General features: G+C 40.3%; 7 protein-coding genes, 2 non-coding genes and 3 pseudogenes across 28 annotated transcripts; 9 read left to right on the top strand and 3 right to left on the bottom strand.

Annotated features, from left to right (window-relative positions):
- The first annotated feature begins 32,231 nt into the window (after positions 1-32,231).
- SERPINB12 (serpin family B member 12) lies at positions 32,232-43,806 on the top strand. Of its 2 annotated transcripts, none has more exons than XM_012446402.2 (7): positions 32,232-32,399; positions 34,939-35,013; positions 36,375-36,515; positions 37,897-38,014; positions 40,772-40,914; positions 42,246-42,413; positions 43,402-43,806. In XM_012446402.2, exons 1-7 carry the CDS (start codon positions 32,232-32,234, stop codon positions 43,804-43,806), a joined length of 1,218 nt encoding a protein of 405 aa, XP_012301825.2. The 2 variants fall into 2 exon arrangements, with proteins under 2 accessions (XP_012301825.2, XP_012301824.2); XM_012446401.2 differs by having other exon boundaries at positions 34,939-35,073.
- Positions 43,807-61,125: 17,319 nt separating this feature from the next.
- On the top strand, positions 61,126-73,550 carry LOC105712043 (serpin B13). Of its 6 annotated transcripts, none has more exons than XM_012444979.2 (7): positions 61,126-61,290; positions 62,175-62,231; positions 68,486-68,614; positions 69,006-69,123; positions 70,587-70,729; positions 71,266-71,421; positions 73,146-73,550. In XM_012444979.2, the coding sequence occupies exons 1-7, from the start codon at positions 61,126-61,128 to the stop codon at positions 73,548-73,550; spliced, it is 1,173 nt and encodes a 390-aa protein (XP_012300402.2). The 6 variants fall into 6 exon arrangements, with proteins under 6 accessions (XP_012300402.2, XP_021529194.1, XP_012300401.2 ...); XM_021673519.2 differs by having other exon boundaries at positions 62,175-62,241; positions 68,466-68,519; positions 69,004-69,123; XM_012444978.2 differs by having other exon boundaries at positions 62,175-62,241; positions 68,466-68,614.
- An 18,448-nt stretch (positions 73,551-91,998) lies between these two features.
- On the top strand, positions 91,999-98,541 carry LOC135276020 (transcription initiation factor TFIID subunit 9-like; annotated as a pseudogene).
- Positions 98,542-106,191: 7,650 nt separating this feature from the next.
- Positions 106,192-278,183, bottom strand: LOC135276019 (neuroblastoma breakpoint family member 1-like). Its single transcript, XM_064378935.1, has 18 exons — positions 278,006-278,183; positions 276,488-276,587; positions 275,043-275,257; positions 273,907-273,988; positions 272,866-273,060; positions 265,021-265,038; positions 195,343-195,554; positions 193,825-193,924; positions 192,373-192,587; positions 191,237-191,318; positions 190,196-190,390; positions 182,351-182,368; positions 112,679-112,890; positions 111,161-111,260; positions 109,717-109,931; positions 108,581-108,662; positions 107,523-107,734; positions 106,192-106,562 (listed from the first exon to the last, which is right to left on the bottom strand). The coding sequence occupies exons 1-18, from the start codon at positions 278,181-278,183 to the stop codon at positions 106,192-106,194; spliced, it is 2,802 nt and encodes a 933-aa protein (XP_064235005.1).
- On the bottom strand, positions 125,257-131,796 carry LOC135276052 (serpin B3-like). 2 transcript variants are annotated; one of them, XM_064379056.1, is made up of 8 exons: positions 131,745-131,796; positions 130,955-131,142; positions 130,701-130,757; positions 129,306-129,434; positions 128,430-128,547; positions 126,883-127,025; positions 126,434-126,589; positions 125,257-125,658 (listed from the first exon to the last, which is right to left on the bottom strand). In XM_064379056.1, exons 2-8 carry the CDS (start codon positions 131,114-131,116, stop codon positions 125,257-125,259), a joined length of 1,167 nt encoding a protein of 388 aa, XP_064235126.1. In that variant the 5' UTR covers positions 131,117-131,142; positions 131,745-131,796. The 2 variants fall into 2 exon arrangements, with proteins under 2 accessions (XP_064235126.1, XP_064235125.1); XM_064379055.1 differs by lacking the exon at positions 131,745-131,796 and having other exon boundaries at positions 126,434-126,526; positions 130,955-131,116.
- LOC135276150 (small nucleolar RNA SNORA38) lies at positions 134,551-134,681 on the top strand. The gene has a single exon (XR_010343714.1). It is a non-coding gene; the product is annotated as a small nucleolar RNA SNORA38 (small nucleolar RNA).
- On the top strand, positions 143,474-155,865 carry LOC135276051 (serpin B13-like). Of its 7 annotated transcripts, none has more exons than XM_064379051.1 (7): positions 143,474-143,638; positions 144,523-144,579; positions 150,822-150,950; positions 151,331-151,448; positions 152,906-153,048; positions 153,581-153,736; positions 155,461-155,865. In XM_064379051.1, exons 1-7 carry the CDS (start codon positions 143,474-143,476, stop codon positions 155,863-155,865), a joined length of 1,173 nt encoding a protein of 390 aa, XP_064235121.1. The 7 variants fall into 7 exon arrangements, with proteins under 7 accessions (XP_064235121.1, XP_064235122.1, XP_064235118.1 ...); XM_064379052.1 differs by having other exon boundaries at positions 144,523-144,589; positions 150,802-150,855; positions 151,329-151,448; XM_064379048.1 differs by having other exon boundaries at positions 144,523-144,589; positions 150,802-150,950.
- LOC135276086 (transcription initiation factor TFIID subunit 9-like) lies at positions 178,871-180,652 on the top strand (annotated as a pseudogene).
- On the bottom strand, positions 207,474-214,454 carry LOC105712042 (serpin B3). Of its 2 annotated transcripts, none has more exons than XM_012444975.2 (8): positions 214,403-214,454; positions 213,610-213,800; positions 213,356-213,412; positions 211,960-212,088; positions 211,084-211,201; positions 209,537-209,679; positions 209,088-209,243; positions 207,474-208,312 (listed from the first exon to the last, which is right to left on the bottom strand). In XM_012444975.2, the coding sequence occupies exons 2-8, from the start codon at positions 213,772-213,774 to the stop codon at positions 207,911-207,913; spliced, it is 1,170 nt and encodes a 389-aa protein (XP_012300398.1). In that variant the 5' UTR covers positions 213,775-213,800; positions 214,403-214,454; the 3' UTR covers positions 207,474-207,910. The 2 variants fall into 2 exon arrangements, with proteins under 2 accessions (XP_012300398.1, XP_012300399.1); XM_012444976.2 differs by having other exon boundaries at positions 209,088-209,180; positions 214,403-214,450.
- On the top strand, positions 217,208-217,338 carry LOC135276152 (small nucleolar RNA SNORA38). Its single transcript, XR_010343716.1, has one exon. It is a non-coding gene; the product is annotated as a small nucleolar RNA SNORA38 (small nucleolar RNA).
- Positions 226,138-238,583, top strand: LOC135276050 (serpin B13-like). 6 transcript variants are annotated; one of them, XM_064379044.1, is made up of 7 exons: positions 226,138-226,302; positions 227,187-227,243; positions 233,522-233,650; positions 234,042-234,159; positions 235,620-235,762; positions 236,298-236,453; positions 238,179-238,583. In XM_064379044.1, the coding sequence occupies exons 1-7, from the start codon at positions 226,138-226,140 to the stop codon at positions 238,581-238,583; spliced, it is 1,173 nt and encodes a 390-aa protein (XP_064235114.1). The 6 variants fall into 6 exon arrangements, with proteins under 6 accessions (XP_064235114.1, XP_064235115.1, XP_064235111.1 ...); XM_064379045.1 differs by having other exon boundaries at positions 227,187-227,253; positions 233,502-233,555; positions 234,040-234,159; XM_064379041.1 differs by having other exon boundaries at positions 227,187-227,253; positions 233,502-233,650.
- On the top strand, positions 261,536-263,322 carry LOC135276085 (transcription initiation factor TFIID subunit 9-like; annotated as a pseudogene).
- Positions 278,184-288,358: the final 10,175 nt, after the last annotated feature.

Genomic DNA, 288,358 nt, shown 5'->3' with positions numbered 1-288,358 from the left:
CTAATTACTAAAAGGTAAAGAAAAAGACCTCCTTCAGTGTGATTGCTTCTGCAGATGGGAAGCTTTATTAATCTGGAAGTCAAACCTGATGAAAAGGTGCTTGAATTCAATCAAGCTCAGGAAGAGTCTGTGCCCAAGTTAGGAATGTACACCATATGACAGAAGAAGTAAACAATAAAGCCAGTATCTTGAACAGGGGAATGTATGGCTTTTAGAAAAAATAAAGGCGGCCGGGCACGGTGGCTCACGCCTGTAATCCCAGCACTTTGGGAGGCCGAGGTGGGTGCATCACGAGGTCAAGAGATCGAGACCATCCCGATCAACATGGTGAAACCCCGTCTCTACTAAAAATACAAAAAATTAGCTGGGCATGGTGGCGTGTGCCTGTAATCCCAGCTACTCAGGAGGCTGAGGCAGGAGAATTGCCTGAACCCAGAAGGCGGAGGTTGCGGTGAGCCGAGATCGCGCCATTGCACTCCAGCCTGGGTAATGGGTAACAAGAGCGAAACTCTGTCTCAAAAAAAAAAAAAAAAAGAAAGAAAAAGAAAAAAGAAAAAAGAAAAAATAAAGGCACATGAAATTGCCTGGATGCAGGCACAAGTTAGACAGATCAAGAAAAGCCAAGAGTACAGAATCAAGTTATATTGGGAAAACATTGTTCTTCTAAGCTTTCAGGACAAACATTTCAGCATCAGGTCACAACAGCAGATTAATAAATGGAAAAAAAGTTGCAGGAACTGATGAGAAGGTTGAAGGAGAGAATTACCATCTCAGCCAAGCAAAAACCTATACCTTCTCAAGGACAGAGCGAGCAGGAGGCAGTGATGCATGACTTGCAAATCACGAGCTGTGGGTACAGCAGAAGTTGAACTTCCAAAATATTGAATCCAAAAAGCTTCAAGAGGAAGATTCTACAATGAGAAATAAAATTGCCATTCTAAATGAAGAAGACAACATTCTCAACCTTAAATAGGGAAATTAAATGGATCTCAGGAAGAAACGTGGCAGAAAAAAAACTGTAAAACAAGAAGAAGTTGCAGTTGAGAAAATGGTTGAAAAAAAATTTCAGAATTAAAAACTTCTTTTTTTTTTTCCTGGAAAAGATTAATAAGTCAAGAAAATTTTGTTGTTTCAACATAGGGGACCAAAATAATCTAGTTTTGTATTAGTGTATTAATGTCCAATTTTTGGAAAAACCTCTAAATAATTCATTTTTAATTATAGCCAAATTGATTACACACAAAATCTATCTATCTATCTTTCTTTTTTTTTCTGGCAGACAAAGTAAGTTTTATGCTGGGTAGAGATATATTATAGCTCTGAGCTCGAGACTATCAATCCTGCAAGTAACAGTTCCATTTCTCTAAGTGTTTATTAGGCAGTCAAATCCAAATTTACATTAAAAGGGATGGCTCCTTAAGAGGCTGTCATTGAGAATGGTCTTCTGGTGGGGGTAGTGGAGGTTGAGAGAAAGATTACATGGACTATTTTTTTGTGGCAATAGTTTTTTTTACAGTGAGCTGCTTTTCTATACTAGGTGTTTTTTTTTTTTTTTTTTTCTAGGAGCTTCTATCTGTTGTAATTGAAGTTTAAGGGTTTTAGTGGTTTTCTTTGTATTTGTGTCCTCAAGAGTGTAGGCAAGTTGATTTGCTAAATTAATTAGACAAGGAATGGGTATAGTTTCCCATTCGGTGTGAACTCATTTAACAAACTGGGAAAGTTTTTAAGAAAGGCAATTCACAAACATAGAATTAAAAGTTACTAGAGTAGAATCAATATCAATAGATAATTGATATGGTTTGGCTGTGTCCCCACTCAAATCTCATCTTGAATTCCCATGTGTTGTGGGAGGAATCTGGTGAGAGGTAATTGAATCATGGGGACAGGTCTTTCCATGCTGTTCTTGTGATAGTGAATAAGTCTCATGAGATCTGTTGGTTTTATAGTGGGGAGTTTCCCTGCACAAGCTCTCTTTTTGCCTGCTGCCATCCATGTAAGATGTGACTTGCTCCTCTTTGCCCTCCATCATGATTGTGAAACTCCCCAGCCACATGAAACTGTGAGTCTATTAAACCTCTTTATTAGCACCATGAAAAAGAACTAATATGGTAATCAAGAATTAGCTAGGAAACTTCTAAGAAAAGTAAGTTTAGGGAGTTTAAATGATCTGTTTAATAGCCACAAATTATCCTTGGTGTAATTTGTCCATCGATTAAAAATGTACACAAGAATGGACCATAAATTTTGAATAGATATCTGACTGGAGTCACAGAAAGTTTGGCATGCTTCAAGATTTGAGAATCCCATTTCATTTCTTTTTTTTTTTTTTTCTTTTTTGAGACAGAGTTTGTCTCTGTCACCCAGGCTGGAGTGCAGTGGCACGATCTTGGCTCACTGCAGTCTCTGCCTCCTGGGTTCAAGCAATTCTCCTGCCTCAGCCTCCTGGGTACCTGGGACTACAGGCACATGACTCCACACCTGGATAATTTTTTTGTAATTTTAGTAGAGATGGAGTTTTCACCAAGTTGGCCAGGATGGTCTTGATCTCCTGACCTTGTAATCTACCTGTCTCAGCCTCCCAAAGTGCTGGGATTACAGGTGTGAGCCATGGTACCTGGCCCCATTTCATTTCTTAATCTTTGAGAGAAACAAAAATCCTATAAATCCTACCAGGCCACAGGCCATGTCAGGGACTTGGACTAATGTTTTAGATGGTGGCTACCACCTTAGTGTCTTTTAATTTAGCTATCTTGTGCCCACCATATGGAATGTTTATTTTTACTCTTGGAAGATGTTCAGAAATGATGTAAGGGGAAAAAGGTAAAATAGCCAGGTAATTTATAGACATGTGTAACCAAAGATGAAATCAAACAGTGCTCACGAGAGCAGACTAAACAAAAAAACTTTAACTTAGGTACATAAAAAGATCCCAAACTGAATTCACCAGAAAAAAATGAAGTCCTCACAAAAGGAATGTAAATTCTGTAGAAGCCAGAGTACCCTCCAAAAGGACGCTAATCTTTATATCAGAAAGGGCTGGCCAAAAAGACTTTATAGTCCCAAGAGGGATTCAGGGTCCTTTATTTAAGGCAGTCTTATACCAAAAGAGGAGATCACAAATAAAGTTAAAAGAACTCATCAAAAGGAAGAAGTCCAAGAACCAGAGAGGACATTCACCATTGTAGAAAAAGTGACTCCTGGAAACGGAGAGTGCAAAGGACTCTGCTGGGACCACACTCAGTTCCAGGGGCCATTGATTTATCCAAGGTGAGCTTACTCTATCCTGCTCTGGACACTGTTATGTCAAACTAAGTAACAAAGAGAAAACTTCTCTAAATAAAAAATAATATTTAATCAGGAGTAGCACTGCAATGGGAATACATGTGCCTTAGTAAATTATATGTGTATTCAAAGAGGTTCAGGCAAGGGGAAGCTTTTAAAGGCAAAACAAAGAGGATTATGTAAGTTGCTTTGACTCCATTATCTTTGGCTACAAGAATCAATAGCAAGGATGGCATCAGTCCAAGGTTGGGCAGGCAGTTGCTGGGCAGATGTCTCCAAAGAAGTATCTTTGAAGATTTTGATGGCCTTTATGCACAGTTGTGGTTTTTGTAGAGTGTTTGTGATAGTTCTTGCTATCAGGCATATGTATGTGAGAACCTCCCTTCTCAGGCTACATTTTATTAGGGTTTGATACAGGTGACTCCATTCCGATTCTGACAACTTTCACAGATGAAATCCAGTTGGAGGAAGTAGACTGAATTCTGTTTGGTTGTGATGTGCTGGGTTTGATGTGTTGACAGTTTTCTACTGGCGTAGATGTCAGCACTTTATTTAAAACCATGTATTGGAATACTCTTTCATACTGGAATATTCTTTCATGGTGGAGTGCTGTGTGTGTGTGTCTGTGTGTGTGTGTGTGCCTGTGTGTATAGTTTGGGGTGGGAGGAGATGTTCAAATCAGTGAAACAGAATTATGCTAATTAAAAAATAAACTAATTTATCATTTAAAAACTGATGCTTTATTTATCGTTTGGGGCACAAGATTAGGTTCCTTTTTCCCACTCTGTTCAAATTAAATGACTGTTATTAGTTACCTTACTTGTTACATAATGCTTTTATTTCCTTTTTCAGGAACTCCTCCCCATGACAATTAAAAAACCTACAGGATGCATACTTGCTCCCAGGAATCATTGCTATTACTAGAATACTATAGTATTGAGGAAAAAAAGCTAAGTCTGTGAAGGGGTTGGTCTCATTCTGTTGCTGCAGTCACTGTCCCTGTTCAAACGCAGGCACGAGGTGCATGACTTCATTTGTTGCTAAATTATCTGGGTGACCTGGGTGTGTAATACCCCAGCCAGGTTGCTCTTCAGGGGTAGGGCATCCCTGTGCACTGAAGCAAAGCTCTTTGGTGACCTTAGGCTGAAGTCAGTATTGCTGGCACAGGGATAGTGTTTCTAGGCTAGGGTTGGATATGTCTTTGCCCTGATTAGTATTCTCAGTTACAATAAGACCACACCACCATAGGCCTGGACTCTCTACAGTTACACTGCCATTTTGTTGCTGATGTTTGTTTGTTAATTTATACACACTTGCAGCCATTTTTCTAAGGAATGCCACAGGATGCCCAGGTCTAGACCCAACTTCCTCCCAAACTTCCCTATCTCAGCTTTTGAAGCAGAGGAAGAACTTCCTTCCAATGGAGTCAGGGCTTCCTTCCATTTCTTGTCCTAGAATGATACTTCTTTACGCAACTTGTTAGACATCAATCAAAACAATATTGATGAAAGTCAGGTAGCTGTCCCACTGCTGCCTTCAAGAGATGTCTTACTTTCAGAGTTGCCTCAGTGCCTGGTGTCAAGTTATATTAGATAACATAATCAGGCCATGATACTTATCAGGTACCCACAGATGGTGTAATACATGTGCTCACACACTCAGGCCACACTCAGGTTTTGTAGGTGATAAGTGCATAATTAAGTGAAGTATGTCACAGAAAGGCAATAATTACAACCGTATCCTTAAATGGGAGGGGAAAGTTAGAGGGGGGAGAATGAATTGGGAAAACCTAAGCAAGGTGGCAGACTTTGAACTGTTCAGAAACTCAGTTTTACACTTAATAAACATTTACCGATTAGCTACTACGTGCCAGCACTTACACATAATTACTTTTACTCTAAGAAATTCATTCTCAAGTGTAGGCAGCATGGCTCAAAAAAACCAATAATTCTTTAAAACCATAGAATTCCTCAAGGGACAACAGACCTAAATCTTTCATTACAACATTGTGGCCTAAAGAGCGTACCCTGTTTGCTCAAATGTGTAGAGTTTGCCAAACCCCGGATACTCAGGAGAGTTCAATGACCAATTGTTGATAATTATGAATCCATGCACAAAAATTGATGAAGAATGTTCCCTTAGGTCATTTAATTTTCTCTTTCTTTATAGATCCTGAGATCATTAAACTTGAGTTGCTGTGGCCTTTCTTAAACTGTAGTCAACATTTGGGTTACTAATTTGTGCCAGATTCACAGGGAGGGACAAGAAACTGTCAAAGATCTGGGCCGCGTCTGTGGTTCTCAAACATTCAGGGATGGACCACCGAGCAGTTTTTACTGTCAAACTCGAATAGCATCGTTCTTTGGAGGTAAATATAGGCAAATAGTTTTTGAGGCAGTGAAGATTTAAGAGTAGGAAAGATATGGGTTTGAAGTACCTATTTAGAGTTCAGAGACCTCGGCAAGTCACTTAACCTCTCTGAGTTTCCATTTCCTAATCTGTAAAATTTAGATAATAGTTTCTGTCTCCTACTGAGGGTTAAGTGAAATAAACTAATAAAATACCTAGTTTAGTGCCTGGCAATAGTAAACATTCAACAAATATTTGTTACTTCTTCTTTTTCCATTCTCCTAAATTAAATACCATCTTATACCTAGTCCTAATATAGATAACTTGCAACAAATGCCAAAGGTTTAAAGAAATTCTTTCAATGAAATAATTGTACTTATTAACATTTCATTTCTGTGACGTGGGGAAACGCTGTTATTCCAATGTGGTCGAAGGACATTTTAATCCACTTGGATTAAAATGTGGCACCCAGGGCATTGTGAGGTCACAGCTTGAGACCCTCTAGCCAGTGTGGTTTAGCAATGACTGTTGCTTCCCATAATAAGGTAACCATGAAATCGCATAATTCCCACTGATTTAAACGGTTATTTCCAAGATCATGGGAATAATATCATTGTAATTAATACAAACTCATCAGGTGGATTTCAAGGCCACTTAGACTCTAGCTCATGCTTTTGCCTCCTTGTACCTTATATTCTACTTGGGAAGACAGAAGACATCCTTTCGGTGGTAGACACCCTGCACAGATATAGGACACAATCATACATCTTAGTTCAAAAGACTCAGGGGTTGCTTATCTCCAGTCTTCTGCTTACGGTTGCTAAGGCCCCGATGTCCTCTTTCACATCGTTGAAAATACTCCCCATTGATATTTTAATGATTGTCTGTCAAGGCCAAGGACATCTAGAGAAGGCTACAGAGGTTATAGTAAGTTTTCACTTAGCACTAGTTTATCACACCAGCTAGTTGACATCTTCCACCTCCATGGGAATGACACAGAGGTCAGTTTCTGGTTGGGGCCTGAATGTTGGGGGTTTGGGGTACAGCAAGAGAATGCTGATTAAGGAAGTGGGCATTACGTGATGTAGCCCTGGGCTGTATGTCTATAGGAGCAGTGAGGATTTTGGAGGAGGAAATGGAACTTTTGGACAGATTTTACCTATTCTATGATTTTATCTTTTACTTGCTCTTACTCATCTTCAAGAGCAGGTTGTTTGAGATTAAAGAGATTGTCTCTATGGTAGATGCAAATGATTCTTGAAGTTCAGTAGGAGTTTGCTGAAGGGTTGCTAACCTCTAAGGGTGTGTCCACAAATCAGGTGGCACAAATTCTGGCTTCTGAGTGATGTTTGATGAAGATAATTGAAAAGTAAGGAAAACAACAACAGCTGCAGAAGCAAATCCCATCACCATTCTTGTTTTTAGACACCAGAATGTTTGTAGTGTGTCCCTACACCTTTCTGAGCCTGAAAAAGTTGGCCTAGCAGGTAATAGAAGCTTTTTATTTATGTACATCTTTGGTACCTAGTAAGTACTTAGTTCATGTTTCTTAATGAATGAATCAAACTTAAATTCTGATGGTTGGGAATATGTGAGAAGGTTAAATCCTGAGTATGACATTTAACCAGAGCTTTCAACCTTGACAGCTTGATATAATTACCAGTTAGTGCATTGTCCTCCTATGTAATTCTCATGTGAACAAATATGGCACCCAATTATACCTCATGCCAAGTCTGAAATTATAGAAGAGCAGAGCTGAGAGCAGTCTTGGAGTTTCATTTATCCAACCCCTTAATTTTGCAGATAATGAAACAGAGGCATGGTTTTAATTCTTTTGAAAACACGTTAATCCGGATTCCCTCCTGGCTGTAATGAATAGGTGCTGATCTCTTTCACTGCTGACCCGGAGCTGGGATTTTAGAGATGAGTTTGCATAACACTATCTATAATAAAATATTTGTAACTTTGGCATTTTCCCACCTTCCTTTACGTGCGCCCTCACACCTCTTGAATTTTCATAGCCAAAGGAATACACCTGCAAGCTTAGAATTACAGAAATCCACATGCACATGTGAGAAATACACGTATTTGTAGAAGGGGAGATTTTTTTCTCTCCCTCATATTTTCTTAGATGTAAACTTTCATGGCCTTTTGAAATTTTGGGGCTCAGGTATAGACATAGATAAAGAGAATTACTGACTAAATGAGAATAGATTGAATTCTTCAAAAATGGAGAATTTATCACCTCCAGAGAACAAAGCTGGTTTTTGAGGTAGTTTTGGGATGCACGGATGCTGCTCCATACAGAGTTTGAAATCACAATGACATTTCCTACTGCTTCCAGTCTTAACTTGTCCTAGACTCGAATCTGTCTTTGCTTTATGGTATGATTTTATTATTGTTATTTAATTTTTTTATACTTCAAATTCTGGGGTATATGTGCAGATCATGCAGGATTGTTACATAGGTATACTCGTGCCATGGTCGTTTGCTGCATCCATCCCCCCTCCATCTACATTAGGTATATCTTCTAATGTTATCCCTTCCCAATCCCCCACCCGCTGCTATCCCTCCCCTAGCCCCTCCACCCTCCAACAGGCCCCAGTGTGTGATATTCCCCTCCCTGTGTCCATGTGTTCTCATTGTTCAACACCCACTCATGAGTGAGAACATGTGGTGTTTGGTTTTCTGTTCTTGTGTAAGTTTGCTGAGAATGATGGTTTCCAGCTTCATCCATGTCCAAAAACTGATCCCTCCCTACTCACTCAACTCACAGGTCTTGTTGAAAATTTTCTTACCAATATTTTAAATTGAATGTGGCTTCACTGACAGTACTTGAATCTAAATAAAAAACACACTCATCAACAGCAGTTGTAAAATCAATAGCAATTGATACTCTGTTTTTTAAGGAGACAACTCACTAAAAAAAACAAAAACAAAAACAAAACCAACACCTAACAACGATCTGCGGCTGCCTGTGGAGAGTTACTGAAGTTAGAGGACCCTGAGTTTGTCAACTATGTTCTTGCTGCCTTATTGTATTATTTATCACACAAAGGGACCAGATTTTCTGAATCTGAATTACTTAGGACTCATAAATTATTTTATGAACTTTTCATGAACAGGCATGATATTGGCCAGCACAGAAAAGCTAGGCTCTGCTGATACAGATTTGTAGGCTTGAGTTCTGAGGTTATAATCTAGTGGAACATGGAAAGAACCTAATATTCACAAAAGGCTTTTTTTCTTTTTTCCCAGTAGAAAGAATAGATGTTTAGGAGAAACCGTAACAAGCAGAATCTCCGGTAATTTGTACTCATTTCTATTCTAATATAGTTTCTCTGTAGTCGTCAGTACTTGTCTTATGAGTTGCCTTTCCAGTAGTGGTGACACTTTGCAATAACACTTTTGTCTTTGTGGCTTCTGATATAATGATTGGGTGGCTGAGGAAGCTGTGCCTTTGATCGAACCTGTTTGGAAATTGAAACTGCAGAACATGCTCTGATTCACAACACATTATTATCAACAAACAAGTGTAGACCACAGTCACATGTGCATGTGGAACACCCTTAGATTTACCATGAGCAGAGTGAATGACTCAAATAAAGAGTATTTTTTCTTAAAATATTTTAGATGAGAGATGGAAAGCAAAATATAGACTAACTATGCTCAGTCAGAATATTGCTAATCGTTTATGGATTTTTTCAGAACAACTGCTAATAAATATAGAGAGAATACTGGTTAGAAAATAACTTTTATAACATTGTAGTAGTCATTGATTCAAGCAAAAATCATTAGTGGATGCTAAAATTTGAAAATGTTTGATGTGGACAAGCATAGTTACATAGTCTCAAAATACTTATTTATCCAATAATAAGGGGCAGTAATTACTTTACAATGGAGAAATCTGCAGGACATCACCCAACCAAATGACCAAAAGTAGAATGATCAAAAATGGCATGGGAAAAAGGAAAACTGATGCCCCGAGAGTGCTTAGGCATTCTGCTTGCCAAAATGCATAACTCGAATCTAATCATGAGGAAACTTAAAAATAATACTCCAACCTGAGAGACATTTTACAAAATAAAGGGCCCTTACCCATCAAAATGTTAATTTCATGAAAGTCAAAGAAAGGCAGAGGAACTTTCCCAGATTAGAAGACAAAAAAGATATGACAATAAATGCAATGTGCAATCCTGGATTGGATCGTGGACTGAGAAAAATGGACATAAAAGACATTTTTGGGATAACTGGTAACATTGGAATATGAACTATGGCTATGGATTATGCTAAATTTCCAGATTTCAGTACTATGATTATGTAAGAGGATGCCATTTTCCTTAGGAAATGAAGGACAAAATATTTAGAGGTAACAGGACATGATGTATGCAGCTTATTCATCAATAAGTCTGAATACATAGATATAGACATGCACACATATGTATATACACACATACACACATATATATGTATTCAGAGCTACTGATGAATAAGTTACACATATGTGTGTGTATATATGTATTCAGAACTGTTGATGAATATGTTGCTATAAATGTGTGTGTATATATACATATGTATTCAGAATGATTTTCTATGTACAATATTTATATGTATTCACAAGATATAAATATATATAAAGAAAATTATAAAACAAATGAGACAAAATATTAATAATTGGTAAATCTGGATAAGTGGTATATATAGTTCTTTTAAGAATTCTCAGAACTTTCTATACATTTCAAATTAATTACAAACAAAAATAAAAAAAGAAACAGTTCTTCAGAAAAGTCATAAAACAAAAGACAGACTTGATTTAATAAAAATTAAAATCCTAGGTTTTGAAAGAAATAACCAAATTTAAATGTCAAATGACAAAATGGAAGGGCATTCACAATAGGTACAGTTAATATTTATATCAACAAAAGAGGATGTATGAATCAATAAAAGAATATGAATTACTCAATTAAAAAAATTGGTAATAGATATAAAGACACCAAAAAAGAAATAACATACAAACATCAATGAACATGATTAGATGCTTAACTTATAACTAATCAAAAAATGCAAATTAAAACAAGGTGATTTTATTCTTTGCCACTTTTGGCAAGTTTATAGGAATTGATGTTAGAAGAAATTATCTTTCTTATACAGAGAAGACTTCCTTTTTCCTATTCTTATGAAAGAAGCACAATTGACTAACAGTTTCTCTCTTTCCACTGCGCATCCATTTCACCCAATGATGATTGGTCAGATTGGACAGAATCTGACATTGGTCTAAACTAATTATTATCTTTTGTTGAGAGCTTTTGTGTGCTAGGTACTACGTGGGGTATGTTATATACATAAATTATTCCATTCACTCATCACAATAATTTGTTTTACAGATAATAATAGTATTATTTTGCAAATATTTTAACTTTATCATATATATAAACTGACTAGATGGTAAGAAAAACAATACCAATCAAAGCAGGAATTTATAATTCATATAGTGCTAGGAACATTGGCTGGGTATTTAGGGAAAACAATTTATTTAAATCCCTACCTCACATCATAGACCAAAATAAATTCTTGGTAGACTAAAAATAAAAAATTAAAAATAAAACCTAGACTTAACTGAAGATGAATAACTACCTGCTTTCTGGAAGTGGAATAACTTTGTAAATATAAAATAACTAAGTTATGAAGAAAAGATTAAATTTATCACATGAAAACCTATGTTTATCAGAATCAACTAGTACATATCTACATAATGGACTGATTGCCAGCGATGGTTTGTTTGGAGACAGCTAGGGCCCTGTTAAAGAACTGGCTTGCAGAGATTGCAGGTTGGCACCGGGTACACTCTTTATCTCTCCTAATAAGCTACATGTTCCTCCAGGCAAGCTACTGTGTTCTGCTGACCTGTGCATTCCTAGTATTTTGTACTGCACCTAGTACACCTTGTGCATTGTATTTTCTGTTTTCATAAATTGAGTAAATGACAGAATGGTATTCAGGCGTGGCCAAAAGAGAATGATAGAAAAGCACAAAGGCATGCTCCTAGACTGACAACACACCAGGGGTAATGATAGAGCTGGAACAGTTTTATGCTTGAAAGGTAATTTCACTTAATTCTACACCCATATTTCTAAATTTGTTAGGAATGTGAATAAATTGTACAAATACTCTTTTGTGCCAATAAATTGTTATTGGAAGCTTGAGAGATGAAAACAAATCAGTAGAACTCTGATTTTCTAGGGAGGCAACTACAATCAAGCCCAAGTTTTAACACGATCTGAATAAAATCTTACAATATGGAATCCCTCTTGTGCATGGTTTGAGGCAAGTCATAAAGGTTGTCACATTTATTAATTTATACTTAATGACTAATCTTCAGAAACCATTTAATTACTATTATTTAAAAATAGCATTAAATCTTTGCACTTAGAGATGAGGTTTAGGGCCTGAGAGAGCACATTTGGATCGATTGAGAGTGGGTGGGACAGGTATGAGACTGGTGAGATGGAGACTATGGTGGAGACTTTTCTAATATATAGGAGAAATTCCACTGGATGCTAATTTTGGATCTGTTTTATTAATTTCTAGATGCATCTACCTTAGTATATAATAGATGCTCAATGATCATTTGTTGAATGATAACTGAGTATAAAAATAACATAGTATGGAAGAACTTCAGGCACCAGGACTTCTACTGGAAACCATGATCTGTTGAAGGCAACATGTCCAGCACTCTTCTTAGAAAACTACTTTTTAAAAATATAATTCACATGCAATAAAATTCACCCTTTTAAACTGTATAACTGAGTGATTTTAGATACATTTACAGAGTTGTACAGCCATAACCACAATAAATATTAGAATATTTTCATCATCCCTAAACAAAACTCTGTATATATTAGCAGTCTTCATTACCCTTCCCTCTAATCCTGGCAATCACAATAATCTCCTTTCTGTCTCTATGGATTTTCCTTCTGGATATTCATGTAAATGAGATTGTAAAATATGTGATCTTTTGTGACTTGCTTCTTTCACTTAGCATAATGTTTTCAAGGTTCATCTATGTTGTAACATGTATCAATACTTCATGTATATATATATATTTGAGACAGAGTCTTCCTGTGTTGCCCAAGCTGGAGTCCAGTGGTGTGATCTCCTCTCACTGCAACCTCTGCCTCCCGGGTTCAAGCAATTCTTCTGCCTCAGCCTCCCGAGTAGCTGGGACTACAGGTGCATACTACCATGCAGGGCTAATTTTTATATTTTTGGCAGAGATGGGGTTTCACCATATTGGCCAGGCTGGTCTCGAACTGGCCTCATGATCTTCCCACCTCAGCCTCACAAAGTGCTGGGATTACAGACATGAGCCACCATACCTGACCAATACTTTATATTTTTAAAGGCCAAATAATATTCCATTGTGTGGATATACTAAATTTTGTTTATCCATTTGACAGTTGATGGACATTTGAGTTGTTTTCTCTTTTTGGCTATTATGATTAATACTGCTATGAACATTTGTGTATAAGCTTTTATGTGGACAAAGGTTTTCATTTATCTTGGGTTTATACCTATGAGTGGAATTGCTGGATCATGTAGTAACTCAATGTTTAGCATTTTGAGGAACTGTCAGACTATTTTCCAAAGTGGCTGCATAATTTGTTTTCTAAAGTGTCTGCATCATTTTACATTCCCACTGACTATGTATGGTAGTTCCAATTTTTCCACATCTTTACCAAGATTTGTTATTGTCTGTTTTTAAATTATAACCATCCCAGTGGGTATAAAGTGGTATTTCACTATAGTTTTATTTTGCATTCCCCTAACAACTAATAATGTTGGCATTAAAAATGTTGGCCAGGCATGGTGGCTCATGCCTGTAGTCCCAGAACTTTGGGAGGCTGAGGTGGGAAAATCACTTGAGGTCAGCAGTTTGAGACCAGCCTGGCCAACATGGTGAAACCCCGTATCTACTAAAAATACAAAAATTAGTCGGGTGTGGTGGTACGCATCTGTAATCCCAGCAACTTGGGAGGTTGAGGCATGAGAATCACTTGAACTCAGATGCAGAGGTTGCAGTGAGTGAAGATCGTGCCACTGCACTCCAGCCTGGGAGGCAGAGTGAGACTGTGTCTCAAAAAAAAAAAAAAAAAAAAGAGGCCAGGCTCGGTGGCTCAAACCTGTAATCCCAGCACTTTGGGAGACCAAGGAGGGTGGATCACGAGGTCAGGAGATCGAGACCAGCCTGGCTAATACCATGAAACCCCATCTCTACTAAAAATACCAAGAATTGGCCAGTAGTGCCTGTAGTCCCAGCTACTCGGGAGGCTGAGGCAGGAGAATTACTTGAACCCGAGAGGCAGAGGTTGCAGTGAACTGAGATTGTGCCACTGCACTCCAGTCTGGGTGACAGAGTGAGACTCCATCTAAAATAAAAAAGTGCTTATTAATTATTTGCACATCTTCTTTGATAAAATATCATTTGACCATTTTCTTAGAAGTCTCTTATCAAAGATATGGTTTGCAAATATCTTCTTCATTGTGTGGGTTGTCTTTTCAGTTTCTTGATGGTGACTTTTACAGCAGCAAAGTTTTAAATTTTGATGAATTCCAGTTCATCTAGTTTTTCTTTTGATGATATATGTTTGGTAACATGTCTAAGAAATTATTGCCTATCCCAAGGTCACAAAGATTTACTTCCATATTTTCTTCCAATAATATTTTAGTTTTAGCTTTTATATTTAAGTCTTTGATAAATTTTGAGCTAATTTTTGTGAATGGTGTCAGACAGGGTCCAACTTTATTCTTTTTATGTGTAATAAAGACAGTAAGGCGCTGGCATCAAGATAGACATATAGATCAATGTAATAGATTTGAGAATGTAGAAATAAACCCTTAACATTTACAGTCAATTGATTTTTGACAAGGGTGCTAACACAATTTAATGGGGGAAATAATAGTTTTTCGAGAAATAGTGCTGGGACAGCTGACATTTTTTATTGGCCTTGAGGATAAAGTAGTAATCTGTTAGATGGATAAATTCTTTAAGGGGTAAATCTGAACATGATCACTGGGCACAACAATGACAATAATAATGTAATGAACAAATGAATAAAAGGAGAATCAATATTCTGGATTTAATTTTGACCAATCAGAAAAGATCCAATTGGCATGAGGGAAGCCCTAGGAATGTGAGAATAAAGGTTAGAGGCTAAAGATGAGAAATATAAGCACTATTAAAGCATGTGCCACCCATTCTAAATTACGTTTTTAAGAACTCAAAAAAATTGATCACCCTTTGTTTTAAGACATTAAAAGGAATTATGGCTCAAGAGGTGTAGAAATAAAGTTCTGACTCCACAATAACCAACAATAACCAGGAAATCTAATGAAAAAATAAAAAACCAGAACATTTAAAGAAACAGATGCAGCCACAGAAGAGCTTGATGGTCAGCTAAGATTTTAAGGCATCCTGTACAACAGACAAAGGAAACTTATATAACTGATCGTGAATGTTGCCCAAATTTATAAGAAAAATTCCAGAAAGCCTGAAGTCAGTGTGAAATAAAGCTGGAAGAGATCACGGAAGAATGAGGCTGCTGTGCATTCCCAGAAACAGTATAGAGAGATTACGAAGTCGTTTGTTTGCCTTTAGGAGGGAAAGTGGAGGATCACTGAGTCACCAAGAGTTTACCAAGAGCAAGTCAGGCCAAACAAATCTAAATTCCTTTTTGTGAACAGATTTATTGAATTACTGAGCGGAGCACAAAGTGCCTCTGGGTTGTGGCAAAGCAACTGGTCAAGGGTCTCATTATATCAGGAAGGACAAAATGGAGAAATTTAGACTTTCCTGAGCCCTTTGCCACCAGTTTGATTTGTGGTCTTCTTCTTTGTCACCCTAAATTCAACTGTTAGTTTCCTTTTATTGGCAGAGCCAAAATTTGAAGTTGATGTATTTTGAGTGCCTAGTTTTTAGATTGCCTTTTTCCTCTGGTTTGAAGAACCAGAAGTTTTTGTAAGTTTTGATGAATGAACTGAGGCTCAATAGATTTTTCTGATTAGGTCAATGTGACACAGTAAGTCTGTTGGAATTTTTACTGCAAATATCTTGATGCTAATCTGAAGTTTGAGTACAGTTGTTAGATTTACTACATATTGGCTGTGGGCGTCACACTATCTGAAATGGGGAAGGTAATTGGACTTTAGAGGAAAGAGTACACATTTAAATTTGAATATAAATTCATGGAAATGAATTCTCCTTGAAAAATTTCCCCTTTGTTTCTGGCCAACATTTAAACTATGGGCATCCCCCTGGGAGGGATGAAATCACCAACTTTTCTCTCTATGAGGTGAGAACGAAGGTTGCTCCCTGACCAGGGTTATTTCCTGTCTCCTAGCACTGTTTTCTCTTTATGACCATGACTCTTCTTGAGGCCTCTGCTAGCTATCATCGGCAACCATAGCCAAGCCCTTTCCAAAGGCTCAGTCAGAGTGGGTAGAGGGTGTGAAAAAAGAAAGCATGGTCTCTATATTCCTGTGCAACTTTTCAGTAATTCTAAAAGTGCTCTAAAGAAAATAAAGTCTATTCCCCCTCTCCATGTCCCCTGAAAAAATAGAAAAAAAAAATGCACAAAAATTTCCATACTTTTTCAGCAAAGCTGAATGAGCACCAGGAGGAGCTGCATGTCCCAATGGTTTTATCCCCATTTCTCCTGAAGTAGGAAGAGAAGGGCTCTAGATACACTAGATGGGGGCAGCAGAAGGGATGTGGGAGGATTTTTTCCTGGACCTGGGTCAAGGAACTAAGGTCTATTCTCTTAATCTATCAGTCTATTTTCTCTACTCATCAGGTGCACTGCCCCCTGCCACCACCCACTTTCATAAAAAAACCACCAGCAACATTTTCACATTCTATGTGGGTGTGCACACCAATGTCTGGTGTGGCAGGGTTTGTCTAAAATGAGTTATAATCCCCAAGCGCACTGGGAGGTGTGGTATGGGGTCATCGGCCTCCCAAAAAACCTCCTGGTAGAAGGGAGAACCAGCTGGGCATTATTTCCATGTATCTGTTTCTTTTAGCTTCCATTTTGTGCATGACTTTTACCAAATAAATTATGTTTTTGAGGGTAGTTTTCTTTCTAGGTTTTTCAATGGTGTGTCTTATAGAAGTCATTGCTGGGTGCCACTGGAGACAGTATATGGACATAGAGAATTGCAACTGGGTGATAGAATCACGGGGAAAATAACACAAGGTAGTTAAGAAAGGTAGGCTCCAACTTGTCTTTGGTGTTCCCCTAAGAATACCCAGAAAATTAGGCGGTTATGCCTGTCTCCACTCCCTGGTGAGAGACTAGCTTGAAAGATGCTTAAAACCTGGCTCAAAAGAATTGTAGAATGTCTAAATAGTCACTTGTCTGATTATGCAAAAGAGTGACTTATGTTAGAGGAGTTGTACAAAATGCTGATCTTCTTCTTTGCTCTCTCAGGGACCTTCCTGAAGAGAGTGGAGGTTGGGTACTAGGTTTTAGGAGAGGAAAATGGGCTGAAAAACAGAATAGTGCAAAGGCAGTACATTCCATGCACTGCTGATGGGATCTCCCTGAAGTACAATTCAACGTGACACATTCCAGCTTAAAAACGTTCATACATTTTCTCCAGTAATTCAAGTAATGTAGGAGTAATTCTATTACTTAACATATTCTATGCTAAGGAAATCATCTGAGATTCAGATAAACTGTTAAAATCCCACTGCTGGTGGGATGTCCCTGGAATATAATTCGACATGATGCATTCCAGCTTAAAAATGCTCATGAATTTTCTCCAGTAATTCAGCACTTAGATATTCTATGCTAAGGAAATCATCTGAGATTCAGATAAACTGTTAAAATCCCACTGCTGGTGGGATTTCTCTGGAGTACAATTCAACATGATGCATTCAAACTTAAAATGTCCATGACTTTTTATCAAGTAATTTAACACCTCAATATTCTATCTCAGGAAATCATCTGAGATTCAGACAAACAGGTTAAAACCAGATATTTTAAATAAAAATATGTATATAAATTAGAAATGTTTAATTAATAGGAGAATGGATGTCATTAACATAGTCACTAAATAATTCTTTTGATTCGAATTTTAAAATATGAAGAAATATTTAGGTTTAATTATTAAATGTTAAAAGGACCCAAAATTACAAATTGGTATGAGCTCAACTATGTTTAAAGAGTGTATAGAAAAAAGAAAGTTGTGGATTTTGATGGGCTTACAAATTATCTTTACTTTTCTTTATGTTTTCAGTATTTTAAATATTAAAACATTTTCTCAAATGACATGTATTATTTAAAATTCATTTGCACTTGACTACACCAAATTTTCTACCATCTCCCTAATTCAAAATTTTTGTTGCTTTGGCAATTATATTCTCAGTTATACGATTATTCTGTGGGTTAAATCTGGCTCATGGGAACCCAATATCATGTTTGCAAGTTACATGCCACTCTAAGTTCTCTCAGATTCTCTTATTACCTGGTTAATAGGTTGGGTGTTTACAACCTTACCACAGCACCATAAGATTTTCTCAGGTGCTGGGGTAGGGTCTTCATTTTTAATATAATTGCAGACAGTGTGTGCTCCCCAAGTTATGATCCTCACTCTGTCATGGTGCAGGATGGGGTTTTGTAGAACTTGAGTGTACTGTCCTGGAGTTACACTTTGTGATAGGAGCCTTCAGAGGAGGAGACTTTCTGTGGAAATCCAAGAGCAGGGCTTTGCTTTAAGATTGCAAATTGAGCAAAATGACCTCAAAATGTCTAAAGAAAAAAATCTCCAAGGATGTGTTATTTTTCTTAACCAAAGATGAACCACGTTTTGAAAAAGAGCTGATGTTGTTCTATGCTGATAGGTAATATCCAGTGAGTTTTGCAGGTAAATGAATTCTTCTGAAGTATTTGTACTTAGAGAAGGAGAGGAAGAGGGAGAGGGAGAGAAACCGAGAAACAGACAAGGAAATGCGATGGGGCGGAGGACAGAGGCGAATGGGGATGGAGGAAATGAGGAAGGCAGAGATGAAAAGAAGGAGCAGACACAGAAGGGAAGAGGAGAGATACACGTTTTGTTCACTTGTTAGGTACAGTCTAAGATGCCAGCAGAAAAAATGCTAACTGGTGAGGATGCTTAGGGAATTACCCTAGACAGCTGTGGAGTTGCAGTCATGATAGAGTAGCTAATAAGTTGATAATACCTGAAAAGTCTAGCTTCATACTTGACTGAGAACCTCACAGTTCTGTCACTACTCGGTTCATTTGGTGGTGTGCATTGGGATAAGCTATGAAAAATATTCTGCTTGGATTTTGTGTATTCTGTTACAAATTCTGAATTCATGGTGTTACACAGTGACTGGAGGGCTCTGTAAGTTGTTTAGGGAGAATAAGGGACAGAGATATGATGCTTCCTCTTTACTAAAGGCTCTAACCCCTAACCTGGTCCTTTCATACTGTTCCCCTTGAAAAGAGAGGCCCTCCTGGTGGAATGCTTTGTTCTAAAGGAGTGATAATGTAGAGATGATCACTTTAACTTAAAATTCGTTGAATTGATGGCCATAAATGAATGTCTTGTTTTCCCCTCACGTGTTAATTGTCCTGATTCACAACCAGTATTTAAAGTTACAGAATTGCTTGCTCAATGCCTCTCCTTTTGAGTTTTCACAGGTTGTAGGACTTGCCTGGTTCCTCCTCTGCTCGAATGATTTTGAATTGACTTCATCAGAGCATAGACCTTAGCTGGGGATGCTCCTCACTGGCTTCCAGGTATGTGCTGGGAGGTGGACAAGTTATTGTTGGTAGAGATGCCTCTTGGGGCTAGTTGTCCTGGTAGTAAAGCTATGTGTGTTGCAGGTCTTCATTCTTGGGATCAGAGAGTCAGAGAGGTGCTAGTTTTTCTGCTACTTTCTTTTTTTTTTTTTTTAAACTTTTACTTTAGGTTTGGGAGTACATGTGCAGCTTTGTTATATAGGTGAATTGCATGGGGTTTGGTGTACAGATTATTTTGTCACCCAGGTAATAAGCACAGTACCCAGTAGGTAGTTTTTGATTCTCATGCTTCTCCCATTCTTCACCCTCAAGTAGGCCCAGTGTCTGTTCTTCCTTCTTTCTGTCCATACGTACTCAATGTTTGGCTCCCACTTATAAGTGAGAACTTGTAGCATTTGTTTTTCTGTTCCTGTGTGAGCTCCCTTAAAATAATGGCCTCCAGCTCCATCCATGTTGATGCAAAGGACATGATCTTGTTCTTTTTAATGGCTGCATAGTATTCCATTTTGTGTATGTACCACATTTTCTTTATTTAGATCGTTCTGCTACTTTCTAGCATTATAATTATGAACAACTAAAGGTCTTCTCTGAGTCCTTGTTTTCTTATTCATCATATTGAGATAATAATGTCTCTCTGACTTATCAGGACTGTTACATATTAGGTCCTCAAAAAATGTTTATTGTATCTAAATGCAGGTCATATAGTTGGACTGTAAGCTCCTACTGCATGAGGCATCATGAGTGTGGGGACAATGGCAGTCCCCTTGACTAAAGCCTCTAACCCTAACCTGTAGCTTTCTCACTGATCCCCTCAAAAGGAGAGATCCTCATGGTTGAATGCTTTGTTCTAAAGGAATGATAATGTAGAGATAGTCACTCTAATTTAAAATTCATTGAGTTGATGTATACTCAGTAGTGGACACTTGATAAATATAGTAGGCACTTGATAAATAATTGTTCAACAGATGAATGTCTGGACTGTTATTTTAGTATAATACTGAAGGATGTTAGAGTTTTGCTTGAGTTGAAGATCTAATCAGAACATACATTTTATTTATTTATTTGTTTATTTAATTGAGACAGAGTCTTGCTCTGTTGCCCAGGCTGTAGTGCAGTGACATGATCTCCGTTCACTACACCCTCTGCCTCCTGGGTTCAAGCGATTCTCCTGCCTCAGCCTCCCGAGGCAGGGATTACAGCCTCCTGTAATCCACAACACCTGGTTAATTTTTGTATTTTTAGTAGAGACCAGGTTTTGCCATGTTGGCTAGACTAGTCTCAAACTTCTGACCTCAAGTGATCCGCTGGCCTTGGCCTCCCAATGTACTGGGATTACAGGTGAGAGCCACTGCACCTGGCCAAAATGTACATTTTAGATTTAAGAAACTGTGTTTCTTGTTAACATATTATAATATTTATTCTATGTAAATAGAGGTTATATATCTAAGGATATAAAAACTTCATAGGTTTTGAAAACCATTGTATCTCATCATTTAAAGGAGGGATCAGCAAACTTTTCAGTAAAGGGACAGATTGTAAATATTTGCAGCTTTGCAAGCCATGCAATTTATTCTCCACTACCACTATTCAACTCTGTCATTGTAGAGCAAAAGCAGCCATAGACAGTAATAAATGAATGGATATGCTTTGTTCCAATAAAACTTTATTTACGAAAATAGGCAGAAGGCTGAATTTGGCCTGCAGGCTGCAGTTTATAAGCCATGAGTTGAAGGATGAAGCCCTGATTTACAATTTTGGAAGAAATAGATATGTTATAAAGATCTGGTTAGGAAATTTAAAAAAGTTTTGTGCAGTACTAATTCTATGTAATTATATTAACAACATAAATAGTTGTAAACACATAAGAGCTTGGAAAATCATATTATTATTTTTATTTTTTTATGGGTGAGAAATTTGAAGTTTTCATGACGTAGTTGCCTGAGGTCTCAGGCTAGTAAGATTTAGCCCAGGGTCTGGTTCTTCTGATTGTAAGTTTACTGCCTTTTCTGTGTCTTCTTTGCTGTCTCATAGCTTTGCCTGTCTTTGGTCTCTGTATCTCTGTCATATTGGGGTGAACAGATGACATATTTTCAATCCTGAATGTTTCAGTTTTGAAGCTGAAAGAACTAAGGGCTTTTATGAGAGGGGTAATTGATATATTAACGGTGATTACAAGTTTTGAGTTTGTTGTGTTTTAGTCTTTATTATTGTTGCTACTTGTTGTTTTAATAGATTTTTTCCTCTTATATAAGACTCTTAAATTTGGAGGATAAAAGGTGAACATCAGGAAAACTGTCTGCTTTAGATAAATGATGCATTTTTCATTAGGTTGAAAGTGTCTATGCTGATATTTTTCCTATAAATATGTTTTTTTCAATATTGTGTTGTAAAATTAAATGTCAAAAAGCTTCTTTATAATATTTCAAAAATACTGCCTTTATCAATAGGGGAATATTAATCATATCATTTTGCATCATAAGCTGGCAAAAACTCTGATTGTTGAATCATTCTGGCATCCTTCAATTTTTAATTCCAGGCAGAAAAAGCCTAATTGCTGAAAGGTTTATTGATTGTCTCATAACTCCTACTGAGTTGTAACATATCTAGGAGGAATCATTTAATTCTATGCTTGATGAAGTAAGCATTATTTTTACAGCCTGTTGACATAGAAGTTTTTTTTTTAATGGCTTGCTTTGAATAGCACTGTCAGGCTAGTCGACCTCCAAAATTCTTTCAAACCCTAGTGTAATTCTCTGGCACTTGAAGTCACTGCTACTAGAGAGGCTCACTTTCTTCAGTCATTCAATGATTTATTATGTGTGTAAAGTACCAACTGCAGCTTGGCATTTAGTAAGTGCTCAAGAAATTCTCATCCCTTTGTTAGTGATTTATCAAGCTACCTTAATGTTTAGCTACATTTAGTGTCAGATTTCATCATCACTTATTGAGCAATCTCACCACACCAATTTTTTAGGCTTGTAGGGCACAGTCATCTGTGGTTAGATGTTTGTTGAATTATTTGAAAGGATAAACAGATGCAACCCTAGATTAAAGATATTCAAACAAGTTTATAATCTTCTCAGGTACCCAGAAGCCCAGTGAAATTTGAATATTAGCCCCAACAGTAACAGAGGTGACACCTACATCCAGGGAGCCAGGCAAGAACCCATCCTGTTCTGAAAGTGAATGGATAACCTTTTGGAAAGGCTATGATGGGCAACATGAAGTAGTGATCAATGACATAAGATATTAAATAATTCACATGTTAAAATTTTCCAACCTCTTGCAAATCATAACCAATGACTAGACTGGTTTTTAGAATTTTGTGGAAGAATTTAGGAAAAAAAAATAATTATTTTCAAATGATCATGGAATAAAGAAAACTAACAGCACATTTCTTTTCTATGCTTACTATTGAGAATCAAGAAAAACTCTGGATGCTTAGTCACTAATTTCCACTGGTCAATATCTTATAAAATGTTTTTTACTTGTTTTATTTACACTCTAGCTACATAAGTAGCTTATATTTTCCATAAAGGCAATCTCTCTATTTTAAAAAGTTTTCTTCTGAATTTCTCTGTGCCTAATATATTTGTAGGGTCATAGTTCAGATAATAGTGTCTGATAACAAGTTAGAAAAGGAAGACAAAGGGCTCAATAGCACAACCAGGTCAGAGAGGAGTCTTCATTTTGTCCTTAAGTCATGTTAGTTTCTGGAGTTTGACTCTTCCTAGCTCTCTCTTAGTTGTGCCAAACTTTTTGCCCTGCCCACTGACCCTCATGTTTATGGTCAGTAACATAACAGGATTGCAGAGTGCTAGAACCAAAAGTAACATCAGAACATGCTTTGGCTAAATTTAAAATGTTTTGTGTTTTCAGTTGTAAAATATGTTTGTCAATAATCAAATAATAATTCTCATCCCTATGACACACCTGCTGCAGGAAAACAAAGACTTTGATTTAGCTTAAAACACATTTTGCAAATCCTATCCTATTTCTAAAATATCTTAGAAAAATTTTAGAATAATATGAAAATTCAAATGTAAGAGATCATCCAAGACAATGTGTATATGAAGTAAAATACATTTCCGCTTCATGTTCTTCTAGTATAGAAATTTGAATTGAAACATGTGAGCCAAGTATTGTGTTGAGGGCTCTATAAATTAGAAAGAGCAAAGAAAATATAAACATATTAAGATAAATATTCAATTTAGCTGAAAGCATAGCATTTGTTTTAAAAAGTATATGCCACTTTTTTTTTCTTTTCTCTTCCCTGTAATCTATCAATGATGATTTTACTCTGGATTCCAAAATGGCATTGGAAAAGTGCCATAGAGGGAGGGGCAAAGTTGATATATTTCCATTCCTGGCAGGGTGTGGATGGAAGCTTACCTGACCAGCTGTTAGCAGCAACTCTGAAGGAAAGAAGGTAAATGCTTGAATTGCCTAATAATAATTTTTAGCAATGAACACTGCATTGGAAAACCATTTTAAAGAATAGAAACTCAAAAAAGATGTGATTAAAATAGAAGGATATACTTTTAAAAAAATTAAGTCAAATACTTAAAAAAAGAGAGTTTTATGATGTTTTGGAATTTCTGCAGATGTGGCAGTCCTCACTGGGAGATATTAACAAAACCTGTCACCTCTCTCAGCCCCAACCACCTGATCAGATGCCTGATGTGTATGATTGATTTTAAAAAAATGTAGATGTTTGAATAATTTTAAACTTTCTCATACTTGACACATTTATATTTTAATGAATTGTTTCTGAAATATAAAATGGTATAATATTTAGAATATCTATATTTTAAACAATGTGAATTTAGGTTTCTTTTTTTGCACCATAAGTTGGAAAACACTTTTGATGATATATTTCACAAATATTTCTTTGTTTTGAGATATTGGTTATTATTTAGTTTGCTATAACCTGGTTTGAATATGTATTTCGGTAGAATAGCATCTATTTGTGTAAAGTTGGAATTTCATTATTAAGGTGTTAGTAGCTTTGTAGGAATTATAGAAATTATAAAACATGAAATATTTTTGGAGTATAAATATTTTTCTTCTTACTATATATAGGAAAAACAGTTTTATTCAGAATATTTTGGGTTGTTAGAACATCTATCTTGTCTAAACCTTTACATTTTTACTATAAGGGAAAATTGTAATAAATGAACTTTTTCTTATGTAGTAAATGAACTTTTTCTTATATAGTAAAACATTAACAAAAAGCTGATTCTCTTATGCAGAATCTCTTTTAATTACAGCTGCCTGTAGAATATACAAAGTTAACGTGAAATGCTAAATAATTTTCTAACATTTCAAATATTAGGATTATCCACAATGAAAAATGGGTAGATGATAGCAAATCAATGCATAAATATTATGAAGTATTCTCATGTGCTGCCATTGTGTTCTCTACTGATGGAATACAAAGATAAATTAAAAACATTGAACCTACCTTCAAGACAATTATGTTTTGGAAGTAAAGACAGCAGTATAAAAAAATAATTACCTTACAATGTGATAGAGGAGGTAAGGGAAACAAATGCTGTGTGGGTATTGTATACAGTGGTGACTAATTAACTCTTTAGAGGGAGAGTTTGGAGGAAAGTGGAAGAAGGTTTTACGTGAGTAATAAAGCCAGAGAGAAAGAAAACAAACAAAACAGATCATGTGTTGAAGCCTCAAAAGCCATGAAAAATGGAAAAAAAACCTTTTAAAAAATTAAAAATTTTACACATTTCAGATAATTAATATTTAGAATTATTTCAAAGCTAACAATGTAAGTTAAAATCTTACAGGAAAGGTTTTCTTTCTTGTAAAAAATTTAAAGTAGATGAAGTTTAAAAATTAAGTTGGAAATACATTACTTTCAAGGTTTTGAAATGGTAAAAGAGAGCACCAGAAAATATTCACAATTTTAAATAAATAAGAGTAAAAACAATTCTATAATAACAATAATAGAAAATAAATACTTGGAAAATGTTATAGGCAAAATATGATAGTGTCTGTATTGATATAAGTGTGAATTTTTTTCTTTTTCTTCTAAGAACTGCTTATCATCTCTTTCCTGTATAGCTAGGGGTCAGTAGGAGGTGACACCAGGAACAGTAAATGGGAGATACTGTAAGTCACTCCCAATTAGGCTAACGTTGTTTGCAATCTTGAAATCTCAATCTATATTTATGATATGTTTGCACAGATTTCAAATTGAGAAGGATTTTTTGAGTAAATTTTCAGTCTAGAGAAGCAACCTCCATAGAGATTGTAGGAATCTTTGGAGAGCAAACTGGAGCTTGAGATGCACCTTCCAGAGAGGGAGTTCAGGGCTGTCCTGAGATGGACTCTCAGTGCTAGGAGGTCCTTTCTACAACCTTTGGTCTTGGTGAGAGACTCAGTCAAGACACGGACCTGCTGGTGGCATCTGCATCCCAAAGAACCACATGGTGCTCACTCAGGGCATGGCCTTTGTGAGCCCTAGTGTTACCTTCTCTGGAGGGTGACCTAGTATAGGAGGAAAGAGGGTGGCTTGAGATCCGACTGAATGAACTATTTACATACCACCTGTGTCACATAGTAGTTGGCTGTACAATGAAGATTATTTCTAACTTACAGGATTTTTTTAAAAATAGAGACAATATTTGTGAAATGCCAGGCATATCACAAGCTCAAATTAAACAGTAGCTCTTAGTACTATAATGTCATTGTGGGTAGAGTTAGCACTAATTACTTAAACTGAATGAATTTTTGGGGGACCTTACTATTTTAAGAGGTTATTTCAAGTCTGTTGGAAAATAATGATGACTGAAGCAAATTGCATACAAGTTTTTCAAGTTGTAGCTTACTAAGAGGCAGCCTGTGTCAGCAATTGCCTTTAGATTCAATCAAACAGTAACTTGTTTGTATGGTGGATATTTTCCAGAGTAAACACCAAGTATGGCCTGTGACTGCTTGGGGAGCATTCCCTAAATGCATCTGGAGCCAAAATTTTACTGTGAAAAATTTCTCTTCGATTTTTCCATATATAGTACTCTTAGCTGTTGCGTTAAACACAAACTTGCAATGACTTAAAATTAACTGCCATGTTTAGTAATACATCTACATTTTAAAATTAAACTATATACATATATACCTCTACACACATATTAATATGTAAGTGAGTGAGAAATAAGTGTAAGTTTAATATGTAAACAACACTCCAATCAAGAAGGGAACCAGTACCAACTTCCTAGAAGTCTCCTTACTGCCTAGTTTACATGGTGTCCTGGAGCCAGCTCATACCAGCTCATACAAGCTAATTCTGCCTAATGCTGTGCATGTTTTCCTAAATCTGGGTACAATGGCATTTTGTTGGCAGTTTGATCTTAGTGGGGTATTTACAGCACAGAATCAGCAAACATTGTGAATCATGGATTTTTGTTGATTTTTGTGTTTTGAGAGTCAGTTCACTAGTCTGCTGCTGTCTCTACCTGTGGCTAACCACAGTTCTCCTCACCCATTCTCAAGGGTAGCCACTCTCTTGAATTCTAAAACCACAGATTAGTTTCATCAGTTTTGGAACTTTATGTAAATGGAATTATACAGCATGAAAGTTTTCATGTATGATTTCTTTTTCTTTCTTTTTTATTTTCGAGATGGAATTTCACTCTCCTTGCCCAGGCTGGAGTGCAATGGTGTGATTTTGGCTCATTGCAACCTCTACCTCTCAGAGTCAAGTGATTCTCCTGCCTCAGCCTCCTGGGTAGCTGGGATTACAGGCATGCACCACCATGCCCAGATAATTTTGTATTTTTAGTAGAAACAGGGTTTCACCATGTTGGTCAGGCTGCATGTATGATTTCTTTTAGTCAACATTATGTTATGATGTGATGTAAGATCCATGCTATTTGTTTATTCTGCTGATGATGAACATTTGTGTTGTTCCTGAGTTTTGGCTATTATGAAAGTGTTACTATGAAAATATTAGTAAATATTAAAAAAATTTCTCAAGGTGATTTTGCTACATACCTTTGAGAAATCTCTCTTACAATTGTAAGTTTTAGTATTACAATGTTTAGATCTCCACCTTTTCTATTTCTTGCTAAGTTGATCCTGTTTTGAATACAATGGATTTGGAATTTGTGGTTTAGTCATTACTGTTTTCAACTTAGTATCCATGTAAAAGGTGTTACTAAAATGCCAGGGGTTTGGTCTATGTCCTGTTGCTCACTGCATGGAGAGGCAATCACTGAGACAACAGGCGTTGCCAGGGAAGAAGGCTTTAATCAGATGATGTCAGCCAAAGAGATGGGAGATAAATCTCAGATCAGTCTCCCTCAACTTACTAAAATTGGGGGTTTATATAGTGGGGAAGGAATGTAGCTATATATGGGAAAAAAAGAATTAGGGAGGGGAAAGAAAGCAATCAAGATGAGTGAGGGTTCTGCCATATCTTTGCACGCTATAATGTGAATTTCAGTTGCTTGATACTCTCTGAGAGGTCTGCAGATGGGTTTCCTGAGAAAGGAATTGAGATAAGACAAATGTAAGTTTTAAGACCAAGAGGATCAATTTCTTTTTCTTTTTCTTTTTTTTCTTGAGACGTAGTCTTGCTCTGTTACAAGGCTGGAGTGCAGTGGCATGATCTTAGCTCACTGCAACCTTTGCCTCTTGGGTTCAAGCAATTCTCCTGCCTCAGCCTGCCAAATAGCTGGGACTACAGGTGTACACCACCACACCCAGCTAATTTTTATATTTTTAGTACAGACAGGGTTTCACCGTGTTGGCCATGATGGTCTTGGTCTCTTGACCTTGTGACCTCATGATCTGCTCTCCTTGGCCTCCCAAAGTGCTGGGATTACAGGAGTGAGCCACGGTGCCCGGCCAGGAGATCAATTTCTATGTTTATTCATAAAGACCATAAACTCACTTCTATGGAACAATTAGGCTGGTTTCAAAGGGATTTTTGATAAGGACAAGACAACTAACCTTAAATTTCTTTTTCTTTTTAATTGCAACAACATAACATAACATAACATGACTTTTACCAATAGTCTAAGCTTATTTTTAATAAATAAAAACAATGTTAAAAAGCTTAACAGTATTTTTAAAATGCTGTATTTTTAAGTTGCCTATTTGAATCTGCGTTATTAGAATAATTACATCTTAATGAGTGCTTCCTACAAAATACCTTTCCCTTTCCTATTTCATTTTTGTAAATTAATATCTTCCTCTTCTATGCTTCTTAAACTCTACTCCTGAAGCTGCGAATCCATTATCTTCTCTGTTAGGTCATAGATTCTCAAAGGCAGAGACTGTGTCTTGTTCAGCCCATCCTTTTATATATAGTGACTAACCCAGTGGGAGAACTTCATAATTAGGTTGGCGTCAGATTTAGGCAATTTCTAATTAAAAAATGGATTCCCACCCTGCAAAAAAACCAAACAACCCCTCAGAAGGTGATTAGCAGATAACATTTTAATCAAGTCATTAAATGTTCATTATTTGCTATGTTTTAGACTTGTGTGTAAAGCCAGGAAAGATCTTCCTATTAAAAGTGCTTACATGTAGTCATACAACTTTAATAGCAACTGTCCAGCTGTTTGTTTGTTTGTTTGTTTTTGGCTGTTTTCTGTTACTGTTGTTCTCTCAACTCCCTTGGAAGATGAGGCAACATTAAAGCTGCACACAACTGTAATGAAAGCTTAGAACCAGGTAACACTCAGAAAAGGGAATTATTGCTGGGGGGAGAGCATCACAGTACTCGGGGAAAGTAGTTCACAAAGCTTATAGAAGCTTGATGAAGAAATGGGCAGAGAGAGTGTTGGAGTGTTCTGCAGCCCACAGAGTAAGTGTAGTGCCAGAATTAGAATGGAATATGAAAAACTGTGTGATCTAGGAGGAAGCAGCCCTGGGTATGAGATCTTAGCCCTGCTTTGCTTCTGGCCAGCTGCATAAGCTGCATGATTGTTGCAAGTCACTTCATCTCATCTGGCCTCAGTATTTTTATCTTGCAAAGTAGGGAGTTGACCTGCATGAGTAGTCATGTCCTTTCTAAAGCAGGCAAGACTCCGATCATTTAGTTCTGGGAGTGCTCATGCCAGAAAGAAACACCTTCTACTCTGATGCCAGAAGGCAGGAGAAGCCAAGGGGTTAGCTGGAACATTTGAAGAGCCAGGTTGGGATAATTCAGTCATTCTATCCAACCCCTTCTTTTTCTTCAATATAGTCAGGCTCTAGTCTTCTTTTAATAGTGATGACCAAATGGCCAGAATGCCCTTTACCTTCTCCTCCTTTGATGCTAAAGATTTTGATCAAACATCAACCTAAGTTATACAACCAAGATTTAAAAAAATACTAGACTACATTTCATACAAAAGTTTATCATTAATCAAAAACCTGTGAAATCCCCCCAACTCAGACCACCTTTAATTTATTGTTTTTCTTTTCTTTCTTGGTAGACTTGTTACTAGATGGGTAATGTGAGCCATGTGTAGAGAAAATATGTTGGACATGAAGATGTTTACCAACATATGTAAGGGTAGCTTTCTGAGATGTGAGGCATTATTGAATTTCCAGACACATCCAGGACATCCATTACTCAAAAAACACCAACCAATTAGGGCAGAATGCTCCTGAAAAAACTCTGATGTTCTATGATTACCCTCAAATTAGTTTGAAAATAGAAAGTATGTCTCAAACCCGGTTCACAGATGCAAGATGAGAATTGTGAGTCAGGTACAAACTTGGCAGAAAGAAAATGTAAGAATAAAATGGACTATAAACTGAATAAGGAAGGGACGTACCCACATAGAGTAGGCATGTGTTTGATCACCTATCATCAGTTGAGGGGCAACTTAGAAATAATAGATACAGTAGAAAGAGTACTTAGTTTTGGGCCAAATATATGTGCTATTTGATTCTGCAGTTTTCTTTTCTGAAAAAGAGGGAATGATCATATTTACCTTGCAGAGTTGTAGGATTAAAGGTAACATATGGAAGATACTTAGCACACATTAGACACATTTTTTAAAAAGTTACATAATGTTATCTTTTTGAATTAGGTTTTATAGGCTAAAAAAGCCTATATTAACTGGGAAAGTATTAAAACAAAGTACACCACTCCATTCACTGCAGCAATATTTCTTTATGCTTATGGTGTGCCATATCTGATGATAAAAACACAAATAAGAGGACTTACATTTCTATCTTGGAAATACACAATATCCATAGGCAAAGAGACAAAAGAAAAGGCATTTACTTTGAGAGGAACAGATCAGTGGTGAGATCTGCATATTCTCTTGATACTCTGGAGTAGATTGGGTGGGGAAGGCAAGATGCCTGTTCTTGGGGAAGGCACCGTCTCACTTGGTTCTATATTATCTGTGGTTCCATGCTGTCAAAGAGGACACCGAACCTGGTGATACAGTTTGATCTGTGTCCCCACTCAATTCTCCTCTCACATTGTAATCCCATAATCCCCATGTGTTGAGGGAGGGACCTAGTGGGAGGTGATTGAGTCATGGGGGCAGTGACCCCATGCTGTTCTCATGATAGTGAGTGAGTTCTCATGAGATCTGATAGTTTTGTGTTTGGCAGTTCCTCCTTTTCTTCCTCTCTCTCCTATTGTCTGGTGAAGAAAGTACTTCCTGCTTCATCTCCTTCTGCCACAATTGTAAGTTTCCTGAGATCTCCCTAGCCACGTGAAACTGTGAGTCAATTAAAACTCTTTTCTTTATAAATTGCCCAGTCTCTGGTATTTCTTTACGTAGTATGAAAATGGACTAGTACACTTGGTGACATCAAAACCACCAGCATCATTCAAATTTACTATCTCTTGAACAATATGAATGACTGACCAAAGTGCGTCAAGTTCTGTAGTTTGCATGTGGGATGAGTCAAATGGGGGTGAGAATGTTAACAAGGGACATGACCCATGGGAATTTGCTGGGCATAACCTCAGTCACAGAGCAACAAAGGGAGAGTACAGGCAAAAGATGTAAGCAGAACCAGTCACAATCTGTGGAGAAGAATGAGATGGGATAATGTTTGCTTGGCTGCTAACTTGAGCATAAAGAGTGTTAGCCTTTGGCTCCATTTTACCTGAATACAGGCAGTCCCACCACAAAGTGGGTAGGATTGTGCTTCCTAAAAACATGATTTAAGTCCTAATCACTCTACCTGTGAATATGACCTTGTTTGGAAATAGGGTCTTTGGAGATTAATCAAATTAGGCGGGGTTGTACTGGCTTAGGATGGGCCCTAAGTCAATGACTGCTGTCTTTAAAAGAAGAGGGAAACTTGGATAACACACGGAAGATGAAGACAAGAATGTGAAGATCGAGGCAGAGACTTGAGTGATTTGTCTACAAGTCAAGGAACATCAAAGTTTGCTGGCAACCACCAGAAGCTGAGAGAGGGGCATGAAACTGATTTTCCCTGAGAGTCTCGAAATGAACCAAATCTGTCAACATCTTGATTTTGGAACTCTGTCCCCCAGCATTGTGGGAAAATAAACTCCTGCCGTTTAAACCACTCAGTCTGTGGTAATTTCTTACGGCAGCCCCAGAAAACAAATTCACACTACTAAATGAAAATAGCTCTCTGTCTATCAATATTAATATCAACACCAATATTTATATACAGGGATGATAAAGACTTTAGATTTTCAGTTCTTAATAGCACACTGAATAATTACATGACTGTATTTCAGGTATGTAAAACAAGAATTATTTGTTCACTTATTTTCTTTCAATTACCATTTTCTTTCTTCTTTTTTTTTGGTTTTAGATTGTTGTAAGTTTTACAATGGACTCTCTTGTTGCAGCAAACACCAAATTTTGCTTTGATCTTTTCCAAGAGATAAGCAAAGATGATCGTCATAAAAACGTATTTTTCTCTCCCCTGAGCCTCTCAGCTGCCCTTGGTATGGTCCGCCTGGGGGCTAGAAATGACAGTGCACATCAGATTGATGAGGTACGTATCCACTAGGGTGCTACACAGGGTCCTAAACTCTGGGTCCACACTCAAGAGTCAGACACTAATCCCACTCAGGCAAGCCAAGGGGCTTGCTGCACCCTGGGCTTGGTCAGAACCCATCCCCGTCTCTGAGTCTTTATTTGTATTTCCCCCACCTTACTTCCTCTTCGATCCTACCATTCTTAAAGACTCAGCTGAAGTTCTACCTTCTTTAGGGTGCTTCCCAACCTCACGTCTGGCAGCTTTTCTCATTTATCTCTGTCTCTATCTCTGTATGTGTGCCTGTCAGTCTTTTACTCTATGATTACTAATACCATTATTGCTAGCAATTTTTAGTTTGTGTATATGTCTTCTCTCTCACTCATTTCATTAAATAAATATTTGTTAAGCACCATATATGTATCTGGTAGCTAGAGGGCTTGGTGTCCTCCTGGACTCTTTCTTTCACTTTACACCACCTTTGTCAGAAAATTCTGTTGGCTTTTCTTTTGAAATATATCCATAATCCAGGCACTTCTCCCCATCTCCCTGAGGTCTGAACCACCACCATCTTTTCTCACCTGGCTAGTGCAACAACCTCCTGATGGCCTTTCTGCTCTCACTGGCAGTCTGTTCTTAGCACAACAGCCCAAGAGACTTTTTTAAAACCTGAGTCAGATTCTGTTTTCCATCTGTTCAAAAACCTGGATTTCTCATTTCACTCATGATAGAAGTTCAAGTCCTTACAATGGCCCACAAGGATCTTGGGAGCAGAATCCCAGATAAGCCCTATGACTCCATCTCTCACTCTTATCCCTCCTCACTGTGCTGTCACACCGGCCTCATGGCTTCCTTGGGTAAGCCATGCCCATCCTATCTTGGGGCCTTTGCTCTGGGTCCCTTTGCCTGATGGCTTTTTCCCCTGGTAGCTGACCTTAGCTCAATTTCTTCTTCAAGACTTTGATCAGTGTTTATCTCCTCTATGGGGTCTACTTTGACCTCCCAATCTAATGCTGCATCCTGACCTCTAACCCATAAGGAATCCTTGATACTTTTTTTCATGTAGCGTCTCACTATCTAACATACAGCATACAGTAATTAATTGCTATGTGTCTTGATTTTTGCATGCCTCCTCCACCAAGGATATTTGGTGATAATTGCTTATCCCCAAACTTTAGGTTCTGGATACCATCAACAGCAATAACCTCATGTGATCTGTGATTGCTTTCTGAGTATGCCCTACAGGGCGGGTATCTTTGTCCTAGAACAGCACCTGGCTTACAGTAGCATCCAATAAACATTTCTAGAAAAAATAAATGAAGCTTATAGGACAAGTCCCCAAATAAACTACAAGTTCCCGAGATTGGCCTATGCTTCCTTGGATGTAGCACATGGCATAGGGATTATGTAAAAATCAGGCTGTTTTCCCTGAATATGGAGCAGTAGAATTTATGGATTAAGGCAGAATGTGTTTCTAGGGTCATTCTTCTTTATTCGTCTACTTAGATTTGGTGTATTATTTTCTTTTTCTCCCTCAAATTTTATTTATTTATTTTTTATTATACTTTAGGTTCTGGAGTACATGTGCAGTATGTTAGTTTCCTATTCCATTATCAAAACTTAGCTTTAGAGTATGGTTTGCATCTTGCAGGGCAGAATTCAGATGTTCTTTCTCAGGCACTTGAGGGCACCTGCCGACCAACTGGGTCTGAGCAGTGGGAGTTGTGACACTTGCCTCCTACCTTTCTACCAGGCTCTGAATAGCTTGTCTTTTGCTGTCCTCACTCCCTTGATTCATGTGAAACTCTACATCAGCACTATCTGACACAAATGTAATGAGAACCATGTAGTCATTTAAAAATTTTTAATAGCTGCATTACAAAAGTAAAAAGAAACAGGTGAGACTAATTTTAATAATAAATTTTACTTAACCTAGTATATGCAAAATATCATATCCACATATAATCAATATAACAATTTTAGTGAGCGCTTTCATTTTTTGTTTTTCATACTATCTTCAAGATCTGGTGTGTCTTTTGCACTTACAGTCAATTCAGATTGGTTATCGACGAAATGCTCCATAGCTGCATTTAGCTTGTGGATACCTCTATATTCTTTTTTTTTTTCCAAAGGGAAAAGTGATTTTATTTTCTTTTCATTTGAATTTGTCTAAGAAGTCATATGTACTTTTTTAAAAAAATTTATTATTTTTTTAATTGCATTTTAGGTTTTGGGGTACATGTAAAGAACATGCAAGATTGTTGCATAGGTACACACGTGGCAGTGTGATTTGCTGCCTTCCTCCCCTTCACCTGTATATTCTTTTAGTTTGGTTGTATTTATTCATAAATACTCTCCCAGGGTAGCAGCTGGTTCTTCATCTCCACTCTACCTCCCAACCCAAGGACAGAAGCACCCAGTTTCCTTTAAACTGTTGTTGATTGTTTTGCTTGACTATGTAATCATTGTTACTGTCTCATTATCAAAATGTTTCTGAAGTTATTCAGGCTTCCCACTGTTCGTATTGTCTGAAAGACCCCATCCCATTATCACACAGGTATTACACTTCAGTGAGTTTTCCCAAAATGAAAGCAAAGAACCTGACCCCTGTCTGAAAAGCAATAAACAAAAAGTGCTGGCTGACAGCTCTCTGGAGGGGCAGAAAAAAGCGACAGCACCTCTGGACCAGCAGGTGAGCTGCCACTGTAAACTCTTGCCCTTCTTATTTACAAACTGCTTATTGTGGCTGTAGGATATTTGGTGATAGTTGCTTATCCCCTTAACATTAGGTTCCGGATACGATCAACAGCAATAACCCCACGTGATCTGTGATTCCTTTCTGAGTATGCATCCCAGATGTCCTTGGCTATGCTATGTTCCTAAAGAGTAGGATTTGGTATCTTCTGCTTATGATAAAGAAATCTAGATCATTACCCTGTCACTCATCTGCTTCTACAGGCCACAGGGCCCCAACACAGAGCATGGTCGAAGATGAAAGGGGGGTAGGGTCATCTGTGGAATTCTTACTGTCTCCCGCCACCTCTGCTTGTTCCATTTTGTGCTGAAATCTGTACTGACAGACAAAAATTTTATTGGCTGCCTCATCCCAGTAGGAGGAAAGATATTCTCCAGGGTATATGTCCCCCTACCTTAGAAAATTTAAGAGGAGGGTGGAGAGATGATTTTTTTTTTTTTTTCCCCTGAGACGAAGTCTCACTCTGTCAACCAGGCTGGAGTGCAATGGCGTAATCTTGGCTCACTGCAACCTCTGCTTCCTGGGTTTAAGCAATTCTCCTGCTTCAGCCTCCAGTGTAGCTAAGATTACAGGCGTGAGCCACTGTGCCTGGCCTCTTTTATCTTTTTAAATATAAATAAAATCAGAGGACAGGCACAGTGGCTCATGCTTGTAATTCCAGCACTTTGGGAGTCCGAGGCAGGCAGATCATGAGGTTAAGAGATTGAGACCATCCTGGCCAACATGGTGAAACTCCGTCCCTACTAAAAATATAAAAATTAGCTGGGCGTGGTGGCACATGCCTGTGGTCCCAGCTACTCGGCAGACTGAGGCAGGAGAATCGCTTGAACCCGGGAGGCAGAGGTTGCAGTGAGCTGAGATTGTGCCACTGTACTCCAGCCTGGGCGATAGAGCAAGACTCCATCTCAAAAAAAAAAAAAAAAAAAAAAAAAGAAAGAAAGAAAGAAAAAATCAGGGTATGTCAGTCTGAAATATAGTGAGTGTTGCTGAGTTCCCCAGACATTTTTTTCCTGGATGATCTTGAGATAGATGCGGGAGCCATAATCTTCCACTGGGACCACTTCTTGCCCTCCATTCCTGTGTTCTTCCCAGCTCACTACCCCTGCATGGTAGCACAGACAACTGACATCTCACTGAGGAGCTCTATCTTGCTTCTGTACAAAACACCCATCCGTTAGTGGTGTTTAGCTCTTCCGATAGATGCAGTGAAGGTCACATTTTGTTTCTTCTTTCCTTAGGATGAGTCCTTAAACAATGAGAGCGGACGGCTCAGCTGCTACTTTGGGCAGCTTCTCTCCAAATTAGATAGGATCAAGCCTGATTACACCCTGAGTATTGCCAACAGGCTTTATGGAGAGCAGGAATTCCCAATCTGTCAGGTGAGTTGCACATAAATGGTGACTAAAGCTACCCTGTAGCATACTATTTAAAAATCAGGGAGTCGCTGGGTTACTCACCTGCCATCTAGAACACAAACCTCTTTGACAGGATGATGTGCTGTGGACTGGTGAGGTGTCCAGGACCTCCCTCTTTCAGTCCCACACTTTTGTTCTCTTCTTCCCAGTGTTCAACATGAGCAATTTATGAGGCCCGTTGTGGGTGGAATAGAGGGGGTGGAAGAGGGTTGTGTGAGTAATGGAGCCTTTGGAGCATGTGTGGGCTTGGTAATAGCATCCTCTCTTGACTGTCTTCCCAGCCAAGGTGCCTGGTTGCTGCACTTCTCTCTCCTTTATCTGTTGGGTTGCCCCCAAGACGTTTCTCTAGAATCTCCTTTTGTGCCAGGATCAGGCTACCCCCACAATGCAATTGTGTTCACTGTGCTCTTTTGAGAGTCGGGTAGCAGGAGAAGACTGCATTTTGGCATTTGGAGCTGAAAAGCACAGGACGTGTCTCTGTGGCTAAACAGCTTTGTACCTAGAGCAAGTTGTGTCTCCATCTGGGCTTCAGTTTCCTCTTGAATCACTAGAAGGAGCCATGTGCTAAACAATAACTGTGGGGGATATGACCAATGGCAAAGACGTACATGGCTGGTTAGTGTGGGACTAGCCAGGGGTCAGGCGGCTTCCTTTGGCCAAAATAAGTGTGTTTCCTTGCAGTAAAAATAAGACTGTTTATACTGGGTTTTTAAAGACTAGCTTTTTTATGAGATATAAATTCACATATTAAACAATTTACGTATTAAAAGTATATAAACCAATGAGTTTGCTATACTATGTTACTGACTTTTTAAAATTATGGTAAAATACATATAAAATTTACCATTTTAACCATGTTTATGTGTACATTTCAGTGGCATTAATTACATTCACAATGTTGCATAACCATCACCCTATATACTTCTGAAATCTTTTTTTTTTAATCACTCCAAACAGAAACTCTGCAACCATTAAGCAGGGGGCGAATTCTTATAAACAGAAGCATTTTCCAGCCAAGTCTCTCAACTTACCTGATATTTACCTTGTGATGGCTTCACAGATGGGTTGTTCAAATTAAAGGATATCCAGTAGGAAAGCCTTGTCCCACTGTAACTATAGACTGTTCACGAATAATGTTTGATATCCTCATTTGTCACTATGAAAACCGAAATGTCTCTGGCTAGTTTAAGACTGGGGATGGATAGACACTGTTAGGCCTGTCCCTGTGATGTGAAATGACCAGGCTCATCCTTCTTGGGAGGCTTCTCAGGAGAGCCTCACTCCTAACTACAAGCATCATTGCCTGATTTTATTGCACTGTTTCCCTTTTATTCCAATTGAACAGGAATACTTAGATAGTGTGATTCAGTTTTACCACACGACGATTGAAAGTGTTGATTTCCGAAAAAACGCTGAAAAATCCAGACAAGAGATTAACTTCTGGGTTGAAAGTCAATCCCAAGGTAAGAAAGCCCAAAAGCATGGGAGCTGGTGCTGGTTTCTGTTTAAAAGAAAATTGGTCTGCCTAACTTTGCAGATTGCTGGTCTGTTGCGGGCCAGAGGTTCACATATGTGGACTGTGCTCAAAGCACGGTTTGCAGAATGAGATACCATCTCACACCAGTCAGAATGACTATTATTAAAAAGTTAAAAAGCAACAGATTCTGGCAAGGCTGCAGAGAAAAGGGGAACACTTATACACTATTAGTGGGAATGTAAATTAGTCATTGTGGAAAGTGGTTTGGAAATTTCTCAAAGAAGTGAAAACTAAGCTGTCATTTGACCCAGCAATCCCATTACTTGGTATATATCCAAAAAAAATAGAACATTCTACCAAAAATACATATGCACTCATATGTTAGTCACTACGCTATTCACAATAGCAAAGACATGGAATTAACTTAAGTGCCCATCAATGGTGGATTGGGTAAAGAAAATGTGGTACATACAAACCATGGAATACTACACAACCATAAAAAGGAATGAAATCATGTCCTTTGAGGTAACATGGATGGAAACAGAGGCCTTAATCCTGTGAATTAACACAGGAACAGAAAAGCAAATATTGCATGTTCTCACTTATATGTGGGAGCTAAACATTGAGGACACATGAGCATAAATATGGGAAGGAACAATCGACCCTGCAGATACTACCGGGGGCAGGGAGGGAAAGAGAGGAATGGGCTGAAGAACTACCTATTGGGCACTATGCCTACTCCCTGTGTGCAATATACCCACATAACAAACCTGCACATGGACTCCCTGTATCTAAAATAACAGTTGAAATTTTAAAAAAACAGAACAAAAAAACACGGTCTGAAAAGCATCCAACAGTTAAACTGCTTAGATATTGCTGTTATTTAATGTTGCTGTTTTGGTCTCTGGTCTTACTGGCATTGGGTGGGAAAGAAGGGAGGAGACCAGCCTCACTGGTGCTAATCTTCTAGGTGTGGCTCAGAGAATGCTCCCTTCTGCCAGTGCCTGTGTGAATCTGAAAAACAGAATAAACTCTTTCCTCCAGGTGTAAAGTTAGCGACCTGAAGGATCGGGTCAGGCTGCTGGACACAGACTAGGCATTTTTTGATCACCATTGTGGAGATGGCAAAGATGTTCATGGGCAGCGAAAAGTTTGGAGTGCATGAGAGAGCGCGGGTAGTGCACTGCAGCTCCTGCCTTCAGAGTGAGACCGTGACCCCAGGCGTTTGCACAAGTTCTGAGTGACTGGAGACCGGGAAATGATAGCTGGCTTATTTTAGGCTCTCTTTGGTACCAATGGGACACTTTCTATTCCTCTCTTCCATTTGGTGACTTTCTCTCCCTGTCTGTTTTTCTCACACTGACTTCGGGATGGGATACCCCTGTGTGGCCTTTCCTTGGAAGAAGTTTCTAAATTCCAAAATGATTTCTTCTTTCTTCTTTCACATGCCACAAAAATGACCATCCCTTCACGGCTCTACTTAGCTGTCAAAAGGAAAGCAATTCATTAAAAAAGTTCATATTATGGCCTGGATATGTACTTTCCCCTTAGTGAGTTAACTCCTCCAGAGTATTTTTAAACATAGATGATGTCAACCTAATCTATTATTATGGGATTTAAGTAGAGCTCTTCTTGAAATGGAAGATCTTTTCTTCTTAAGACATCTGCAGGCATTGAAGTAACCGGCGATTTGGTAGTTTGAGTCAGAAAAGGGTATACCCTGAAGATGGGCTATTGCCTGCTAGCTTGGGGCTTTTCAAGTTGGCCTTAGGGCTGTGGAAGGAGCCCTAGAGCTGACCCCAAAGGTGGAAGGCCTGAGGACCCGCTCCCACCAGTCTTACTGCTTCTTGGCTGTGTGACGTCAACTCTTCCTGGATGCAATGTATTCTTCTGTGAAGAGGGTATAACGATTCCTCCTTCTCAAGATTAATGTGGGATGGAATGAGAAAGGGAATGTGAAAGCATCTATAAAATAGGTTTCATATCATGGCCTAGCACATTTATGTGTATTTTTGTTTATATGTAAGCATATATCCTATGCTATGTTGAGTGCTTGAGACAGGAAGTTTATGTTGTGGTTCTGTGTTCTCGAGGGAGCTTATCATATTGTCAGATGACTGAATATGTAATTTCAAAGATAAACCATAGTATAAGATGTCTAATGACAAGTTCCAAACACAAGCAATACAAGGAATCAAAAAAGATTCCTTCTGTTACAGTGCTGTGATTGGACTCCTACAGGGTGGAGTGAGAGGGTCTCTCCCCTGCCCCATCACCCCCTCTCTTATGTCCATCCAGGACTATGAATTAATCTTCTTAGGTTAGTTCTTGAATGAGATGCTCCCTAGTCTTGGGAGTCATAAGCTGCATTGAAAAATGCTACTGGCTGGGTGTGGTGGCTCATGCCTGTAATCCCAGCACTTTGGGAGGCCAAAGGGGGCGAATCTCCTGAGGTCAGAAGTTCAAGACCAGCCTGGCCAACATGGTGAAACACCATCTCTACTAAAAATTAAAAAAAAAATAGCCAGGTGTGCTGGTGAGTGCCTGTAATCCCAGCTACTTGTGAGGCTGAGGCAGGAGAATCATTGGAACCCAGAAGGTGGAGGTTGCAGTGAGCCAGGATCACACCATTGCACGCCAGCCTGGGAGACAAGAGTGAAACTCCGTCTTAAAAAAAAAATTATCTAAATGAATACTTTTGATACAATTCATTCTCAGGATATTCTCTGGGATCTTCTTTTAGGTAAAATCAAGGAAGTCTTCAGCAAGGACACTATTAATGCTGAGACTGTGCTGGTACTGGTGAATGCTGTTTACTTCAAGGCCAAATGGGAAAAATATTTTGACTGTGAAAACACAGTGGATGCACCCTTCTGTCTAAATGCGGTACTGTTTCAGGGCTCATGGTTTTCTAGCTATCCAACTCATAATTTCCACTAGGAATGATTTGCAATATGCATACGCAAAAAGTTACAGCTTACATTTACAATAAGAACATTTTTCATTGATAAGAACCCGTACCTGAATTTCATCGAGCATTTTTTGTGCCAAGTGCTTCCAGTACTGAATATTTTTCCATTTGTTATTTCATCTGTTCCCCCAAAGAGCATTATGAGATGGGTGTTATTATGATTTTCACTTAGGATTTGAGACATAAAATGGAAAGGCTAAGTTAGTTAGCCAGATTCATGCATTAGAATTCAACCTGTGAGCATTTGACCAGAAACCTGTGTTCTAAGCTAGTAGATTTAGAAGAGGAGGAAATGGCAAGGGTCGGGTCCCAGCCACCCACTTGTCAGCCAGCTAGCTTATCATTGGAGATGCATTTTTCTCTCAAGCACTGAATATCCCCATCTGCAGGTTGATGACCCCTCACCCCCTACCTTGACGTTATTGTGAGATTTAAGGTGCCTGGGGTTTGTGCCTTCCCTCTGAAGGAGCAAGTGTTGTTATTTAATATGGAGATGATTCTCCCTTAACCATGACTCCCCTTGGCGCTGTGTGGCAGTGTCATCCAGGCCAGACGGCATGGGGTGGTGTGAGACCAGCAGGCTGGGCTGGGGCAGGCTCTGCAGGGGGACGGTTGGCAGGCCGTGTTTCTGCTGACTTAGCAGTGGAGATGTTTTGATAGTAAGTCTACCAATCATCATCTTGGGAGCTGAAGAACTGATTAAAAACATGAAAAGGGCCAGGTATGGTGGCTCACACATGTAATCCCAGCATTTTGGGAGGCTGAGGAGGAAGGATCACTGGAGACCAGGAGTTTGAGACCAGCCTGGGCAACATAGGGAGAGCCTGTCTCTACAAAAAATAAAAAAATTAGCCAGGTGTGGTGGTCTGCGCTTGTAGTCCCAGCTAGTCAGGAAGCTGAGGTGGGAGGATTACCTGAGCCCAGGAAAGCGAGGCTGCAGTGAGCTGCAGTGGCACCCCTGCTTTCCAGCCTAGGTACAGAGCAAGACCCTGCCTCAAAAACAAGCAAACACCCCCGCCCACCCACTCCACAACAGCAACGAAAAAGACACGGAAAGACAAAGCGTTGGCAAAGTAAGGCCCACGGATGAATGGGCAGATTCTTGTAGGCTGGATCCCCGGGGTGGCTCAGGACTACTGGAGACCCTTCTCATCTTCAGAAACCCCTGTCCTCAGTGAGGCTGGGGCCGTATGAATTTGGGAGCTTCCCATAGCCCTCCTGTGACTTCCTACCTTGACTACTGCAGAATGAAAAGAAGAGTGTGAAGATGATGATGCAAAAAGGCCTCTACAGAATTGGCTTCATAGAGGAGCTGAAGGCACAGATCCTGGAAATGAGGTATACCAAGGGGAAGCTCAGCATGTTCGTCCTGCTGCCGTCTCACTCGGAAGATAACTTGAAGGGTCTGGAAGAGGTAATTCTTCATTTCTACATCTCTATAAATTATTCAACAATAGATCTTTAGAGAACAACAGTGTTCTACCCTATCCCAAGGAAGTACTGTACCTCAGCTGTCAGAGACATCAAATAATATATAAGAATCTGAATTAGATTAGGTATTTATTCCTCATTTGTTAAGAATTAAACAACAAATGCCAGAAATATTGGGATTGGAGTCTCTTCTTTAATCTCATAGCTCTCTGCAACTGTTTTAGCAAGCCAAGGAGGCTGGGTTCTACGTAACTTGAGAAGTTTTCAAGCTTTTACTTGTCTCTGAGTGTCCTGACTTCTGGCCTCTTACTCATACCATTTTTCTATAGCTCGGTTAAAGACCCGGTAGCTGAATCCTGTTTTTGGGAACATGTACCTTGACAGAAGTATAGAAAGTGACAGCAGAATAGATTGCTTGTGAGGTAGGAATTAATAAAGGCTGGAGAAGCTCAGCTGCATATTGTCCAAGGGGATAAAGAGATAAAGATAGAAAGAGACAGAAAGTGAGAGAGAAATACCAATATAGCAGGTATAGTAGTTACAACATCAATAACAACCATTATTCGGAATTGCCACGTGCTATCACTGTGTTAAGTACTTTATATACATGATTTTGTTAATGTTTGCAAGAACTTAATTGTATTATATCTATTTTATGGAAGAGGAAATTTAACTTCAGAAAATTATGACTTGGCCACAGCACCCAATTAACAGACTGAGCTTTGCTGGGCTTTGAACACCTGTCTGTCAAACACCAAAGCATGCTGGAACCTGAGTTGTCCCATATCTTTTTTTAAAGAAGAAACATATTTGCTTGAAGTTTCAAATGAAATCAGACTATTCTCTGGCTTAGAGAAAGGCATCGAAAGTTGTCACTGACCACTGAAATGGACTCAGGCACTTTGAAGTGATTGGGGGATTCTTTGTACTCTCATAATCTGATCTTAAATATTATTTCTTTCCTCTTGCAGATTGAAAGACAAATTACCTATGAAAAAATAGCGGCCTGGAGTAGCTCAGAAAACATGTCAGAAGAATCGGTGGTCCTGTCCTTCCCCCAGTTCACCCTGGAAGACAGCTATGATCTCAATTCCATTTTACAAGACATGGGCCTTACGGCTATCTTTGATGAAACGAGGGCTGATCTTACTGGAATCTCTCCAAGTCCCAATTTGTACTTGTCAAAAATTATCCACAAAACTTTTGTGGAGGTGGATGAAAATGGCACCCAGGCAGCTGCGGCCACTGGGGCTGCTGTCAAGGGAAGGTCCTTATCATCTTGGGTGGAGTTTAATGCCAATCACCCTTTTCTGTTTTTCATTAGACACAACAAAACCCAAACCATTCTCTTCTATGGCAGAGTCTGCTCTCCTTAAAAGGGGCATGCTGGTCTAATACTTTGGAGCTGGAGGAAAATATCAATACAGTCTTCCCCTGGCATAACATGGGCACTTAAATTTTTGGTAATATCTAAAACATCCCCTTCATCCTCCAGACATCAGCCTGTGCTTATCTTGATCTTTCTGTCACCCTATAGCTTATTTTCTTCTGAGTCTGTTAGTATTGAAGGGCTATTGTTCTCTACCCTAAACTTTCAAGCATATAAATTCACCCTCTGTGACCTGAAGGTCAGCACAATTCAGAACAGTACCTACCTCCTTTTGAAGGAATCCCAAAAGTTCAGGTCATTAGACCATTTCTAAGAGATGGCAAACTCAGAAGCCACTTTAACATGGCTGGCAAGAGAACATGTGTGACTGGAATGTGTTTGGAAACTTAGCTCTGTTTCTGGAGTAGTTATAATCGTGATCATCACTGGGCAAGATGCACTATTCTTCCTTTGACACCTACTGCATGGAAGATGTCCTGTGAGGTCTTTTCATCTAGGAGAAGGTAGGGCTTGGGTGTATTTAACTGATAGCTCAAAGATGTATGCATGCCCCAACCAGCACTCATTCTGCATAGAGCAGGGGAATGATATTCGTCTTGTGATTTTGACACTAACCCAGGAAAGTGGCTGGTGGATATAGAGGAGGTTCGTCTCAGTTTTTCTTTTCGAGTCCCCCAACATTATCATCAAACCCTTCCCTCTGTCTCTCCTCCCCTTTGCTCCAAGAATTCCCGTCTGTGGCTAGTTACTCTTACGCACCCGGCACTGTCAGCCGTGGAGAGGAGTGCTGCTGCCATTGTGGACTGCTGATCTCCCTGTTACCCTCTCTCTGCCTTCTGGCCACGTGGACTTTTGTGTCTTTCCGGAGGTCTCGTTCCAGGCCACACAGTGAGATCAGGCTTAAGCCTGGGCACGATGTCCGTAGAAACACTTGTTGGCTGGGCATGGTGGCTCACGCCTCTAATCCCAGCACTTCTTGGGAGGCCGAGTCAGATGGATCACTTAAGTCCAGGAATTCAAGACCAGCCTGGGCAACATATTGAGACCCTGACTCTACAAAAAATACAGAAATTAGCTGGGCATGGTGGCGTGCACCTCTAGTCCCAGCTACTTGGGAGGCTGAGGTGGGAAGATTGCTTGAGCCCAGGAGGCAGAGGCTGCAGTGAGTCGAGATGGTGCCATTGCACTCCAGCCTGGGCGACAGAGCAAGACCTTGCCTCAAAAAAAGCCAGAAAGTCAAAACAAAACCTGAAACCATTGTCAAGAAGGCCATTGGCCTCATCTCAAGCTCTAGTCTACTGAAGTCCTGACCCCTGAGTGTTCCTACTCATGGACTCAGGGCCTCTGTTCTCTGGCGTGGCCATCTGAATTCTTAATTTCTGCCTTAGCTGAGTGTTCTGCCATGACCACCAACATGTCTGACTCATGTCTCTTTGGAGTCAGTCTCTTTCCTACTGAGGTGGGCTTCAGGTCTTGCTTGTGGCTCAGTTTCCCTGGCCTGCCTCGTGTTTCCCTGGCTGTCCTCCTTCCAGCTGCCACCATGTCGTTCAGCGTGGCCGCAGCAGTTTTTGGGGGAGAAGGCAGGTGAACCACCCCTGCTCTCGTGCTAGCCTCCTCTCCCTTTTCTCACATGCCCCAGTGATTTCTTTGTGCTTTGAGAGGCAAGTTTCATGTTCTCCATACAACCTTCTCATTGTTGAAGCTCACTTACAACCTAAAACAATTTGTCGTTGGTAACGTGAGGCAGTTTGAGGCAGTGCCTTTTCCAGAATGCATGTCCCGTGGATCAGATTTATTTCAGATATCCAAAAACTTCGTGTCCCCTGTGGTTCATTTTGGGGTTAATGTTTTGGGGGCCGTTTCCATGTCTGACTTGGCATCACTGTCAGACACCGAGCTGGAAACCATGACCTGTATATAGGCCTGCAGTGACTGGCATTTGTTTTATTCTTGTTCTATTACTTGGTAAACACATTTTTTTTTTCGTTTATATTGAGGTTTCTCATATTTTGAAGCATGAGAGTCAGAATGTATCTATTTACAATAATGAGGAAAATTAAGAATCTTAAATCATTATGTAAATTAGTAAACATTCTTTGCTAACCTTTGATTTACTAAAAAGTTTCTTCTGAATGAATAAAGCATTTTTATTAGTTAAAATATATATGATGTGTTGACAACTGATTTTTTTAGGGATATAAATTTAACTTTAAAATTTTCATCCAAAAATATAAAAATACATAATCTACAAAACTAATAATTCATCTCAGTTACAGGAAAAATGCATCTTACCCCAGTAATAATTTATTACAGCTTTCCATCATAATTACATATGAAGGCATATAAAAAGGATGAAAACTCACAATGTTAAAATCGAAAAGTGATAGCCAGCTGATCATCAGAATAAAAAAGAAATTTCTGCTGACTACAAGTTTTTCTTTTTCTTTTTTTCTTTAAGATGGAATCTTTGTAAACAAAGTTGCTGGGAAGTTACACACACACACACACACACACACACACACACACACACACACACAGATGGATTCTTGCACTGTTGCCCAGGCTGGTGTGCAGTGGTGCAGTCTTGGCTCACTGCAACTTCTGCCTCCTGGGTTCAAGTTATTCTCAAGCCTCAGCCTTCTTAGTAGCAAGGATTACAGTCACCTGCCACCACGACCAGCTAATTTTTGTAGAGACAGGGTTTCATCATGTTGGCCAGGCTGGTCTCAAACTTCTGGCCTCAAGTGATCTGCCTGCCTTGGCGTCCCAAAGTGCTGGGTTTACAGGCGTCAGCCACCACGCCTGGCCCCTGCTGACTCCAAGTTAATGAGGCTGGGTGGTGAGGCATCATTGACAGGTCACCTGCATCCCATCGCCAGTGAGTCAGTCTGCTTGTTTCCTCCCATTGCTGCCTTCCTCTGAGTTCAGAAACACAAAGCTCTCTCCCAACCTGAATTCTGGATATCTATCTCTCTACTTTATACTTGCTGCTGTCCTTCACCCTCTGTCTTTCTTATTAGTTTGCTTTTTTCTGTAGCCATTTGAAGACTGAATGGCTCCCCAATTATGACTTGGAAGAAGGTGAGGACAGGCATTTGTTCCTTCCATCCTAGGCAGTTTAGTTATCCCAAATAAAATACTTTTGGTGAAGCCAAGGGCAGGAAGAGCCTTGGTGGCAGTGTTCTTGGATATTTCATCTACACTGTCTGTTCAAAGTGTACCACACCCAGCCTACACAGGGAGGAGAGGATTTACCTGAGTCCAGCAGAACCACACTAGATAGAAGCCTCTTAGACACTGGAAATTATGGTCCAGACAGGGAGTTCCTGACTCTTCATTTTTCTTGCACCAGCAAGATTGACCCAGCAATATGGTATCCAGGGGCAGAAAGAACATACAAGTCAATAGGCTGATATAATTGCTGGAAAACCAACCAGAGCATCATTTTAAATCAACAAGAGAATGAGCTCCTCCCTTCCTCAGTTTAAAGTTTCCTCCATACAGCAATGTTGAGGTAAAACAGATGAGGTAATGTAGATTCAAATACAATTGTTTCACTTATGCTGACTGTAAATATTCTGGTAAGAGAGCCATGGACATATAGTACTCAACAGGCTCCATGATACTTTCTAGTTCACAGAATCTATATGTTCAATTGCATTTCAATTTAAATCCTCCATATATATAACTTCATACGTTGTCTAGTGCATACTCCTCAAACTCTTCTGTGGTTTTTTCCTTGAGCTGGGACAAGCCAGAACATGTGTTGCTTCATTTCTAATTGGTGTTTACTGCTTTTGCATGCTGGTATTTTTAAAAATTACAATATCATTAACCTGAGGCGGAGGTCCAATTGGAGCAACAGGGTGAGGAAGCTTGTGCAGTTGTCTCGGTGTATTTCTTTGTCCACAGTTAAATGCCAACTTCAAATGTGTTCTTCATCCACACCATGCATCTTGCATTCTTAGTTTCCCAAATTCATTTTATTGTCCTTTTACTCAATTAAAAGAATCCAATTTTTTTACCCAATAAAAACAGAAAATATCCCCAAATGTGCATAAAGTATATTAAGCATATTAATATATTTATTAAGCATATTAACTAGTACTTAATATAGTCATAGTATTTATATTAAGTATAATATACACTTAACATTTACTTTATAAATGCTTATATTGTAATACAATAAATTTCCCCTTTAAATAATATTTTCTTTTATGTGCATCAACAAAGTTTTAGCTACAGATTGGTGAAAAAGATTTAAAAAGCAATCCAGGGCACAATTATAGGCTGAGAAACTCACACACCCTTTGTTGACACACATAGGTTCTGAATAGATCATTCCATGTTCAAGATTAAATAAATGGGAAAAAAGTGTAAGGTATGAAAAAAATAAATGCCATATAAGAAGAGACATGTATCTCTATGTTATAAATGAGAGAGAGAGAGAGAAGAGAGACTGGCTTCATAAAATGATTTACAGCAAGAATTGGAAGAAAATTTAAGAAAACGTTTGGGCATAATTAATAGGGTTTAAGAAGACACAAAATCTACAGAATTGAAGTGCAGTGCCATGAAGATAAACTCTAAGATGTGAAAAAGCTACATGAGACAAAAACAGACCACTAGGGGAACCAAAAAATGCAATAGATGCAATAGAAGAATTTAAATAGACTTTAAAGTCAATATAGAAACAAAACTGACACACTGGAAACTTTAGTTAGTGATGAATTTAGTTAGTTAGGGTGTTTTTGAGTATGTCTGTTAGAAATGGATGGGAAATAATAAGAGAGAAGTTGGCAGATATAAAGAGAGAATAGACAATAAACCCAACAATTACGGTATTTCTCAGGAAAAAAGAAGACTAATTGACATAAAGTCAACAATCCAAGACACGATAGAAGAAAACCACAGTCACAGGATCATACTGAATGATTCCTCCTCTCGCTGCAGAGCAAAAACAGAAATGCTAAAAAACTTTAAAAGATTGAGACAGTAATCCTATCAGCATCTGGGCAAAAAAAGAAGTAGTTACAGTGTAAAAAGGATAGAAAAATCAGATGGGCATCAAACTTTTGTTTTGTACAAAATTTCTGAAGATAGTGAAACTCAATGTGCAGGTCTGAGGGAAAATATATGACTAAAGAATTTCATATCTAGGCAGGTTGGTTTGTGTGCACATGGAGCGTAAAACCATTCTCAGATCTATTTTGCTGTACGTGAGTGCAGATATATTTCATCTTTAGCTCCTGGCACCATGCTGTAAACATCACAGGAATTAAAACTAAATTCATGTTGTTTTCAGTGGCATCTAATGCAGTCAAAGACTTAAAAAGCTAGTGTATTAGTCCATTTCATACTGCTAGTAAAGACATACCCAAAATACTAGGAGGCATAAGTGAAAGAAGAAATGGAAAAATCTACAAAATAGTAAATAACTTCAACACACCTTTTCTAGTTATCAATAATTTAAGTAGAAAAAATTTACACAGAGAAAAACAAACTTTCATTTCATTTATTAGAAAACGGGAAATAATTAAAAAGTGTAAATTAGCTTTTTTTCCTGGAAGTTTGAAATAAAGGTGAAAATAATAAAGATGAAGGCAGAAATTTACAAAGTGAAAGACAAAAGCTTAAAAAAAGAATTAGAGTTACAACAAAAAGAATCATGACATTAACCAACAATTTAGGAACAAGAAAGAGATGTACACTATTTTGTATTTATGAAGGTTTATCTTTAAGGTAAATTCCTAGGAATAGCATTGTTGAGCTGAAGTACAATTGCATATGCAATTTTTTTAGCTATTGCTAAATTCTGGTTATAAGGACTCTGGTTATAGCACTCCTATTAGCAGTAATATGTATCTGCCTATTTCTTCACAACCACACCCACAGAATGTCATAAAACTTTTGGGTGTCTGCCAAACTGATAGATTAAAAAATGCTATAGTAGTATATATTTGATTTAAATTTATCTTGTTTTGAGTGAATTTATGAACATGCAATTCCATGTTCAGTCATTTGTATATCTTTCCCTGTCTTACGTCTGTTCTTTTTTTTTTTTTTGACATTTATGTAGGTGCATTTCTTCTTGAGTTTTAAGAGATTTTTATGTGTTAGGAAGATTAACCCTTTGTATTAGAATTAGCATAAACCTTTTCTCATTTTGTCAGTTCTCTTTGACTTTGCTTATTAAATCTCCTTTAAAAACTTTTCATAAGATGAATATACCAATATTGCCTTTAAATTTTTAAAATCAGGCTTTCCCCACTTCCAGGTTTTAAGGTATTTACCCATTTTTTTTTTCTATTACCTGTATAGTTTCATTTTTAAAATGTAGATCTCCGATTCAATTGAAGATTACTTGGCATGAGATAAATATGAATACTATTTAAATATTTTTCCAAATGGCCACTCAGTTTGTCCAATACTACTTATATAATAAGATGTTTTAGTACTTATTAAAATGTCTATCTTGACTGTGTGCAGTGGCTCACGCCTGTAATCCCAGCACTTTTGGAAACTGAGGCAGGCAGATCACCTGAGGTCAGAAGTTAGAGACTAGCCTGGCCAACATGGTGAAACCCCATCTCTACTAAAAATACAAAAATTAGTTAAGCATAGTGGCAGGCGCCTGTACTCCTAGCTTCTCAGGAGGTTGAGAAAGGAGAATCACTTGAACACAGGAGGCAGAGGTTGCAGTGAGCTGAGATCATGCCATTGCACTCCAGCCTGGGTGACAATGGTAAAACTCTGTCTCAACAACAACAATAACAATAACAACAACAATGACATCTGTCTTTCCCTTTAAGATCTGAGTTACCACATTTATCGTTTACTCAATTTCCGTATGTGCTTAGGTCTGTTGATGGACTTACTATCCTCTTCCTTTGGTCTGTTTATTCATCTACCAACATCAGGGTTTTAATTCTGGAAACTTTGTTGTTTTTCCTTTGCAATGTTTTCCTATTTATTCTTGCTTGTTTATTTTTCCTTTTTTTTTTTTTTTGAGACGGAGTTTCGCTCTTGTTATCCAGGCTGGAGTGCAATGGCGCGATCTCGGCTCACCGCAACCTCCGCCTCCTGGGTTCAGGCAATTCTCCTGCCTCAGCCTCCTGAGTAGCTGGGATTACAGGCACGCGCCACCATGCCCAGCTAATTTTTTTGTATTAGTAGAGACGGGGTTTCACAATGTTGACCAGGATGGTCTCGATCTCTTGACCTCGTGATCCACCCGCCTCGGCCTCCCAAAGTGCTGGGATTACAGGCGTGAGCCACCGCGCCCGGCCGACTTGTTTATTTTTCCATATGAACTTTAGAATCATATTGTCTTGCTATTTTACTATTTTTCCTCTTTTTAATTTTTCCTTGTGATATTTAGGAAAGTTTGCATTTCTGTTCTAGACATTATTTTATGCTCTATTATGACCTAATGGCCTTATGGTACTCTTTTATTAACTTAGGCTTTTATCATTTTTAAGTAATATCTTTTGATGCCCATCTATTGCCTGAGTAATAATCAACAGATTTATATTCTACCTTCTAATTTCTTTCTAGCATTTCCTCTCACTTTTTTTTTTGTCATTGTTTTGTATTTTGGCAGCACATATAAAACATACATTTACATATTGCTTTCCCACCTTTATTCCCATGTTTGCTTTAATCTTAGAGCTATACTAAAATATATTTGTGTATCAGTATATCAGTCTTTTGCTAAAGTTTCTTCAATCTTTTTTTGGTTACTGGCTGAAGCTGATCCTCTGGTAGATTTCTCAGCAAGGGCTAACAAGCACAATATTCTCTAAGTTCTTGACTGTTTAACACGGTTTCTTTATGGTCTTTATTCATGAAAGAGTACTTTTGGGTATATAAAATTCTTGGTTTGGACTTTGAATCTCTTTCTTGTTCCACTGGTTTGTATGTTGTTCTCAGGAAGTCTGACGTTAACTTGCTTTCTTTACTTTAGATTGAGTTGATACTCTCTCTCTCATTCTCTTTCTCTCCTCTCTTTTTTTTCTCTTCTCTGCAGATGTTAAAGACTGGTTTTCTAGAATATGTCTTAGACTTTATCATTTCAATTTTTCTAGGTACATTGTAGGCCACTTCAACATACAGATTCAAGATTTATTTTATTTTTGAAATGTTTTCTTGAATTATAGCTTTACATATTATTTCGACTCCACTGTGTTATTTCTGTACTTCAGAGACTATGGTTACACATGTTTTAGATTTCTTTGCCTGTCTTTATTTTATTATTTTGTCCTTTTACTCTTCTTTGTTTTTATTCTCTAGGCTGTTTTTATTTCTCTTCTCTATGTTCTTTATTGTGCTTTCTCCTATAGGCAACTGGTTGTCTAGTCCCATTTCCAAGATGATTTTGTTATTTCTAGCATTTCTATTTAATGCGGACATATCTCATTGCAGTACTTTCTTTCTGTGGTTGTTTTATTATTCATATATATTCTGAGCTTTTAAAATTATGACTTGCAACATTCTTCATGTTCATAGTCTCTTTCCAAATGATATTTAGTTCACAAAGTAGTGTTACACTGCAGCTCTTTCCCCCCCCGGCTGATTTCTTGGGTAGTGTCTTCATCAGCTAAAAGTTTTAATTCTTACTGTTTTCTTCATATAGTAATTTTATTTGTTAGGTACTTTTTCTTGTCCATACTGAAATGTGTAGAAATTTTGAAAATGTGTAGAAAAGGACAGGCAACTTTATGAAGGTGAGTTGGGTGCCATACTCTGTTTTCTTGATGCAAGAGTGCCCTCTTCTGTTGATACAGTTGAGTGCACTTTAAAAAATCACTGCTATGCTTGTTGATCTGAGTTATGTGCAGAGAGACTTGAAACTCGGGTATCCTCCATTATGCTGAAGAATAGTTCCACTGGAGGAATAAATATTGGTAAAAAGAGGCCAAACCATTATTCAGAGATTTTATGATCATCTTTCTAGAAAATCAAAGCGAATAAGCTTATAATTTATCATAGAAGAATATTCTTCAAGATGATTTGCTAGATATCGAAATTTTTTTTTGTTATACACCAGTAATAACTATTCACAAATGCAATGCCTTATTCAATTCATAGCACTTAATTCTATTTGAGATTATTATTTTTTGTTTGTTTATTATTTGTATCACCCCAAAAGAGTGTGAATTTAATGAGAGAATGGACCTTATACATGTACATCTTATTCATTGCTTTACCTCAGTACCTAAAGCAAAAAGTGATCTCTCACGGTTCTTGAGAGATGCTCTTGAAAGAGTAGATGCTCAAGAAATATTTGTTGACTGACTGACCGAATGAATGGAAAACCCAAAGACTGTATTCACAAGAATATCAAACTGATAAAATATCTAGAAATAAATTGAACAAATTAATTTTTCTTGTGATTAATAACCCAAATATGGAAATATTAAAATGTATACATATAACTCAATGAATTATCACAAAGTGAGCAACTGTGGAACCACTGCATAAGTAAAAAAAATAGAATATTATTATTGCTCCAAAATCCCTCCTACATCCCTTTCTAATTATTACTTTCCTTATCTTCTTCGATATGTAACCAATATGCTAACTTGCAGCACTATACAGTTGACTCTCAAACAACATGGGTTTGAGATGCATGGATCCACTTGCACTCAGAATTCTCTCAATAAATATACTGGAAAATATTTTGGAGATTTGCGACAATTTGATAAAACTTGCAGGTTTCTCAAATCGCAGATTTTTAAAAATTGCTGTGTAGTCTAGAAATATCAAAAATATTAAGAAAAAGTTATGTATGTCACAAATGCATAAAGTATATGTAGGTATAGTCTATTTTATCATTTACTACCATAAAATATGTACAAATCTATTATGAAAAGTTAAAATATATTAAAAATTATGCACACAAACACTTACAGATGGTCATACATGGTGCTATTTGCAGTTAAGAGAAACATGAACACAAGTAAAGATGCAGTGAAGTCATAACTGCATAAATTAATTGTAGCGTGTAGTGAATTACTGTAATTATTTTGTAGCCAACTCCTGTTGCTATTACAGTGAGTTCAATCTGTATTCAGGTATCTACTTGAAACACACTGTGATGCTAATGATCTCTGCATGAGCAGTTCATCTGTCCAATAAATTGTGTATCACAATAAAAAGTGATCTCTCACAGTTCTTGAGTATTATTCATCATGTTTAGTGCAATACCATACAGCTTGAATAATGTCATGGGACCTATACAAAGTGCCACCAGTGATGCTGAAAGTGTGCTCAAAAAACAGAGAAAAGTCATGACATTACAAGAAAAAGTTGAATTGCTTGATATCTACTGTAGATTGAGGTCTGCAGTTGCATTTTCCCACTGTTTCTAGATAAATGAACCCAGCATCAGGACCACTGTAAAAAAAGAAGAGAAAATGCTTAAAGCTGTCTCTGCAGCTACAACAGCAGATACAAAAACCTTGCACTTTTTGAGAAACACATTCTCATTTTACATTGAAAATGCAGCTTTTATATGGGGGCAGAATTACTATAAGAAAGGCATACCTATAGGCTCTAATACAATTAGAGAAAAACTAAAGTCATTATATGACAACTTAAAGCAAGAGGAAGGTGCAGGATCTAAAGCTGGAGAATTTAATGCCAGTAAAGGATGGTTTGATTATTTTTAAAAAAGATTAGGCTTAAAAAATGTCAAGATAACATTTTTTTACGACCAAAAGGCAGAAGACAAACTCCCAGATGCCATTAGGAAAATAATTGAGGAGAAAGGATATCTACTTGGCAATATTTTTAAAGCAGACCAAAATGCCCTATTCTGAAGGGAAAAAAGGAAGCAAATGACATGTATCAGTAAGTAAGAGAAGAAGGCATTAGGATTTAAGGCAGGGAGGGATAAGCTAATGCTACTGTTTTGTACAAATACAGTTGGGTTTATAATCAAAATTGTCTTTATTGATAGCACTAACCCCCAACCCTTGAAGGGAAAAGATAAATACCAGCTGCCAGTCTTTGGATTGTACAAAAAGAAGTCCTGGAATATGAGAATCCTTTTTCTGGGTTGATTCATCAATGCTTTGTCCAGGAAGTGCTTTGCCAGAAAGGGACTAACTTTTAAAATTCTTTTGCTATTGAACAATGCCCCTGGTCACCTAGAACCCCATTAGTTCAACATTGAAGTCATCGAAGTTGTCTCCTTGCCCCAAAACACAGTATCTGTAATTCAGCCTCTAAATCAGGGGGCCATCAGGACTTTAAATGTCATGACACAAGGTACTCTATGGAAAGGATTACTAACGCTATTGAAGAGAACCCTAGTAGAGAGAACATGGAAATCTGGAAGGATTATACCACTGAAGATGCCATCATTGTTATAGAAAAAGCTGAGACAGCTATCAAGCCTGAAACAACAAATTCCTGCCGAAGAAAACTGCGTCCAGATGTCGTGCATGACTTCAAAGGATTTAGGACAGAACCAATCAAGGAAACTATGAAAAAGATTGTGGATATGAAAAAAAAAGGTAGGGGGCGAAGGATTTCAAAATATGGATCTTGGGGAAATTCAAGAGCAAATAGATTCCACACCACAGGGATTAACAGAAGACAATTTTATGGAGATGAGTGCTTCTGAACCAGCTCCAGATGATGAAAGAAGATGTAAAAGAAGCAGTGCCAGAAAACAAATCGACATTAGGCAATCTGGCAGAAGGCTTCTGATTACTCAAGGCTGCTTTTAAATTCTTTTTGACATGGACCCTTTGACAACACAGGCACTAAAACTAAAGCAAATTATGGAAGCAGGATTGGTACCATGTGGAAACATCTTCAGAGAAATGAAGAAGCAAAAAAAGAAAAAGTCAGAAATGATAATGTATTTCTGTAAAGTTGCACCCAGTGTCCATGCTTCTCCTGCCCCCATTCCAACTTCTTCACCTCTTCTGCCTCTGCCACTCTCGAAACATCCAGGCCAACCACTCCTCTTGCTTCTCTGCCTCAGCCTACTCAATGTGAAGCTGGCTCTGCAGCTACACCAGCAGATACGAAAACCTTTCTCTTTTTGAGAAACACGTTTTCACTTTACGCTGAAAATGTAGCTCTTATATGGGGACCGAATTACTATAGGAAAGGTATACCTATAGACTCTAATATGATCGGAGAAAAACCAAAGTCATTATATGACAACTTAAAGCAAGAGGAAGGTGCAGGATCTAAAGCTGGAGAATTTAACACCAAAAAGGAGATGGACTTTATAGATGATGCACTTCCACTTAATGAATAGTAAATACATTTTCTCTTTTTAATTTTCTTAATAATGTTATATTTTCTGTAGCTTACTTTATTGTAAGAATATGGCATGTAATACATATAACATACAAAATTTGAGTTAATCGACTCTATATGTTATTGGTAAGTTTTCTGGTCAACAGTAGGCTATCAGTAGTTAAGTTTTTGTGGAGTGGAAAATTATACGTTGGTAGTCTTTGTCTTTGGTTGTAAACGGGGTGGTTTTTTGCCCTCTTTATGCTTCCTTTGTTTTCTACAAGTTTTGTATATTATGAATATGTATTCTTGTAATCAAGGACAAACATTTACTAGCTTTATTAAAATATTATTGTCAAGGGTAAAAAAATACATACATATATATATATACACACACACACACAAGCTGAGCACCATGATACATGCATGTAGTCCCAGCTACTCAGGAGGCTGAGGTGAAAGGATTGCTGGAAACCAGGTGCCCAAATCCAGAATGTAACCTGGGCAACATAGTGAGACCCCCGTCTCTAAAAAGAAAATTATAAAAATAAAAAGTTATATCTGGAATGTCAACTGTGAGGGAGGTCGGCATCACCAACCCCTGTGTTGTTCAGGGATCAACCGGAGTTTAGCTTTGCCTGCTTTTGTACTTTATATAAAAAGAATCATATAGTATGCATTCTTTTACATTTGGCTTCTTTTGTTCAATATTGTTTGAGAAGTATATCTTTTTTTTTTTTTGCTTGTAGCTTTAGTTCATTCATTGTCATTGCTGTGTAGGATTTCACTGTGAACATACCATTATTTACGTGTTATGCTGTTAATGTACATTTGAGTTTCCAGTATTTGGCTATTATGAATGTTGTGGGCACATGTCTCTGGGTGCCCATGAGCAGACTGTTTATGTTGGGTAAATCTCTGGGCTGAAATTGTTAGGTCTTGGGATATATATATATATATATATCCAACTTTGATAGTGTTTTTTGATTAATAAAAGCTTTTAAATTTTGTGTTGTCCAGTTTTTAAATTTTTACTATTATTGTAAATGCTTTTGTGTGTTTCAGTTAGCCTTGTGATCCATTTAAAATGGAAATCTGTATATGGTATGACATAGTAGTTAAGATTTTTAGTAAAGCCAGAATTTCACTGTGTTGGTCAGGCTGGTCTTGAACTCCTGACCTCATGATCCACCCTCCTTGGCCTTACAAAGTGCTGGGATTACAGGTGTGAGCCACTGCACCCAGCCGGGGGCTGTTTTTTTATGCCCTTATGCCAGTAAGTCATGCCTGAGTTGTGCCATGGTGAGGGGATGGAGTGGTACCTAGCTTCCCGGGTAGGTAGCTCTCCTTTAGCCAAGAAAAGGGCATCTGTGAATTATAAGGCAAAGCAGCAACTGGGTAACAGGCATGCTGGCAGCTTAAAGAAATCTGGTGGGAACATCGGCAGCATTCACTACAAGATTATATGCTTGAAGAAGAAAACTATTACAAGTTAGTTTCAGTAACAGACACATGGAGGTTGGAACAAAAGTGAATTATGGAACAGGGTTGGGAACCTATCAATACTGTGCTTCAGGGCATAACGATATCTTCTCCTCACTTGTCAGCATAGAAATCACTTTTTAAATGGTTCATAATCATCAATGTATTTCCCCACCTCTGGGGCAGTTTTGATCCTAGAAAGAAGAGACAAAATAGAACAGGGAGGAGTCCTGTGATGAGAGGTTGTGAAGGCAACTCCTCACAGGAGTCCTGTGATAAGAGGTTGTGAAGGTTGAAAATTAGGTTTAGAGAGAATAAGGATGAGAATCTGTCACCAGGTGGAGGTACTTCAGTATTAAACAAGAGCAGTTCTTGGTGTGAGTGGGCTACTATAAGAGAGGGAAGGTGTGGCAGGACACGGTGACTCACGCTTGTAATCCCGGCACTTTGGGAGGCCGAGGCCAGCAGATCACGAGGTCAGGAGTTTGAGACTAGCCTGGCCAACACAGTGAGACCCTGTCTCTACTAAAAATAGAAAAATTATCTGGACGTGGTGGCAGATGCCTGTAAACCCAGCTACTCCAGAGGCTGAGAATTGCTTGAACCCAGGAGGCAGAGGTTGCAGTGAGCTGAGATTGTGCCACTGCACTCCAGCCTGGGTGACAGAGCAAGACACCAACTCAAAAAAAAAAAAAAAAAGAAGAGAGGGAAGGTGAAAGTTGGAGAAGTGAGAGGCACTGGCAACATGAATGGTGAAGGTGTACAGGGTGGCAGTAGCAGCTGGGATGGATAGGAAGACCATGTACAGAGTCCTGGAGGGGCCAGGGTTAGGGAAAGAGCAGCACAGTATGATGGTCTAAGTTTCCAAAGGGGAGCATTGAAGGCGACTGAAGGAAGAAAGACATGGAAGAAGTGGGAGTGCGAGGGAAAATAAGAATGGTGACTTGATGCTTTCCCAAGACATGAGTGGCTGTTCCCAGAAAAGACTGCAGGATGTAGTAGTGTTCAGGAAAAGCCAGGTCTCCCCATGAGTGCAGGTGGTAGAGAAAAAGATTTAGCAAAAAGTAGAAGCCCTGTGGAAAGGGCTGGGCAATTGGACAGGGAGTCTAGAGGCCACAGAGAAAGAAATGAGAAGATACAAACTGTTAGGGATATTAAAACATAAAGCATTATTGCTGGCTTAGAGATTTTATGCCACTAAAAAACGCCTAACATTTCCATTTCATCCAGGGTTAACTAAGTGTTAATTCTTTCTAAACGTCACTCAATTTGCAAGATTCTCCATGCCTATTAAAAAGCAAATCAATTAAATATGGTTTTGAGTTTGCTTAAAGAGTAGAAATAAAAATATTTTGAAAAAAGCAAATTGTGTATATGGAGACTGTAACACACGTGACCCATGCCCTTCGAGCCTGCGTATCTGGGGAGCTGTTCCTTTAGGCAGAAGGAAGAGTTAAGATGCCCTTCTAGGAGCTGCTGCCCAGCGACGACGGCAAATCTCCACGCCCTTTACTGAAGTTTAAAGCTGAGACTAATCCAAGCAGTTTCTTTTAATGAACTGGTAGGGCCGGTAGAAACGCTCCAGGGTTGACAGGAAAAACAGGAATCTGGGGGTGTCATTTCCTATTGAGTTTTTTTGGGTAGTGTTGTTCTCCTGACATCAGTGAGGGTGTCGGGTGTTTATGAATTATTGGCATTAGGCACAACCCCTGGTACATAATAGACTTGATAAATGTTTATTGAATGAATTAAAATGAGATATTTTTATAATGGATGGATGGAATAGAGAACAAGAATAGGGGTGTGTGTGCAATAGAGAACAAAAATAGGGGTGTGCATGCATGCACACGTTCGCTTGTGTGCGGCTGCCTAGCCAAACTTTCCTTGTTCCTTTTTCTTGTTCTTCTCTAGCAAGATAGTCTTCTTTCATTTTTCTTCTTTGCATTTGGCACCCCTAAATAATGCGACTGCAAAAATAACTCTAGAGAATGACTTGTCAGGACACAGCTCTGTCCATCTGTGGTAAGTAAAGCATGCATTTAATGTATGTGTTCATCAGGCTATACACCCTTGGTTCCCAGCGTTGGCTGTGCATTGTAATCACCTGGGGTGATAAAAATTCTGATGCCTGGTTTCCACCCAAGAGATGCTGACTCAGTTGGTCTGGGGCGGGGCTTGGGCATAGACTTTTTTAAAGTTTCTGAGGAGATTTTAAGGTGCACACAAGGTGGAAAACCACTGCTGAAGCAGATTTGGAGAACTGCAAATTAAGGATCTCAGCTACCTAATTGACATATGCTTCCTAGTTCCTTGCCCAGCCAACTCTGTCTCTCCAAATCCTGAGGTAAGTTCTTATTCTGGCTCCAATTTAAGACCTCTGTATTTTGAGAACAATGATGTTTGTTGATTTGAAAGAATTACTTTTATTGCGCACAGACTTTCTGGGAATAATTTTATTTAATTCAGTTCCTACAGGGCCATGACAATGTATCTTCTTTGACATAAATTAATTCCTTTTGTTTCTGAGTTAACCTGTAAAGGATCCCTGCAGGGAAATCTGACGTTGAAGTGGAAGCTTTGACATCAGATGTGGGATGCCTTAGCAGGGATGAGCCCTTGAGAGCAAAAGGCCACAAAGCATATGGGCTTTAAAAAACTTTACTCTGCATTAAACTTATTCTTGTTTTAGGATTCCTCCTAAAGCCTTTACTAACTAGTTATAAAGTAGCTGGTAATGAAGCAAACGTAAAACCTGTTCTACCTATTTATTTTTGGCAGATATTAATTCCCCTTTAAAAATTATTTTTGTGAAGTAACAAAAGTAATGCAAGCTCGTATACAGGCCTAAAACAATACAGAAAAGTATAAGAAAAGGAAACCCTTTTACCTCCACCTAATAATTTATGATGAGACACGTGGTTGGCACTTCAGGAAAATTCAGCCCAGAGTCAAGTTTTTAATGCAGTTAGGGAAAGGGGTTTGAGAGATTTAATCAATCCTGTCACTTTCTGAGCTGAATTTTGAATCAATTGAGAAACAGCATCAGATAGGGATTCAAGTCTTGGCTTTATTATTGCTAAGGTTGGATGGGCGAGCACTGCTTGAACTTGAGGCCCATGGGGATTCTTGCACCTCCCCCCAGCGACTTATCATGGGCCCCACATCTAAACAAACTGGTGTTGTCTGGACAAGGGCTGGGTCTCTCTGGGGAAGCTTCCATGAAGAGGAGGCTGTGGGGTGGCAGAAGTAGGCAGGTTCAGACAGAGAACAAGAGAATAAAGTCATTAAAACATTAACTCTGCTCTCTGGGGAAATAAGAACTGAGTACCCACGGATGATGGCAGATTCCAGTGGACTGATTGACGTCTCCTGGCACGAGAAGGCCAAGAGAGGATGTGAAAAGCAGGCAGCAGCGACCTTTCACCAAGAGGGTGGAAATCCCTATATTCCGGATCAATGCAAGAAGAGGAATAGAAGCAGGAAGGGTCCCCGTGACACAGAGCAATTTGAATGTTCAGTTTTGATTGTTGTTCTTGCTGTTCTAGATCTCGCTAAAATCGTCATGGATTCATTCGGTGCCATCAGCACTCGACTTGGGTTTGATCTTTTCAAAGAGCTGAAGAAAACAAATGATGGCAACATCTTCTTTTCCCCTGTGAGCGTCTCAACTGCCATTGGCATGCTTCTCCCTGGGACCCGAGGAGCCACCGCTTCCCAGTTGCAGAAGGTTAGTGTGGTTTGAGGGGGTCTTTCTTGTTTTCTATGCACAAGTTTGTTTGGGGGTTGGTCAGCCCTCTTGCATTGTCTTAAAAATACGCTCATCTTGACCTGTGGACCAGGAAACGAGAACTATCAAGACAGGGAGCAATTTCAGGTCTATCAGGAAAGCCCTCTTCCCTTTCCAAACACCATCTCTCCACCTGCTCTCAGATGCTTGAAATTCCTTTGAGTAGGGACTGGTTGAGTGACCTTGTCCAAAGCCATTGCACTCATAATAAAGACAGAGCATGAAAAGTACTTATGGAAGATGTAACATAATCCCCACTAGAGTAAAAATGACACATCCAAGATGAATACAGGAACAGATAAACCAATACAAGCTCCTTAGAAAAAAATCAGAGGTATTAGTAGAGACGGAGTTTCACCATGTTGGCCAGGTTGGTCTCGAACTCCTGACTCAGGTGATCCACCTGCCTCAGCCTCCCAAAGTGCTGGGATTACAGGTGTGAGCTTAGCTGGGCGTGGTGGTGGGTGCCTATAATCCAAGCTATTGGGGAGGCTGAGGCAGGAGAATTGCTTGAATCTGGGGCGCAGAAGTTTCAGTGAGCTGAGATCACGCCACTTCACTCCAGCCTGCGAGAAAGAGGAAAATTCCATCTCAAAAAGAAAGAAAGAAAGAAAGAAAATCAGAGGTAAACATAGACCTTTTCATGATTTTTCAAGAGGAGAATGTCACCTGTATACCTATATGAATTTCACAATCATTCACTCTCCCCTGACTGAAATATATTCACCTGTATATATTTCACAAGTGTCCACTCTCCTCTGACTGATTCGGTGTGAGGTTTTCTCTTCTCTGAGCACCACAGTAATATTTTCTGTCTCTCCTAGGTGTTTCACTCTGAAAAAGACATGAAGACCTCAAGAATAAAGGCTGAAGAAAAAGAGGTGGGGAGACGTGTTTTACAAACTTCAGTAGAGTTGCATTTTTGATGTGGGCTCTTTGGGGAAAAGGACTGAGAAAGGCATGAAAGAAGTAACATTTCTTTATTGTTAAGCAATAATAATCACTATAGACAAATTATGTTGTAAGGATTATACAATAATAATAACTCCTTAGTATTAAGAAGAGACCTTAGGTGTAATGAACAATGCCACTGTGATAGAACTGGTAAAGGCTAATAGACTGAAAAATTCCCATAGCAGAGTGGGTGGGTTTTGGAGTTAAACAGATTTACGTTCAAGTCCTGGCTCAAGTCACTTAAGAGAGATGCTACTTTGGGCAGGTTATTTATCTTCTTTCAGCCTCTGTAAAGTGTCCAGTAGGGGCATCTGGTAACTCAGCTAGTGGTGGTGGTGGGTAGCAGTAGGTGATATTATTGCTAAACTCCACTCATATTTTTAGCCCCCTGCTGATGTCATATGTAGAAAGTTAGTACAGGCCCAATGACCTCCTCAGGTCTTTTCTAGCTCCAGTGTTCCAGTATTCCCCACCCAAAGGAGAATCTAGTCAAACGTGGGAAAGGAATAAGCCCATTAGGTCTTCAGGGCTAGCATCAGGAGATGTTAGCACTGTCAGGTGGGTACAGCTGCTCTGACAGTAGTCATAGTGCAATTACAGACCCTCATAAAACCATAGCTCAGATCACCCAGCAATATGAGCTTCTCATTTCATAACCCCAAAGGCTAGATTGTCTGGGTGGCTCAGTTGCATCTATGGAGAGTTAGGTTTCCTTTCATGTTTTGTACAACCAAATTGGGTCATATAGGCACTGCAATGTGCCCTCAGTTGAGGAGTGTGGTTGTTTTCAGAGCACATTCTTTCTCAGCCATTATAGCCCATATAGAACCTTTGTGCAAATCAGAAAAAGCTCATTCTTTTGGATAGCTGCCCTACTCCTGAGTGAAGGGCTAGATGACTGGGGTGGGAACTGAATTTCAGCTTTGTGTAAGGCACAACTTACACATACATGCTGTCTAGCAGCTTTGCCTATTCCCCAGGCTTTTTCTGGGAGCCACAGAGATGTGAAGAAAATAGAATTACTGACTGAAAGGATATTAGGACTGGAATACTTCTTAGAAGTCATCTACTCCAATCTCCTCATTTAATAATTTGTTTAGAGACTGACTTGACATGTACCCATTTGATTATTATATAAATTCAGGGTATTCTGAATCTTGCTTTTAAATAATGCTGATAAAATCTCAAGACCTATGCACAAAAGGTATAAAGAAATATGCAATAAACACTGTTTAACCCTTCTTTTCAGTGTAAGAAATATACCATTACCAAATTAACCGATGCCTCTTAGGCTGATGTATAATACCTTTGTTGAGCACACCCCCAACTTCTCCTGAGAGAGGAAGTCCCACTATTGTGGATTAGGTGTTCATTATTTCCACGTATTTATTATTTCATTACATATCATATCTTTTTGTCATTATTCTTTGCAACTTGATAATTTTTGGCATAGCATTGTGTTTGTAAGATTCACCTATTTTAAGTGGATACTTTTAGCCCTAGTTGATTCATTTTTATAGCTATTTCCTCATTTATTCTGTTAATGGGGCAGACCTGGCTTCCTTCCTTCCTTCCTTCCTTCCTTCCTTCCTTCCTTCCTTCCCTCCCTCCCTCCTTCCTCAAACAATGCAAAAATGGCCCTTTTAATACAAGCCTCTTAATTTGCCTGGGTGAGAGTTTATCTAGTCTTAAGTTATACAGTATGGTAGCTACTCATGTGGCTATTGAACACTTAAAATATATCTAGTTTAAATTGAGATGTGCTATAGATATAAAATGCATATTATAGGAGGATTGCTGGCAAGATGGCTGAATAGGAACAGCTCCGTTGTGCAGCTCCCAGCGAGAGTGATGCAGAAGGCAGGTGGTCTCCGTATTTCCAATGGAAGTACCTGTTTCATCCCATTGGGACTGGTTAGACAGTGGGTGTAGCCCAAGGAGGGTGAGCAGAAGCAAGGTGGGGCGTCACCTCACCTGGGAAGCACAAGGGGCTGGAGAACTCCCTCTCCTAGCCAAGGGAAGCCATTAGGGACTTTTCCTGGCACTCTGACATTCTGACCCAGATACTGCACTTTTCCCACTATTTTCACAACCCGCAGACCAGGAGATACCCTCTGGTGCATACAATATCAGTGCCCCGGCTTTCCAGCACAAAACTAGGTGGCTGTTTCAGCCACAGCAGTTTTTTTTCCCTCATACTCCAGTGGTGTCTGGAATGCCAGCAAGACAGAACCCCTCAAACCCCTGAAAAAGGGGGCTGAAGCCAGGTAGCCAAGTGATCTGGCTCGGTGGGACCCACACCCATGAATACCAACAAGTTAAGATCCACTGGCTTGAAATTCTTGCAACCAGCACTGCAGTCTGAGCTTGACCTGGGAAATTCAAGCTCAGTGAGGGAAGGGGCATCAACCATTGCTGAAGCTCAGGTAGGTGGTTTTAATCTCACTTGAGTTAACAAAGTTTCTGGGAAGTTTACACAGCAACTGGGCGGAGCTGGTTTTTTAAAAAGATCAACAAAATAGACCAGTAGCCAGACTAATAAGAAAGAAAAGAGAGAAGAATCAAATAGATGCAATATAAAATGATAAAGGGAACATCACCAGTGATCCCACAGAAATACAAACTACCATCAGAGAATCACCTCTATGCAAATAAACCAGAAAATCTAGAAGAAATGCATAAATTTCTGGACACTTAGAGCCTCCCAAGACTAAACCAGGAAGAAGTTGAATCCCTGAATAGACCAATAACAAGATCTGAAATTGCTGCAGCAATTAATAGCCTACCAACCAAAAAAAGTCCAGGACCAGATGGATTCATAGCTGAATTCTACCAGAAGTACAAAGAGGAGCTGGTCATTTCTTCTGAAACTATTCCAAGCAATAGAAAAAGAGGGAATAGAGGGAATCCTCCCTAACTCATTTTATGAGACCAACATCATCCTGATACCAAAACCTGGCAGAGACACAACTAAAAAAGAAAATTTCAGGCCAATATCCATGATGAACGTTGATGCGAAAATCCTCAATAAAATACTGGCAAACAGAATCCAACAGCACATCAAAACACTTATCCATTATGATCAAGTTGGCTTCATTCCTGGGATGCAAGGCTCTTTAACATACACAAATCAATAATTCATCACGTAAACAGAACCAAAGGCAAAAACCACATGACTATCTATAGAGAAGGCCTTCAACAGAATTCAACAGCCCTTTATGCTAAAAACTCTCAATAAACTAGGTATTGATGGAACGTATCTCAAAACAGTAAGAGCTGTTTATGACATACCCACAGCCATTATCATACTGAATGGGCAAAAACAGGAAGCATTCCCTTTGAAAACTGATACAAGACAAGGATGCCCTCTTTCACTACTCCTTTTCAACATAGCATTGGAAGTTCTGGCCAGGGCAACCAGGCAAGAAAAAGAAATAAAGCGTATTCAATTAGGAAAAGAGGAAATCAAATTGTCTCTATTTGCAGGCAAGAAGATTGTATATTTAGAAGACCCCATTGTCTCAGCTCAAAATCTCCTTAAGCTGATAAGCAACTTCAGCAAAGTCTCAGGATATAAAATCAATGTGCAAAAATCACAAGCATTCCTATATGCCAATAACAGACAAACAGAGAGTCAAATCATGAGTGAACTCCCATTCACAATTGCTACAAAGAGAATAAAATGCCTAGGAATACAACTAACAAGGGATGTGAAGGACCTCTTCAAGGAGAACTATAAACCACTGCTCAAGGAAATAAGAGAGGACACAAACAGATGGAGAAACATTCCATGCTCATGATTAGGAAGAATCAATATTGTGAAAATAGCCATACTGCCCAAAGTAATTTATAGATTCAATGCTATCCCATCAAGCTACCATTGAATTTCTTCACAGAATTGGAAAACAAACAAACAAACACCTTAAATTTCATATGGAACCAAAAAAGAGCCCACATACCCAAGACAATCCTTAAAAAAAAAAAAAAAGCTGGAGGCATCTGGAGGCATCATGCTACCTAACTTCAAACTATACTACAAGACTACAGTAGTCAAAAAAACATGGTACTGGTACTAAAGCAGAGATATAGACTAATGGAACAGAATAGAGGCCTCAGAAGTAATGTTACACATCTACAACCATCTTATCTTTGACAAACCTGACAAAAACAAACAATGGGGAAAGTATTCCTTATTTAACAAATGGTGTTGGGAAAACTGGTTTGCCATATGCAGAAAGCTGAAACTGGATCCCTTCTTTACACTTTATACAATAATTAATTCCAGATGGATTAAAGATTTAAACATAAGACCTAACACCATAAAAACCCTAGAAGAAAACCTAGGTAATCATTCAGGACATAGGCATGGCAAGGACTTCATGATTAAAACACCAAAAGCAATGGCAACAAAAGCCAAAATAGACAAATGGGATCTAATTAAACTAAAGAGCTTCTGCATGCAAAAGAAACTATCACTAGAGTGAACCAGCAACCAACAGAATGGAAAAAAATTTTTGCAAGCTACCATCTGACAAAGGGCTAATATCCAGAATCGACAAAGAACTTAAACAAATTTACAAGAAAAAAACAAACAACCCTATCAAAAAGTGGATGAAGGGTATGAACAGACACTTCTCAAAAGAAGACATTTATGCAGCCAACAAATATATGAAAAAAGGCTCATCATCACTGGTCATTAGAGAAATGCAAATCAAAACCACATTGGGCAACCATCTCACACCAGTTAGTATGGTGATCATTAAAAAATCAGGAGACAGATGATGGAGAGGATGTGGAGAAATAGGAACACTTCTACACTGTTGGTGAGTGTGCAAATTACTTTAACTATTGTAGAAGACAGTGTGGCAATTCCTTAAGGATCTAGAATGAGAAATATCATTTGACCCAGCAATCCCATTACTGGGTATATACCTAAAGGATTATAAATCATTCATTTATAAAGATACACGCACACGTATGTTTATTGCAGCACTTTTCACAATAGCAAAGACTTGGAACCAACCCAAATGCCCATCAATGATAGACTGGATAAAGAAAATGTGGCCATATACATCATGGAATACTATGCAGCCATAAAAAACGATGAGTTCATGTCCTTTGCAGGGACATGGATAAAGCTGGAAACCATCATTTTCAGCAACCTGACACAAGAACAGAAAACCAAACACCGCATGTTCTCACTTATAAGTGGGTGTTGAACAATGAGAACACATGGACATAGGGAAGGGAACATCACACACAAGGGCCTGTCGAGGGGTGGAGGGCTAGGGGAGGGGTAGCAGGGGGAGGGGGGATAGGGGAAGGATAGCATTAGGAGAAATAACTAATGTAGATGATAGGGTGATGGATGCCACAAACCACCATGGCACGTGTATACCTATGTAACAAACCTGCACATTCTGCACATGTGCCCCAGAACTTAAAGTATAATAATAAAAAATAAAATGCACATTGTATTTCAAGAACTTAGTATGAGAATACAAAATATTAATTTTAATATATTATTTTTTGATGAAATGTATATTTTATATATTAACATATAATTAATATTTATTGTATTTATATGTTGAAATAATGACATTCTAGATATGTTGGTAAGGTAACATAGAATATGAAACCTTCAATCAGAAAACTGATGGGTCCTACATAAAATATCCAGAAAAGTTTGTTTTTTTCCCCTGGTGACAAGGATAAATCTCACTTCAGCCCAACGTGTAGTGACTCAAACCATCAGGAGTCACTTTTCTTATTCACTATCTGGAAAAAATTTCCAAACTTCAGTAGATAAGAATTGCTTGGGGAAATTATTTACTTTCTTTAAGTGCTTAGAATCTTGTGGGGAGCTAAAAACAAGCTTATTGAACATTTAGTGAGCACTTCTGTTTGAGACCAAACAAACCACAACTTGGGTTATAAAAGCAAGATTTGTGGTGTTGGGCTTGCAGAGAAGGCTTTTCCCTGGAACTGAGATTGGTCATAACTTACATTATCCTATGACTTGGGTAAAAGCCACCTGATATCCAGGGGCCACACCAAACACAGGGACCACCCTTGAGGCTGACAAACTCAGGGTGAGACCCAGCAGCCGCATCCTCATAGGGGAGAACCTAGACTTGCTTTTGCCAAGATAACCTGTTGAGTTTTTGTCTTAATTTTCGAGATTGAGAAGACAGAAGCAATACATCAACAATTCCAAAAGTTTTTGACTGAAATAAGGAAACTCACTAATGATTATGAACTGAACATAACCAACAGGCTGTTTGGAGAACAAACATACCTCTTCCTTCAAGTAAGTTTTGCTGTGCTTACCACATTTGCGAGTTACGTATTCTGGAACGGCCAAATGGCACAGTCCCACCTGGGTCCTGAAGTCATGCTGCCTAAGTTGTCTGCTTGGCTCTGGCCACATCACTGCAGTGCTCTTCCATCCTGACCTACAGACATTCAGAACTGTAGGGAGCTGCTTCTTAGTCCTGGCAATCTGAACCTGGTTTTTGCCTCGTCCCCAGATAAGCTGCATAAAAACGTGCGTGCAGGCACTCAACGTGATGTGCCCAGGGCCTTAAAATTTTCTTGCCATATTAGTCATCCTAATGTATACATAAATTTATTTTGTGATGTTGGCAATTGATAAATTGACTTTTTAACCTCTTTTTATTCTTTCTTTGTTTCTCCTGAAGAAATACTTAGATTATGTTGAAAAATATTACCATGCATCTCTGGAACCTGTTGATTTTGTAAACGCAGCAGATGAAAGTCGAAAGAAGATTAATTCCTGGGTAGAAAGCCAAACAAATGGTAGAGTATGGGTCGGTCATTCATTGCACAAACAAACAAACGAACAGCACTTCTTGACAACCTGCTGTGAATGAAGCCCTGGGCTTGACACTGCGTGGGGTGCCATGCAGTCAACAAGCTTTGGGAAGGGACCTGAGATAGGTTTTGCAGGGTTGGAAGGGCAAGCCTGGGCCTAGGAGGTGGGGAGGGCACTGCAGATTTGGAGCAATTTCAGAAAGTGTGGAGAGGCCAAGGGGAGACAGTGGGGGCACCACATGAAGCCAACTGCATGCAAATGCTTGCTGGAGAATTGTTTACACATAGCCATGGATCATAATACCTGGGGGGGGGGGGGGTCCTGAAAATGGGATGACGTCTGCCTTGGGTTTACATTCTCTCCTTTATATCGGAGCCTTTCTTTCTGAGTTTTTCTCTTTCTGTGTTAAGTGAGAAACACGCAGCTCTCCCATCAAGACTTGTCTTTCCCACCCACAGCTGGGGCCACCTGGGCTTCATCTTCACTTAAGCATTGTGCAGGGATGATGACAACCTACAGCCCTCCCTGCAGCAGAGGATTTGACAAGTTTCTTACTCCATTATTCCTTTTTTATCCCATCGTATGAGAAATCCACAGAGAAATGTTGATGTGGAAATTCACCTTGGGGAGCAATAGCTGATACCTTACTGTTAGAGTTTCAGATTCCATTTTTATAACAATTATCAGAGAGACCTACGTTATTCAGAATGTATTTTTCCCCCCTCATGCTTGGTCTGAAGAAAGGAAATAAAAGAAGTAGAAAAAATAGGATCTTTCAAAAATTTGGTTGAACAGTATTTTTTTAGAATTTACTGTGAGATAGGCTGAACTCAGAGACGAAAATATCAACTCCTTGTCCCATATAGTAAGTATCCCTCAGTCTTAGGTGGTAACTATATTGAATGATAAGCATAATAATAGCGAATACAGAGTACTTACTTTGTGAGAGATGGTGTTCTAAATGCTTTACGTGTGTTAAATCATTTGCTCCTTTTAACAACCCTATGATTGAGGCAGATTTTTAATATATATATATTTTATTGCCCTTTAGGTTCTGGGGTACCTGTGCAGAACATGCAGGATTGTTTATGAGGCAGATTTTATTCCTATTTTACAGATGTGGAAACCGAGGCACAGACAGTCTAAAGAACTCGCTCAAGAGTCCTTAGCTGATAAGAGGCAAAACTGGATGCTAACAGAGGCATCTGACCCCAGAGTCCGGACTCTTAACCATGAACCTTAATTTATTCAGTGGTATAAATAGGCAATGGGCAAAATGAGAACCTCCCTGCTGATTCTGCCGGGGAACCCTTTGTCAGCAAGGCCCTCAGGTGCTGACCTGACTGGGTTTTTAATGATCAGTCAAGTCCATCTGCGTCATATCTGTCATACATATTCCTTGTCCTTTGGAAGATGCGCCAACATTTTTCTGTTTCTTCATTTGCAGAAAAAATCAAGGACTTGCTCCCAGATGGCTCTATTAGTAGCTCTACCAAGCTGGTGCTGGTGAACACAGTTTATTTTAAAGGGCAATGGGACAGGGAGTTTAAGAAAGAAAATACCAAGGAAGAGAAATTTTGGATGAATAAGGTATGGTCTTTAATTTATTTTTGTGATGTCCTTACACGTGGGATATAACATCTAAAGTCATGGCCTGGTGCGGTGGCTCACACCTGTAATCCCAGGACTTTGGGAGGCTGAGGTGGGCGGATCACCAGGTCAAGAGATTGAGACCACCCTGGCCAACATGATGAAACCATGTCTCCACTAAAAATACAACATTAGCTGGGCGTGGTGGTGTGTGCCTGTAGTCCCAGCTACTTGGGAGGCTGAGGCAGGAGAATTGCTTGAACCTGGGAGGTGGAGGTTGCAGTGAGATGAGATCATGCCACTGCACTCCAGCCTGGTGACAGAGCAAGACTCCTTCTTAAAAAAAAAAAAAAAAAAAAAAAATCTAAAGTCATGTTTGAGCAAATGCACACTGGTAGGTAGCAAATGCTCATTCTGAGACTCTGATATTCGGCTTTATTTAGATTGAGCTAATTATTTTGATGAGCTAACTTGGTTGCCTTAATGCCTTTGGTCTTATGTACTTTAATATTGTGTGCTCTGTTAATTTGTTGCAGAACACAAGTAAATCTGTGCAGATGATGACACAGAGCCATTCCTTTAGCTTTGCTTTCTTGGAGGACTTGCAGGCCAAAATTCTAGGGATTCCATATAAAAACAATGATTTAAGCATGTTTGTGCTTCTGCCCAATGACATCGATGGTCTGGAAAAGGTAAACGCTTGCCTCTCCTTATTGTTGCTTTCATCTCCTGAGGCTTTGTGTCCCAGGACTTCTGAACAGGAGCTGGTGGCCAGCAGTGTCAAATAGAAAGTGTTTCTCACTGTGCAGCAGCCGCAGATGGATGTCAACAGGGGAGCATTAAATAGTACAGGTCAGATTTCTTGAGAACAACCAAATCCTAGAATTTTTGGGATGAACTAAAATAAAAATTTAAGATAAAATGGGAGTCCTAAAGATCATCTACCATTCTGAGAAATGGTTGATATCTACGGACCCCTTTCCTGAAAAATGAAATCACATATGCATATATACAACCAATTCTGCACACTGTTCAGTAGGCTCTTGGAGCTTTCGAATTTCTTTCTTACATCCTTACACCATTGATTTAGTGTCACCCATTTTGTAGTTAAAAATCAGGAGAGCTTTGTTTCAAGTCCCTGTTTCTTTAGTGGCTTTCTGACCCTTGAAGCTTCTTAACTTCCTTGAACTTCAATACTTCCCCATCTCTAAAGAGGAGTCCATGGTGCTTAATGTGTAGCACTGTTGTAATGGTTAGAGAAATGTAGCCTTGGAGGAGTCTAGGACATAGAAAGCACTCAACAACGATAGTTGCTATCTTCTTATAATACCAGATGCTGTGCTGCCTCTGTAAAATACTGCTAGTAGCATTTTAAGTTGACGATATTTTGGGACAGCAAAATGCCAATATGTCTGAGAGCTTTAAGAGTATTTATATTCTGATTCAAAACTCCAGTTGTGAGAATTACCCTAAAGAAATAATGTAGAAGAAAAAATTGCCTTTCTGAGTCAAATCAGTTATTTTAGTGTTAGACACACTGGAATGCCTAGTTTGAAATTCATAGTGATTATTATTTTTGTATCCTTAGTAACTATCAAAACTATCATAATACCTGATGTAGACTAAATGTTTGTAAAGTGAATTAATAGCTAAATATTGGGAAGAATTTATCAATGTAATGAGAATATTATCTAGCAGTTTGAAGATAGTAGAGATATGCAATAGTGTGAAAAATTTTACTTCATTTTTACTTCGTTTTATTTGAATGTTCAAATAAAGTGAACGTTCATTGTGATTGCAACTATGCAAATATATATGCATTCAAAGACTAGGGAAGTCTGTAAAAATTTATTTAATGCTATTGGATTTCCACACATACACAGATAATTTAAATAGAGAAATATAAGACAACTGGGGTCTGTTCGGGGGGAATAGGGGAGGGACAGTAGGGGGTAGGGAGGTTGGGGAGGGATAACATGGGGAGAAATGCCAGATATAGGTGATGTGGGGATGAAAGCAGCAAACCACATCGCCATGTATGTACCTATGCAACAATCCTGCATGTTCTGCGCCTGTACCCCAGAACCTAAAGTGCAATAAAATATATATATTTTAAAAGAAAGAAAGAAAGAAACAATGCTCAGCAACAGGGTGTTGGTTAAGTAAGTTTTTATACCAACATATAGCTTACTATTTTGTACCAATGAAAATAAAATTATAGAATATTTAATGATGTAAAAAAAGAGAAATATAAGAAAACCACCTGCTGTATAAAGAAAACAATCTAGTAAATTGAAATTTCCACTTTTAACTATTACTAAAGTTAATAACTTCTGCCTGATACAAATCAGTGTTACACTGTTTTAGATTTTTATCGTTAATCATACCATTCTACCATTCTGTTTTCTGAAAATAGATAATAGATAAAATAAGTCCTGAGAAATTGGTGGAGTGGACTAGTCCAGGGCATTTGGAAGAAAGAAGGGTGAATTTGCACTTGCCCCGGTTTGAGGTGGAGGACAGTTATGATCTTGAGGCAGTCCTGGTCGCCATGGGAATGGGTGACACCTTCAGTGAGCGCAAAGCTGACTACTCGGGAATGTCCTCACACTCCGGGTTGTATGCCCAGAAGTTCCTGCACAGTTCCTTCGTGGCGGTCACTGAGGAAGGCACCGAGGCTGCAGCTGCCACCGGCCTAGGCTTTACTGTCACATCAGCCCCTGGTCATGAAAATGTTCACTGCAATCATCCCTTCCTGTTCTTCATCAGGCACAATGAATCCAACAGCATCCTCTTCTTTGGCAGATTTTCTTCTCCTTAAGATGATTGTTGTCATGGCATTGCTGCTTTTAGAAAAAGTGTTATTCATATGATTACGAAAATCATCCATTCTTTTTTTTTATTTTTAAATTTTTTTTAGACAGAGTCTTGCTCTGTCGCCAGGCTGGAGGACAGTGGGTGATCTCGGCTCACTGTAACCTCTCTGTTTCAAGTCACCTCACTGACTCCCTGTTTCAAGCGATTCTCCTGCCTCGGTCTCCCAAGTAGCTGGGATTATAGGCACTCACCAGCACGCCCAGCTAATTTTTGTGTTTTTTTTCAGTAGAGACAGGATTTCACCATGTTGGCCAGGATGGTCTTGATCTCCTGACCTCATGATCAGCCTGCCTCGGCCTCCCAAAGTAGTAGGATTCCATTCTTTTAAATGTTGTCTTGCTTGCATTCCCAGTCTTGGCCATCAAATCAATGATTTAATGACTCCAATAGTGTGTGTGTTTATAACCGTCCTTGAAAGTGAAATATCCTTTCCTTTGTGCCATGTATAAAGTGAGTCAAACCAAACCTCATTGATAATCCCCCTTGGTTTCTTTTGAAAGTAAATCAGTATTTTGTAGTTTTGTGCACTAAAGGAGAGAAATAGCCTCTCTAGTAAAGAGTATGAACTAGTAATTTTGGGGGTCTTTTTGATTCTAATATTTTGGCATGTTATAATTCACAAGTAAAATAAAACGATAATTTACTCACCTCATGTTACTGTTCCCCAACAGATATTGTGGCAAATTGCACATAGGAAAGAGAATTTGGGAATACAGTAGCAAAACATAAAACTCAAATGCCAGAACAAAATAAAGCAATATACCAGATGGAGAGGATGCTGGCATTTTCGTCTTCCATTCTAACATTGCCCACTGTTAGGTGCATGAGCATTTTGATATTGTGTAATAAATGTGGTATCTGAGAAGATAAATGATGTAGTTGATCAGTATTTCTCCTCTATCACCCTTTTAGACTTTATAAGGTAAGTATTTGGAATAACTTTTGGAAGGGTTTCCTTTCTTTTTCCCATTGATATTTTTCTGGTTACTTTTTGAGCAACGTATGAGTATTACCAAATGATATTTTCTGAAAATGCTTTTTGAAAAGCTCTGAATATATTGCTGCTCTTAATAGATTCAGTCTGCTGTTTTGTAGGCTTGTTTCACTTTTCCCACCCAGTTTTTAACAAGATCACATAATTGGCTTATTTTTTAACAGCTTGGTCAAACTACAATTTACATGCCATAAAATGTACACACTGTAAGTTTATAATTCATATAGACTTTTGGTAAATTTCTAGAGTTATGAATCACCACAATCCAGTTTTAGAATATTTCCATGACCCTAAAAAGTTTCCTCATGCTTATTAATATTCTTAATCCTAGGTACTACTGAGTTGTTTTCTGTCTTTATGAGTTTTTCTTTTCTACATCTTATATAAATGGAATCATACTACATGCAGTATTTTGTGTCTGGCGTCATGCACTTAGCATGATGTTCTTGAGGTTCATCTGTTGTACTATGTATTGATACTTAATTTTTTTCATTGCCGAATAGTATTCCATTGCATGGAAAAGACCTATTTTATTTATAGATTCACTACTTGTTGGATGTTTGGATTTTTCTCACTTCTTGGCTGTTAGGAATAATGTTGCTCTGAACATATAAATAAAGATCTTTGTGTTCACATATGTCTTCATTTCTGTTGGGTAGATTTCTGGGAGAGAAATTGCTGGGCCATATGACAAGTAAATACTTAGTTTTGTAAGAAACTGTCAAACTGTTTTCCACTGTGGCTGTATTATTTCACATTACCACCAGCAGTGTTTAAAACTAGTGTCCACTTTGGGAGGCCGAGGCGGGTGGATCACGAGGTCAAGAGATCGAGACCATCCTGGTCAACATGGTGAAACCCCGTCTCTACTAATACAAAAAATTAGCTGGGCATGGCGGCGCGTGCCTGTAATCCCAGTTACTCAGGAGGCTGAGGCAGGAGAATTGCCTGAACCCGGGAGGCGGAGGTTGCGGTGAGCCGAGATCGCGCCATTGCACTCCAGCCTGGGTAACGAGCGAAACTCCGTCTCAAAAAAAAAAAAAAAAAAAAAAAAAAAACTAGTGTCTTCAAATTCTCACCAACATCCAGTATCGTGTCTTTATAGCCACTTTTGTAGGTACAAAGTGGTATCTCATTGTGGTTATAATTTGCATTTCCCTTACATTTAATTAGGTTGAGCAGTTTTTAAATGTCTTTATTTGCCATTTGTTTGACTCTGTTTGGAGAAATGTATACAAATCATTTGTTCATTTTATTTGGTTATCAGTTTGTTTGATTTTTTTATATCTCCATCTCTTCTTTGAAAGGGCTAAAGGTGGCAAAATGTTTAAATTTACCTTTTTTAAGAGAACATGTGAACATTATTTTCTACTTGGTATCATTCAATTTTTTAACCTAAAATGATTGTGAGTTATCACTGTGGATGTTCAGAAAATGAAATTCTTCAGAGTTTCCTTCCATTGAGGATAGTACAAATTCTATTCTATGGCTCTAAGAAAATACCCCAAAAAGTTCCCAAACCATTTTCAATAATAAAACTAACTTGAAGTCATCAGTTCTCATTTTTCATGTTCTAACTGAGTACTCTTGTTAAAATCTCAGGGCAATAGAGGGAGACTGGAAGGTAGGAGAAGATTATTCTTTCTTTCTTTCTTCTTTTTGAGACAGGGTCTTGCTCTGTTAGGCTGGATGGAGTGCAGTGGCATGATCTTAGCTCACTGTGGTCTTGACCTCCTAGGCTTAAGTGATCCTCCTGCCTCAGCCTCTTGAGAAGCTGGGTCTATAAGTGTGTGTCACCATGCCTGGTTAATTTTTGTATTTTTTGTATAGACGAGGTCTCACTATTTCACCCAGGCTGCTCTCAAAGTTCTGGGCTCCAGTGATCTGCCCACCTCGGCCTCCCAAAGTGCTGGGATTACAGGCATGAGCCACTGTGCCCAGCCACAGTCTATTTGTTTTCTTCCTGCTCTTGTCTTTATCTCTAACCTCACTCCAGCAAGGGTTCTTCTCTCCAGGAAGTGTAGGTAGTTCTAATCTCTAGCTTGGTTTTAGTCCCTCTAACCTTATCATGATCTTTTAGATACATCAGCATTAACTATGCAGTGCCCTCTCCAAAATCTGAGTTTCAGATCTATAGAGATCCTCTACCAAATATCTAGGCTCTGATATTCCCAACATTACACTTTGTTCCCTCACCGTTAGGGTGGTCATTCTTGTCTACAGTTACTTGTTGTGTTGCCTCAGTGTTCCCTAACACCTGTTTAATGAATTCCTCATGCTATATTCATTCTGCTGCAATACCTGGTGTGAGTCCTTTTTTCCTGCCGAATCCTTAATGAATGCACATATATTATTTATAATATTTTAGCATAATGAAAATTGCTCTTCTCAGTTCTGTGTGACATTGCACAACATCAGCTTCTTGAATATTATTTTTGGAATATTTTTATATTCTATTTATTTAAAACATTTTCTTATGCCTGGCAACAATTAGAAATTACTTTTAGCTACAAATATTTCAGGCAAGCAGAAACAATGCAGCCATAAAAAAAGATGAGCTAATGTCCTTTGCAGGGACATGGATGAAACTGGAAACCATCATTCTCAGCAAACTGACCCAAGAACAGAAAACCAAACATTGCATATTCTTACTCATAAGTGAGTGTTGAACAATGAGAACACATGGACACAGGGAGGGGAAAATCACACACTGGGGCCTGGAGGGTGGGGGCTATAGGAGGAATAGCAGTGGGTGGGGGGATTGGAGAGGGATAGGATTAGGAGAAGTACCTTATGTAGATGACGGGGTGATGGATGCAGCAAACCACTATCATGGCACATATATACCTATGTAACAAACTTGTACAGTCTGTACATGTACCCCAGAACTTAAAGTATAATAAATAAATGAGTATGAAAATATATAACTAGCAGATCTTACAAATAATTACATTTTGAATATTTGCTTCAATTTATCTTTTCAAAGACAGGAAATGTTACATATACAGCTAAACTCAATCCTGTACTTTTTCTATTCCTTAGGTTAATTACTAAGGTTAATTACTGTTCTAAAGGTAGTGTTTGTAACAGCAGTCATGCTTCATACTTCCGAGTATGAAGGTTTATTTGTCCATTCTATGAGGAAATGAAGGTCCATTCTGTGAGGAAATGTAAGGAAAAGTTACCACCCTTCTGAGGCAGGAGGCCAGACATGACTCAGCAGGCAAGACTTAACTTGGGTGGTGGGGCTCAGACACCAGATTGAGGACTAGCTAAAACAGGGGAGTGTTGGAAGTACCTCTCCATAAGACGTGCCCATCAGTGTGCCATGTCAGTTTATCCTTGCTGTGACTACACACAGAAGTTATCACCCTTTCCATAGCAATGACCTGACAACCCAGAAGTTACCACCCTTTTTCTAGAAACTTCTGCATAATCCACCTGTTAATCTGCATATAACTAAAAGTGGGTATAAAATGACTACAGAACCTCCTCTGAGCTGCTACTCTGGGTACACTGCCGGTGGGGTAGCCCTGCTCCACAAGAAGCAGTACGTCTGCTGCTGCTGTACACTGCCACTTCAAGAAAATTTGCTGACACTACTGGTTCATCCTTGAATTCCTTCCTGAGTGAAGCCAAGAACCCTCCCAGGCTAAGTCCTAATTTTGCTGCTTGCCTGCCCTGCATTACTTCTACTATGTATCTACATGTACCTATAGAAAATATATAATTTTGTGTTTTTAAATTTTATATGTATCTTTTCTTCTGCATTTTGCCTAAGTCATTTGAATCTTTGTTTTATATTTTACCACATTGACAAATGGAAATTTAGTTTAATTGTTGTATGGCATTTCCTCATAGAATGGACAAATAAACCCACAAGTACCTTAATGTGTTTCTTGTAGTGTGATGTAAAATAGGTCTATCCTTTGAATCATGAAAAGTTAACTGAAGAATGAATTGCATATCATGGTTAATTCCATCACTTTGTTGATCATTTTTATTATTAAGCTTTTAGTTGCTTGTGGGCTAAACATTTGTAATTTACTAAAACCTGTTTGCAAGGTGAGTCCTGAGAGCCTTCTCCAGGTCTATTACTAGCACCATCACTAAATACCACAGCAGCATCATTTATGATTTCCAGCACCTAGAGTTTAGTCTCACACAGCATTATTCACTAAAAGTAATGAGAATTTTTTTGGAAGATAGGTTTTCCATGTATAGGGCAGGAAAAATTTAGAAGGGATTTGTAATCTGATGTTGTTGTAAGAAAAATAGGTGATGCTAAAAGGATAAAGGAGCCAGGTTAGTAGCCTCTCATGGCCAAGTTGTGACAATTTGGGCATGCTTAATTTTGGCAAAATATCTACAGTTAATGGAAACTGGTTGCATCTTTAGAGATTGCATATTTATTATTGGTGTGAATGTAGACTAGTGCAGTCATTGTGGAAAACAGTATGAAGGTTCCCTAAATAAAAAATAGTACTACCACGAGATCCAGCTATCCCTTACAGGGTAAATATCCAAAGGAAATGAAATTTCCACCTTGTAAAGATATCTGCACTTCCATGTTCTTTGTAGCATTATTCACAATAGCCAAGATATGGGCACAACTGAAGTGTTCATCTATGGATGAGTAGATAAAGATATAATGATATCTCTCTCTCTCTCTCTCTCTCTCTCTCTCTCTCTGAAAGATCTTCTTTTGTTTGGCTGCCATTAATAAGGAAGGAGTTCCTGCCATTTGCCACAACATGCAGCAAGGATGGGCTTGAGGACATTATGCTAAGTGAAATGTCATACACAAAAAGAAAAGCACTATATGATCTCATTTGCATGTGTAATAAAAAAAGTCAGATACATAGAGAAAGAGAATAAAATGGTAGTTATCAGGGATTGGGGGGATGCAGGGAGAGGGTGAGAAAATGGAGAGACATAGTCAAAGTTTCCAAAGTTGAAGATAGGTAGGATGAATAAGTCTAGAGCTCTAACATACAAGACAAGGATGATGGTTAATAATAATGTATTATATATAAGATTTTTGAGAAAAATAGTAGATTTTAGGTGCTCTTGCCACACATACAAAAAGAGTAACTATGTGAGATGATGGATATATGCTAATTTACTTGACTGGAGCAACCATTTCACTATATACATGTATATCAAAACATCAGGTTGTATACAGATATATACAATAAAAAAGTTAAAAAAATTGTATGTTTAAAATGATACTCAAAAGAAGACATTTAAACAAAAAGGAGTTAAAATAAAAAAGCATGAAAACAAGGTGTTTTAAGGGAATTTAGAAAGTGGGGAAGTATTCATTTTCATGGGCATTTTGTTGAGTGACATTTTCTCTGATGCTCAAGAACTGGAGAACGAGGCTCAAAGCTGGAACAAAGAGGCTTTATGTACCCTACATTCATAAAACCCCTGAGTAATTGAGACCAGACACTTCAGGCTTCAGATGAAAAGGCCAAACCAGCTCTTCTGCTTCCAACCAGTTAGGTGGCCACCTCCTTCTCAGTCTATGAAAAAAGGCAGAAAAGAAACAGCAGAGGTGATTCATCTGAGTTGTGAGTAATAAGCATTTAGCAAGTGCAGGGAATCAAAATGCAGTAAGGATGGGCCAACAAGCAAACAGATATAGCAGGGGTGTTACTAACCACAGGTATAGTTCAGGGCCTTCATCAGTGCTTCCCCCACCAGCTACAGATAGGAGCCCCTTCATTCCATACTCCCTTGACCAAACATTCAAGATCTCTTTCTTTGGGCTTCCAAGGGTCCACAGTGGAGCTGGGCATGTCCATAAGTGGTAAAAGGAGGATATCAGGAAACAGCCAGGTGATGTAGTTGGGCAGTATCCTATCTGGCAAACAGCAGAGGAGCAGCTGTTTAAACCTTCTCTTGGTGAAGGTTGCTAATCACTTCCAAAGGCCCTCAATGGGTCACATGGCTCAGGCCTGGCCAATCACTGTCCCTGTTTCACCACAGTAGTCTGTTTAAGGGATGAGAATGTGGCCTTGGACTTCATAGAAACATGATGGGACTGAAGCTCTCTTTCCTTGGGCTTACTAGATGAAGTATTTCCCGAAGTCATATAATCTTCTTCTCATGATGCAGGAAGTTTTCCCTCATACAGTAGAAGAAAATGAGACCAATACTGAGAAACAGTGCCAAAGGATGAATCTCATCTTCCCCACCCCTGACACACACACACACACACACACACACACACACACGTGGACATGCACACACAGAACACCCGATCCACCCTGTTTCACGGTTCTATCAGTCAGTAAATGTCTGTAATTGGTTAAGCTAGTTAAAGCTGGGCTTTAATACTGGGTACCTGAAGAATCCTGAGGACTACACAGCATCCTTAGATGAAAACTTATTAATAGCAGCCAAGTTGGAATCTGTTTTTTGGGGATGGTTGAAGTCCTAGTTGTTTTGGGGAATTGACTGAAAAGATTTCCACTTGTTTTGTATAAGGGGGTGGGTGCCAATGGCACAGCTAGCATATTTTTAGAGAATATAAATTTCGCCTTATAGTTTGCCTACATAGAAAACTATCTATTACAGGGAGAATAAGAGGAGTAAATCTCAGAGTTAACCCTTAAATTTTTTTTCAACTTTGGTAATAATTTTCAAATGAATCTCTTGCTTCTTGTTTACATCTGAGAGATACCTTATGAGTTGTGTAATTCATATCTGCTTCAAGGTAGGTTGGTAATATTTCAGTGGGCACAAAATTGCAGTTGATCAAATTCTATAAATAAGAATGTATTTATGAATAAACAGAAACTCACCAGAATGAGCTCTGAGCATTCTTTTTTGCAAGACAATTTAGGACAATGTTGTCTTGGCTTCTATGGTGATAATCACATTTGCAGAAGTATGTGGGTCAAATATAAACTACTGCCCATGTTACATTCTTTGGAAGTGATCAACTTCTGAGGGAAGACAGAGTGGCTGGTGTTGTGGAACGTGTGGAATATGCATGAGAGTTCTGATGGGGAAATGCTGCCAAATGTGGACTCTGGAATCAGATGACCTGAATTTGATTTCTAGCTCCACCACCACTTAATAATGTGACTTTGAGCAAATCATATGACTGTCTCTATCCTAATTTCTTCATCTGTAAAATGGATAGATCACCCAATAAAGTAATGCCTTGTGGGGTTGTTTTGGCAACTAAATAAGATTGTCTATACAAAGTGCTTATGAAAATGCCTGATTTACTTTCTCATGATTAGGGAAGGGTTATGGGTTTTTGGAAAGGATATCACAGAGGTGAAATGCCTTTTTATCATGTGAGGGGGTCCCTGGTGTCTACATGACATCACTAGGGTGTTAACCTTGATCACTTGGTTAAGGTAGAGTTTGCCAGTTTTCTCCAATGTAAAGTTTCTGTTTTTCCCTTTCCGTACTATATATTATTTGAAATCAAGTCATGAAATCTAGCCCACCTTCTTAGGGGAGGGATTAAGCTCCACTTTCTGAAAGAGAGAATATCTATATTATTTTTCTGTAATATAGGAATTTTTCTGTAAGGAAAAGTTCAGGAGTATGTAAAAAATTAATATTTATCAACTTTGTTAAGATACAATTTATGTAAAATAAAGCCTAGGATTTGATGAATTTTGACAAATGAATACAGCAATGAAAACACCACAGTGACCAAAATACAGAGCACCATCCCCCAAATTTGCTTATTCTGCTTCCCAGGCAACCACCCATGCAGCCTTGGCCCAGGAACCCTTAGCCTGCTTTTCATCACTATAGAACAGATTTGCCATTTCCAGGTTTGTGTTGTTTTTGTTTTTTAATAGAGACAGTGTCTTATTCGGTCACCCAGATTGAAGCTCAGTGGTGCGATCAAAGCTCACTGTAACGTCAAACTCTTAGGCTCAGGCAATCCTCCTGCCTCGGCTTCCAAAGTGCTGGGATTACAGCCACATGCCACACACCTAGCCAATTTTCAGGTTTTATACAAAGGGAACAATAGAGTATGTAGCCCTTTGTGTTTGACTTCTTTTGCTCAGTGATATGTTTTTGACATTCATCAATGTTTTGGGGATGCCAGTAGATTGTTACTTTTTATTGACAAGCAGTATTCCATTATGTGGAAAACCACATTTTGTTTATTCATCAATGGACATTTATGTTGTTTCTGGTGTTTGGTTACTATGAATAACTACTATGAAAATTTGTGAGCATGTTTTGTGTGAGCACGTGTTTTCATTTCTTTTGGGTAGATACTTACAGTGATATTGCTGGGTCATATGATAAGTGTAAGTTTCAATTAATATGAAACTACCAAAGTGCTCTCCAAAGAGGTTCTGTTATTTTATATTCCTATCAGCAATGCGTGAGCAGTCCAGCAGCTCTGTATTTAGTATGGTCAGCCTTCTTTGTTATAGCCATTCTAGTTGCTATAATTTAAATAGCATCTCATTGTGGTTTTAATTTTTGCGTTTCTTTGATGACTAATTCTGTTGAGCATCTTTTCTTATGGTTATTGGCCATATGCCTATCTTATTTTGTGAAATATCTGTTCAATCTTTGCCTATTTAAAAATTACTTTGCTGATCTTCTTATTGACTTGTAATTGTTTTTTAATGTATTCTAAATACAAGTACTGTGTGAGATCCATAGATTTCATGCTGATAATGTTTTTGAAGAGCAGTTTTAAATTTCCATGAAGTCTAATTCCTTAACTTTTTATTTTATGCTTTCTACTTTTCTGTGTCTTATTTAAGGAATATTTGCCAGTTTTAGTTTCGCTAAGACTTTCATCTTTTTTTCTAGAGGTTTTACAGTTTTAACTTTCATACTCAGGCCTATGATTGATTTTAAGTTAATTTTTGTGAAGTAAGTGTTGGTATTAACTGTTTTCCATACAGATATTCAATTGTTTTAGCATCATTTGTTGCAAAACTCCTTATTCTAATGAATTAATTACCTTGGCCACTTTATGACATATAAATATACAGGCTATATCTGAATTCCTTGTTTTTCTACTACATACGTCTATCATTATCTTAATACCACACCATCCTTGATAATAGTCCTTGTCCTGAAATTTAATTTGTGTAATATGAATGTAACTACTCAAGATTTCATATTAGAGTTGGCATGGTATTTCTTTTTGCATTTTTGATTTTTGTCTTAGAGGTGCCATTGCATTTAAAGTGAATTTTAACATAGACATCATATAATTGGATGCTACAGTCACATCGTGAAAGTAGGATAGACCCCCCCCACCCACCTAAAAGTCGTTGAATGTTGTGACTGATGATGCTATACATGCACCAAGAGGGTATGACGAGATTTATTACTCATGTAATGAGGCTTTCTGGGGAGAGCAGAGCAGGGTCCCAAGCAAGCTTGAGAGTCAGGAGGGTCAACTGGCTTTGGCTTTATTGTGGTTATGAGCTGAGACTAGGGTGAAGGTTTCTGCGATGATCAGGGCTTGCTTGATTTGAACTTTCCACAGGTACCAAAGTAGGAGCTCCAGGGCTTTCTTCCCATCCAGATGTGAAACAGAGGGACAGAGGGAAGGTGAGTTTTGATGCTATCAGCAGCCAACCATCAAAAATGGAGCCAGGCTCCATTACATTGGATCTTGCTTTGTAATGCAGTCTGACAATTTCTGTCTTTCAAATAGAGTGTCCAACAATATTTATGGTAATTATCATTGAGCGTGGGTTTGAATTTACCATATTGCTCTTTTTTTGTTTTGCTTGTCTCATCGGTTCATTGTTCCCCTCTTCTTTTCCAGACTTCTTTCTGACTATTTTTCGTATTCTATTTCATCTCCACTCTTGGCCTACTCATGGATGCTTTAGAGGTTACAATATTCGTATTTAACTTATTAAAGGCTACCTTCAAACAATATTATTCAACTTATTTTTTAATGTGACAACCTTACCACAGTGTACTTCCATTTCACCCTCCCATCCTTTGTGCTATGATAGTAATTGATTTTATTTCTAAATTTCTTACAGCCCACATAATACCTTTGTATTCCTTTTGCTTCAAATAGTTACTTATATTTTAAAATTGAGCAAAACATCTTTTATATTTGTCTGTGTATTTACCATTTTGGTCATTCTTCATTCTTGTGAAGTTTCTATTTCGTATCATTTTTCTACTTCCTAAAGAAGTCTTGGGGGGATTCCAACAACTCTTTCACTAGAAGTATAGAGGTAACCTGACCCATCGACATAGATATGGTGGGCCTATAGGGACATGCAGTTAAAATTATTTTATTTTTCATTTTTTGAGACTCTGAATTTTTGAATAGAAAGGTGTGACAGAAAGCAAGCATGATTTTAAACCTGTGCTGTTCAATAGGGTAGCCACCAGACATATGTGGTTGCATTCATTTAAATTAATTAAAATTTTAAAATTCAGTTTTTGTATTCATTATCTATTAGTGCATTAAAAATACCCCAAAATGTAGCAGCTAAAAATGATAAACACTCTGATCTCACATTTCCCGGGGGTCAAGAATCTCGCATTGCTTAGGTGGGTGCCTATGGCTCCAGGTCTCTCAGGACTTTGTAGTCAGGCTGTCCTCAGGGCTGCGGTCACCTCTAGGCTCACCTGGAGCTGCAGAATCTGCTTCCAAGCTCACTCATACAGCTGCTTTCTTCGTCTCCCAAATGTACCATCAATGTTTTTAAGTATTAAAAGTTTAATTTTTTGTGGTGCCCTCATTTACTTATTCTATGAAGAAGTATATGCTAATACCCTGCTAAAATGTTTCTTAAAGTAATTGACTAATAGAATGCTGGAAGGAACGTTAGAACTCATCTATTCAATTCCTTCTTTTAAACAATGAGAAATAGAAGTGCAAAATAATTAGCAATACAAAAGGAAAACATTACAACTACAGTAATATTACCTAGTATGCAAATTTTTAATACTTAATAAGCCTAATGATCCTAAATTCCATACCCCACTTTTGGTACTAATTGACTATATTAGTCCATTTTTACACTGCTATAAAGAACTGCCTGAGACTGAATAATTTATAAAGGAAAGAGGCTTAATTGACTCACGGGTCAGCATGGATAGGGAGCCCTCAGGAAATTTTCAATCATGGTGGAAGACAAAGGAGAAGCCAGACACCTTCTTCACAAGATGACAGAAAGGAGAATGAAAGAAGGAAGAGCTTGCCAAACATATATAAAACCATAAGATCTTGTGAGAACTCACCCACTGTCATGAGAACAGCATGGGGGAAGCTGCCTCCATGATTCAATTACCTCCACCTAGTCTCTCCCTTGACATGTGGGGATTGTGGGGATTATGAGAATTATAATTCAAGTTGAGATTTTGGATGGGGACACAGCTAAACTGTATTATTCCACCCCTGGACCCTCCCAAATCTCATGTCCTCATATTTCTTTTTTCTTTTTTTTCGAGATGGAGTTTCGCTCTTGTTACCCAGGCTGGAGTGCAATGGCGCGATCTCGGCTCACCGCAACCTCCGCCTCCTGGGTTCAGGCAATTCTCCTGCCTCAGGCTCCTGAGTAGCTGGGATTACAGGCGCACGCCACCATGGCAGCTAATTTTTTTGTATTTTTTAGTAGAGACGGGGTTTCACCATGTTGACCAGGATGGTCTCGATCTCTTGACCTCGTGATCCACCTGCCTCGGCCTCCCAAAGTGCTGGGATTACAAGCATGAGCCACCACTCCTGGCCCATGTCCTCATATTTCAAAACACAATCATGTCTTTTCAATAGTCCCCCAAATCCTAAATTCATTCCAGCATTAACTCAAAAGTCCAAGTCCAAAGCCTCATCTGAGACAAGGCAAGTCCTTTCTACCAATGAGCCAGTACAATAAAACACAAATTATTTCTTTCCAAGATACAATGGGGTACAGGTATTGGGTAAATACACCTGTTTCAAATGGGGGACGTTGGCCAAAACAAAGGAGCTGGAGGCCCCATGCAAGTCTGAAATCCAGTGAGACTGTTAAAGCTCTGAAATGATCTCCTTCAGCTGCATGTCTCACATCCAGGTCATGCTGATACAAGAGGTAGGCTCCTAGGGCCTTGGGCAGCTCCACCCTTATGGCTTTGCATGAAATTCCCTAACTTTTCTCCACTTGTCAACTACCGAGTGGATTCTTCACTGTTTTTTTTCTCTTGCCTGGCAAGTAAACTCAGTGATGCTTTCTTAGCCCCAATGAGCTTTGCTTCATCCTTTGACAGGGCACACAACAAAGTGATACCAGAACTGGAAAACTGAAGCCTGGTATCGTGACTCCCAGTGGGTTTGTCTCCCCATCTCAACCCTGTAGAGTTGTTCTCTGAGAGTATTACTCACATAGCTCTGAAGAAATCCAATCCTGAGCCAATTCACTGAGTCTAGAGCAGATTCACCATGAGTTTAACTAACAGACCTTGTGATACGCAAACACTTCAGTCCTCCTGGTTGGTTATATTAGACTTCCCACACAGACCCTTCAATATTGCCACATCTGTCCCCTGTGAGGTAGGAGTGCTGTGCAGCTGACAGCATTTATGAAAAGCCTTAGAGTAAAATGTGCTGAATCCAGGGATTTACCCAAGTCTCACTTGTGGACTGGCTGTTCTTTGGTAGGGCTCCAGGATGTTTCAGGATCTGGTCTCAGCTTTACAGGATCAAGTGCATTTTTGTTTGCTTGTTTCTGCATCTATAACTTGTCAGATCCTAGGGATCTAGTTTAATTCTGTTCAACGTATACCCTTTAATCACTTGCTGCAAAAAATACAGGCATCAGTGGAACAATCCTTGCTGTTGAAGGATGTCCAATTTGGTGGTAGAAATAGACATCATTGTAGGCTGCTATGTAAAATATAGCAGCCTACACTGATGATAGTGATCCAAAGGAGACTTTCATTAGTTCATTGGGAGGTTAGAGTGGGTAAGAGACTTGGCACAGATTGGAAGGGATGAGGAAGAGGGTTTCCCATTACTCAAAGCCATGCAGTTGATCTACTATCTGGAAATAGTAAATTTATTGCTATGTAAGTGGAGCTATATTGTAAGCCATATTTAGTCATCTTGGAACATCTTCCTGCTGGATAGGTATACTCACAGACCAAATTATAGTTTAGAAACTTGCTTGGTAAGTAAAGGATTAGAAAAAGGAAAATGGGTGTGACCTGAGATGACAAGAACATATGTTTAGATGTTCTGGGAGCCATCCTTATAGACCCTGCAACAGACAGGTGTTTGAAGAGATACTGACTTGTTGGCCAGCATGGTGAAGCCCAGTCTCTACTAAAAATACAAAAGATTAGCCAGGCATGGTGGCACATGCCTGTAATCCCAGCTACTCAGGAGGCTGAGGCAGGACAATTGCTTGAACCCAGCAGGCGGAGGTTGCAGTGAGCTGAGATCACGCCACTGCATGCCAGCCTGGGTGACAGAGCACGATTCTGTCTCAAATATATAGATAGGTTTCTACCTGTCACCAAAAGCAGCTTTGTAGGAGCTTATCTCATAAAAGAGACACTATTATGAAAATGTATCCTAGATCAGATGTGTTTTGTGGTAACCTGTTTCTGGTATAGCATTAGAGAGAGAGTCTGGTTTCACTCATGAATCCAAAGCCTGACCGGCAACTCATCTGCAAACCCTCTCTCTGAAGAAGATTATTTTACAGAACAAGGTCCACAATATCACATTACCTTTAGGCAACTTTGGAGAGTTTTCATTTCAGAGACTGATGTTTTATGACTTTGTCTTGAGGCCAGTAGTCCCCTGAAGATCAACTAGGGACTGTAATATGCTTTAAACCAAATCAGGGAAGCCTGCTTGCCGTGACAGTAACCCAGCTGAATAACAATAGGAGAAAGTGGGAAGTTAGAACCAGGGAAAGGGATGAGCTTTAATCTCATAGGAAGAACTATTCTTTTCCTACCCATGAATATCTGGTTTATACCATCAAAAACATGCAAACAGAGAAACTCATGGTGGTATCATGGGATTTGTGAATAAATAAAATCTGTTTTATAAATAGTATATTCTAATTTTGAGATGCATTTGCTACTTTAGTGATCATTAAATGTAAAAAAGAAACACAACAAATTATAATATTAAAATCAGTTTTTAAAAACCAGCTATAAATGATTTGTATTTCCAAAAAAACTTTTGAGAGTTTGTCAAACTGTGTAAGGTGGCGGTGACTCTTCTTAAGACAATGTATTTTGTACCAGATGCTTATTTCCTTTCTTGAAGACTCTCCCATTGAGTCTTTTCACATTCCCAATACATTTAGAGCTGGAAGTTTCAGAGCTATTGTCAGAGAGCTGAGCTCTAGCTGCCCCAAAATTCTGATCATTCTCTCTCTCTCTCTCTCCATATATATGCATAATATAATCAGATCAGAACTATATATATAGCACATATATATATAGATCAAAACTATATACATAATATATAGTTATCATATATATTATTTATATATATTGTTCTGATCTGATTATATAATATATATTTTATATATATAGAGAGAATGATCAGTCTTGATGAGGTCCCAGTGCATTCCTGCACCTGGGTTCCCTCAGAGTACTGAGGTGCAAGCCTCTTAAAATTATACCTAAGGGTCTCTCCATTCCACAATGCATCAAATGATTGTAAGAAAACAAAGCCTCCTCTCTTCAATGTCACAATTACCAAGCATATTTTCCTTAAGCATATATATACGTATATATATATATACATATATATATACATATATATATACGTATATACATATATACATATATATATACGTATATACATATATATACATATATATATATACGTATATACGTATATATATATATATATAGAGAGAGAGAGAGAGAATATGTATTATAATATATATTCATCCTTTGACAGGGCATGCAGCTAGGTGATACGAGAACTGGGAAACTGAAGCCTGGTATCATGACTCCCAATGGGGTTGTCTCCCCACCCCAAACCCACAGAGTTGTCCTCTGAGAGTATTACCCACATAGGTCTGAAGAAACCCATTCCTGGGTTAATTCACTGAGTATATCTATAGAGAATATAATATATATTTAGAATGATGAAAGTGCTTTCTTTCTCTACTACATTGTGGAGAGGGTTTCTGGGTTGGAAGAAGATTTTAGTTTAATTACATTTTTTTCCAACATATTCCACAATTATGAAAAATGTGCTGATATATATCTATATCATCTATTTGATGTGTGTCTATATATATACACATATCAAGTATATTATATATATGTGTACACACACATAGCTACGATATATATCTATATCTATCTATGTATCTATACCTCAGAACTTGATTACACACATATCAAGTTCTGAGGTATAGATATCTGAGATATATCTGATATATATATATATATCTCAAAACTTGATATGTGTATATATATACACACACATATATATATACACACACACACACACACATGCATCCTAGATATGTAATATGTCACTCTAAGAATGACAACTTGGAGGGGAAGGTACAAAAAGTCCCAAGTTCCCTGTGAGCCTGTTAAGTCTTGATGAGGTCCCAGTGCATTCCTGCACCAGGGTTCCCTCAGAGTACTGAGGTGCAAGCCTCTTAAAATTATACCTAAGGGTCTCTCCATTCCACAATGCATCAAATGCTTATAAGAAAGCAAAGCCTCCTCTCTTAAATGTCACAATTACCAAGCACATTTTCCTTAAGCCTCTCATGACAGGGTTCTGCTGGAACAAAGCACACTCTTCATAATTGTGGAATGTGTTGGAAAAATATAATTAAAACCAAAATCTTCTTCCAACCCAGAAACGCTCTCCACAATGGTAGCAGAGAAAGAAACCACTTTCATTATTCGGTAAGCATTGAACCAGAATGAGATGTTCATCACAGGCAATCTGCTAAGAGATGGCAAAGGCAGGAAAACAGTCTCATCCTTTTATGTAGACAGGCAGATCCAACCATTCCATAGATGTTCTCAAAATGAACAATAATTACTCCTCAAGTAAAAGGACTTGACAGCCCCATTTATCACACATAATTCATCCCAGGTTCACCTGGCAATTAGGGTGACCATCTGTGTTAGTTAATTGGTTTTATACAGAGGAAAAACAAACTTCTATCTTAAGAAATGGAGGTAGTTTTGCAGCTTGGAGCCAGGTGCCCTCTGATGTTAAGCTCCTACCCTCCTCCAGAAGCTGGGAGAGGACAGCTATCTCTCCTGATGTTTACCTTTCAAAGAGATGGTTCCCAGGTCCTTGAGAAAGGTATTTCTTCATCATAAAGTTGATAAAAGACGTATTTAGTCTTCAAAAGAATTAATATACACTTCAGAAGAGGAGGAAATATTTAGAATTATAAACTTTCTAAAGTAAATACTCTGATACAAACGAGGGGAGAAGAATTTCTTCCCTTATCTTTAATAGGGAGAATTAAGCTTCTTATTTTAATTTGTATTTGTCTTTACAAAGGTTAAGTTAAATTTGTTTTTTCATTTGACATTAGGCCTATTAACCACAATCTGGTTATCACAACTTATCTCACTCAAAAATTTATGTAAAACAATGTGGTCAGTAATATACTTTCAATTCTCTTTTTCTTTGAACTCATTGCATTGTTTTCTTTATCACGATTTATTATCTTGAACTAGTATTACCAGTTGTTTGGAAATAGTGGTTGCCAAAACCGCTTCTTAGAATTACAGTGTTTAGAAAATAGCGAAACTTTGTAGACCATTAGCAGCAGCAGCAGCAGTAGTGGCAGAATCTTCTAACTTTACTTGGAAACCAAATCATGGCCATCCTGTCCTCAGCTACCTTCTTAACTGTCAGTGTTAATTTATCAGTGCTAAAATGTTGGTGGGTTCCAGGTCAAAGAGATATTTCTCTTCCCAGTTTGATTTATGTATGTCTCCACGTCAGCATTTGAAAGTGTTATTGGAAGCTGTAAACCAATGTTTGTAGTAAGCTTATTAAATGTGTTTAATATTTCTGGTTCACTAAACTTACACAGATTATTCCTTGAGTCTAGAAAATGTTAACTTATGATCTTGTATTTATGATGCACTTTACATCTCCAAGTAGATTTTGGGTCATCCCCATACCCAAAACCTGTCATTGCCAGAAGCGTTGGCAGAAAAAGCTGCTCCAAAATTTACATATATGCAAACATCCTGATTCCTTTTCAGCTCACTCACTGGGGATTAGCAGAAAGTCCTGGGATGCCTGAGCACTTGTATAACTCTGCTGTATTTGTGCAGGTGTGTAATTGGAGAATGAAGGCTTGGGGTGGAGAGGACAATCTCCCCATCCCAAGAGCCACCATTTGTGTAAACCAGGACATGCTCTGGAGAATATGGGATCAGAGATGCAGTGATAGGTTGTATCAGGATGCAGAGCTTTCCTATGATGAAGACAGGAGACATCAGGATCATCTTCGCTGGCTGTCTCAGCATTGCCTTGCAGGTCACTGATGTGCCGCTGCTGGAGCAGTCGTAAACGTGGCTGCGCTGAAGGAAAAGCATCCAGTGCCTCATTTGTCATGCTCAGCTTATCTGGAGGTGGTCCTCACTTTAGTCTGATCACCATTCAACTTAAAAGACACTCAAAAACTCAAGCTTTGGTTTTTCTTAAAGTTATCATTGGAGAAAAAATATAGGTACAAAGTTATTAAAGAGGAAACAATTGTATTTGAATAATTTAAGTTACATAATATTTTATGAATATAGGTTATGTAATATTTTAAATTATGTATCTTTCTCAACGTAACAGAAAAAACACAACCTTAAGACTTTAACCTCTTAGAAGGCAAAGGCTGGCCCTATCCTCAGTGGAATCATACAAATAGCTGTTTGGGCAGACATTATGGAAAACATAATAAAGTTTCTTTGATCATAAAGGTCCTTCAAAAAGTTAAAAACAGAACTACCATATGATTTAGTAATTCCACTTTTGAGTATGTTTCCAAAGGAAATAAAAGCAGTTGTGTTGGAAACATATGTTTATTCCCAAATTCATTGCAGTATTATTCACAATCATCAAAATGTGGAATCAAACCATGTATCTAATAACTAATGAATGGATGAGGAAATTGTGTTATATACGTGGACAGTAGAATCCTTACCCTTTAGCCTTTAAAAAAAGGAAACCCTGTCATGTATGACAACATGGTAAACCTGGAGAACATTATGTTGAGTGAAATAAGCCAGGCAGAGAAAGACAAATATTTTATGATCTCTCTCATATGTGGAATCTAGAAAGGTTGAAGTCATATAAATAAAGAATGAAATGGTGGTTACCAGGAGCCGGGGAGTGAGAAGGAATTGAGATGTTGGTCAAAGGATACAAATTTCAGTTAAATAGAAGAAGTAAGTTCAGGAGGTCTATTGTACAACATGGTGACTATAGTTAATTCATTTTATTTTTGAAAATTGCTAAGAGACTAGCCTTTCAGTGTTTTTAACCACAAAAAAATTATGTGAGGTAATGCATATATTAATTAGCTCTACTGACTCATTCCACTGTGTCTACATGTTTCAAAACATGCTGTATAAGATAAATGTATATAGTTTTTATCAATTAAAAGTACATTTAAAACCAGTATTTAATGAAGACTATTTTTTCACCTAAATTTGTGTGTTTTGGACAATTCTCTTTTTCCTTTTTTGGGTCAGCTTTATAGAGGCATAATTAATTAAAATAAAATTTAAGTGTGGAGTTCAATGACTTAAGACTGTTTTCCAATGTGGTTGCACCTTCTGTATTCTCATTAGCAGTGTGTGAGCATTCCAACTGCTTCATATTCTTTTCAAAACTTGCAATAGTCCAGTATTTTAAATTTTATTTTTGGCCACCATAATGCGTACAAAGTGGTATTCCGTGGGGAGAAGTTTTGAAAGCACTTAAATTTTGCCTTTCTTATTAAGCTTTTAATTTAGTCATTTATTGTATATCAGCATGGACTCATATGCCGTTTTGTTCAGCAGATTTTAATTCATTATTTTAAAAATCAAAACAAAAACTGTGGCTTTCCCTTCAGTTTCTTTCGCAGATGGCCACAATGCAGGTGTAATTGGTTTTCTGGCTGGAATATAAGTAAATGTTTCAATTCTCATAACAAAATATCAACGGTGCCCTATACTCTATAAAACTCTAATGCTTATGAGCTTTTGTCTTAGCATTTTCATTATTCTAAAGTCCCTTCTTCTAAACCCAGAAAAATTAATAGTTGAAAGATATGGTCTAAAGTCATTCTAACAATCAGTTCTTCAAAACTTTGCACTCTACCATTTTCAGCTTCATTGAATCATTAGAAATTAATTCTCATCTATTTGACAGAATTAGAGCTTTATAATTCCTTACAATGTATCATTTTAAAGTATACTTCAAAATCATAGGTCCTAGCCGAAACTTCTGATCTCTTCATATTTCTCATAAACTCAATACCATCCTTATTTGACCTCATTAAGTGATGTAATACACATCTATTCTTCAAGACTACCACATCCTTCTTTGCTTTCTTTCCCCAGCTGCATTCACTGAACAGATTGTTCATGTTATCTACTCTCTGGCTAGTCTGTCAATTTCCTCGACAACTTGACCAAGTCTCATAGTTAAGTGGGGAAATATTTGTTTTCTCTGCCTTGATCTTGGACTGCTGAATCTTGCTGAAGAAAATTTCAACCTTGCTCAAATCCTCAAAAACTCATGTTTTATGAAACCAGGTGGGACTCAGTAGTGACTGGGAAGAATCTATGGGAGTAACTCTGGAACCCTAAGAAAAGCTACTTTCTAGAAAATAAAAATGATCAATTCCTGGTTTTACACATATTGGTATACTTCAAGGTCGATTACAGATTCTTCTTTCTTCTAACTTTATCCTTTCTCCCTAGGATCTTATCTTTGCTTTTAGCTACAGTTACCATATTTATCCCAGTAACTCTAGAGTATTTATATTGACTATCACAAATTTAGAGCTTCAGATCATATTCTGTTTCTGAGATTTAGACTAATATCTTCAAGTGCCTGCCAGGCAAATCCATTTGAATCTTAAAAAAAAGCAATTCACATAGAACCACCAACAGCCATGAAGCCACAAGACACAGACTTTATTGGGAAATGATTCCCAAATCTCTGTGCGTGGAGTTCTACTAAACTACGTCTCTGACTTTTCAGCTATATCCTGAAAAATCATGGTCAATTCGATCATCTGGTAATATGAATATAATGATATCTAAATTATAAAATAATTTCAGGCTGGGCATGGTGGCTCACTCCTGTAATCCCAACACTTTGGGATTACAAAGTCAAGAGGTCAGGCATTCAAGACCAGCCTGGTCAACATGGTGAAACCCCATCTCTACTAAAAATACAAAAATTAGCTGGGTGTGGTGGTGCACGCCTGTAGTCCCAGCTACTCAGGAGGCTGAGCAGGAGAGGTGCTTGAACCAAGGAAGCAGAGGTTTCAGTGAGCCAGGATTACGCCGCTAGACTCCAGCCTGGGTGACAGACGGAGACACCATCTCAAAAATAAATAAATGAATGAAATAATAAAATAATTTCAAACACAGTGACTTAGAATGGTCAGATTTTACAGATTAAGGACCTTTCCACTCTTTATTTTCTAATTCATCAATAAATCAAAATAATGCCTCTATATGTTAAATAAATGTAACTTGGTATGTCATTTATCTATTACACAATAAAGCTGCATATAAAACAACCATAAAACCTCATTGGCATGCAACAACAGAGATTTATCCAGCTCAGGAGTCTGTGGATTTCCACTGATCTGGCTGAGCTCATGAATGCCGTTGCAGTCCACTAAGTATCAGCTGATCTAAAACTCATTGGCCGGAAGAACTGGAAGAATCCAGCTCTATTCCGTGTGTTGCTCCTCATCCAGCAGGCTAACCTGGAGTCTTCTGGATAAGGATAAGAGCCATCAGTGAAAGAGTGCTTTCAGCCTCTGCTTGCCACTTTCTTAGGATAACCAACTCATTCTGATTTTCCCAGTCTATCCCACATCCAGGAAACACCCTGAACTCCAAGCAAACCAGAGCAGCTGGTCACCCTATGACATCTCACTGGACACAGCAAGTCAACTGCCTGAGCTCAAAATCAGAGTGGAAGGGCCCACAAGTTACCTGGTAAAGAGCACAGACGGGGAAGGGTAGAGATTGTGAGCATTTGGGCAATCAGTCTACCACACAAGGTTTTTAACTTCTTGCTACCCGAGTGTTCTGTTGTGATAAAGCAATCTATGGCAGGTGGTCTCAAGCCTGGTCTAGGTTTGTAATTTCACCTCAGTTCCTACTTATGTATTTGGACAAACAGCTCCTTAAGCTGGACCTCTGAGCTGGCTGGCTAAGGTGTGGGTTTTGAATTGCAAAACAAAAGATGGGCAAAACTCTTGACTTGATACAAAAACCATTGAACTCAGTACAATGGTTTCCAACCTTGAGGCATCAGACCTACAGTGATAGCACCTTTGACAGTTCCTCCTCAAGAACAAAGATCAATATATCCTAGCTTAACCAACTCTTCATTTTCCCATTAACAAGATGGCTGCTAGAGCTCTACGGTATATTCCAAATTAAAGACCTGTGCATTTGACCTAACCTACGGAACTATTAACAAAGGTATATATGACCCTCCCTCCTCAAAAAACAAACAAAAAAGTTACTGTACCCATACAGACAAAGCAACAAACTTTCATGTGAAGTGTGTAGTGTTAGATGCATATTCCATGTTAAGAGTGACAGAGAAAGGAAAACATTCCACATTTCACAAAATTTAAATCTAGTGCTTATTTTGACCTATGCAGTTGTTATTTTATCAAATTGAAAGAAGACTGATCAGCTCCAAATTTTGAGGAATTTCTTCTTTTCTGTATTCCTACTAAAGTCTCTGTTGCCTACAAGGATAACATAGAACTTCTTTTAGAAAAGATAATATCAGGCGGTGGCTCACGCCTGTAATCCCAGCATTTTGGAAGGCCGAGGCAGGCAGCTCACACGAGGTCAGGAGATCCAGACCATCCTGGCTAACACAGTGAAAGCCTGTTTCTACTAAAAGTACCAAAACTTAGCCGGGCATGGTGGTGGGCCCCTGTAGTCCCAGCTACTCGGGAGGCTGAGGTAGGAAAATTGCTTGAAACTGGGAGGTGGAGGTTGCAGTGAGGCGAGATGTCGCGACTGTACTCCAACCTCAACTTGGGTGATGGAGCAAGACTGTCTCAGAAGGGAAGGAAGGGAAGGGAGGGGGGCGGGGAAGGGGAAAGGAAATGAAAGGAAAGGAAAGGGGGGAGGGGAGGGGAGGGGAGGGGAGGGAGAAGGGAAGGGAGAAGGGAAAATATCGTTAGTCATCTAATCTGGGATGGATAGCTTTTTAATATTTCATTCAATCCTCATAACGAACTCACACAATCTATTATCTATTTTTTTTTTCTTGTTCTAGTTCAGAAACTTGAAAATGTCATTTTGATCTTGCTCTTGAGGATTATTCTGGTCCTGCTGATGAAGGGCAGGAGAGCCCCAAAGTGGAGCTTAGCCCATGAGGGTACTTAGCTTTCCCCAGGAAAGTATTCAAGGGCAAGCCAGAGGTAGAAGAAAACAGCTTTATTGAACAGGTGGTATCACAGCTTCAGTGGTGTTACAGCTTCGGTGGTGTCCCAGCTTCGGTGGTGTTGTTACAGCTTCGGTGGTGTTAGAACTTCGGTGTTGTTACAGCTTCGGTGGTATCACAGCTTTGGTGGTGTCACAGCTTCGGTGTTGTTGTTACAGCTTCGGTGGTGTTGTTACAGCTTCGGTGGTGTCAGAACTTTGGTGTTGTTACAGCTTCATTGGTGTCACAGCTTCGGTGTTGTTGTTACAGCTTTGGTGCTGTTGTTACAGCTTCGGTGGTGTCAGAACTTTGGTGTTGTTACAGCTTCATTGGTGTCACAGCTTCGGTGTTGTTGTTACAGCTTCGGTGCTGTTGTTACAGCTTCAGTGGTGTCAGAACTTCAGTGTTGTTGTTAAAGCTTCGGTGGTGTTGTTACATATCCTGAAGGATATGGGGATTACAGAATATGAGCCAAGAGTTATAAATCAGATGTTGGAGTTTGCCTTCCAATATGTGACCACAATTCTAGATGATGCAAAAATTGATTCAAGCCATGCCAAGAAAGCTACCATTGATGCAGATGATGTGCAATTGGCAATCCAGTGCTGCGCTGACCAGTCTTTCACCTCTCCTCCCCCAAGAAATTTTTATTAGATATCGCAAGGCAAAGAAATCAAACGCCTTTGCCATTAATCAAGCCATATTCAGGTCCTAGGTTGCCACCTGATAGGTGTTGCTTAACAGCTCCAAACTATAGGCTGAAATCTTTACAGAAAAAGGCATCAACTTCTGCAGGAAGAATAACAGTCCCACGGTTAAGTGTTGGTTCGGTTACTAGCAGACCAAGTACTCCCACACTAGGCACACCAACCCCACAGACCATGTCTGTTTCAACTAAAGTGGGGACTCCCATGTCCCTCACGGGACAAAGGTTTACAGTACAGATGCCTACATCGCAGTCTCCAGCTGTAAAATCTTCAATTCCTGCAACTTCAGCAGTTCAGAATGTTCTCATTAATCCATCATTAATTGGGTCCAGAAACATTCTTATTACCACTAATATGGTGTCATCACAAAATACTGCCAATGAATCATCAAATGCATTGAAAAGAAAACATGAAGATGATGATGATGATGACGACGACGACTATGATAATTTGTAATCTAGCTTTGCTTCATGTAACGTGTACTTGATCTTGAATTTATTGTACTGATATTAAACATGCATGCTGGATGTTTTCAAGTTGTGTTTTAGAAAACTTTAATAATATTTAATGAGTAAATACAATTACCATACTTTTCAATTTAAATGAAGGTTCAGCCTTAAAAGTGTAAGAGAAATAAAGTTGTCATTCAGTAACTTGAAAAAATGAATAAATAAATAAATAAATAAAATTAATTCTGGACGAAAGTTAAAATTTGAGCAGGGAATATTTATTTATTTATTTTTTTACAAAGAATGCCAGCAAAAACAAGTACATAGTAAAATTTTGAGATGGAAAATTTCCAATGTAAAAACAGAAATATATAAACTGACCCAGGCACGGGTGATTAATTGATGATAAAATGCTCAGAGGGAGATTGTTAAAATACAGGATATTCAAGCTGTTTCAACCCACTTTCAAATTATAAATAAGGTGTCTTCATAAAAAGGTGAAGAGCTATTTTGAGAGGGAGATTGTTAAAATACAGGATAGTCAAGCTGTTTCAACCCACTTTCAAATTATAAGGTGTCTTCATAAAAAGGTGAAGAGACATTTTGAGAGGGAGATTGTTGAAATACAGGATATTCAAGCTGTTTCAACCCACTTTCAAATTATAAATAAGGTGTCTTCATAAAAAGGTGAAGAGACGTTTTGAGAGGAAGATTGTTAAAATACAGGATATTCAAGCTGTTTCAACCCACTTTCAAATTATAAATAAGGTGTCTTCATAAAAAGGTGAAGAGACATTTTGGGTTCTGCAGTCTGAAGTCATCTGAAAATCTCCTCATGATTAAATTCAGCCTAAACATTTTGCAAGGAACACTGCAGTCATGCTGTGAGCTTCCTGCCTCAGCCCATCTGCAGGCAGAGAAGGGCCAGTGTCTTCATCCTCCCCATTACTGTGATACTAGAATGTTCCCTTGGTTAAGGAGGGGGTCTACTGTCTTTAAAAGGGACGGAGCTGATAGAGCCCCTCCTTAACCAAGGGAACATGGGGAGGACGAAGACACTGGCCCTTGGTTAAGGAGGGGGGTCTATCGTCTTTAAAAGGGACGGAGCTGATAGAGCCCCTCCTTAACCAAGGGAACATGGGGAGGACGAAGACACTGGCCCTTGGTTAAGGAGGGGGGTCTATCGTCTTTAAAAGGGATGGAGCTGATAGAGCCCCTCCTTAACCAAGGGAACATGGGGAGGATGAAGACACTGGCCCTTGGTTAAGGAGGGGGTCTATTGTCTTTAAAAGGGATGGAGCTGATAGAGCCCCTCCTTAACCAAGGGAACATGGGGAGGATGAAGACACTGGCCCTTGGTTAAGGAGGGGGTCTATTGTCTTTAAAAGGGATGGAGCTGATAGAGCCCCTCCTTAACCAAGGGAACATGGGGAGGTTGAAGACACTGGCCCTTGGTTAAGGAGGGGGTCTATTGTCTTTAAAAGGGATGGAGCTGATAGAGCCCCTCCTTAACCAAGGGAACATGGGGAGGATGAAGACACTGGCCCTTGGTTAAGGAGGGGGTCTATTGTCTTTAAAAAGGATGGAGCTGATAGAGCCCCTCCTTAACCAAGGGAACATGGGGAGGATGAAGACACTGGCCCTTGGTTAAGGAGGGGGTCTATTGTCTTTAAAAGGGACGGAGCTGATAGAGCCCCTCCTGAACCAAGGGAACATGGGGAGGATGAAGACACTGGCCCTTGGTTAAGGAGGGGGTCTATTGTCTTTAAAAGGGACGGAGCTGATAGAGCCCCTCCTTAACCAAGGGAACATGGGGAGGATGAAGACACTGGCCCTTGGTTAAGGAGGGGGTCTATTGTCTTTAAAAGGGATGGAGCTGATAGAGCCCCACCTTAACCAAGGGAACGTCCTAGTATCACAATAATGGGGATGATGAAGACACTGGCCCTTCTCTGCCTGCAGATGGGCTGAGGCAGGAAGCTCACAGCCTGACTCTGCAGTGTTCCAACAAAATTTCTCTTCACCTTTTTGTTGTGTTCTTTGTGGTGACGTGGGCTGTTTGAAGGAGACAGGTGAGTTGTGCTGTTCAATGTTCTACATTCTGCAATTGCCCAAGGATTACCTCCTGTGAAATTCAGGCTAAACATTTTCAGCAAGAACATGGCGTTGATCATTCTCTACCCTGGTAGAATCTTCTCTGCCTGCAGATGGGCTGAGGCAGGAAGCTCACAGCCTGACTCTGCAGTGTTCCAACAAAATGTCTCTTCACCTTTTTGTTGTGTTCTTTGTGACGTGGGCTGTTTGAAGGAGACAGGTGAGTTGTGCTGTTCAATGTTCTACATTCTGCAATTGCCCGAGGATTACCTCCTGTGAAATTCAGGCTAAACATTTTCAGCAAGAACATGGTGTTGTCCATACTCTACCCTGGTAGAGTCCTGGGTGACATGCTGTCTCCTGCCAGTGGCTCCACACTTCTGTTCTCTACAGGATGGGAATTGAGAGGAGCAAGGCTAAAGCCTGTCAATGCTGTGCATCCATCTGAGGACTGGTCTCCCTAGGTATTGATCACAATTGGACTAGGATGGACTGTGGCTTCTCAAAGGAGCCTAGTGGGTTGAAATCATCAAGAGCATTCTGTGATCTAAAATTCAATCCTCTGTGAAGGTTCCCTGCAGGGTCATTATATTTGGACTTGAACTTGCTTTGCTGTCTTAGTTTTTTCTCATCAATTGGAAAAGCTGCTTTATAGGCATCATTTCATCCTTTGCATCCTTCTGGTAGTATTTGGTACCTGTAGGGGAGGGAGAGAAAATAATCAAATCAGCATTTTTGTCAGGTCCTTTTGAAGGCTGAGTTTAGAGGGATTGCTAAGTGGTGATATCCCAGGGGCAAACTGATCTCTTCCTGGGAGCTTGAGCTGAGGGTGAGGGTTGGGCTGGCTGAAAGGGGAAGCACCATTCACAAGTGAGAAGAAAACACCACTGAATTTTCCTGAACTTCCAGTCAGCCTGCGGTGCAGGATATAGGGACCCTGCCTATGCCCAACCGGCGGCTGGGAATATCAGCCCCTTTCCTCCTGATTCCTCTCTGCCTGGAGCACAGTGATGGCTTTTCCTCCCAGTGAGGATGTGCTCAGCATCAATCATACATGCTCAGACAGAGGGCTGCAGAAAAGGAAGATCCTCTGCAGGGAAACCCACTCCCTTAAACTCCATGTCCCAGTCTTCTAGGGAGGAGCAGGAGGCCATGGGAAGAACTCTGGATATAAGCAGCAGCAGGAACCTCAGGAAACATCCACATCCACTTCCGGCCTTTGAAACAGAGGCGTAGTGATGCCACTGGGATATGATTGAACTAAGGCCACATGACTTGTTATTGACAACCCAGGAATTAGGACCCATGAACTAAAGCCATTTCAATAAGTATTGGAGGAAGAGAGAGGAAAGGCTCCAATCTGGAGGTCTCAACAGTCATGACAGACTGCTGGGTCACCTTGGCTAGGACAGAAATAAGGTTTTACAAAAAAATATGAGAAATATGATGTCTGTGGTGCTGGTTTGGTTGGTTAACATAATTTTTTTTAAAGAAAAAACAAATATATTTATAAGTATTCTTTCAAAGAGGATCAGGAAAGAAAGAAAATTAAAAGAAAAAAAGACACTCAAAATGGAGTTAGCAAAGAGAGAGCAGGGAGTGTAATTATGACCCTACTTATTTTCCCCAATGCCTGGAAGTTGATTCCACACCTGGTTACACCCTACGGGATTTCTAGAAATCTTCTCAATATCTAGACCCACAGAACTCTGAAGTACAAAGTGAAAGGATTAGTCTGTGTTTTCCTACATTCTCCCCTCCCACTTATTATTTTCCTTAAGTACATTTTGGGAAACTTGACTTTTTAATACTTAATGTCAAGCGTCAAGAGTGGCATAAAGAAGTATTCATATACAATCTCTTGTGGAATTTCAGTCTTGATTTGTTATTGCATTCTCTTCAGGAGAGTGAGACCAGTAAGTTCTTTTTCAGGGCTTTGCGGAAGGACAATAAATGACCAAAAGTGAAATGTTCACATTGCAGTGCTGAGCCAATTAGTGGGCTGTAAAATCTGTGTGGTTAAATGTAAACTAGAAGTTTTAGTTTAAACTGCCAAAGAAAATACTAAATTCCACTATATGTAATATGGGAGGTATTATTTCTGTACATTAGATGTTAATGTAATGACTATTTCTCACTTTGTCTTGTATTCAAAATTGAGCAAGTGAGCTTCAAGCAGAGGCTAAAGGTCTAATGTATTCATTTTCTTGGTTTTCTTCTTGATTTTTTCTACGCTATACAAACAGTGCTGTTGAGAGGGGAATATAGGTCCCATCAAAGGCTGACGGAGGCTCAGCCTTGGAGTAGCTGCACATATGGGGCACTTCCATGTTGGTGACCTGTGATCATAGAAGACCAGTGGTCCTTCTTATCTTTAGCCACAGATTAGAGTCACATGGGACTGTTTTAAAACTACACACACCCAAAACACACCCCAGGCCATGTAAGTGAGAATCTCAAGGTGTGAGTTCAAGGCATTCATCTTAATTCAAATCTCACCAGGTGTTTATTACATGGCAGCAGGAGATAGAGATACTAAATAGAACAACCCCATTTCCCATCATTTTCTTTCCTTTTGCTGTTTATCTCATGATTGGCTTTGTTCCCAGTGGTTCCATGGATTTTAGTCTTCTCTCTGACAACTTCAGTGAAATCTCTCTCTTATCAACTGGGCTGGGCCAAAGCAAAGAGTGTCCTGTGGATAGATTCTTGCCTGTCATCTTGTGTATGCATAAAGCTGGTTGTGGAGTCACTTTTATCAAAGTTAATTCAGAAAATGCTATCTCATATAAACTGGCCTTAAGATTCATCTGAGTTGCATTTTTGACCCTTAACTGGACTTGTAGAAGTGGAAATGAGAATAAAAAGGAGAGAGGTTAGAATGACGTACCTCATGACATATGCAGTTTTGAGGTCCTGCCCTCTGTATGTACTTTTGAAGTGATGTCCCTTGAGAATGTCATAAATGTCCTCCGGTTAATGTCAGCTCAAATGAGTCCATGAGGTGAGAACACCGCGTCCCTGGCAACTCCAGCTACATTGTCACAAGGCTACACATCTGGGGCTGAAGACTAAAGTGTATCCAGGCCAGTAGAGAACTCCCACCTGGTTCTAGTTTAGTTTTCTAAGTGGGAACCGTTGTGCTCAGTTTTAACACTTCTCATTCAGAGGAACAAGAGACAGTTAAGGGTTGAATCAGTCGGGATGCTCAAAAGCTGACTCAAGAGAAAAACCAATGTGTAAATGATGCATTAAAGCAATGCTCCCTGCAGAAAGAGACAATGGAGTTGGGGATGCTGGGAGGAAAGGTAAACTTCCCAGGAGAGTATGCAATTCCAGTCAAAGGACCCTGTGTTCAGCAGCTTAAACTGTGGACGTGCATGAGGACAAGGAGGTCTGGCTCTCCTGTGACCATGAGAGGGACGCTCAAGACAGCAGAATAAAGAATAGGGCAGAGTTCAGAGAGCAATGAGGAGATGGGGACAGAAAAGGCGTTGCATGATGGAAGACCACGGGACACAAAGTTAAGACCAGACAGAGGTTACAGCAGCCGCTGCAGAAAAATGGAAGAGAAAAAGCAGTGGGAGAACGAGCTGTCACCATGGACAGAGTGAAATAAGAAGTGAGTGCAGCTAAGCGTCATAGATGTGATTACCTCTGTGCCCCAAGCGCGAGGGGTAGGGATTCCACTTGCTGAACCGGGATTTTCTTTTAATCATCTTCGGTTTGAAAACACTTGAGGAAAGAATGCTGCCAATGAGCTGCTGCCCTCGTGTGTTGTCAGCTGAGATTTTACATGGATGATCTTCCCGCTGCGGAGCGCTCTTCATCCCGCCATAGGGCTGTGCAACCATCTCTGAAAACAAAATGACAGCCAATGGCATGCACTGGCACCCATGATCTTACTGTGACTTTCTCTTCCACCCAAAGGATGTCAAATCAGGAATGTGGCCTTGGACAAGGAAGTCCAAAGTGTGAGGGGAAGCCAGTAGAGTGACTTTAATATTTTCGGTTTTGTTGATCTTTCTTCCATTACTCAGTAAGGACAAGTTTGTCAGGAGACAAAGTCACTCCTGATTCACAAAAATATTCAAGAAACACAAGATTAAGAAAGAAATAACTTCCACGTCGATAAGGCAAAAGCAAGGAAATCCCCCTGTATGTAGTCTGTGCTTTGGGGAGGGAAGAGATTATAAAAGTGAAAGTTAAATCAGAGCTGAGTGCAAACAGGAGATGGGGATGGAAGGGCCTGGCAGGGTGGCAGCCCATGGGACACAGAGGTGAGACCAGACAGAGGTTACAGCAGCTGATGAGAGAAAGGAACCAGGGAAGCCTAAACCTGGAGAATTTACAAAACTTGCATTGTTATAAGGTCTATTGAATATACATATAAACCCTATGTAGCACACACACCAAATATACATAATATCTATGACAAATGACATAAATGCATATATCTGTATGTATTAATCTAATAAAGAAATATTAGATAGGGATTTAGAAGATATTAAATGTAAGGCAACAATCACTGTTCTGGTTTATCGAAATTGGAAAAAAAAATTACAAACATGAGAAGCATGAGCAAGAAACCATGTGGGAGAAGCAAATAACCTATTAGACAGCAGGAGAAATCACCAGGTGAGGGAAAATATGAATGAGACCAAAGCATTCACTCTGTCCTCTCACCTGGAGGCTGTTCAGGCTCTGGACTCCAGGGAAAGTGAGGAAGAGAGGGTGTGCCTGAGCCAGTGAGGTGAGTCTTGGCAGGGGGTGTGAGAATCCATAGAGAAGCGAAGGAGATTCCAGTGGGAAGAAATCAGTTTAAATAAGTTGTCACGGCACGTGTCAGGGACTGCGCATTCCCCAGTACCCACTGAGCGCCTCCCACGTGTCCTCTCCATGAACCCATATGGTGCTTGGGATCTCATGAGACCCTCCCTGCTCCTGGGGACAAAAGTCCTTTCATTACTTAGCCGAGGGCTCCAGGAGAAGCTACTGAGTGGGACAGAGAGTGAAGATGAACACGACCCATGATTTTAAGGAAATCTGAGCAGAATTGTTCCCTCTGAGATGGAAACTGAGGACGTGGCTGTGTACATGAGTGGAGATGATGAACTAAATGGATTTTCATAAAAGAGACTGATGTGGACACTTTCCACGTGAAAATTGCTCTTTGTTTTCAAAAAGAGTGGAAAAACAAGGAGAAGAAAGATCTGGACATGTCATGAGACTGACTCGTGGGCCCAGGATTTACGCTGTTACTGAATGTGCCTCATAGGTTGTCATGGAGAGTGCCTGATAGTTGAGAATCGGCTTCATGAGGGATGGGGAAGGAGAGAAAGAAAACTGGCAGAGGAGTATGTGTGAGAAAGGAAGGGAAGAAGGGTCTCTAGAAAACAGAGAGCTTCACAATCGCTCTGCCTCAGAGACAGCATAGTCTGTGAAGTCACTTTCTAAATGTAAAGTTGTCAGAAAGACAAGTGGATTAGATAACAGCTATTTATAGGTTTATCGAGTAATTGTTATTGAATCAGGCCCTTTGGAAATTATAATAATTAATACTCTCAACAATGATTACAGGCAGATACTATTTTTTAGGTAGCTCCAATGAGGAAACAGAGATTTATATCCCCAAAAGACAAAATCTTTGGCCAAAGTGAACAACCAGAAGGAGGCAAACCCAGGACCTGAGAGCAGATTTTGTCCTAAGCCCCAGGCTCTTGCTCACCTCACTGGGTTGGAGCATCACGGATTTCAACTTGACCCTGAGTGAGCACGGAGAGGTGCCCATTCTCTGCTCCACCCACAGCACCGTGACCACCAAGACCTGGATTAGAGCTTCCTACCCTCTTTCCTTCCCTACCTTGAAAAGAACATTGGGTCCCAGAATCAGCATTGGCTGTGAAGCTGCAGGTGGTGGACGAAGGGCCCTGCCTGGCTAAGCCATTCCCACAGTCGAACCCTTGATCCAGCTGTAGTCCAAGACAATTGGGCACCAGGGTGCTTGGCTCCGGCTGTGTCAGTGAAGTCTGCATCTCTGACAGATAGTAGCTCACGTCTCCACTGCAAGTCCCTTGGGGACAGGTCTCTTGGGTGGGAGCTGAAAGGAGAAGGGGCTTCAGTAGGAACAGTCTCAGTTTTCCCTTTGTTAAGTGCTCCCAGACACCCATCCCTGCTGTCTCTGCTTCTCACTAAAGCAATCCCATGACCAAGGCCACACAGACAGACATCATGTAAATGCAGGGAAACAACATCTTTTAATGTGTAGGCAAGGCTGTCTTTGACAGTGGCCTTGGACAAGCATGGAAACTCCATGGACATTGTGCTGGGGCACAAATTACATCATTAGAGGCGACAAGAGACATAGGAACTGAGCTAGAAGGCCTGACAGATACCTCCCGTACACCTCCTGTACACAGGTGGCTGTGAAGTTGTCCTACCTGCCTGTGGTCCAGTCACCTGATATCAGGGCCAGGGAGAATTGGAAAGCTATCTGACTCCCTTGTATCTATATTAAATATTCCATCCTAGTCCTCCCTCCCTCCCTCCTTCCTTCCCTCCCTCCTTTTCTCCTTCACATCCTTCTTTCCCTCCCCTTCCTCCCCTCTGTCCCTCCCTCCTTCCTCCTTCCTTCCTTCCTTCCTTCTTTCCTTCTTTTTTTTTTTTTTTGAGACAGGTTCTCTCTCTGTCACTGAGGGTGGAGTGTACTGGTGAAATCATGACTCACTGCAGCCTCAACTTCCTGTGCACAGATGATTCTCCTACCTCAGGCTCCCGATTAGTTGGGACTACAGGTGTCGATCACCTCGCCTGGGTAATTTTTTTGTATTCGTTTTAAAGATGGATTTCACCACATTTCCCAAGCTCATCTTGAACTCCCGAACTCAAGTAGTCCACCTGCTTGGGCCTCCCAAAGTGCTGAAATTACAGATGTGAGCCACTGCCCCCAGCTTCATCCTAGTTTCTGATTCAAATCAATGGGTTTGTATACAGCCTGTCCTCAGAATTGATCTTCCTTAGCCTAGACAGAGGTATGAGGCATAAAGAATATGGAGGCTACCTGGGAGAAAGTATGGCATTTCCTCGTCTTCATTCAGAGAGCAATCACTGTCTACTATCATAGCAGAGTCGACTTCGTCTCCCTCAAATGTTACTTCGGTGCTCCGGTGAGGCTGGTTGGAGTCAGAAGGGCTGTAGCTGTTTGAACAAGGGACAACACATTCCTCCAGTGAGTCCTGAGGGACTTCCTTTTCCTCAGCCTTCTGCACCTCCCTCATGAGCCAGGTAGGATAGAGATGACAAAGATTAAACCAAGAGGGATTCCCAGCTGGTTTTGATGGAAGGCATAAGGTAGTGGTTCCAGAAAGCAAAGAGGAGGTTCCATTTAAGAGAGAACAGGCAATCCTCCTCTATCTGCAACAGAGCATGGCTGCCTTGGGAACCAGAGAGGAAGAGAGCAGCTGGTGTTCATTGCACTGGAAAGACAGGAGCTGAGGAAGGCAGAGGCTCCACTGCTTCTGTACGGTACAGTCTTCACAGCACTCACACAGAACCAAAGACAGCTGCCACACCGTGTGTCTAAGCTGGGTTGTATTTAACGTGCTGTGGCCAAGGGAATACAGGTGTCTGAGCCTTGGTAGACTCCGGAGATGGTGTGCCTTGTAGATTGTTTTTAATTTTAACATTGTGATGTGAAATGTCAAGTTTTCCTGGGCACTTGTCTTGGTGTTTAACTTTGGTAGGTGCTTCCTAATTCCTGCTTGTTGTCTCCTTGTCATTTATCTTCCCTAACAAGAGTCTAAGGACAAGCATGTGAAAAGCAGCTTTCCATCTCGTCCTAGCTTCACTACAGGGGAGGACAGGTCTCCTCTGTGTGTGCAGGAAGTCCCTAGGGCTAGTGAGCTCATAGAGGGTCATGCTTACAGGTGCCAGGAAGACAGTGGACAAGCATGTTAACAGGGCTGTTTCCTTGTTGGTGAGTGCAGGAAATTGGTGCACTGTGCAGCTGTCTGTATCCTGAACCTGCCATCTGTGACTACCTTCACCTACCTTGTGTTCTTTCTGAGACCTTTTCCATATTTTACCACCCATTACCCGCTCCTGAGTATTCAGTGTTACCTGCGCTCAGGTGATTCCTGTACTTTCTCGACCTCCTCGACCTCCTCATCTGTAAAATACCCGTCATCATCTTCATCACTTTCTGCAAATACAGAAGCGTCTATTCAGATATTTCCCACTTCACCCACCGGAAGCACAGTCAGCCCTAGGTGCACTGAGACATGAACATCCATGTATGGGTCTGCATTGTACTGAAAACTCTCCTGTTTTGCCCTAAAAAATGCCCTGGCATGTTCTCCTGATCCATGAGGGAACGTGTTTCTGACCTGGAGAGTCACCATCAAGATGCGGCCACATATTGAAAAGTGTTCTTGCTCCCCATATTACTGGAGGCTTGTCCAGCCTCTCTCTAAGCTTCAGCAGCTGTCTCCCCAATCTTGCCACACTTCTGATACCCAGGCACAGGCTTTGGCTCTGTGTCCTGTCACAGCTTGCATTGAAACCTGTATCTTTCTCTTAGGACAGGACAAACAAACTTGCCCCACAATACTCCCTACACTAGGAACTTCATGGGCCCTCCAAGTGACTTCCACTGTGCTACCCAGGGACCCTCTCTCCATGGGGAGTGCCCCAGTCTAGACCACTTCCTACCACCAAATGCCCTGACATCAAGTGCCTTCTCCAACACTACACAGCAAGGGGCTTGATCTCATCGTGAAATATAGTCATAAGTGCTCCCACATGTGCATGCAAGAGACAATTTGTCTGCCGTTACAGATTCAGAGACAGGAACTCAGGAAGGATAAATTAATCATTTCCTCACAGTTGCTAAAGACATTGCTGAAGACAGAGCCTGGGAACCTTCATTCTTAGTCCAGGACTCTTTTTACTCTAACAAGCTGCCTCCTGTCACAGCCTCCTTCCTGTCCTTTAAAACTGGACAGACGCTGCCTCTTGCCTCAAAGACCATGTTCCAGCAAGAAATGAGGAGACATCTGCAATCCTGTGACCTCCAACCCCAAGGGTTTCCCATGTCTGCTTTTGCCCAGGAAGTCCTGGTCACGTCATGGCTACAGATTTTTAGTGGAAAGAAACAGTACCCATAAAATTGCCATTGTGGAGGTGTGGAGGTGTGGAGGTCTGGGGACTTTCATAAGCCTGGGGCTGTGTGTCATCAGGGCCTGTGTCCACCTTACCTAGGCTGACCTTGTTGACAAGACACTCTGCAAGCCTGTGCCCCTCAGCCAGCTGCTCTTGGAGGTCCTGACCCTGGGACTTGTCAGGGTCATCATGAGTGAGGAAGGCCTTTAAATGCTGATTTCGTGAGCGGGAGGCCTCTCTCTCTTCCAATAACTTCTCCCGTAACTGGGTCAGCTCTTCTGCCTGACAGCGAACCAGGGCTTTATACTGCCTATGGTGAGATAGCAGAGAACGTTTAATAATGGAAAGGGATGAGTGATCAGTTCTAATACTGCAACGGAGGTTTATGTGAGCATGTCCTCAAGGAGCCCTCCAAGCAGAAGGTCACAACATGTTTGGGAAAATGCCTGTGGCCAAGAGAAATTGTATATATGTATTTTATATATATGTATTTTTATATATTATATATATATTATATATATATATATATATAAAATATATATATATATATATATTAGCAGGGTGCAGTGGCTCATGCCTGTAATCCTAGCACTTTGGGAGGTGAGGCAGGCAGATTACCTGAGTTCAGGAGTTCAAACCCAGCCTTACCAACATGGTGAAACCCTGTCTCTACTAAAAATACAAAAATTGGCCAGGCACGATGGTGCATGCCTGTAGTCCCAGCTACTTGGGAGGCTGAGACAGGAGAACTGCTTGAACCCTGGAAGCAGAGGTTGCAGTTAGCTGAGATTGTGTGACTACACTCCAGCCTGGCTGACAGAAATGAGAGTCCATGAAAATATACATATGTGTATATATATATGGTATACATATATATTGTATTTATATATACAAAGGCTTCCTCTGTATCACAGAGAGTTCCTGTAAGATCCTCTGTGATGTTCCATTCATTTATTTCTTCTGTAAACAAAAGTCAGTGTCTTCCTAAGTCAGTTTCAAGGGGCTGTCCTTTCAGCTCCTCACTTTGGCCATGGACATTTCTATGTGAAAATTCACATAGTGCATCTTGCAGTGACTGGAAACAGAGCTGTGCACAGAAATGTGGTCAGGTGCAGATGGGGTGAGTTGGAAAGATGAAAGGAGAAAGGAATGGCAGGTCAAGAAGGCAATATTGATTGAACGAATGAGTTGCTGCAGTCAGGAGGTGACTCTAAGAGTAAATGGGTGGTGATCACACACCATTTTGAGTGTATTAAATGCTGCTGGGTGGTTCATTTTCTTTTGATGAATTTTGGATATGCAAATTTCAACTCAACAATTAGTTGTTTTAAGAAGAGAAAACAAAGCTCAAGAAACAACTGCAACCCATAACTTGCTAAGATTACTGTCCTGTTTTATGAGTGTTTGTGTGAAATGTGCCTGCCATGTAAATGCCTGCCCTTGTCCTGGCCCAGCTTAGCTCCTGCTTCTCCCAGCTGAACTGCTGCACTTCAGAGATCACACCCCTGCCCACCTGCCTGTCCCCACGGCGTCTCTCACCTGAGCTCCTCAGCTTGCCCGAGCTTCTCTGCCAGCTCCTCCTTGATGAACTGCACTTCATCCCTCAGCACGGAGTCTATGTCTTTTTCCTCTTCACATTCTGAGAAGAGACAGTCATGCCTGCCTCAGTGGAAGGCTGGACATACTGGTGTGGTCACTGCCTGCAGGGCAGGTGGCAGTGTCTATCCCAAGGACAAAAGCATCCCCAGTACCAGATTGTAGTGAGGGATTGTTTTCAATTTTTATTATCAACCTCCCAACTTGCTGGCATCTGATACTCTCCAACTTAGAGATGGGGAAAAAGAAACTCATTGACACATCGAGTAACTTGACAGGATGATTCACCTGGGATGAGGCAGAGTCAGAATTCATAGCCCCCGAGGTCTGGCTCTGAATCCTGGGACACTTTTGCAAGCCTTGCAGCCTCTCCTGTCAAACACTCTACTGGGGCATAAAGCAGTGATATCCTGTATAGTAGGAAAGGCCCTTAGGACGATGGGACTCATGGATTCCCTGGTACTGGGAATTTCAAGCACATATATGTCAAAGATTTAAAAACTCATATCTGAATATAATTGCATGAAATATGAGGCATAAGACCCTGAGGTCATCATAGAAATATGACCAAATACTAATAACATTTGAATTAAGTTAGAAACAGTAGGATGGAGAACTAATAGATAGTGTTTACTCTGTGCCAAGAATTGTTCTAGGAGATTTAGAAAAAACACGTCATGTAATTCACTGCAGCAGTTTACAGAGGTAGGCGTTATTATAGTACCCAATGAACAGATGAGGAAACTGAGGCACAGAGAAGACAGGCCACTTGGATGGGGCCCAGGAGACTGGCCCAGGCTCCCTGCTCTGCACACGGCACTGCTACCTCCCCAATGCCTTACGTGCCGTCTTTCTTCCTCTTTAGAAAAAGAGCCTGTGCCCCAGGAAGCAGGACTTCCCTCTCCCCAGGGTACTCCCTGCTCTTCATGCTGTCACTTATGGATGCCACCGTTACTCTTAGGAGCAGTCTCCTCTTTAAGCTCCTTAGAGCAGGTACTCTGTACTGTCGCCATGTTTCCCCTGGGGTTCCCTGAAGAGAGATTTGCCTATTGGGCCCAAAGAAGCTTAAACAGAATGGCAGTTCATTACTTCCAGGCATTTAGACCAACAGACTAGATGTTATTTGTCTGCAGGATCTTCTAGGGTACAGAGAGCATTCTGGTAAACATGATTGAGCATCTTGCTGAGAAAAGCAAGTGGTTCTGTGCCTGTATCAGAAGTCAGTAAGTAGGATTTTAACTCTAGTCCCACCTCACATCGGACTGCTAACGTGGAAAAGTTGCTAAATACGTTGTGCCTCTGTTTACCATCCTTAACATAATGAAGCTAAAATACCCATTTCTGTTTTCCTAGAACTAAGGGAAGGATGAAATTAATTTTGATGAAGAGACTCTTCAGTATCTCACAGAGACGACAGGTGCTGACTCATCACTTCTGTGATGGTGACTCTATAGAACTTACTGTATTTCTTCAGCTTCTTGGCCAGAGAGTAGGCAGTAGCTTGAATTATCAGAAATTTCTCCTTGAGGTCTTCAAACTGCTGTTGGCTCTCTGCCAGCTGAGCTTGTAATCTCCAGTTGATTTCTAGAATATTCATCTCTGCCCCGTCATGGGACAAATGTGCGGCAGTTACCACCATGCTGATGTTTGTGGCAGGAGAGTTCAAACAGGGACTGGGGAGAAGAAACCCAAGCACATGATGGATCAAAAACTAGTGAAATCAACTAGGTTTAGTCAGGACTGAGGGATGACAACAGCTGGAATTGACTTACGGTTGCGAAGAACTTAATCGACACCTCACAGCAGTTTAGAATCCTTAACAGCAAAAACAGTATTTACGTTGCCTGAGCTCAGAGCCAAAGGCACTGCCTGTAGCTCTGCCTCTGACAAGAGTGAGGGAGGTCTCAGCCAGTGTGCCAGGTAACCGTTTGCTGTGGCAATAATAGAATTATGAGAAGGTGGGGTTGTCATGGAATCTCAGGAGCCCTGCATTCCAACTGCCCAGGCTGTGCTGAAACCCAAAGCCCCCTGTTCTCACCTGAGAGTCACTGATGGGGACCATTTCCTCGGCAGTCTCTCAGTATTTGTGCACCTCTGTGACAGTGCTGCAGACTCACCTCTTTCTCAATACATCTAAGCATATTCCTTGTTGTTCATCTCGTGTGTGTATAAAATCATCAAGGTAGAGATAGTTTCCCAAGAAGTTACATTTTCTTAGTGGTAGTCAGGAAGTCACTCCACCTTCTCTAAGTTAAAACAGATCTTAAGGCTTTTCTACAAATGAAAGATATCAAACTTTAAGACTGCCATGATATCTTCTGGGTTCTGCATTTTTTGTTTCTGTACCTGTTGAAAAGTTAATGAATAATTTATCTTTAAAAATATTTTCTCCCCTGGCTCAGTATTCTCCTTGATGTATCCCATTATTATGTTGATTTTTTTTCTCTGACTGAGGCAGCATCTTGGCTTTTCATTACACTTAAGACCATTTCACATCCCTATGTGCAAAGCTCTTCCTCTATCTGTGGGTTGATTTGTTTCCTTAATGTCACTGAAGACTCGTTTTATACTTGTCACTTACCAATATCATTGTGTCCCACAAGAGCTCTTTTCAAGGTATCAAGTGATCAAAATCATTTGCGTATATCCCCTGAAAACATGTGTGAACGTATATTTTGGGGTGTCTTGTAAACCTAATGCTATTTTTTTTGTTTTCATTTAGTTTTCCCATGTATTGAAAGGAACAGGGCCATGAAGGTCTTGATGTGTGTGTGATGGAGTATATATTGTTTGCTGAGAGGCGATGGCAAGGAACACTAAGCCATCCCCAGGCAAAAAACTGCTAGAATAAGTAAGCAATATGTACCGGTCATGCTCTAGTTAAACCTGTTCCCAACACACAGCATATTTGACCTTGTCCCCATTGCTGATTCACAAGAGTGCTTTCTAGATTCTTTCTTTCTTTTTGAGATGGAGTCTTGCTCTGTCATCAGGCTGGAGTGCAGTGGCATGATCTCAGTTCACCAAAGCCTCTGCCCCCCGGGTTCAAGCGATTCTCCTGCCTCAACTTCCCGAGTAGCTGGGACTACAGGCACGTGCCACCACACCCCGCTAATTTTTGTATTTTTTTTATTTATTTTATTTTATTTTATTTTTTTAAGTTTTTTTTTTTTTTTGCATTTTAGGTTTTGGGGTACATGTGAAAAACATGCAAGGTTGTTGCATAGGTGCATACGTGGCAGTGTGATTTGCTGTATTTTTGATAGAGACAGAGTTTCACCATGTTGGACAGGATGGTCTCGATTTCTTGACTTTGTGATCTGCACTTTTGTGATCTTCCGGCAGGCACTGAGTCTGTGCCGGGAGAATCTTACATCCGCGAGCGCCCTTTGGACGCCACCTGGGGAATGCGCTCCCTTTTCTCAAAGGTCCCTCGGCTCCCGCGTCGACCGCCCCTCCAGCGGTCCTGGGAACCCAACGCCGCCACATCTGGCACCTGAACTCACATTTGGCGCCTCAACAGTCGCTTGGCGTCTCGGCCAGGGGTCCCACAAGGGGGCGCTCCGAGGTTCCCCCGAGGGTCCGCTCCGCGGCGCCCGAGAGCCCGCAGGCGCGGGTGGCTTGGCCCGCTTGGGCTCCGACCCGCTGAGGCTCCGCCAGGCAGTTGCGGAAGCGACGGCCGGCCGGGACCTCCTGCCTTGCACAGCCGGGCGTGGAGGAGGCGACCGCGAGTGCCGCGGTGTGGGCGAGCGGGCCGAGCGGTCCCAGCAGCCTCCCGACCCGGCCATGCTGCGCTGGCTGCAGGGCTTCGTGCTGGAGGCGGTGGCCTGCCAGAATGACGACGACTACTTCCGCTACGGGATCGTCTTCGAAGACCTGGGCTACAGCGGGGGCGGCGTGGTGGACATCGTGGAGCTCCAGGAGGGGCTGAAAAACTGGAGCTCCGCGTTTAACCTGAACTCCGATGAGGTGAGGGACCGGAAGTTGGCACAGGCAGTAGGGAGAGACGCTGGGCAGTGGGTGAAACCAACCCTGCCCTTTCCAGAAATGGTTTCAAAGGCCTTTGGAGTAAGGGTGGGGTCCTTCTCTGTGAGCCTCATCACGCAGAATAATGTGACCCAGCGAAACATGTTCTTAACCTGCTTCCTAAAATAGCCACTTTCCCGCAGGGCGCGGTGACTCAGGGCTGTAATCCCAGCACTTTGGGAGGCCGAGGCCCGTGGATCACCTGAGGTCAGGAGTTTGAAATCAGCCTGGTCAGTATGGTGAATGCCTGTTTCTACTGAAAAAATACAAAAATTAGCCTACCATGGTGGCGCGTGCCTGTAATCCCACCTACTTTGGAGGCTGAGGCAGGAGAATAGCTTGAACCTGGAAGGCGGAGGTTACAGCCAAGATCGTGCCGTTGCACTCCAGCCCCGACAACAGAGCGAAACTCAGTCTCAAAGAAACACACACACACACACACACACACACACACACACACACTCTCTCTCTCTCTCTCTCTCTCTCTCTCTCTCTCTCTCTCTCTCTCTCTCTCTCTTCCTTAGTGACAAAGGCCTCCATGACTTTTGGGAAGATGCCGTTTCTGGTGACTTGTTCAACATTTAGCAACCAGCACACAACATCAGGGGCCATGTTAGCCTTTGTGCAGAAGCAAAGGACCATCTCTTTTCTTAGGGGGTTCTCTGCCCAGAGCAGTGTGCTTTCCGGGGCGTCTCCAAATGGCAGGCACAGGTAAAGCCCCAGAGCTATTCTCTTCCTGACATCCACACCAAGGTCTAGGGGAAGTCAGACTTTGATCCATGGGTTTATACTTAACTGATTGTTTTAGAACCTCACCTAAATTAGAAATGCCTTCCTCTAAGCCAGTCTTGACCTGATTATTTTTAAACTATTTAGATGGAAGTTTCAGGATATCAACAGAAAAAAATTATTTCTTCTCCATCAATGCTTAGCAGGGGTCTTCAGATATTACTCCTATTGAATTTTAGGAGTAATATCTGAAGACTGTAAAGCTATACATGTATTACTTCTAAAATTCAATAGGAGTAATATCTGAAGACTGTAAAGGTCTTTATCAGTGAGATTTTTGTTCTTGTTATTGGTTGTTGTTAGAAGTCCAAAACATCTGGACTGCTCTATAGTCTTCTGGCCAGATACAGGAAGCCAGTTTTGCATGTAAGACAAGTATTTAAGGTGGGGGGAGTCAAAACATCTCCCCTCCCCTTTCAAACAGTCACCTTATTTGAATCAGGTTAATTAGCCCCCCCCCCTCTGTTTTTTCCCTCTTTTTCAGAGATAGGGTCTCACCCTATCGCCCAGGTGATTATAACTCACTGCAGTCTGGGGCTCCTGGGCTCAAGCAATCCTCCTTCCTCAGCCTACTAAGCCTCTGGAATTACAGGTGCACACCATTGCACCCGGCTAATTTTTTAGAGATGAGGTCTTGCTATATTGCCCTGGATGAGGATCATGTCCTTTGCAGCAACACGGATGTTCCTAAACGAACTAATGCAGGAACAGAAAACTAAGTATCACATTTTCTTACCTGTAAGAGGAAGCTAAACACTGAGTACACATCAACTGAAAGACGTGAACCATAGACAGCAAGTCCTACTTGAAAGTGAAGCATGGGAGGAGGGTAAGGATCAAAAACCTACCTATCGGGTATGCTTATTACTTGGATGATGAAATACTCTGTACACTAAACTCCTATCACATGCAACTTACCTATATAACAAACCTGCACATGTGCCCCCTGAACCTAAAATAAAAGTTTCAAAGAAAAGAATGCCATTAACAGTAGAAGGAGGTGAGACTGGTATTGGGGAGAGAAAAACAACAGATGTCTGCCATGGTCACCAATCCTATGCTATCCTTCCTCCTAGTCTGGATTTCATATCTTGATTTGAGCACATCTGTAGGAGAAAGGAAACTAAAAGCACTGCTAGTGACTGTTCATAGGAGCAACAGCCCAGACCAGGGTGAGTAGTTTCCTCTGGCCGCCAGAGTTTGGGGGATGCAGGGCAACAAGAAATGGCTGGGCAGAGGCCTTGGGCATTCATCACTGGGTGCTCAAGGCCACCTGGGGCCACTGGAAGGTACAGCTAAAGCCTGAGGCTGAGAAGTCTCTCATTAAATACCACCAGCCTCTCACCAAAGACCCTGGAGAAAATCTGCAAGGTGACCAGGCTTGCCATTTGGGGCCTGTGGCCCATGTGTCAGGAATAGGCAAGAAGCTAACTGTCCTTCCTCTCACCCAGGGTCACTCAGGGGAAACAAGCATAGTCTAAAACCTGAAGCTCACAGCACAGGTTAGGAGGTGGGATTAAGAGTGAGGTGTGACAACAAAATTCTGAAACCAGATACCTGACTCCTAAAGGCAAGGTGCCTGTAGTAGAGTCTGAAGATATATTCTGAGGCATCAAAGCCAGGGGACAGAGTCCTTTATGGAGGAAGGAAAAGGATAAGATTCATTTTGAATAAATGATAACTCTAAACATATACTTTTTTTTTGAGACAGAGTCTCACTCTGTCCCAGGCTTGAGTGCTGTGGTGCAATCTCGACTCACTGCAACCTCCACCTCCTGGATTCAAGCTATTCTCCTGCCTCAGCCTCCCAAGTAGCTGGGATTACAGGCATGCACCACCACACCCAGCTAATTTTTGTATTTCTAGTAGTGACGGGATTTCACCATGTTGGCCAAGATGGTCTTAAACTCCTGACCTCATGATCTGTCCGCCTCGGCCTCCCAAAGTGCTGGGATTACAGGCGTGAGCCACTACGCCCAGCTATGATTTTTTTTTCTTTTTGAGATGGAGTCTCACTCTGTCACCAGGCTGAAGTACAGTGATGTGATCTCAGTTCACTGCAACCTCCACCTCCCGGGTTCAAGTGATTCTCCTGCCTCAGTCTCCTGCGTAGCTGGGACTATAGGCATGTGCGACCATGCCCAGCTAATTTTTGTATTTTTAGTGGAGGCGGGGTTTCAACATGTTGGCCAGGATTGTCTTGACCTCCTGACCTTGTGATTTGCCCACCTCAGCCTCCCAAAGTGTTGGGATTACAGGTGTGAGCCACTGCGCCCGGCCTATTTTTTTTCTTATGCAAGAATAAGAGCATCAGGTCTGCAGGCAAGTGATACGACTATATATTTTATATTAAATTATATGACACAGTGTATAATAAATTATATTATGTTAAATATATTGTAATATGGTATGTTATATGAAGCTTCTGGTGGCCCATCTTGGATCCCCATGCAACTGCCATGGAAGTTATGTAGAAAGCAAGGCACAAAAGGAGAATGTCTTTGCTGCTCCACAGTATTCATGAAGACTTTCAACTTAGGTTCTCAGTCACAGTGCTCCCCACATGGGCATGGCTCACAGAATAAAATCTAGAACTGCGAACAGGAAAATCTAAGATCCGGAGGTTCTCTGCAGACCATGGTTCAAGATGTTAGGTTGTCATAAGAAAACACATAGGGCTGGTCTATGGGCTCTTATTCATATCCGTCTGTAGCCAGCATTTGTACCTCATCCTTATGTAACAGTAAGATCTCCCTCCTTGGCAGCCTGGCATTTAATCCAGGTTGGCTTTTAAAAAAAACTTAGTAGACTGGGTGCAGTGGTTTTCACCTGTAATCCCAGCACTTTGGGAGGCTAAGGCAGTGGATCACCTAAGGTCAGGAGTTCAAGACTAGCTTAACTACTATGGTGAAACCCCATCTCTACTAAAAATACAAAAATTAGCTGGGTGTAGTGGTGGGTGTGTATAATCCCAGCTACTCGGGAGGCTGAGGCAGGAGAATAGCTTGAACCCAGGAGGTGGAAGTTGCAGCTGAGATCGTGCCATTGCACTCCAGCCTGAGTGACAGAGCAAGACTCCATCTCAAAAAACAAAACAAAACAAAAAGTTAGTAACCCAAATCAAATGTCCATTTTCTGGAAATGGATAAACAAAATGTGGTACATCCATACAATGAAATACCACCTAACAATTAAAAAGAAACAAACTACAGATTCACGCAACAGCATGGATGAAATATGTTCAGTGAAAGAGGCCAGACAGAAAGAACTACATACTTTATGATTACACTTATATGAAATTCTAGAAAAAGCAGAATTACAATGACAACAGGTAGATTGGTGTCTGCCAGGCATGGGGAAAGTGTTGACTGCTAAGTAGCACAGGGAAACTTTTGAGGATAATGAATATTTTCTATGTTTTGATTATTTGGTGACTTTTTATTGTGGTAAAATATATATAGCATAAAATTTGCCATTTTAACCATGAACTGTATAGTTCAGTTGTATTCATGACACTTATAATGTTGTGCAACCACTGTTTCCATAACTCTTTTATCACCCCAAACAGAAGCTGTGTGCCCATTAAGTAATAACTCCCCATTCCCTCTTCCCCTCCTGTGACTTTTACTGGATATAAATTAAACCTTAATAAAGCTGATTCTACAAAATGCACTGTCTCTCTCCAGTCCCTGTGATAAATGTCCTCCTCCTAGGTGAGGTCATTTTTATAGCCTTTTATGGAGCAACTCCCTCTGGACTTTCCTCTGTTCTCTGGGCCTGAGTGCCCAGGCCGCTGGCAGTCAGTCTCCCTTCCCAGAGTGTTCACAGATTCTACACACCCATGGCTTCCCCAGCTTGTTAGGGGGCTTATTCTTTGGCCCTTGCTCTCACAACAAGGCCCTTTCCTTCTCTCTAGCTAACCATCTCTCAATAGTCTTTTTACCCAGCCCCACCTACCAACATCTGTCTTAGGCAACATATACACAACACACACACACACACCCATAACGACAGCTTCTCCCTTCAACAGTGTGGCATGATTGACATCTGACCTCTGCACTTACCATTATCACAGCAAACTAACTGTAGCCTTTCTCTCTTTCCCCCATAGAAACCTCTGCACCATGAGAGCCAAGTGGAGGAAGAAGCGAATGCACAGGCTAAAGCCCAAAAGAAGAAAGATGAGGCAGAGGTCCAAGTAAACCGCTAGCTTGTGGCACCGTGGAGGCCACAGGAGCAGAAACATGGGACGCCAGGCGCTGGGGATGCTGGGACAAGTGGGACTGCATGCTACTGGCTAGAGCTTGTTTCAGTGGATCTAGAACTTCATTGCCATCCGATTGCCAATCACCTCTGAGACCCACCTTGCTCATAACCAGAACTGCCCATGTTGTTCTTTTGCCCTGTACCTGTGACATTCTGGACTGTTTCTGTGTTTACTTGTGGCCAAGTGTAACAACCATACAATAAATCACCTCTTCTGCTGTAAGCTGAAGAATAAAATAAAAAAAAGCCAGTGTGGTATGGTCTGTTTTGTGTCTTTCTCACTTCCAGATCCCTAACCCTCTTATCTTTATCATTTTTCCCTCCCTCACAAGTCAGCTAAATCCAACTTGAACTTCATACTTGTATTCTTAAATAGTACAGACTGACTTAAAGGCCAGGTAAAGAGAAAGACATTGAGTTTTCTCTTAAAAGACAGGAATCCTTTCTATGTCAACCTTTCTATGATACCCTTCTCATCATGTACTTCCAAGGACACAGAGCTTGCATCTTCCCAGTGTCCTGTCCCACTCTGATGTCTAGCAGGGCACTCGGATCTGACTTGTTGGTCCCGTTGTCCTTTTGGGTGAAAAAGTAAAATGCGCCTCTCCCTTTTGGCTCCCCTTCTCCTCCGCCAAAAGATACGTAACCCACCCTTTCTCTCTCATTTTTCCCCACACTAAGTCAAGGATAGTCTTTAGTTAAAAACGGCATCCCATCATTTCACAAGAGGTGGCTGCAGGGTGGTTCAGACAGTGATCATGTGGATGGGGTCTGTTTCTCATTTCGTGAGGCCTGAGGGGACACAGTCTGAAAGCATGAGATTAGGAAAAGATATTAACACACTCAGTGATAGAAACACGAAGATGGGGGGTCTATAGCTTGTGTGGGTCAGAATACTTCAAAGGGGACTGGACCAAGGCTGTCCACTCCGGACTCCTCTGTACGGTTTTAAGTGTTGAACCCTCTCCCCACACAGCTCTGTGGGACTTGCAAAGGCAATTGTTCACTCCACCAGTGTGTGCAGGAAGAGCTCCTCTGTCCTTCAATATCCTAAGGAAAAGGTACTGCTGCGGTTAGGGAAGTAATCTTGGGATAAGGCTAACACTTGTGGACAAGTAGCAGAGTTTTTTTGAGAGGTGTGGTGAGAAGAAGGTTGGAAGAAAGATCAAAGGATAGAGAGTGACCTTAGCGAACATGGCACACCCATGAAGAATTTCCTATGAAATAATTTAACTTCCTGAGTGCCTTCTGGAAAAATCACATTTACCCTCAGCTTTAGTCCCCTTTCCCCACCATCCTTTGTTATAATTCCCTTCAACTCAATGGCAATACAACCTCTCCCTACCCCCTCAAAGTGGGTGATGGTATTATGGAAAATGAAGGGAGCATATACTAAACAAAGTGTGGTTTTCCCGACTTAGCTCAACTGGTGCCCAGTTGAAGGGCCCTCTGCAGGGGAGGATTATGCCTAGGAACTCCAGGCAGGTAGCAGACATTATGGAAAACATAATAAAGTTTCTTTGATCATAAAGGTCCTTCAAAAAGTTAAAAACAGAACTACCATATGATTTAGTAATTCCACTTTTGAGTATGTTTCCAAAGGAAATAAAAGCAGTTGTGTTGGAAACATATGTTTATTCCCATATTCATTGCAGTATTTTTCACAATAATCAAAATATGGAATCAAACCATGTATCTAATAACTAATGAATGGATGAGGAAATTGTGTTATATACGTGGACAGTAGAATCCTTACCCTTTAGCCTTTAAAAAAAGGAAACCCTGTCATGTATGATAACATGGTAAACCTGGAGAACATTATGTTGAGTGAAATAAGCCAGGCAGAGAAAGACAAATATTTTATGATCTCTCTTATATGTGGAATCTAGAAAGGTTGAACTCATATAAATAAAGAATGAAATGGTGGTTACCAGGAGCCGGGGAGTGAGAAGGAATTGAGATGTTGGTCAAAGGATACAAATTTCAGTTAAATAGAAGAAGTAAGTTCAGGAGGTCTATTGTACAACATGGTGACTATAGTTAATTCATTTTATTTTTGAAAATTGCTAAGAGACTAGACTTTCAGTGTTTTTAACCACAAAAAAATTATGTGAGGTAATGCATATATTAATTAGCTCTACTGACTCATTCCACTGTGTCTACATGTTTCAAAACATGCTGTATAAGATAAATGTATATAGTTTTTATCAATTAAAAATACATTTAAAACCAGTATTTAATGAAGACTATTTTTTCACCTAAATTTGTGTGTTTTGGACAATTCTCTTTTTCCTTTTTTGGGTCAGCTTTATAGAGGCATAATTAATTAAAATAAAATTTAAGTGTGGAGTTCAATGACTTAAGACTGTTTTCCAATGTGGTTGCACCTTCTGTATTCTCATTAGCAGTGTGTGAGCATTCCAACTGCTTCATATTCTTTTCAAAACTTGCAATAGTCCAGTATTTTAAATTTTATTTTTGGCCACCATAATGCGTACAAAGTGGTATTCCGTGGGGAGAAGTTTTGAAAGCACTTAAATTTTGCCTTTCTTATTAAGCTTTTAATTTAGTCATTTATTGTATATCAGCATGGACTCATATGCCGTTTTGTTCAGCAGATTTTAATTCATTATTTTAAAAATCAAAACAAAAACTGTGGCTTTCCCTTCGGTTTCTTTCGCAGATGGCCACAATGCAGGTGTAATTGGTTTTCTGGCTGGAATATAAGTAAATGTTTCAATTCTCATAACAAAATATCAACGGTGCCCTATACTCTATAAAACCCTAATGCTCATGAGCTTTTGTCTTAGCATTTTCATTATTCTAAAGTCCCTTCTTCTAAACCCAGAAAAATTAAGAGTTGAAAGATATGGTCTAAAGTCATTCTAACAATCAGTTCTTCAAAACTTTGCACTCTACCATTTTCAGCTTCATTGAATCATTAGAAATTAATTCTCATCTATTTGACAGAATTAGAGCTTTATAATTCCTTACAATTTATCATTTTAAAGTATACTTCAAAATCATAGGTCCTAGCCGAAACTTCTGATCTCTTCATATTTCTCATAAACTCAATACCATCCTTATTTGACCTCATTAAGTGATGTAATACACATCTGTTCTTCAAGACTACCACATCCTTCTTTGCTTTCTTTCCCCAGCTGCATTCACTGAACAGATTGTTCATGTTATCTACTCTCTGGCTAGTCTGTCAATTTCCTCAACAACTTGACCAAGTCTCATAGTTAAGTGGGGAAATATTTGTTTTCTCTGCCTTGATCTTGGACTGCTGAATCTTGCTGAAGAAAATTTCAACCTTGCTCAAATCCTCAAAAACTCATGTTTTATGAAACCAGGTGGGACTCAGTAGTGACTGGGAAGAGTCTATGGGAGTAACTCTGGAACCCTAAGAAAAGTTACTTTCTAGAAAATAAAAATGATCAATTCCTGGTTTTACACATATTGGTATACTTCAAGGTCGATTACAGATTCTTCTTTCTTCTAACTTTATCCTTTCTCCCTAGGATCTTATCTTTGCTTTTAGCTGCAGTTACCATATTTATCCCAGTAACTCTAGAGTATTTATATTGAATATCACAAATTTAGAGCTTCAGATCATATTCTCTTTCTGAGATTTAGACTAATATCTTCAAGTGCCTGCCAGGCAAATCCATTTGAATCTTAAAAGTACCTCAAATTCAACAAGTACAAATATAAACCCATGATCTTTTTCTCTTTCAAAAACAACAATGTTGGCCAGGCACGGTGGCTCACGCCTGTAATCCTAGCACTTTGGATGGCTGAGGCAGGCAGATCACTAGGTCAAGAGATTGAGACCTTCCTGGCCAACATGGCGAAACCCCGTCTCTACAAAGAATACAAAAATTAGCTGGGAGTGGTGGCACACGCCTGTAGTCCCAGCTGCTCCGGAGGCTGAGGCAGGAGAATCGCTTGAACCTGGGAGGCAAAGGTTGCAAATAAGCAAAGATTACCCCGTTGCACTCCAACCTGGGCAACAGAGCGAGAATCTGTCTCAAACAACAACAACAATAACATTTTCTTCCATCCAACCAATTGGCTAGGTCAGAAACCTGGATGTCTTACTGCAGCTATTACTTCCTAAATAATTCCTCCAGGCTGTTTCTTTCTCTCCATTTCCACTCCCAATACTCAAATGGTTTCCTAATTTATATATAGTAACCACACTGTTTATTCCTCTCATCTATTGATGTCAGAGTAGCCAGAGATGTATTTTCAAGATGCAGATATGATAATTTTATGCCCCTCTTTAACAAACAAACCTGTAATGAGCTTCTTATCCCTTTTAGCATAAAATAGAAAGTTCCTAATGTGGTTTACAAGGTTCCTCATGTTTGGGATCTGCCTTCTACTCCAGGCTCATCATGAACCACTCTTGTTTTGAATTTTCCTTTCTACATGATTGATATATTTCTAAATTATTTTTCCTGTATGTAACTGGACACTTCCCCTATACTGAGAGAAAAAGGTGAGGCAAAAATTATTTAAGTAAGTCATTATTTTATTGATAATGTATTTTATAGAATCACAAAATTTAGAAACATAAGAAGGATTTCAGGTATCACCTAAATTAAAAGAAATACGGGTTTCTAGGTTGCTAAATTTGAAGAGAAAGTATGATTTGGTTTGGTTCATCTAAAACAGGTCACAAACAGAATTGTGTATCAAATTTAGAAGATAGAGTATTAAAATATCTTGATTTTTCCTCAAGGATAATTTTTCTGGAAGAAAAAGTAGGTATATGTGTGTTTATAAAGAGAAAGAGAGAAAGGCATGCTATTTCAATCATTAAATTCTTGATGATGACTATGAGATTGAAAAGAAATATGAGTCAAGAGGATCTCTTGTTGCCAGCAAACAGTTTACCAGAACGACTGTGGGTGAACATTTTGCCAAAAGGAGTGACGGACTAATTGAGTCTAAGGGGATGAGAATCTGCCAAAGAAGAGGATGCTGTTGGTCTTATTTTGCCTGATGAAGAATAGGAAAGGGTGATTACAATGGAACTCTTCATTAGTTGAAGGAGCTGATTGTAATTCTGTTACTACCCCGGTGGCAGCTGTAGCCTCCGCTCCCTCCTCAGTGACCTCCACAAAGGCCTTGTGTAGAGCTTTAGATACCACGAGATCCCGGCTCCCAGTCATGCCTGAGAGGTCTGCATCACTGAAGACATCCACCATTCCCATGGCTCTCAATGTGTCCTTGAGATCATAGGCCTCTTCCACTTTGAACCGAGGTAACTGTAAATTCACACGCGCCTCTCTCATATTCTGCAAACTTGTCCATTTCATCAATTTTTCAGCAGTGAGTTTCTCTTCAAGCTATACAAATGGAAAAAAGAAACTGATATGATTAAGTAAAGATCTCTAATACAGCTTAACAATCAATTGACTATATGGAGAATCTTTATTTTGGCAATAAATGTAAAATACAGAAGGTTCATTTCATTAGATTTTATTCTAATAGGCAAAATGAGTCCTTAATATATAAACATGTTTGATTATATGTGTATCTGTATGTATATATATGTATGTAGGTAGGTATATAAAAACAGAATCATGTTTTCACATACATGTAATGTGTATATGTCTGTATACAAATGTATACTACATATGTAAAAATATGATTACACTGTTTTGTACACAATGAACTATCTTTCATTATTTCTTGTGCCAACAGCCTACTACATGTATCAGTTTTTAATAGGCTCTTCTTATTTTCCTGTATACATTACTTAGTACACATTGCGATTAGTATATACCCTAAATTTCTATTCCCTTTTTTGCTTGGTGTATTTATAAACTTTCCTCACATTGCTATGTGTTTCTCCCAGTCAAGGTTAAATTGCTGCATAATAATATCATCAAATTGATATCCAATGCATGTAACTATAATAAATTAATAATTAATTAAGCCTTCAGTTCGTGTCAGGCCCTATGCTAAAATATTTGTAATATGAAGCCGAGTCATCATTCCTCATTTTGAATTTTTCATTATTTTGATGTAACTTGGTCACAAGCTTTTACCTTGTTTAAACTTGATATCTTAGGAAAAAGTCAGGGAGTAGAAGGAAGAGTTGTAGATGCAAGTTTTTACCTTCTGCAGACCATCAATTTCATCTGGCAGCAGCACAATCATGCTTAGATCTTTGGCTTTGTATGGTATTTCCAGGACCTTGGCCTGTACATCCTCCAGCAAGGCAAAATTAAAGAACGTGTATTGCCTCATCATCTGTATGGGTTTGTATGTATCCTGCAATCAATCAATGTGTCCAACAAATACCGAATGAGACACAAGACAAAAACGAAAATATTACTGAGATATCAACACATCCTTCAGCTAAAAAATAACCCAGGAATTTAATGAGTTAGAGACCATAGTTTCTTCTGGTATTCCTAACTAAATAAAGTTAGAAGACTAAAACAAAATAACAGACGTGAAAACTTTTATTTTTTACTTGTCATGGTACTTTCCATCAGAAATATTTAAATTTAACATTCCACATATTAATATATTACGTTATATAAAGAAAATATAGAGAATACCTTGTTTGGCCAAAATTTTTCCTCTTTAGTATCTTCTTTATTAAATTTCTTCTCCCACTGCCCTTTGAAATAGATTGCGTTCACAAGAACCAATGTGGTGTCTCTGTCAATACTCTTATAAGGAAATAGGTTTTTAATTTTTTCTGCAAGGGAAAGAATAAAAGAGTCTTTTTTTTTTTTTCGTGACAGAGTTTCGCTCTTGTTGCCCAGGCTGGAGTGCAATGGTGTGATCTCAGCTCACTGCAGCCTCTGCCTCCCAAGTTCAAGCAATTCTCCTGTCTCAGCCTCCTGAATAGCTGGGATTTCAGGCATGTGCCATCACGCCTGGCTAATTTTGTATTTTTAGTAGAAATGGGGTTTCTCCATTTGGTTCAGGCTGGTTTCGAACTCCCGACCTCAGATGATCCACCTGCCTCGTCCTCCCAAAGTGCTGGGATTACAGGCGTGAGCCACTGTGCCTGGCTTTAAAGAATCTTTTTACACAAGGTACAAATGGTTTGTCTGGAAGATGCTTCGCAAATGTTCGTGACTGATTATTAATTATTCACCCAAATCCCTACTTTAGACTCACTGACTTTGATCTTTAAACCATTAGACTTACTGACGAATGGTTCACCAGATGCAGCTTTCCTCAAGGCTCCAGCTGGATAAAGTTACCCTTGATGAAGACATCACTTCTTGTGGTAGAGAAGGAGTTCAGGTTCTCTGTCTCTGAGTGACTCCAGTCATCTGACATGGAATACTGACAAACTGATTTTGTCTACTCTTTCAACATATCTCTTTCCTTTCTCCCTCTCGCCTCTTCCTGCTTTTTTTTTTCTTTAACTATGTGGTCTCAATTCAGAGGAAGTAGGCCCTGATTGCTTTTTAGGACAAGTGATATGAGCTCTGTGGTATGAAACACACGCCCTGTGCTGTCAGACATTACTTCCTGGGGTATCTTCCTATTGAGTCTCATGTTGAGTTGCAGTAAGTTTGGCCTTTAATGAGAGGTGGAAGGTAGAATAGATGTCTATATTATCTAGACTTTGTTCAGCTCTTTGTCCTTGATGGGGAAGACAGCTGTGATAATCCCCGCAGAACGTGTGGACAGAGATGTGGTCCAGGCAGCTCCAGCTCAGATGGCAAAAGGGTGATTTACTGGAAAGCTGCTTGTTTCCCAATTAGTATAGGAGAAGGGAGACAATTTCTAATGTTTTCTTTTAAATATTCATCCTAAACAATTGGCTCCGATTTAAAGAAAAGAATATGATCTCAAAATGGGCCTGAGCAGAGACAGAGGATCCACAAAGCTATTATCATCCAGGGACATGTGCAAATAATTCTCCAGCTGTGTTTCCATCTAATTGGCTTCCTGTGATTTCCCCTTTGGTTTCCCTAGGCTCTCTTCATATTCACGTAGACAAGTCCTTCACCTGCATTGCCTTCCTCCGCCCTCCCTGCAAACCCATCTCAATCCCTATCCCCGGTCCCTCATGCAGTGTCAGGCACAGGGCTCACTCGCATAGGTTTCTCAAAGGTGTTTCTATAATAGATGGCTCTCCTACCGTTCGTTTGACTTTCCACCCAGGCGTTAATTTTCTTTCGACTTTCTTCTGGAGCTTTTACAAAATCAACAGATTCCACACTGGTCTGGTAATATTTCTTGATGGCATCTAAATATTCCTTTGGGATAAGAAGGAAGAAAGTAGGAAGTAAGAGTAATTTATGTAACTATATATTACCAAATTTAGTGATTTACAATTATAATAAGCTGAATCCAGACCCTGAAGAGATGCAGTATCTCCTGTCCATGCATGTTTTTATACAGGTGCCATGCAGATAATGCGAAACGAGAGTGTAGGCTGGTGCAAGAAAGGGGTCTCTGAAGGCCAATATCATTTGGCAAAAGGCAGAAGCAGAAGAGGCTGTGGTTTGCAAACTGCAGAACAGGTTTCCCTGAAGGAGATTCATTGCTTCTGAGACTTCTCACCAGTAATTTCAACCATGATGTTTCTGACCTTTGTTTTTATCTTTCATGCTACACATTCAGTATTTCCTGGTACTTCCTCAACTATCCCGAGGAATTCACCCAAGCCTGCCCATTCCAATAATATCCCATTAGCCATACATTTCCCACCAAGATGTATACTATGTGACTGAGTCAGTGCCAGTCCATTGATGGTGTTTCATTACTCGCTGCTGCCCAAACTCCTCCTCTTTAATTGCAAAATTATCCCTAAATCCACACTTCCCTGATATATTGTCGGGGTCTGGGACACTCCAGTGGGGGAGACTTGTGGAAATGGAGCTAATGCACTCTGAGTAAATGCTCCCCACCTGCGTCAGTCAGACTCTTGTGCTTTAGCTCTCTTCCACGTGGCCGGTCAGAGACACAGACACCAGGATGCAGATGAAAGGTTCGTAGGCCAGGTGAAATTTACCTTTAAAAATTGATAAGTCTTTTCTCCGAAGAGCTTGTTGGCGATCTTCAGCTCATATGCATCAGTGGATTTGTTTAATTCTGTCAGAAGCTTTTGAAACTGCTGATGAACATTTCCTGACTTATCAACCTTCAAATGTCAGAAAAGGAGCTCATTGAATTAGTGTATCAATGTAAATACTAAACCCATGCTAAGTGTGTTAGATCAATCCCTAAAGGCTAGTAGTCTCAATGATCACCTTTGTGCTTATTCCCTGATACTTGGTGTATTTCACCTCAAACACCCTTCAAAATACACATTATGGTTGACTTCTTCCAGAAAATTCTTCCTGCTCTAATGTACTCCAATCTTTTCTCTTCTGAACTAAAGCTACAGCACTGTCTACCACTGGATTTTCCCCTTGTTGGTTTAAATGGTTAGGTCCAGTTAAACTCTCAGCTCCTTAAGAGCAAGGACCATATTTCACTTCTAACAACCATCAAGTATGTGAGTATGCTGAAGTTTGGATATTTTAAATAGATTATGCCAGGAACCCCTGTTATACCTCTTGGTGGTATCACCTTGTAAGACGCATTGACTGATCTATGGCACTTTCTTCATGATGGTCATTCTCTGCACATAATAACAGTGTGTGCCAGGTATTTGGCTAAGGGTTTTACGTGGGTAACTCTTAAGTCTTTAGTTCAATTCGAATGAAAACAAGAAAGCTCAGAGAATTAAAAAAAAAACCAAACCTCTTTATAGAGACATACATTAGAAGTGCCAAGTTTAGAACCTAAGCCTGTTTAAATCTAGAACCTTCTACTTTCCAGCAAAGCATTTTGCACTATTAAGGCTCTAAACCAATATATTCCATAGCAATCATTTTCCAAAATATACTGGACTTGTGCTTATTCTTCTTAATCTCATTAGTGACTCAATTAAAATTAAATTATTTTGCAACATTATTGCAATTAGTATATTATAGCTATTTTATAAGAATAATAACATTTATTATGACTTTTTATGGGCAAGGCATTTGTTGCAAATGTTTCCATGTATCTGCATGTATTGAGTCAGATTTTTTATTACCCTTTGTTTTCTGGGATGATGTCACTGGGACTCCAAGCATTGAGTCCTGCCTGTGTTCATCATTTGTGAAGAGCAAAGCTGGAATTTGAACACAGCCTATCCTGGCCCAGACCTATGCTCTGAAGTACAGTGCTGTCTTTCAGTAACGCAAAAATGTGGAATAATAATTATGTGCCATGAATTGCCAAATCACTCCGTATGTCTGAATCTTTTTGTCCAGGATTTCCCCTAAAAACGGCCGTTTCTTAGTTTCTGTGAAGTTCCAGGTTTAAACTATGATCTGCTCAGGTATCTGAAGCTGAACCAAAGTACTCTGTGGCTCACCTGATATGTGGCAGCTTTTTCTGTGGTGTTCTCTGTGACTTGATCAAAGTGAAGAACCTGGAAGAGACAGGAAGCAGGACAAGAGAACTTTACTGAAAAGATCTGTTTAAGTCAGTGGTCTCACAGTAATGGGAATTCCTGCTCAGCCCCCTGTGCTACCCATCAGGCCACCAGATCTGTTACCATCTGCGTGCTAGCCGACAGAACCACAGAGAAAAACTGCAACAGGTCAGCGTAATGAAGCTGATACCTACCTTGTTAATTTGTTGTGCAGTATTTCCTTTGGCCCCTAAGAGGACCATCCCTAATGCTGATGTGATGCTGATAGGGGAATAGAAGATGTTGTTCTTTGATTTTCTGAACTGTTGGAACAGGTCGAACAAGAACTGGGTGTTGGCCTCACTGAGGGACTTCATGGTGAACCTGATGTGATCTGGTACTCCTGGAAAAGCATCAAATTCCTTTCAGAATGACTTTCATAAATGGAGTGTCATTTTATAGTACAATTTTCTTAAAGAAAATGACATATCTGGGTTGTGAGATTTTGACAAAGTTTTTCTTTCTTTTTAATGTTTTAAGCTTTCTACAATGTGCATATATTAAATACATTAATCTCATAATTAGAAGACTCACAAGATTACTGTTTGTAAAGACTATTGTAAATAAGTAATAGACCATCTTTATCTTTCCTTCATTGCTGGCTACACTAGGGCTAAGTAGGAAGTCTTTATAATGACTGCTAAGATGAAACCTCTGTGGATCACATCCAACCAGCTCTTAAGAGACATCCCTGATGTTTCCTTCAAGGCTCTGTGGCTGTGAGATGCTCTCCTTCTGTGTTCCTAAGGGTGTTTTTGCTTACATGGAAATAAGCAATTTAGATAAAGGACAAATCAGATGAAATAGGTATTTTAATTTTGCCCCGGCAGAATAAGTAAAATATAATCAGTCAGAATGAAGGAAATGCACAATATAGAACATAGTATCATTATTATGGTAAAAAATAATTTATATTATTAAGCTGGAGTTGCTTGAAGCACTTACCTGTGTTCCTAGAGGAAACAGAGGTGGGCAGGGAGCCTGTGCGTGTCTGTGGAATGAACGGTGAGATGCTGAATTTATGCCTCTCCTCTTGCCACCTCTCTCAACTCTGCGGTTGGTATTTCGTTACTCAGCTTCAGATTTCGCAAGCAGGCTAACATTCACCTTTGTGAGTATGAAAATATATGACAAAGGACAGGATTACTGTTCTACCACTGTATTTCCTTCTTAATCTATGGGGAAAAATGCAAATCAGCAACCACTGGCTCATTCGAAATGCATGTAGGTGCCTTTCTAATACCAGCGAGAATAAGGTTAGAATTCCAATTTCCTCTCATTCATTTCAACTCCATCCCTTTGTATACTACTCCAGCTGTAAAAAACAACAAAAAAGAGAACATTCTTTTCTTGGATGTTGAATTGTCTTTAAGGCATACGTTGAACACCAAACAACTAAAAAGCTTACATTTCCTGTTTTTCAGTTCTGAAAGTTTTTGTCATCTCATGAATTTCCTTAGCAATTTTTCTGTAGAACCAGGAACATAGTTCTAAGTCCAAAGAGATACTGAAAAAGTGTGCTTGAGTATCTCATAGCATACTATGGAGAACAGGATTCCATTGCCTTCTCCCGCATGCTCTGCTTTGGCAGTGATCCTACCAGTGCCCCTTGCAACCATCCCAGATGTTTTCTGTTGCTTAGGGTCAGTGAGAAAGTTATTGACCTTGCCAAGTCATATGGTTTGGCTATGTCCCCACCCAAATCTTGACTTGAATTGTATCTCCCAGAATTCCCACTTGTGGTTAGAGGGATCCAGGAGGAGGTAATTGAATCATGGGGGCTGGTCTTTCCCATGCTTTTCTCGTGATAGTTAAAAAGTCTCATGAGATCCAATGGGTTTATCAGAGATTTCTGCTTTTGCTTCTTCCTCATTTTCTCCTGCTGCCATTGTGTAAGAAGTATCTTTTACCTCCTGTCATGATTCTGAGGCCTCTTAAGTCATGTGGAAATGTAAGTCCAATTAAACCTCTTTTTCTTCCCAGTCTCAGGCATGTCTTTGTCAGCAGCATGAAAACAGACTAATATACTGAGTTAACAGGCCGACACGGAGAAGAAAAATCGAAACAAACAGGAGCTATTTTGAATGGCAGCTTTCTAATTTTTTATTTAAAAATGAAGCAGAAAAATAAGTTGTTTGAGCTGCTAGGGTCACAACATTTCTTGGTGATCCTACCATTTAGCACCTGCCTTCAGACTCGTTCCAGTGTTTCTTCTGGAATATCTTGTAATCTGAGGAATGTCTATGGCCAGGGAGAGTATTGTTGTCCAAGGCCATTTAATCCAGTATCTCCATCACTACCAGAGTAGGGAACTGTTTTGTGGACTCCCTTTTTATTGAGATACAATTTATATACCATAAGGTTCACTATTTTCAACTGTACACTTCAGTGATTTTTAGTACATTCACAAAGTTGTGCTGTCACCATCATGATCTCATCCCACAACAATTTTACTACCTCCAAAAGAAACCTTGTACTTCCTTTTTCCCTCTCTCAAGATCCTGGAAACCATGAATCTACCTCCTGTTTCTGTGGATTTGTCGCTTGTAAACATTTCATATAAATGGAATCATACGGTACTTGTCCTTTTGTGATGGGAGGCTCTTTTTTCACCAGTATTATGTTCAAAGTTCGTCCATGTTGTCACATGAATCAGTACATCATTCCTTTTTGTGGCTAATATTCCATTGAATGAATAGACCACATTTTCTTTATTCATAAGTTGATGGACATTTGTGTTGTTTCTATCTTTTTGCTATTATGAAAATGATGCTCTGACCTTTTATGTACATTTTTTTTTCCATGGCATATGTCTTCATTTCTTTTGGGTATATACCTATCAATGAAATCACTCGGTCATATGGTAACTCTAGGTTAATATTTTGAGGAGATGCCAGACTCTTTTCCATAGACGCTGCACAATTATGCATTCCAACCAACCATGAATAAGAGTTCTGGTTATTCCACATCCTTCCCAACACTTGTTATTGTCATGTGCACTTTTTAACAGGAGCCGTGAGTTTGTTTTCTCAGCACATCACAAAGTCATAGGCAGATTCATCTACAACAAGTTTCCAGAAACACATAGGATGGAAGTAGGGGATGGAAGGGAGAAAAGGAGCTGTGTTTCCAGTCGGAAAGTTTCTCACCTTCCTGTTTCCCCAACGCCCAAGACATGCTGTTCTTAGGTCTCCTGTATCAATATATATGTTTCGAATCTCTGAATGAGATTGGGAAGTATAAGTTCCCTGATTTAAGTAGGGGAATAGACTAATGGGGTGTTGATGAACTAAAAAGTTCAAAGATAGAAGAAAAAAAAATAAGAGGAAACATCTGAGATGCAGAATTCCAAAAATGAAGAATGGTCTTCTCTGCTGAGTCTGTATCCAGGGCTATAAGACAAAAATGGACCTTCCTCTGTATGGAGTAGTCTGGGTTTACTTGGGTACCAAAGAGAAGGAATATAATGTCTACAGAACAGAAGCAAGAAGCTCAGCCTGGGAATGGAGCGAACAAAACAGGATAGAAAACTGAGACAAACAGGTTATAGGGAACCAATCTATGGAAGAGAATTTCAGACCATGGCTAAATCTCCTGAGATGCTGAGGTTTGTCATGAAGAGGTTGAACTTGAGGAGAGGTACTAACTGAAAATGACCAGGAGTTTGCTTATATTTAGAGAAAGCTTGGATTAGTTCAAATGAAAAGTCATTTCCAGCATTTTTTTTCTGTTCCTAAAAAGTGCTCCTGATCCCTTCTACAAAGGCATGTCTATAGTTCCTTATCTTTGGACATGTAATTATTGGAGGCAAAGAAATGTGGACTTGGAGAAATCTGGGGCCAGCTTGCTCTCTGCAGGCTCAAGATCAACCATCCCACATAGGAAAAAAAAAGTGCTCCTGGCATGTGATATACAGGATAGACAGGACGTATCCTGATGTCGTATGTTGTCACAGAGAATGCCGCAATTCCAAGAAGTTTTTTGCATGTGAACAGTTGCTAACTTATGTCTCCTGGTATTTCATAAACATACACTACCTTCATTGGCTCCAGGAATCCAGAAATTAAAAACAAATCCTCAATGGGAATTTACACTTTCAGGAAACATCCTGTCATTACTAATGCCTTTATAGATTGGTTAAGAAACGTCTCCTAGATTTTCCTGGAACTCACTTCCTTATGAAGGCTGTAAAGTTTTCTCAGCATTGTTAAGTTACAAATTAAAGAGGACATTTTATTTATTGTTTCTTACCTATGTGCTTGTGCCTGTCTATAGGGAAACTGGTTAGTGGAGGAGATTTTTCAAGCATTAAATAATAGAATATATGCCAATTACCTTATTCCCAAGGATTTCTCTACAGATATAGGTATGTGTATAGTGAACAACTTCAGAACAAGATTAATTAACTTTCCTGTTTTAGTTTTCTTGAGGGAAAACAACCCCAGTAAGGTTTGAAAAGAAGAGAGGGAAATAGTCTCATATGTAAGTACAGCTTAGAGCACAGACAAAATGATATTATCTCTTCCTTCTCTCCCTCCTTCTTACTCCACCAACACCACCAGGGACAGACATCATATTTACTGTATGTTTTCAAACCAAACCAAATCTAACCCTGTCCCCTTGCTGATCTCTTATAATTCTCTCCCTGATTCCTCTTGGCCTTCTTTTTCTACTCCTAAGAAACATCATATATTGATGTTCTCCCTTTTACTAGAACTGTCTTTCTTCCTCCTTGCTTTATCTGCACTGTGGATTTTCCCTGATGGCTGCATGCCCCTTGATCTTTTCTCATGGGAGTCTACTCACTCCCCCATTCTGATACTATGAAACCAGGAAGCAAGATCTTCTCCTTTATTCCCATTGCCTTTTCTAGCCATTGATTTCCTCTGTCTTCAATGTCCTATTTTAATTTTTTTGACCATGCAGATGTATCATGTACCATCTTCTATGCTGCTCCTTAATACTCACTAAGTAATCTGCTGCCTCTCCACTCTTTACTCAAACTGCTTCAATTTTTCTGAGTCACTTCAAAGCTTTCATTTGATTGGCAACAAATAGCCAATTTTATTTTACATTTCTAGTTGAATTTCCTCTTGTAAATTGTCTTTCTTTTACCCTTTTGCTCATTGGAATCCTGGTGTTTTCTTGTGTACTTGAATATGATTTTTATATAACAACAATATCAATTATTGTTGATGCTTGTCTCTGGAGTATCAACGGAGATATGAAGTTCTAGAGACATAAAGAAATTTGCCCTCGTGGGGATGTGGCTGTGCTGGGTATCTTATTTTGCTTCTTCACCTACACCTTTCATTCTTCTCTATCTCCTATGGGTTCTAAGAAGCTGAGTTGTAGAGAGACATCATAAGGCTCCTGTGCTCTCTGACATCCAGTTAGATTTGGTCAATGGCAGGCACCAAGAGTAGGTCAGCATTAGGTGAAGACAGAGTGCTTAACCAACTGTCTTCCTCTCTGTGAGGGTCACAAGGGATGTTTGCATTATTTTACCAAAGGTTACAGAGCTTATTGGGCTCAACGTTTTCTAAAACTGCATTTACTTTCTCTGGGGTTTGGTGATGACATCACCATTTGTCCTTCTGGACTAGGGTTAGAATAGTCTCTTCACTGTTGCTACATCTTGCATGTTTCACTGCCCTTTGTTGCCTTCCCTTAGTCCTAATCCTACTGTTGTAAATAGTCTTCTTCTTGATTACACGTTTGATGGTGCTCTTTGTTTTCTGTAGTGACCCCTGTTAATAGTGAGTACTTGGTATCAGGACTAGCTGCAGAAAACAGACCTCCAAATGGAATTCTGAGACTGAGTTGTTCACATGCTGAGAAACAGACGCTGGAAGGAAATGGGACACTGGTATATGGCATATGATAGCATCAAAATATCACTGACGGAGACAAAACATGAAGGGCAAGTAGAAGTCAAAGTGTTAAGATTGTGGTGTTTAGCTGCTATAGTGACAAAAGTGATTATAAAGGTTATGGGCTCAGAGGCTTCCTTTTCAAGTCTTGAGAAATTCACTTCCATTCAAAATCCCCAAGGCATTTTTCATAGACCTTGACCAGCAAATCCTGAAGCAATATGGAAGTTTACAGTGGAAAGATTCTTACTCTTTTAAGGTCAGGAAAATGCATTTAAAACAACAGATGGATTCACATCAATAATACTAACTATTATTTTAAATGCCCTATTCTGAAGGAAAAAAAGGAAGCAAATGACATGTATCAGTAAGTAAGAGAAGAAGGCATTAGGATTTAAGGCAGGGAGGGATAAGCTAATGCTACTGTTTTGTACAAATACAGTTGGGTTTATAATCAAAATTGTCTTTATTGATAGCACTAACCCCCAACCCTTGAAGGGAAAAGATAAATACCAGCTGCCAGTCTTTGGATTGTACAAAAAGAAGTCCTGGAATATGAGAATCCTTTTTCTGGGTTGATTCATCAATGCTTTGTCCAGGAAGTGCTTTGCCAGAAAGGGACTAACTTTTAAAATTCTTTTGCTATTGAACAATGCCCCTGGTCACCTAGAACCCCATTAGTTCAACATTGAAGTCATCGAAGTTGTCTCCTTGCCCCAAAACACAGTATCTGTAATTCAGCCTCTAAATCAGGGGGCCATCAGGACTTTAAATGTCATGACACAAGGTACTCTATGGAAAGGATTACCAACGCTATTGAAGAGAACCCTAGTAGAGAGAACATGGAAATCTGGAAGGATTATACCACTGAAGATGCCATCATTGTTATAGAAAAAGCTGAGACAGCTATCAAGCCTGAAACAACAAATTCCTGCCAAAGAAAACTGCGTCCAGATGTTGTGCATGACTTCAAAGGATTTATGACAGAACCAATCAAGGAAACTATGAAAAAGATTGTGGATATGAAAAAAAAAGGCAGGGGGTGAAGGATTTCAAAATATGGATCTTGGGAAAATTCAAGAGCAAATAGATTCCACACCACAGGGATTAACAGAAGACAATTTTATGGAGATGAGTGCTTCTGAACCAGCTCCAGATGATGAAAGAAGATGTAAAAGAAGCAGTGCCAGAAAACAAATCGACATTAGGCAATCTGGCAGAAGGCTTCTGATTACTCAAGGCTGCTTTTAAATTCTTTTTGACATGGACCCTTTGACAACACAGGCACTAAAACTAAAGCAAATTATGGAAGCAGGATTGGTACCATGTGGAAACATCTTCAGAGAAATGAAGAAGCAAAAAAAGAAAAAGTCAGAAATGATAATGTATTTCTGTAAAGTTGCACCCAGTGTCCATGCTTCTCCTGCCCCCTATTCCAACTTCTTCACCTCTTCTGCCTCTGCCACTCTCGAAACATCCAGGCCAACCACTCCTCTTGCTTCTCTGCCTCAGCCTACTCAATGTGAAGCTGGCTCTGCAGCTACACCAGCAGATACGAAAACCTTTCTCTTTTTGAGAAACACGTTTTCACTTTACGCTGAAAATGTAGCTCTTATATGGGGACCGAATTACTATAGGAAAGGTATACCTATAGACTCTAATATGATCGGAGAAAAACCAAAGTCATTATATGACAACTTAAAGCAGGAGGAAGGTGCAGGATCTAAAGCTGGAGAATTTAACACCAAAAAGGAGATGGACTTTATAGATGATGCACTTCCACTTAATGAATAGTAAATACATTTTCTCTTTTTAATTTTCTTAATAATGTTATACTTTCTCTAGCTTACTTTATTGTAAGAATATGGCATGTAATACATATAACATACAAAATTTGAGTTAATCGACTCTATATGTTATTGGTAAGTTTTCTGGTCAGCAGTAGGCTATCAGTAGTTAAGTTTTTGTGGAGTGGAAAATTATACGTTGGTAGTCTTTGTCTTTGGTTGTAAACTAGGGGTGGTTTTTTGCCCTCTTTATGCTTCCTTTGTTTTCTACAAGTTTTGTATATTATGAATATGTATTCTTGTAATCAAGGACAAACATTTACTAGCTTTATTAAAATATTATTGTAAAGGGTAAAAAAATACATACATTATATATATATATATACACACACACACACACACACACAAACTGAGCACCATGATACATGCATGTAGTCCCAGCTACTCAGGAGGCTGAGGTGAAAGGATTGCTGGAAACCAGGTGCCCAAATCCAGAATGTAACCTGGGCAACATAGTGAGACCCCCGTCTCTAAAAAGAAAATTATAAAAATAAAAAGTTATATCTGGAATGTCAACTGTGAGGGAGGTCGGCATCACTAACCCCTGTGTTGTTCAGGGATCAACCGGAGTTTAGCTTTGCCTGCTTTTGTACTTTATATAAAAAGAATCATATAGTATGCATTCTTTTACATTTGGCTTCTTTTGTTCAATATTGTTTGAGAAGTATATCTTTTTTTTTTTTTTTTTTTTTTTTGCTTGTAGCTTTAGTTCATTCATTGTCATTGCTGTGTAGGATTTCACTGTGAACATACCATTATTTACGTGTTATGCTGTTAATGTACATTTGAGTTTCCAGTATTTGGCTATTATGAATGTTGTGGGCACATGTCTCTGGGTGCCCATGAGCAGACTGTTTATGTTGGGTAAATCTCTGGGCTGAAATTGTTAGGTCTTGGAATATATATATATATATATCCAACTTTGATAGTGTTTTTTGATTAATAAAAGCTTTTAAATTTTGTGTTGTCCAGTTTTTAAATTTTTACTATTATTGTAAATGCTTTTGTGTGTTTCAGTTAGCCTTGTGATCCATTTAAAATGGAAATCTGTATATGGTATGACATAGTAGTTAAGATTTTTAGTAAAGCCAGAATTTCATTGTGTTGGTCAGGCTGGTCTTGAACTCCTGACCTCATGATCCACCCTCCTTGGCCTTCCAAAGTGCTGGGATTACAGGTGTGAGCCACTGCACCCAGCCGGGGGCTGTTTTTTTATGCCCTTATGCCAGTAAGTCATGCCTGAGTTGTGCCATGGTGAGGGGATGGAGTGGTACCTAGCTTCCCGGGTAGGTAGCTCTCCTTTAGCCAAGAAAAGGGCATCTGTGAATTATAAGGCAAAGCAGCAACTGGGTAACAGGCATGCTGGTAGCTTAAAGAAATCTGGTGGGAACATTGGCAGCATTCACTACAAGATTATATGCTTGAAGAAGAAAACTATTACAAGTTAGTTTCAGTAACAGACACATGGAGGTTGGAACAAAAGTGAATTATGGAACAGGGTTGGGAACCTATCAATACTGTGCTTCAGGGCATAACGATATCTTCTCCTCACTTGTCAGCATAGAAATCACTTTTTAAATGGTTCGTAATCATCAATGTATTTCCCCACCTCTGGGGCAGTTTTGATCCTAGAAAGAAGAGACAAAATAGAACAGGGAGGAGTCCTGTGATGAGAGGTTGTGAAGGCAACTCCTCACAGGAGTCCTGTGATAAGAGGTTGTGAAGGTTGAAAATTAGGTTTAGAGAGAATAAGGATGAGAATCTGTCACCACGTGGAGGTACTTCAGTATTAAACAAGAGCAGTTCTTGGTGTGAGTGGGCTACTATAACAGAGGGAAGGTGTGGCAGGACACGGTGACTCACGCTTGTAATCCCGGCACTTTGGGAGGCCGAGGCCAGCAGATCACGAGGTCAGGAGTTTGAGACCAGCCTGGCCAACACAGTGAAACCCTGTCTCTACTAAAAGTAGAAAAATTATCTGGACGTGGTGGCAGATGCCTGTAAACCCAGCTACTCCAGAGGCTGAGAATTGCTTGAACCCAGGAGGCAGAGGTTGCAGTGAGCTGAGATTGTGCCACTGCACTCCAGCCTGGGTGACAGAGCAAGACACCAACTCAAAAAAAAAAAAAAAAAAAAAAAAAAAAAAGAAGAGAGGGAAGGTGAAAGTTGGAGAAGTGAGAGGCACTGGCAACATGAATGGTGAAGGTGTACAGGGTGGCAGTAGCAGCTGGGGTGGATAGGAAGACCATGTACAGAGTCCTGGAGGGGCCAGGGTTAGGGAAAGAGCAGCACAGTATAATGGTCTAAGTTTCCAAAGGGGAGCATTGAAGGCGACTGAAGGAAGAAAGACATGGAAGAAGTGGGAGTGCGAGGGAAAATAAGAATGGTGACTTGATGCTTTCCCAAGACATGAGTGGCTGTTCCCAGAAAAGACTGCAGGATGTAGTAGTGTTCAGGAAAAGCCAGGTCTCCCCATGAGTGCAGGTGGTAGAGAAAAAGATTTAGCAAAAAGTAGAAGCCCTGTGGAAAGGGCTGGGCAATTGGACAGGGAGTCTAGAGGCCACAGAGAAAGAAATGAGAAGATACAAACTGTTAGGGATATGGCTTAGAGATTTTATGCCACTAAAAAACGCCTAACATTTCCATTTCATCCAGGGTTAACTAAGTGTTAATTCTTTCTAAACGTCACTCAATTTGCAAGATTCTCCATGCCTATTAAAAAGCAAATCAATTAAATATGGTTTTGAGTTTGCTTAAAGAGTAGAAATAAAAATATTTTGAAAAAAGCAAATTGTGTATATGGAGACTGTAACACACGTGACCCATGCCCTTCGAGCCTGCATATCTGGGGAGCTGTTCCTTTAGGCAGAAGGAAGAGTTAAGATGCCCTTCTAGGAGCTGCTGCCCAGCGACGACGGCAAATCTCCACGCCCTTTACTGAAGTTTAAAGCTGAGACTAATCCAAGCAGTTTCTTTTAATGAACTGGTGGGGCCGGTAGAAACGCTCCAGGGTTGACAGGAAAAACAGGAATCTGGGGGTGTCATTTCCTATTGAGTTTTTTTGGGTAGTGTTGTTCTCCTGACATCAGTGAGGGTGTCGGGTGTTTATGAATTATTGGCATTAGGCACAACCCCTGGTACATAATAGACTTGATAAATGTTTATTGAATGAATTAAAATGAGATATTTTTATAATGGATGGATGGAATAGAGAACAAGAATAGGGGTGTGCATGCATGCACACGTTCGCTTGTGTGCGGCTGCCTAGTCAAACTTTCCTTGTTCCTTTTTCTTGTTCTTCTCTAGCAAGATAGTCTTCTTTCATTTTTCTTCTTTGCATTTGGCACTCCTAAATAATGTGACTGCAAAAATAACTCTAGAAAATGACTTGTCAGGACACAGCTCTGTCCATCTGTGGTAAGTAAAGCATGCATTTAATGTATGTGTTCATCAGGCTATACACCCTTGGTTCCCAGCGTTGGCTGTGCATTGTAATCACCTGGGGTGATAAAAATTCTGATGCCTGGTTTCCACCCAAGAGATGCTGACTCAGTTGGTCTGGGGCGGGGCTTGGGCATAGACTTTTTTAAAGTTTCTGAGGAGATTTTAAGGTGCACACAAGGTGGAAAACCACTGCTGAAGCAGATTTGAACTGCAAATTAAGGATCTCAGCTACCTAATTGACATATGCTTCCTAGTTCCTTGCCCAGCCAACTCTGTCTCTCCAAATCCTGAGGTAAGTTCTTATTCTGGCTCCAATTTAAGACCTCTGTATTTTGAGAACAATGATGTTTGTTGATTTGAAAGAATTACTTTTATTGCGCACAGACTTTCTGGGAATAATTTTATTTAATTCAGTTCCTACAGGGCCATGACAATGTATCTTCTTTGACATAAATTAATTCCTTTTGTTTCCGAGTTAACCTGTAAAGGATCCCTGCAGGGAAATCTGACGTTGAAGTGGAAGCTTTGACATCAGATGTGGGATGCCTTAGCAGGGATGAGCCCTTGAGAGCAAAAGGCCACAAAGCATATGGGCTTTAAAAAACTTTACTCTGCATTAAACTTATTCTTGTTTTAGGATTCCTCCTAAAGCCTTTACTAACTAGTTATAAAGTAGCTGGTAATGAAGCAAACGTAAAACCTGTTCTACCTATTTATTTTTGGCAGATATTAATTCCCCTTTAAAAATTATTTTTGTGAAATAACAAAAGTAATGCAAGCTCGTATACAGGCCTAAAACAATACAGAAAAGTATAAGAAAAGGAAACCCTTTTACCTCCACCTAATAATTTATGATGAGACACGTGGTTGGCACTTCAGGAAAATTCAGCCCAGAGTCAAGTTTTTAATGCAGTTAGGGAAAGGGGTTTGAGAGATTTAATCAATCCTGTCACTTTCTGAGCTGAATTTTGAATCAATTGAGAAACAGCATCAGATAGGGATTCAAGTCTTGGCTTTATTATTGCTAAGGTTGGATGGGCGAGCACTGCTTGAACTTGAGGCCCGTGGGGATTCTTGCACCTCCCCCCGCCGACTTATCATGGGCCCCACATCTAAACAAACTGGTGTTGTCTGGACAAGGGCTGGGTCTCTCTGGGGAAGCTTCCATGAAGAGGAGGCTGTGGGGTGGCAGAAGTAGGCAGGTTCAGACAGAGAACAAGAGAATAAAGTCATTAAAACATTAACTCTGCTCTCTGGGGAAATAAGAACTGAGTACCCACGGATGATGGCAGATTCCAGTGGACTGATTGACGTCTCCTGGCACGAGAAGGCCAAGAGAGGATGTGAAAAGCAGGCAGCAGCGACCTTTCACCAAGAGGGTGGAAATCCCTATATTCCGGATCAATGCAAGAAGAGGAATAGAAGCAGGAAGGGTCCCCGTGACACAGAGCAATTTGAATGTTCAGTTTTGATTGTTGTTCTTGCTGTTCTAGATCTCGCTAAAATCGTCATGGATTCATTCGGTGTCATCAGCACTCGACTTGGGTTTGATCTTTTCAAAGAGCTGAAGAAAACAAATGATGGCAACATCTTCTTTTCCCCTGTGAGCGTCTCAACTGCCATTGGCATGCTTCTCCCTGGGACCCGAGGAGCCACCGCTTCCCAGTTGCAGAAGGTTAGTGTGATTTGAGGGGGTCTTTCTTGTTTTCTATGCACAAGTTTGTTTGGGGGTTGGTCAGCCCTCTTGCATTGTCTTAAAAATACGCTCATCTTGACCTGTGGACCAGGAAACGAGAACTATCAAGACAGGGAGCAATTTCAGGTCTATCAGGAAAGCCCTCTTCCCTTTCCAAACACCATCTCTCCACCTGCTCTCAGATGCTTGAAATTCCTTTGAGTAGGGACTGGTTGAGTGACCTTGTCCAAAGCCATTACACTCATAATAAAGACAGAGCATGAAAAGTACTTATGGAAGACGTAACATAATCCCCACTAGAGTAAAAATGACACATCCAAGATGAATACAGGAACAGATAAACCAATACAAGCTCCTTAGAAAAAAATCAGAGGTATTAGTAGAGACGGAGTTTCACCATGTTGGCCAGGCTGGTCTCGAACTCCTGACTCAGGTGATCCACCTGCCTCAGCCTCCCAAAGTGCTGGGATTACAGGTGTGAGCTTAGCTGGGCATGGTGGTGGGTGCCTATAATCCAAGCTATTGGGGAGGCTGAGGCAGGAGAATTGCTTGAATCTGGTATGCAGAAGTTTCAGTGAGCTGAGATCACGCCACTTCACTCCAGCCTGCGAGAAAGAGGAAGATTCCATCTCAAAAAGAAAGAAAGAAAGAAAGAAAATCAGAGGTAAACATAGACCTTTTCATGATTTTTCAAGGGGAGAGTGTCACCTGTATACCTATATGAATTTCACAATCATTCACTCTCCCCTGACTGAAATATATTCACCTGTATATATTTCACAAGTGTCCACTCTCCTCTGACTGATTCGGTGTGAGGTTTTCTCTTCTCTGAGCACCACAGTAATATTTTCTGTCTCTCCTAGGTGTTTCACTCTGAAAAAGACATGAAGACCTCAAGAATAAAGGCTGAAGAAAAAGAGGTGGGGAGACGTGTTTTACAAACTTCAGTAGAGTTGCATTTTTGATGTGGGCTCTTTGGGGAAAAGGACTGAGAAAGGCATGAAAGAAGTAACATTTCTTTATTGTTAAGCAATAATAATCACTATAGACAAATTATGTTGTAAGGATTATACAATAATAATAACTCCTTAGTATTAAGAAGAGACCTTAGGTGTAATGAACAATGCCACTGTGATAGAACTGGTAAAGGCTAATAGACTGAAAAATTCCCATAGCAGAGTGGGTGGGTTTTGGAGTTAAACAGATTTACGTTCAAGTCCTGGCTCAAGTCACTTAAGAGAGATGCTACTTTGGGCAAGTTATTTATCTTCTTTCAGCCTCTGTAAAGTGTCCAGTAGGGGCATCTGGTAACTCAGCTAGTGGTGGTGGTGGGTAGCAGTAGGTGATATTATTGCTAAACTCCACTCATATTTTTAGCCCCCTGCTGATGTCATATGTAGAAAGTTAGTACAGGCCCAATGACCTCCTCAGGTCTTTTCTAGCTCCAGTGTTCCAGTATTCCCCACCCAAAGGAGAGTCTAGTCAAACGTGGGAAAGGAATAAGCCCATTAGGTCTTCAGGGCTAGCATCAGGAGATGTTAGCACTGTCAGGTGGGTACAGCTGCTCTGACAGTAGTCATAGTGCAATTACAGACCCTCATAAAACCATAGCTCAGATCACCCAGCAATATGAGCTTCTCATTTCATAACCCCAAAGGCTAGATTGTCTGGGTGGCTCAGTTGCATCTATGGAGAGTTAGGTTTCCTTTCATGTTTTGTACAACCAAATTGGGTCATATAGGCACTGCAATGTGCCCTCAGTTGAGGAGTGTGGTTGTTTTCAGAGCACATTCTTTCTCAGCCATTATAGCCCATATAGAACCTTTGTGCAAATCAGAAAAAGCTCATTCTTTTGGATAGCTGCCCTACTCCTGAGTGAAGGGCTAGATGACTGGGGTGGGAACTGAATTTCAGCTTTGTGTAAGGCACAACTTACACATACATGCTGTCTAGCAGCTTTGCCTATTCCCCAGGCTTTTTCTGGGAGCCACAGAGATGTGAAGAAAATAGAATTACTGACTGAAAGGATATTAGGACTGGAATACTTCTTAGAAGTCATCTACTCCAATCTCCTCATTTAATAATTTGTTTAGAGACTGACTTGACATGTACCCATTTGATTATTATATAAATTCAGGGTATTCTGAATCTTGCTTTTAAATAATGCTGATAAAATCTCAAGACCTATGCACAAAAGGTATAAAGAAATATGCAATAAACACTGTTTAACCCTTCTTTTCAGTGTAAGAAATATACCATTACCAAATTAACCGATGCTTCTTAGGCTGATGTATAATACCTTTGTTGAGCACACCCCCAACTTCTCCTGAGAGAGGAAGTCCCACTATTGTGGATTAGGTGTTCATTATTTCCACGTATTTATTATTTCATTACATATCATATCTTTTTGTCATTATTCTTTGCAACTTGATAATTTTTGGCATAGCATTGTGTTTGTAAGATTCACCTATTTTAAGTGGATACTTTTAGCCCTAGTTGATTCATTTTTATAGCTATTTCCTCATTTATTCTGTTAATGGGGCAGACCTGGCTTCCTTCCTTCCTTCCTTCCTTCCTTCCTTCCTTCCCTCCCTCCCTCCTTCCTCAAACAATGCAAAAATGGCCCTTTTAATACAAGCCTCTTAATTTGCCTGGGTGAGAGTTTATCTAGTCTTAAGTTATACAGTATGGTAGCTACTCATGTGGCTATTGAACACTTAAAATATATCTAGTTTAAATTGAGATGTGCTATAGATATAAAATGCATATTATAGGAGGATTGCTGGCAAGATGGCTGAATAGGAACAGCTCCGTTGTGCAGCTCCCAGCGAGAGTGATGCAGAAGGCAGGTGGTCTCCGTATTTCCAACGGAAGTACCTGTTTCATCCCATTGGGACTGGTTAGACAGTGGGTGTAGCCCAAGGAGGGTGAGCAGAAGCAAGGTGGGGCGTCACCTCACCTGGGAAGCACAAGGGGCTGGAGAACTCCCTCTCCTAGCCAAGGGAAGCCATTAGGGACTTTTCCTGGCACTCTGACATTCTGACCCAGATACTGCACTTTTCCCACTATTTTCACAACCCGCAGACCAGGAGATACCCTCTGGTGCATACAATATCAGTGCCCCGGCTTTCCAGCACAAAACTAGGTGGCTGTTTCAGCCACAGCAGTTTTTTTTCCCTCATACTCCAGTGGTGTCTGGAATGCCAGCAAGACAGAACCCCTCAAACCCCTGAAAAAGGGGGCTGAAGCCAGGTAGCCAAGTGATCTGGCTCGGTGGGACCCACACCCATGAATACCAACAAGTTAAGATCCACTGGCTTGAAATTCTTGCAACCAGCACTGCAGTCTGAGCTTGACCTGGGAAATTCAAGCTCAGTGAGGGAAGGGGCATCAACCATTGCTGAAGCTCAGGTAGGTGGTTTTAATCTCACTTGAGTTAACAAAGTTTCTGGGAAGTTTACACAGCAACTGGGCAGAGCTGGTTTTTTAAAAAGATCAACAAAATAGACCAGTAGCCAGACTAATAAGAAAGAAAAGAGAGAAGAATCAAATAGATGCAATATAAAATGATAAAGGGAACATCACCAGTGATCCCACAGAAATACAATCTACCATCAGAGAATCACCTCTATGCAAATAAACCAGAAAATCTAGAAGAAATGCATAAATTTCTGGACACTTAGAGCCTCCCAAGACTAAACCAGGAAGAAGTTGAATCCCTGAATAGACCAATAACAAGATCTGAAATTGCTGCAGCAATTAATAGCCTACCAACCAAAAAAAGTCCAGGACCAGATGGATTCATAGCTGAATTCTACCAGAAGTACAAAGAGGAGCTGGTCATTTCTTCTGAAACTATTCCAAGCAATAGAAAAAGAGAGAATAGAGGGAATCCTCCCTAACTCATTTTATGAGACCAACATCATCCTGATACCAAAACCTGGCAGAGACACAACTAAAAAAGAAAATTTCAGGCCAATATCCATGATGAACGTTGATGCGAAAATCCTCAATAAAATACTGGCAAACAGAATCCAACAGCACATCAAAACACTTATCCATTATGATCAAGTTGGCTTCATTCCTGGGATGCAAGGCTCTTTAACATACACAAATCAATAATTCATCACGTAAACAGAACCAAAGGCAAAAACCACATGACTATCTATAGAGAAGGCCTTCAACAGAATTCAACAGTCCTTTATGCTAAAAACTCTCAATAAACTAGGTATTGATGGAACGTATCTCAAAACAGTAAGAGCTGTTTATGACATACCCACAGCCATTATCATACTGAATGGGCAAAAACAGGAAGCATTCCCTTTGAAAACTGATACAAGACAAGGATGCCCTCTCTCACTACTCCTTTTCAACATAGCATTGGAAGTTCTGGCCAGGGCAACCAGGCAAGAAAAAGAAATAAAGCGTATTCAATTAGGAAAAGAGGAAATCAAATTGTCTCTATTTGCAGGCAACAAGATTGTATATTTAGAAGACCCCATTGTCTCAGCTCAAAATCTCCTTAAGCTGATAAGCAACTTCAGCAAAGTCTCAGGATATAAAATCAATGTGCAAAAATCACAAGCATTCCTATATGCCAATAACAGACAAACAGAGAGTCAAATCATGAGTGAACTCCCATTCACAATTGCTACAAAGAGAATAAAATGCCTAGGAATACAATTAACAAGGGATGTGAAGGACCTCTTCAAGGAGAACTATAAACCACTGCTCAAGGAAATAAGAGAGGACACAAACAGATGGAGAAACATTCCATGCTCATGATTAGGAAGAATCAATATTGTGAAAATAGCCATACTGCCCAAAGTAATTTATAGATTCAATGCTATCCCATCAAGCTACCATTGAATTTCTTCACAGAATTGGAAAACAAACAAACACCTTAAATTTCATATGGAACCAAAAAAGAGCCCACATACCCAAGACAATCCTAAAAAAAAGAAAAAAAGCTGGAGGCATCTGGAGGCATCATGCTACCTAACTTCAAACTATACTACAAGACTACAGTAGTCAAAAAAACATGGTACTGGTACTAAAGCAGAGATATAGACTAATGGAACAGAATAGAGGCCTCAGAAGTAATGTTACACATCTACAACCATCTTATCTTTGACAAACCTGACAAAAACAAACAATGGGGAAAGTATTCCTTATTTAACAAATGGTGTTGGGAAAACTGGTTTGCCATATGCAGAAAGCTGAAACTGGATCCCTTCTTTACACTTTATACAATAATTAATTCCGGATGGATTAAAGATTTAAACATAAGACCTAACACCATAAAAACCCTAGAAGAAAACCTAGGTAATCATTCAGGGCATAGGCATGGCAAGGACTTCATGATTAAAACACCAAAAGCAATGGCAACAAAAGCCAAAATAGACAAATGGGATCTAATTAAACTAAAGAGCTTCTGCATGCAAAAGAAACTATCACTAGAGTGAACCAGCAACCAACAGAATGGAAAAAAATTTTTGCAAGCTACCATCTGACAAAGGGCTAATATCCAGAATCGACAAAGAACTTAAACAAATTTACAAGAAAAAAACAAACAACCCTATCAAAAAGTGGATGAAGGGTATGAACAGACACTTCTCAAAAGAAGACATTTATGCAGCCAACAAATATATGAAAAAAGGCTCATCATCACTGGTCATTAGAGAAATGCAAATCAAAACCACATTGGGCAACCATCTCACACCAGTTAGTATGGTGATCATTAAAAAATCAGGAGACAGATGCTGGAGAGGATGTGGAGAAATAGGAACACTTCTACACTGTTGGTGAGTGTGCAAATTACTTTAACTATTGTAGAAGACAGTGTGGCAATTCCTTAAGGATCTAGAATGAGAAATATCATTTGACCCAGCAATCCCATTACTGGGTATATACCTAAAGGATTATAAATCATTCATTTATAAAGATACACGCACACGTATGTTTATTGCAGCACTTTTCACAATAGCAAAGACTTGGAACCAACCCAAATGCCCATCAATGATAGACTGGATAAAGAAAATGTGGCCATATGCATCATGGAATACTATGCAGCCATAAAAAAGGATGAGTTCATGTCCTTTGCAGGGACATGGATAAAGCTGGAAACCATCATTTTCAGCAACCTGACACAAGAACAGAAAACCAAACACCGCATGTTCTCACTTATAAGTGGGTGTTGAACAATGAGAACACATGGACATAGGGAAGGGAACATCACACACAAGGGCCTGTCGAGGGGTGGAGGGCTAGGGGAGGGGTAGCAGGAGGAGGGGGGATAGGGGAAGGATAGCATTAGGAGAAATAACTAATGTAGATGATAGGGTGATGGATGCCACAAACCACCATGGCACGTGTATACCTATGTAACAAACCTGCACATTCTGCACATGTGCCCCAGAACTTAAAGTATAATAATAAAAAATAAAATGCACATTGTATTTCAAGAACTTAGTATGAGAATACAAAATATTAATTTTAATATATTATTTTTTGATGAAATGTATATTTTATATATTAACATATAATTAATATTTATTGTATTTATATGTTGAAATAATGACATTCTAGATATGTTGGTAAGGTAACATAGAATATGAAACCTTCAATCAGAAAACTGATGGGTCCTACATAAAATATCCAGAAAAGTTTGTTTTTTTCCCCTGGTGACAAAGATAAATCTCACTTCAGCCCAACGTGTAGTGACTCAAACTATCAGGAGTCACTTTTCTTATTCACTATCTGGAAAAAATTTCCAAACTTCAGTAGATAAGAATTGCTTGGGGAAATTATTTACTTTCTTTAAGTGCTTAGAATCTTGTGGGGAGCTAAAAACAAGCTTATTGAACATTTAGTGAGCACTTCTGTTTGAGACCAAACAAACCACAACTTGGGTTATAAAAGCAAGATTTGTGGTGTTGGGCTTGCAGAGAAGGCTTTTCCCTGGAACTGAGATTGGTCATAACTTACATTATCCTATGACTTGGGTAAAAGCCACCTGATATCCAGGGGCCACACCAAACACAGGGACCACCCTTGAGGCTGACAAACTCAGGGTGAGACCCAGCAGCCGCATCCTCATAGGGGAGAACCTAGACTTGCTTTTGCCAAGATAACCTGTTGAGTTTTTGTCTTAATTTTCGAGACTGAGAAGACAGAAGCAATACATCAACAATTCCAAAAGTTTTTGACTGAAATAAGGAAACTCACTAATGATTATGAACTGAACATAACCAACAGGCTGTTTGGAGAACAAACATACCTCTTCCTTCAAGTAAGTTTTGCTGTGCTTACCACATCTGCGAGTTACGTATTCTGGAACGGCCAAATGGCACAGTCCCACCTGGGTCCTGAAGTCATGCTGCCTAAGTTGTCTGCTTGGCTCTGGCCACATCACTGCAGTGCTCTTCCATCCTGACCTACAGACATTCAGAACTGTAGGGAGCTTCTTCTTAGTCCTGGCAATCTGAACCTGGTTTTTGCCTCGTCCCCAGATAAGCTGCATAAAAACGTGCATGCAGGCACTCAACGTGATGTGCCCAGGGCCTTAAAATTTTCTTGCCATATTAGTCATCCTAATGTTATTTTGTGATGTTGGCAATTGATAAATTGACTTTTTAACCTCTTTTTATTCTTTCTTTGTTTCTCCTGAAGAAATACTTAGATTATGTTGAAAAATATTACCATGCATCTCTGGAACCTGTTGATTTTGTAAACGCAGCAGATGAAAGTCGAAAGAAGATTAATTCCTGGGTAGAAAGCCAAACAAATGGTAGAGTATGGGTCGGTCATTCATTGCACAAACAAACAAACGAACAGCACTTCTTGACAACCTGCTGTGAATGAAGCCCTGGGCTTGACACTGCGTGGGGTGCCATGCAGTCAACAAGCTTTGGGAAGGGACCTGAGATAGGTTTTGCAGGGTTGGAAGGGCAAGCCTGGGCCTAGGAGGTGGGGAGGGCACTGCAGATTTGGAGCAACTTCAGAAAGTGTGGAGAGGCCAAGGGGAGACAGTGGGGGCACCACATGAAGCCAACTGCATGCAAATGCTTGCTGGAGAATTGTTTGCACATAGCCATGGATCATAATACCTGGCGGGGGTTCCTGAAAATGGGATGATGTCTGCCTTGGGTTTACATTCTTTCCTTTATATCGGAGCCTTTCTTTCTGAGTTTTTCTCTTTCTGTGTTAAGTGAGAAACACGCAGCTCTCCCATCAAGACTTGTCTTTCCCACCCACAGCTGGGGCCACCTGGGCTTCATCTTCACTTAAGCATAGTGCAGGGATGATGACAACCTACAGCCCTCCCTGCAGCAGAGGATTTGACAAGTTTCTCACTCCATTATTCTTTTTTTATCCCATCGTATGAGAAGTCCACAGAGAAATGTTGATGTGGAAATTCACCTTGGGGAGAATAGCTGATACCTTACTGTTAGAGTTTCAGATTCCATTTTTATAACAATTATCAGAGAGACCTATGTTATTCAGAATGTATTTTTTCCCCCTCATGCTTGGTCTGAAGAAAGGAAATAAAAGAAGTAGAAAAAATAGGATCTTTCAAAAAGTTGGTTGAACAGTATTTTTTTAGAATTTACTGTGAGATAGGCTGAACTCAGAGATGAAAATATCAACTCCTTGTCCCATATAGTAAGTATCCCTCAGTCTTAGGTGGTAACTATATTGAATGATAAGCATAATAATAGCGAATACAGAGTACTTACTTTTTGAGAGATGGTGTTCTAAATGCTTTACGTGTGTTAAATCATTTGCTCCTTTTAACAACCCTATGATTGAGGCAGATTTTAAAAATATATATATTTTATTGCCCTTTAGGTTCTGGGGTACCTGTGCAGAACATGCAGGATTGTTTATGAGGCAGATTTTATTCCTATTTTACAGATGTGGAAACCGAGGCACAGACAGTCTAAAGAACTCGCTCAAGAGTCCTTAGCTGATAAGAGGCAAAACTGGATGCTAACAGAGGCATCTGACCCCAGAGTCCAGACTCTTAACCATGAACCTTACTTTATTCAGTGGTATAAATAGGCGATGGGCAAAATGAGAACCTCCCTGCTGATTCTGCCGGGGAACCCTTTGTCAGCAAGGCCCTCAGGTGCTGACCTGACTGGGTTTTTAATGATCAGTCAAGTCCATCTGCGTCATATCTGTCATACATATTCCTTGTCCTTTGGAAGATGCGCCAACATTTTTCTGTTTCTTCATTTGCAGAAAAAATCAAGGACTTGCTCCCAGATGGCTCTATTAGTAGCTCTACCAAGCTGGTGCTGGTGAACACAGTTTATTTTAAAGGGCAATGGGACAGGGAGTTTAAGAAAGAAAATACCAAGGAAGAGAAATTTTGGATGAAAAAGGTATGGTCTTTAATTTATTTTTGTGATGTCCTTACACGTGGGATATAACATCTAAAGTCATGGCCTGGTGCGGTGGCTCACACCTGTAATCCCAGGACTTTGGGAGGCTGAGGTGGGCGGATCACCAGGTCAAGAGATTGAGACCACCCTGGCCAACATGATGAAACCATGTCTCCACTAAAAATACAACATTAGCTGGGCGTGGTGGTGTGTGCCTGTAGTCCCAGCTACTTGGGAGTCTGAGGCAGGAGAATTGCTTGAACCTGGGAGGTGGAGGTTGCAGTGAGATGAGATCATGCCACTGCACTCCAGCCTGGTGACAGAGCAAGACTCCTTCTTAAAAAAAAAAAAAAAAAAAATCTAAAGTCATGTTTGAGCAAATGCACACTGGTAGGTAGCAAATGCTCATTCTGAGACTCTGACATTCGACTTTATTTAGATTGAGCTAATTATTTTGATGAGCTAACTTGGTTGCCTTAATGCCTTTGGTCTTATGTACTTTAATATTGTGTGCTCTGTTAATTTGTTGCAGAACACAAGTAAATCTGTGCAGATGATGACACAGAGCCATTCCTTTAGCTTTGCTTTCTTGGAGGACTTGCAGGCCAAAATTCTAGGGATTCCATATAAAAACAATGATTTAAGCATGTTTGTGCTTCTGCCCAATGACATCGATGGTCTGGAAAAGGTAAACGCTTGCATCTCCTTATTCTTGCTTTCATCTCCTGAGGCTTTGTGTCCCAGGACTTCTGAACAGGAGCTGGTGGCCAGCAGTGTCAAATAGAAAGTGTTTCTCACTGTGCAGCAGCCGCAGATGGATGTCAACAGGGGAGCATTAAATTGTACAGGTCAGATTTCTTGAGAACAACCAAATCCTAGAATTTTTGGGATGAACTAAAATAAAAATTTAAGATAAAATGGGAGTCCTAAAGATCATCTACCATTCTGAGAAATGGTTGATATCTACGGACCCCTTTCCTGAAAAATGAAATCACATATGCATATATACAACCAATTCTGCACACTGTTCAGTAGGCTCTTGGAGCTTTCGAATTTCTTTCTTACATCCTTACACCATTGATTTAGTGTCACCCATTTTGTAGTTAAAAATCAGGAGAGCTTTGTTTCAAGTCCCTGTTTCTTTAGTGGCTTTCTGACCCTTGAAGCTTCTTAACTTCCTTGAACTTCAATACTTCCCCATCTCTAAAGAGGAGTCCATGGTGCTTAATGTGTAGCACTGTTGTAATGGTTAGAGAAATGTAGCCTTGGAGGAGTCTAGGACATAGAAAGCACTCAACAACGATAGTTGCTATCTTCTTATAATACCAGATGCTGTGCTGCCTCTGTAAAATACTGCTAGTAGCATTTTAAGTTGATGATATTTTGGGACAGCAAAATGCCAATATGTCTGAGAGCTTTAAGAGTATTTATATTCTGATTCAAAACTCCAGTTGTGAGAATTACCCTAAAGAAATAATGTAGAAGAAAAAATTGCCTTTCTGAGTCAAATCAGTTATTTCAGTGTTAGACACACTGGAATGCCTAGTTTGAAATTCATAGTGATTATTATTTTTGTATCCTTAGTAACTATCAAAACTATCATAATACCTGATGTAGACTAAATGTTTGTAAAGTGAATTAATAGCTAAATATTGGGAAGAATTTATCAATATAATGAGAATATTATCTAGCAGTTTGAAGATAGTACAGATATGCAATAGTGTGAAAAATTTTACTTCATTTTTACTTCGTTTTATTTGAATGTTCAAATAAAGTGAACGTTCATTGTGATTGCAACTATGCAAATATATATGCATTCAAAGACTAGGGAAGTCTGTAAAAATTTATTTAATGCTATTGGATTTCCACACATACACAGATAATTTAAATAGAGAAATATAAGACAACTGGGGTCTGTTCGGGGGGAATAGGGGAGGGACAGTAGGGGGTAGGGAGGTTGGGGAGGGATAACATGGGGAGAAATGCCAGATATAGGTGATGTGGGGATGAAAGCAGCAAACCACATCGCCATGTATGTACCTATGCAACAATCCTGCATGTTCTGCGCCTGTACCCCAGAACCTAAAGTGCAATAAAATATATATATTTTAAAAGAAAGAAAGAAAGAAACAATGCTCAGCAACAGGGTGTTGGTTAAGTAAGTTTTTATACCAACATATAGCTTACTATTTTGTACCAATGAAAATAAAATTATAGAATATTTAATGATGTAAAAAAAGAGAAATATAAGAAAACCACCTGCTGTATAAAGAAAACAATCTAGTAAATTGAAATTTCCACTTTTAACTATTACTAAAGTTAATAACTTCTGCCTGATACAAATCAGTGTTACACTGTTTTAGATTTTTATCGTTAATCATACCATTCTACCATTCTGTTTTCTGAAAATAGATAATAGATAAAATAAGTCCTGAGAAATTGGTGGAGTGGACTAGTCCAGGGCATTTGGAAGAAAGAAGGGTGAATTTGCACTTGCCCCGGTTTGAGGTGGAGGACAGTTATGATCTTGAGGCAGTCCTGGTCGCCATGGGAATGGGTGACACCTTCAGTGAGCGCAAAGCTGACTACTCGGGAATGTCCTCACACTCCGGGTTGTATGCCCAGAAGTTCCTGCACAGTTCCTTCGTGGCGGTCACTGAGGAAGGCACCGAGGCTGCAGCTGCCACCGGCCTAGGCTTTACTGTCACATCAGCCCCTGGTCATGAAAATGTTCACTGCAATCATCCCTTCCTGTTCTTCATCAGGCACAATGAATCCAACAGCATCCTCTTCTTTGGCAGATTTTCTTCTCCTTAAGATGATTGTTGTCATGGCATTGCTGCTTTTAGAAAAAGTGTTATTCATATGATTACGAAAATCATCCATTCTTTTTTTTTATTTTTAAATTTTTTTTAGACAGAGTCTTGCTCTGTCGCCAGGCTGGAGGACAGTGGGTGATCTCGGCTCACTGTAACCTCTCTGTTTCAAGTCACCTCACTGACTCCCTGTTTCAAGCGATTCTCCTGCCTCGGTCTCCCAAGTAGCTGGGATTATAGGCACTCACCAGCACGCCCAGCTAATTTTTGTGTTTTTTTTCAGTAGAGACAGGATTTCACCATGTTGGCCAGGATGGTCTCGATCTCCTGACCTCATGATCAGCCTGCCTCGGCCTCCCAAAGTAGTAGGATTCCATTCTTTTAAATGTTGTCTTGCTTGCATTCCCAGTCTTGGCCATCAAATCAATGATTTAATGACTCCAATAGTGTGTGTGTTTATAACCGTCCTTGAAAGTGAAATATCCTTTCCTTTGTGCCATGTATAAAGTGAGTCAAACCAAACCTCATTGATAATCCCCCTTGGTTTCTTTTGAAAGTAAATCAGTATTTTGTAGTTTTGTGCACTAAAGGAGAGAAATAGCCTCTCTAGTAAAGAGTATGAACTAGTAATTTTGGGGGTCTTTTTGATTCTAATATTTTGGCATGTTATAATTCACAAGTAAAATAAAACGATAATTTACTCACCTCATGTTACTGTTCCCCAACAGATATTGTGGCAAATTGCACATAGGAAAGAGAATTTGGGAATACAGTAGCAAAACATAAAACTCAAATGCCAGAACAAAATAAAGCAATATACCAGATGGAGAGGATGCTGGCATTTTCGTCTTCCATTCTAACATTGCCCACTGTTAGGTGCATGAGCATTTTGATATTGTGTAATAAATGTGGTATCTGAGAAGATAAATGATGTAGTTGATCAGTATTTCTCCTCTATCACCCTTTTAGACTTTATAAGGTAAGTATTTGGAATAACTTTTGGAAGGGTTTCCTTTCTTTTTCCCATTGATATTTTTCTGGTTACTTTTTGAGCAACGTATGAGTATTACCAAATGATATTTTCTGAAAATGCTTTTTGAAAAGCTCTGAATCTATTGCTGCTCTTAATAGATTCAGTCTGCTGTTTTGTAGGCTTGTTTCACTTTTCCCACCCAGTTTTTAACAAGATCACATAATTGGCTTATTTTTTAACAGCTTGGTCAAACTACAATTTACATGCCATAAAATGTACACACTGTAAGTTTATAATTCATATAGACTTTTGGTAAATTTCTAGAGTTATGAATCACCACAATCCAGTTTTAGAATATTTCCATGACCCTAAAAAGTTTCCTCATGCTTATTAATATTCTTAATCCTAGGTACTACTGAGTTGTTTTCTGTCTTTATGAGTTTTTCTTTTCTACATCTTATATAAATGGAATCATACTACATGCAGTATTTTGTGTCTGGCGTCATGCACTTAGCATGATGTTCTTGAGGTTCATCTGTTGTACTATGTATTGATACTTAATTTTTTTCATTGCCGAATAGTATTCCATTGCATGGAAAAGACCTATTTTATTTATAGATTCACTACTTGTTGGATGTTTGGATTTTTCTCACTTCTTGGCTGTTAGGAATAATGTTGCTCTGAACATATAAATAAAGATCTTTGTGTTCACATATGTCTTCATTTCTGTTGGGTAGATTTCTGGGAGAGAAATTGCTGGGCCATATGACAAGTAAATACTTAGCTTTGTAAGAAACTGTCAAACTGTTTTCCACTGTGGCTGTATTATTTCACATTACCACCAGCAGTGTTTAAAACTAGTGTCTTCAAATTCTCACCAACATCCAGTATCGTGTCTTTATAGCCACTTTTGTAGGTACAAAGTGGTATCTCATTGTGGTTATAATTTGCATTTCCCTTACATTTAATTAGGTTGAGCAGTTTTTAAATGTCTTTATTTGCCATTTGTTTGACTCTGTTTGGAGAAATGTATACAAATCATTTGTTCATTTTATTTGGTTATCAGTTTGTTTGATTTTTTTATATCTCCATCTCTTCTTTGAAAGGGCTAAAGGTGGCAAAATGTTTAAATTTACCTTTTTTAAGAGAACATGTGAACATTATTTTCTACTTGGTATCATTCAATTTTTTAACCTAAAATGATTGTGAGTTATCACTGTGGATGTTCAGAAAATGAAATTCTTCAGAGTTTCCTTCCATTGAGGATAGTACAAATTCTATTCTATGGCTCTAAGAAAATACCCCAAAAAGTTCCCAAACCATTTTCAATAATAAAACTAACTTGAAGTCATCAGTTCTCATTTTTCATGTTCTAACTGAGTACTCTTGTTAAAATCTCAGGGCAATAGAGGGAGACTGGAAGGTAGGAGAAGAGACTTTATTCTTTCTTTCTTTCTTCTTTTTGAGACAGGGTCTTGCTCTGTTAGGCTGGATGGAGTGCAGTGGCATGATCTTAGCTCACTGTGGTCTTGACCTCCTAGGCTTAAGTGATCCTCCTGCCTCAGCCTCTTGAGAAGCTGGGTCTATAAGTGTGTGTCACCATGCCTGGTTAATTTTTGTATTTTTTGTATAGACGAGGTCTCACTATTTCACCCAGGCTGCTTTCAAAGTTCTGGGCTCCAGTGATCTGCCCACCTCGGCCTCCCAAAGTGCTGGGATTACAGGCATGAGCCACTGTGCCCAGCCACAGTCTATTTGTTTTCTTCCTACTCTTGTCTTTATCTCTAACCTCACTCCAGCAAGGGTTCTTCTCTCCAGGAAGTGTAGGTAGTTCTAATCTCTAGCTTGGTTTTAGTCCCTCTAACCTTATCATGATCTTTTAGATACATCAGCATTAACTATGCAGTGCCCTCTCCAAAATCTGAGTTTCAGATCTGTAGAGATCCTCTACCAAATATCTAGGCTCTGATATTCCCAACATTACACTTTGTTCCCTCACCGTTAGGGTGGTCATTCTTGTCTACAGTTACTTGTTGTGTTGCCTCAGTGTTCCCTAACACCTGTTTAATGAATTCCTCATGCTATATTCATTCTGCTGCAATACCTGGTGTGAGTCCTTTTTTCCTGCCGAATCCTTAATGAATGCACATATATTATTTATAATATTTTAGCATAATGAAAATTGCTCTTCTCAGTTCTGTGTGACATTGCACAACATCAGCTTCTTGAATATTATTTTTGGAATATTTTTATATTCTATTTATTTAAAACATTTTCTTATGCCTGGCAACAATTAGAAATTACTTTTAGCTACAAATATTTCAGGCAAGCAGAAACAATGCAGCCATAAAAAAAGATGAGCTAATGTCCTTTGCAGGGACATGGATGAAACTGGAAACCATCATTCTCAGCAAACTGACCCAAGAACAGAAAACCAAACATTGCATATTCTTACTCATAAGTGAGTGTTGAACAATGAGAACACATGGACACAGGGAGGGGAAAATCACACACTGGGGCCTGGAGGGTGGGGGCTATAGGAGGAATAGCAGTGGGTGGGGGGATTGGAGAGGGATAGGATTAGGAGAAGTACCTTATGTAGATGACGGGGTGATGGATGCAGCAAACCACTATCATGGCACATATATACCTATGTAACAAACTTGTACAGTCTGTACATGTACCCCAGAACTTAAAGTATAATAAATAAATGAGTATGAAAATATATAACTAGCAGATCTTACAAATAATTACATTTTGAATATTTGCTTCAATTTATCTTTTCAAAGACAGGAAATGTTACATATACAGCTAAACTCAATCCTGTACTTTTTCTATTCCTTAGGTTAATTACTAAGGTTAATTACTGTTCTAAAGGTAGTGTTTGTAACAGCAGTCATGCTTCATACTTCCGAGTATGAAGGTTTATTTGTCCATTCTATGAGGAAATGAAGGTCCATTCTGTGAGGAAATGTAAGGAAAAGTTACCACCCTTCTGAGGCAGGAGGCCAGACATGACTCAGCAGGCAAGACTTAACTTGGGTGGTGGGGCTCAGACACCAGATTGAGGACTAGCTAAAACAGGGGAGTGTTGGAAGTACCTCTCCATAAGACGTGCCCATCAGTGTGCCATGTCAGTTTATCCTTGCTGTGACTACACACAGAAGTTATCACCCTTTCCATAGCAATGACCTGACAACCCAGAAGTTACCACCCTTTTTCTAGAAACTTCTGCATAATCCACCTGTTAATCTGCATATAGCTAAAAGTGGGTATAAAATGACTACAGAACCTCCTCTGAGCTGCTACTCTGGGTACACTGCCGGTGGGGTAGCCCTGCTCCACAAGAAGCAGTACGTCTGCTGCTGCTGTACACTGCCACTTCAAGAAAATTTGCTGACACTACTGGTTCATCCTTGAATTCCTTCCTGAGTGAAGCCAAGAACCCTCCCAGGCTAAGTCCTAATTTTGCTGCTTGCCTGCCCTGCATTACTTCTACTATGTATCTACATGTACCTATAGAAAATATATAATTTTGTGTTTTTAAATTTTATATGTATCTTTTCTTCTGCATTTTGCCTAAGTCATTTGAATCTTTGTTTTATATTTTACCACATTGACAAATGGAAATTTAGTTTAATTGTTGTATGGCATTTCCTCATAGAATGGACAAATAAACCCACAAGTACCTTAATGTGTTTCTTGTAGTGTGATGTAAAATAGGTCTATCCTTTGAATCATGAAAAGTTAACTGAAGAATGAATTGCATATCATGGTTAATTCCATCACTTTGTTGATCATTTTTATTATTAAGCTTTTAGTTGCTTGTGGGCTAAACATTTGTAATTTACTAAAACCTGTTTGCAAGGTGAGTCCTGAGAGCCTTCTCCAGGTCTATTACTAGCACCATCACTAAATACCACAGCAGCATCATTTATGATTTCCAGCACCTAGAGTTTAGTCTCACACAGCATTATTCACTAAAAGTAATGAGAATTTTTTTGGAAGATAGGTTTTCCATGTATAGGGCAGGAAAAATTTAGAAGGGATTTGTAATCTGATGTTGTTGTAAGAAAAATAGGTGATGCTAAAAGGATAAAGGAGCCAGGTTAGTAGCCTCTCATGGCCAAGTTGTGACAATTTGGGCATGCTTAATTTTGGCAAAATATCTACAGTTAATTGAAACTGGTTGCATCTTTAGAGATTGCATATTTATTATTGGTGTGAATGTAGACTAGTGCAGTCATTGTGGAAAACAGTATGAAGGTTCCCTAAATAAAAAATAGTACTACCACGAGATCCAGCTATCCCTTACAGGGTAAATATCCAAAGGAAATGAAATTTCCACCTTGTAAAGATATCTGCACTTCCATGTTCTTTGTAGCATTATTCACAATAGCCAAGATATGGGCACAACTGAAGTGTTCATCTATGGATGAGTAGATAAAGATATAATGATCTCTCTCTCTCTCTCTCTCTCTCTCTCTCTCTCTCTCTCTCTCTCTCTCTCTCTGAAAGATCTTCTTTTGTTTGGCTGCCATTAATAAGGAAGGAGTTCCTGCCATTTGCCACAACATGCAGCAAGGATGGGCTTGAGGACATTATGCTAAGTGAAATGTCATACACAAAAAGAAAAGCACTATATGATCTCATTTGCATGTGTAATAAAAAAAGTCAGATACATAGAGAAAGAGAATAAAATGGTAGTTATCAGGGATTGGGGGGATGCAGGGAGAGGGTGAGAAAATGGAGAGACATAGTCAAAGTTTCCAAAGTTGAAGATAGGTAGGATGAATAAGTCTAGAGCTCTAACGTACAAGACAAGGATGATGGTTAATAATAATGTATTATATATAAGATTTTTGAGAAAAATAGTAGATTTTAGGTGCTCTTGCCACACATACAAAAAGAGTAACTATGTGAGATGATGGATATATGCTAATTTACTTGACTGGAGCAACCATTTCACTATATACATGTATATCAAAACATCAGGTTGTATACAGATATATACAATAAAAAAGTTAAAAAAATTGTATGTTTAAAATGATACTCAAAAGAAGACATTTAAACAAAAAGGAGTTAAAATAAAAAAGCATGAAAACAAGGTGTTTTAAGGGAATTTAGAAAGTGGGGAAGTATTCATTTTCATGGGCATTTTGTTGAGTGACATTTTCTCTGATGCTCAAGAACTGGAGAACGAGGCTCAGAGCTGGAACAAAGAGGCTTTATGTACCCTACATTCATAAAACCCCTGAGTAATTGAGACCAGACACTTCAGGCTTCAGATGAAAAGGCCAAACCAGCTCTTCTGCTTCCAACCAGTTAGGTGGCCACCTCCTTCTCAGTCTATGAAAAAAGGCAGAAAAGAAACAGCAGAGGTGATTCATCTGAGTTGTGAGTAATAAGCCTTTAGCAAGTGCAGGGAATCAAAATGCAGTAAGGATGGGCCAACAAGCAAACAGATATAGCAGGGGTGTTACTAACCACAGGTATAGTTCAGGGCCTTCATCAGTGCTTCCCCCACCAGCTACAGATAGGAGCCCCTTCATTCCATACTCCCTTGACCAAACATTCAAGATCTCTTTCTTTGGGCTTCCAAGGGTCCACAGTGGAGCTGGGCATGTCCATAAGTGGTAAAAGGAGGATATCAGGAAACAGCCAGGTGATGTAGTTGGGCAGTATCCTATCTGGCAAACAGCAGAGGAGCAGCTGTTTAAACCTTCTCTTGGTGAAGGTTGCTAATCACTTCCAAAGGCCCTCAATGGGTCACATGACTCAGGCCTGGCCAATCACTGTCCCTGTTTCACCACAGTAGTCTGTTTAAGGGATGAGAATGTGGCCTTGGACTTCATAGAAACATGATGGGACTGAAGCTCTCTTTCCTTGGGCTTACTAGATGAAGTATTTCCCGAAGTCATATAATCTTCTTCTCATGATGCAGGAAGTTTTCCCTCATACAGTAGAAGAAAATGAGACCAATACTGAGAAACAGTGCCAAAGGATGAATCTCATCTTCCCCACCCCTGACACACACACACACACACACACACACGTGGACATGCACACACAGAACACCCGATCCACCTTGTTTCACGGTTCTATCAGTCAGTAAATGTCTGTAATTGGTTAAGCTAGTTAAAGCTGGGCTTTAATACTGGGTACCTGAAGAATCCTGAGGACTACACAGCATCCTTAGATGAAAACTTATTAATAGCAGCCAAGTTGGAATCTGTTTTTTGGGGATGGTTGAAGTCCTAGTTGTTTTGGGGAATTGACTGAAAAGATTTCCACTTGTTTTGTATAAGGGGGTGGGTGCCAATGGCACAGCTAGCATATTTTTAGAGAATATAAATTTCGCCTTATAGTTTGCCTACATAGAAAACTATCTATTACAGGGAGAATAAGAGGAGTAAATCTCAGAGTTAACCCTTAAATTTTTTTTCAACTTTGGTAATAATTTTCAAATGAATCTCTTGCTTCTTGTTTACATCTGAGAGATACCTTATGAGTTGTGTAATTCATATCTGCTTCAAGGTAGGTTGGTAATATTTCAGTTTGCACAAAATTGCAGTTGATCAAATTCTATAAATAAGAATGTATTTATGAATAAACAGAAACTCACCAGAATGAGCTCTGAGCATTCTTTTTTGCAAGACAATTTAGGACAATGTTGTCTTGGCTTCTATGGTGATAATCACATTTGCAGAAGTATGTGGGTCAAATATAAACTACTGCCCATGTTACATTCTTTGGAAGTGATCAACTTCTGAGGGAAGACAGAGTGGCTGGTGTTGTGGAACGTGTGGAATATGCATGAGAGTTCTGATGGGGAAATGCTGCCAAATGTGGACTCTGGAATCAGATGACCTGAATTTGATTTCTAGCTCCACCACCACTTAATAATGTGACTTTGAGCAAATCATATGACTGTCTCTATCCTAATTTCTTCATCTGTAAAATGGATAGATCACCCAATAAAGTAATGCCTTGTGGGGTTGTTTTGGCAACTAAATAAGATTGTCTATACAAAGTGCTTATGAAAATGCCTGATTTACTTTCTCATGATTAGGGAAGGGTTATGGGTTTTTGGAAAGGATATCACAGAGGTGAAATGCCTTTTTATCATGTGAGGGGGTCCCTGGTGTCTACATGACATCACTAGGGTGTTAACCTTGATCACTTGGTTAAGGTAGAGTTTGCCAGTTTTCTCCAATGTAAAGTTTCTGTTTTTCCCTTTCCGTACTATATATTATTTGAAATCAAGTCATGAAGTCTAGCCCACCTTCTTAGGGGAGGGATTAAGCTCCACTTTCTGAAAGAGAGAATATCTCTATTATTTTTCTGTAATATAGGAATTTTTCTGTAAGGAAAAGTTCAGGAGTATGTAAAAAATTAATATTTATCAACTTTGTTAAGATACAATTTATGTAAAATAAAGCCTAGGATTTGATGAATTTTGACAAATGAATACAGCAATGAAAACACCACAGTGACCAAAATACAGAGCACCATCCCCCAAATTTGCTTATTCTGCTTCCCAGGCAACCACCCATGCAGCCTTGGCCCAGGAACCCTTAGCCTGCTTTTCATCACTATAGAACAGATTTGCCATTTCCAGGTTTGTGTTGTTTTTGTTTTTTAATAGAGACAGTGTCTTATTCGGTCACCCAGATTGAAGCTCAGTGGTGCGATCAAAGCTCACTGTAACCTCAAACTCTTAGGCTCAGGCAATCCTCCTGCCTCGGCTTCCAAAGTGCTGGGATTACAGCCACATGCCACACACCTAGCCAATTTTCAGGTTTTATACAAAGGGAACAATAGAGTATGTAGCCCTTTGTGCTTGACTTTCTTTGACTTCTTTTGCTCAGTGATATGTTTTTGACATTCATCAATGTTTTGGGGATGCCAGTAGATTGTTACTTTTTATTGACAAGCAGTATTCCATTATGTGGAAAACCACATTTTGTTTATTCATCAATGGACATTTATGTTGTTTCTGGTGTTTGGTTACTATGAATAACTACTATGAAAATTTGTGAGCATGTTTTGTGTGAGCACGTGTTTTCATTTCTTTTGGGTAGATACTTAGAGTGATATTGCTGGGTCATATGATAAGTGTAAGTTTCAATTAATATGAAACTACCAAAGTGCTCTCCAAAGAGGTTCTGTTATTTTTTATTCCTATCAGCAATGCGTGAGCAGTCCAGCAGCTCTGTATTTAGTATGGTCAGCCTTCTTTGTTATAGCCATTCTAGTTGCTATAATTTAAATAGCATCTCATTGTGGTTTTAATTTTTGCGTTTCTTTGATGACTAATTCTGTTGAGCATCTTTTCTTATGGTTATTGGCCATATGCCTATCTTATTTTGTGAAATATCTGTTCAATCTTTGCCTATTTAAAAATTACTTTGCTGATCTTCTTATTGACTTGTAATTGTTTTTTAATGTGTTCTAAATACAAGTACTGTGTGAGATCCATAGATTTCATGCTGATAATGTTTTTGAAGAGCAGTTTTAAATTTCCATGAAGTCTAATTCCTTAACTTTTTATTTTATGCTTTCTACTTTTCTGTGTCTTATTTAAGGAATATTTGCCAGTTTTAGTTTCGCTAAGACTTTCATCTTTTTTTCTAGAGGTTTTACAGTTTTAACTTTCATACTCAGGCCTATGATTGATTTTAAGTTAATTTTTGTGAAGTAAGTGTTGGTATTAACTGTTTTCCATACAGATATTCAATTGTTTTAGCATCATTTGTTGCAAAACTCCTTATTCTAATGAATTAATTACCTTGGCCACTTTATGACATATAAATATACAGGCTATATCTGAATTCCTTGTTTTTCTACTACATACGTCTATCATTATCTTAATACCACACCATCCTTGATAATAGTCCTTGTCCTGAAATTTAATTTGTGTAATATGAATGTAACTACTCAAGATTTCATATTAGGGTTGGCATGGTATTTCTTTTTGCATTTTTGATTTTTGTCTTAGAGGTGCCATTGCATTTAAAGTGAATTTTAACATAGACATCATATAATTGGATGCTACAGTCACATCGTGAAAGTAGGATAGACCCCCCCTACCCACCTAAAAGTCGTTGAATGTTGTGACTGATGATGCTATACATGCACCAAGAGGGTATGACGAGATTTATTACTCATGTAATGAGGCTTTCTGGGGAGAGCAGAGCGGGGTCCCAAGCAAGATTGAGAGTCAGGAGGGTCAACTGGCTTTGGCTTTATTGTGGTTATGAGCTGAGACTAGGGTGAAGGTTTCTGCGATGATCAGGGCTTGCTTGATTTGAACTTTCCACAGGTACCAAAGTAGGAGCTCCAGGGCTTTCTTCCCATCCAGATGTGAAACAGAGGGACAGAGGGAAGGTGAGTTTTGATGCTATCAGCAGCCAACCATCAAAAATGGAGCCAGGCTCCATTACATTGGATCTTGCTTTGTAATGCAGTCTGACAATTTCTGTCTTTCAAATAGAGTGTCCAACAATATTTATGGTAATTATCATTGAGCGTGGGTTTGAATTTACCATATTGCTCTTTTTTTGTTTTGCTTGTCTCATCGGTTCATTGTTCCCCTCTTCTTTTCCAGACTTCTTTCTGACTATTTTTCGTATTCTATTTCATCTCCACTCTTGGCCTACTCATGGATGCTTTAGAGGTTACAATATTCGTATTTAACTTATTAAAGGCTACCTTCAAACAATATTATTCAACTTATTTTTTAATGTGACAACCTTACCACAGTGTACTTCCATTTCACCCTCCCATCCTTTGTGCTATGATAGTAATTGATTTTATTTCTAAATTTCTTACAGCCCACATAATACCTTTGTATTCCTTTTGCTTCAAATAGTTACTTATATTTTAAAATTGAGCAAAACATCTTTTATATTTGTCTGTGTATTTACCATTTTGGTCATTCTTCATTCTTGTGAAGTTTCTATTTCGTATCATTTTTCTACTTCCTAAAGAAGTCTTGGGGGGATTCCAACAACTCTTTCACTAGAAGTATAGAGGTAACCTGACCCATCGACATAGATATGGTGGGCCTATAGGGACATGCAGTTAAAATTATTTTATTTTTCATTTTTTGAGACTCTGAATTTTTGAATAGAAAGGTGTGACAGAAAGCAAGCATGATTTTAAACCTGTGCTGTTCAATAGGGTAGCCACCAGACATATGTGGTTGCATTCATTTAAATTAATTAAAATTTTAAAATTCAGTTTTTGTATTCATTATCTATTAGTGCATTAAAAATACCCCAAAATGTAGCAGCTAAAAATGATAAACACTCTGATCTCACATTTCCCGGGGGTCAAGAATCTCGCATTGCTTAGGTGGGTGCCTATGGCTCCAGGTCTCTCAGGACTTTGTAGTCAGGCTGTCCTCAGGGCTGCGGTCACCTCTAGGCTCACCTGGAGCTGCAGAATCTGCTTCCAAGCTCACTCATACAGCTGCTTTCTTCGTCTCCCAAATGTACCATCAATGTTTTTAAGTATTAAAAGTTTAATTTTTTGTGGTGCCCTCATTTACTTATTCTATGAAGAAGTATATGCTAATACCCTGCTAAAATGTTTCTTAAAGTAATTGACTAATAGAATGCTGGAAGGAACGTTAGAACTCATCTATTCAATTCCTTCTTTTAAACAATGAGAAATAGAAGTGCAAAATAATTAGCAATACAAAAGGAAAACATTACAACTACAGTAATATTACCTAGTATGCAAATTTTTAATACTTAATAAGCCTAATGATCCTAAATTCCATACCCCACTTTTGGTACTAATTGACTATATTAGTCCATTTTTACACTGCTATAAAGAACTGCCTGAGACTGAATAATTTATAAAGGAAAGAGGCTTAATTGACTCACGGGTCAGCATGGATAGGGAGCCCTCAGGAAATTTTCAATCATGGTGGAAGACAAAGGAGAAGCCAGACACCTTCTTCACAAGATGACAGAAAGGAGAATGAAAGAAGGAAGAGCTTGCCAAACATATATAAAACCATAAGATCTTGTGAGAACTCACCCACTGTCATGAGAACAGCATGGGGGAAGCTGCCTCCATGATTCAATTACCTCCACCTAGTCTCTCCCTTGACATGTGGGGATTGTGGGGATTATGAGAATTATAATTCAAGTTGAGATTTTGGATGGGGACACAGCTAAACTGTATTATTCCACCCCTGGACCCTCCCAAATCTCATGTCCTCATATTTCTTTTTTCTTTTTTTTCGAGATGGAGTTTCGCTCTTGTTACCCAGGCTGGAGTGCAATGGCGCGATCTCGGCTCACCGCAACCTCCGCCTCCTGGGTTCAGGCAATTCTCCTGCCTCAGGCTCCTGAGTAGCTGGGATTACAGGCGCACGCCACCATGGCAGCTAATTTTTTTGTATTTTTTAGTAGAGACGGGGTTTCACCATGTTGACCAGGATGGTCTCGATCTCTTGACCTCGTGATCCACCTGCCTCGGCCTCCCAAAGTGCTGGGATTACAAGCATGAGCCACCACTCCTGGCCCATGTCCTCATATTTCAAAACACAATCATGTCTTTTCAATAGTCCCCCAAATCCTAAATTCATTCCAGCATTAACTCAAAAGTCCAAGTCCAAAGCCTCATCTGAGACAAGGCAAGTCCTTTCTACCAATGAGCCAGTACAATAAAACACAAATTATTTCTTTCCAAGATACAATGGGGTACAGGTATTGGGTAAATACACCTGTTTCAAATGGGGGACGTTGGCCAAAACAAAGGAGCTGGAGGCCCCATGCAAGTCTGAAATCCAGTGAGACTGTTAAAGCTCTGAAATGATCTCCTTCAGCTGCATGTCTCACATCCAGGTCATGCTGATACAAGAGGTAGGCTCCTAGGGCCTTGGGCAGCTCCACCCTTATGGCTTTGCATGAAATTCCCTAACTTTTCTCCACTTGTCAACTACCGAGTGGATTCTTCACTGTTTTTTTTCTCTTGCCTGGCAAGTAAACTCAGTGATGCTTTCTTAGCCCCAATGAGCTTTGCTTCATCCTTTGACAGGGCACACAACAAAGTGATACCAGAACTGGAAAACTGAAGCCTGGTATCGTGACTCCCAGTGGGTTTGTCTCCCCATCTCAACCCTGTAGAGTTGTTCTCTGAGAGTATTACTCACATAGCTCTGAAGAAATCCAATCCTGAGCCAATTCACTGAGTCTAGAGCAGATTCACCATGAGTTTAACTAACAGACCTTGTGATACGCAAACACTTCAGTCCTCCTGGTTGGTTATATTAGACTTCCCACACAGACCCTTCAATATTGCCACATCTGTCCCCTGTGAGGTAGGAGTGCTGTGCAGCTGACAGCATTTATGAAAAGCCTTAGAGTAAAATGTGCTGAATCCAGGGATTTACCCAAGTCTCACTTGTGGACTGGCTGTTCTTTGGTAGGGCTCCAGGATGTTTCAGGATCTGGTCTCAGCTTTACAGGATCAAGTGCATTTTTGTTTGCTTGTTTCTGCATCTATAACTTGTCAGATCCTAGGGATCTAGTTTAATTCTGTTCAACGTATACCCTTTAATCACTTGCTGCAAAAAATACAGGCATCAGTGGAACAATCCTTGCTGTTGAAGGATGTCCAATTTGGTGGTAGAAATAGACATCATTGTAGGCTGCTATGTAAAATATAGCAGCCTACACTGATGATAGTGATCCAAAGGAGACTTTCATTAGTTCATTGGGAGGTTAGAGTGGGTAAGAGACTTGGCACAGATTGGAAGGGATGAGGAAGAGGGTTTCCCATTACTCAAAGCCATGCAGTTGATCTACTATCTGGAAATAGTAAATTTATTGCTATGTAAGTGGAGCTATATTGTAAGCCATATTTAGTCATCTTGGAACATCTTCCTGCTGGATAGGTATACTCACAGACCAAATTATAGTTTAGAAACTTGCTTGGTAAGTAAAGGATTAGAAAAAGGAAAATGGGTGTGACCTGAGATGACAAGAACATATGTTTAGATGTTCTGGGAGCCATCCTTATAGACCCTGCAACAGACAGGTGTTTGAAGAGATACTGACTTGTTGGCCAGCATGGTGAAGCCCAGTCTCTACTAAAAATACAAAAGATTAGCCAGGCATGGTGGCACATGCCTGTAATCCCAGCTACTCAGGAGGCTGAGGCAGGACAATTGCTTGAACCCAGCAGGCGGAGGTTGCAGTGAGCTGAGATCACGCCACTGCATGCCAGCCTGGGTGACAGAGCACGATTCTGTCTCAAATATATAGATAGGTTTCTACCTGTCACCAAAAGCAGCTTTGTAGGAGCTTATCTCATAAAAGAGACACTATTATGAAAATGTATCCTAGATCAGATGTGTTTTGTGGTAACCTGTTTCTGGTATAGCATTAGAGAGAGAGTCTGGTTTCACTCATGAATCCAAAGCCTGACCGGCAACTCATCTGCAAACCCTCTCTCTGAAGAAGATTATTTTACAGAACAAGGTCCACAATATCACATTACCTTTAGGCAACTTTGGAGAGTTTTCATTTCAGAGACTGATGTTTTATGACTTTGTCTTGAGGCCAGTAGTCCCCTGAAGATCAACTAGGGACTGTAATATGCTTTAAACCAAATCAGGGAAGCCTGCTTGCCGTGACAGTAACCCAGCTGAATAACAATAGGAGAAAGTGGGAAGTTAGAACCAGGGAAAGGGATGAGCTTTAATCTCATAGGAAGAACTATTCTTTTCCTACCCATGAATATCTGGTTTATACCATCAAAAACATGCAAACAGAGAAACTCATGGTGGTATCATGGGATTTGTGAATAAATAAAATCTGTTTTATAAATAGTATATTCTAATTTTGAGATGCATTTGCTACTTTAGTGATCATTAAATGTAAAAAAGAAACACAACAAATTATAATATTAAAATCAGTTTTTAAAAACCAGCTATAAATGATTTGTATTTCCAAAAAAACTTTTGAGAGTTTGTCAAACTGTGTAAGGTGGCGGTGACTCTTCTTAAGACAATGTATTTTGTACCAGATGCTTATTTCCTTTCTTGAAGACTCTCCCATTGAGTCTTTTCACATTCCCAATACATTTAGAGCTGGAAGTTTCAGAGCTATTGTCAGAGAGCTGAGCTCTAGCTGCCCCAAAATTCTGATCATTCTCTCTCTCTCTCTCTCCATATATATGCATAATATAATCAGATCAGAACTATATATATAGCACATATATATATAGATCAAAACTATATACATAATATATAGTTATCATATATATTATTTATATATATTGTTCTGATCTGATTATATAATATATATTTTATATATATAGAGAGAATGATCAGTCTTGATGAGGTCCCAGTGCATTCCTGCACCTGGGTTCCCTCAGAGTACTGAGGTGCAAGCCTCTTAAAATTATACCTAAGGGTCTCTCCATTCCACAATGCATCAAATGATTGTAAGAAAACAAAGCCTCCTCTCTTCAATGTCACAATTACCAAGCATATTTTCCTTAAGCATATATATACGTATATATATATACACATATCTATATACATATATATATATACGTATATACATATATACATATATATATACATATATATATACGTATATACATATATATACATATATATGTATATACGTATATACGTATATATATATATATATAGAGAGAGAGAGAGAGAATATGTATTATAATATATATTCATCCTTTGACAGGGCATGCAGCTAGGTGATACGAGAACTGGGAAACTGAAGCCTGGTATCATGACTCCCAATGGGGTTGTCTCCCCACCCCAAACCCACAGAGTTGTCCTCTGAGAGTATTACCCACATAGGTCTGAAGAAACCCATTCCTGGGTTAATTCACTGAGTATATCTATAGAGAATATAATATATATTTAGAATGATGAAAGTGCTTTCTTTCTCTACTACATTGTGGAGAGGGTTTCTGGGTTGGAAGAAGATTTTAGTTTAATTACATTTTTTTCCAACATATTCCACAATTATGAAAAATGTGCTGATATATATCTATATCATCTATTTGATGTGTGTCTATATATATACACATATCAAGTATATTATATATATGTGTACACACACATAGCTACGATATATATCTATATCTATCTATGTATCTATACCTCAGAACTTGATTACACACATATCAAGTTCTGAGGTATAGATATCTGAGATATATCTGATATATATATATATATCTCAAAACTTGATATGTGTATATATATACACACACATATATATATACACACACACACACACACATGCATCCTAGATATGTAATATGTCACTCTAAGAATGACAACTTGGAGGGGAAGGTACAAAAAGTCCCAAGTTCCCTGTGAGCCTGTTAAGTCTTGATGAGGTCCCAGTGCATTCCTGCACCAGGGTTCCCTCAGAGTACTGAGGTGCAAGCCTCTTAAAATTATACCTAAGGGTCTCTCCATTCCACAATGCATCAAATGCTTATAAGAAAGCAAAGCCTCCTCTCTTAAATGTCACAATTACCAAGCACATTTTCCTTAAGCCTCTCATGACAGGGTTCTGCTGGAACAAAGCACACTCTTCATAATTGTGGAATGTGTTGGAAAAATATAATTAAAACCAAAATCTTCTTCCAACCCAGAAACGCTCTCCACAATGGTAGCAGAGAAAGAAACCACTTTCATTATTCGGTAAGCATTGAACCAGAATGAGATGTTCATCACAGGCAATCTGCTAAGAGATGGCAAAGGCAGGAAAACAGTCTCATCCTTTTATGTAGACAGGCAGATCCAACCATTCCATAGATGTTCTCAAAATGAACAATAATTACTCCTCAAGTAAAAGGACTTGACAGCCCCATTTATCACACATAATTCATCCCAGGTTCACCTGGCAATTAGGGTGACCATCTGTGTTAGTTAATTGGTTTTATACAGAGGAAAAACAAACTTCTATCTTAAGAAATGGAGGTAGTTTTGCAGCTTGGAGCCAGGTGCCCTCTGATGTTAAGCTCCTACCCTCCTCCAGAAGCTGGGAGAGGACAGCTATCTCTCCTGATGTTTACCTTTCAAAGAGATGGTTCCCAGGTCCTTGAGAAAGGTATTTCTTCATCATAAAGTTGATAAAAGACGTATTTAGTCTTCAAAAGAATTAATATACACTTCAGAAGAGGAGGAAATATTTAGAATTATAAACTTTCTAAAGTAAATACTCTGATACAAACGAGGGGAGAAGAATTTCTTCCCTTATCTTTAATAGGGAGAATTAAGCTTCTTATTTTAATTTGTATTTGTCTTTACAAAGGTTAAGTTAAATTTGTTTTTTCATTTGACATTAGGCCTATTAACCACAATCTGGTTATCACAACTTATCTCACTCAAAAATTTATGTAAAACAATGTGGTCAGTAATATACTTTCAATTCTCTTTTTCTTTGAACTCATTGCATTGTTTTCTTTATCACGATTTATTATCTTGAACTAGTATTACCAGTTGTTTGGAAATAGTGGTTGCCAAAACCGCTTCTTAGAATTACAGTGTTTAGAAAATAGCGAAACTTTGTAGACCATTAGCAGCAGCAGCAGCAGTAGTGGCAGAATCTTCTAACTTTACTTGGAAACCAAATCATGGCCATCCTGTCCTCAGCTACCTTCTTAACTGTCAGTGTTAATTTATCAGTGCTAAAATGTTGGTGGGTTCCAGGTCAAAGAGATATTTCTCTTCCCAGTTTGATTTATGTATGTCTCCACGTCAGCATTTGAAAGTGTTATTGGAAGCTGTAAACCAATGTTTGTAGTAAGCTTATTAAATGTGTTTAATATTTCTGGTTCACTAAACTTACACAGATTATTCCTTGAGTCTAGAAAATGTTAACTTATGATCTTGTATTTATGATGCACTTTACATCTCCAAGTAGATTTTGGGTCATCCCCATACCCAAAACCTGTCATTGCCAGAAGCGTTGGCAGAAAAAGCTGCTCCAAAATTTACATATATGCAAACATCCTGATTCCTTTTCAGCTCACTCACTGGGGATTAGCAGAAAGTCCTGGGATGCCTGAGCACTTGTATAACTCTGCTGTATTTGTGCAGGTGTGTAATTGGAGAATGAAGGCTTGGGGTGGAGAGGACAATCTCCCCATCCCAAGAGCCACCATTTGTGTAAACCAGGACATGCTCTGGAGAATATGGGATCAGAGATGCAGTGATAGGTTGTATCAGGATGCAGAGCTTTCCTATGATGAAGACAGGAGACATCAGGATCATCTTCGCTGGCTGTCTCAGCATTGCCTTGCAGGTCACTGATGTGCCGCTGCTGGAGCAGTCATAAACGTGGCTGCGCTGAAGGAAAAGCATCCAGTGCCTCATTTGTCATGCTCAGCTTATCTGGAGGTGGTCCTCACTTTAGTCTGATCACCATTCAACTTAAAAGACACTCAAAAACTCAAGCTTTGGTTTTTCTTAAAGTTATCATTGGAGAAAAAATATAGGTACAAAGTTATTAAAGAGGAAACAATTGTATTTGAATAATTTAAGTTACATAATATTTTATGAATATAGGTTATGTAATATTTTAAATTATGTATCTTTCTCAACGTAACAGAAAAAACACAACCTTAAGACTTTAACCTCTTAGAAGGCAAAGGCTGGCCCTATCCTCAGTGGAATCATACAAATAGCTGTTTGGGCAGACATTATGGAAAACATAATAAAGTTTCTTTGATCATAAAGGTCCTTCAAAAAGTTAAAAACAGAACTACCATATGATTTAGTAATTCCACTTTTGAGTATGTTTCCAAAGGAAATAAAAGCAGTTGTGTTGGAAACATATGTTTATTCCCAAATTCATTGCAGTATTATTCACAATCATCAAAATGTGGAATCAAACCATGTATCTAATAACTAATGAATGGATGAGGAAATTGTGTTATATACGTGGACAGTAGAATCCTTACCCTTTAGCCTTTAAAAAAAGGAAACCCTGTCATGTATGACAACATGGTAAACCTGGAGAACATTATGTTGAGTGAAATAAGCCAGGCAGAGAAAGACAAATATTTTATGATCTCTCTCATATGTGGAATCTAGAAAGGTTGAAGTCATATAAATAAAGAATGAAATGGTGGTTACCAGGAGCCGGGGAGTGAGAAGGAATTGAGATGTTGGTCAAAGGATACAAATTTCAGTTAAATAGAAGAAGTAAGTTCAGGAGGTCTATTGTACAACATGGTGACTATAGTTAATTCATTTTATTTTTGAAAATTGCTAAGAGACTAGCCTTTCAGTGTTTTTAACCACAAAAAAATTATGTGAGGTAATGCATATATTAATTAGCTCTACTGACTCATTCCACTGTGTCTACATGTTTCAAAACATGCTGTATAAGATAAATGTATATAGTTTTTATCAATTAAAAGTACATTTAAAACCAGTATTTAATGAAGAATATTTTTTCACCTAAATTTGTGTGTTTTGGACAATTCTCTTTTTCCTTTTTTGGGTCAGCTTTATAGAGGCATAATTAATTAAAATAAAATTTAAGTGTGGAGTTCAATGACTTAAGACTGTTTTCCAATGTGGTTGCACCTTCTGTATTCTCATTAGCAGTGTGTGAGCATTCCAACTGCTTCATATTCTTTTCAAAACTTGCAATAGTCCAGTATTTTAAATTTTATTTTTGGCCACCATAATGCGTACAAAGTGGTATTCCGTGGGGAGAAGTTTTGAAAGCACTTAAATTTTGCCTTTCTTATTAAGCTTTTAATTTAGTCATTTATTGTATATCAGCATGGACTCATATGCCGTTTTGTTCAGCAGATTTTAATTCATTATTTTAAAAATCAAAACAAAAACTGTGGCTTTCCCTTCAGTTTCTTTCGCAGATGGCCACAATGCAGGTGTAATTGGTTTTCTGGCTGGAATATAAGTAAATGTTTCAATTCTCATAACAAAATATCAACGGTGCCCTATACTCTATAAAACTCTAATGCTTATGAGCTTTTGTCTTAGCATTTTCATTATTCTAAAGTCCCTTCTTCTAAACCCAGAAAAATTAATAGTTGAAAGATATGGTCTAAAGTCATTCTAACAATCAGTTCTTCAAAACTTTGCACTCTACCATTTTCAGCTTCATTGAATCATTAGAAATTAATTCTCATCTATTTGACAGAATTAGAGCTTTATAATTCCTTACAATGTATCATTTTAAAGTATACTTCAAAATCATAGGTCCTAGCCGAAACTTCTGATCTCTTCATATTTCTCATAAACTCAATACCATCCTTATTTGACCTCATTAAGTGATGTAATACACATCTATTCTTCAAGACTACCACATCCTTCTTTGCTTTCTTTCCCCAGCTGCATTCACTGAACAGATTGTTCATGTTATCTACTCTCTGGCTAGTCTGTCAATTTCCTCGACAACTTGACCAAGTCTCATAGTTAAGTGGGGAAATATTTGTTTTCTCTGCCTTGATCTTGGACTGCTGAATCTTGCTGAAGAAAATTTCAACCTTGCTCAAATCCTCAAAAACTCATGTTTTATGAAACCAGGTGGGACTCAGTAGTGACTGGGAAGAATCTATGGGAGTAACTCTGGAACCCTAAGAAAAGCTACTTTCTAGAAAATAAAAATGATCAATTCCTGGTTTTACACATATTGGTATACTTCAAGGTCGATTACAGATTCTTCTTTCTTCTAACTTTATCCTTTCTCCCTAGGATCTTATCTTTGCTTTTAGCTACAGTTACCATATTTATCCCAGTAACTCTAGAGTATTTATATTGACTATCACAAATTTAGAGCTTCAGATCATATTCTGTTTCTGAGATTTAGACTAATATCTTCAAGTGCCTGCCAGGCAAATCCATTTGAATCTTAAAAAAAAGCAATTCACATAGAACCACCAACAGCCATGAAGCCACAAGACACAGACTTTATTGGGAAATGATTCCCAAATCTCTGTGCGTGGAGTTCTACTAAACTACGTCTCTGACTTTTCAGCTATATCCTGAAAAATCATGGTCAATTCGATCATCTGGTAATATGAATATAATGATATCTAAATTATAAAATAATTTCAGGCTGGGCATGGTGGCTCACTCCTGTAATCCCAACACTTTGGGATTACAAAGTCAAGAGGTCAGGCATTCAAGACCAGCCTGGTCAACATGGTGAAACCCCATCTCTACTAAAAATACAAAAATTAGCTGGGTGTGGTGGTGCACGCCTGTAGTCCCAGCTACTCAGGAGGCTGAGCAGGAGAGGTGCTTGAACCAAGGAAGCAGAGGTTGCAGTGAGCCAGGATTATGCCGCTAGACTCCAGCCTGGGTGACAGACGGAGACACCATCTCAAAAATAAATAAATGAATGAAATAATAAAATAATTTCAAACACAGTGACTTAGAATGGTCAGATTTTACAGATTAAGGACCTTTCCACTCTTTATTTTCTAATTCATCAATAAATCAAAATAATGCCTCTATATGTTAAATAAATGTAACTTGGTATGTCATTTATCTATTACACAATAAAGCTGCATATAAAACAACCATAAAACCTCATTGGCATGCAACAACAGAGATTTATCCAGCTCAGGAGTCTTTGGATTTCCACTGATCTGGCTGAGCTCATGAATGCCGTTGCAGTCCACTAAGTATCAGCTGATCTAAAACTCATTGGCCGGAAGAACTGGAAGAATCCAGCTCTATTCCGTGTGTTGCTCCTCATCCAGCAGGCTAACCTGGAGTCTTCAGGATAAGGACAAGAGCCATCAGTGAAAGAGTGCTTTCAGCCTCTGCTTGCCACTTTCTTAGGATAACCAACTCATTCTGATTTTCCCAGTCTATCCCACATCCAGGAAACACCCTGAACTCCAAGCAAACCAGAGCAGCTGGTCACCCTATGACATCTCACTGGACACAGCAAGTCAACTGCCTGAGCTCAAAATCAGAGTGGAAGGGCCCACAAGTTACCTGGTAAAGAGCACAGACGGGGAAGGGTAGAGATTGTGAGCATTTGGGCAATCAGTCTACCACACAAGGTTTTTAACTTCTTGCTACCCGAGTGTTCTGTTGTGATAAAGCAATCTATGGCAGGTGGTCTCAAGCCTGGTCTAGGTTTGTAATTTCACCTCAGTTCCTACTTATGTATTTGGACAAACAGCTCCTTAAGCTGGACCTCTGAGCTGGCTGGCTAAGGTGTGGGTTTTGAATTGCAAAACAAAAGATGGGCAAAACTCTTGACTTGATACAAAAACCATTGAACTCAGTACAATGGTTTCCAACCTTGAGGCATCAGACCTACAGTGATAGCACCTTTGACAGTTCCTCCTCAAGAACAAAGATCAATATATCCTAGCTTAACCAACTCTTCATTTTCCCATTAACAAGATGGCTGCTAGAGCTCTACGGTATATTCCAAATTAAAGACCTGTGCATTTGACCTAACCTACGGAACTATTAACAAAGGTATATATGACCCTCCCTCCTCAAAAAACAAACAAAAAAGTTACTGTACCCATACAGACAAAGCAACAAACTTTCATGTGAAGTGTGTAGTGTTAGATGCATATTCCATGTTAAGAGTGACAGAGAAAGGAAAACATTCCACATTTCACAAAATTTAAATCTAGTGCTTATTTTGACCTATGCAGTTGTTATTTTATCAAATTGAAAGAAGACTGATCAGCTCCAAATTTTGAGGAATTTCTTCTTTTCTGTATTCCTACTAAAGTCTCTGTTGCCTACAAGGATAACATAGAACTTCTTTTAGAAAAGATAATATCAGGCGGTGGCTCACGCCTGTAATCCCAGCATTTTGGAAGGCCGAGGCAGGCAGCTCACACGAGGTCAGGAGATCCAGACCATCCTGGCTAACACAGTGAAAGCCTGTTTCTACTAAAAGTACCAAAACTTAGCCGGGCATGGTGGTGGGCCCCTGTAGTCCCAGCTACTCGGGAGGCTGAGGTAGGAAAATTGCTTGAAACTGGGAGGTGGAGGTTGCAGTGAGGCGAGATGTCGCGACTGTACTCCAACCTCAACTTGGGTGATGGAGCAAGACTGTCTCAGAAGGGAAGGAAGGGAAGGGAGGGGGGCGGGGAAGGGGAAAGGAAATGAAAGGAAAGGAAAGGGGGGAGGGGAGGGGAGGGGAGGGGAGGGAGAAGGGAAGGGATAAGGGAAAATATCGTTAGTCATCTAATCTGGGATGGATAGCTTTTTAATATTTCATTCAATCCTCATAACGAACTCACACAATCTATTATCTATTTTTTTTTTCTTGTTCTAGTTCAGAAACTTGAAAATGTCATTTTGATCTTGCTCTTGAGGATTATTCTGGTCCTGCTGATGAAGGGCAGGAGAGCCCCAAAGTGGAGCTTAGCCCATGAGGGTACTTAGCTTTCCCCAGGAAAGTATTCAAGGGCAAGCCAGAGGTAGAAGAAAACAGCTTTATTGAACAGGTGGTATCACAGCTTCAGTGGTGTTACAGCTTCGGTGGTGTCCCAGCTTCGGTGGTGTTGTTACAGCTTCGGTGGTGTTAGAACTTCGGTGTTGTTACAGCTTCGGTGGTATCACAGCTTTGGTGGTGTCACAGCTTCGGTGTTGTTGTTACAGCTTCGGTGGTGTTGTTACAGCTTCGGTGGTGTCAGAACTTTGGTGTTGTTACAGCTTCATTGGTGTCACAGCTTCGGTGTTGTTGTTACAGCTTCGGTGCTGTTGTTACAGCTTCGGTGGTGTCAGAACTTTGGTGTTGTTACAGCTTCATTGGTGTCACAGCTTCGGTGTTGTTGTTACAGCTTCGGTGCTGTTGTTACAGCTTCAGTGGTGTCAGAACTTCAGTGTTGTTGTTAAAGCTTCGGTGGTGTTGTTACATATCCTGAAGGATATGGGGATTACAGAATATGAGCCAAGAGTTATAAATCAGATGTTGGAGTTTGCCTTCCAATATGTGACCACAATTCTAGATGATGCAAAAATTGATTCAAGCCATGCCAAGAAAGCTACCATTGATGCAGATGATGTGCAATTGGCAATCCAGTGCTGCGCTGACCAGTCTTTCACCTCTCCTCCCCCAAGAAATTTTTATTAGATATCGCAAGGCAAAGAAATCAAACGCCTTTGCCATTAATCAAGCCATATTCAGGTCCTAGGTTGCCACCTGATAGGTGTTGCTTAACAGCTCCAAACTATAGGCTGAAATCTTTACAGAAAAAGGCATCAACTTCTGCAGGAAGAATAACAGTCCCACAGTTAAGTGTTGGTTCGGTTACTAGCAGACCAAGTACTCCCACACTAGGCACACCAACCCCACAGACCATGTCTGTTTCAACTAAAGTGGGGACTCCCATGTCCCTCACGGGACAAAGGTTTACAGTACAGATGCCTACATCGCAGTCTCCAGCTGTAAAATCTTCAATTCCTGCAACTTCAGCAGTTCAGAATGTTCTCATTAATCCATCATTAATTGGGTCCAGAAACATTCTTATTACCACTAATATGGTGTCATCACAAAATACTGCCAATGAATCATCAAATGCATTGAAAAGAAAACATGAAGATGATGATGATGATGACGACGACGACTATGATAATTTGTAATCTAGCTTTGCTTCATGTAACGTGTACTTGATCTTGAATTTATTGTACTGATATTAAACATGCATGCTGGATGTTTTCAAGTTGTGTTTTAGAAAACTTTAATAATATTTAATGAGTAAATACAATTACCATACTTTTCAATTTAAATGAAGGTTCAGCCTTAAAAGTGTAAGAAAAATAAAGTTGTCATTCAGTAACTTGAAAAAATGAATAAATAAATAAATAAATAAAATTAATTCTGGACGAAAGTTAAAATTTGAGCAGGGAATATTTATTTATTTATTTTTTTACAAAGAATGCCAGCAAAAACAAGTACATAGTAAAATTTTGAGATGGAAAATTTCCAATGTAAAAACAGAAATATATAAACTGACCCAGGCAGGGGTGATTAATTGATGATAAAATGCTCAGGGGGAGATTGTTAAAATACAGGATATTCAAGCTGTTTCAACCCACTTTCAAATTATAAATAAGGTGTCTTCATAAAAAGGTGAAGAGCTATTTTGAGAGGGAGATTGTTAAAATACATGATAGTCAAGCTGTTTCAACCCACTTTCAAATTATAAGGTGTCTTCATAAAAAGGTGAAGAGACATTTTGAGAGGGAGATTGTTGAAATACAGGATATTCAAGCTGTTTCAACCCACTTTCAAATTATAAATAAGGTGTCTTCATAAAAAGGTGAAGAGACGTTTTGAGAGGAAGATTGTTAAAATACAGGATAGTCAAGCTGTTTCAACCCACTTTCAAATTATAAATAAGGTGTCTTCATAAAAAGGTGAAGAGACATTTTGGGTTCTGCAGTCTGAAGTCATCTGAAAATCTCCTCATGATTAAATTCAGCCTAAACATTTTGCAAGGAACACTGCAGTCATGCTGTGAGCTTCCTGCCTCAGCCCATCTGCAGGCAGAGAAGGGCCAGTGTCTTCATCCTCCCCATTACTGTGATACTAGAATGTTCCCTTGGTTAAGGAGGGGGTCTACTGTCTTTAAAAGGGACGGAGCTGATAGAGCCCCTCCTTAACCAAGGGAACATGGGGAGGACGAAGACACTGGCCCTTGGTTAAGGAGGGGGGTCTATCGTCTTTAAAAGGGACGGAGCTGATAGAGCCCCTCCTTAACCAAGGGAACATGGGGAGGACGAAGACACTGGCCCTTGGTTAAGGAGGGGGGTCTATCGTCTTTAAAAGGGATGGAGCTGATAGAGCCCCTCCTTAACCAAGGGAACATGGGGAGGATGAAGACACTGGCCCTTGGTTAAGGAGGGGGTCTATTGTCTTTAAAAGGGATGGAGCTGATAGAGCCCCTCCTTAACCAAGGGAACATGGGGAGGATGAAGACACTGGCCCTTGGTTAAGGAGGGGGTCTATTGTCTTTAAAAGGGATGGAGCTGATAGAGCCCCTCCTTAACCAAGGGAACATGGGGAGGTTGAAGACACTGGCCCTTGGTTAAGGAGGGGGTCTATTGTCTTTAAAAGGGATGGAGCTGATAGAGCCCCTCCTTAACCAAGGGAACAAGGGGAGGATGAAGACACTGGCCCTTGGTTAAGGAGGGGGTCTATTGTCTTTAAAAGGGATGGAGCTGATAGAGCCCCTCCTTAACCAAGGGAACATGGGGAGGATGAAGACACTGGCCCTTGGTTAAGGAGGGGGTCTATTGTCTTTAAAAGGGACGGAGCTGATAGAGCCCCTCCTGAACCAAGGGAACATGGGGAGGATGAAGACACTGGCCCTTGGTTAAGGAGGGGGTCTATTGTCTTTAAAAGGGATGGAGCTGATAGAGCCCCTCCTTAACCAAGGGAACATGGGGAGGATGAAGACACTGGCCCTTGGTTAAGGAGGGGGTCTATTGTCTTTAAAAGGGACGGAGCTGATAGAGCCCCTCCTTAACCAAGGGAACATGGGGAGGATGAAGACACTGGCCCTTGGTTAAGGAGGGGGTCTATTGTCTTTAAAAGGGATGGAGCTGATAGAGCCCCACCTTAACCAAGGGAACGTCCTAGTATCACAATAATGGGGATGATGAAGACACTGGCCCTTCTCTGCCTGCAGATGGGCTGAGGCAGGAAGCTCACAGCCTGACTCTGCAGTGTTCCAACAAAATTTCTCTTCACCTTTTTGTTGTGTTCTTTGTGGTGACGTGGGCTGTTTGAAGGAGACAGGTGAGTTGTGCTGTTCAATGTTCTACATTCTGCATTTGCCCAAGGATTACCTCCTGTGAAATTCAGGCTAAACATTTTCAGCAAGAACATGGCATTGATCATTCTCTACCCTGGTAGAATCTTCTCTGCTTGCAGATGGGCTGAGGCAGGAAGCTCACAGCCTGACTCTGCAGTGTTCCAACAAAATGTCTCTTCACCTTTTTGTTGTGTTCTTTGTGACGTGGGCTGTTTGAAGGAGACAGGTGAGTTGTGCTGTTCAATGTTCTACATTCTGCAATTGCCCAAGGATTACCTCCTGTGAAATTCAGGGTAAACATTTTCAGCAAGAACATGGCGTTGATCATTCTCTACCCTGGTAGAATCTTCTCTGCCTGCAGATGGGCTGAGGCAGGAAGCTCACAGCCTGACTCTGCAGTGTTCCAACAAAATGTCTCTTCACCTTTTTGTTGTGTTCTTTGTGGTGACGTGGGCTGTTTGAAGGAGACAGGTGAGTTGTGCTGTTCAATGTTCTACATTCTGCAATTGCCCGAGGATTACCTCCTGTGAAATTCAGGCTAAACATTTTCAGCAAGAACATGGCGTTGATCATTCTCTACCCTGGTAGAATCTTCTCTGCCTGCAGATGGGCTGAGGCAGGAAGCTCACAGCCTGACTGCAGTGTTCCAACAAAATGTCTCTTCACCTTTTTGTTGTGTTCTTTGTGACGTGGGCTGTTTGAAGGAGACAGGTGAGTTGTGCTGTTCAATGTTCTACATTCTGCAATTGCCCGAGGATTACCTCCTGTGAAATTCAGGCTAAACATTTTCAGCAAGAACATGGTGTTGTCCATACTCTACCCTGGTAGAGTCCTGGGTGACATGCTGTCTCCTGCCAGTGGCTCCACACTTCTGTTCTCTACAGGATGGGAATTGAGAGGAGCAAGGCTAAAGCCTGTCAATGCTGTGCATCCATCTGAGGACTGGTCTCCCTAGGTATTGATCACAATTGGACTAGGATGGACTGTGGCTTCTCAAAGGAGCCTAGTGGGTTGAAATCATCAAGAGCATTCTGTGATCTAAAATTCAATCCTCTGTGAAGGTTCCCTGCAGGGTCATTATATTTGGACTTGAACTTGCTTTGCTGTCTTAGTTTTTTCTCATCAATTGGAAAAGCTGCTTTATAGGCATCATTTCATCCTTTGCATCCTTCTGGTAGTATTTGGTACCTGTAGGGAAGGGAGAGAAAATAATCAAATCAGCATTTTTGTCAGGTCCTTTTGAAGGCTGAGTTTAGAGGGATTGCTAAGTGGTGATATCCCAGGGGCAAACTGATCTCTTCCTGGGAGCTTGAGCTGAGGGTGAGGGTTGGGCTGGCTGAAAGGGGAAGCACCATTCACAAGTGAGAAGAAAACACCACTGAATTTTCCTGAACTTCCAGTCAGCCTGCGGTGCAGGATATAGGGACCCTGCCTATGCCCAACCGGCGGCTGGGAATATCAGCCCCTTTCCTCCTGATTCCTCTCTGCCTGGAGCACAGTGATGGCTTTTCCTCCCAGTGAGGATGTGCTCAGCATCAATCATACATGCTCAGACAGAGGGCTGCAGAAAAGGAAGATCCTCTGCAGGGAAACCCACTCCCTTAAACTCCATGTCCCAGTCTTCTAGGGAGGAGCAGGAGGCCATGGGAAGAACTCTGGATATAAGCAGCAGCAGGAACCTCAGGAAACATCCACATCCACTTCCGGCCTTTGAAACAGAGGCGTAGTGATGCCACTGGGATATGATTGAACTAAGGCCACATGACTTGTTATTGACAACCCAGGAATTAGGACCCATGAACTAAAGCCATTTCAATAAGTATTGGAGGAAGAGAGAGGAAAGGCTCCAATCTGGAGGTCTCAACAGTCATGACAGACTGCTGGGTCACCTTGGCTAGGACAGAAATAAGGTTTTACAAAAAAATATGAGAAATATGATGTCTGTGGTGCTGGTTTGGTTGGTTAACATAATTTTTTTTAAAGAAAAAACAAATATATTTATAAGTATTCTTTCAAAGAGGATCAGGAAAGAAAGAAAATTAAAAGAAAAAAAGACACTCAAAATGGAGTTAGCAAAGAGAGAGCAGGGAGTGTAATTATGACCCTACTTATTTTCCCCAATGCCTGGAAGTTGATTCCACACCTGGTTACACCCTACGGGATTTCTAGAAATCTTCTCAATATCTAGACCCACAGAACTCTGAAGTACAAAGTGAAAGGATTAGTCTGTGTTTTCCTACATTCTCCCCTCCCACTTATTATTTTCCTTAAGTACATTTTGGGAAACTTGACTTTTTAATACTTAATGTCAAGCGTCAAGAGTGGCATAAAGAAGTATTCATATACAATCTCTTGTGGAATTTCAGTCTTGATTTGTTATTGCATTCTCTTCAGGAGAGTGAGACCAGTAAGTTCTTTTTCAGGGCTTTGCGGAAGGACAATAAATGACCAAAAGTGAAATGTTCACATTGCAGTGCTGAGCCAATTAGTGGGCTGTAAAATCTGTGTGGTTAAATGTAAACTAGAAGTTTTAGTTTAAACTGCCAAAGAAAATACTAAATTCCACTATATGTAATATGGGAGGTATTATTTCTGTACATTAGATGTTAATGTAATGACTATTTCTCACTTTGTCTTGTATTCAAAATTGAGCAAGTGAGCTTCAAGCAGAGGCTAAAGGTCTAATGTATTCATTTTCTTGGTTTTCTTCTTGATTTTTTCTACGCTATACAAACAGTGCTGTTGAGAGGGGAATATAGGTCCCATCAAAGGCTGACGGAGGCTCAGCCTTGGAGTAGCTGCACATATGGGGCACTTCCATGTTGGTGACCTGTGATCATAGAAGACCAGTGGTCCTTCTTATCTTTAGCCACAGATTAGAGTCACATGGGACTGTTTTAAAACTACACACACCCAAAACACACCCCAGGCCATGTAAGTGAGAATCTCAAGGTGTGAGTTCAAGGCATTCATCTTAATTCAAATCTCACCAGGTGTTTATTACATGGCAGCAGGAGATAGAGATACTAAATAGAACAACCCCATTTCCCATCATTTTCTTTCCTTTTGCTGTTTATCTCATGATTGGCTTTGTTCCCAGTGGTTCCATGGATTTTAGTCTTCTCTCTGACAACTTCAGTGAAATCTCTCTCTTATCAACTGGGCTGGGCCAAAGCAAAGAGTGTCCTGTGGATAGATTCTTGCCTGTCATCTTGTGTATGCATAAAGCTGGTTGTGGAGTCACTTTTATCAAAGTTAATTCAGAAAATGCTATCTCATATAAACTGGCCTTAAGATTCATCTGAGTTGCATTTTTGACCCTTAACTGGACTTGTAGAAGTGGAAATGAGAATAAAAAGGAGAGAGGTTAGAATGACGTACCTCATGACATATGCAGTTTTGAGGTCCTGCCCTCTGTATGTACTTTTGAAGTGATGTCCCTTGAGAATGTCATAAATGTCCTCCGGTTAATGTCAGCTCAAATGAGTCCATGAGGTGAGAACACCGCGTCCCTGGCAACTCCAGCTACATTGTCACAAGGCTACACATCTGGGGCTGAAGACTAAAGTGTATCCAGGCCAGTAGAGAACTCCCACCTGGTTCTAGTTTAGTTTTCTAAGTGGGAACCGTTGTGCTCAGTTTTAACACTTCTCATTCAGAGGAACAAGAGACAGTTAAGGGTTGAATCAGTCGGGATGCTCAAAAGCTGACTCAAGAGAAAAACCAATGTGTAAATGATGCATTAAAGCAATGCTCCCTGCAGAAAGAGACAATGGAGTTGGGAATGCTGGGAGGAAAGGTAAACTTCCCAGGAGAGTATGCAATTCCAGTCAAAGGACCCTGTGTTCAGCAGCTTAAACTGTGGACGTGCATGAGGACAAGGAGGTCTGGCTCTCCTGTGACCATGAGAGGGACGCTCAAGACAGCAGAATAAAGAATAGGGCAGAGTTCAGAGAGCAATGAGGAGATGGGGACAGAAAAGGCGTTGCATGATGGAAGACCACGGGACACAAAGTTAAGACCAGACAGAGGTTACAGCAGCCGCTGCAGAAAAATGGAAGAGAAAAAGCAGTGGGAGAACGAGCTGTCACCATGGACAGAGTGAAATAAGAAGTGAGTGCAGCTAAGGGTCATAGATGTGATTACCTCTGTGCCCCAAGCGCGAGGGGTAGGGATTCCACTTGCTGAACCGGGATTTTCTTTTAATCATCTTCGGTTTGAAAACACTTGAGGAAAGAATGCTGCCAATGAGCTGCTGCCCTCGTGTGTTGTCAGCTGAGATTTTACATGGATGATCTTCCCGCTGCGGAGCGCTCTTCATCCCGCCATAGGGCTGTGCAACCATCTCTGAAAACAAAATGACAGCCAATGGCATGCACTGGCACCCATGATCTTACTGTGACTTTCTCTTCCACCCAAAGGATGTCAAATCAGGAATGTGGCCTTGGACAAGGAAGTCCAAAGTGTGAGGGGAAGCCAGTAGAGTGACTTTAATATTTTCTGTTTTGTTGATCTTTCTTCCATTACTCAGTAAGGACAAGTTTGTCAGGAGACAAAGTCACTCCTGATTCACAAAAATATTCAAGAAACACAAGATTAAGAAACAAATAACTTCCACGTCGATAAGGCAAAAGCAAGGAAATCCCCCTGTATGTAGTCTGTGCTTTGGGGAGGGAAGAGATTATAAAAGTGAAAGTTAAATCAGAGCTGAGTGCAAACAGGAGATGGGGATGGAAGGGCCTGGCAGGGTGGCAGCCCATGGGACACAGAGGTGAGACCAGACAGAGGTTACAGCAGCTGATGAGAGAAAGGAACCAGGGAAGCCTAAACCTGGAGAATTTACAAAACTTGCATTGTTATAAGGTCTATTGAATATACATATAAACCCTATGTAGCACACACACCAAATATACATAATATCTATGACAAATGACATAAATGCATATATCTGTATGTATTAATCTAATAAAGAAATATTAGATAGGGATTTAGAAGATATTAAATGTAAGGCAACAATCACTGTTCTGGTTTATCGAAATTGGAAAAAAAAATTACAAACATGAGAAGCATGAGCAAGAAACCATGTGGGAGAAGCAAATAACCTATTAGACAGCAGGAGAAATCACCAGGTGAGGGAAAATATGAATGAGACCAAAGCATTCACTCTGTCCTCTCACCTGGAGGCTGTTCAGGCTCTGGACTCCAGGGAAAGTGAGGAAGAGAGGGTGTGCCTGAGCCAGTGAGGTGAGTCTTGGCAGGGGGTGTGAGAATCCATAGAGAAGCGAAGGAGATTCCAGTGGGAAGAAATCAGTTTAAATAAGTTGTCACGGCACGTGTCAGGGACTGCGCATTCCCCAGTACCCACTGAGCGCCTCCCACGTGTCCTCTCCATGAACCCATATGGTGCTTGGGATCTCATGAGACCCTCCCTGCTCCTGGGGACAAAAGTCCTTTCATTACTTAGCCGAGGGCTCCAGGAGAAGCTACTGAGTGGGACAGAGAGTGAAGATGAACACGACCCATGGTTTTAAGGAAATCTGAGCAGAATTGTTCCCTCTGAGATGGAAACTGAGGACGTGGCTGTGTACATGAGTGGAGATGATGAACTAAATGGATTTTCATAAAAGAGACTGATGTGGACACTTTCCACGTGAAAATTGCTCTTTGTTTTCAAAAAGAGTGGAAAAACAAGGAGAAGAAAGATCTGGACATGTCATGAGACTGACTCGTGGGCCCAGGATTTACGCTGTTACTGAATGTGCCTCATAGGTTGTCATGGAGAGTGCCTGATAGTTGAGAATCGGCTTCATGAGGGATGGGGAAGGAGAGAAAGAAAACTGGCAGAGGAGTATGTGTGAGAAAGGAAGGGAAGAAGGGTCTCTAGAAAACAGAGAGCTTCACAATCGCTCTGCCTCAGAGACAGCATAGTCTGTGAAGTCACTTTCTAAATGTAAAGTTGTCAGAAAGACAAGTGGATTAGATAACAGCTATTTATAGGTTTATCGAGTAATTGTTATTGAATCAGGCCCTTTGGAAATTTTAATAATTAATACTCTCAACAATGATTACAGGCAGATACTATTTTTTAGGTAGCTCCAATGAGGAAACAGAGATTTATATCCCCAAAAGACAAAATCTTTGGCCAAAGTGAACAACCAGAAGGAGGCAAACCTAGGACCTGAGAGCAGATTTTGTCCTAAGCCCCAGGCTCTTGCTCACCTCACTGGGTTGGAGCATCACGGATTTCAACTTGACCCTGAGTGAGCACGGAGAGGTGCCCATTCTCTGCTCCACCCACAGCACCGTGACCACCAAGACCTGGATTAGAGCTTCCTACCCTCTTTCCTTCCCTACCTTGAAAAGAACATTGGGTCCCAGAATCAGCATTGGCTGTGAAGCTGCAGGTGGTGGACGAAGGGCCCTGCCTGGCTAAGCCATTCCCACAGTCGAACCCTTGATCCAGCTGTAGTCCAAGACAATTGGGCACCAGGGTGCTTGGCTCCGGCTGTGTCAGTGAAGTCTGCATCTCTGACAGATAGTAGCTCACGTCTCCACTGCAAGTCCCTTGGGGACAGGTCTCTTGGGTGGGAGCTGAAAGGAGAAGGGGCTTCAGTAGGAACAGTCTCAGTTTTCCCTTTGTTAAGTGCTCCCAGACACCCATCCCTGCTGTCTCTGCTTCTCACTAAAGCAATCCCATGACCAAGGCCACACAGACAGACATCATGTAAATGCAGGGAAACAACATCTTTTAATGTGTAGGCAAGGCTGTCTTTGACAGTGGCCTTGGACAAGCATGGAAACTCCATGGACATTGTGCTGGGGCACAAATTACATCATTAGAGGCGACAAGAGACATAGGAACTGAGCTAGAAGGCCTGACAGATACCTCCCGTACACCTCCTGTACACAGGTGGCTGTGAAGTTGTCCTACCTGCCTGTGGTCCAGTCACCTGATATCAGGGCCAGGGAGAATTGGAAAGCTATCTGACTCCCTTGTATCTATATTAAATATTCCATCCTAGTCCTCCCTCCCTCCCTCCTTCCTTCCCTCCCTCCTTTTCTCCTTCACATCCTTCTTTCCCTCCCCTTCCTCCCCTCTGTCCCTCCCTCCTTCCTCCTTCCTTCCTTCCTTCCTTCTTTCCTTCTTTTTTTTTTTTTTGAGACAGGTTCTCTCTCTGTCACTGAGGGTGGAGTGTACTGGTGAAATCATGACTCACTGCAGCCTCAACTTCCTGTGCACAGATGATTCTCCTACCTCAGGCTCCCGATTAGTTGGGACTACAGGTGTCGATCACCTCGCCTGGGTAATTTTTTTGTATTCGTTTTAAAGATGGATTTCACCATATTTCCCAAGCTCATCTTGAACTCCTGAACTCAAGTAGTCCACCTGCTTGGGCCTCCCAAAGTGCTGAAATTACAGATGTGAGCCACTGCCCCCAGCTTCATCCTAGTTTCTGATTCAAATCAATGGGTTTGTATACAGCCTGTCCTCAGAATTGATCTTCCTTAGCCTAGACAGAGGTATGAGGCATAAAGAATATGGAGGCTACCTGGGAGAAAGTATGGCATTTCCTCGTCTTCATTCAGAGAGCAATCACTGTCTACTATCATAGCAGAGTCGACTTCGTCTCCCTCAAATGTTACTTCGGTGCTCCGGTGAGGCTGGTTGGAGTCAGAAGGGCTGTAGCTGTTTGAACAAGGGACAACACATTCCTCCAGTGAGTCCTGAGGGACTTCCTTTTCCTCAGCCTTCTGCACCTCCCTCATGAGCCAGGTAGGATAGAGATGACAAAGATTAAACCAAGAGGGATTCCCAGCTGGTTTTGATGGAAGGCATAAGGTAGTGGTTCCAGAAAGCAAAGAGGAGGTTCCATTTAAGAGAGAACAGGCAATCCTCCTCTATCTGCAACAGAGCATGGCTGCCTTGGGAACCAGAGAGGAAGAGAGCAGCTGGTGTTCATTGCACTGGAAAGACAGGAGCTGAGGAAGGCAGAGGCTCCACTGCTTCTGTACGGTACAGTCTTCACAGCACTCACACAGAACCAAAGACAGCTGCCACACCGTGTGTCTAAGCTGGGTTGTATTTAACGTGCTGTGGCCAAGGGAATACAGGTGTCTGAGCCTTGGTAGACTCCGGAGATGGTGTGCCTTGTAGATTGTTTTTAATTTTAACATTGTGATGTGAAATGTCAAGTTTTCCTGGGCACTTGTCTTGGTGTTTAACTTTGGTAGGTGCTTCCTAATTCCTGCTTGTTGTCTCCTTGTCATTTATCTTCCCTAACAAGAGTCTAAGGACAAGCATGTGAAAAGCAGCTTTCCATCTCGTCCTAGCTTCACTACAGGGGAGGACAGGTCTCCTCTGTGTGTGCAGGAAGTCCCTAGGGCTAGTGAGCTCATAGAGGGTCATGCTTACAGGTGCCAGGAAGACAGTGGACAAGCATGTTAACAGGGCTGTTTCCTTGTTGGTGAGTGCAGGAAATTGGTGCACTGTGCAGCTGTCTGTATCCTGAACCTGCCATCTGTGACTACCTTCACCTACCTTGTGTTCTTTCTGAGACCTTTTCCATATTTTACCACCCATTACCCGCTCCTGAGTATTCAGTGTTACCTGCGCTCAGGTGATTCCTGTACTTTCTCGACCTCCTCGACCTCCTCATCTGTAAAATACCCGTCATCATCTTCATCACTTTCTGCAAATACAGAAGCGTCTATTCAGATATTTCCCACTTCACCCACCGGAAGCACAGTCAGCCCTAGGTGCACTGAGACATGAACATCCATGTATGGGTCTGCATTGTACTGAAAACTCTCCTGTTTTGCCCTAAAAAATGCCCTGGCATGTTCTCCTGATCCATGAGGGAACGTGTTTCTGACCTGGAGAGTCACCATCAAGATGCGGCCACATATTGAAAAGTGTTCTTGCTCCCCATATTACTGGAGGCTTGTCCAGCCTCTCTCTAAGCTTCAGCAGCTGTCTCCCCAATCTTGCCACACTTCTGATACCCAGGCACAGGCTTTGGCTCTGTGTCCTGTCACAGCTTGCATTGAAACCTGTATCTTTCTCTTAGGACAGGACAAACAAACTTGCCCCACAATACTCCCTACACTGGGAACTTCATGGGCCCTCCAAGTGACTTCCACTGTGCTACCCAGGGACCCTCTCTCCATGGGGAGTGCCCCAGTCTAGACCACTTCCTACCACCAAATGCCCTGACATCAAGTGCCTTCTCCAACACTACACAGCAAGGGGCTTGATCTCATCGTGAAATATAGTCATAAGTGCTCCCACATGTGCATGCAAGAGACAATTTGTCTGCCGTTACAGATTCAGAGACAGGAACTCAGGAAGGATAAATTAATCATTTCCTCACAGTTGCTAAAGACATTGCTGAAGACAGAGCCTGGGAACCTTCATTCTTAGTCCAGGACTCTTTTTACTCTAACAAGCTGCCTCCTGTCACAGTCTCCTTCCTGTCCTTTAAAACTGGACAGACGCTGCCTCTTGCCTCAAAGACCATGTTCCAGCAAGAAATGAGGAGACATCTGCAATCCTGTGACCTCCAACCCCAAGGGTTTCCCATGTCTGCTTTTGCCCAGGAAGTCCTGGTCACGTCATGGCTACAGATTTTTAGTGGAAAGAAACAGTACCCATAAAATTGCCATTGTGGAGGTGTGGAGGTGTGGAGGTCTGGGGACTTTCATAAGCCTGGGGCTGTGTGTCATCAGGGCCTGTGTCCACCTTACCTAGGCTGACCTTGTTGACAAGACACTCTGCAAGCCTGTGCCCCTCAGCCAGCTGCTCTTGGAGGTCCTGACCCTGGGACTTGTCAGGGTCATCATGAGTGAGGAAGGCCTTTAAATGCTGATTTCGTGAGCGGGAGGCCTCTCTCTCTTCCAATAACTTCTCCCGTAACTGGGTCAGCTCTTCTGCCTGACAGCGAACCAGGGCTTTATACTGCCTATGGTGAGATAGCAGAGAACGTTTAATAATGGAAAGGGATGAGTGATCAGTTCTAATACTGCAACGGAGGTTTATGTGAGCATGTCCTCAAGGAGCCCTCCAAGCAGAAGGTCACAACATGTTTGGGAAAATGCCTGTGGCCAAGAGAAATTGTATATATGTATTTTATATATATGTATTTTTATATATTATATATATATATAATATATATATATATATATATATATATATTAGCAGGGTGCAGTGGCTCATGCCTGTAATCCTAGCACTTTGGGAGGTGAGGCAGGCAGATTACCTGAGTTCAGGAGTTCAAACCCAGCCTTACCAACATGGTGAAACCCTGTCTCTACTAAAAATACAAAAATTGGCCAGGCACGATGGTGCATGCCTGTAGTCCCAGCTACTTGGGAGGCTGAGACAGGAGAACTGCTTGAACCCTGGAAGCAGAGGTTGCAGTTAGCTGAGATTGTGTGACTACACTCCAGCCTGGCTGACAGAAATGAGAGTCCATGAAAATATACATATGTGTATATATATATGGTATACATATATATTGTATTTATATATACAAAGGCTTCCTCTGTATCACAGAGAGTTCCTGTAAGATCCTCTGTGATGTTCCATTCATTTATTTCTTCTGTAAACAAAAGTCAGTGTCTTCCTAAGTCAGTTTCAAGGGGATGTCCTTTCAGCTCCTCACTTTGGCCATGGACATTTCTATGTGAAAATTCACATAGTGCATCTTGCAGTGACTGGAAACAGAGCTGTGCACAGAAATGTGGTCAGGTGCAGATGGGGTGAGTTGGAAAGAAGAAAGGAGAAAGGAATGGCAGGTCAAGAAGGCAATATTGATTGAACGAATGAGTTGCTGCAGTCAGGAGGTGACTCTAAGAGTAAATGGGTGGTGATCACACACCATTTTGAGTGTATTAAATGCTGCTGGGTGGTTCATTTTCTTTTGATGAATTTTGGATATGCAAATTTCAACTCAACAATTAGTTGAGTTGAAACAATTAGTTGTTTTAAGAAGAGAAAACAAAGCTCAAGAAACAACTGCAACCCATAACTTGCTAAGATTACTGTCCTGTTTTATGAGTGTTTGTGTGAAATGTGCCTGCCATGTAAATGCCTGCCCTTGTCCTGGCCCAGCTTAGCTCCTGCTTCTCCCAGCTGAACTGCTGCACTTCAGAGATCACACCCCTGCCCACCTGCCTGTCCCCATGGCGTCTGCTCACCTGAGCTCCTCAGCTTGCCCGAGCTTCTCTGCCAGCTCCTCCTTGATGAACTGCACTTCATCCCTCAGCACGGAGTCTATGTCTTTTTCCTCTTCACATTCTGAGAAGAGACAGTCATGCCTGCCTCAGTGGAAGGCTGGACATACTGGTGTGGTCACTGCCTGCAGGGCAGGTGGCAGTGTCTATCCCAAGGACAAAAGCATCCCCAGTACCAGATTGTAGTGAGGGATTGTTTTCAATTTTTATTATCAACCTCCCAACTTGCTGGCATCTGATACTCTCCAACTTAGAGATGGGGAAAAAGAAACTCATTGACACATCGAGTAACTTGACAGGATGATTCACCTGGGATGAGGCAGAGTCAGAATTCATAGCCCCCGAGGTCTGGCTCTGAATCCTGGGACACTTTTGCAAGCCTTGCAGCCTCTCCTGTCAAACACTCTACTGGGGCATAAAGCAGTGATATCCTGTATAGTAGGAAAGGCCCTTAGGACGATGGGACTCATGGATTCCCTGGTACTGGGAATTTCAAGCACATATATGTCAAAGATTTAAAAACTCATATCTGAATATAATTGCATGAAATATGAGGCATAAGACCCTGAGGTCATCATAGAAATATGACCAAATACTAATAACATTTGAATTAAGTTAGAAACAGTAGGATGGAGAACTAATAGATAGTGTTTACTCTGTGCCAAGAATTGTTCTAGGAGATTTAGAAAAAACACGTCATGTAATTCACTGCAGCAGTTTACAGAGGTAGGCGTTATTATAGTACCCAATGAACAGATGAGGAAACTGAGGCACAGAGAAGACAGGCCACTTGGATGGGGCCCAGGAGACTGGCCCAGGCTCCCTGCTCTGCACACGGCACTGCTACCTCCCCAATGCCTTACGTGCCGTCTTTCTTCCTCTTTAGAAAAAGAGCCTGTGCCCCAGGAAGCAGGACTTCCCTCTCCCCAGGGTACTCCCTGCTCTTCATGCTGTCACTTATGGATGCCACCGTTACTCTTAGGAGCAGTCTCCTCTTTAAGCTCCTTAGAGCAGGTACTCTGTACTGTCGCCATGTTTCCCCTGGGGTTCCCTGAAGAGAGATTTGCCTATTGGGCCCAAAGAAGCTTAAACAGAATGGCAGTTCATTACTTCCAGGCATTTAGACCAACAGACTAGATGTTATTTGTCTGCAGGATCTTCTAGGGTACAGAGAGCATTCTGGTAAACATGATTGAGCATCTTGCTGAGAAAAGCAAGTGGTTCTGTGCCTGTATCAGAAGTCAGTAAGTAGGATTTTAACTCTAGTCCCACCTCACATCGGACTGCTAACGTGGAAAAGTTGCTAAATACGTTGTGCCTCTGTTTACCATCCTTAACATAATGAAGCTAAAATACCCATTTCTGTTTTCCTAGAACTAAGGGAAGGATGAAATTAATTTTGATGAAGAGACTCTTCAGTATCTCACAGAGACGACAGGTGCTGACTCATCACTTCTGTGATGGTGACTCTATAGAACTTACTGTATTTCTTCAGCTTCTTGGCCAGAGAGTAGGCAGTAGCTTGAATTATCAGAAATTTCTCCTTGAGGTCTTCAAACTGCTGTTGGCTCTCTGCCAGCTGAGCTTGTAATCTCCAGTTGATTTCTAGAATATTCATCTCTGCCCCGTCATGGGACAAATGTGCGGCAGTTACCACCATGCTGATGTTTGTGGCAGGAGAGTTCAAACAGGGACTGGGGAGAAGAAACCCAAGCACATGATGGATCAAAAACTAGTGAAATCAACTAGGTTTAGTCAGGACTGAGGGATGACAACAGCTGGAATTGACTTACGGTTGCGAAGAACTTAATCGACACCTCACAGCAGTTTAGAATCCTTAACAGCAAAAACAGTATTTACGTTGCCTGAGCTCAGAGCCAAAGGCACTGCCTGTAGCTCTGCCTCTGACAAGAGTGAGGGAGGTCTCAGCCAGTGTGCCAGGTAACCGTTTGCTGTGGCAATAATAGAATTATGAGAAGGTGGGGTTGTCATGGAATCTCAGGAGCCCTGCATTCCAACTGCCCAGGCTGTGCTGAAACCCAAAGCCCCCTGTTCTCACCTGAGAGTCACTGATGGGGACCATTTCCTCGGCAGTCTCTCAGTATTTGTGCACCTCTGTGACAGTGCTGCAGACTCACCTCTTTCTCAATACATCTAAGCATATTCCTTGTTGTTCATCTCGTGTGTGTATAAAATCATCAAGGTAGAGATAGTTTCCCAAGAAGTTACATTTTCTTAGTGGTAGTCAGGAAGTCACTCCACCTTCTCTAAGTTAAAACAGATCTTAAGGCTTTTCTACAAATGAAAGATATCAAACTTTAAGACTGCCATGATATCTTCTGGGTTCTGCATTTTTTGTTTCTGTACCTGTTGAAAAGTTAATGAATAATTTATCTTTAAAAATATTTTCTCCCCTGGCTCAGTATTCTCCTTGATGTATCCCATTATTATGTTGATTTTTTTTCTCTGACTGAGGCAGCATCTTGGCTTTTCATTACACTTAAGACCATTTCACATCCCTATGTGCAAAGCTCTTCCTCTATCTGTGGGTTGATTTGTTTCCTTAATGTCACTGAAGACTCGTTTTATACTTGTCACTTACCAATATCATTGTGTCCCACAAGAGCTCTTTTCAAGGTATCAAGTGATCAAAATCATTTGCGTATATCCCCTGAAAACATGTGTGAACGTATATTTTGGGGTGTCTTGTAAACCTAATGCTATTTTTTTTTGTTTTCATTTAGTTTTCCCATGTATTGAAAGGAACAGGGCCATGAAGGTCTTGATGTGTGTGTGATGGAGTATATATTGTTTGCTGAGAGGCGATGGCAAGGAACACTAAGCCATCCCCAGGCAAAAAACTGCTAGAATAAGTAAGCAATATGTACCGGTCATGCTCTAGTTAAACCTGTTCCCAACACACAGCATATTTGACCTTGTCCCCATTGCTGATTCACAACAGTGCTTTCTAGATTCTTTCTTTCTTTTTGAGATGGAGTCTTGCTCTGTCATCAGGCTGGAGTGCAGTGGCATGATCTCAGCTCACCAAAGCCTCTGCCCCCCGGGTTCAAGCGATTCTCCTGCCTCAACTTCCCGAGTAGCTGGGACTACAGGCACGTGCCACCACACCCCGCTAATTTTTGTATTTTTTTAATTTATTTTATTTTATTTTATTTTTTTAAGTTTTTTTTTTTTTTTTTTTTTTGCATTTTAGGTTTTGGGGTACATGTGAAAAACATGCAAGGTTGTTGCATAGGTGCATACGTGGCAGTGTGATTTGCTGTATTTTTGATAGAGACAGAGTTTCACCATGTTGGCCAGGATGGTCTCGATTTCTTGACTTTGTGATCTGCACTTTTGTGATCTTCCGGCAGGCACTGAGTCTGTGCCGGGAGAATCTTACATCCGCGAGCGCCCTTTGGACGCCACCTGGGGAATGCGCTCCCTTTTCTCAAAGGTCCCTCGGCTCCCGCGTCGACCGCCCCTCCAGCGGTCCTGGGAACCCAACGCCGCCACATCTGGCACCTGAACTCACATTTGGCGCCTCAACAGTCGCTTGGCGTCTCGGCCAGGGGTCCCACAAGGGGGCGCTCCGAGGTTCCCCCGAGGTTCCCCCGAGGGTCCGCTCCGCGGCGCCCGAGAGCCCGCAGGCGCGGGTGGCTTGGCCTGCTTGGACTCCGACCCGCTGAGGCTCCGCCAGGCAGTTGCGGAAGCGACGGCCGGCCGGCCGGGACCTCCTGCCTTGCACAGCCGGGCGTGGAGGAGGCGACCGCGAGTGCCGCGGTGTGGGCGAGCGGGCCGAGCGGTCCCAGCAGCCTCCCGACCCGGCCATGCTGCGCTGGCTGCAGGGCTTCGTGCTGGAGGCGGTGGCCTGCCAGAATGACGACGACTACTTCCGCTACGGGATCGTCTTCGAAGACCTGGGCTACAGCGGGGGCGGCGTGGTGGACATCGTGGAGCTCCAGGAGGGGCTGAAAAACTGGAGCTCCGCGTTTAACCTGAACTCCGATGAGGTGAGGGACCGGAAGTTGGCACAGGCAGTAGGGAGAGACGCTGGGCAGTGGGTGAAACCAACCCTGCCCTTTCCAGAAATGGTTTCAAAGGCCTTTGGAGTAAGGGTGGGGTCCTTCTCTGTGAGCCTCATCACACAGAATAATGTGACCCAGCGAAACATGTTCTTAACCTGCTTCCTAAAATAGCCACTTTCCCGCAGGGCGCGGTGGCTCAGGGCTGTAATCCCAGCACTTTGGGAGGCCGAGGCCCGTGGATCACCTGAGGTCAGGAGTTTGAAATCAGCCTGGTCAGTATGGTGAATGCCTGTTTCTACTGAAAAAATACAAAAATTAGCCTACCATGGTGGCGCGTGCCTGTAATCCCACCTACTTTGGAGGCTGAGGCAGGAGAATAGCTTGAACCTGGAAGGCGGAGGTTACAGCCAAGATCGCGCCGTTGCACTCCAGCCCCGACAACAGAGCGAAACTCAGTCTCAAAGAAACACACACACACACACACACACACACACACACACACTCTCTCTCTCTCTCTCTCTCTCTTTCCTTAGTGACAAAGGCCTCCATGACTTTTGGGAAGATGCCGTTTCTGGTGACTTGTTCAACATTTAGCAACCAGCACACAACATCAGGGGCCATGTTAGCCTTTGTGCAGAAGCAAAGGACCATCTCTTTTCTTAGGGGGTTCTCTGCCCAGAGCAGTGTGCTTTCCGGGGCGTCTCCAAATGGCAGGCACAGGTAAAGCCCCAGAGCTATTCTCTTCCTGACATCCACACCAAGGTCTAGGGGAAGTCAGACTTTGATCCATGGGTTTATACTTAACTGATTGTTTTAGAACCTCACCTAAATTAGAAATGCCTTCCTCTAAGCCAGTCTTGACCTGATTATTTTTAAACTATTTAGATGGAAGTTTCAGGATATCAACAGAAAAAAATTATTTCTTCTCCATCAATGCTTAGCAGGGGTCTTCAGATATTACTCCTATTGAATTTTAGGAGTAATATCTGAAGACTGTAAAGCTATACATGTATTACTTCTAAAATTCAATAGGAGTAATATCTGAAGACTGTAAAGGTCTTTATCAGTGAGATTTTTGTTCTTGTTATCGGTCGTTGTTAGAAGTCCAAAACATCTGGACTGCTCTATAGTCTTCTGGCCAGATACAGGAAGCCAGTTTTGCATGTAAGACAAGTATTTAAGGTGGGGGGAGTCAAAACATCTCCCCTCCCCTTTCAAACAGTCACCTTATTTGAATCAGGTTAATTAGCCCCCCCCCCTCTGTTTTTTCCCTCTTTTTCAGAGATAGGGTCTCACCCTATCGCCCAGGTGATTATAACTCACTGCAGTCTGGGGCTCCTGGGCTCAAGCAATCCTCCTTCCTCAGCCTACTAAGCCTCTGGAATTACAGGTGCACACCATTGCACCCGGCTAATTTTTTAGAGATGAGGTCTTGCTATATTGCCCTGGATGAGGATCATGTCCTTTGCAGCAACACGGATGTTCCTAAACGAACTAATGCAGGAAGAGAAAACTAAGTATCACATTTTCTTACCTGTAAGAGGAAGCTAAACACTGAGTACACATCAACTGAAAGACGTGAACCATAGACAGCAAGTCCTACTTGAAAGTGAAGCATGGGAGGAGGGTAAGGATCAAAAACCTACCTATCGGGTATGCTTATTACTTGGATGATGAAATACTCTGTACACTAAACTCCTATCACATGCAACTTACCTATATAACAAACCTGCACATGTGCCCCCTGAACCTAAAATAAAAGTTTCAAAGAAAAGAATGCCATTAACAGTAGAAGGAGGTGAGACTGGTATTGGGGAGAGAAAAACAACAGATGTCTGCCGTGGTCACCAATCCTATGCTATCCTTCCTCCTAGTCTGGATTTCATATCTTGATTTGAGCACATCTGTAGGAGAAAGGAAACTAAAAGCACTGCTAGTGAATGTTCATAGGAGCAACAGCCCAGACCAGGGTGAGTAGTTTCCTTTGGCCACCAGAGTTTGGGGGATGCAGGGCAACAAGAAATGGCTGGGCAGAGGCCTTGGGCATTCATCACTGGGTGCTCAAGGCCACCTGGGGCCACTGGAAGGTACAGCTAAAGCCTGAGGCTGAGAAGTCTCTCATTAAATACCACCAGCCTCTCACCAAAGACCCTGGAGAAAATCTGCAAGGTGACCAGGCTTGCCATTTGGGGCCTGTGGCCCATGTGTCAGGAATAGGCAAGAAGCTAACTGTCCTTCCTCTCACCCAGGGTCACTCAGGGGAAACAAGCATAGTCTAAAACCTGAAGCTCACAGCACAGGTTAGGAGGTGGGATTAAGAGTGAGGTGTGACAACAAAATTCTGAAACCAGATACCTGACTCCTAAAGGCAAGGTGCCTGTAGTAGAGTCTGAAGATATATTCTGAGACATCAAAGCCAGGGGACAGAGTCCTTTATGGAGGAAGGAAAAGGAAAAGATTCATTTTGAATAAATGATAACTCTAAACATATACTTTTTTTTTGAGACAGAGTCTCACTCTGTCCCAGGCTTGAGTGCTGTGGTGCAATCTCGACTCACTGCAACCTCCACCTCCTGGATTCAAGCTATTCTCCTGCCTCAGCCTCCCAAGTAGCTGGGATTACAGGCATGCACCACCACACCCAGCTAATTTTTGTATTTCTAGTAGTGACGGGATTTCACCATGTTGGCCAAGATGGTCTTAAACTCCTGACCTCATGATCTGTCCGCCTCGGCCTCCCAAAGTGCTGGGATTACAGGCGTGAGCCACTACGCCCAGCTATGATTTTTTTTTCTTTTTGAGATGGAGTCTCACTCTGTCACCAGGCTGAAGTACAGTGATGTGATCTCAGTTCACTGCAACCTCCACCTCCCGGGTTCAAGTGATTCTCCTGCCTCAGTCTCCTGCGTAGCTGGGACTATAGGCATGTGCGACCATGCCCAGCTAATTTTTGTATTTTTAGTGGAGGCGGGGTTTCAACATGTTGGCCAGGATTGTCTTGACCTCCTGACCTTGTGATTTGCCCACCTCAGCCTCCCAAAGTGTTGGGATTACAGGTGTGAGCCACTGCGCCCGGCCTATTTTTTTTCTTATGCAAGAATAAGAGCATCAGGTCTGCAGGCAAGTGATACGACTATATATTTTATATTAAATTATATGACACAGTGTATAATAAATTATATTATGTTAAATATATTGTAATATGGTATGTTATATGAAGCTTCCGGTGGTCCATCTTGGATCCCCATGCAGCTGCCATGGAAGTTATGTAGAAAGCAAGGCACAAAAGGAGAATGTCTTTGCTGCTCCACAGTATTCATGAAGACTTTCAACTTAGGTTCTCAGTCACAGTGCTCCCCACATGGGCATGGCTCACAGAATAAAATCTAGAACTGCGAACAGGAAAATCTAAGATCCGGAGGTTCTCTGCAGACCATGGTTCAAGATGTTAGGTTGTCATAAGAAAACACATAGGGCTGGTCTATGGGCCCTTATTCATATCCGTCTGTAGCCAGCATTTGTACCTCATCCTTATGTAACAGTAAGATCTCCCTCCTTGGCAGCCTGGCATTTAATCCAGGTTGGCTTTTAAAAAAAACTTAGTAGACTGGGTGCAGTGGTTTTCACCTGTAATCCCAGCACTTTGGGAGGCTAAGGCAGTGGATCACCTAAGGTCAGGAGTTCAAGACTAGCTTAACTACTATGGTGAAACCCCATCTCTACTAAAAATACAAAAATTAGCTGGGTGTAGTGGTGGGTGTGTATAATCCCAGCTACTCGGGAGGCTGAGGCAGGAGAATAGCTTGAACCCAGGAGGTGGAAGTTGCAGCTGAGATCGTGCCATTGCACTCCAGCCTGAGTGACAGAGCAAGACTCCATCTCAAAAAACAAAACAAAACAAAAAGTTAGTAACCCAAATCAAATGTCCATTTTCTGGAAATGGATAAACAAACTGTGGTACATCCATACAATGAAATACCACCTAACAATTAAAAAGAAACAAACTACAGATTCACGCAACAGCATGGATGAAATATGTTCAGTGAAAGAGGCCAGACAGAAAGAACTACATACTTTATGATTACACTTATATGAAATTCTAGAAAAAGCAGAATTACAATGACAACAGGTAGATTGGTGTCTGCCAGGCATGGGGAAAGTGTTGACTGCTAAGTAGCACAGGGAAACTTTTGAGGATAATGAATATTTTCTATGTTTTGATTATTTGGTGACTTTTTATTGTGGTAAAATATATATAGCATAAAATTTGCCATTTTAACCATGAACTGTATAGTTCAGTTGTATTCATGACACTTATAATGTTGTGCAACCACTATTTCCATAACTCTTTTATCACCCCAAACAGAAGCTGTGTGCCCATTAAGTAATAACTCCCCATTCCCTCTTCCCCTCCTGTGACTTTTACTGGATATAAATTAAACCTTAATAAAGCTGATTCTACAAAATGCACTGTCTCTCTCCAGTCCCTGTGATAAATGTCCTCCTCCTAGGTGAGGTCATTTTTATAGCCTTTTATGGAGCAACTCCCTCTGGACTTTCCTCTGTTCTCTGGGCCTGAGTGCCCAGGCCGCTGGCAGTCAGTCTCCCTTCCCAGAGTGTTCACAGATTCTACACACCCATGGCTTCCCCAGCTTGTTAGGGGGCTTATTCTTTGGCCCTTGCTCTCACAACAAGGCCCTTTCCTTCTCTCTAGCTAACCATCTCTCAATAGTCTTTTTACCCAGCCCCACCTACCAACATCTGTCTTAGGCAACATATACACAACACACACACACACACCCATAACGACAGCTTCTCCCTTCAACAGTGTGGCATGATTGACATCTGACCTCTGCACTTACCATTATCACAGCAAACTAACTGTAGCCTTTCTCTCTTTCCCCCATAGAAACCTCTGCACCATGAGAGCCAAGTGGAGGAAGAAGCGAATGCACAGGCTAAAGCCCAAAAGAAGAAAGATGAGGCAGAGGTCCAAGTAAACCGCTAGCTTGTGGCACCGTGGAGGCCACAGGAGCAGAAACATGGGACCCCAGGCGCTGGGGATGCTGGGACAAGTGGGACTGCATGCTACTGGCTAGAGCTTGTTTCAGTGGATCTAGAACTTCATTGCCATCCGATTGCCAATCACCTCTGAGACCCACCTTGCTCATAACCAGAACAGCCCATGTTGTTCTTTTGCCCTGTACCTGTGACATTCTGGACTGTTTCTGTGTTTACTTGTGGCCAAGTGTAACAACCATACAATAAATCACCTCTTCTGCTGTAAGCTGAAGAATAAAAAAAAAAAAAGCCAGTGTGGTATGGTCTGTTTTGTGTCTTTCTCACTTCCAGATCCCTAACCCTCTTATCTTTATCATTTTTCCCTCCCTCACAAGTCAGCTAAATCCAACTTGAACTTCATACTTGTATTCTTAAATAGTACAGACTGACTTAAAGGTCAGGTAAAGAGAAAGACATTGAGTTTTCTCTTAAAAGACAGGAATCCTTTCTATGTCAACCTTTCTATGATACCCTTCTCATCATGTACTTCCAAGGACACAGAGCTTGCATCTTCCCAGTGTCCTGTCCCACTCTGATGTCTAGCAGGGCACTCGGATCTGACTTGTTGGTCCCGTTGTCCTTTTGGGTGAAAAAGTAAAATGCGCCTCTCCCTTTTGGCTCCCCTTCTCCTCCGCCAAAAGATACGTAACCCACCCTTTCTCTCTCATTTTTCCCCACACTAAGTCAAGGATAGTCTTTAGTTAAAAACGGCATCCCATCATTTCACAAGAGGTGGCTGCAGGGTGGTTCAGACAGTGATCATGTGGATGGGGTCTGTTTCTCATTTTGTGAGGCCTGAGGGGACACAGTCTGAAAGCATGAGATTAGGAAAAGATATTAACACACTCAGTGATAGAAACACGAAGATGGGGGGTCTATAGCTTGTGTGGGTCAGAATACTTCAAAGGGGACTGGACCAAGGCTGTCCACTCCGGACTCCTCTGTACGGTTTTAAGTGTTGAACCCTCTCCCCACACAGCTCTGGGGGACTTGCAAAGGCAATTGTTCACTCCACCAGTGTGTGCAGGAAGAGCTCCTCTGCCCTTCAATATCCTAAGGAAAAGGTACTGCTGCGGTTAGGGAAGTAATCTTGGGATAAGGCTAACCCTTGTGGACAAGTAGCAGAGTTTTTTTGAGAGGTGTGGTGAGAAGAAGGTTGGAAGAAAGATCAAAGGATAGAGAGTGACCTTAGCGAACATGGCACACCCATGAAGAATTTCCTATGAAATAATTTAACTTCCTGAGTGCCTTCTGGAAAAATCACATTTACCCTCAGCTTTAGTCCCCTTTCCCCACCATCCTTTGTTATAATTCCCTTCAACTCAATGGCAATACAACCTCTCCCTACCCCCTCAAAGTGGGTGATGGTATTATGGAAAATGAAGGGAGCATATACTAAACAAAGTGTGGTTTTCCCGACTTAGCTCAACTGGTGCCCAGTTGAAGGGCCCTCTGCAGGGGAGGATTATGCCTAGGAACTCCAGGCAGGTAGCAGACATTATGGAAAACATAATAAAGTTTCTTTGATCATAAAGGTCCTTCAAAAAGTTAAAAACAGAACTACCATATGATTTAGTAATTCCACTTTTGAGTATGTTTCCAAAGGAAATAAAAGCAGTTGTGTTGGAAACATATGTTTATTCCCATATTCATTGCAGTATTATTCACAATAATCAAAATATGGAATCAAACCATGTATCTAATAACTAATGAATGGATGAGGAAATTGTGTTATATACGTGGACAGTAGAATCCTTACCCTTTAGCCTTTAAAAAAAGGAAACCCTGTCATGTATGACAACATGGTAAACCTGGAGAACATTATGTTGAGTGAAATAAGCCAGGCAGAGAAAGACAAATATTTTATGATCTCTCTTATATGTGGAATCTAGAAAGGTTGAACTCATATAAATAAAGAATGAAATGGTGGTTACCAGGAGCCGGGGAGTGAGAAGGAATTGAGATGTTGGTCAAAGGATACAAATTTCAGTTAAATAGAAGAAGTAAGTTCAGGAGGTCTATTGTACAACATGGTGACTATAGTTAATTCATTTTATTTTTGAAAATTGCTAAGAGACTAGACTTTCAGTGTTTTTAACCACAAAAAAATTATGTGAGGTAATGCATATATTAATTAGCTCTACTGACTCATTCCACTGTGTCTACATGTTTCAAAACATGCTGTATAAGATAAATGTATATAGTTTTTATCAATTAAAAGAACATTTAAAACCAGTATTTAATGAAGACTATTTTTTCACCTAAATTTGTGTGTTTTGGACAATTCTCTTTTTCCTTTTTTGGGTCAGCTTTATAGAGGCATAATTAATTAAAATAAAATTTAAGTGTGGAGTTCAATGACTTAAGACTGTTTTCCAATGTGGTTGCACCTTCTGTATTCTCATTAGCAGTGTGTGAGCCTTCCAACTGCTTCATATTCTTTTCAAAACTTACAATAGTCCAGTATTTTAAATTTTATTTTTGGCCACCATAATGCGTACAAAGTGGTATTCCGTGGGGAGAAGTTTTGAAAGCACTTAAATTTTGCCTTTCTTATTAAGCTTTTAATTTAGTCATTTATTGTATATCAGCGTGGACTCATATGCCGTTTTGTTCAGCAGATTTTAATTCATTATTTTAAAAATCAAAACAAAAACTGTGGCTTTCCCTTCGGTTTCTTTCGCAGATGGCCACAATGCAGGTGTAATTGGTTTTCTGGCTGGAATATAAGTAAATGTTTCAATTCTCATAACAAAATATCAACTGTGCCCTATACTCTATAAAACTCTAATGCTTATGAGCTTTTGTCTTAGCATTTTCATTATTCTAAAGTCCCTTCTTCTAAACCCAGAAAAATTAATAGTTGAAAGATATGGTCTAAAGTCATTCTAACAATCAGTTCTTCAAAAGTTTCCACTCTACCATTTTCAGCTTCATTGAATCATTAGAAATTAATTCTCATCTATTTGACAGAATTAGAGCTTTATAATTCCTTACAATGTATCATTTTAAAGTATACTTCAAAATCATAGGTCCTAGCCGAAACTTCTGATCTCTTCATATTTCTCATAAACTCAATACCATCCTTATTTGACCTCATTAAGTGATGTAATACACATCTATTCTTCAAGACTACCACATCCTTCTTTGCTTTCTTTCCCCAGCTGCATTCACTGAACAGATTGTTCATGTTATCTACTCTCTGGCTAGTCTGTCAATTTCCTCGACAACTTGACCAAGTCTCATAGTTAAGTGGGGAAATATTTGTTTTCTCTGCCTTGATCTTGGACTGCTGAATCTTGCTGAAGAAAATTTCAACCTTGCTCAAATCCTCAAAAACTCATGTTTTATGAAACCAGGTGGGACTCAGTAGTGACTGGGAAGAATCTATGGGAGTAACTCTGGAACCCTAAGAAAAGCTACTTTCTAGAAAATAAAAATGATCAATTCCTGGTTTTACACATATTGGTATACTTCAAGGTCGATTACAGATTCTTCTTTCTTCTAACTTTATCCTTTCTCCCTAGGATCTTATCTTTGCTTTTAGCTACAGTTACCATATTTATCCCAGTAACTCTAGAGTATTTATATTGACTATCACAAATTTAGAGCTTCAGATCATATTCTGTTTCTGAGATTTAGACTAATATCTTCAAGTGCCTGCCAGGCAAATCCATTTGAATCTTAAAAGTACCTCAAATTCAACAAGTACATATATAAACCCATGATCTTTTTCTCTTTCAAAAACAACAATGTTGGCCAGGCACGGTGGCTCACGCCTGTAATCCTAGCACTTTGGATGGCTGAGGCAGGCAGATCACTAGGTCAAGAGATTGAGACCTTCCTGGCCAACATGGCGAAACCCCGTCTCTACAAAGAATACAAAAATTAGCTGGGAGTGGTGGCACACGCCTGTAGTCCCAGCTGCTCCGGAGGCTGAGGCAGGAGAATCGCTTGAACCTGGGAGGCAAAGGTTGCAAATAAGCAAAGATTACCCCGTTGCACTCCAGCCTGGGCAACAGAGCGAGAATCTGTCTCAAACAACAACAACAATAACATTTTCTTCCATCCAACCAATTGGCTAGGTCAGAAACCTGGATGTCTTACTGCAGCTATTACTTACTAAATAATTCCTCCAGGCTGTTTCTTTCTCTCCATTTCCACTCCCAATACTCAAATGGTTTCCTAATTTATATATAGTAACCACACTGTTTATTCCTCTCATCTATTGATGTCAGAGTAGCCAGAGATGTATTTTCAAGATGCAGATATGATAATTTTATGCCCCTCTTTAACAAACAAACCTGTAATGAGCTTCTTATCCCTTTTAGCGTAAAATAGAAAGTTCCTAATGTGGTTTACAAGGTTCCTCATGTTTGGGATCTGCCTTCTACTCCAGGCTCATCATGAACCACTCTTGTTTTGAATGTTCCTTTCTACATGATTAATATATTTCTAAATTATTTTTCCTGTATGTAACTGGACACTTCCCCTATACTGAGAGAAAAAGGTGAGGCAAAAATTATTTAAGTAAGTCATTATTTTATTGATAATGTATTTTATAGAATCACAAAATTTAGAAACATAAGAAGGATTTCAGGTATCACCTAAATTAAAAGAAATACGGGTTTCTAGGTTGCTAAATTTGAAGAGAAAGTATGATTTGGTTTGGTTCATCTAAAACAGGTCACAAACAGAATTGTGTATCAAATTTAGAAGATAGAGTATTAAAATATCTTGATTTTTCCTCAAGGATAATTTTTCTGGAAGAAAAAGTAAGTATATGTGTGTTTATAAAGAGAAAGAGAGAAAGGCATGCTATTTCAATCATTAAATTCTTGATGATGACTATGAGATTGAAAAGAAATATGAGTCAAGAGGATCTCTTGTTGCCAGCAAACAGTTTACCAGAACGACTGTGGGTGAACATTTTGCCAAAAGGAGTGACGGACTAATTGAGTCTAAGGGGATGAGAATCTGCCAAAGAAGAGGATGCTGTTGGTCTTATTTTGCCTGATGAAGAATAGGAAAGGGTGATTACAATGGAACTCTTCATTAGTTGAAGGAGCTGATTGTAATTCTGTTACTACCCCGGTGGCAGCTGTAGCCTCCGCTCCCTCCTCAGTGACCTCCACAAAGGCCTTGTGTAGAGCTTTAGATACCACGAGATCCCGGCTCCCAGTCATGCCTGAGAGGTCTGCATCACTGAAGACATCCACCATTCCCATGGCTCTCAATGTGTCCTTGAGATCATAGGCCTCTTCCACTTTGAACCGAGGTAACTGTAAATTCACACGCGCCTCTCTCATATTCTGCAAACTTGTCCATTTCATCAATTTTTCAGCAGTGAGTTTCTCTTCAAGCTATACAAATGGAAAAAAGAAACTGATATGATTAAGTAAAGATCTCTAATACAGCTTAACAATCAATTGACTATATGGAGAATCTTTATTTTGGCAATAAATGTAAAATACAGAAGGTTCATTTCATTAGATATTATTCTAATAGGCAAAATGAGTCCTTAATATATAAACATGTTTGATTATATGTGTATATGTGTGTATATATATGTATGTACGTAGGTATATAAAAACAGAATCATGTTTTCACATACATGTAATGTGTATATGTCTGTATACAAATGTATACTACATATGTAAAAATATGATTACACTGTTTTGTACACAATGAACTATCTTTCATTATTTCTTGTGCCAACAGCCTACTACATGTATCAGTTTTTAATAGGCTCTTCTTATTTTCCTGTATACATTACTTAGTACACATTGCGATTAGTATATACCCTAAATTTCTATTCCCTTTTTTGCTTGGTGTATTTATAAACTTTCCTCACATTGCTATGTGTTTCTCCCAGTTAAGGTTAAATTGCTGCATAATAATATCATCAAATTGATATCCAATGCATGTAACTATAATAAATTAATAATTAATTAAGCCTTCAGTTCGTGTCAGGCCCTATACTAAAATATTTGTAATATGAAGCGGAGTCATCATTCCTCATTTTGAATTTTTCATTATTTTGATGCAACTTGGTCACAAGCTTTTACCTTGTTTAAACTTGATATCTTAGGAAAAAGTCAGGGAGTAGAAGGAAGAGTTGTAGATGCAAGCTTTTACCTTCTGCAGACCGTCAATTTCATCTGGCAGCAGCACAATCATGCTTAGATCTTTGGCTTTGTATGGTATTTCCAGGACCTTGGCCTGTACATCCTCCAGCAAGGCAAAATTAAAGAACGTGTATTGCCTCATCATCTGTATGGGTTTGTATGTATCCTGCAATAAATCAATGTGTCCAACAAATACCGAATGAGACACAAGACAAAAACGAAAATATTACTGAGATATCAACACATCCTTCATCTAAAAAATAACCCAGGAATTTAATGAGTTAGAGACCATAGTTTCTTCTGGTATTCCTAACTAAATAAAGTTAGAAGACTAAAACAAAATAACAGACGTGAAAACTTTTATTTTTTACTTGTCATGGTACTTTCCATCAGAAATATTTAAATTTAACATTCCACATATTAATATATTACGTTATATAAAGAAAATATAGAGAATACCTTGTTTGGCCAAAATTTTTCCTCTTTAGTATCTTCTTTATTAAATTTCTTCTCCCACTGCCCTTTGAAATAGATTGCGTTCACAAGAACCAATGTGGTGTCTCTGTCAATACTCTTATAAGGAAATAGGTTTTTAATTTTTTCTGCAAGGGAAAGAATAAAAGAGTCTTTTTTTTTTTTTCGTGACAGAGTTTCGCTCTTGTTGCCCGGGCTGGAGTGCAATGGTGTGATCTCAGCTCACTGCAGCCTCTGCCTCCCAAGTTCAAGCAATTCTCCTGTCTCAGCCTCCTGAATAGCTGGGATTTCAGGCATGTGCCATCACGCCTGGCTAATTTTGTATTTTTAGTAGAAATGGGGTTTCTCCATTTGGTTCAGGCTGGTTTCGAACTCCCGACCTCAGGTGATCCACCTGCCTTGTCCTCCCAAAGTGCTGGGATTACAGGCGTGAGCCACTGTGCCTGGCTTTAAAGAATCTTTTTACACAAGGTACAAATGGTTTGTCTGGAAGATGCTTCGCAAATGTTCGTGACTGATTATTAATTATTCACCCAAATCCCTACTTTAGACTCACTGACTTTGATCTTTAAACCATTAGACTTACTGACGAATGGTTCACCAGATGCAGCTTTCCTCAAGGCTCTAGCTGGATAAAGTTACCCTTGATGAAGACATCACTTCTTGTGGTAGAGAAGGAGTTCAGGTTCTCTGTCTCTGAGTGACTCCAGTCATCTGACATGGAATACTGACAAACTGATTTTGTCTACTCTTTCAACATATCTCTTTCCTTTCTCCCTCTCGCCTCTTCCTGCTTTTTTTTTTCTTTAACTATGTGGTCTCAATTCAGAGGAAGTAGGCCCTGATTGCTTTTTAGGACAAGTGATATGAGCTCTGTGGTATGAAACACACGCCCTGTGCTGTCAGACATTACTTCCTGGGGTATCTTCCTATTGAGTCTCATGTTGAGTTGCAGTAAGTTTGGCCTTTAATGAGAGGTGGAAGGTAGAATAGATGTCTATATTATCTAGACTTTGTTCAGCTCTTTGTCCTTGATGGGGAAGACAGCTGTGATAATCCCCGCAGAACGTGTGGACAGAGATGTGGTCCAGGCAGCTCCAGCTCAGATGGCAAAAGGGTGATTTACTGGAAAGCTGCTTGTTTCCCAATTAGCATAGGAGAAGGGAGACAATTTCTAATGTTTTCTTTTAAATATTCATCCTAAACAATTGGCTCCGATTTAAAGAAAAGAATATGATCTCAAAATGGGCCTGAGCAGAGACAGAGGATCCACAAAGCTATTATCATCCAGGGACATGTGCAAATAATTCTCCAGCTGTGTTTCCATCTAATTGGCTTCCTGTGATTTCCCCTTTGGTTTCCCTAGGCTCTCTTCATATTCACGTAGACAAGTCCTTCACCTGCATTGCCTTCCTCCGCCCTCCCTGCAAACCCATCTCAATCCCTATCCCCGGTCCCTCATGCAGTGTCAGGCACAGGGCTCACTCGCATAGGTTTCTCAAAGGTGTTTCTATAATAGATGGCTCTCCTACCGTTCGTTTGACTTTCCACCCAGGCGTTAATTTTCTTTCGACTTTCTTCTGGAGCTTTTACAAAATCAACAGATTCCACACTGGTCTGGTAATATTTCTTGATGGCATCTAAATATTCCTTTGGGATAAGAAGGAAGAAAGTAGGAAGTAAGAGTAATTTATGTAACTATATATTACCAAATTTAGTGATTTACAATTATAATAAGCTGAATCCAGACCCTGAAAAGATGCAGTATCTCCTGTCCATGCATGTTTTTATACAGGTGCCATGCAGATAATGCGAAACGAGAGTGTAGGCTGGTGCAAGAAAGGGGTCTCTGAAGGCCAGTATCATTTGGCAAAAGGCAGAAGCAGAAGAGGCTGTGGTTTGCAAACTGCAGAACAGGTTTCCCTGAAGGAGATTCATTGCTTCTGAGACTTCTCACCAGTAATTTCAACCATGATGTTTCTGACCTTTGTTTTTATCTTTCATGCTATACATTCAGTATTTCCTGGTACTTCCTCAACTATCCCGAGGAATTCACCCAAGCCTGCCCATTCCAATAATATCCCATTAGCCATACATTTCCCACCAAGATGTATACTATGTGACTGAGTCAGTGCCAGTCCATTGATGGTGTTTCATTACTCGCTGCTGCCCAAACTCCTCCTCTTTAATTGCAAAATTATCCCTAAATCCACACTTCCCTGATATATTGTCGGGGTCTGGGACACTCCAGTGGGGGAGACTTGTGGAAATGGAGCTAATGCACTCTGAGTAAATGCTCCCCACCTGCGTCAGTCAGACTCTTGTGCTTTAGCTCTCTTCCACGTGGCCGGTCAGAGACACAGACACCAGGCTGCAGATGAAAGGTTCGTAGGCCAGGTGAAATTTACCTTTAAAAATTGATACGTCTTTTCTCCGAAGAGCTTGTTGGCGATCTTCAGCTCATATGCATCAGTGGATTTGTTTAATTCTGTCAGAAGCTTTTGAAACTGCTGATGAACATTTCCTGACTTATCAACCTTCAAATGTCAGAAAAGGAGCTCATTGAATTAGTGTATCAATGTAAATACTAAACCCATGCTAAGTGTGTTAGATCAATCCCTAAAGGCTAGTAGTCTCAATGATCACCTTTGTGCTTATTCCCTGATACTTGGTGTATTTCACCTCAAACACCCTTCAAAATACACATTATGGTTGACTTCTTCCAGAAAATTCTTCCTGCTCTAATGTACTCCAATCTTTTCTCTTCTGAACTAAAGCTACAGCACTGTCTACCACTGGATTTTCCCCTTGTTGGTTTAAATGGTTAGGTCCAGTTAAACTCTCAGCTCCTTAAGAGCAAGGACCATATTTCACTTCTAACAACCATCAAGTATGTGAGTATGCTGAAGTTTGGATATTTTAAATAGATTATGCCAGGAACCCCTGTTATACCTCTTGGTGGTATCACCTTGTAAGACGCATTGACTGATCTATGGCACTTTCTTCATGATGGTCATTCTCTGCACATAATAACAGTGTGTGCCAGGTACTTGGCTAAGGGTTTTACGTGGGTAACTCTTAAGTCTTTAGTTCAATTCGAATGAAAACAAGAAAGCTCAGAGAATTAAAAAAAAAACCCAAACCTCTTTATAGAGACATACATTAGAAGTGCCAAGTTTAGAACCTAAGCCTGTTTAAATCTAGAACCTTCTACTTTCCAGCAAAGCATTTTGCACTATTAAGGCTCTAAACCAATATATTCCATAGCAATCATTTTCCAAAATATACTGGACTTGTGCTTATTCTTCTTAATCTCATTAGTGACTCAATTAAAATTAAATTATTTTGCAGCATTATTGCAATTAGTATATTATAGCTATTTTATAAGAATAATAACATTTATTATGACTTTTTATGGGCAAGGCATTTGTTGCAAATGTTTCCATGTATCTGCATGTATTGAGTCAGATTTTTTATTACCCTTTGTTTTCTGGGATGATGTCACTGGGACTCCAAGCATTGAGTCCTGCCTGTGTTCATCATTTGTGAAGAGCAAAGCTGGAATTTGAACACAGCCTATCCTGGCCCAGACCTATGCTCTGAAGTACAGTGCTGTCTTTCAGTAACACAAAAATGTGGAATAATAATTATGTGCCATGAATTGCCAAATCGCTCCGTATGTCTGAATCTTTTTGTCCAGGATTTCCCCTAAAAACGGCCGTTTCTTAGTTTCTGTGAAGTTCCAGGTTTAAACTATGATCTGCTCAGGTATCTGAAGCTGAACCAAAGTACTCTGTGGCTCACCTGATATGTGGCAGCTTTTTCTGTGGTGTTCTCTGTGACTTGATCAAAGTGAAGAACCTGGAAGAGACAGGAAGCAGGACAAGAGAACTTTACTCAAAAGATCTGTTTAAGTCAGTGGTCTCACAGTAATGGGAATTCCTGCTCAGCCCCCTGTGCTACCCATCAGGCCACCAGATCTGTTACCATCTGCGTGCTAGCCGACAGAACCACAGAGAAAAACTGCAACAGGTCAGCGTAATGAAGCTGATACCTACCTTGTTAATTTGTTGTGCAGTATTTCCTTTGGCCCCTAAGAGGACCATCCCTAATGCTGATGTGATGCTGATAGGGGAATAGAAGATGTTGTTCTCCTTTGATTTTCTGAACTGTTGGAACAGGTCGAACAAGAACTGGGTGTTGGCCTCACTGAGGGACTTCATGGTGAACCTGATGTGATCTGGTACTCCTGGAAAAGCATCAAATTCCTTTCAGAATGACTTTCATAAATGGAGTGTCATTTTATAGTACAATTTTCTTAAAGAAAATGACATATCTGGGTTGTGAGATTTTGACAAAGTTTTTCTTTCTTTTTAATGTTTTAAGCTTTCTACAATGTGCATATATTAAATATATTAATCTCATAATTAGAAGACTCACAAGATTACTGTTTGTAAAGACTATTGTAAATAAGTAATAGACCATCTTTATCTTTCCTTCATTGCTGGCTACACTAGGGCTAAGTAGGAAGTCTTTATAATGACTGCTAAGATGAAACCTCTGTGGATCACATCCAACCAGCTCTTAAGAGACATCCCTGATGTTTCCTTCAAGGCTCTGTGGCTGTGAGATGCTCTCCTTCTGTGTTCCTAAGGGTGTTTTTGCTTACATGGAAATAAGCAATTTAGATAAAGGACAAATCAGATGAAATAGGTATTTTAATTTTGCCCCGGCAGAATAAGTAAAATATAATCAGTCAGAATGAAGGAAATGCACAATATAGAACATAGTATCATTATTATGGTAAAAAATAATTTATATTATTAAGCTGGAGTTGCTTGAAGCACTTACCTGTGTTCCTAGAGGAAACAGAGGTGGGCAGGGAGCCTGTGCGTGTCTGTGGAATGAACGGTGAGATCCTGAATTTATGCCTCTCCTCTTGCCGCCTCTCTCAGCTCTGCGGTTGGTATTTCGTTACTCAGCTTCAGATTTCGCAAGCAGGCTAACATTCACCTTTGTGAGTATGAAAATATATGACAAAGGACAGGATTACTGTTCTACCACTGTATTTCCTTCTTAATCTATGGGGAAAAATGCAAATCAGCAACCACTGGCTCATTCGAAATGCATGTGGGTGCCTTTCTAATACCAGCGAGAATAAGTTTAGAATTCCAATTTCCTCTCATTCATTTCAACTCCATCCCTTTGCATACTACTCCAGCTGTAAAAAACAACAAAAAAGAGAACATTCTTTTCTTGGATGTTGAATTGTCTTTAAGGCATACGTTGAACACCAAACAACTAAAAAGCTTACATTTCCTGTTTTTCAGTTCTGAAAGTTTTTGTCATCTCATGAATTTCCTTAGCAATTTTTCTGTAGAACCAGGAACATAGTTCTAAGTCCAAAGAGATACTGAAGAAGTGTGCTTGAGTATCTCATAGCATACTATGGAGAACAGGATTCCATTGCCTTCTCCCGCATGCTCTGCTTTGGCAGTGATCCTACCAGTGCCCCTTGCAACCATCCCAGATGTTTTCTGTTGCTTAGGGTCAGTGAGAAAGTTATTGACCTTGCCAAGTCATATAGTTTGGCTATGTCCCCACCCAAATCTTGACTTGAATTGTATCTCCCAGAATTCCCACTTGTGGTTAGAGGGATCCAGGAGGAGGTAATTGAATCATGGGGGCTGGTCTTTCCCATGCTTTTCTCGTGATAGTTAAAAAGTCTCATGAGATCCAATGGGTTTATCAGAGATTTCTGCTTTTGCTTCTTCCTCATTTTCTCCTGCTGCCATTGTGTAAGAAGTATCTTTTACCTCCTGTCATGATTCTGAGGCCTCTTAAGTCATGTGGAAATGTAAGTCCAATTAAACCTCTTTTTCTTCCCAGTCTCAGGCATGTCTTTGTCAGCAGCATGAAAACAGACTAATATACTGAGTTAACAGGCCGACACGGAGAAGAAAAATCGAAACAAACAGGAGCTATTTTGAATGGCAGCTTTCTAATTTTTTATTTAAAAATGAAGCAGAAAAATAAGTTGTTTGAGCTGCTAGGGTCACAACATTTCTTGGTGATCCTACCATTTAGCACCTGCCTTCAGACTCGTTCCAGTGTTTCTTCTGGAATATCTTGTAATCTGAGGAATGTCTATGGCCAGGGAGAGTATTGTTGTCCAAGGCCATTTAATCCAGTATCTCCATCACTACCAGAGTAGGGAACTGTTTTGTGGACTCCCTTTTTATTGAGATACAATTTATATACCATAAGGTTCACTATTTTCAACTGTACACTTCAGTGATTTTTAGTACATTCACAACGTTGTGCTGTCACCATCATGATCTCATCCCACAACAATTTTACTACCTCCAAAAGAAACCTTGTACTTCCTTTTTCCCTCTCTCAAGATCCTGGAAACCATGAATCTACCTCCTGTTTCTGTGGATTTGTCGCTTGTAAACATTTCATATAAATGGAATCATACGGTACTTGTCCTTTTGTGATGGGAGGCTCTTTTTTCACCAGTATTATGTTCAAAGTTCGTCCATGTTGTCACATGAATCAGTACATCATTCCTTTTCTTGGCTAATATTCCATTGAATGAATAGACCACATTTTCTTTATTCGTAAGTTGATGGACATTTGTGTTGTTTCTATCTTTTTGCTATTATGAAAATGATGCTCTGACCTTTTATGTACATTTTTTTTCCATGGCATATGTCTTCATTTCTTTTGGGTATATACCTATCAATGAAATCACTCGGTCATATGGTGACTCTAGGTTAATATTTCGAGGAGATGCCAGACTCTTTTCCATAGACGCTGCACAATTATGCATTCCAACCAACCATGAATAAGAGTTCTGGTTATTCCACATCCTTCCCAACACTTGTTATTGTCATGTGCACTTTTTAACAGGAGCCGTGAGTTCGTTTTCTCAGCACATCACAAAGTCATAGGCAGATTCATCTACAACAAGTTTCCAGAAACACATAGGATGGAAGTAGGGGATGGAAGGGAGAAAAGGAGCTGTGCTTCCAGTCGGAAAGTTTCTCACCTTCCTGTTTCCCCAACGCCCAAGACATGCTGTTCTTAGGTCTCCTGTATCAATATATATGTTTCGAATCTCTGAATGAGATTGGGAAGTATAAGTTCCCTGATTTAAGTAGGGGAATAGACTAATGGGGTGTTGATGAACTAAAAAGTTCAAAGGTAGAAGAAAAAAAAATAAGAGGAAACATCTGAGATGCAGAATTCCAAAAATGAAGAATGGTCTTCTCTGCTGAGTCTGTATCCAGGGCTATAAGACAAAAATGGACCTTCCTCTGTATGGAGTAGTCTGGGTTTACTTGGGTACCAAAGAGAAGGAATATAATGTCTACAGAACAGAAGCAAGAAGCTCAGCCTGGGAATGGAGCGAAAAAAACAGGATAGCAAACTGAGACAAACAGGTTATAGGGAACCAATCTATGGAAGAGAATTTCAGACCATGGCTAAATCTCCTGAGATGCTGAGGTTTGTCATGAAGAGGTTGAACTTGAGGAGAGGTACTAACTGAAAATGACCAGGAGTTTGCTTATATTTAGAGAAAGCTTGGATTAGTTCAAATGAAAAGTCATTTCCAGCATTTTTTTTCTGTTCCTAAAAAGTGCTCCTGATCCCTTCTACAAAGGCATGTCTATAGTTCCTTATCTTTGGACATGTAAATATTGGAGGCAAAGAAATGTGGACTTGGAGAAATCTGGGGCCAGCTTGCTCTCTGCAGGCTCAAGATCAACCATCCCACAGAGGAAAAAAAAAGTGCTCCTGGCATGTGATATACAGGATAGACAGGACATATCCTGATGTCATATGTTGTCACAGAGAATGCCGCAATTCCAAGAAGTTTTTTGCATGTGAACAGTTGCTAACTTATGTCTCCTGATATTTCATAAACATACACTACCTTCATTGGCTCCAGGAATCCAGAAATTAAAAACAAATCCTCAATGGGAATTTACACTTTCAGGAAACATCCTGTCATTACTAATGCCTTTATAGATTGGTTAAGAAACGTCTCCTAGATTTTCCTGGAACTCACTTCCTTATGAAGGCTGTAAAGTTTTCTCAGCATTGTTAAGTTACAAATTAAAGAGGACATTTTATTTATTGTTTCTTACCTATGTGCTTGTGCCTGTCTATAGGGAAACTGGTTAGTGGAGGAGATTTTTCAAGCATTAAATAATAGAATATATGCCAATTACCTTATTCCCAAGGATTTCTCTACAGATATAGGTATGTGTATAGTGAACAACTTCAGAACAAGATTAATTAACTTTCCTGTTTTAGTTTTCTTGAGAGAAAACAACCCCAGTAAGGTTTGAAAAGAAGAGAGGGAAATAGTCTCATATGTAAGTACAGCTTAGAGCACAGACAAAATGATATTATCTCTTCCTTCTCTCCCTCCTTCTTACTCCACCAACACCACCAGGGACAGACATCATATTTACTGTATGTTTTCAAACCAAACCAAATCTAACCCTGTCCCCTTGCTGATCTCTTATAATTCTCTCCCTGATTCCTCTTGGCCTTCTTTTTCTACTCCTAAGAAACATCATATATTGATGTTCTCCCTTTTACTAGAACTGTCTTTCTTCCTCCTTGCTTTATCTGCACTGTGGATTTTCCCTGATGGCTGCATGCCCCTTGATCTTTTCTCATGGGAGTCTACTCACTCCCCCATTCTGATACTATGAAACCAGGAAGCAAGATCTTCTCCTTTATTCCCATTGCCTTTTCTAGCCATTGATTTCCTCTGTCTTCAATGTCCTATTTTAATTTTTTTGACCATGCAGATATATCATGTACCATCTTCTATGCTGCTCCTTAATACTCACTAAGTAATCTGCTGCCTCTCCACTCTTTACTCAAACTGCTTCAATTTTTCTGAGTCACTTCAAAGCTTTCATTTGATTGGCAACAAATAGCCAATTTTATTTTACATTTCTAGTTGAATTTCCTCTTGTAAATTGTCTTTCTTTTACCCTTTTGCTCATTGGAATCCTGGTGTTTTCTTGTGTACTTGAATATGATTTTTATATAACAACAATATCAATTATTGTTGATGCTTGTCTCTGGAGTATCAACGGAGATATGAAGTTCTAGAGACATAAAGAAATTTGCCCTCGTGGGGATGTGGCTGTGCTGGGTATCTTATTTTGCTTCTTCACCTACACCTTTCATTCTTCTCTATCTCCTATGGGTTCTAAGAAGCTGAGTTGTATAGAGACATCATAAGGCTCCTGTGCTCTCTGACATCCAGTTAGATTTGGTCAATGGCAGGCACCAAGAGTAGGTCAGCATTAGGTGAAGACAGAGTGCTTAACCAACTGTCTTCCTCTCTGTGAGGGTCACAAGGGATGTTTGCATTATTTTACCAAAGGTTACAGAGCTTATTGGGCTCAACGTTTTCTAAAACTGCATTTACTTTCTCTGGGGTTTGGTGATGACATCACCATTTGTCCTTCTGGACTAGGGTTAGAATAGTCTCTTCACTGTTGCTACATCTTGCATGTTTCACTGCCCTTTGTTGCCTTCCCTTAGTCCTAATCCTACTGTTGTAAATAGTCTTCTTCTTGATTACACGTTTGATGGTGCTCTTTGTTTTCTGTAGTGACCCCTGTTAATAGTGAGTACTTGGTATCAGGACTAGCTGCAGAAAACAGACCTCCAAATGGAATTCTGAGACTGAGTTGTTCACATGCTGAGAAACAGACGCTGGAAGGAAATGGGACACTGGTATATGGCATATGATAGCATCAAAATATCACTGACGGAGACAAAACATGAAGGGCAAGTAGAAGTCAAAGTGTTAAGATTGTGGTGTTTAGCTGCTATAGTGACAAAAGTGATTATAAAGGTTATGGGCTCAGAGGCTTCCTTTTCAAGTCTTGAGAAATTCACTTCCATTCAAAATCCCCAAGGCATTTTTCATAGACCTTGACCAGCAAATCCTGAAGCAATATGGAAGTTTACAGTGGAAAGATTCTTACTCTTTTAAGGTCAGGAAAATGCATTTAAAACAACAGATGGATTCACATCAATAATACTAACTATTATTTTAAATGCCCTATTCTGAAGGAAAAAAAGGAAGCAAATGACATGTATCAGTAAGTAAGAGAAGAAGGCATTAGGATTTAAGGCAGGGAGGGATAAGCTAATGCTACTGTTTTGTACAAATACAGTTGGGTTTATAATCAAAATTGTCTTTATTGATAGCACTAACCCCCAACCCTTGAAGGGAAAAGATAAATACCAGCTGCCAGTCTTTGGATTGTACAAAAAGAAGTCCTGGAATATGAGAATCCTTTTTCTGGGTTGATTCATCAATGCTTTGTCCAGGAAGTGCTTTGCCAGAAAGGGACTAACTTTTAAAATTCTTTTGCTATTGAACAATGCCCCTGGTCACCTAGAACCCCATTAGTTCAACATTGAAGTCATCGAAGTTGTCTCCTTGCCCCAAAACACAGTATCTGTAATTCAGCCTCTAAATCAGGGGGCCATCAGGACTTTAAATGTCATGACACAAGGTACTCTATGGAAAGGATTACCAACGCTATTGAAGAGAACCCTAGTAGAGAGAACATGGAAATCTGGAAGGATTATACCACTGAAGATGCCATCATTGTTATAGAAAAAGCTGAGACAGCTATCAAGCCTGAAACAACAAATTCCTGCCGAAGAAAACTGCGTCCAGATGTCGTGCATGACTTCAAAGGATTTATGACAGAACCAATCAAGGAAACTATGAAAAAGATTGTGGATATGAAAAAAAGGTAGGGGGTGAAGGATTTCAAAATATGGATCTTGGGGAAATTCAAGAGCAAATAGATTCCACACCACAGGGATTAACAGAAGACAATTTTATGGAGATGAGTGCTTCTGAACCAGCTCCAGATGATGAAAGAAGATGTAAAAGAAGCAGTGCCAGAAAACAAATCGACATTAGGCAATCTGGCAGAAGGCTTCTGATTACTCAAGGCTGCTTTTAAATTCTTTTTGACATGGACCCTTTGACAACACAGGCACTAAAACTAAAGCAAATTATGGAAGCAGGATTGGTACCATGTGGAAACATCTTCAGAGAAATGAAGAAGCAAAAAAAGAAAAAGTCAGAAATGATAATGTATTTCTGTAAAGTTGCACCCAGTGTCCATGCTTCTCCTGCCCCCTATTCCAACTTCTTCACCTCTTCTGCCTCTGCCACTCTCGAAACATCCAGGCCAACCACTCCTCTTGCTTCTCTGCCTCAGCCTACTCAATGTGAAGCTGGCTCTGCAGCTACACCAGCAGATACGAAAACCTTTCTCTTTTTGAGAAACACGTTTTCACTTTACGCTGAAAATGTAGCTCTTATATGGGGACCGAATTACTATAGGAAAGGTATACCTATAGACTCTAATATGATCGGAGAAAAACCAAAGTCATTATATGACAACTTAAAGCAAGAGGAAGGTGCAGGATCTAAAGCTGGAGAATTTAACACCAAAAAGGAGATGGACTTTATAGATGATGCACTTCCACTTAATGAATAGTAAATACATTTTCTCTTTTTAATTTTCTTAATAATGTTATACTTTCTCTAGCTTACTTTATTGTAAGAATATGGCATGTAATACATATAACATACAAAATTTGAGTTAATCGACTCTATATGTTATTGGTAAGTTTTCTGGTCAGCAGTAGGCTATCAGTAGTTAAGTTTTTGTGGAGTGGAAAATTATACGTTGGTAGTCTTTGTCTTTGGTTGTAAACGGGGTGGTTTTTTGCCCTCTTTATGCTTCCTTTGTTTTCTACAAGTTTTGTATATTATGAATATGTATTCTTGTAATCAAGGACAAACATTTACTAGCTTTATTAAAATATTATTGTAAAGGGTAAAAAAATACATACATTATATATATATATACACACACACACACACACACACACAAACTGAGCACCATGATACATGCATGTAGTCCCAGCTACTCAGGAGGCTGAGGTGAAAGGATTGCTGGAAACCAGGTGCCCAAATCCAGAATGTAACCTGGGCAACATAGTGAGACCCCCGTCTCTAAAAAGAAAATTATAAAAATAAAAAGTTATATCTGGAATGTCAACTGTGAGGGAGGTCGGCATCACTAACCCCTGTGTTGTTCAGGGATCAACCGGAGTTTAGCTTTGCCTGCTTTTGTACTTTATATAAAAAGAATCATATAGTATGCATTCTTTTACATTTGGCTTCTTTTGTTCAATATTGTTTGAGAAGTATATCTTTTTTTTTTTTTTTTTTTTTTTTTTGCTTGTAGCTTTAGTTCATTCATTGTCATTGCTGTGTAGGATTTCACTGTGAACATACCATTATTTACGTGTTATGCTGTTAATGTACATTTGAGTTTCCAGTATTTGGCTATTATGAATGTTGTGGGCACATGTCTCTGGGTGCCCATGAGCAGACTGTTTATGTTGGGTAAATCTCTGGGCTGAAATTGTTAGGTCTTGGAATATATATATATATATATCCAACTTTGATAGTGTTTTTTGATTAATAAAAGCTTTTAAATTTTGTGTTGTCCAGTTTTTAAATTTTTACTATTATTGTAAATGCTTTTGTGTGTTTCAGTTAGCCTTGTGATCCATTTAAAATGGAAATCTGTATATGGTATGACATAGTAGTTAAGATTTTTAGTAAAGCCAGAATTTCATTGTGTTGGTCAGGCTGGTCTTGAACTCCTGACCTCATGATCCACCCTCCTTGGCCTTCCAAAGTGCTGGGATTACAGGTGTGAGCCACTGCACCCAGCCGGGGGCTGTTTTTTTATGCCCTTATGCCAGTAAGTCATGCCTGAGTTGTGCCATGGTGAGGGGATGGAGTGGTACCTAGCTTCCCGGGTAGGTAGCTCTCCTTTAGCCAAGAAAAGGGCATCTGTGAATTATAAGGCAAAGCAGCAACTGGGTAACAGGCATGCTGGTAGCTTAAAGAAATCTGGTGGGAACATTGGCAGCATTCACTACAAGATTATATGCTTGAAGAAGAAAACTATTACAAGTTAGTTTCAGTAACAGACACATGGAGGTTGGAACAAAAGTGAATTATGGAACAGGGTTGGGAACCTATCAATACTGTGCTTCAGGGCATAACGATATCTTCTCCTCACTTGTCAGCATAGAAATCACTTTTTAAATGGTTCGTAATCATCAATGTATTTCCCCACCTCTGGGGCAGTTTTGATCCTAGAAAGAAGAGACAAAATAGAACAGGGAGGAGTCCTGTGATGAGAGGTTGTGAAGGCAACTCCTCACAGGAGTCCTGTGATAAGAGGTTGTGAAGGTTGAAAATTAGGTTTAGAGAGAATAAGGATGAGAATCTGTCACCACGTGGAGGTACTTCAGTATTAAACAAGAGCAGTTCTTGGTGTGAGTGGGCTACTATAAGAGAGGGAAGGTGTGGCAGGACACGGTGACTCACGCTTGTAATCCCGGCACTTTGGGAGGCCGAGGCCAGCAGATCACGAGGTCAGGAGTTTGAGACTAGCCTGGCCAACACAGTGAAACCCTGTCTCTACTAAAAATAGAAAAATTATCTGGACGTGGTGGCAGATGCCTGTAAACCCAGCTACTCCAGAGGCTGAGAATTGCTTGAACCCAGGAGGCAGAGGTTGCAGTGAGCTGAGATTGTGCCACTGCACTCCAGCCTGGGTGACAGAGCAAGACACCAACTCAAAAAAAAAAAAAAAAAGAAGAGAGGGAAGGTGAAAGTTGGAGAAGTGAGAGGCACTGGCAACATGAATGGTGAAGGTGTACAGGGTGGCAGTAGCAGCTGGGGTGGATAGGAAGACCATGTACAGAGTCCTGGAGGGGCCAGGGTTAGGGAAAGAGCAGCACAGTATGATGGTCTAAGTTTCCAAAGGGGAGCATTGAAGGCGACTGAAGGAAGAAAGACATGGAAGAAGTGGGAGTGCGAGGGAAAATAAGAATGGTGACTTGATGCTTTCCCAAGACATGAGTGGCTGTTCCCAGAAAAGACTGCAGGATGTAGTAGTGTTCAGGAAAAGCCAGGTCTCCCCATGAGTGCAGGTGGTAGAGAAAAAGATTTAGCAAAAAGTAGAAGCCCTGTGGAAAGGGCTGGGCAATTGGACAGGGAGTCTAGAGGCCACAGAGAAAGAAATGAGAAGATACAAACTGTTAGGGATATTAAAACATAAAGCATTATTGCTGGCTTAGAGATTTTATGCCACTAAAAAACGCCTAACATTTCCATTTCATCCAGGGTTAACTAAGTGTTAATTCTTTCTAAACGTCACTCAATTTGCAAGATTCTCCATGCCTATTAAAAAGCAAATCAATTAAATATGGTTTTGAGTTTGCTTAAAGAGTAGAAATAAAAATATTTTGAAAAAAGCAAATTGTGTATATGGAGACTGTAACACACGTGACCCATGCCCTTCGAGCCTGCGTATCTGGGGAGCTGTTCCTTTAGGCAGAAGGAAGAGTTAAGATGCCCTTCTAGGAGCTGCTGCCCAGCGACGACGGCAAATCTCCACGCCCTTTACTGAAGTTTAAAGCTGAGACTAATCCAAGCAGTTTCTTTTAATGAACTGGTAGGGCCGGTAGAAACGCTCCAGGGTTGACAGGAAAAACAGGAATCTGGGGGTGTCATTTCCTATTGAGTTTTTTTGGGTAGTGTTGTTCTCCTGACATCAGTGAGGGTGTCGGGTGTTTATGAATTATTGGCATTAGGCACAACCCCTGGTACATAATAGACTTGATAAATGTTTATTGAATGAATTAAAATGAGATATTTTTATAATGGATGGATGGAATAGAGAACAAGAATAGGGGTGTGCATGCATGCACACGTTCGCTTGTGTGCGGCTGCCTAGTCAAACTTTCCTTGTTCCTTTTTCTTGTTCTTCTCTAGCAAGATAGTCTTCTTTCATTTTTCTTCTTTGCATTTGGCACTCCTAAATAATGCGACTGCAAAAATAACTCTAGAAAATGACTTGTCAGGACACAGCTCTGTCCATCTGTGGTAAGTAAAGCATGCATTTAATGTATGTGTTCATCAGGCTATACACCCTTGGTTCCCAGCGTTGGCTGTGCATTGTAATCACCTGGGGTGATAAAAATTCTGATGCCTGGTTTCCACCCAAGAGATGCTGACTCAGTTGGTCTGGGGCGGGGCTTGGGCATAGACTTTTTTAAAGTTTCTGAGGAGATTTTAAGGTGCACACAAGGTGGAAAACCACTGCTGAAGCAGATTTGAACTGCAAATTAAGGATCTCAGCTACCTAATTGACATATGCTTCCTAGTTCCTTGCCCAGCCAACTCTGTCTCTCCAAATCCTGAGGTAAGTTCTTATTCTGGCTCCAATTTAAGACCTCTGTATTTTGAGAACAATGATGTTTGTTGATTTGAAAGAATTACTTTTATTGCGCACAGACTTTCTGGGAATAATTTTATTTAATTCAGTTCCTACAGGGCCATGACAATGTATCTTCTTTGACATAAATTAATTCCTTTTGTTTCCGAGTTAACCTGTAAAGGATCCCTGCAGGGAAATCTGACGTTGAAGTGGAAGCTTTGACATCAGATGTGGGATGCCTTAGCAGGGATGAGCCCTTGAGAGCAAAAGGCCACAAAGCATATGGGCTTTAAAAAACTTTACTCTGCATTAAACTTATTCTTGTTTTAGGATTCCTCCTAAAGCCTTTACTAACTAGTTATAAAGTAGCTGGTAATGAAGCAAACGTAAAACCTGTTCTACCTATTTATTTTTGGCAGATATTAATTCCCCTTTAAAAATTATTTTTGTGAAATAACAAAAGTAATGCAAGCTCGTATACAGGCCTAAAACAATACAGAAAAGTATAAGAAAAGGAAACCCTTTTACCTCCACCTAATAATTTATGATGAGACACGTGGTTGGCACTTCAGGAAAATTCAGCCCAGAGTCAAGTTTTTAATGCAGTTAGGGAAAGGGGTTTGAGAGATTTAATCAATCCTGTCACTTTCTGAGCTGAATTTTGAATCAATTGAGAAACAGCATCAGATAGGGATTCAAGTCTTGGCTTTATTATTGCTAAGGTTGGATGGGCGAGCACTGCTTGAACTTGAGGCCCGTGGGGATTCTTGCACCTCCCCCCGCCGACTTATCATGGGCCCCACATCTAAACAAACTGGTGTTGTCTGGACAAGGGCTGGGTCTCTCTGGGGAAGCTTCCATGAAGAGGAGGCTGTGGGGTGGCAGAAGTAGGCAGGTTCAGACAGAGAACAAGAGAATAAAGTCATTAAAACATTAACTCTGCTCTCTGGGGAAATAAGAACTGAGTACCCACGGATGATGGCAGATTCCAGTGGACTGATTGACGTCTCCTGGCACGAGAAGGCCAAGAGAGGATGTGAAAAGCAGGCAGCAGCGACCTTTCACCAAGAGGGTGGAAATCCCTATATTCCGGATCAATGCAAGAAGAGGAATAGAAGCAGGAAGGGTCCCCGTGACACAGAGCAATTTGAATGTTCAGTTTTGATTGTTGTTCTTGCTGTTCTAGATCTCGCTAAAATCGTCATGGATTCATTCGGTGCCATCAGCACTCGACTTGGGTTTGATCTTTTCAAAGAGCTGAAGAAAACAAATGATGGCAACATCTTCTTTTCCCCTGTGAGCGTCTCAACTGCCATTGGCATGCTTCTCCCTGGGACCCGAGGAGCCACCGCTTCCCAGTTGCAGAAGGTTAGTGTGATTTGAGGGGGTCTTTCTTGTTTTCTATGCACAAGTTTGTTTGGGGGTTGGTCAGCCCTCTTGCATTGTCTTAAAAATACGCTCATCTTGACCTGTGGACCAGGAAACGAGAACTATCAAGACAGGGAGCAATTTCAGGTCTATCAGGAAAGCCCTCTTCCCTTTCCAAACACCATCTCTCCACCTGCTCTCAGATGCTTGAAATTCCTTTGAGTAGGGACTGGTTGAGTGACCTTGTCCAAAGCCATTACACTCATAATAAAGACAGAGCATGAAAAGTACTTATGGAAGACGTAACATAATCCCCACTAGAGTAAAAATGACACATCCAAGATGAATACAGGAACAGATAAACCAATACAAGCTCCTTAGAAAAAAATCAGAGGTATTAGTAGAGACGGAGTTTCACCATGTTGGCCAGGCTGGTCTCGAACTCCTGACTCAGGTGATCCACCTGCCTCAGCCTCCCAAAGTGCTGGGATTACAGGTGTGAGCTTAGCTGGGCATGGTGGTGGGTGCCTATAATCCAAGCTATTGGGGAGGCTGAGGCAGGAGAATTGCTTGAATCTGGTATGCAGAAGTTTCAGTGAGCTGAGATCACGCCACTTCACTCCAGCCTGCGAGAAAGAGGAAGATTCCATCTCAAAAAGAAAGAAAGAAAGAAAGAAAATCAGAGGTAAACATAGACCTTTTCATGATTTTTCAAGGGGAGAGTGTCACCTGTATACCTATATGAATTTCACAATCATTCACTCTCCCCTGACTGAAATATATTCACCTGTATATATTTCACAAGTGTCCACTCTCCTCTGACTGATTCGGTGTGAGGTTTTCTCTTCTCTGAGCACCACAGTAATATTTTCTGTCTCTCCTAGGTGTTTCACTCTGAAAAAGACATGAAGACCTCAAGAATAAAGGCTGAAGAAAAAGAGGTGGGGAGACGTGTTTTACAAACTTCAGTAGAGTTGCATTTTTGATGTGGGCTCTTTGGGGAAAAGGACTGAGAAAGGCATGAAAGAAGTAACATTTCTTTATTGTTAAGCAATAATAATCACTATAGACAAATTATGTTGTAAGGATTATACAATAATAATAACTCCTTAGTATTAAGAAGAGACCTTAGGTGTAATGAACAATGCCACTGTGATAGAACTGGTAAAGGCTAATAGACTGAAAAATTCCCATAGCAGAGTGGGTGGGTTTTGGAGTTAAACAGATTTACGTTCAAGTCCTGACTCAAGTCACTTAAGAGAGATGCTACTTTGGGCAAGTTATTTATCTTCTTTCAGCCTCTGTAAAGTGTCCAGTAGGGGCATCTGGTAACTCAGCTAGTGGTGGTGGTGGGTAGCAGTAGGTGATATTATTGCTAAACTCCACTCATATTTTTAGCCCCCTGCTGATGTCATATGTAGAAAGTTAGTACAGGCCCAATGACCTCCTCAGGTCTTTTCTAGCTCCAGTGTTCCAGTATTCCCCACCCAAAGGAGAATCTAGTCAAACGTGGGAAAGGAATAAGCCCATTAGGTCTTCAGGGCTAGCATCAGGAGATGTTAGCACTGTCAGGTGGGTACAGCTGCTCTGACAGTAGTCATAGTGCAATTACAGACCCTCATAAAACCATAGCTCAGATCACCCAGCAATATGAGCTTCTCATTTCATAACCCCAAAGGCTAGATTGTCTGGGTGGCTCAGTTGCATCTATGGAGAGTTAGGTTTCCTTTCATGTTTTGTACAACCAAATTGGGTCATATAGGCACTGCAATGTGCCCTCAGTTGAGGAGTGTGGTTGTTTTCAGAGCACATTCTTTCTCAGCCATTATAGCCCATATAGAACCTTTGTGCAAATCAGAAAAAGCTCATTCTTTTGGATAGCTGCCCTGCTCCTGAGTGAAGGGCTAGATGACTGGGGTGGGAACTGAATTTCAGCTTTGTGTAAGGCACAACTTACACATACATGCTGTCTAGCAGCTTTGCCTATTCCCCAGGCTTTTTCTGGGAGCCACAGAGATGTGAAGAAAATAGAATTACTGACTGAAAGGATATTAGGACTGGAATACTTCTTAGAAGTCATCTACTCCAATCTCCTCATTTAATAATTTGTTTAGAGACTGACTTGACATGTACCCATTTGATTATTATATAAATTCAGGGTATTCTGAATCTTGCTTTTAAATAATGCTGATAAAATCTCAAGACCTATGCACAAAAGGTATAAAGAAATATGCAATAAACACTGTTTAACCCTTCTTTTCAGTGTAAGAAATATACCATTACCAAATTAACCGATGCTTCTTAGGCTGATGTATAATACCTTTGTTGAGCACACCCCCAACTTCTCCTGAGAGAGGAAGTCCCACTATTGTGGATTAGGTGTTCATTATTTCCACGTATTTATTATTTCATTACATATCATATCTTTTTGTCATTATTCTTTGCAACTTGATAATTTTTGGCATAGCATTGTGTTTGTAAGATTCACCTATTTTAAGTGGATACTTTTAGCCCTAGTTGATTCATTTTTATAGCTATTTCCTCATTTATTCTGTTAATGGGGCAGACCTGGCTTCCTTCCTTCCTTCCTTCCTTCCTTCCTTCCTTCCTTCCTTCCTTCCTTCCTTCCTTCCTTCCCTCCCTCCCTCCTTCCTCAAACAATGCAAAAATGGCCCTTTTAATACAAGCCTCTTAATTTGCCTGGGTGAGAGTTTATCTAGTCTTAAGTTATACAGTATGGTAGCTACTCATGTGGCTATTGAACACTTAAAATATATCTAGTTTAAATTGAGATGTGCTATAGATATAAAATGCATATTATAGGAGGATTGCTGGCAAGATGGCTGAATAGGAACAGCTCCGTTGTGCAGCTCCCAGCAAGAGTGATGCAGAAGGCAGGTGGTCTCCGTATTTCCAACGGAAGTACCTGTTTCATCCCATTGGGACTGGTTAGACAGTGGGTGTAGCCCAAGGAGGGTGAGCAGAAGCAAGGTGGGGCGTCACCTCACCTGGGAAGCACAAGGGGCTGGAGAACTCCCTCTCCTAGCCAAGGGAAGCCATTAGGGACTTTTCCTGGCACTCTGACATTCTGACCCAGATACTGCACTTTTCCCACTATTTTCACAACCCGCAGACCAGGAGATACCCTCTGGTGCATACAATATCAGTGCCCCGGCTTTCCAGCACAAAACTAGGTGGCTGTTTCAGCCACAGCAGTTTTTTTTCCCTCATACTCCAGTGGTGTCTGGAATGCCAGCAAGACAGAACCCCTCAAACCCCTGAAAAAGGGGGCTGAAGCCAGGTAGCCAAGTGATCTGGCTCGGTGGGACCCACACCCATGAATACCAACAAGTTAAGATCCACTGGCTTGAAATTCTTGCAACCAGCACTGCAGTCTGAGCTTGACCTGGGAAATTCAAGCTCAGTGAGGGAAGGGGCATCAACCATTGCTGAAGCTCAGGTAGGTGGTTTTAATCTCACTTGAGTTAACAAAGTTTCTGGGAAGTTTACACAGCAACTGGGCAGAGCTGGTTTTTTAAAAAGATCAACAAAATAGACCAGTAGCCAGACTAATAAGAAAGAAAAGAGAGAAGAATCAAATAGATGCAATATAAAATGATAAAGGGAACATCACCAGTGATCCCACAGAAATACAATCTACCATCAGAGAATCACCTCTATGCAAATAAACCAGAAAATCTAGAAGAAATGCATAAATTTCTGGACACTTAGAGCCTCCCAAGACTAAACCAGGAAGAAGTTGAATCCCTGAATAGACCAATAACAAGATCTGAAATTGCTGCAGCAATTAATAGCCTACCAACCAAAAAAAGTCCAGGACCAGATGGATTCATAGCTGAATTCTACCAGAAGTACAAAGAGGAGCTGGTCATTTCTTCTGAAACTATTCCAAGCAATAGAAAAAGAGGGAATAGAGGGAATCCTCCCTAACTCATTTTATGAGGCCAACATCATCCTGATACCAAAACCTGGCAGAGACACAACTAAAAAAGAAAATTTCAGGCCAATATCCATGATGAATGTTGATGCGAAAATCCTCAATAAAATACTGGCAAACAGAATCCAACAGCACATCAAAACACTTATCCATTATGATCAAGTTGGCTTCATTCCTGGGATGCAAGGCTCTTTAACATACACAAATCAATAATTCATCACGTAAACAGAACCAAAGGCAAAAACCACATGACTATCTATAGAGAAGGCCTTCAACAGAATTCAACAGCCCTTTATGCTAAAAACTCTCAATAAACTAGGTATTGATGGAACGTATCTCAAAATAGTAAGAGCTGTTTATGACATACCCACAGCCATTATCATACTGAATGGGCAAAAACAGGAAGCATTCCCTTTGAAAACTGATACAAGACAAGGATGCCCTCTCTCACTACTCCTTTTCAACATAGCATTGGAAGTTCTGGCCAGGGCAACCAGGCAAGAAAAAGAAATAAAGCATATTCAATTAGGAAAAGAGGAAATCAAATTGTCTCTATTTGCAGGCAACAAGACTGTATATTTAGAAGACCCCATTGTCTCAGCTCAAAATCTCCTTAAGCTGATAAGCAACTTCAGCAAAGTCTCAGGATATAAAATCAATGTGCAAAAATCACAAGCATTCCTATATGCCAATAACAGACAAACAGAGAGTCAAATCATGAGTGAACTCCCATTCACAATTGCTACAAAGAGAATAAAATGCCTAGGAATACAACTAACAAGGGATGTGAAGGACCTCTTCAAGGAGAACTATAAACCACTGCTCAAGGAAATAAGAGAGGACACAAACAGATGGAGAAACATTCCATGCTCATGATTAGGAAGAATCAATATTGTGAAAATAGCCATACTGCCCAAAGTAATTTATAGATTCAATGCTATCCCATCAAGCTACCATTGAATTTCTTCACAGAATTGGAAAACAAACAAACAAACACCTTAAATTTCATATGGAACCAAAAAAGAGCCCACATACCCAAGACAATCCTAAAAAAAAAAAAAAAAAAAAGCTGGAGGCATCTGGAGGCATCATGCTACCTAACTTCAAACTATACTACAAGACTACAGTAGTCAAAAAAACATGGTACTGGTACTAAAGCAGAGATATAGACTAATGGAACAGAATAGAGGCCTCAGAAGTAATGTTACACATCTACAACCATCTTATCTTTGACAAACCTGACAAAAACAAACAATGGGGAAAGTATTCCTTATTTAACAAATGGTGTTGGGAAAACTGGTTTGCCATATGCAGAAAGCTGAAACTGGATCCCTTCTTTACACTTTATACAATAATTAATTCCAGATGGATTAAAGATTTAAACATAAGACCTAACACCATAAAAACCCTAGAAGAAAACCTAGGTAATCATTCAGGACATAGGCATGGCAAGGACTTCATGATTAAAACACCAAAAGCAATGGCAACAAAAGCCAAAATAGACAAATGGGATCTAATTAAACTAAAGAGCTTCTGCATGCAAAAGAAACTATCACTAGAGTGAACCAGCAACCAACAGAATGGAAAAAAATTTTTGCAAGCTACCATCTGACAAAGGGCTAATATCCAGAATCGACAAAGAACTTAAACAAATTTACAAGAAAAAAACAAACAACCCTATCAAAAAGTGGATGAAGGGTATGAACAGAAACTTCTCAAAAGAAGACATTTATGCAGCCAACAAATATATGAAAAAAGGCTCATCATCACTGGTCATTAGAGAAATGCAAATCAAAACCACATTGGGCAACCATCTCACACCAGTTAGTATGGTGATCATTAAAAAATCAGGAGACAGATGATGGAGAGGATGTGGAGAAATAGGAACACTTCTACACTGTTGATGAGTGTGCAAATTACTTTAACTATTGTAGAAGACAGTGTGGCAATTCCTTAAGGATCTAGAATGAGAAATATCATTTGACCCAGCAATCCCATTACTGGGTATATACCTAAAGGATTATAAATCATTCATTTATAAAGATACACGCACACGTATGTTTATTGCAGCACTTTTCACAATAGCAAAGACTTGGAACCAACCCAAATGCCCATCAATGATAGACTGGATAAAGAAAATGTGGCCATATACATCATGGAATACTATGCAGCCATAAAAAAGGATGAGTTCATGTCCTTTGCAGGGACATGGATAAAGCTGGAAACCATCATTTTCAGCAACCTGACACAAGAACAGAAAACCAAACACCGCATGTTCTCACTTATAAGTGGGTGTTGAACAATGAGAACACATGGACATAGGGAAGGGAACATCACACACAAGGGCCTGTCGAGGGGTGGAGGGCTAGGGGAGGGGTAGCAGGGGGAGGGGGGATAGGGGAAGGATAGCATTAGGAGAAATAACTAATGTAGATGATAGGGTGATGGATGCCACAAACCACCATGGCACGTGTATACCTATGTAACAAACCTGCGCATTCTGCACATGTGCCCCAGAACTTAAAGTATAATAATAAAAAATAAAATGCACATTGTATTTCAAGAACTTAGTATGAGAATACAAAATATTAATTTTAATATATTATTTTTTGATGAAACGTATATTTTATATATTAACATATAATTAATATTTATTGTATTTATATGTTGAAATAATGACATTCTAGATATGTTGGTAAGGTAACATAGAATATGAAACCTTCAATCAGAAAACTGATGGGTCCTACATAAAATATCCAGAAAAGTTTGTTTTTTTCCCCTGGTGACAAGGATAAATCTCACTTCAGCCCAACGTGTAGTGACTCAAACCATCAGGAGTCACTTTTCTTATTCACTATCTGGAAAAAATTTCCAAACTTCAGTAGATAAGAATTGCTTGGGGAAATTATTTACTTTCTTTAAGTGCTTAGAATCTTGTGGGGAGCTAAAAACAAGCTTATTGAACATTTAGTGAGCACTTCTGTTTGAGACCAAACAAACCACAACTTGGGTTATAAAAGCAAGATTTGTGGTGTTGGGCTTGCAGAGAAGGCTTTTCCCTGGAACTGAGATTGGTCATAACTTACATTATCCTATGACTTGGGTAAAAGCCACCTGATATCCAGGGGCCACACCAAACACAGGGACCACCCTTGAGGCTGACAAACTCAGGGTGAGACCCAGCAGCCGCATCCTCATAGGGGAGAACCTAGACTTGCTTTTGCCAAGATAACCTTTTGAGTTTTTGTCTTAATTTTCGAGATTGAGAAGACAGAAGCAATACATCAACAATTCCAAAAGTTTTTCACTGAAATAAGGAAACTCTCTAATGATTATGAACTGAACATAACCAACAGGCTGTTTGGAGAACAAACATACCTCTTCCTTCAAGTAAGTTTTGCTGTGCTTACCACATTTGCGAGTTACGTATTCTGGAACGGCCAAATGGCACAGTCCCACCTGGGTCCTGAAGTCATGCTGCCTAAGTTGTCTGCTTGGCTCTGGCCACATCACTGCAGTGCTCTTCCATCCTGACCTACAGACATTCAGAACTGTAGGGAGCTTCTTCTTAGTCCTGGCAATCTGAACCTGGTTTTTGCCTCGTCCCCAGATAAGCTGCATAAAAACGTGCATGCAGGCACTCAACGTGATGTGCCCAGGGCCTTAAAATTTTCTTGCCATATTAGTCATCCTAATGTATACATAAATTTATTTTGTGATGTTGGCAATTGATAAATTGACTTTTTAACCTCTTTTTATTCTTTCTTTGTTTCTCCTGAAGAAATACTTAGATTATGTTGAAAAATATTACCATGCATCTCTGGAACCTGTTGATTTTGTAAACGCAGCAGATGAAAGTCGAAAGAAGATTAATTCCTGGGTAGAAAGCCAAACAAATGGTAGAGTATGGGTCGGTCATTCATTGCACAAACAAACAAACGAACAGCACTTCTTGACAACCTGCTGTGAATGAAGCCCTGGGCTTGACACTGCGTGGGGTGCCATGCAGTCAACAAGCTTTGGGAAGGGACCTGAGACAGGTTTTGCAGGGTTGGAAGGGCAAGCCTGGGCCTAGGAGGTGGGGAGGGCACTGCAGATTTGGAGCAATTTCAGAAAGTGTGGAGAGGCCAAGGGGAGACAGTGGGGGCACCACATGAAGCCAACTGCATGCAAATGCTTGCTGGAGAATTGTTTACACATAGCCATGGATCATAATACCTGGGGGGGGGGTCCTGAAAATGGGATGATGTCTGCCTTGGGTTTACATTCTTTCCTTCATATCGGAGCCTTTCTTTCTGAGTTTTTCTCTTTCTGTGTTAAGTGAGAAACACGCAGCTCTCCCATCAAGACTTGTCTTTCCCACCCACAGCTGGGGCCACCTGGGCTTCATCTTCACTTAAGCATCGTGCAGGGATGATGACAACCTACAGCCCTCCCTGCAGCAGAGGATTTGACAAGTTTCTTACTCCATTATTCCTTTTTTATCCCATCGTATGAGAAATCCACAGAGAAATGTTGATGTGGAAATTCACCTTGGGGAGCAATAGCTGATACCTTACTGTTAGAGTTTCAGATTCCATTTTTATAACAATTATCAGAGAGACCTACGTTATTCAGAATGTATTTTTTCCCCCTCATGCTTGGTCTGAAGAAAGGAAATAAAAGAAGTAGAAAAAATAGGATCTTTCAAAAAGTTGGTTGAACAGTATTTTTTTTAGAATTTACTGTGAGATAGGCTGAACTCAGAGACGAAAATATCAACTCCTTGTCCCATATAGTAAGTATCCCTCAGTCTTAGGTGGTAACTATATTGAATGATAAGCATAATAATAGCGAATACAGAGTACTTACTTTGTGAGAGATGGTGTTCTAAATGCTTTACATGTGTTAAATCATTTGCTCCTTTTAACAACCCTATGATTGAGGCAGATTTTTAAAATATATATATTTTATTGCCCTTTAGGTTCTGGGGTACCTGTGCAGAACATGCAGGATTGTTTATGAGGCAGATTTTATTCCTATTTTACAGATGTGGAAACCGAGGCACAGACAGTCTAAAGAACTCGCTCAAGAGTCCTTAGCTGATAAGAGGCAAAACTGGATGCTAACAGAGGCATCTGACCCCAGAGTCCAGACTCTTAACCATGAACCTTAATTTATTCAGTGGTATAAATAGGCAATGGGCAAAATGAGAACCTCCCTGCTGATTCTGCCGGGGAACCCTTTGTCAGCAAGGCCCTCAGGTGCTGACCTGACTGGGTTTTTAATGATCAGTCAAGTCCATCTGCGTCATATCTGTCATACATATTCCTTGTCCTTTGGAAGATGCGCCAACATTTTTCTGTTTCTTCATTTGCAGAAAAAATCAAGGACTTGCTCCCAGATGGCTCTATTAGTAGCTCTACCAAGCTGGTGCTGGTGAACACAGTTTATTTTAAAGGGCAATGGGACAGGGAGTTTAAGAAAGAAAATACCAAGGAAGAGAAATTTTGGATGAATAAGGTATGGTCTTTAATTTATTTTTGTGATGTCCTTACACGTGGGATATAACATCTAAAGTCATGGCCTGGTGCGGTGGCTCACACCTGTAATCCCAGGACTTTGGGAGGCTGAGGTGGGCGGATCACCAGGTCAAGAGATTGAGACCACCCTGGCCAACATGATGAAACCATGTCTCCACTAAAAATACAACATTAGCTGGGCGTGGTGGTGTGTGCCTGTAGTCCCAGCTACTTGGGAGGCTGAGGCAGGAGAATTGCTTGAACCTGGGAGGCGGAGGTTGCAGTGAGATGAGATCATGCCACTGCACTCCAGCCTGGTGACAGAGCAAGACTCCTTCTTAAAAAAAAAAAAAAAAAAAAAAATCTAAAGTCATGTTTGAGCAAATGCACACTGGTAGGTAGCAAATGCTCATTCTGAGACTCTGATATTCGGCTTTATTTAGATTGAGCTAATTATTTTGATGAGCTAACTTGGTTGCCTTAATGCCTTTGGTCTTATGTACTTTAATATTGTGTGCTCTGTTAATTTGTTGCAGAACACAAGTAAATCTGTGCAGATGATGACACAGAGCCATTCCTTTAGCTTTGCTTTCTTGGAGGACTTGCAGGCCAAAATTCTAGGGATTCCATATAAAAACAATGATTTAAGCATGTTTGTGCTTCTGCCCAATGACATCGATGGTCTGGAAAAGGTAAACGCTTGCATCTCCTTATTCTTGCTTTCATCTCCTGAGGCTTTGTGTCCCAGGACTTCTGAACAGGAGCTGGTGGCCAGCAGTGTCAAATAGAAAGTGTTTCTCACTGTGCAGCAGCCGCAGATGGATGTCAACAGGGGAGCATTAAATTGTACAGGTCAGATTTCTTGAGAACAACCAAATCCTAGAATTTTTGGGATGAACTAAAATAAAAATTTAAGATAAAATGGGAGTCCTAAAGATCATCTACCATTCTGAGAAATGGTTGATATCTACGGACCCCTTTCCTGAAAAATGAAATCACATATGCATATATACAACCAATTCTGCACACTGTTCAGTAGGCTCTTGGAGCTTTCGAATTTCTTTCTTACATCCTTACACCATTGATTTAGTGTCACCCATTTTGTAGTTAAAAATCAGGAGAGCTTTGTTTCAAGTCCCTGTTTCTTTAGTGGCTTTCTGACCCTTGAAGCTTCTTAACTTCCTTGAACTTCAATACTTCCCCATCTCTAAAGAGGAGTCCATGGTGCTTAATGTGTAGCACTGTTGTAATGGTTAGAGAAATGTAGCCTTGGAGGAGTCTAGGACATAGAAAGCACTCAACAACGATAGTTGCTATCTTCTTATAATACCAGATGCTGTGCTACCTCTGTAAAATACTGCTAGTAGCATTTTAAGTTGACGATATTTTGGGACAGCAAAATGCCAATATGTCTGAGAGCTTTAAGAGTATTTATATTCTGATTCAAAACTCCAGTTGTGAGAATTACCCTAAAGAAATAATGTAGAAGAAAAAATTGCCTTTCTGAGTCAAATCAGTTATTTCAGTGTTAGACACACTGGAATGCCTAGTTTGAAATTCATAGTGATTATTATTTTTGTATCCTTAGTAACTATCAAAACTATCATAATACCTGATGTAGACTAAATGTTTGTAAAGTGAATTAATAGCTAAATATTGGGAAGAATTTATCAATGTAATGAGAATATTATCTAGCAGTTTGAAGATAGTACAGATATGCAATAGTGTGAAAAATTTTACTTCATTTTTACTTCGTTTTATTTGAATGTTCAAATAAAGTGAACGTTCATTGTGATTGCAACTATGCAAATATATATGCATTCAAAGACTAGGGAAGTCTGTAAAAATTTATTTAATGCTATTGGATTTCCACACATACACAGATAATTTAAATAGAGAAATATAAGACAACTGGGGTCTGTTCGGGGGGAATAGGGGAGGGACAGTAGGGGGTAGGGAGGTTGGGGAGGGATAACATGGGGAGAAATGCCAGATATAGGTGATGTGGGGATGAAAGCAGCAAACCACATCGCCATGTATGTACCTATGCAACAATCCTGCATGTTCTGCGCCTGTACCCCAGAACCTAAAGTGCAATAAAATATATATATTTTAAAAGAAAGAAAGAAAGAAACAATGCTCAGCAACAGGGTGTTGGTTAAGTAAGTTTTTATACCAACATATAGCTTACTATTTTGTACCAATGAAAATAAAATTATAGAATATTTAATGATGTAAAAAAAAGAGAAATATAAGAAAACCACCTGCTGTATAAAGAAAACAATCTAGTAAATTGAAATTTCCACTTTTAACTATTACTAAAGTTAATAACTTCTGCCTGATACAAATCAGTGTTACACTGTTTTAGATTTTTATCGTTAATCATACCATTCTACCATTCTGTTTTCTGAAAATAGATAATAGATAAAATAAGTCCTGAGAAATTGGTGGAGTGGACTAGTCCAGGGCATTTGGAAGAAAGAAGGGTGAATTTGCACTTGCCCCGGTTTGAGGTGGAGGACAGTTATGATCTTGAGGCAGTCCTGGTCGCCATGGGAATGGGTGACACCTTCAGTGAGCGCAAAGCTGACTACTCGGGAATGTCCTCACACTCCGGGTTGTATGCCCAGAAGTTCCTGCACAGTTCCTTCGTGGCGGTCACTGAGGAAGGCACCGAGGCTGCAGCTGCCACCGGCCTAGGCTTTACTGTCACATCAGCCCCTGGTCATGAAAATGTTCACTGCAATCATCCCTTCCTGTTCTTCATCAGGCACAATGAATCCAACAGCATCCTCTTCTTTGGCAGATTTTCTTCTCCTTAAGATGATTGTTGTCATGGCATTGCTGCTTTTAGAAAAAGTGTTATTCATATGATTACGAAAATCATCCATTCTTTTTTTTTATTTTTAAATTTTTTTTAGACAGAGTCTTGCTCTGTCGCCAGGCTGGAGGACAGTGGGTGATCTCGGCTCACTGTAACCTCTCTGTTTCAAGTCACCTCACTGACTCCCTGTTTCAAGCGATTCTCCTGCCTCGGTCTCCCAAGTAGCTGGGATTATAGGCACTCACCAGCACGCCCAGCTAATTTTTGTGTTTTTTTTCAGTAGAGACAGGATTTCACCATGTTGGCCAGGATGGTCTCGATCTCCTGACCTCATGATCAGCCTGCCTCGGCCTCCCAAAGTAGTAGGATTCCATTCTTTTAAATGTTGTCTTGCTTGCATTCCCAGTCTTGGCCATCAAATCAATGATTTAATGACTCCAATAGTGTGTGTGTTTATAACCGTCCTTGAAAGTGAAATATCCTTTCCTTTGTGCCATGTATAAAGTGAGTCAAACCAAACCTCATTGATAATCCCCCTTGGTTTCTTTTGAAAGTAAATCAGTATTTTGTAGTTTTGTGCACTAAAGGAGAGAAATAGCCTCTCTAGTAAAGAGTATGAACTAGTAATTTTGGGGGTCTTTTTGATTCTAATATTTTGGCATGTTATAATTCACAAGTAAAATAAAACGATAATTTACTCACCTCATGTTACTGTTCCCCAACAGATATTGTGGCAAATTGCACATAGGAAAGAGAATTTGGGAATACAGTAGCAAAACATAAAACTCAAATGCCAGAACAAAATAAAGCAATATACCAGATGGAGAGGATGCTGGCATTTTCGTCTTCCATTCTAACATTGCCCACTGTTAGGTGCATGAGCATTTTGATATTGTGTAATAAATGTGGTATCTGAGAAGATAAATGATGTAGTTGATCAGTATTTCTCCTCTATCACCCTTTTAGACTTTATAAGGTAAGTATTTGGAATAACTTTTGGAAGGGTTTCCTTTCTTTTTCCCATTGATATTTTTCTGGTTACTTTTTGAGCAACGTATGAGTATTACCAAATGATATTTTCTGAAAATGCTTTTTGAAAAGCTCTGAATCTATTGCTGCTCTTAATAGATTCAGTCTGCTGTTTTGTAGGCTTGTTTCACTTTTCCCACCCAGTTTTTAACAAGATCACATAATTGGCTTATTTTTTAACAGCTTGGTCAAACTACAATTTACATGCCATAAAATGTACACACTGTAAGTTTATAATTCATATAGACTTTTGGTAAATTTCTAGAGTTATGAATCACCACAATCCAGTTTTAGAATATTTCCATGACCCTAAAAAGTTTCCTCATGCTTATTAATATTCTTAATCCTAGGTACTACTGAGTTGTTTTCTGTCTTTATGAGTTTTTCTTTTCTACATCTTATATAAATGGAATCATACTACATGCAGTATTTTGTGTCTGGCGTCATGCACTTAGCATGATGTTCTTGAGGTTCATCTGTTGTACTATGTATTGATACTTAATTTTTTTCATTGCCGAATAGTATTCCATTGCATGGAAAAGACCTATTTTATTTATAGATTCACTACTTGTTGGATGTTTGGATTTTTCTCACTTCTTGGCTGTTAGGAATAATGTTGCTCTGAACATATAAATAAAGATCTTTGTGTTCACATATGTCTTCATTTCTGTTGGGTAGATTTCTGGGAGAGAAATTGCTGGGCCATATGACAAGTAAATACTTAGCTTTGTAAGAAACTGTCAAACTGTTTTCCACTGTGGCTGTATTATTTCACATTACCACCAGCAGTGTTTAAAACTAGTGTCTTCAAATTCTCACCAACATCCAGTATCGTGTCTTTATAGCCACTTTTGTAGGTACAAAGTGGCATCTCATTGTGGTTATAATTTGCATTTCCCTTACATTTAATTAGGTTGAGCAGTTTTTAAATGTCTTTATTTGCCATTTGTTTGACTCTGTTTGGAGAAATGTATACAAATCATTTGTTCATTTTATTTGGTTATCAGTTTGTTTGATTTTTTTATATCTCCATCTCTTCTTTGAAAGGGCTAAAGGTGGCAAAATGTTTAAATTTACCTTTTTTAAGAGAACATGTGAACATTATTTTCTACTTGGTATCATTCAATTTTTTAACCTAAAATGATTGTGAGTTATCACTGTGGATGTTCAGAAAATGAAATTCTTCAGAGTTTCCTTCCATTGAGGATAGTACAAATTCTATTCTATGGCTCTAAGAAAATACCCCAAAAAGTTCCCAAACCATTTTCAATAATAAAACTAACTTGAAGTCATCAGTTCTCATTTTTCATGTTCTAACTGAGTACTCTTGTTAAAATCTCAGGGCAATAGAGGGAGACTGGAAGGTAGGAGAAGAGACTTTATTCTTTCTTTCTTTCTTCTTTTTGAGACAGGGTCTTGCTCTGTTAGGCTGGATGGAGTGCAGTGGCATGATCTTAGCTCACTGTGGTCTTGACCTCCTAGGCTTAAGTGATCCTCCTGCCTCAGCCTCTTGAGAAGCTGGGTCTATAAGTGTGTGTCACCATGCCTGGTTAATTTTTGTATTTTTTGTATAGACGAGGTCTCACTATTTCACCCAGGCTGCTTTCAAAGTTCTGGGCTCCAGTGATCTGCCCACCTCGGCCTCCCAAAGTGCTGGGATTACAGGCATGAGCCACTGTGCCCAGCCACAGTCTATTTGTTTTCTTCCTGCTCTTGTCTTTATCTCTAACCTCACTCCAGCAAGGGTTCTTCTCTCCAGGAAGTGTAGGTAGTTCTAATCTCTAGCTTGGTTTTAGTCCCTCTAACCTTATCATGATCTTTTAGATACATCAGCATTAACTATGCAGTGCCCTTTCCAAAATCTGAGTTTCAGATCTATAGAGATCCTCTACCAAATATCTAGGCTCTGATATTCCCAACATTACACTTTGTTCCCTCACCGTTAGGGTGGTCATTCTTGTCTACAGTTACTTGTTGTGTTGCCTCAGTGTTCCCTAACACCTGTTTAATGAATTCCTCATGCTATATTCATTCTGCTGCAATACCTGGTGTGAGTCCTTTTTTCCTGCCGAATCCTTAATGAATGCACATATATTATTTATAATATTTTAGCATAATGAAAATTGCTCTTCTCAGTTCTGTGTGACATTGCACAACATCAGCTTCTTGAATATTATTTTTGGAATATTTTTATATTCTATTTATTTAAAACATTTTCTTATGCCTGGCAACAATTAGAAATTACTTTTAGCTACAAATATTTCAGGCAAGCAGAAACAATGCAGCCATAAAAAAAGATGAGCTAATGTCCTTTGCAGGGACATGGATGAAACTGGAAACCATCATTCTCAGCAAACTGACCCAAGAACAGAAAACCAAACATTGCATATTCTTACTCATAAGTGAGTGTTGAACAATGAGAACACATGGACACAGGGAGGGGAAAATCACACACTGGGGCCTGGAGGGTGGGGGCTATAGGAGGAATAGCAGTGGGTGGGGGGATTGGAGAGGGATAGGATTAGGAGAAGTACCTTATGTAGATGACGGGGTGATGGATGCAGCAAACCACTATCATGGCACATATATACCTATGTAACAAACTTGTACAGTCTGTACATGTACCCCAGAACTTAAAGTATAATAAATAAATGAGTATGAAAATATATAACTAGCAGATCTTACAAATAATTACATTTTGAATATTTGCTTCAATTTATCTTTTCAAAGACAGGAAATGTTACATATACAGCTAAACTCAATCCTGTACTTTTTCTATTCCTTAGGTTAATTACTAAGGTTAATTACTGTTCTAAAGGTAGTGTTTGTAACAGCAGTCATGCTTCATACTTCCGAGTATGAAGGTTTATTTGTCCATTCTATGAGGAAATGAAGGTCCATTCTGTGAGGAAATGTAAGGAAAAGTTACCACCCTTCTGAGGCAGGAGGCCAGACATGACTCAGCAGGCAAGACTTAACTTGGGTGGTGGGGCTCAGACACCAGATTGAGGACTAGCTAAAACAGGGGAGTGTTGGAAGTACCTCTCCATAAGACGTGCCCATCAGTGTGCCATGTCAGTTTATCCTTGCTGTGACTACACACAGAAGTTATCACCCTTTCCATAGCAATGACCTGACAACCCAGAAGTTACCACCCTTTTTCTAGAAACTTCTGCATAATCCACCTGTTAATCTGCATATAGCTAAAAGTGGGTATAAAATGACTACAGAACCTCCTCTGAGCTGCTACTCTGGGTACACTGCCGGTGGGGTAGCCCTGCTCCACAAGAAGCAGTACGTCTGCTGCTGCTGTACACTGCCACTTCAAGAAAATTTGCTGACACTACTGGTTCATCCTTGAATTCCTTCCTGAGTGAAGCCAAGAACCCTCCCAGGCTAAGTCCTAATTTTGCTGCTTGCCTGCCCTGCATTACTTCTACTATGTATCTACATGTACCTATAGAAAATATATAATTTTGTGTTTTTAAATTTTATATGTATCTTTTCTTCTGCATTTTGCCTAAGTCATTTGAATCTTTGTTTTATATTTTACCACATTGACAAATGGAAATTTAGTTTAATTGTTGTATGGCATTTCCTCATAGAATGGACAAATAAACCCACAAGTACCTTAATGTGTTTCTTGTAGTGTGATGTAAAATAGGTCTATCCTTTGAATCATGAAAAGTTAACTGAAGAATGAATTGCATATCATGGTTAATTCCATCACTTTGTTGATCATTTTTATTATTAAGCTTTTAGTTGCTTGTGGGCTAAACATTTGTAATTTACTAAAACCTGTTTGCAAGGTGAGTCCTGAGAGCCTTCTCCAGGTCTATTACTAGCACCATCACTAAATACCACAGCAGCATCATTTATGATTTCCAGCACCTAGAGTTTAGTCTCACACAGCATTATTCACTAAAAGTAATGAGAATTTTTTTGGAAGATAGGTTTTCCATGTATAGGGCAGGAAAAATTTAGAAGGGATTTGTAATCTGATGTTGTTGTAAGAAAAATAGGTGATGCTAAAAGGATAAAGGAGCCAGGTTAGTAGCCTCTCATGGCCAAGTTGTGACAATTTGGGCATGCTTAATTTTGGCAAAATATCTACAGTTAATTGAAACTGGTTGCATCTTTAGAGATTGCATATTTATTATTGGTGTGAATGTAGACTAGTGCAGTCATTGTGGAAAACAGTATGAAGGTTCCCTAAATAAAAAATAGTACTACCACGAGATCCAGCTATCCCTTACAGGGTAAATATCCAAAGGAAATGAAATTTCCACCTTGTAAAGATATCTGCACTTCCATGTTCTTTGTAGCATTATTCACAATAGCCAAGATATGGGCACAACTGAAGTGTTCATCTATGGATGAGTAGATAAAGATATAATGATCTCTCTCTCTCTCTCTCTCTCTCTCTCTCTCTCTCTGAAAGATCTTCTTTTGTTTGGCTGCCATTAATAAGGAAGGAGTTCCTGCCATTTGCCACAACATGCAGCAAGGATGGGCTTGAGGACATTATGCTAAGTGAAATGTCATACACAAAAAGAAAAGCACTATATGATCTCATTTGCATGTGTAATAAAAAAAGTCAGATACATAGAGAAAGAGAATAAAATGGTAGTTATCAGGGATTGGGGGGATGCAGGGAGAGGGTGAGAAAATGGAGAGACATAGTCAAAGTTTCCAAAGTTGAAGATAGGTAGGATGAATAAGTCTAGAGCTCTAACGTACAAGACAAGGATGATGGTTAATAATAATGTATTATATATAAGATTTTTGAGAAAAATAGTAGATTTTAGGTGCTCTTGCCACACATACAAAAAGAGTAACTATGTGAGATGATGGATATATGCTAATTTACTTGACTGGAGCAACCATTTCACTATATACATGTATATCAAAACATCAGGTTGTATACAGATATATACAATAAAAAAGTTAAAAAAATTGTATGTTTAAAATGATACTCAAAAGAAGACATTTAAACAAAAAGGAGTTAAAATAAAAAAGCATGAAAACAAGGTGTTTTAAGGGAATTTAGAAAGTGGGGAAGTATTCATTTTCATGGGCATTTTGTTGAGTGACATTTTCTCTGATGCTCAAGAACTGGAGAACGAGGCTCAAAGCTGGAACAAAGAGGCTTTATGTACCCTACATTCATAAAACCCCTGAGTAATTGAGACCAGACACTTCAGGCTTCAGATGAAAAGGCCAAACCAGCTCTTCTGCTTCCAACCAGTTAGGTGGCCACCTCCTTCTCAGTCTATGAAAAAAGGCAGAAAAGAAACAGCAGAGGTGATTCATCTGAGTTGTGAGTAATAAGCCTTTAGCAAGTGCAGGGAATCAAAATGCAGTAAGGATGGGCCAACAAGCAAACAGATATAGCAGGGGTGTTACTAACCACAGGTATAGTTCAGGGCCTTCATCAGTGCTTCCCCCACCAGCTACAGATAGGAGCCCCTTCATTCCATACTCCCTTGACCAAACATTCAAGATCTCTTTCTTTGGGCTTCCAAGGGTCCACAGTGGAGCTGGGCATGTCCATAAGTGGTAAAAGGAGGATATCAGGAAACAGCCAGGTGATGTAGTTGGGCAGTATCCTATCTGGCAAACAGCAGAGGAGCAGCTGTTTAAACCTTCTCTTGGTGAAGGTTGCTAATCACTTCCAAAGGCCCTCAATGGGTCACATGGCTCAGGCCTGGCCAATCACTGTCCCTGTTTCACCACAGTAGTCTGTTTAAGGGATGAGAATGTGGCCTTGGACTTCATAGAAACATGATGGGACTGAAGCTCTCTTTCCTTGGGCTTACTAGATGAAGTATTTCCCGAAGTCATATAATCTTCTTCTCATGATGCAGGAAGTTTTCCCTCATACAGTAGAAGAAAATGAGACCAATACTGAGAAACAGTGCCAAAGGATGAATCTCATCTTCCCCACCCCTGACACACACACACACACACACACACACAAACGTGGACATGCACACACAGAACACCCGATCCACCCTGTTTCACGGTTCTATCAGTCAGTAAATGTCTGTAATTGGTTAAGCTAGTTAAAGCTGGGCTTTAATACTGGGTACCTGAAGAATCCTGAGGACTACACAGCATCCTTAGATGAAAACTTATTAATAGCAGCCAAGTTGGAATCTGTTTTTTGGGGATGGTTGAAGTCCTAGTTGTTTTGGGGAATTGACTGAAAAGATTTCCACTTGTTTTGTATAAGGGGGTGGGTGCCAATGGCACAGCTAGCATATTTTTAGAGAATATAAATTTCGCCTTATAGTTTGCCTACATAGAAAACTATCTATTACAGGGAGAATAAGAGGAGTAAATCTCAGAGTTAACCCTTAAATTTTTTTTCAACTTTGGTAATAATTTTCAAATGAATCTCTTGCTTCTTGTTTACATCTGAGAGATACCTTATGAGTTGTGTAATTCATATCTGCTTCAAGGTAGGTTGGTAATATTTCAGTGGGCACAAAATTGCAGTTGATCAAATTCTATAAATAAGAATGTATTTATGAATAAACAGAAACTCACCAGAATGAGCTCTGAGCATTCTTTTTTGCAAGACAATTTAGGACAATGTTGTCTTGGCTTCTATGGTGATAATCACATTTGCAGAAGTATGTGGGTCAAATATAAACTACTGCCCATGTTACATTCTTTGGAAGTGATCAACTTCTGAGGGAAGACAGAGTGGCTGGTGTTGTGGAACGTGTGGAATATGCATGAGAGTTCTGATGGGGAAATGCTGCCAAATGTGGACTCTGGAATCAGATGACCTGAATTTGATTTCTAGCTCCACCACCACTTAATAATGTGACTTTGAGCAAATCATATGACTGTCTCTATCCTAATTTCTTCATCTGTAAAATGGATAGATCACCCAATAAAGTAATGCCTTGTGGGGTTGTTTTGGCAACTAAATAAGATTGTCTATACAAAGTGCTTATGAAAATGCCTGATTTACTTTCTCATGATTAGGGAAGGGTTATGGGTTTTTGGAAAGGATATCACAGAGGTGAAATGCCTTTTTATCATGTGAGGGGGTCCCTGGTGTCTACATGACATCACTAGGGTGTTAACCTTGATCACTTGGTTAAGGTAGAGTTTGCCAGTTTTCTCCAATGTAAAGTTTCTGTTTTTCCCTTTCCGTACTATATATTATTTGAAATCAAGTCATGAAGTCTAGCCCACCTTCTTAGGGGAGGGATTAAGCTCCACTTTCTGAAAGAGAGAATATCTATATTATTTTTCTGTAATATAGGAATTTTTCTGTAAGGAAAAGTTCAGGAGTATGTAAAAAATTAATATTTATCAACTTTGTTAAGATACAATTTATGTAAAATAAAGCCTAGGATTTGATGAATTTTGACAAATGAATACAGCAATGAAAACACCACAGTGACCAAAATACAGAGCACCATCCCCCAAATTTGCTTATTCTGCTTCCCAGGCAACCACCCATGCAGCCTTGGCCCAGGAACCCTTAGCCTGCTTTTCATCACTATAGAACAGATTTGCCATTTCCAGGTTTGTGTTGTTTTTGTTTTTTAATAGAGACAGTGTCTTATTCGGTCACCCAGATTGAAGCTCAGTGGTGCGATCAAAGCTCACTGTAACCTCAAACTCTTAGGCTCAGGCAATCCTCCTGCCTCGGCTTCCAAAGTGCTGGGATTACAGCCACATGCCACACACCTAGCCAATTTTCAGGTTTTATACAAAGGGAACAATAGAGTATGTAGCCCTTTGTGTTTGACTTCTTTTGCTCAGTGATATGTTTTTGACATTCATCAATGTTTTGGGGATGTCAGTAGATTGTTACTTTTTATTGACAAGCAGTATTCCATTATGTGGAAAACCACATTTTGTTTATTCATCAATGGACATTTATGTTGTTTCTGGTGTTTGGTTACTATGAATAACTACTATGAAAATTTGTGAGCATGTTTTGTGTGAGCACGTGTTTTCATTTCTTTTGGGTAGATACTTACAGTGATATTGCTGGGTCATATGATAAGTGTAAGTTTCAATTAATATGAAACTACCAAAGTGCTCTCCAAAGAGGTTCTGTTATTTTTTATTCCTATCAGCAATGCGTGAGCAGTCCAGCAGCTCTGTATTTAGTATGGTCAGCCTTCTTTGTTATAGCCATTCTAGTTGCTATAATTTAAATAGCATCTCATTGTGGTTTTAATTTTTGCGTTTCTTTGATGACTAATTCTGTTGAGCATCTTTTCTTATGGTTATTGGCCATATGCCTATCTTATTTTGTGAAATATCTGTTCAATCTTTGCCTATTTAAAAATTACTTTGCTGATCTTCTTATTGACTTGTAATTGTTTTTTAATGTATTCTAAATACAAGTACTGTGTGAGATCCATAGATTTCATGCTGATAATGTTTTTGAAGAGCAGTTTTAAATTTCCATGAAGTCTAATTCCTTAACTTTTTATTTTATGCTTTCTACTTTTCTGTGTCTTATTTAAGGAATATTTGCCAGTTTTAGTTTCGCTAAGACTTTCATCTTTTTTTCTAGAGGTTTTACAGTTTTAACTTTCATACTCAGGCCTATGATTGATTTTAAGTTAATTTTTGTGAAGTAAGTGTTGGTATTAACTGTTTTCCATACAGATATTCAATTGTTTTAGCATCATTTGTTGCAAAACTCCTTATTCTAATGAATTAATTACCTTGGCCACTTTATGACATTTAAATATACAGGCTATATCTGAATTCCTTGTTTTTCTACTACATACGTCTATCATTATCTTAATACCACACCATCCTTGATAATAGTCCTTGTCCTGAAATTTAATTTGTGTAATATGAATGTAACTACTCAAGATTTCATATTAGGGTTGGCATGGTATTTCTTTTTGCATTTTTGATTTTTGTCTTAGAGGTGCCATTGCATTTAAAGTGAATTTTAACATAGACATCATATAATTGGATGCTACAGTCACATCGTGAAAGTAGGATAGACCCCCCCTACCCACCTAAAAGTCGTTGAATGTTGTGACTGATGATGCTATACATGCACCAAGAGGGTATGACGAGATTTATTACTCATGTAATGAGGCTTTCTGGGGAGAGCAGAGCGGGGTCCCAAGCAAGATTGAGAGTCAGGAGGGTCAACTGGCTTTGGCTTTATTGTGGTTATGAGCTGAGACTAGGGTGAAGGTTTCTGCGATGATCAGGGCTTGCTTGATTTGAACTTTCCACAGGTACCAAAGTAGGAGCTCCAGGGCTTTCTTCCCATCCAGATGTGAAACAGAGGGACAGAGGGAAGGTGAGTTTTGATGCTATCAGCAGCCAACCATCAAAAATGGAGCCAGGCTCCATTACATTGGATCTTGCTTTGTAATGCAGTCTGACAATTTCTGTCTTTCAAATAGAGTGTCCAACAATATTTATGGTAATTATCATTGAGCGTGGGTTTGAATTTACCATATTGCTCTTTTTTTGTTTTGCTTGTCTCATCGGTTCATTGTTCCCCTCTTCTTTTCCAGACTTCTTTCTGACTATTTTTCGTATTCTATTTCATCTCCACTCTTGGCCTACTCATGGATGCTTTAGAGGTTACAATATTCGTATTTAACTTATTAAAGGCTACCTTCAAACAATATTATTCAACTTATTTTTTAATGTGACAACCTTACCACAGTGCACTTCCATTTCACCCTCCCATCCTTTGTGCTATGGTAGTAATTGATTTTATTTCTAAATTTCTTACAGCCCACATAATACCTTTGTATTCCTTTTGCTTCAAATAGTTACTTATATTTTAAAATTGAGCAAAACATCTTTTATATTTGTCTGTGTATTTACCATTTTGGTCATTCTTCATTCTTGTGAAGTTTCTATTTCGTATCATTTTTCTACTTCCTAAAGAAGTCTTGGGGGGATTCCAACAACTCTTTCACTAGAAGTATAGAGGTAACCTGACCCATCGACATAGATATGGTGGGCCTATAGGGACATGCAGTTAAAATTATTTTATTTTTCATTTTTTGAGACTCTGAATTTTTGAATAGAAAGGTGTGACAGAAAGCAAGCATGATTTTAAACCTGTGCTGTTCAATAGGGTAGCCACCAGACATATGTGGTTGCATTCATTTAAATTAATTAAAATTTTAAAATTCAGTTTTTGTATTCATTATCTATTAGTGCATTAAAAATACCCCAAAATGTAGCAGCTAAAAATGATAAACACTCTGATCTCACATTTCCCGGGGGTCAAGAATCTTGCATTGCTTAGGTGGGTGCCTATGGCTCCAGGTCTCTCAGGACTTTGTAGTCAGGCTGTCCTCAGGGCTGCGGTCACCTCTAGGCTCACCTGGAGCTGCAGAATCTGCTTCCAAGCTCACTCATACAGCTGCTTTCTTCGTCTCCCAAATGTACCATCAATGTTTTTAAGTATTAAAAGTTTAATTTTTTGTGGTGCCCTCATTTACTTATTCTATGAAGAAGTATATGCTAATACCCTGCTAAAATGTTTCTTAAAGTAATTGACTAATAGAATGCTGGAAGGAACGTTAGAACTCATCTATTCAATTCCTTCTTTTAAACAATGAGAAATAGAAGTGCAAAATAATTAGAAATACAAAAGGAAAACATTACAACTACAGTAATATTACCTAGTATGCAAATTTTTAATACTTAATAAGCCTAATGATCCTAAATTCCATACCCCACTTTTGGTACTAATTGACTATATTAGTCCATTTTTACACTGCTATAAAGAACTGCCTGAGACTGAATAATTTATAAAGGAAAGAGGCTTAATTGACTCACGGGTCAGCATGGATAGGGAGCCCTCAGGAAATTTTCAATCATGGTGGAAGACAAAGGAGAAGCCAGACACCTTCTTCACAAGATGACAGAAAGGAGAATGAAAGAAGGAAGAGCTTGCCAAACATATATAAAACCATAAGATCTTGTGAGAACTCACCCACTGTCATGAGAACAGCATGGGGGAAGCTGCCTCCATGATTCAATTACCTCCACCTAGTCTCTCCCTTGACGTGTGGGGATTGTGGGGATTATGAGAATTATAATTCAAGTTGAGATTTTGGATGGGGACACAGCTAAACTGTATTATTCCACCCCTGGACCCTCCCAAATCTCATGTCCTCATATTTCTTTTTTCTTTTTTTTTTTTTTTCGAGATGGAGTTTCGCTCTTGTTACCCAGGCTGGAGTGCAATGGCGCGATCTCGGCTCACCGCAACCTCCGCCTCCTGGGTTCAGGCAATTCTCCTGCCTCAGGCTCCTGAGTAGCTGGGATTACAGGCGCATGCCACCATGGCAGCTAATTTTTTTGTATTTTTTAGTAGAGACGGGGTTTCACCATGTTGACCAGGATGGTCTCGATCTCTTGACCTCGTGATCCACCCGCCTCGGCCTCCCAAAGTGCTGGGATTACAGGCATGAGCCACCACTCCTGGCCCATGTCCTCATATTTCAAAACACAATCATGTCTTTTCAATAGTCCCCCAAATCCTAAATTCATTCCAGCATTAACTCAAAAGTCCAAGTCCAAAGCCTCATCTGAGACAAGGCAAGTCCTTTCTACCAATGAGCCAGTACAATAAAACACAAATTATTTCTTTCCAAGATACAATGGGGTACAGGTATTGGGTAAATACACCTGTTTCAAATGGGGGACGTTGGCCAAAACAAAGGAGCTGGAGGCCCCATGCAAGTCTGAAATCCAGTGAGACTGTTAAAGCTCTGAAATGATCTCCTTCAGCTGCATGTCTCACATCCAGGTCATGCTGATACAAGAGGTAGGCTCCTAGGGCCTTGGGCAGCTCCACCCTTATGGCTTTGCATGAAATTCCCTAACTTTTCTCCACTTGTCAACTACCGAGTGGATTCTTCACTGTTTTTTTTCTCTTGCCTGGCAAGTAAACTCAGTGATGCTTTCTTAGCCCCAATGAGCTTTGCTTCATCCTTTGACAGGGCACACAACAAAGTGATACCAGAACTGGAAAACTGAAGCCTGGTATCGTGACTCCCAGTGGGTTTGTCTCCCCATCTCAACCCTGTAGAGTTGTTCTCTGAGAGTATTACTCACATAGCTCTGAAGAAATCCAATCCTGAGCCAATTCACTGAGTCTAGAGCAGATTCACCATGAGTTTAACTAACAGACCTTGTGATACGCAAACACTTCAGTCCTCCTGGTTGGTTATATTAGACTTCCCACACAGACCCTTCAATATTGCCACATCTGTCCCCTGTGAGGTAGGAGTGCTGTGCAGCTGACAGCATTTATGAAAAGCCTTAGAGTAAAATGTGCTGAATCCAGGGATTTACCCAAGTCTCACTTGTGGACTGGCTGTTCTTTGGTAGGGCTCCAGGATGTTTCAGGATCTGGTCTCAGCTTTACAGGATCAAGTGCATTTTTGTTTGCTTGTTTCTGCATCTATAACTTGTCAGATCCTAGGGATCTAGTTTAATTCTGTTCAACGTATACCCTTTAATCACTTGCTGCAAAAAATACAGGCATCAGTGGAACAATCCTTGCTGTTGAAGGATGTCCAATTTGGTGGTAGAAATAGACATCATTGTAGGCTGCTATGTAAAATATAGCAGCCTACACTGATGATAGTGATCCAAAGGAGACTTTCATTAGTTCATTGGGAGGTTAGAGTGGGTAAGAGACTTGGCACAGATTGGAAGGGATGAGGAAGAGGGTTTCCCATTACTCAAAGCCATGCAGTTGATCTACTATCTGGAAATAGTAAATTTATTGCTATGTAAGTGGAGCTATATTGTAAGCCATATTTAGTCATCTTGGAACATCTTCCTGCTGGATAGGTATACTCACAGACCAAATTATAGTTTAGAAACTTGCTTGGTAAGTAAAGGATTAGAAAAAGGAAAATGGGTGTGACCTGAGATGACAAGAACATATGTTTAGATGTTCTGGGAGCCATCCTTATAGACCCTGCAACAGACAGGTGTTTGAAGAGATACTGACTTGTTGGCCAGCATGGTGAAGCCCAGTCTCTACTAAAAATACAAAAGATTAGCCAGGCATGGTGGCACATGCCTGTAATCCCAGCTACTCAGGAGGCTGAGGCAGGACAATTGCTTGAACCCAGCAGGCGGAGGTTGCAGTGAGCTGAGATCACGCCACTGCATGCCAGCCTGGGTGACAGAGCACGATTCTGTCTCAAATATATAGATAGGTTTCTACCTGTCACCAAAAGCAGCTTTGTAGGAGCTTATCTCATAAAAGAGACACTATTATGAAAATGTATCCTAGATCAGATGTGTTTTGTGGTAACCTGTTTCTGGTATAGCATTAGAGAGAGAGTCTGGTTTCACTCATGAATCCAAAGCCTGACCGGCAACTCATCTGCAAACCCTCTCTCTGAAGAAGATTATTTTACAGAACAAGGTTCACAATATCACATTACCTTTAGGCAACTTTGGAGAGTTTTCATTTCAGAGACTGATGTTTTATGACTTTGTCTTGAGGCCAGTAGTCCCCTGAAGATCAACTAGGGACTGTAATATGCTTTAAACCAAATCAGGGAAGCCTGCTTGCCGTGACAGTAACCCAGTTGAATAACAATAGGAGAAAGTGGGAAGTTAGAACCAGGGAAAGGGATGAGCTTTAATCTCATAGGAAGAACTATTATTTTCCTGCCCATGAATATCTGGTTTATACCATCAAAAACATGCAAACAGAGAAACTCATGGTGGTATCATGGGATTTGTGAATAAATAAAATCTGTTTTATAAATAGTATAATCTAATTTTGAGATGCATTTGCTACTTTAGTGATCATTAAATGTAAAAAAGAAACACAACAAATTATAATATTAAAATCAGTTTTTAAAAACCAGCTATAAATGATTTGTATTTCCAAAAAAACTTTTGAGAGTTTGTCAAACTGTGTAAGGTGGCGGTGACTCTTCTTAAGACAATGTATTTTGTACCAGATGCTTATTTCCTTTCTTGAAGACTCTCCCATTGAGTCTTTTCACATTCCCAATACATTTAGAGCTGGAAGTTTCAGAGCTATTGTCAGAGAGCTGAGCTCTAGCTGCCCCAAAATTCTGATCATTCTCTCTCTCTCTCTCTCCATATATATGCATAATATAATCAGATCAGAACTATATATATAGCACATATATATATAGATCAAAACTATATACATAATATATAGTTATCATATATATTATTTATATATATTGTTCTGATCTGATTATATAATATATATTTTATATATAGAGAGAGAATGATCAGTCTTGATGAGGTCCCAGTGCATTCCTGCACCTGGGTTCCCTCAGAGTACTGAGGTGCAAGCCTCTTAAAATTATACCTAAGGGTCTCTCCATTCCACAATGCATCAAATGATTGTAAGAAAACAAAGCCTCCTCTCTTCAATGTCACAATTACCAAGCATATTTTCCTTAAGCATATATATACGTATATATATATATACATATATATATACATATATATACGTATATACGTATATATACATATATATATACGTATATACGTATATATATATATATATATAGAGAGAGAGAGAGAGAGAGAATATGTATTATAATATATATTCATCCTTTGACAGGGCATGCAGCTAGGTGATAAGAGAACTGGGAAACTGAAGCCTGGTATCATGACTCCCAATGGGGTTGTCTCCCCACCCCAAACCCACAGAGTTGTCCTCTGAGAGTATTACCCACATAGGTCTGAAGAAACCCATTCCTGGGTTAATTCACTGAGTATATCTATAGAGAATATAATATATATTTAGAATGATGAAAGTGCTTTCTTTCTCTACTACATTGTGGAGAGGGTTTCTGGGTTGGAAGAAGATTTTAGTTTAATTACATTTTTTTCCAACATATTCCACAATTATGAAAAATGTGCTGATATATATCTATATCATCTATTTGATGTGTGTCTATATATATACACATATCAAGTATATTATATATATGTGTACACACACATAGCTACGATATATATCTATATCTATCTATGTATCTATACCTCAGAACTTGATTACACACATATCAAGTTCTGAGGTATAGATATCTGAGATATATCTGATATATATATATATATATCTCAAAACTTGATATGTGTATATATATACACACACATATATATATACACACACACACACACACACACATGCATCCTAGATATGTAATATGTCACTCTAAGAATGACAACTTGGAGGGGAAGGTACAAAAAGTCCCAAGTTCCCTGTGAGCCTGTTAAGTCTTGATGAGGTCCCAGTGCATTCCTGCACCAGGGTTCCCTCAGAGTACTGAGGTGCAAGCCTCTTAAAATTATACCTAAGGGTCTCTCCATTCCACAATGCATCAAATGCTTATAAGAAAGCAAAGCCTCCTCTCTTAAATGTCACAATTACCAAGCACATTTTCCTTAAGCCTCTCATGACAGGGTTCTGCTGGAACAAAGCACACTCTTCATAATTGTGGAATGTGTTGGAAAAATATAATTAAAACCAAAATCTTCTTCCAACCCAGAAACGCTCTCCACAATGGTAGCAGAGAAAGAAACCACTTTCATTATTCGGTAAGCATTGAACCAGAATGAGATGTTCATCACAGGCAATCTGCTAAGAGATGGCAAAGGCAGGAAAACAGTCTCATCCTTTTATGTAGACAGGCAGATCCAACCATTCCATAGATGTTCTCAAAATGAACAATAATTACTCCTCAAGTAAAAGGACTTGACAGCCCCATTTATCACACATAATTCATCCCAGGTTCACCTGGCAATTAGGGTGACCATCTGTGTTAGTTAATTGGTTTTATACAGAGGAAAAACAAACTTCTATCTTAAGAAATGGAGGTAGTTTTGCAGCTTGGAGCCAGGTGCCCTCTGATGTTAAGCTCCTACCCTCCTCCAGAAGCTGGGAGAGGACAGCTATCTCTCCTGATGTTTACCTTTCAAAGAGATGGTTCCCAGGTCCTTGAGAAAGGTATTTCTTCATCATAAAGTTGATAAAAGACGTATTTAGTCTTCAAAAGAATTAATATACACTTCAGAAGAGGAGGAAATATTTAGAATTATAAACTTTCTAAAGTAAATACTCTGATACAAACGAGGGGAGAAGAATTTCTTCCCTTATCTTTAATAGGGAGAATTAAGCTTCTTATTTTAATTTGTATTTGTCTTTACAAAGGTTAAGTTAAATTTGTTTTTTCATTTGACATTAGGCCTATTAACCACAATCTGGTTATCACAACTTATCTCACTCAAAAATTTATGTAAAACAATGTGGTCAGTAATATACTTTCAATTCTCTTTTTCTTTGAACTCATTGCATTGTTTTCTTTATCACGATTTATTATCTTGAACTAGTATTACCAGTTGTTTGGAAATAGTGGTTGCCAAAACCGCTTCTTAGAATTACAGTGTTTAGAAAATAGCGAAACTTTGTAGACCATTAGCAGCAGCAGCAGCAGTAGTGGCAGAATCTTCTAACTTTACTTGGAAACCAAATCATGGCCATCCTGTCCTCAGCTACCTTCTTAACTGTCAGTGTTAATTTATCAGTGCTAAAATGTTGGTGGGTTCCAGGTCAAAGAGATATTTCTCTTCCCAGTTTGATTTATGTATGTCTCCACGTCAGCATTTGAAAGTGTTATTGGAAGCTGTAAACCAATGTTTGTAGTAAGCTTATTAAATGTGTTTAATATTTCTGGTTCACTAAACTTACACAGATTATTCCTTGAGTCTAGAAAATGTTAACTTATGATCTTGTATTTATGATGCACTTTACATCTCCAAGTAGATTTTGGGTCATCCCCATACCCAAAACCTGTCATTGCCAGAAGCGTTGGCAGAAAAAGCTGCTCCAAAATTTACATATATGCAAACATCCTGATTCCTTTTCAGCTCACTCACTGGGGATTAGCAGAAAGTCCTGGGATGCCTGAGCACTTGTATAACTCTGCTGTATTTGTGCAGGTGTGTAATTGGAGAATGAAGGCTTGGGGTGGAGAGGACAATCTCCCCATCCCAAGAGCCACCATTTGTGTAAACCAGGACATGCTCTGGAGAATATGGGATCAGAGATGCAGTGATAGGTTGTATCAGGATGCAGAGCTTTCCTATGATGAAGACAGGAGACATCAGGATCATCTTCGCTGGCTGTCTCAGCATTGCCTTGCAGGTCACTGATGTGCCGCTGCTGGAGCAGTCATAAACGTGGCTGCGCTGAAGGAAAAGCATCCAGTGCCTCATTTGTCATGCTCAGCTTATCTGGAGGTGGTCCTCACTTTAGTCTGATCACCATTCAACTTAAAAGACACTCAAAAACTCAAGCTTTGGTTTTTCTTAAAGTTATCATTGGAGAAAAAATATAGGTACAAAGTTATTAAAGAGGAAACAATTGTATTTGAATAATTTAAGTTACATAATATTTTATGAATATAGGTTATGTAATATTTTAAATTATGTATCTTTCTCAACGTAACAGAAAAAACACAACCTTAAGACTTTAACCTCTTAGAAGGCAAAGGCTGGCCCTATCCTCAGTGGAATCATACAAATAGCTGTTTGGGCAGACATTATGGAAAACATAATAAAGTTTCTTTGATCATAAAGGTCCTTCAAAAAGTTAAAAACAGAACTACCATATGATTTAGTAATTCCACTTTTGAGTATGTTTCCAAAGGAAATAAAAGCAGTTGTGTTGGAAACATATGTTTATTCCCAAATTCATTGCAGTATTATTCACAATCATCAAAATGTGGAATCAAACCATGTATCTAATAACTAATGAATGGATGAGGAAATTGTGTTATATACGTGGACAGTAGAATACTTACCCTTTAGCCTTTAAAAAAAGGAAACCCTGTCATGTATGACAACATGGTAAACCTGGAGAACATTATGTTGAGTGAAATAAGCCAGGCAGAGAAAGACAAATATTTTATGATCTCTCTCATATGTGGAATCTAGAAAGGTTGAACTCATATAAATAAAGAATGAAATGGTGGTTACCAGGAGCCGGGGAGTGAGAAGGAATTGAGATGTTGGTCAAAGGATACAAATTTCAGTTAAATAGAAGAAGTAAGTTCAGGAGGTCTATTGTACAACATGGTGACTATAGTTAATTCATTTTATTTTTGAAAATTGCTAAGAGACTAGACTTTCAGTGTTTTTAACCACAAAAAAATTATGTGAGGTAATGCATATATTAATTAGCTCTACTGACTCATTCCACTGTGTCTACATGTTTCAAAACATGCTGTATAAGATAAATGTATATAGTTTTTATCAATTAAAAGTACATTTAAAACCAGTATTTAATGAAGACTATTTTTTCACCTAAATTTGTGTGTTTTGGACAATTCTCTTTTTCCTTTTTTGGGTCAGCTTTATAGAGGCATAATTAATTAAAATAAAATTTAAGTGTGGAGTTCAATGACTTAAGACTGTTTTCCAATGTGGTTGCACCTTCTGTATTCTCATTAGCAGTGTGTGAGCATTCCAACTGCTTCATATTCTTTTCAAAACTTGCAATAGTCCAGTATTTTAAATTTTATTTTTGGCCACCATAATGCGTACAAAGTGGTATTCCGTGGGGAGAAGTTTTGAAAGCACTTAAATTTTGCCTTTCTTATTAAGCTTTTAATTTAGTCATTTATTGTATATCAGCATGGACTCATATGCCGTTTTGTTCAGCAGATTTTAATTCATTATTTTAAAAATCAAAACAAAAACTGTGGCTTTCCCTTCGGTTTCTTTCGCAGATGGCCACAATGCAGGTGTAATTGGTTTTCTGGCTGGAATATAAGTAAATGTTTCAATTCTCATAACAAAATATCAACGGTGCCCTATACTCTATAAAACCCTAATGCTTATGAGCTTTTGTCTTAGCATTTTCATTATTCTAAAGTCCCTTCTTCTAAACCCAGAAAAATTAATAGTTGAAAGATATGGTCTAAAGTCATTCTAACAATCAGTTCTTCAAAACTTTGCACTCTACCATTTTCAGCTTCATTGAATCATTAGAAATTAATTCTCATCTATTTGACAGAATTAGAGCTTTATAATTCCTTACAATGTATCATTTTAAAGTATACTTCAAAATCATAGGTCCTAGCCGAAACTTCTGATCTCTTCATATTTCTCATAAACTCAATACCATCCTTATTTGACCTCATTAAGTGATGTAATACACATCTATTCTTCAAGACTACCACATCCTTCTTTGCTTTCTTTCCCCAGCTGCATTCACTGAACAGATTGTTCATGTTATCTACTCTCTGGCTAGTCTGTCAATTTCCTCAACAACTTGACCAAGTCTCATAGTTAAGTGGGGAAATATTTGTTTTCTCTGCCTTGATCTTGGACTGCTGAATCTTGCTGAAGAAAATTTCAACCTTGCTCAAATCCTCAAAAACTCATGTTTTATGAAACCAGGTGGGACTCAGTAGTGACTGGGAAGAATCTATGGGAGTAACTCTGGAACCCTAAGAAAAGCTACTTTCTAGAAAATAAAAATGATCAATTCCTGGTTTTACACATATTGGTATACTTCAAGGTCGATTACAGATTCTTCTTTCTTCTAACTTTATCCTTTCTCCCTAGGATCTTATCTTTGCTTTTAGCTACAGTTACCATATTTATCCCAGTAACTCTAGAGTATTTATATTGACTATCACAAATTTAGAGCTTCAGATCATATTCTGTTTCTGAGATTTAGACTAATATCTTCAAGTGCCTGCCAGGCAAATCCATTTGAATCTTAAAAAAAAGCAATTCACATAGAACCACCAACAGCCATGAAGCCACAAGACACAGACTTTATTGGGAAATGATTCCCAAATCTCTGTGCGTGGAGTTCTACTAAACTACGTCTCTGACTTTTCAGCTATATCCTGAAAAATCATGGTCAATTCGATCATCTGGTAATATGAATATAATGATATCTAAATTATAAAATAATTTCAGGCTGGGCATGGTGGCTCACTCCTGTAATCCCAACACTTTGGGATTACAAAGTCAAGAGGTCAGGCATTCAAGACCAGCCTGGTCAACATGGTGAAACCCCATCTCTACTAAAAATACAAAAATTAGCTGGGTGTGGTGGTGCACGCCTGTAGTCCCAGCTACTCAGGAGGCTGAGCAGGAGAGGTGCTTGAACCAAGGAAGCAGAGGTTGCAGTGAGCCAGGATTATGCCGCTAGACTCCAGCCTGGGTGACAGACGGAGACACCATCTCAAAAATAAATAAATGAATGAAATAATAAAATAATTTCAAACACAGTGACTTAGAATGGTCAGATTTTACAGATTAAGGACCTTTCCACTCTTTATTTTCTAATTCATCAATAAATCAAAATAATGCCTCTATATGTTAAATAAATGTAACTTGGTATGTCATTTATCTATTACACAATAAAGCTGCATATAAAACAACCATAAAACCTCATTGGCATGCAACAACAGAGATTTATCCAGCTCAGGAGTCTGTGGATTTCCACTGATCTGGCTGAGCTCATGAATGCCGTTGCAGTCCACTAAGTATCAGCTGATCTAAAACTCATTGGCCGGAAGAACTGGAAGAATCCAGCTCTATTCCGTGTGTTGCTCCTCATCCAGCAGGCTAACCTGGAGTCTTCTGGATAAGGACAAGAGCCATCAGTGAAAGAGTGCTTTCAGCCTCTGCTTGCCACTTTCTTAGGATAACCAACTCATTCTGATTTTCCCAGTCTATCCCACATCCAGGAAACACCCTGAACTCCAAGCAAACCAGAGCAGCTGGTCACCCTATGACATCTCACTGGACACAGCAAGTCAACTGCCTGAGCTCAAAATCAGAGTGGAAGGGCCCACAAGTTACCTGGCAAAGAGCACAGACGGGGAAGGGTAGAGATTGTGAGCATTTGGGCAATCAGTCTACCACACAAGGTTTTTAACTTCTTGCTACCCGAGTGTTCTGTTGTGATAAAGCAATCTATGGCAGGTGGTCTCAAGCCTGGTCTAGGTTTGTAATTTCACCTCAGTTCCTACTTATGTATTTGGACAAACAGCTCCTTAAGCTGGACCTCTGAGCTGGCTGGCTAAGGTGTGGGTTTTGAATTGCAAAACAAAAGATGGGCAAAACTCTTGACTTGATACAAAAACCATTGAACTCAGTACAATGGTTTCCAACCTTGAGGCATCAGACCTACAGTGATAGCACCTTTGACAGTTCCTCCTCAAGAACAAAGATCAATATATCCTAGCTTAACCAACTCTTCATTTTCCCATTAACAAGATGGCTGCTAGAGCTCTACGGTATATTCCAAATTAAAGACCTGTGCATTTGACCTAACCTACGGAACTATTAACAAAGGTATATATGACCCTCCCTCCTCAAAAAACAAACAAAAAAGTTACTGTACCCATACAGACAAAGCAACAAACTTTCATGTGAAGTGTGTAGTGTTAGATGCATATTCCATGTTAAGAGTGACAGAGAAAGGAAAACATTCCACATTTCACAAAATTTAAATCTAGTGCTTATTTTGACCTATGCAGTTGTTATTTTATCAAATTGAAAGAAGACTGATCAGCTCCAAATTTTGAGGAATTTCTTCTTTTCTGTATTCCTACTAAAGTCTCTGTTGCCTACAAGGATAACATAGAACTTCTTTTAGAAAAGATAATATCAGGCGGTGGCTCACGCCTGTAATCCCAGCATTTTGGAAGGCCGAGGCAGGCAGCTCACACGAGGTCAGGAGATCCAGACCATCCTGGCTAACACAGTGAAAGCCTGTTTCTACTAAAAGTACCAAAACTTAGCCGGGCATGGTGGTGGGCCCCTGTAGTCCCAGCTACTCGGGAGGCTGAGGTAGGAAAATTGCTTGAAACTGGGAGGTGGAGGTTGCAGTGAGGCGAGATGTCGCGACTGTACTCCAACCTCAACTTGGGTGATGGAGCAAGACTGTCTCAGAAGGGAAGGAAGGGAAGGGAGGGGGGCGGGGAAGGGGAAAGGAAATGAAAGGAAAGGAAAGGGGGGAGGGGAGGGGAGGGGAGGGGAGGGGAGGGAGAAGGGAAGGGAGAAGGGAAAATATCGTTAGTCATCTAATCTGGGATGGATAGCTTTTTAATATTTCATTCAATCCTCATAACGAACTCACACAATCTATTATCTATTTTTTTTTTCTTGTTCTAGTTCAGAAACTTGAAAATGTCATTTTGATCTTGCTCTTGAGGATTATTCTGGTCCTGCTGATGAAGGGCAGGAGAGCCCCAAAGTGGAGCTTAGCCCATGAGGGTACTTAGCTTTCCCCAGGAAAGTATTCAAGGGCAAGCCAGAGGTAGAAGAAAACAGCTTTATTGAACAGGTGGTATCACAGCTTCAGTGGTGTTACAGCTTCGGTGGTGTCCCAGCTTCGGTGGTGTTGTTACAGCTTCGGTGGTGTTAGAACTTCGGTGTTGTTACAGCTTCGGTGGTATCACAGCTTTGGTGGTGTCACAGCTTCGGTGTTGTTGTTACAGCTTCGGTGGTGTTGTTACAGCTTCGGTGGTGTCAGAACTTTGGTGTTGTTACAGCTTCATTGGTGTCACAGCTTCGGTGTTGTTGTTACAGCTTCGGTGCTGTTGTTACAGCTTCGGTGGTGTCAGAACTTTGGTGTTGTTACAGCTTCATTGGTGTCACAGCTTCGGTGTTGTTGTTACAGCTTCGGTGCTGTTGTTACAGCTTCAGTGGTGTCAGAACTTCAGTGTTGTTGTTAAAGCTTCGGTGGTGTTGTTACATATCCTGAAGGATATGGGGATTACAGAATATGAGCCAAGAGTTATAAATCAGATGTTGGAGTTTGCCTTCCAATATGTGACCACAATTCTAGATGATGCAAAAATTGATTCAAGCCATGCCAAGAAAGCTACCATTGATGCAGATGATGTGCAATTGGCAATCCAGTGCTGCGCTGACCAGTCTTTCACCTCTCCTCCCCCAAGAAATTTTTATTAGATATCGCAAGGCAAAGAAATCAAACGCCTTTGCCATTAATCAAGCCATATTCAGGTCCTAGGTTGCCACCTGATAGGTGTTGCTTAACAGCTCCAAACTATAGGCTGAAATCTTTACAGAAAAAGGCATCAACTTCTGCAGGAAGAATAACAGTCCCACAGTTAAGTGTTGGTTCGGTTACTAGCAGACCAAGTACTCCCACACTAGGCACACCAACCCCACAGACCATGTCTGTTTCAACTAAAGTGGGGACTCTCATGTCCCTCACGGGACAAAGGTTTACAGTACAGATGCCTACATCGCAGTCTCCAGCTGTAAAATCTTCAATTCCTGCAACTTCAGCAGTTCAGAATGTTCTCATTAATCCATCATTAATTGGGTCCAGAAACATTCTTATTACCACTAATATGGTGTCATCACAAAATACTGCCAATGAATCATCAAATGCATTGAAAAGAAAACATGAAGATGATGATGATGATGACGACGACGACTATGATAATTTGTAATCTAGCTTTGCTTCATGTAACGTGTACTTGATCTTGAATTTATTGTACTGATATTAAACATGCATGCTGGATGTTTTCAAGTTGTGTTTTAGAAAACTTTAATAATATTTAATGAGTAAATACAATTACCATACTTTTCAATTTAAATGAAGGTTCAGCCTTAAAAGTGTAAGAAAAATAAAGTTGTCATTCAGTAACTTGAAAAAATGAATAAATAAATAAATAAATAAAATTAATTCTGGACGAAAGTTAAAATTTGAGCAGGGAATATTTATTTATTTATTTTTTTACAAAGAATGCCAGCAAAAACAAGTACATAGTAAAATTTTGAGATGGAAAATTTCCAATGTAAAAACAGAAATATATAAACTGACCCAGGCAGGGGTGATTAATTGATGATAAAATGCTCAGGGGGAGATTGTTAAAATACAGGATATTCAAGCTGTTTCAACCCACTTTCAAATTATAAATAAGGTGTCTTCATAAAAAGGTGAAGAGCTATTTTGAGAGGGAGATTGTTAAAATACATGATAGTCAAGCTGTTTCAACCCACTTTCAAATTATAAGGTGTCTTCATAAAAAGGTGAAGAGACATTTTGAGAGGGAGATTGTTGAAATACAGGATATTCAAGCTGTTTCAACCCACTTTCAAATTATAAATAAGGTGTCTTCATAAAAAGGTGAAGAGACGTTTTGAGAGGAAGATTGTTAAAATACAGGATATTCAAGCTGTTTCAACCCACTTTCAAATTATAAATAAGGTGTCTTCATAAAAAGGTGAAGAGACATTTTGGGTTCTGCAGTCTGAAGTCATCTGAAAATCTCCTCATGATTAAATTCAGCCTAAACATTTTGCAAGGAACACTGCAGTCATGCTGTGAGCTTCCTGCCTCAGCCCATCTGCAGGCAGAGAAGGGCCAGTGTCTTCATCCTCCCCATTACTGTGATACTAGAATGTTCCCTTGGTTAAGGAGGGGGTCTACTGTCTTTAAAAGGGACGGAGCTGATAGAGCCCCTCCTTAACCAAGGGAACATGGGGAGGACGAAGACACTGGCCCTTGGTTAAGGAGGGGGGTCTATCGTCTTTAAAAGGGACGGAGCTGATAGAGCCCCTCCTTAACCAAGGGAACATGGGGAGGACGAAGACACTGGCCCTTGGTTAAGGAGGGGGGTCTATCGTCTTTAAAAGGGATGGAGCTGATAGAGCCCCTCCTTAACCAAGGGAACATGGGGAGGATGAAGACACTGGCCCTTGGTTAAGGAGGGGGTCTATTGTCTTTAAAAGGGATGGAGCTGATAGAGCCCCTCCTTAACCAAGGGAACATGGGGAGGATGAAGACACTGGCCCTTGGTTAAGGAGGGGGTCTATTGTCTTTAAAAGGGATGGAGCTGATAGAGCCCCTCCTTAACCAAGGGAACATGGGGAGGTTGAAGACACTGGCCCTTGGTTAAGGAGGGGGTCTATTGTCTTTAAAAGGGATGGAGCTGATAGAGCCCCTCCTTAACCAAGGGAACATGGGGAGGATGAAGACACTGGCCCTTGGTTAAGGAGGGGGTCTATTGTCTTTAAAAGGGATGGAGCTGATAGAGCCCCTCCTTAACCAAGGGAACATGGGGAGGATGAAGACACTGGCCCTTGGTTAAGGAGGGGGTCTATTGTCTTTAAAAGGGACGGAGCTGATAGAGCCCCTCCTGAACCAAGGGAACATGGGGAGGATGAAGACACTGGCCCTTGGTTAAGGAGGGGGTCTATTGTCCTTAAAAGGGATGGAGCTGATAGAGCCCCTCCTTAACCAAGGGAACATGGGGAGGATGAAGACACTGGCCCTTGGTTAAGGAGGGGGTCTATTGTCTTTAAAAGGGACGGAGCTGATAGAGCCCCTCCTTAACCAAGGGAACATGGGGAGGATGAAGACACTGGCCCTTGGTTAAGGAGGGGGTCTATTGTCTTTAAAAGGGATGGAGCTGATAGAGCCCCACCTTAACCAAGGGAACGTCCTAGTATCACAATAATGGGGATGATGAAGACACTGGCCCTTCTCTGCCTGCAGATGGGCTGAGGCAGGAAGCTCACAGCCTGACTCTGCAGTGTTCCAACAAAATTTCTCTTCACCTTTTTGTTGTGTTCTTTGTGGTGACGTGGGCTGTTTGAAGGAGACAGGTGAGTTGTGCTGTTCAATGTTCTACATTCTGCAATTGCCCAAGGATTACCTCCTGTGAAATTCAGGCTAAACATTTTCAGCAAGAACATGGCGTTGATCATTCTCTACCCTGGTAGAATCTTCTCTGCTTGCAGATGGGCTGAGGCAGGAAGCTCACAGCCTGACTCTGCAGTGTTCCAACAAAATGTCTCTTCACCTTTTTGTTGTGTTCTTTGTGACGTGGGCTGTTTGAAGGAGACAGGTGAGTTGTGCTGTTCAATGTTCTACATTCTGCAATTGCCCAAGGATTACCTCCTGTGAAATTCAGGGTAAACATTTTCAGCAAGAACATGGCGTTGATCATTCTCTACCCTGGTAGAATCTTCTCTGCCTGCAGATGGGCTGAGGCAGGAAGCTCACAGCCTGACTCTGCAGTGTTCCAACAAAATGTCTCTTCACCTTTTTGTTGTGTTCTTTGTGGTGACGTGGGCTGTTTGAAGGAGACAGGTGAGTTGTGCTGTTCAATGTTCTACATTCTGCAATTGCCCGAGGATTACCTCCTGTGAAATTCAGGCTAAACATTTTCAGCAAGAACATGGCGTTGATCATTCTCTACCCTGGTAGAATCTTCTCTGCCTGCAGATGGGCTGAGGCAGGAAGCTCACAGCCTGACTGCAGTGTTCCAACAAAATGTCTCTTCACCTTTTTGTTGTGTTCTTTGTGACGTGGGCTGTTTGAAGGAGACAGGTGAGTTGTGCTGTTCAATGTTCTACATTCTGCAATTGCCCGAGGATTACCTCCTGTGAAATTCAGGCTAAACATTTTCAGCAAGAACATGGTGTTGTCCATACTCTACCCTGGTAGAGTCCTGGGTGACATGCTGTCTCCTGCCAGTGGCTCCACACTTCTGTTCTCTACAGGATGGGAATTGAGAGGAGCAAGGCTAAAGCCTGTCAATGCTGTGCATCCATCTGAGGACTGGTCTCCCTAGGTATTGATCACAATTGGACTAGGATGGACTGTGGCTTCTCAAAGGAGCCTAGTGGGTTGAAATCATCAAGAGCATTCTGTGATCTAAAATTCAATCCTCTGTGAAGGTTCCCTGCAGGGTCATTATATTTGGACTTGAACTTGCTTTGCTGTCTTAGTTTTTTCTCATCAATTGGAAAAGCTGCTTTATAGGCATCATTTCATCCTTTGCATCCTTCTGGTAGTATTTGGTACCTGTAGGGAAGGGAGAGAAAATAATCAAATCAGCATTTTTGTCAGGTCCTTTTGAAGGCTGAGTTTAGAGGGATTGCTAAGTGGTGATATCCCAGGGGCAAACTGATCTCTTCCTGGGAGCTTGAGCTGAGGGTGAGGGTTGGGCTGGCTGAAAGGGGAAGCACCATTCACAAGTGAGAAGAAAACACCACTGAATTTTCCTGAACTTCCAGTCAGCCTGCGGTGCAGGATATAGGGACCCTGCCTATGCCCAACCGGCGGCTGGGAATATCAGCCCCTTTCCTCCTGATTCCTCTCTGCCTGGAGCACAGTGATGGCTTTTCCTCCCAGTGAGGATGTGCTCAGCATCAATCATACATGCTCAGACAGAGGGCTGCAGAAAAGGAAGATCCTCTGCAGGGAAACCCACTCCCTTAAACTCCATGTCCCAGTCTTCTAGGGAGGAGCAGGAGGCCATGGGAAGAACTCTGGATATAAGCAGCAGCAGGAACCTCAGGAAACATCCACATCCACTTCCGGCCTTTGAAACAGAGGCGTAGTGATGCCACTGGGATATGATTGAACTAAGGCCACATGACTTGTTATTGACAACCCAGGAATTAGGACCCATGAACTAAAGCCATTTCAATAAGTATTGGAGGAAGAGAGAGGAAAGGCTCCAATCTGGAGGTCTCAACAGTCATGACAGACTGCTGGGTCACCTTGGCTAGGACAGAAATAAGGTTTTACAAAAAAATATGAGAAATATGATGTCTGTGGTGCTGGTTTGGTTGGTTAACATAATTTTTTTTAAAGAAAAAACAAATATATTTATAAGTATTCTTTCAAAGAGGATCAGGAAAGAAAGAAAATTAAAAGAAAAAAAGACACTCAAAATGGAGTTAGCAAAGAGAGAGCAGGGAGTGTAATTATGACCCTACTTATTTTCCCCAATGCCTGGAAGTTGATTCCACACCTGGTTACACCCTACGGGATTTCTAGAAATCTTCTCAATATCTAGACCCACAGAACTCTGAAGTACAAAGTGAAAGGATTAGTCTGTGTTTTCCTACATTCTCCCCTCCCACTTATTATTTTCCTTAAGTACATTTTGGGAAACTTGACTTTTTAATACTTAATGTCAAGCGTCAAGAGTGGCATAAAGAAGTATTCATATACAATCTCTTGTGGAATTTCAGTCTTGATTTGTTATTGCATTCTCTTCAGGAGAGTGAGACCAGTAAGTTCTTTTTCAGGGCTTTGCGGAAGGACAATAAATGACCAAAAGTGAAATGTTCACATTGCAGTGCTGAGCCAATTAGTGGGCTGTAAAATCTGTGTGGTTAAATGTAAACTAGAAGTTTTAGTTTAAACTGCCAAAGAAAATACTAAATTCCACTATATGTAATATGGGAGGTATTATTTCTGTACATTAGATGTTAATGTAATGACTATTTCTCACTTTGTCTTGTATTCAAAATTGAGCAAGTGAGCTTCAAGCAGAGGCTAAAGGTCTAATGTATTCATTTTCTTGGTTTTCTTCTTGATTTTTTCTACGCTATACAAACAGTGCTGTTGAGAGGGGAATATAGGTCCCATCAAAGGCTGACGGAGGCTCAGCCTTGGAGTAGCTGCACATATGGGGCACTTCCATGTTGGTGACCTGTGATCATAGAAGACCAGTGGTCCTTCTTATCTTTAGCCACAGATTAGAGTCACATGGGACTGTTTTAAAACTACACACACCCAAAACACACCCCAGGCCATGTAAGTGAGAATCTCAAGGTGTGAGTTCAAGGCATTCATCTTAATTCAAATCTCACCAGGTGTTTATTACATGGCAGCAGGAGATAGAGATACTAAATAGAACAACCCCATTTCCCATCATTTTCTTTCCTTTTGCTGTTTATCTCATGATTGGCTTTGTTCCCAGTGGTTCCATGGATTTTAGTCTTCTCTCTGACAACTTCAGTGAAATCTCTCTCTTATCAACTGGGCTGGGCCAAAGCAAAGAGTGTCCTGTGGATAGATTCTTGCCTGTCATCTTGTGTATGCATAAAGCTGGTTGTGGAGTCACTTTTATCAAAGTTAATTCAGAAAATGCTATCTCATATAAACTGGCCTTAAGATTCATCTGAGTTGCATTTTTGACCCTTAACTGGACTTGTAGAAGTGGAAATGAGAATAAAAAGGAGAGAGGTTAGAATGACGTACCTCATGACATATGCAGTTTTGAGGTCCTGCCCTCTGTATGTACTTTTGAAGTGATGTCCCTTGAGAATGTCATAAATGTCCTCCGGTTAATGTCAGCTCAAATGAGTCCATGAGGTGAGAACACCGCGTCCCTGGCAACTCCAGCTACATTGTCACAAGGCTACACATCTGGGGCTGAAGACTAAAGTGTATCCAGGCCAGTAGAGAACTCCCACCTGGTTCTAGTTTAGTTTTCTAAGTGGGAACCGTTGTGCTCAGTTTTAACACTTCTCATTCAGAGGAACAAGAGACAGTTAAGGGTTGAATCAGTCGGGATGCTCAAAAGCTGACTCAAGAGAAAAACCAATGTGTAAATGATGCATTAAAGCAATGCTCCCTGCAGAAAGAGACAATGGAGTTGGGAATGCTGGGAGGAAAGGTAAACTTCCCAGGAGAGTATGCAATTCCAGTCAAAGGACCCTGTGTTCAGCAGCTTAAACTGTGGACGTGCATGAGGACAAGGAGGTCTGGCTCTCCTGTGACCATGAGAGGGACGCTCAAGACAGCAGAATAAAGAATAGGGCAGAGTTCAGAGAGCAATGAGGAGATGGGGACAGAAAAGGCGTTGCATGATGGAAGACCACGGGACACAAAGTTAAGACCAGACAGAGGTTACAGCAGCCGCTGCAGAAAAATGGAAGAGAAAAAGCAGTGGGAGAACGAGCTGTCACCATGGACAGAGTGAAATAAGAAGTGAGTGCAGCTAAGGGTCATAGATGTGATTACCTCTGTGCCCCAAGCGCGAGGGGTAGGGATTCCACTTGCTGAACCGGGATTTTCTTTTAATCATCTTCGGTTTGAAAACACTTGAGGAAAGAATGCTGCCAATGAGCTGCTGCCCTCGTGTGTTGTCAGCTGAGATTTTACATGGATGATCTTCCCGCTGCGGAGCGCTCTTCATCCCGCCATAGGGCTGTGCAACCATCTCTGAAAACAAAATGACAGCCAATGGCATGCACTGGCACCCATGATCTTACTGTGACTTTCTCTTCCACCCAAAGGATGTCAAATCAGGAATGTGGCCTTGGACAAGGAAGTCCAAAGTGTGAGGGGAAGCCAGTAGAGTGACTTTAATATTTTCGGTTTTGTTGATCTTTCTTCCATTACTCAGTAAGGACAAGTTTGTCAGGAGACAAAGTCACTCCTGATTCACAAAAATATTCAAGAAACACAAGATTAAGAAAGAAATAACTTCCACGTCGATAAGGCAAAAGCAAGGAAATCCCCCTGTATGTAGTCTGTGCTTTGGGGAGGGAAGAGATTATAAAAGTGAAAGTTAAATCAGAGCTGAGTGCAAACAGGAGATGGGGATGGAAGGGCCTGGCAGTGTGGCAGCCCATGGGACACAGAGGTGAGACCAGACAGAGGTTACAGCAGCTGATGAGAGAAAGGAACCAGGGAAGCCTAAACCTGGAGAATTTACAAAACTTGCATTGTTATAAGGTCTATTGAATATACATATAAACCCTATGTAGCACACACACCAAATATACATAATATCTATGACAAATGACATAAATGCATATATCTGTATGTATTAATCTAATAAAGAAATATTAGATAGGGATTTAGAAGATATTAAATGTAAGGCAACAATCACTGTTCTGGTTTATCGAAATTGGAAAAAAAAATTACAAACATGAGAAGCATGAGCAAGAAACCATGTGGGAGAAGCAAATAACCTATTAGACAGCAGGAGAAATCACCAGGTGAGGGAAAATATGAATGAGACCAAAGCATTCACTCTGTCCTCTCACCTGGAGGCTGTTCAGGCTCTGGACTCCAGGGAAAGTGAGGAAGAGAGGGTGTGCCTGAGCCAGTGAGGTGAGTCTTGGCAGGGGGTGTGAGAATCCATAGAGAAGCGAAGGAGATTCCAGTGGGAAGAAATCAGTTTAAATAAGTTGTCACGGCACGTGTCAGGGACTGCGCATTCCCCAGTACCCACTGAGCGCCTCCCACGTGTCCTCTCCATGAACCCATATGGTGCTTGGGATCTCATGAGACCCTCCCTGCTCCTGGGGACAAAAGTCCTTTCATTACTTAGCCGAGGGCTCCAGGAGAAGCTACTGAGTGGGACAGAGAGTGAAGATGAACACGACCCATGGTTTTAAGGAAATCTGAGCAGAATTGTTCCCTCTGAGATGGAAACTGAGGACGTGGCTGTGTACATGAGTGGAGATGATGAACTAAATGGATTTTCATAAAAGAGACTGATGTGGACACTTTCCACGTGAAAATTGCTCTTTGTTTTCAAAAAGAGTGGAAAAACAAGGAGAAGAAAGATCTGGACATGTCATGAGACTGACTCGTGGGCCCAGGATTTACGCTGTTACTGAATGTGCCTCATAGGTTGTCATGGAGAGTGCCTGATAGTTGAGAATCGGCTTCATGAGGGATGGGGAAGGAGAGAAAGAAAACTGGCAGAGGAGTATGTGTGAGAAAGGAAGGGAAGAAGGGTCTCTAGAAAACAGAGAGCTTCACAATCGCTCTGCCTCAGAGACAGCATAGTCTGTGAAGTCACTTTCTAAATGTAAAGTTGTCAGAAAGACAAGTGGATTAGATAACAGCTATTTATAGGTTTATCGAGTAATTGTTATTGAATCAGGCCCTTTGGAAATTTTAATAATTAATACTCTCAACAATGATTACAGGCAGATACTATTTTTTAGGTAGCTCCAATGAGGAAACAGAGATTTATATCCCCAAAAGACAAAATCTTTGGCCAAAGTGAACAACCAGAAGGAGGCAAACCTAGGACCTGAGAGCAGATTTTGTCCTAAGCCCCAGGCTCTTGCTCACCTCACTGGGTTGGAGCATCACGGATTTCAACTTGACCCTGAGTGAGCACGGAGAGGTGCCCATTCTCTGCTCCACCCACAGCACCGTGACCACCAAGACCTGGATTAGAGCTTCCTACCCTCTTTCCTTCCCTACCTTGAAAAGAACATTGGGTCCCAGAATCAGCATTGGCTGTGAAGCTGCAGGTGGTGGACGAAGGGCCCTGCCTGGCTAAGCCATTCCCACAGTCGAACCCTTGATCCAGCTGTAGTCCAAGACAATTGGGCACCAGGGTGCTTGGCTCCGGCTGTGTCAGTGAAGTCTGCATCTCTGACAGATAGTAGCTCACGTCTCCACTGCAAGTCCCTTGGGGACAGGTCTCTTGGGTGGGAGCTGAAAGGAGAAGGGGCTTCAGTAGGAACAGTCTCAGTTTTCCCTTTGTTAAGTGCTCCCAGACACCCATCCCTGCTGTCTCTGCTTCTCACTAAAGCAATCCCATGACCAAGGCCACACAGACAGACATCATGTAAATGCAGGGAAACAACATCTTTTAATGTGTAGGCAAGGCTGTCTTTGACAGTGGCCTTGGACAAGCATGGAAACTCCATGGACATTGTGCTGGGGCACAAATTACATCATTAGAGGCGACAAGAGACATAGGAACTGAGCTAGAAGGCCTGACAGATACCTCCCGTACACCTCCTGTACACAGGTGGCTGTGAAGTTGTCCTACCTGCCTGTGGTCCAGTCACCTGATATCAGGGCCAGGGAGAATTGGAAAGCTATCTGACTCCCTTGTATCTATATTAAATATTCCATCCTAGTCCTCCCTCCCTCCCTCCTTCCTTCCCTCCCTCCTTTTCTCCTTCACATCCTTCTTTCCCTCCCCTTCCTCCCCTCTGTCCCTCCCTCCTTCCTCCTTCCTTCCTTCCTTCCTTCTTTCCTTCTTTTTTTTTTTTTTGAGACAGGTTCTCTCTCTGTCACTGAGGGTGGAGTGTACTGGTGAAATCATGACTCACTGCAGCCTCAACTTCCTGTGCACAGATGATTCTCCTACCTCAGGCTCCCGATTAGTTGGGACTACAGGTGTCGATCACCTCGCCTGGGTAATTTTTTTGTATTCGTTTTAAAGATGGATTTCACCACATTTCCCAAGCTCATCTTGAACTCCCGAACTCAAGTAGTCCACCTGCTTGGGCCTCCCAAAGTGCTGAAATTACAGATGTGAGCCACTGCCCCCAGCTTCATCCTAGTTTCTGATTCAAATCAATGGGTTTGTATACAGCCTGTCCTCAGAATTGATCTTCCTTAGCCTAGACAGAGGTATGAGGCATAAAGAATATGGAGGCTACCTGGGAGAAAGTATGGCATTTCCTCGTCTTCATTCAGAGAGCAATCACTGTCTACTATCATAGCAGAGTCGACTTCGTCTCCCTCAAATGTTACTTCGGTGCTCCGGTGAGGCTGGTTGGAGTCAGAAGGGCTGTAGCTGTTTGAACAAGGGACAACACATTCCTCCAGTGAGTCCTGAGGGACTTCCTTTTCCTCAGCCTTCTGCACCTCCCTCATGAGCCAGGTAGGATAGAGATGACAAAGATTAAACCAAGAGGGATTCCCAGCTGGTTTTGATGGAAGGCATAAGGTAGTGGTTCCAGAAAGCAAAGAGGAGGTTCCATTTAAGAGAGAACAGGCAATCCTCCTCTATCTGCAACAGAGCATGGCTGCCTTGGGAACCAGAGAGGAAGAGAGCAGCTGGTGTTCATTGCACTGGAAAGACAGGAGCTGAGGAAGGCAGAGGCTCCACTGCTTCTGTACGGTACAGTCTTCACAGCACTCACACAGAACCAAAGACAGCTGCCACACCGTGTGTCTAAGCTGGGTTGTATTTAACGTGCTGTGGCCAAGGGAATACAGGTGTCTGAGCCTTGGTAGACTCCGGAGATGGTGTGCCTTGTAGATTGTTTTTAATTTTAACATTGTGATGTGAAATGTCAAGTTTTCCTGGGCACTTGTCTTGGTGTTTAACTTTGGTAGGTGCTTCCTAATTCCTGCTTGTTGTCTCCTTGTCATTTATCTTCCCTAACAAGAGTCTAAGGACAAGCATGTGAAAAGCAGCTTTCCATCTCGTCCTAGCTTCACTACAGGGGAGGACAGGTCTCCTCTGTGTGTGCAGGAAGTCCCTAGGGCTAGTGAGCTCATAGAGGGTCATGCTTACAGGTGCCAGGAAGACAGTGGACAAGCATGTTAACAGGGCTGTTTCCTTGTTGGTGAGTGCAGGAAATTGGTGCACTGTGCAGCTGTCTGTATCCTGAACCTGCCATCTGTGACTACCTTCACCTACCTTGTGTTCTTTCTGAGACCTTTTCCATATTTTACCACCCATTACCCGCTCCTGAGTATTCAGTGTTACCTGCGCTCAGGTGATTCCTGTACTTTCTCGACCTCCTCGACCTCCTCATCTGTAAAATACCCGTCATCATCTTCATCACTTTCTGCAAATACAGAAGCGTCTATTCAGATATTTCCCACTTCACCCACCGGAAGCACAGTCAGCCCTAGGTGCACTGAGACATGAACATCCATGTATGGGTCTGCATTGTACTGAAAACTCTCCTGTTTTGCCCTAAAAAATGCCCTGGCATGTTCTCCTGATCCATGAGGGAACGTGTTTCTGACCTGGAGAGTCACCATCAAGATGCGGCCACATATTGAAAAGTGTTCTTGCTCCCCATATTACTGGAGGCTTGTCCAGCCTCTCTCTAAGCTTCAGCAGCTGTCTCCCCAATCTTGCCACACTTCTGATACCCAGGCACAGGCTTTGGCTCTGTGTCCTGTCACAGCTTGCATTGAAACCTGTATCTTTCTCTTAGGACAGGACAAACAAACTTGCCCCACAATACTCCCTACACTGGGAACTTCATGGGCCCTCCAAGTGACTTCCACTGTGCTACCCAGGGACCCTCTCTCCATGGGGAGTGCCCCAGTCTAGACCACTTCCTACCACCAAATGCCCTGACATCAAGTGCCTTCTCCAACACTACACAGCAAGGGGCTTGATCTCATCGTGAAATATAGTCATAAGTGCTCCCACATGTGCATGCAAGAGACAATTTGTCTGCCGTTACAGATTCAGAGACAGGAACTCAGGAAGGATAAATTAATCATTTCCTCACAGTTGCTAAAGACATTGCTGAAGACAGAGCCTGGGAACCTTCATTCTTAGTCCAGGACTCTTTTTACTCTAACAAGCTGCCTCCTGTCACAGCCTCCTTCCTGTCCTTTAAAACTGGACAGACGCTGCCTCTTGCCTCAAAGACCATGTTCCAGCAAGAAATGAGGAGACATCTGCAATCCTGTGACCTCCAACCCCAAGGGTTTCCCATGTCTGCTTTTGCCCAGGAAGTCCTGGTCACGTCATGGCTACAGATTTTTAGTGGAAAGAAACAGTACCCATAAAATTGCCATTGTGGAGGTGTGGAGGTGTGGAGGTCTGGGGACTTTCATAAGCCTGGGGCTGTGTGTCATCAGGGCCTGTGTCCACCTTACCTAGGCTGACCTTGTTGACAAGACACTCTGCAAGCCTGTGCCCCTCAGCCAGCTGCTCTTGGAGGTCCTGACCCTGGGACTTGTCAGGGTCATCATGAGTGAGGAAGGCCTTTAAATGCTGATTTCGTGAGCGGGAGGCCTCTCTCTCTTCCAATAACTTCTCCCGTAACTGGGTCAGCTCTTCTGCCTGACAGCGAACCAGGGCTTTATACTGCCTATGGTGAGATAGCAGAGAACGTTTAATAATGGAAAGGGATGAGTGATCAGTTCTAATACTGCAACGGAGGTTTATGTGAGCATGTCCTCAAGGAGCCCTCCAAGCAGAAGGTCACAACATGTTTGGGAAAATGCCTGTGGCCAAGAGAAATTGCATATATGTATTTTATATATATGTATTTTTATATATTATATATATATTATATATATATATATATATAATATATATATATATATATATATTAGCAGGGTGCAGTGGCTCATGCCTGTAATCCTAGCACTTTGGGAGGTGAGGCAGGCAGATTACCTGAGTTCAGGAGTTCAAACCCAGCCTTACCAACATGGTGAAACCCCGTCTCTACTAAAAATACAAAAATTGGCCAGGCACGATGGTGCATGCCTGTAGTCCCAGCTACTTGGGAGGCTGAGACAGGAGAACTGCTTGAACCCTGGAAGCAGAGGTTGCAGTTAGCTGAGATTGTGTGACTACACTCCAGCCTGGCTGACAGAAATGAGAGTCCATGAAAATATACATATGTGTATATATATATGGTATACATATATATTGTATTTATATATACAAAGGCTTCCTCTGTATCACAGAGAGTTCCTGTAAGATCCTCTGTGATGTTCCATTCATTTATTTCTTCTGTAAACAAAAGTCAGTGTCTTCCTAAGTCAGTTTCAAGGGGATGTCCTTTCAGCTCCTCACTTTGGCCATGGACATTTCTATGTGAAAATTCACATAGTGCATCTTGCAGTGACTGGAAACAGAGCTGTGCACAGAAATGTGGTCAGGTGCAGATGGGGTGAGTTGGAAAGAAGAAAGGAGAAAGGAATGGCAGGTCAAGAAGGCAATATTGATTGAACGAATGAGTTGCTGCAGTCAGGAGGTGACTCTAAGAGTAAATGGGTGGTGATCACACACCATTTTGAGTGTATTAAATGCTGCTGGGTGGTTCATTTTCTTTTGATGAATTTTGGATATGCAAATTTCAACTCAACAATTAGTTGTTTTAAGAAGAGAAAACAAAGCTCAAGAAACAACTGCAACCCATAACTTGCTAAGATTACTGTCCTGTTTTATGAGTGTTTGTGTGAAATGTGCCTGCCATGTAAATGCCTGCCCTTGTCCTGGCCCAGCTTAGCTCCTGCTTCTCCCAGCTGAACTGCTGCACTTCAGAGATCACACCCCTGCCCACCTGCCTGTCCCCATGGCGTCTGCTCACCTGAGCTCCTCAGCTTGCCCGAGCTTCTCTGCCAGCTCCTCCTTGATGAACTGCACTTCATCCCTCAGCACGGAGTCTATGTCTTTTTCCTCTTCACATTCTGAGAAGAGACAGTCATGCCTGCCTCAGTGGAAGGCTGGACATACTGGTGTGGTCACTGCCTGCAGGGCAGGTGGCAGTGTCTATCCCAAGGACAAAAGCATCCCCAGTACCAGATTGTAGTGAGGGATTGTTTTCAATTTTTATTATCAACCTCCCAACTTGCTGGCATCTGATACTCTCCAACTTAGAGATGGGGAAAAAGAAACTCATTGACACATCGAGTAACTTGACAGGATGATTCACCTGGGATGAGGCAGAGTCAGAATTCATAGCCCCCGAGGTCTGGCTCTGAATCCTGGGACACTTTTGCAAGCCTTGCAGCCTCTCCTGTCAAACACTCTACTGGGGCATAAAGCAGTGATATCCTGTATAGTAGGAAAGGCCCTTAGGACGATGGGACTCATGGATTCCCTGGTACTGGGAATTTCAAGCACATATATGTCAAAGATTTAAAAACTCATATCTGAATATAATTGCATGAAATATGAGGCATAAGACCCTGAGGTCATCATAGAAATATGACCAAATACTAATAACATTTGAATTAAGTTAGAAACAGTAGGATGGAGAACTAATAGATAGTGTTTACTCTGTGCCAAGAATTGTTCTAGGAGATTTAGAAAAAACACGTCATGTAATTCACTGCAGCAGTTTACAGAGGTAGGCGTTATTATAGTACCCAATGAACAGATGAGGAAACTGAGGCACAGAGAAGACAGGCCACTTGGATGGGGCCCAGGAGACTGGCCCAGGCTCCCTGCTCTGCACACGGCACTGCTACCTCCCCAATGCCTTACGTGCCGTCTTTCTTCCTCTTTAGAAAAAGAGCCTGTGCCCCAGGAAGCAGGACTTCCCTCTCCCCAGGGTACTCCCTGCTCTTCATGCTGTCACTTATGGATGCCACCGTTACTCTTAGGAGCAGTCTCCTCTTTAAGCTCCTTAGAGCAGGTACTCTGTACTGTCGCCATGTTTCCCCTGGGGTTCCCTGAAGAGAGATTTGCCTATTGGGCCCAAAGAAGCTTAAACAGAATGGCAGTTCATTACTTCCAGGCATTTAGACCAACAGACTAGATGTTATTTGTCTGCAGGATCTTCTAGGGTACAGAGAGCATTCTGGTAAACATGATTGAGCATCTTGCTGAGAAAAGCAAGTGGTTCTGTGCCTGTATCAGAAGTCAGTAAGTAGGATTTTAACTCTAGTCCCACCTCACATCGGACTGCTAACGTGGAAAAGTTGCTAAATACGTTGTGCCTCTGTTTACCATCCTTAACATAATGAAGCTAAAATACCCATTTCTGTTTTCCTAGAACTAAGGGAAGGATGAAATTAATTTTGATGAAGAGACTCTTCAGTATCTCACAGAGACGACAGGTGCTGACTCATCACTTCTGTGATGGTGACTCTATAGAACTTACTGTATTTCTTCAGCTTCTTGGCCAGAGAGTAGGCAGTAGCTTGAATTATCAGAAATTTCTCCTTGAGGTCTTCAAACTGCTGTTGGCTCTCTGCCAGCTGAGCTTGTAATCTCCAGTTGATTTCTAGAATATTCATCTCTGCCCCGTCATGGGACAAATGTGCGGCAGTTACCACCATGCTGATGTTTGTGGCAGGAGAGTTCAAACAGGGACTGGGGAGAAGAAACCCAAGCACATGATGGATCAAAAACTAGTGAAATCAACTAGGTTTAGTCAGGACTGAGGGATGACAACAGCTGGAATTGACTTACGGTTGCGAAGAACTTAATCGACACCTCACAGCAGTTTAGAATCCTTAACAGCAAAAACAGTATTTACGTTGCCTGAGCTCAGAGCCAAAGGCACTGCCTGTAGCTCTGCCTCTGACAAGAGTGAGGGAGGTCTCAGCCAGTGTGCCAGGTAACCGTTTGCTGTGGCAATAATAGAATTATGAGAAGGTGGGGTTGTCATGGAATCTCAGGAGCCCTGCATTCCAACTGCCCAGGCTGTGCTGAAACCCAAAGCCCCCTGTTCTCACCTGAGAGTCACTGATGGGGACCATTTCCTCGGCAGTCTCTCAGTATTTGTGCACCTCTGTGACAGTGCTGCAGACTCACCTCTTTCTCAATACATCTAAGCATATTCCTTGTTGTTCATCTCGTGTGTGTATAAAATCATCAAGGTAGAGATAGTTTCCCAAGAAGTTACATTTTCTTAGTGGTAGTCAGGAAGTCACTCCACCTTCTCTAAGTTAAAACAGATCTTAAGGCTTTTCTACAAATGAAAGATATCAAACTTTAAGACTGCCATGATATCTTCTGGGTTCTGCATTTTTTGTTTCTGTACCTGTTGAAAAGTTAATGAATAATTTATCTTTAAAAATATTTTCTCCCCTGGCTCAGTATTCTCCTTGATGTATCCCATTATTATGTTGATTTTTTTTCTCTGACTGAGGCAGCATCTTGGCTTTTCATTACACTTAAGACCATTTCACATCCCTATGTGCAAAGCTCTTCCTCTATCTGTGGGTTGATTTGTTTCCTTAATGTCACTGAAGACTCGTTTTATACTTGTCACTTACCAATATCATTGTGTCCCACAAGAGCTCTTTTCAAGGTATCAAGTGATCAAAATCATTTGCGTATATCCCCTGAAAACATGTGTGAACGTATATTTTGGGGTGTCTTGTAAACCTAATGCTATTTTTTTTGTTTTCATTTAGTTTTCCCATGTATTGAAAGGAACAGGGCCATGAAGGTCTTGATGTGTGTGTGATGGAGTATATATTGTTTGCTGAGAGGCGATGGCAAGGAACACTAAGCCATCCCCAGGCAAAAAACTGCTAGAATAAGTAAGCAATATGTACCGGTCATGCTCTAGTTAAACCTGTTCCCAACACACAGCATATTTGACCTTGTCCCCATTGCTGATTCACAACAGTGCTTTCTAGATTCTTTCTTTCTTTTTGAGATGGAGTCTTGCTCTGTCATCAGGCTGGAGTGCAGTGGCATGATCTCAGCTCACCAAAGCCTCTGCCCCCCGGGTTCAAGCGATTCTCCTGCCTCAACTTCCCGAGTAGCTGGGACTACAGGCACGTGCCACCACACCCCGCTAATTTTTGTATTTTTTTAATTTATTTTATTTTATTTTATTTTTTTAAGTTTTTTTTTTTTTTTTTTTTTTGCATTTTAGGTTTTGGGGTACATGTGAAAAACATGCAAGGTTGTTGCATAGGTGCATACGTGGCAGTGTGATTTGCTGTATTTTTGATAGAGACAGAGTTTCACCATGTTGGCCAGGATGGTCTCGATTTCTTGACTTTGTGATCTGCACTTTTGTGATCTTCCGGCAGGCACTGAGTCTGTGCCGGGAGAATCTTACATCCGCGAGCGCCCTTTGGACGCCACCTGGGGAATGCGCTCCCTTTTCTCAAAGGTCCCTCGGCTCCCGCGTCGACCGCCCCTCCAGCGGTCCTGGGAACCCAACGCCGCCACATCTGGCACCTGAACTCACATTTGGCGCCTCAACAGTCGCTTGGCGTCTCGGCCAGGGGTCCCACAAGGGGGCGCTCCGAGGTTCCCCCGAGGTTCCCCCGAGGGTCCGCTCCGCGGCGCCCGAGAGCCCGCAGGCGCGGGTGGCTTGGCCTGCTTGGACTCCGACCCGCTGAGGCTCCGCCAGGCAGTTGCGGAAGCGACGGCCGGCCGGCCGGGACCTCCTGCCTTGCACAGCCGGGCGTGGAGGAGGCGACCGCGAGTGCCGCGGTGTGGGCGAGCGGGCCGAGCGGTCCCAGCAGCCTCCCGACCCGGCCATGCTGCGCTGGCTGCAGGGCTTCGTGCTGGAGGCGGTGGCCTGCCAGAATGACGACGACTACTTCCGCTACGGGATCGTCTTCGAAGACCTGGGCTACAGCGGGGGCGGCGTGGTGGACATCGTGGAGCTCCAGGAGGGGCTGAAAAACTGGAGCTCCGCGTTTAACCTGAACTCCGATGAGGTGAGGGACCGGAAGTTGGCACAGGCAGTAGGGAGAGACGCTGGGCAGTGGGTGAAACCAACCCTGCCCTTTCCAGAAATGGTTTCAAAGGCCTTTGGAGTAAGGGTGGGGTCCTTCTCTGTGAGCCTCATCACGCAGAATAATGTGACCCAGCGAAACATGTTCTTAACCTGCTTCCTAAAATAGCCACTTTCCCGCAGGGCGCGGTGGCTCAGGGCTGTAATCCCAGCACTTTGGGAGGCCGAGGCCCGTGGATCACCTGAGGTCAGGAGTTTGAAATCAGCCTGGTCAGTATGGTGAATGCCTGTTTCTACTGAAAAAATACAAAAATTAGCCTACCATGGTGGCGCGTGCCTGTAATCCCACCTACTTTGGAGGCTGAGGCAGGAGAATAGCTTGAACCTGGAAGGCGGAGGTTACAGCCAAGATCGCGCCGTTGCACTCCAGCCCCGACAACAGAGCGAAACTCAGTCTCAAAGAAACACACACACACACACACACACACACACACACACACACACACTCACTCTCTTTCCTTAGTGACAAAGGCCTCCATGACTTTTGGGAAGATGCCGTTTCTGGTGACTTGTTCAACATTTAGCAACTAGCACACAACATCAGGGGCCATGTTAGCCTTTGTGCAGAAGCAAAGGACCATCTCTTTTCTTAGGGGGTTCTCTGCCCAGAGCAGTGTGCTTTCCGGGGCGTCTCCAAATGGCAGGCACAGGTAAAGCCCCAGAGCTATTCTCTTCCTGACATCCACACCAAGGTCTAGGGGAAGTCAGACTTTGATCCATGGGTTTATACTTAACTGATTGTTTTAGAACCTCACCTAAATTAGAAATGCCTTCCTCTAAGCCAGTCTTGACCTGATTATTTTTAAACTATTTAGATGGAAGTTTCAGGATATCAACAGAAAAAAATTATTTCTTCTCCATCAATGCTTAGCAGGGGTCTTCAGATATTACTCCTATTGAATTTTAGGAGTAATATCTGAAGACTGTAAAGCTATACATGTATTACTCCTAAAATTCAATAGGAGTAATATCTGAAGACTGTAAAGGTCTTTATCAGTGAGATTTTTGTTCTTGTTATTGGTTGTTGTTAGAAGTCCAAAACATCTGGACTGCTCTATAGTCTTCTGGCCAGATACAGGAAGCCAGTTTTGCATGTAAGACAAGTATTTAAGGTGGGGGGAGTCAAAACATCTCCCCTCCCCTTTCAAACAGTCACCTTATTTGAATCAGGTTAATTAGCCCTCTCTCTCTCTCTCTCTCTCTCTCTCTCTCTGTTTTTTCCCTCTTTTTCAGAGATAGGGTCTCACCCTATCGCCCAGGTGATTATAACTCACTGCAGTCTGGGGCTCCTGGGCTCAAGCAATCCTCCTTCCTCAGCCTACTAAGCCTCTGGAATTACAGGTGCACACCATTGCACCCGGCTAATTTTTTAGAGATGAGGTCTTGCTATATTGCCCTGGATGAGGATCATGTCCTTTGCAGCAACACGGATGTTCCTGTGTAATGCAGGAACAGAAAACTAAGTATCACATTTTCTTACCTGTAAGAGGAAGCTAAACACTGAGTACACATCAACTGAAAGACGTGAACCATAGACAGCAAGTCCTACTTGAAAGTGAAGCATGGGAGGAGGGTAAGGATCAAAAACCTACCTATCGGGTATGCTTATTACTTGGATGATGAAATACTCTGTACACTAAACTCCTATCACATGCAACTTACCTATATAACAAACCTGCACATGTGCCCCCTGAACCTAAAATAAAAGTTTCAAAGAAAAGAATGCCATTAACAGTAGAAGGAGGTGAGACTGGTATTGGAGAGAGAAAAACAACAGATGTCTGCCATGGTCACCAATCCTATGCTATCCTTCCTCCTAGTCTGGATTTCATATCTTGATTTGAGCACATCTGTAGGAGAAAGGAAACTAAAAGCACTGCTAGTGAATGTTCATAGGAGCAACAGCCCAGACCAGGGTGAGTAGTTTCCTCTGGCCACCAGAGTTTGGGGGATGCAGGGCAACAAGAAATGGCTGGGCAGAGGCCTTGGACATTCATCACTGGGTGCTCAAGGCCACCTGGGGCCACTGGAAGGTACAGCTAAAGCCTGAGGCTGAGAAGTCTCTCATTAAATACCACCAGCCTCTCACCAAAGACCCTGGAGAAAATCTGCAAGGTGACCAGGCTTGCCATTTGGGGCCTGTGGCCCATGTGTCAGGAATAGGCAAGAAGCTAACTGTCCTTCCTCTCACCCAGGGTCACTCAGGGGAAACAAGCATAGTCTAAAACCTGAAGCTCACAGCACAGGTTAGGAGGTGGGATTAAGAGTGAGGTGTGTCAACAAAATTCTGAAACCAGATACCTGACTCCTAAAGGCAAGGTGCCTGTAGTAGAGTCTGAAGATATATTCTGAGGCATCAAAGCCAGGGGACAGAGTCCTTTATGGAGGAAGGAAAAGGAAAAGATTCATTTTGAATAAATGATAACTCTAAACATAAACTTTTTTTTTGAGACAGAGTCTCACTCTGTCCCAGGCTTGAGTGCTGTGGTGCAATCTCGACTCACTGCAACCTCCACCTCCTGGATTCAAGCTATTCTCCTGCCTCAGCCTCCCAAGTAGCTGGGATTACAGGCATGCACCACCACACCCAGCTAATTTTTGTATTTCTAGTAGTGACGGGATTTCACCATGTTGGCCAAGATGGTCTTAAACTCCTGACCTCATGATCTGCCCGCCTCGGCCTCCCAAAGTGCTGGGATTACAGGCGTGAGCCACTACGCCCAGCTATGATTTTTTTTTTCTTTTTGAGATGGAGTCTCACTCTGTCACCAGGCTGAAGTACAGTGATGTGATCTCAGTTCACTGCAACCTCCACCCCCCGGGTTCAAGTGATTCTCCTGCCTCAGTCTCCTGCGTAGCTGGGACTATAGGCATGTGCGACCACGCCCAGCTAATTTTTGTATTTTTAGTGGAGACGGGGTTTCAACATGTTGGCCAGGATTGTCTTGACCTCCTGACCTTGTGATTTGCCCACCTCAGCCTCCCAAAGTGTTGGGATTACAGGTGTGAGCCACTGCGCCCGGCCTATTTTTTTTCTTATGCAAGAATAAGAGCATCAGGTCTGCAGGCAAGTGATACGACTATATATTTTATATTAAATTATATGACACAGTGTATAATAAATTATATTATGTTAAATACATTGTAATATGGTATGTTATATGAAGCTTCTGGTGGCCCATCTTGGATCCCCATGCAACTGCCATGGAAGTTATGTAGAAAGCAAGGCACAAAAGGAGAATGTCTTTGCTGCTTCACAGTATTCATGAAGACTTTCAACTTAGGTTCTCAGTCACAGTGCTCCCCACATGGGCATGGCTCACAGAATAAAATCTAGAACTGCGAACAGGAAAATCTAAGATCCGGAGGTTCTCTGCAGACCATGGTTCAAGATGTTAGGTTGTCATAAGAAAACACATAGGGCTGGTCTATGGGCCCTTATTCATATCTGTCTGTAGCCAGCATTTGTACCTCATCCTTATGTAACAGTAAGATCTCCCTCCTTGGCAGCCTGGCATTTAATCCAGGTTGGCTTTTAAAAAAAACTTAGTAGACTGGGTGCAGTGGTTTTCACCTGTAATCCCAGCACTTTGGGAGGCTAAGGCAGTGGATCACCTAAGGTCAGGAGTTCAAGACTAGCTTAACTGCTATGGTGAAACCCCATCTCTACTAAAAATACAAAAATTAGCTGGGTGTAGTGGTGGGTGTGTATAATCCCAGCTACTCGGGAGGCTGAGGCAGGAGAATAGCTTGAACCCAGGAGGTGGAAGTTGCAGCTGAGATCGTGCCATTGCACTCCAGCCTGAGTGACAGAGCAAGACTCCATCTCAAAAAACAAAACAAAACAAAACAAAAAGTTAGTAACCCAAATCAAATGTCCATTTTCTGGAAATGGATAAACAAACTGTGGTACATCCATACAATGAAATACCACCTAACAATTAAAAAGAAACAAACTACAGATTCACGCAACAGCATGGATGAAATATGTTCAGTGAAAGAGGCCAGACAGAAAGAACTACATACTTTATGATTACACTTATATGAAATTCTAGAAAAAGCAGAATTACAATGACAACAGGTAGATTGGTGTCTGCCAGGCATGGGGAAAGTGTTGACTGCTAAGTAGCACAGGGAAACTTTTGAGGATAATGAATATTTTCTATGTTTTGATTATTTGGTGACTTTTTATTGTGGTAAAATATATATAGCATAAAATTTGCCATTTTAACCATGAACTGTATAGTTCAGTTGTATTCATGACACTTATAATGTTGTGCAACCACTATTTCCATAACTCTTTTATTACCCCAAACAGAAGCTGTGTGCCCATTAAGTAATAACTCCCCATTCCCTCTTCCCCTCCTGTGACTTTTCCTGGATATAAATTAAACCTTAATAAAGCTGATTCTACAAAATGCACTGTCTCTCTCCAGTCCCTGTGATAAATGTCCTCCTCCTAGGTGAGGTCATTTTTATAGCCTTTTATGGAGCAACTCCCTCTGGACTTTCCTCTGTTCTCTGGGCCTGAGTGCCCAGGCCGCTGGCAGTCAGTCTCCCTTCCCAGAGTGTTCACAGATTCTACACACCCATGGCTTCCCCAGCTTGTTAGGGGGCTTATTCTTTGGCCCTTGCTCTCACAACAAGGCCCTTTCCTTCTCTCTAGCTAATCATCTCTCAATAGTCTTTTTACCCAGCCCCACCTACCAACATCTGTCTTAGGCAACATATACACAACACACACACACACACCCATAACGACAGCTTCTCCCTTCAACAGTGTGGCATGATTGACATCTGACCTCTGCATTTACCATTATCACAGCAAACTAACTGTAGCCTTTCTCTCTTTCCCCCATAGAAACCTCTGCACCATGAGAGCCAAGTGGAGGAAGAAGCGAATGCACAGGCTAAAGCCCAAAAGAAGAAAGATGAGGCAGAGGTCCAAGTAAACCGCTAGCTTGTGGCACCGTGGAGGCCACAGGAGCAGAAACATGGGACGCCAGGCGCTGGGGATGCTGGGACAAGTGGGACTGCATGCTACTGGCTAGAGCTTGTTTCAGTGGATCTAGAACTTCATTGCCATCCGATTGCCAATCACCTCTGAGACCCACCTTGCTCATAACCAGAACTGCCCATGTTGTTCTTTTGCCCTGTACCTGTGACATTCTGGACTGTTTCTGTGTTTACTTGTGGCCAAGTGTAACAACCATACAATAAATCACCTCTTCTGCTGTAAGCTGAAGAATAAAAAAAAAAAAAGCCAGTGTGGTATGGTCTGTTTTGTGTCTTTCTCACTTCCAGATCCCTAACCCTCTTATCTTTATCATTTTTCCCTCCCTCACAAGTCAGCTAAATCCAACTTGAACTTCATACTTGTATTCTTAAATAGTACAGACTGACTTAAAGGCCAGGTAAAGAGAAAGACATTGAGTTTTCTCTTAAAAGACAGGAATCCTTTCTATGTCAACCTTTCTATGATACCCTTCTCATCATGTACTTCCAAGGACACAGAGCTTGCATCTTCCCAGTGTCCTGTCCCACTCTGATGTCTAGCAGGGCACTCGGATCTGACTTGTTGGTCCCGTTGTCCTTTTGGGTGAAAAAGTAAAATGCGCCTCTCCCTTTTGGCTCCCCTTCTCCTCCGCCAAAAGATACGTAACCCACCCTTTCTCTCTCATTTTTCCCCACACTAAGTCAAGGATAGTCTTTAGTTAAAAACGGCATCCCATCATTTCACAAGAGGTGGCTGCAGGGTGGTTCAGACAGTGATCATGTGGATGGGGTCTGTTTCTCATTTCGTGAGGCCTGAGGGGACACAGTCTGAAAGCATGAGATTAGGAAAAGATATTAACACACTCAGTGATAGAAACACGAAGATGGGGGGTCTATAGCTTGTGTGGGTCAGAATACTTCAAAGGGGACTGGACCAAGGCTGTCCACTCCGGACTCCTCTGTAGGGTTTTAAGTATTGAACCCTCTCCCCACACAGCTCTGGGGGACTTGCAAAGGCAATTGTTCACTCCACCAGTGTGTGCAGGAAGAGCTCCTCTGCCCTTCAATATCCTAAGGAAAAGGTACTGCTGCGGTTAGGGAAGTAATCTTGGGATAAGGATAACCCTTGTGGACAAGTAGCAGAGTTTTTTTGAGAGGTGTGGTGAGAAGAAGGTTGGAAGAAAGATCAAAGGATAGAGAGTGACCTTAGCGAACATGGCACACCCATGAAGAATTTCCTATGAAATAATTTAACTTCCTGAGTGCCTTCTGGAAAAATCACATTTACCCTCAGCTTTAGTCCCCTTTCCCCACCACCCTTTGTTATAATTCCCTTCAACTCAATGGCAATCCAACCTCTCCCTACCCCCTCAAAGTGGGTGATGGTATTATGGAAAATGAAGGGAGCATATACTAAACAAAGTGTGGTTTTCCCGACTTAGCTCAACTGGTGCCCAGTTGAAGGGCCCTCTGCAGGGGAGGATTATGCCTAGGAACTCCAGGCAGGTAGCAGACATTATGGAAAACATAATAAAGTTTCTTTGATCATAAAGGTCCTTCAAAAAGTTAAAAACAGAACTACCATATGATTTAGTAATTCCACTTTTGAGTATGTTTCCAAAGGAAATAAAAGCAGTTGTGTTGGAAACATATGTTTATTCCCATATTCATTGCAGTATTATTCACAATAATCAAAATAGGGAATCAAACCATGTATCTAATAGCTAATGAATGGATGAGGAAATTGTGTTATATACGTGGACAGTAGAATACTTACCCTTTAGCCTTTAAAAAAAGGAAACCCTGTCATGTATGACAACATGGTAAACCTGGAGAACATTATGTTGAGTGAAATAAGCCAGGCAGAGAAAGACAAATATTTTATGATCTCTCTTATATGTGGAATCTAGAAAGGTTGAACTCATATAAATAAAGAATGAAATGGTGGTTACCAGGAGCCGGGGAGTGAGAAGGAATTGAGATGTTGGTCAAAGGATACAAATTTCAGTTAAATAGAAGAAGTAAGTTCAGGAGGTCTATTGTACAACATGGTGACTATAGTTAATTCATTTTATTTTTGAAAATTGCTAAGAGACTAGACTTTCAGTGTTTTTAACCACAAAAAAATTATGTGAGGTAATGCATATATTAATTAGCTCTACTGACTCATTCCACTGTGTCTACATGTTTCAAAACATGCTGTATAAGATAAATGTATATAGTTTTTATCAATTAAAAGTACATTTAAAACCAGTATTTAATGAAGACTATTTTTTCACCTAAATTTGTGTGTTTTGGACAATTCTCTTTTTCCTTTTTTGGGTCGGCTTTATAGAGGCATAATTAATTAAAATAAAATTTAAGTGTGGAGTTCAATGACTTAAGACTGTTTTCCAATGTGGTTGCACCTTCTGTATTCTCATTAGCAGTGTGTGAGCATTCCAACTGCTTCATATTCTTTTCAAAACTTGCAATAGTCCAGTATTTTAAATTTTATTTTTGGCCACCATAATGCGTACAAAGTGGTATTCCATGGGGAGACATTTTGAAAGCACTTAAATTTTGCCTTTCTTATTAAGCTTTTAATTTAGTCATTTATTGTATATCAGCGTGGACTCATATGCCGTTTTGTTCAGCAGATTTTAATTCATTATTTTAAAAATCAAAACAAAAAATGTGGCTTTCCCTTCGGTTTCTTTCGCAGATGGCCACAATGCAGGTGTAATTGGTTTTCTGGCTGGAATATAAGTA

Source organism: Aotus nancymaae, unplaced genomic scaffold (assembly GCF_030222135.1).
Source record: "Aotus nancymaae isolate 86718 unplaced genomic scaffold, 86718_ANA_hifiasm-v0.15.2.pri h1tg000020l, whole genome shotgun sequence".
Lineage (NCBI taxonomy): Eukaryota > Metazoa > Chordata > Mammalia > Primates > Aotidae > Aotus > Aotus nancymaae.
This window is presented reverse-complemented; position numbering and strand designations above follow the sequence as displayed.

Excerpts from the sequence above, each read along its gene's own strand:
- LOC135276050 (XM_064379041.1), top strand. The coding sequence starts at position 226,138 with ATGGATTCATTCGGTGCCATCAGCACTCGACTTGGGTTTGATCTTTTC. Across the intron at positions 234,160-235,619 it reads GGTAGAAAGCCAAACAAATG|AAAAAATCAAGGACTTGCTC; the intron begins GTAGAGTATGGG and ends CTTCATTTGCAG. Across the intron at positions 235,763-236,297 it reads AGAAATTTTGGATGAATAAG|AACACAAGTAAATCTGTGCA; the intron begins GTATGGTCTTTA and ends AATTTGTTGCAG.
- LOC135276051 (XM_064379048.1), top strand. The coding sequence starts at position 143,474 with ATGGATTCATTCGGTGTCATCAGCACTCGACTTGGGTTTGATCTTTTC. Across the intron at positions 143,639-144,522 it reads CCGCTTCCCAGTTGCAGAAG|GTGTTTCACTCTGAAAAAGA; the intron begins GTTAGTGTGATT and ends TGTCTCTCCTAG. Across the intron at positions 153,049-153,580 it reads AGAAATTTTGGATGAAAAAG|AACACAAGTAAATCTGTGCA; the intron begins GTATGGTCTTTA and ends AATTTGTTGCAG.
- LOC105712043 (XM_012444978.2), top strand. The coding sequence starts at position 61,126 with ATGGATTCATTCGGTGCCATCAGCACTCGACTTGGGTTTGATCTTTTC. Across the intron at positions 62,242-68,465 it reads AGAAAAAGAGGTGGGGAGAC|TTTTTGTCTTAATTTTCGAG; the intron begins GTGTTTTACAAA and ends TAACCTGTTGAG. Across the intron at positions 69,124-70,586 it reads GGTAGAAAGCCAAACAAATG|AAAAAATCAAGGACTTGCTC; the intron begins GTAGAGTATGGG and ends CTTCATTTGCAG.
- LOC105712042 (XM_012444975.2), bottom strand. The coding sequence starts at position 213,774 with ATGAAGTCCCTCAGTGAGGCCAACACCCAGTTCTTGTTCGACCTGTTC. Across the intron at positions 213,413-213,609 it reads CTGCACAACAAATTAACAAG|GTTCTTCACTTTGATCAAGT; the intron begins GTAGGTATCAGC and ends TGTCTCTTCCAG. Across the intron at positions 209,680-211,083 it reads GGTGGAAAGTCAAACGAACG|AAAAAATTAAAAACCTATTT; the intron begins GTAGGAGAGCCA and ends TTTCCCTTGCAG.
- LOC135276052 (XM_064379056.1), bottom strand. The coding sequence starts at position 131,116 with ATGAAGTCCCTCAGTGAGGCCAACACCCAGTTCTTGTTCGACCTGTTC. Across the intron at positions 128,548-129,305 it reads AGACTTATCAATTTTTAAAG|GAATATTTAGATGCCATCAA; the intron begins GTAAATTTCACC and ends CTTATCCCAAAG. Across the intron at positions 126,590-126,882 it reads AAAAATTTTGGCCAAACAAG|GATACATACAAACCCATACA; the intron begins GTATTCTCTATA and ends GATTGATTGCAG.
- LOC135276019 (XM_064378935.1), bottom strand. The coding sequence starts at position 278,183 with ATGGTGGTAACTGCCGCACATTTGTCCCATGACGGGGCAGAGATGAAT. Across the intron at positions 273,061-273,906 it reads CAGGAATCACCTGAGCGCAG|GGAGGTGCAGAAGGCTGAGG; the intron begins GTAACACTGAAT and ends CTGGCTCATGAG. Across the intron at positions 106,563-107,522 it reads AATGCCATACTTTCTCCCAG|CTCCCACCCAAGAGACCTGT; the intron begins GTAGCCTCCATA and ends TTCTCCTTTCAG.
- SERPINB12 (XM_012446401.2), top strand. The coding sequence starts at position 32,232 with ATGGACTCTCTTGTTGCAGCAAACACCAAATTTTGCTTTGATCTTTTC. Across the intron at positions 32,400-34,938 it reads GTGCACATCAGATTGATGAG|GTATTACACTTCAGTGAGTT; the intron begins GTACGTATCCAC and ends ATTATCACACAG. Across the intron at positions 40,915-42,245 it reads CACCCTTCTGTCTAAATGCG|AATGAAAAGAAGAGTGTGAA; the intron begins GTACTGTTTCAG and ends TGACTACTGCAG.